Source organism: Rhinoraja longicauda, chromosome 2, assembly GCF_053455715.1.
Source record: "Rhinoraja longicauda isolate Sanriku21f chromosome 2, sRhiLon1.1, whole genome shotgun sequence".
NCBI classification, from domain to species: domain Eukaryota; kingdom Metazoa; phylum Chordata; class Chondrichthyes; order Rajiformes; family Arhynchobatidae; genus Rhinoraja; species Rhinoraja longicauda.
Window position 1 is genome coordinate 40,480,950 of NC_135954.1, and position 275,477 is coordinate 40,756,426.

The 275,477-nt window shown below is 41.7% G+C and overlaps 1 protein-coding gene across 7 annotated transcripts; it reads left to right on the plus strand.

Moving 5' to 3' along the window:
• The first annotated feature begins 96,798 nt into the window (after positions 1-96,798).
• On the plus strand, positions 96,799-242,204 carry LOC144603987 (DNA-binding protein SATB1-like). 7 transcript variants are annotated; one of them, XM_078417956.1, is made up of 11 exons: positions 96,799-97,665; positions 98,539-98,763; positions 100,325-100,501; positions 101,581-101,707; positions 102,082-102,205; positions 130,298-130,409; positions 138,066-138,529; positions 156,455-156,664; positions 158,595-158,750; positions 239,946-240,149; positions 240,473-242,204. In XM_078417956.1, the coding sequence occupies exons 2-11, from the start codon at positions 98,556-98,558 to the stop codon at positions 240,953-240,955; spliced, it is 2,265 nt and encodes a 754-aa protein (XP_078274082.1). In that variant the 5' UTR covers positions 96,799-97,665; positions 98,539-98,555; the 3' UTR covers positions 240,956-242,204. The 7 variants fall into 7 exon arrangements, with proteins under 7 accessions (XP_078274082.1, XP_078274073.1, XP_078274101.1 ...); XM_078417947.1 differs by having other exon boundaries at positions 96,799-97,661; positions 98,539-98,775; XM_078417937.1 differs by having other exon boundaries at positions 96,800-97,665; positions 98,539-98,775.
• The last annotated feature ends 33,273 nt before the right edge of the window (positions 242,205-275,477 follow it).

Genomic DNA, 275,477 nt, shown 5'->3' on the forward strand with positions numbered 1-275,477 from the left:
TAGTTCTACTATTCCTTATGATCTTATACCTGACCAATGTGAACTGAGAATTCTTCTTGGTGGAATGTAACAGGTCATATTTTTATATATTAATCAGAAAGTTGAGACTCGATTGAACAATTGGCAAGCAGAAAATTAGGGTGGCACAGTGGAGGCTGGTAGAGCTGCTGCCTCACAGCGCCAGAGTCCCGGGGTCAGTCCTGACCTCTGGTGATGTTGGTGTGGAATTTGCACATTCTCCCTGTGACTGCATGGATTTCCTCCGGGTGCTCTGGTTTCCTCCCACATCCCAAAGACATGTGGGTTTGTAGTTTAATTGACCGCTGTAAAAATTGTCCCTACTGTGTAGGGAGTGGATGTGAAATTAAGTAACATAGAACTAGTGTATGAGGAGATCAATGGTTAGTGTGAACTTTGTGGGCCAAAGGGCCTGTTTCCATTGTGTTTAACATTGCCTGGTGTTATTTTTAGCTTGTAAAAGATTTTCACATGGTATGGTCGATTTCTTGAATCACAAATCGTTGCCAGGGTGACCAGATAGATACGTTAATGTGATGTGAGATGCAAATTTTCACTTCACCTGCGAACATCGTGCTGGAAGTCAAAGTCCAATACTCAGATCTTTTGCCTTCCAGAGTAGTTTTGAATTGCTGGAACAAAAACACCACTCAGCCACAATGGCCAAACAATCTCCCAGTGGATTATAAAACCATCAACAATTCTATTGTTCTTTTGTATTGTACTTATTCAATCACATGCATTGTTGGATTGCCTTCATCGTGATAGATTTTAGTTGTACTGCATTTAAATAAAGGAGCTGATAATCCTTTAATTGCTGGTTACTAAAAACGTTGACAAAATTAAACCTTAACTGTGCTAACAGGTCATTGGACAACCATTGGACAACAGATTCTAAAGGGAAGCTTAGAAGGGAGAGCGTGGAAAAGCTTGGTAGGTAGGTTGAAGCAGTAAAAGATCCAGGAATTACAGTGATTGCAATACAAAAGCTATGGCTGGGGTCACGGTTGAGAAACAATTAGGTAGCATAGCGAACAATACGCAGGTAATGTATTTTTGTTGGTGTGTGAGTCCATCTGATATAAAACAATTGAAACAATATGCATATATCTAAAAATGTGAAACATTACACGTATATCTAACCAATGTGAACTGAGAATTCTTCTTGGTGGAATGTAACAGGTCATATTTTTATATATTAATCAGAAAGTTAAGACTCGATTGAACAATTGGCAAGCAGAAAATTAGGGTGGCACAGTGGTAGGCTGGTAGAGTTGCTGCCTCACAGCGCCAGAGACCCGGGTTCAGTCCTGACCTCAGGTGATGTTGGTGTGGAATTTGCACATTCTCCCTGTAACTGCATGGATTTCCTTCGGATGCTCTAGTTTCCTCCCATATCCCAAAGATGTGTGGGTTTGTAGGTTAAATGGCCTCAGTAAAAATTGCCCCTACTGTGTAGGGAGTGGATAGGAAATTGAGTAACATAGAACTAGTGTCAGAGGTGATCAATGGTTAGTGTGGACTTTGTGGGCCGAAGGGCCTGTTTCCGTGCTACCACAGGTCGCATCATTGATCGCTGCATTTACTCATCAGCTAAGCACAAATGCAAAAGAGGACAGAAAGAAAATAAATAAATAAATCATTACTGTGATAACTGTATTTGTCCTATATTTCGATCAAAGTGTCTAAATTATAAAATTCTATTCTATTGAATTCAATATCAAATATTTTGCTCTGTTTTTCGTTCTACTGATTTTCTGTCCTTGCATTTACAGTGCTTTTGGAACCATCCTGTAAATGTGTTGTAATCTCTGTAGAACAGGAAGTGAACAACACCAAACCTGTTACAAGCTGTGCGCAGAAAGGCTCAGCTGTCATCAAGGCTGATTAGAAAAGTATCACGTTAATGTGCGACATCGCTAAAGCAGGAAGTGTGGGGTGCTGACCTTAGAGGCGAAGCAAACTTCCCACAGCATGGAAAAAATTTAAAGATAACAAGGTCTAGTGAGACTTTGAGTGGTTAGCTGGAAGAGAAAGCAGGTTGCCTGCCCGTTCGGCCCTTGTGAATTGAAACTAATCTAATCTGTGTTCCTCGGTCAAATGGTCAGGCGTTGAAGAGATATCATGATGCAGCTCACCAGATTTGACAGAGGGAATGAGAAGGAGCTGCCACAAGGCAAGGAGTCAAGGGTAAAGGGACTTAGGGTCCCAGAACAGCAGCCAGTGAAGGGTATTTCTAAGCTCCAGAGATGTTCTTTCTTTTTTTGGACCACAGACTGGCTAAAGTTTACACAACACAGTTTTCGAACAACTTGCAACTCAGATAGCAATCAGGGATATAATTACATAAATGTGCAAAGCTGCCGATTCTACAATCGAGGAGATTTTCTAAATCAAATATGGAAGCATTGATATGCAGGCTATCTTTACATTAGGGTAGGGTTGCGACCCTAGAAAACGTTCCGTACCCCAATCTTTCGTAACGCAAAGCCACGTCCTGTATGCATGTGTCAAAAAATGCAAGTGGGAGAACAATTGTGTTGATTTATTTGCTTTTTTTCACATTAATTTGCATGAGAGCGAATTTTATTTCATATCACAAATTTTGGGGTATTATCTTATGAATTCTATTAGAGAACAATTCCATTACACAAACTGCCATAGTGATCAGGTAGCCTGTAGCCAGAAAATGACAAATCAGGCAGAATGTGAAGGTTTAGATTTAGATTTAGAGATACAGCGCAGAAACAGGCCCTTCGGCTATCCTACACCCACTAGGGATAATTTTTACAGTTGCCCAGCCAATTAACCTACAAACCTGTACGTCTTTGGAGTGTGGGAGAAAACCGAAGATCTAGGAGAAAACCCACGCAGGTCACGGGGAGAACGTACAAACAGATCGGTGCCCGTAGTCAGGATCAAACCTGAGTCTCCGGCGCTGCATTCGCTGTAAGGCAGCAACTCTACCACTGCGCCACCATGCCTTTATAAGATGGCACACAAATGATTTATACACTGAGACATCTAAAACTTGCTGTAAATTGAATTTTCCAAACTTTCTGTGAAACCGTTACATTGTTTCAGAAACAGGTACACCTTGTGACTTGCAATCGAGTAGGATCACAGTATAAACACACATGGATAGGGAAAACAGCATGTTTCATATTTACAGATATTTCACAGCAGTAGCACCTGCAAATCACCATCATTTGTCAACTGCAGATCGCTACTTTAGACTTGGCCATGGGTAATGAGGCAGGATTAATAAAATATGTGATAGATAAATTTTCTCCAGGGAATAATGATCACAATATGGTAAAATTGTGGACACATTTGAAGGCGAACACCTGTGGTCTAGAACCAATGTTATCAATTTAAATAAGGTAATGATAATGGTATAAAGGTGGAGGTGTCTGGAGTGTACTGGGTAAGATATTTAAAAATCTTTTAAAAAAGATTTTTAAAAAGCTAGTTCATTGCACGCTGCAGAAATTGATCCCGATTAGAAAGATGGATCCCAGGAGAAATGAACCATCTGTAGTTAACAAGGGAGGTCAAGGGAAATATTTAATCAAAGACTACAGCATACAAAGTGGCAAGGGCTAGTGGACCAGAGGACTGGGAATTTTACAAGAACGAGCAACAAGAGACCCATACAAGTTAATAAAGAGGAATATATAGATGATGTGGAGAAAGCTGGCAAGTAATATCAAATCAAACAGCAAGGACTTTTTGAGAATCCATAAAAGAGAAAAGGGTACCCAGGTTAAATGTGAAACACCAAGAGAATGCAACTGGGGCATTAAAATAGGAAACAAGGCAATGGCAGATGTTAAACCAATACATTATGTTAGCCTTTATGGTGAAGGGCACTGAAAATATCAAAGATATCTGATGGGATAGTCTTAAATTTTACAGAAGAACTTGTAGCAATCCCAATCTTGAGGGACAAGATGTTTAATAACTAATATGACTAAAGGTAGAAAAGACATCAGGACCGGACTGCACCTATGGTTTTAAAGGAGGTGCTCATTCAGATAGTCGCCAAGTCAACCTGAGTTGAGTTTATTGTCATGTACACATCTGCAGGGAGGTACAGGTACAATGAAAGTCTTGCTTGTAGCAGCATCAGGCATATAGACTCAGACAACCCATAATTATACATAACTTATACACTACAAGATAATGAAAAGAAAAAGAAGAAGGTAGTGCAGGATACACACAATTAGATAAAAAATCATGGCAGTGAAAGAGGCGGTCCTTAGTGTTCTGTTGCTAAAGTAACGAGATAGTGGAGTCAATGGTTGAAGTTTTTCATAATGATTAAATTATGGGTACCAGAGCATTGCAAAACAGAAAGGGGTGACACAGGATGTAACAGTCAATTGAGGGGGACCTGAAGGCACATAAAAGGCTGATTAGGTCACCCCCTCTGTCTCCAGGGCTCCAAAGAAAAAATCCAAGCTTGTTCAACCTCTCTTTATGCCTGAAACACTCCAATTCAGGGAACATCCTGGATCATTGGGGATCTTTTGCCCCTTCTCCAAAAACTCCACATCCTTACTGCCATAGACCAACACACATCCTCCAAATGTGGCTGAACTCAAATTTCACACAGCTGCAACAGTATTTGCCAACTTTTATACTCAACTAGCCGGGTGAGGGCCCGTTGGGTCCAAACCTCTCCTGTGGGCCCGGCAACCCTCCCCCAACTGACGACCCGTGGACCCGTTGCTGGCCGGGGAGTCTCTCCTGGGGCCGTGGGCGGGCGAGGGGGAAGAGGAAAGGGGAGAGGGAGCCACTCACCCGGGCAGCCATCGCAGCATCCAGAGTGACCCGTGGACCCGTTGGGTGCAAACCTCTCCTGCAGCGGCAGCTCGAGGGCGACGACTGTTGGACAACCAGCGCACTTTGAGCACACGCGCAGATCCGGCGGCCATCTTACGTAAGTATTAGATCAACGGGCCCCAACTGCGCAGGCGCGGACCCGTTGTGTTCCCATTGTGACGTTGAACACGGCTGAAGGGCAGGACAAGTGGAAAAGGGATTTATTAAAGTTTAAAAAGTGATTTTTTTAAGTTTAAAAAGTGATTTTTTAAAGTTTAAAAAGTGAATATCTTTTAAAATATTACAACCATTTGAACCGCAGGCCAATGGTGAGTAAGGTGAACCTAAAATTGTTGCGCTATCGTGTACCATTTTGGCTGTATTTCGGGTATAAATATATTTACGAATGAACAAATATACAAACCTACAAGATGAGAGTTTTAGTAATATACTAGACCACGTTGGGCCCATTCCTCGTAGAGGGGGGACAGGGAAGGGGAGAGGGTATGACTGAGGAGCCCTGGACCCAAAGCCTCCCCTATATTGGTGTAGCACCCTCGATCCCTCATTCAATCCCCCTTATCCCCCCTCGTCCCCCCACTGACCCACTCCATCCCCTCATGCATCCCCACTTTCCCCTCCACTGCCCCCACCCCCAATCCCCCCAGCCCTGTCTCCACCCCCATTCCCCCCTCCCCACCCCTATTCCCCCCTCCCCCACTCTTCCTGCCCATACCACATTCTCCTCCCCACCCCAATCTTCCCTCCTCCCCACCCCCACTTTCCCCCACTCTTCCCTTCTCCCCACCCCCACTCTTCCCCCACCCCCCCCTCCCACCGAGCGTGCAGGGAGGAGGAGGGAGCGTCGGATTACTCGAGACGGGCAGCGCGGCGGCGGCTGTGGCCTAACCGAGCTAGGATTACTCGCGGCGGTTGTGGGGGAGAGGGGAGAGAGGAGAAAGGAGAGCAGAGAGGGGAGAGGGGAGAGAGAAGCGAGGGGAGAGAGGAGAGAGTGAGGGGAGAGAGGAGAGGGGAGCCCCTGATCGTGGGTGGGCGGCTCCGCTAATGGCGTCCATCTTGTTTGTGCGAGTGAAGAGAGAGGCCGTGCGTGCCCTATGGTGATGTCATATGCACAGCACTTTGAAAAATGTGTTTAGAAATGAAATGAAACTTTGAAATGTCTCTAACTTAAAAAATATAAGACCAATTTGAATAAAACTTGTTATAAACAGTCGCCAGGAGAGTGGTGATTAAGGTGGCGCAAACATTGTGGTGCTATGGTTTACCGTTTTGGCTGCAGGTTTCAAAATCTGAGTTTTAATAATATATAGATAGATACCCAGACCAATGCAGGCAAAAATGCTATATATGTTCTTTATCACTCTTTTCACTTTGTTGCCACTTTCAGAGAGCTATGGATTTACACCCCCAAGATCTTTCTGACAAAATTGCTCTTAACAGTGTTGGCACTTATTATGTACTTTCCTCTTTTATCTGACCTCCAAAACGCAATAGTTCATAATTCTCCAAATTAAATTTAATCTGCTATTTCTCCACCCAAATTTCCAACTGATCCAGATCCTGTTCTATCATTTGACAACCTTTCTCACTATTCACAGCTCCTCCAATTTTCATATCATTGCAAACGTACTAATCAGGCCACCTTTATTTTCATCCAGATCCAGCACCAATGGAAGACCACTGGTGAGACAAATATCACCAAACCACCACACTCTGTCTTCTATGACCAAAGAAATAATGTATCCAATTTACTAACTCGATGTGGATCCTACCCGACCAGACTACAATGAAGGAACTTGTCAAGTGCATCACTAATATCCCTGTAGATAACATTCACTGCCCTACCCTTATCAATCAAGTTTTGCAGTTGGGACATTATGTTGCAATTGTACAAGTTGTTGGTGAGGCCACACTTGGCATATTGTGTTCAGTTTTGATCACCCTGCTATAGGAAAGATGCCATTAAGTTGGAAAATATGTTGTAATCTCTGTAGAGATTTACGAGGATGTAGCCAATACTTGAGCCACAGAGAGAGGTTGGGCAAAGGTTCTTTAGAGCACAGGGGACTGAGGGGTGATCTTATAGAGGTGTATAAAATCATGAGGTCATTGGTAGGGTGAAAGCAGATAGTCTTTTTTTCCCCACAGTTCTGGAATCAAGAACTAGAAGACATAGGTTTAAGGTGAAAGAGGAAAGTTTTAATAGGAACCTGAGGATCAATATTTTCACACAGGGGTCAGCGTGTAAATGGAACAAGCTGCCAGAGGAGGTAGTTGAGGCAAGTAAAATAACATTTAAAAGACATTTGGACAGGTACATAGACAAGAAATATTTGGAGGAAAATGGACCAAACACAGCCAAGGGGGACAGGCGTAGATGGGACATTTGGCTGCCAGAGAGGAGTTGGATCAAAGAGCCTGTTTCCTAACTGTATGGCTCAATGACTCTATTAGGGACCAGTCATTTGTATCTGACGTGTGTGGGAACTTCTTCTTGCTGATTAAGATGAATCTCTTGAATTCTCAATCCTGTGGAAGTTGGATCATCGGGGATATTTAAATATGAAGAAGATAGATTTTTGAAAGAGCAAGGAAAAGAAGGCGACAAGGAACTAGAAACAAATGCTCAGGTGAGGCCTGGGCAGATAAATCATGACCCTGGAATGTGCTGTGGTTGTGGAGGCAGACACATAGTGGCGTGAACAGGCTTTTGGAAAGGCACATGGATATGTAGGGAATGAAGGAATATGGATTATGTGCAGGCAGATAAGAGTTGGCCATGGCATAATGTTCAGCAAAGACATTGTGAGCCCAAGGGCCTGTTCCTGTGCTGGACTGTTCTTTGTTCTGGATTTTAGACTCTAGTCTCCAGATTTTAAAGACGCAGCGTGGAAACGCATCGGCCCTTCGGCCCACCGAGTCCGCGCTGGCCAACGATCCTACATACTAGCACTATCCTACATACTAGGGACAATTTACAATTTACAGAAGCCAATTAACCAACAAACCTGTACATCCTTGGACTGTGGGAGAAAAATGGAGCACCTGGAGAAAACCTAAGCAGCACAGGTACAAACTCCATACAGCCGGCACCCGTAGTCAGGATCGATGGTGCTATAAGGCAGCAACACTACCACTGTACCACTCTGCCACCCTCTATGCTCTATTTTGAATGCAGGGCAGGCTTGAGGGACTGAGGGCATATTGTTGCTCCTGTTTTCTTATGTACTTATGTCACCAAAAAGGTTTGCAGATAATCTGTTCTCAAGATTCTGTCTATTATGGTCATCAACCAATTAAGCATAAGAATCATATCCATTTAGTCTGACACTGAACTTATATTTTGAGAGAAATTCATTAATTTTGAATTGGGACATGAGACAAGATTATACTCCGGAGGCCAAGAGATAATTCAGGGTAATATTAGTGGTGGACAAGAAAAAGAAAATTTGAGGAAAAAAAAGCCAAACTAGTCCCCTGAGAGAAAGGTTGTTGCCTTGACACCATGTTACTGCACTATTTAATGATGACTCCCGATCCCACCCACAATGACGTTCAAACACCTCACACCTTTGCCAAGTAAAGGTGGGTAAGTAAGGCATTCCACTGTGGAGCAGCAGAGGAAATTCATGCCAATATTCTCACTCCACTTCCCGCTGTCTTATGGCTGATGAACAGCCAATGTTGCAAACTAACTGACGAATACCTACGAATAAAAGAGTGAAAGATTATTCTTGCAAAATAAGCTAACTATTAGGATAGTTTATAAAGTGTAGAAAATTAAGTGCTCAGATGTAGCTATCATTGAAACAGATGGTCAATCAAACCGCACAGATCTCTTTCTTGATAGATGGAATGAATTGCAGTTTATAGAGTCATTGGTAGCATGGAATGTTACAGGGTAAATATGAGAGCTCTTTGGACAGTTATGGCCTTAAGAGTGTTATTATTTCATTCCACATGAAGCATCCTGACCAATCCCATTCTCCTGTTCATACCTAATATCATTTAAAAGTCCTTATCAAATAAGTATCTAATTTCATGTGAAAAGAATTTATGAGCTCAGTTTCAACATCAGTCTGTGGCAGATTCCACATTCTAAATACCCTTGTGTATTGATTTTTTTCTCTAACTTCTCTTTTAATTCCATTTGTATTTCATGCTTCTCCGCATAAAATTAATGATTCGCTTCAGTATTATATTGGCCTTGTCTTTTAACACTGCCACCATTATGGCCCATCTGTTCCTTTATTCAATTTTAAATTCTACTATTGCAGTGTATTTTCTTTTCTTATTCTTTATTTCCTACATATATTATTCTGCGTTTTCTCCCCATCCATCCTGTCCTGCCCATTCAGCTAGGCTCTTATTGTTCTTTTGAGGCCAATCACAATCCTCATCATTATTTGTAATTTCACAGTCATTGAAGGGTTCTGAAATGCTAAAACAGACTCCTTTTTAGAAGACACGGAAGACTTCAGAACAAAACAAATAGAAGCAGGTGAAATGTGTAGGAATGAACTGCGGATGCTGGTTTACACTAAAAATGCTGGAGTAACTCAGCGAGCCAGGCAGCATTCCTGGAGAGGAGGAATGGGTGACGTTGGCTGAATGACTGCCAAAGCATTATCTGCCATTTAAAATTATCTTAACTGATCTAATCTCTATTTTATATTCCCACACCCCTTTTCTTTCTATAATCCACAAAACTATCAAGATGAGCCCATGAAACTATTGTACCATAGCTCTCTGAGGTAAAGAGTTACAGAGATTCTCAGAAAGAAAATTCTCCCCTTCTCAACTGTTATACATCACAATTCTCAGCTAAATTAATTTGCTAGGGATTTTCTCAGAATTATACCATGTACAAATACATATTCTCTAGAAGTAAACAACTATTCTGCACAGAATCATTTTCTCAACTGGAAGCTTTGAAGTCTTTCTCGAAGCCAGCCTGTGAGGGTTATAATTTTGTGTACATTATGACAAAACCTGTTCATCTGTTTACAATGATTCTGCATTTGTTTTTTTTCTTCCATAATGGACAAGTCATAGAGTCATGGAGTTGTACAGCTTAGAAACAGACCCTCCAACCCACTGCGTTCATAGAAGAAAAATAATTGAAATAAACTGACAAATTATTGAATAATGGGCAGAAGTTTTTGGAAAGAAGTTACACAAAGGGCAGGAGTAACTCAGTGGGCCAGCCAGCATCTCTGGAGAACATGAATAGGTGACATTTTGGGTCGGGACCGTCCTTCAGCTTAACAGACAGCACCTGTAGTCAGGAATGAACCCAGGTCTCTGACGCTGTGAGGCAGCAACTACTGCTCCACTCTACTTCCCAGAGAAATTGTGCAAAGAAATTGATAACTAAATGTTTTGGCTGAAACTGAAGGCAGGTCTCATACTTTTCAGAAAATATATCAGTGAAAATTGTTGTAAAGCAAAGAATATAGAACATAGGGCATTATAGCACAGGAACCTTCAGCCCACAATGTCAGTGCCAAGTTAAACAAATTTGCCCTGCCCACTCGTTGGAAAGGAAAGCTCTTCAGCGGGTAGTCCATAGAGCTCAGAGGACCATCGGAACACAGCTACCAGACTTGGAGGGCATCTACAACACACGATGCCTCAGAAAAGTCACAAGCATCCACAAAGACTCTTCACACCCCTGCAACAGTCTGTTCGAACTCCTTCCATCGGGCAGACGATACAAGGCCTTCTACGCCCGCACCTCCAGACTCAGGAACAGCTTCATCCCCAGGGCCATAGCTGCTATGAACCGGTCCTGCTGAGCCGGATGGTCACATCGCACAGTGATCCGGCACAGATCTACTTGCACTTTATTCTGTCTTAAAACTGTTACAATTTGTTTCGTTGGGTTGTTGTTTAATTTAATTCAATTATTGCATCGTATGGGAGGCGCATTCCCAATCTCGTTGTACACCGGTACAATGACAATAAAGATATATTGTATTGTATTGTATTGTATTGGAAATCCCTCCATTCCCTGCATTTTCACAAGCTCATCTAAAAGTCTCTTAAATGCTACTCTTTTATCTGCCTCCACTCCCACTGTTGGCAATGGGTTCCAAACACTCACCACCCACTTTATAAAGAAACTTGCCCCGGACATCTCCTTTCAATTTTGCCCTTCTCAAGAATCTTGCTTTCACTTTTTATTCTCTGTGAAGGATTAGTGATAAAAAATGCAGAAACTAAATCTGGATAAAAGTGTGGTATGTGAGCATTGCACTCACATTAAAGCAAAGGAAGATTCTGCAGGGATATGATCAGACTTAAAACTCCTCCTTTGCATTAATATGAGTACAGTGTCACAGTACAGCACAAGGATGCAGGGACCATGAAAGAGGCAAAGAGAGAAGGAAGGCTTGGAGACAGTAAATTAAAAAAACAACCATTGTATTTGCATCTGCAACACACTGAAAGACTCCAACTATTAGAGAACAAGAGAGCAATCTGCATAAATTTTTAAGGGAGATTTCATAAAGTATTTAAAATTTATTTTGCATAAATCTGACATAATGCTTTGTGCAAATTGTAAAATTCCTTTTTGTTATGCAGTGTGAGTGATTATTCATGAATTAGCACATTGCCCTTCAATGTTTTTGTCTTGAAGATAGTGATTTGGTTTTAGATACAGCTTTACCACAGAAGATTGCGACATTTGATCCATGGGACCATTCTCAATGGAAAGTGGGTGTCTGCTGGCAATTTTATTACCAGATAAGCCCAGTCTTTGCTTTGTACACAGCTTTCAGTGGCGTCATGCACGATCCATGTCTAACTTCCCTTCCCCATAACATACAGTGATGAAGGTAATTACTGAGACCCAGATGACAGGGTCATTGACCTGAAATGTTTTATTTTTCTTTCAGAAGCTGCCTGCTTTGTTGAGTATTTTCAGTATCTTCTCATTTCCAAAAGCTGCTGTATTTTTCTTTTAGCATAACTCCTACTGATTTGGATGAGACCAGGACACGACCCTAGAGTTTAATTGACCTACATGTCATGTCACTGAAATTAGCAATACAAGCATCTTCAACACAGATTTGTTGGGAAAAGATGGCATTGAACAAAGTGGACTGCATTAGTCGTTATAGATAGAGTGTTACCACAAAGTGAGAATAACCAGTAGCAACTATACTAGCGAATCACTTGCCATATTATACTGACATACGATACGATACGATAAAATTTTATTCATCCCCAGAGGGAAATTGGTCTGCCAACAGCCACAACACACAACACACAACACAAAAATGAAAAAAAAAGAAAAAGACAAGTGACTGTTGGCTGGTTGTCATGCGCACAACGCCTTAACTGGAACGAATGAACAAACAAACAAATGAACGAATGGCTTCTCCCCTGAGCCGAGGATTCTTAAACTAAAGTGTCCCCCTCCACCACATCAGGTCCCCCTTTGTTCTCCCACCGTTCCTCACAGTGGTCCTCCCACGCCGGCTCCTCCATTGTTCTTCACAGCGCCCCCCCCCCCCATGTCGAGTCCCCATTGTCTTCCCCTCCCCCCCTCACGCTCATCGACTGCTGTTTGTGGGTTGAGCGCGAGGCCCCGCTACCACCAAGGCCCCCGTTGCCGCCATCGTAGCTGGCGGGAACCTGCCCTTGAAGTGTCATTTTCAGCACTGTATTTTATCGAATCTGAAGATTATTCTCATTTGATGTCTCCTAATTATATAAAAGATGAAGTAATGGATTTTTTAGAACATTAGGCCTACAGTTAATATTCTCATACAAAATGCCTCAAACCCATTAATTCCAGCAGGTAAATAGTATTTCTTTTTTAAAAAAAGTTTGCACAGTTGGAAGCTAAATTATTAGTTCTTTTTATTCAATTTCACATAGACACAGAGTTTAGATCCTGCGGGATAAAACTGTCTTTGGTGTCTTAATGTATCTACAGTGCTGCACTTGATAGCAAATAAATGATCTATTTTATTTAATGCCAGAATTAATTGGAAAACAGATATTAATTTTTAACATTTTCCTGAAGACAAAATACATAAATAAACTTGCATAAAGCCACGTGCAATGACTATACAGTACCATAAAGAGACATATCTATGAATCCATTATGGTAGAACAACTGCAAAAAGGGATTTGAAGTTTCCATCGCACGATGCAGCAAGTGGAACAAGGGTTTTACAGGGAGTAACAAATTAGTAATATTCAGCACATACCTCCACAGATGGTGAGAATATCACAGCAGAATTATCCCATAGGCTTGTGTCTTCTTTTGTAAACAAGTGTCTGCAGTTCATTGTTCTTAAAATATGTCATTTATTTCAATAAGACCTGCAAGGAATGTGAATAATGCACTATCAAAGGTCACTCTTACTTCAAGTCTTTCTTTAGATTTTAGACTTTAGAAATACAGCGCAGAAACAGGCTCTTCAGCCCACCGAGTCTGCGCAGACTAGCGATCACCCCGTACACTAGCACTATCCTACACATGAGGAACAATTTACAATTTTACCAAAGCCAATTATCCTACAAGCCTGTAAATCTTTGGAGTGTGGAATGAAACCAGAGCACCTGGAGAAAACCCACGCAGTCGCTGGGAGAATGTACAAACTCCGTACAGACAGCATCTGCAGTCAGGATCAAACCTGAGTCTCTGGCGCTGTAAGGCAGCAGCACTACCCCTGCACCATTGTGCTTCCCTTTCATTCACAGAGATCTCCCTGATACCAGCAGGACATGTTTTAGGATCAATCTGATTATCTGCCTATCATTTATTTGGGAGATAATAAATAAGAGACTAACTTCAGAACCAAACAAGTCATGATAATTATGTCTAAAACATTGGTTCACCTATGATTAACATTGGTTAACTTAATCAGAATAAAGAAGGATCCTGACACGAGATGTATCAGTCCAAAGATGAGTCTCGGCCTGAAACATCAACAATCCATGTTCTCCAGAGATGCTGCCTAACCTGCTGAGTTACTCCAGCACTTTGCATCTTTTTTATCAACCAGCATCTGCAGTTCCTTGTTTCTACACTAGTTAACGTACAATAGGAGAGCTATTTCTAAGAATAGACAATAGACAATAGACAATAGGTGCAGGAGTAGGCCATTCAGCCCTTTGAGCCAGCACCACCATTCAATGTGATCATGGCTGATCATTCACAATCAGTAACCCGTTCCCGCCTTCTCCCCATACCCCCTCACTCCGCTATCTTTAAGAGCTCTATCTAGCTCTCTCTTGAAAGCATCCAGAGAATTGGCCTCCACTGCCTGCTGAGGCAGAGAATTCCACAGATTTACAACTCTCTGACTGAAAACTTTTTTCCTCATCTCCGTTCTAAATGGCCTACCCCTTATTCTTAAACTGTGGCCCCTGGTTCAGGACTCCCCCAACATTGGGAACATGTTTCCTGCCTCTAACGTGTCCAATCCCTTAATAATCTTATATGTTTCAATAAGATCCCCTCTCATCCTTCTAAGTTCCAGTGTATACAAGACTAGTCGCTCCAGTCTTTCAACATACGACAGTCCCGCCATTCCGGGAATTAACCTAGTGAACCTACACTGCACGCCCTCAATAGCAAGAATATCTTTCCTCAAATTTGGAGACCAAAACTGCACACAGTACTCCAGGTGCGGTCTCGGAGAAGATTCTCCGAGATCTTCGGTTTCCTCCCACACTCCAAAGACGTACAGGTATGTAGGTTAATTAACTGGGTAAATGTAAAAATCGTCCCTAGTGTGTGTAGGATAGTGTTAATGTGCGGGGATCGCTGGGCGGCACGGACTCGGTGGGCCGAAGGGCCTGTTTCCGCGCTGTATCTCTAAATCTAAAAAATCACTAGGGCCCTGTACAACTGCAGAAGGACCTCTTTGATCCTATACTCAACTCCTCTTGTTATGAAGACTGATGCACTCGGACACCCAGTTCTCGTTGTACCACCCCTTTTCCTAACTTGACATAATTCAGATAATAATCTGCCTTCCTATTCTTACCACCAAAGTGGATAACCTCACACTTATCCACATTAAACGGCATCTACCATGCATCCGCCCACTCACACAACCTGTCCAAGTCACCCAGCAACCTTATAGCATCTTCCTCACAGTTCACATTGCCACCCAGCGTGTCATCTGCAAATTTGCTAACGAGCCCCATCATCCTTATGCAATGCCAAACTGATCTTTCTCAATTGAAAGGGGAAAGAAAGGAGGGATTGAATCAAATACAGGTGATAATAAGTGAACACAATGTGCAGCTTGGTGTAAAATAACTAACTCTCTATTGACAGTTTAAGCGAGACGGCAGTAAACCATTGAATGTCTGGAAAGGAACTGCAGATGCTGGTTTATATCAAAGATAGACACAAAGTGCTGGAGTAACTCAGTAGGTCAGACAGCATCTCTGGAGAAAAAGGATGGGTGATGTTTCAGTTCGGGACCCTTCTTCAAACTGGAGATGTCTTCGGACTGGACAGCCCCAGCCCATCTTTTTCTACAGTGATGCTGCCTGACCCACAGAGGGTTCTATTACTCCAGAACTTTGAATGTCTAGTTGAGTAGGTCCATCACCTGCTCCACTCATTACTGTCAATACATCATGAAGATGGACTCAAGAGAATACAGATGTTGCAATCGGGAGCAAAATCTAGACTGCTGGAGTAACATGGGAGTCAAGCAGCATCCGTGATGGCAAAGGGATGACCAATGTTTCATGACTGAGGAGGAGAAGGTGATTTCAGCAGCATGAAGGGGTGAGAGGGAGAGGGGAGGTAGGAGCTGACAGGAAATGGGTGGAAGCAGGTGAAAAGGAGGATGATGGGCAGATGAAGCCAGGAGAAGGGTCTCGACCCGAAACGTCACCCATTCCCTCTCTCCTAGATGCTGCCTGACCTGCTGAGTTATTCCAGCACTTTGTGATACCTTTGGCAGATGAAGCCAGGTGGGGGAAGGGGAGAGGTGGTTGGGTGTCTGGCCGGGTGAGTGGGAGGTAGACAGAGGTAAGGAGAGAAAATAAATTGGCCGGATGGAGCCAGGTGGAGGGAAGAGAGGCTGCAGTTAGAGGTTGAGACTAGAAGATGATAAGTGGGGACATAAAATATTGCATATGCTGGAATTAGATAGGTAAATAAATGGATAAGTGGAACCAGATAAAAAGGGATCTGGATGTATGGAACCTGTAGAGGGAGGGGATAGGAGATCCAGTAGGTTAAATGGTCAGGTGATATCCAGATGGATGCAGGTGGGGAGGGAAATAAATCAGAGAGATGCAGGACCCGGGATGATTGGGGGGGCGGGGGGGGGGGGGGGGTGGGGGTTAAACCTAGATAGATCAGGAAGATAAAGGAACAGAGGGAGTGGCTTTCTTGAAATGGGAAAATTCAATGTACATATGTTTGAATTGTACACCTCCCATCTGGAAAAAAAGCTGCTGTCAGTCAGTTTACAGGTTAATCGAATATCGATCAAAGTGTTGCATCCACAGATAAAATGCAGATTAAGAAAAATGCATGGACTTCAATGAAATATATTGGAGAATTTTGACTACATTCTTAACATATGAGAGACGTGTTCACGAGTCTGATCGTTGCAGGGAAGTTGTCATTGAATCTAGTGTTACATGCTTTCAAGCTTTTATATCTTCTGTCTGAAGGAAAAGGGGAAAAGAGGAAATGGTGTTTGAGTGATTCGATCACTGCAGATAGTATTTGAGGACCCCTACATCTTGGGATTTGGTATTGCCTCAGAAGCTTGCCTCTGCTGAGAATGGACCCTTGACCAGAGGACATAGGCTTAAGGTGAAAGGGAAAAGATTTAATAGGAATCTGAGGGGTATCTTTTTCACACAAAGGGTGGTGGGTGTGTGGAACAAGCTGCCAGAGGAGGTACTTGACGCAGGGACTATCCCAACATTTAAGAAACAGTTAGACAGGCACATAGGTTGGACAAGGTTTGGGGGAATATGGACCAAAAGCGGGCAGGTGGGACTAGCGTGGATCGGACATGTTGGCCAGTGTGGGCAAGTTGGACCGAAGGGCCTGTTTCCACACTGTATCACTCTATGGCTCAATGACTCTATACTGACTTTGAGGGCAGATGAACCACACAGTATTGCAGCATTTTGGGCCATTGGGCTGCAATGTGGAGCTCACTAATTTTTATCTCTGCAGTCTATCAACCGAATGTTATTGAGGAGAGAGAAAGGTCTCGACACGAAACGTTACCCATTCCTTCTCTCCAGAGATGCTGCCTGTTCTGGTGAGTTACTACAGCATTTTGTGTCAACCAGGTAGTAGGTTGATGTAGGTGAGCGGGGTGATTTGATAGTCAGAAAGTTGGACAAAGGCCAGAGATGAAAAGACAGAAAGTTGGAGACAAAAGGATTGAAGAGTTACAAAAATTGTGAAGCTAGAGGAAGGAATTTGATGGAAGGGGAGGGGAAGGGGAGAAATAGATGTGAGTCCAGGTGGGGCACTGGGAAGGGGGGGGGGAGGTTTAGGGAAAAGGAAAGGAAGGGGTTATTGGGGAAGAGAGAGGGGAGGGAGGTTTGGTAGTTACCTTAAGTGCAATATTGCTCTGACAACTACAATTTACTATAGCAAAGGGCGTAATGTTTCCTAGTAAACAACTGCAAATCACTGCTCAATACACCCGCAGTTACTCATGGTTAATTTTCCAATGAACTGTGAATTCATGTGTCAATGACAGAATATGGTTCAAAGGTTTTTTGTGCCTATCTAATGTTACTGAGGTTTGGCTCTTAAAATGGACTATCAACAGCACTATCAGGTGCCCTGTCAATGCCTTTTAATGACCTGCCAATCAAAATACTGCAGATAGCCAAACATGTTCTGCCAGACTGCGTTTTAAATGGGAATCACAGTCTTGGTGGCATCATGAGGCATGATTTAAGTACCAAAGTTAAACTTAAATACCAAATCCCAAGGTGTGTAAGAGTCAAGTGATCTGAACAGCCTACTCTGGACAAGATGGCAATGTAGAAATCCTACAGTGACAATGAAAACAGGGTCCTGTTTCCAGGGCCGTTTTTACAGCATTATGGGCCCCCGGGCAAAGTAGTGTACTGGGGCCCCTACCGTTACTCTCCCCCACCCCCCTTTCCCTACCAGCCCCCCCCTGTCGTGCCGGCGAAAAGCACTTACCGAAAAGCACTTAGCGATGGACTTAGGGTGCTACATTGTTGCGAAAAGCACTTACAGATCGCTGTGAGAAGCACTTAGTGACCGAAAATGTTGTGAAAAAAGCACTTATTGAACCTACATTTTTAAAGTAGTATTTATTTATTGCAAGTCACTTAACATACACAGATCAGCATGGGGCCCCTATGCTCGTGGGCCCCCGGGCAAGTGCCCATCAGGCCCATGCGTTAAGACGGCCCTGCCTGTTTCTCTCTACATCCTGTGAAAATCTCACAAAACAACTGCTTTTAATATCTACCATGTGGTCTTAGCCAGGGTCGGTTGCTGTGTTGGACTGACTCCTCATTGGTGCTGAAAAGCAAAAAAAGAACAATGCAGGCGTTGGAAATCTGAAATTGAAGTAGAAAGTTCCGAAATCGCTCAACAAGTCAAGCAATGATTGTGGAAATCGGAACAGAGTTAATATTTCTAGTTGAAGACTTGCATATCAAAGTTTCCGAACGAGAGTCTTAAACCTAAAATATTATTTTTTGTTTCAATTTCCACAGATGCCAGCTAGCCATCTGAGGGTTAACAGCATTTTGCATCTATTTCCGCTTAGGTGCTTTTGTTTTGACTCAAAAGGCTTTGTGCCCAAGGTTTATGAAAAATCTCAACAGTAAATCACACTGATTCAGACAGTTGATGTCATTCAAGAAATGTTATTTTGTCATGTGATCTATCCTGGAGAAAATATATTAAAATTGGTTCCAATCATTCATGTGATTGACAAATATCCTCTGGCATCATTTAAAGAGCAGCGCATTGTTTACAACCTCCTCAATGGAAACAGGTGACAATTCAACCCATTATTCATAAAGACAGGCAATACTAGAAATATTCAACAGGTCAGGCAACTTCAGTGGAGTTAGAAATAGTGAAAGGCCTATTAATAGAACTAAAAATGAACATGAGAAATGAAACAAATATTAGGTGCATAAAAAATGGTGGAAGGAAGGAAAACTGAAAAAGGAAGATCACAGCAGGGAATTAAATAACAATGTTGATGATAGTGCACAGCAAAAGAACAAATAAAGAAACATCAATGAGCCCAGAGGAAATGAAAACAGGAATAGCAGAATAATCATGTTAAATGCAATGTTAAATCCAAAAAACTAAAAAATGCCCAGTCAAAATTGAGGTGGAGTTTTCTGAGTCTATGTAGAACTTCCCAGTGACCTGGGTTTAATCCTGACCTCCACACAGACAGCACCAGAGATCAGGATCACAATAGCTCAACCAGCTGTGCTACTGTGCCTCATCTGAACTTATTAAAGCAATTTAGAAAGAATACAAAAATCTGGAATAAAACAATCTGGATGCTGATGTAAACCTTTTAAACACAGCATTGAGTTAGGGCGTTTGCTATGTGTCCAATTGGAAGATGAGATGTTGTTTGTGAGTCTCTATGGTAATTATTAGCAACAGTACATGACTGAGATAGAGAAGTCAGAATGAGAGTAACAGAGAAGTAAAATGTCAATTAATTGGAAGTCTTCAGAGTAATTGGAAGTGTTTAGGAAAAGGGGACGTACAACGAGATCTGGGTGTCCTAGTGCATCAGTCACTGAAAGTAAGCATGCAGGTACAGCAGGCAGTGGAGAAAGTAAATGGAATGTTGGCCTTCATAACAAGAGGAGTTGAGTATAGGAGCAAAGAGATCCTTCTGCAGTTGTACAGGCCCCTAGTGAGACCGCACCTGGAGTACTGTGTGCAGTTTTGGTCTCCAAATTTGAGGAAGGATATTCTTGCTATTGAGGGCATGCAGCGTTGGTTTACTAGGTTAATTCCCGGAATGGCGGACTGTCATATGTTGAAAAGACTGGAGCGACTAGGCTTGTGTACACTGGAATTTAGAAGGATGAGAGGGGATCTTATCGAAACGTATAAGATTATTAAGGGGTTGGACACGTTAGAGGCAGGAAACATGTTCCCAATGTTGGGGGAGTCCAGAACCAGGGGCCACAGTTTAAGAATAAGGGGAAGGCCATTTAGAACGGAGATGAGGAAAAACTTTTTCAGTCAGAGAGTTGTGAATCTGTGGAATTCTCTGCCTCAGAAGGCAGTGGAGGCCAATTCTCTGAATGCATTCAAGAGAGAGCTAAATAGAGCTCTTAAGGATAGCGGAGTCAGGGGTTATGGGGAGAAGGCAGGAACGGGGTACTGATTGAGAATGATCAGCCATGATCACATTGAATGGCGGTGCTGGCTCGAAGAGCCGAATGGCCTACTCCTGCACCTATTGTCTATTGTCTATTGTCTATAGTCTAATAATGAAGACCAAAAATAGAGATTATAGGAGTAAGATGGAGCAGGAATGATTGACATATCAGGGTAACACTTGGGAAACAAACATAAGTGTCCTACAAAGCAGTTACCAAGTTGATGTTTGGTCTCTGCAGTACATAGGAGATTAATAACGACATTATATTGATTCGTGTGATAGATTACTGTTTCAGCCAGAAATACCTTCATGACTCTATTACAGTATGACACTTTTATGACTTTTAAAACACTACTATGAAAAAAGAAGTAAAAATCTAATTGCTGCATTTCTTGTGACTGCACATTGGGTGCCATACAGGAAGGAGTAATGTGGGTACTGTGGAGTGAACCACGACATGACAGGGAACCTGAAAGAGAGATAGGAAAGATGTACTAGATGGTAGCATTGTTCTGGAAGTGTTGGAAATGGCTGAGGATGAGCTATTGAATGTAGGCACTGATGGGATGGAAGGAGAAGATGGAGAGAAGGGAGTGGCGTCACTAAATGCAGGCATGGAATGGAATGGTTGAGGGCCGCTTTGACTGTAGTGGGGTGGAATCCTCAGTTGAAGAGGAACATATCATATCATATCATATCATATATCATATATATACAGCCGGAAACAGGCCTTTTCGGCCCTCCAAGTCCGTGCCACCCAGCGATCCCCATACATTAACACTATCCTACACCCACTAGGGACAATTTAAAAAAAAAAACATTTTACCCAGCCAATTAACCTACATACCTGTACGTCTTTGGAGTGTGGGAGGAAACCGAAGATCTCGGAGAAAACCCACGCAGGTCACGGGGAGAACGTACAAACTCCTTATAGTGCAGCACCCGTATCATATCATATCATATCATATATATACAGCCGGAAACAGGCCTTTTCGGCCCACCAAGTCCGTGCCGCCCAGTGATCCCCGTACATTAACACTATCCTACACCCACTAGGGACAATTTTTACATTTACCCAGCCAATTAACCTACATACCTGTACGTCTTTGGAGTGTGGGAGGAAACCGAAGATCTCGGAGAAAACCCACGCAGGTCACGGGGAGAACGTACAAACTCCTTACAGTGCAGCACCCGTAGTCAGGATCGAACCTGAGTCTCCGGCGCTGCATTCGCTGTAAAGCAGCAACTCTACCGCTGCGCTACCGTGCCGCCCTACAGTAACATCTAAATAGGTGCAATGGAGATTGAGAAAGTGGGGGACAGAAAAGGGATAAACTGTAGAATTCAACAATTTATTGAGGATATCCGTCATCAATTTATGAAGAGAGACAAAGTATTTAAGAAAAGCTTAGAGGAGGTAAATATGAGGAATGATTACTAAGTCATGGAAACTTAGAGATGAATGGCATGGGTATAGATTATTTAGCCCAGTCTGCACTGACCATCAATCGCTCATTTACTGCACACTAATCCTACTCTGACCTTTTATTCCCTCCAAATTCCCATCAATTTCTCCCCAGTTTGTTCTACTCACCTACATCCTATTCACAGTCACAACCTATCAAACTGCATGTCTTTGGCTTGTGGGAGGAAACCGGGGCACCCATGGGAAGCCCACTTTCGGAGGCAGAATGTGCAACCTCCACACAGACAACACCAGAGGTCAGGATCGAACCCAGGTCACTGGAGCTGTGAAGCAGTGGCTCCACCAGCTGATCCCAGGGGCCACCTCCAAATTCATTAAAACAAATCAGAAAGAATGCTAGAAATCTGGAATGTTAATTACGTAAAACTGTCGAACACAGCATTGCGACTGGACAGTTGTCATTTTACCTGATTGGGAGGTGAGGTTTTGTTCTTGAATCTCATCATAAATTATTTTGATCGGTGCACAACTGAGATAAAGAGATCAGACTGAGAAAGAAGCAGAGAATTAAGATGACAGGTAAATAAAAGTTTGATTTCCATTTGTCCACTGTATGGACATGTTCCATAAAATACGTAACCAATCTGCTTTTGGTCTCATTGTGCAAGAGAGGATCTTGTCACATTATAAACACCAGCTACTGTGCAAGGAAAAACAATGTTTGCAGGCGCCAGGTAATGGAAAAGAAGAAGGTAAAATACGTTTAGATAGGCACAAAGATAGGCAGGGAAAGGAGGGATGTGGATCATGTGCAGGCAGATGAGATTAGTTTATCTTGGCATTGTGTTTGGCACAGACATTGCGGGCAGAAGGGCCTGTTCCAGTGCTGTACCGTTCTATGGTCTATGGTTTGTAAAAGAGTTAAGGGCCTGTCCCACTTAGGCGATTTTTTAGGCAACTGCCGGTGACTGTCAAAGTCGTAGCAGATCGCTGAAATTTTCTTTTACCCAACGACAATGACCCCGACAATGCTGAGTCAGGTCGAGATTACATCGTCTTGGGAAACATCGCAAAATTCCCACGCTGTCAATGCTTCTCTAGGCATCCTAATTTTCGCTGAAATCACTGACAAGTCGGTAAGTACTTGAGAGTTTTGAACTATAACATCTTGTAAGGGTTACTTAAAAACCAAACTTCACTGTAACAAGGCATAAACTGGATTTACTTCCAGTTTACTAATAGCTGTATTAAAAAAATTTTTTTTTAAAGTAAAGTAGTTAAGTGGATTTTTGTGAAAAATGTGTGGGCATTCTTTGAAAATGTATGGGAGATGCATATCTGGTTTCTGAGTTGCATATCTGGGTTGGGAGCCTACTTTAAATGTAATCGCTGATGGCCATAAACATCGCAAAAATTCCCACACTTACCTGACCGTCAAACTGTCACCTCCAATCTACCACGTCAAATGTCCTGACGGTAAATAAATTGGTTAAACACAAGCGTTTTATGGTATTTTGAAATAACTTTGCTTATTGTAATATTATGTGCTTCTAAATGCATCTAAGAGAATCTAGCAAACCTGGGGACAGCATGCGACAGCGCCCGCAATAAGCAACGATACCTGGCGACAAGCCAGCTGTCGCTGAGAAATTTCACTCCGGATGATTTCTCAGCGATGCACTGAGATCCACTACGATTTTTGGAAGACTCCTCATGATCATGCCCGCGACACCCGGCGAACTGTCGGCGACAGTCCTATCGCCGGCAGTCGCATTAAAATCGCCTAAAGTGGGACAGGCCCTTAAGTGTGCTACCTCTTGTGGAAAGTGCCATGGCAAAAACTCATGGGTATGGATGAATGTTGGCGGCCGGAGTCTCTTGGAGGGTATGGTGCCTGTACATTGATAGGAAAGTGGTATTTGCTTCTGATGGTTAGTTTATTGTCACGTGTAGCGAGGTACAGTGAAAAGCTTTTATTGTGTGCTAACCAGTCAGCAGAAAGACAATACATAATTACAATCGAGCTCTCCACAGTGTACAAATACACGATAAACGGAATATTGTGAATATTCTTGTTTAGTAAGGGTGTCAGGGGTTATGGAGTGAAGGCAGGAGAATGGGGTTGAGAGGGAAAGATAGATCAGCCATGATTGAAAGGCGGAGTAGGCCAGATGGGCTGAATGGCCTAATTCTGCTCCTAGAACTTATGAACATGAATAAGAATCAGTACAAGATAAAGCCAGTAAAGTCCGATCAAAGATCGTCCAAAGGTCTCCGATGAGATTGCACCCGTTGGTGATGAGAGCACTTGTCAATGATAACCTAGCTTGAAGTGGAAAGTGAGAGCTTCTTGGTTCAATGAGTGGGGAGATGGAGTGAGACAATGTGTTGTGTATCACCAACACATACATTATCTATAGCATACATTGTATATAAAAATGATTATGTGATTATTTGTATAACTTATTTATGGATATGCAGTATTTTATCTTGTTTCTGTGCAATGGATAATTTTTTAACATATTTGTTTATGAACACCATTTCCTGTGGTTATCAGCTTTTCAGATTCTAACACGGGTTTATCTAGAATTACGTAGAATCCAAGGTACAGAGTCATTTCTTCCAGTTGATTTATGCCGATATTTACATCACGTGATTTTATTGCCTCTTCTCACCCTGCGCACACTTTGTTCCATTCACTTCTTCCTTACATGCAAGCCATCTCCTGGTAAATCTCATCCTTCATTTTTTATGTACATAAGGTTTAAGTTAGGTTAGATTTATTATTGTCGCTCGTATCAAGGCACAGTGAAAACTTTTGTTTTGCATGCTATCCAATCACATCAGATCATTCTAAACACATATAAAATCAAGCTAAACCCAAGTATAATAGGTGGAGCAAAGAAGAAGATACAGAGTGCACAGAAAAGTCCTCAACAAGAATGTATAACCTAGGTAAGAGAAGAGCCCAGCAGAAACCAAAAGGATAACCCATGTGCAGAGGAGGGTGGGTGGCAAGTATCTTAATAAGAGCAGGAAATGATCCTTGTTGCAGTCAACGATAACAAATCATAAGGTCATAAATAATAGAACCAGAATTAGGCCATTTGGCCCATCAAGTCTGCTCTGCCATTCAATCATGGCTGATCTATCTCTCCCTCCTAACCCCATTCTCCTGCCTTCTCCCCATAACCCCTGACACCTGTACTAATCAAGAATCTATCTTCCTCTGCTTTAAAAATATCAATTGACTTGGCCTCCACAGCCTTCTGTGGCAAAGAATTCCACAGATTCACCAGCCTCTGACTTAAGAAATTCCTTCTCATCTCCTTCCTAAAGGAGCGTCCATTATTTCTGAATCTAGTCCTAAACTCTCCCACTGGTGGAAACATCCTCTCCACATCAACTCTTCCAAGCCTTTCACTATTTGGTACGTTTCCATGATGTCCCCCTCATTCTTCCAAACTATACAAGTGTTGAATATTGAAGGACAAATACAGCAAAAGAAATATTAAGATGCTTAGGATCTTTATAGACAATAGACAATAGACAATAGGTGCAGGAGTAGGCCATTCGGCCCTTCGAGCCATCACCGCCATTCAATGTGATCATGGCTGATCATTCTCAATCAGTACCCCGTTCCTGCCTTCTCCACATACCCCCTGACTCCACTATCCTTAAGAGCTCTATCTAGCTCTCTCTTGAATGCATTCAGAGAATTGGCCTCCACTGCCCTCTGAGGCAGAGAATTCCACAGATTCACAACTCTCTGACTGAAAAAGGTTTTCCTCTTCTCCGTTCTAAATGGCCTACCCCTTATTCTTAAACTGTGGCCCCTGGTTCTGGACTCCCCCAACATTGGGAACATGTTTCCTGCCTCTAACGTGTCCAACCCCTTAATAATCTTATACGTTTCGATAAGATCCCCTCTCATCCTTCTAAATTCCAGTGTATACAAGCCTAGTCGCTCCGGTCTTTCAAGCATCTTTGAAAGTGGTTAAATCACTTGTCCTAGATTAGGTGTATTATATGCAACAATTAAACTACTCGAGGAACTCAACGGGTCAGGCAACATCTATGGAGGGAAATGGACATTCAACATTTCAGGTGAAGGCCCTTTATCTGGATTAAAAGAGTAGAGGGGAAATAGCTAGCATGAAGAGGTTGAAGGGAACCATTTGCTACAAGCCAGCAAGGGACTGGTAGATCAGGAAGGATTGGTTGACAGATGGAGTCAGATGAGGAAGGCAAAGGTGGACTGAGAGACAGAGGATGAGAGGGGATATGAAGACAGCAAAGGGCTGCAGATTATGGAATCTGGTAAGAAAAGAAGTATGGAACCAAATAAGGGGTTGTTGGTGGGCAGATGGGAACAGTGGAGGGAGGGGATTGGACATACAAGGAGAAGTGTATGTGGGAAAGGGAAGTTGGGGTAGGGGCGGAGGAGAGAGGCTTTGTGATGGGGGCTGGGGATAGTTGTAAAGAAAGAATTAGTGTGAGAGGACCTGGGTAGATCGAAAGATGAAAGAAAGGGGCAGAGGGGAAGCAACTTATCTGAAATTGGAAAATTTGTTGTTCAATTGTAGATATACAGACAGAATATGAAATGCTGTTCCTTCCGTTTGCATTTGCCTCACCCTGGCAATGGAGAGGGTTGAGGACCGACTGGTTGGAAATGGGAAGATAAATTATAATGGCTTGCAGGCAGGAGCTTCAGATGGCCATGGCAGGCAGAGTGCAGCTGCTCGGCAGAACAGTCACCTTCGTCTTGCCAAGCTTCCGAATGTAAGCCATTTTAATTCCTCACTCAATCTTTCCCCATCCCCTTCCTATACTGCCTGCCCATCTCCAACACACTCCTCCCCCCTGGTCCTCTAACCCCTTCCCGGACTCTTCCCATCGATGCGTTATCACTCTTTTATTTGATTCAATTCTTCTTTTCTCATCAGATGTCATAATCTAAAACCCTTTGCTGACTTCACAACACCGTCCAGCCATTGTTGTTATCTACAGTACACCTCTGCTTCCCAACCTATCTATCTGCCAATAAACCCCACCTCTCCTATCACTTGTCATCTCTTGCCCCATACCTCCTCATCTCCTCTTTATACTGGCCATCATCCCTCTACTCTTTCGGACCAGATGAAGGATCCCAACCCTTTTCCTCTGTGCATTTTCCTCCCTGAGGCTACCTGGCCTGCTGAGTTTCTGCAAGTTTGTGTTCTCTCTAGATTTCAGCAACTGCGGTCTCTTATGCCTCTTTGGCTTATATCCTAGACTGTTAAAGGGACAAAGGGTGGCATGCTGGCATATCGGTAGAGCTACTGCCTTACAGCGCCAGAGACCATGGGTGCTTGACTGTGCAGAGTTTGCACGTTCTCCCCGTGACCGGCATGGGTTTTCTCCGAGATCTTCCACACTCCAAAGACGTACAGGTTTGTAGGTTAATTGGCTTGGTATAAACGTGAATTGTCCCTAGTGTGTGTCGGGCTGGTGTTGGTGTGCGGCGATCGCTGGTCGGCATGGATTCGGTGGGCTGAACAACCTGTTTCCGCGCTATATCTCTAAACTAAAGGGAGAAAATGTGAAGGCTCTGATTGTTGGTTTTCACTCACCCTTGGCTATGGAAACATACCAGAGGATCACTGCACTGCCAACGCCAACTTGTTGTCCCGTTAGTTTAATTTTGCCGGCAGAAATAATTATTGAAATTTATTCTCAGGGACCTCCATTAAGAAATTACAAATTGATCAGGGACCATCAACATGGGTTTGCTAATTAAAGCCATGTCTGACAAATTCAATCTGATTTTTGAAGCGGTAACAAAGAGGGTCAGTGAGTGCAGTATGTTTGTTGCAGCTTTCACAAGATAGGATTCCATGCTGCAGAAGGTCAAAAATTTTGAGAGGGACGGACAGAGTTGACGTGGGTAGGCTTTTCCCTTTGAGAGTGGGGAAGATTCCAACAAGGGGACATAGCTTCAGAATTGAGGGACAAAGGTTTAGGGGTAACATGAGGGGGAACTTCTTTACTCAGAGGGTTGTGGCTGTATGGAATGGGCTTCCGGTGGAAGTGGTGGAGGCTGGCTCGATTTTATTATTTAAGAGTAAATTGGATAGGTATATGGATAAGAGGGGATTAGAGGGTTATGGTCTGAGTGCAGGTAGATGAGACTAGGTCAGGGAGAATGGTCGGCGTGGACTGGTAGGGCCGGACAGGCCTGTTTCCATGCTGTAGTTGTTATATGTTATATAAAAAAACAATGTTTATGTGACCCAAGGGAAATTGATATTGGTTTAGTGATGGAAAACTAAGGGTAAAAGTTGACCAGTGTTTTTGTGACTAGAAGGCTGTTCCTAGTTAATTCCAGAGGATTCAGCACTCAGTCGCTAGCTTTGTGAAAAATGTTAGTGGTGTGGCGGCTCCCAAGGGTCGGGCCATACCACTACCGACCCCTCGGCACGGGAATGGACCAGTCCAGGGGGGCGGTCCTGTACTAGGTATATAAGGACAAGGTTTTTGGCGAGAAGCCATCCCAGCAGACTTGACCAGTCTGATAACTGTGAAATAAACCGAACGTCCCGAAATACCCGGCTCCTCGCCTTTATTTCGGTCCTCTCTCAACGCGCCACCGTGGAAATATTAATGATAATAAACACTGCAGGTGATTAAAACAAAATGACCATGTGATTGATCGTGAAGAAGAAACCATCAGACGATGCACAAGGTTTGATCATTTGACCACCTCTACTTCCTCAGACGACTAAGAAAATTCAGCATGTCTCCAATGACCCTCAGCAATTTCTACAGATACATTATAAATACATCCCCACTGGATGCATCACTGCTTGATGTTACACCGGCTCTGTACAAAACTACAAGATATCACAGAGATGAGTGAATGCAGCCCAGTCCATCAAGCAAACCAACCTCCCCACCCTCCCGATCAACTCTATCTACACTTCACGTTGCCATTAGGAAAACATCCAACATAACCAAGGACCACTCACATCCCAGTCATTTCCTCTTCTCTCCTATCCCATGGGCAGAAGATATAAATGCTTGAAAGCACACGCCACCAGATTCAACAACAGCTTCTTTCCCACTGTTATTGAACAGACCGCTCTTAAGCCAAGGATGTTTACCGATCTTCCAATGTACCTCGTTGTAGCTATTACACTTTTTAAAATCTGCACTTTCTCTGTAGTTGTCACAATATATTATGCCCTCAGCTTCCTTTCTCTTTTTGCACTACCTCTGGTATTTGCACTACCTCTGGTACTTGCAACTCTGGTATGTTGGTGGCGTGAGCCACAGGGTGTTGCATGTATCTAGTGCCCTGGTATAAATCCAGATGCCGCTGGCTAGCATTTTTGCGATAAAGGGAGCCGAGTGCGTAAACCTCCCCCTGCCAGAACATAACCTCTGCATCATCACGACTCTCGCAGTGCCTCCTCGTGGCAACACATGGTAAATGGGGCCACCTTCAGTCCCAGGCTAAACTGCGCGAGAATCTTGGAGGAACTCTGGCCCCCAGAAAAGCGACGTGCAGGCCCACCGACATGTGGACGCGTCCTGACGTCCATCAACCAGGTCCCAACTATGGGTTAAATAGCACTGCCTTGTGGGTAAGGCTCAGGAGAGCCAAAGGCACTGGAGCTGGAGTCACCTAAAGACGGTCGGCTGATCCCTCATGCGTCCGCCTTCCGGCAACTCTTACAACTGAGTAGACCCCAGACATTGCAGCCACGCTCTTCCTCTGGAATCAGCCTGTCAGGTCGAGAGGGGAATGCAGACGCTGAGCAAGTTTGTATTCCCATTTACCTGCCCAGGCTCAGCGGCCAAATCAAATGGAGAGGACTCTTCATCCTTGCTGGGCACAGTGAGATGAAACCACAGATGAGAAATCCCCCTCTCCAAGCAGGACAACGCCAAACCGCACCATCACCTCTCGCAGATGGACGGACGCCGCTGCACTGGTACTTGCATATGTTTTGATTGCGCTCATACATGGGATGATTTGCCTGGATTGCATTGAAAACAATATATTCCACTGTAATGATCATAAACCAAAACCAATCCACACAATTCAGGTCACCGTGTTACAAGAATGATATGATTGTACTGGAGAGTGGGTGTAACCAATTTGTGTGTTTTTATTAGGACTGGAAAACTGTTGGAAAGATTAGATAAACCAGGATTATTTTCTTTGGAACAGAGAAGGTTGAAGAAGGACTTAATCAGGCGGCATAACGATTTGACTGGCCTAGAATGAGTAACGAAAATAATCCATTCCACCATAGCAAAGGGGTCAAAACCAAGCAGCATAGATTTAAAGTAATTTGTAGAAGGATTAGAGTGAATTGTCCAATCTGAAGGTGGTAGGTCTGGAACTCACACCAATTATTGTTCGGGCGAGGAATTGAAGAGCTATTACTTCCATAGTTGTGGACCTAGTTCTTGAAAGTCAGATTATGTTTTTTTACCTGGCACAGATGGACAAATGAATCCCTTCCATACTGTAAAGTTTCTGATTTCCTCGATGCCTTAGTGCTCATTAAAAAACTTAATTCTAATCCAATAAGATTCAGTTTTCTTTTGAGAACTTTTATTCCATTAATCATTGAATGATGAATACCCATGCAGAAGTTTTCAGTGTTTTCTATTGAACAAGGACAATCTTGTTAAAAATGCTGCCTGTTAATAGTCAGCCCAAAGAAAGGTATCATGTGTTATTATGGATCACACAATACAATGGACTAAAACTGGGAAAGCAAAGAAAATGAAAGTTTTGGGGGATTAATTAAGCATACGTGAAATGTAAATTCTCAGCTGCCTGTTAATGAGGCTCCAATCATTCAATGTACACCTCCCTCTGGAGTGGAGGAGTAAAATACTGCCTATGTTCATTGGTCTTTAGGAAAAATACTCCAGAAAAAACTCTTCATGAACTCTGACTCCCATAACACTATTGGTTTCCAATTATTTCTGATCTAATGAATGGGCTTTAAGTTTAGTTTTTGTTTAGTTTAGAGATACAGCGCAGAAACAGGCCCTTTGGCCCACCGAGTCCGCACCGACCAGCGATCCCCGCACAATAACACTATCCTACACATACTAGGGACAATTTATATTTTATACTGAGCCAATCAACCTACAAGCCTGTATGTCTTTGAAGTGTGGGAGGAAACCGAAGATCTCGGAGAAAACCCACGCAGGTCACGGGGAGAACGTACAAACTCCGTACAGACAATGACCTATATTCAGGATCGAACCCGGGTCTCTGGCGCTGTAAGGCAGCAACTCTACCCATGCGACACCATGCCACCCTTATACTCTTAACATACATAAAACAATACAACACAAGGACACACAATGTCCATGCTGAAAATTATATCAAGTTGAACTAATCTCTGCCTGCACATGATCCATATCCCTCCATTCCCTGCATATTCATGTGCCTATCTAAAATAATCTGAAATGCCACTATCAAATCTGCCCCCATCACTAGCCCTGCTGGTAATGTTTGCGGGCCAACGGGCCCGTCCTTGTGCTGTACCTTTCTGTGGTCTATGTTCTACAAGTACAAGATTACTTAAGGCATTTCCAAGATTTGAGAGAAGACTACATACTGGAGAAGTTTTATTTTCCCGAAGTCATGCTGGAACTAGTAAGGAAACTAAAATTTCTTTCAAAATTGCTGCACATCTACACTTCCACCTGTGATTTGAATGTCAAAAGCATGTTCGCATTTTGGCATTAACATCAACATAAGCTACATTAAAACCCATTATCATAAACTTGACAAGTAGAAAAGTGGGGAGAAATTCACATTTTTGCAAGCTGCCATTTTTTGACAAAGTTTCTTAGCTTCTCTCATATATTACATATATTACATTTCAATATGGCGGCACGGTAGCGCAGCGGTAGAGTTGCTGCTTTACAGCGAATGCAGCGCCGGAGACTCAGGTTCGATCCTGACTACGGGTACTGCACTGTAAGGAGTTTGTACGTTCTCCCCGTGACCTGCGTGGGTTTTCTCCGAGATCTTCGGTTTCCTCCCACACTCCAAAGACGTACAGGTATGTAGGTTAATTGGCTGGGTAAATGTAAAAATTGTCCCTAGTGGGTGTAGGATAGTGTTAATGTACGGGGATCGCTGGGCGGCACGGACTTGGAGGGCCGAAAAGGCCTGTTTCCGGCTGTATATATATGATATGATATGATAATATAGCCAAGAAATTCGATGGATTAAAATCTATTTGCCAATTGTGATAATATTTTATTAATGATTCATTAGTTTTGCATTGTTCAGGCTGCTTTTTAAAATATCTTATTATCTATTTTAATGCCGTGCTTAGTGCAAATATTTTCTGAAGTTATTTTTGGGATTTTAATTTGATGTTCATAGTGTTGATCCCTGAACAGCCATTTCCTCTTCTCTCGCCCAACTTGCCCACACCAGCCAACATGTCCCAGCCACACTAGTCCCACCTGCCTGCGTTTGGTCCATATCCCTCCAAACGTCCTATCCATGTACCTGTCTGTTTCTTAAATATTGGGATAGTCCCAGCCTCAACTACCTCCTCTGGCAGCTTGTTCCATACACCCACCACCTTTTGTGTGAAAAAGTTACCCCTCAGATTCCTATTAAATCTTTTCCCCTTCACCTTGAACCTATGTCCTCTGGTTCTCGATTCCCCTACTCTGGGCAAGAGACTCTGTGCATCTTCGCAATGTATTCCTCTCATCATTGTGTATACCTCTATAATATCACCCCCTCATCCTGCTGCGCTCCAAGGAATAGAGACCCAGCTTAAACCTATCCCTATAGCTCGCACCCTCTAGTCCCGGCAACATCCTCGTAAATCTTCCCTTTCAAGCTTGACAATAGTCTAAATGCGGTCTCACCAACGACTTATACAACTGTAACATGACCTCCCACCCCAGCGATATGAACATTGACTTCTCTAACTTCAGATAGTTCCTCTGTCCCTCTCTTTCCCCTCTCCTTCCTAGTTCTCCCACTGTCTTCCTGTTGCCTACTACATCCTATCTTTGTCTTACCCCCTCCCCTGACATCAGTCTGAAGAAGGGTGTCGACCTGAAACGTCACCCATTCCTTCTCTCCTGAGATGCTGCCTGACCCGCTGAGTTACACCAGCATTTTGTGTTTACCTTCGATTTGAACCAGCATCTGCAGTTAATTTCCTACACTCCTAACATCTATAATCAATACTCTGACTGATAAAGGCCAATGTGCCAAATGCCTTTTTGGCCACCTTATCTAACTGCAACTCGACCCTCAAGGAACCATGCACCTGCACTCCTAAATCCCTCTGCTCTACAACACTAGAGCAGGGGAATTTATTATGAGGAACAAGGAAATGGCAGACGAGTTGAACCAGTACTTTGGATCTGTCTTCACTAAGGAAGATACAAAAAATCTCCCAGATGTTCTAGTAGCCGGAGATCCTAGGGTGATGGAGGAACTGTCCATCATGGAAATGGTGTTGGGTAGACAGATGGGACTGAAGGCTGATTAATCCCCAGGGCCTGATGGTCTGCATCCCAGGGTACTTAAGGAGATGGCTCTAGAAATTGTGGACGCATTGGTGATCATTTTCCAATGTTTATAGATTCAGGATCAGTTTCTGTGGATTGGAGGGTAGCTAATGTTATCCCACTTTTTAAGAAAGGAGGGAGAGAGAAAATGGGAAATTGTAGACCAGTTAGTCTGACATCAGTGGTGGGGAAGATGCTGGAGTCAATTATAAAAGACGAAATTGCGGAACATTTGGATAGCAGTAACAGGATCATTCCGAGTCAGCATGGATTTACGAAGGGGAAATCATGCTTGACTAATCTTCTAGAATTTTTGGAGGATGTAACTAGGAAAATTGACAGGGGAGAGCCGGTGGATGTGGTGTACCTTGACTTTCAGAAAGCCTTCGACAAGGTCCCACATAGGAGATTAGTGGGCAAAATTAGGGCACATGGTATTGGGGGTAGGTTATTGACATAGATAGAAAATTGGTTGGCAGACAGAAAGCAAAGAGTGGGGATAAATGGGTCCCTTTCAGAATGGCAGGCAGTGACTGGTGGGGTACCGCAAGGCTGGGTGCTGGGACCGTAGCTATTTACAATATACATTAATGACTTGGATGAAGGGATTAAAAGTACCATTAGGAAATTTGCAGATGATACAAAGCTGGGTGGCAGTATGAATTGTGAGGAAGATGCTATGAGGTTGCAGGGTGACTTGGACAGGTTGTGTGAGTGGGCGGAAGCATGGCAGATGCAGTTTAATGTGGATAAGTGTGAGGTTATCCACTTTGGTGGTAAGAATAGGAAGGCAGATTATTATCTGAATGGTGTCAAGTTAGGAAAAGGGGACGTACAACGAGATCTGGGTGTCCTAGTGCATCAGTCACTGAAAGGAAGCATGCAGGTACAGCAGGCAGTGAAGAAAGCCAATGGAATGTTGGCCTTCATAACAAGAGGAGTTGAGTATAGGAGCAAAGAGGTCCTTCTGCAATTGTACAGGGCCCTAGTGAGACCATACCTAGAGTACTGTGTGCAGTTTTGGTCTCCAAATTTAAGGAAGGATATTCTTGCTATTGAGGGCGTGCAGCATAGGTTTACTATGTTAATTCCCAGGAATGGCGGGACTGTCATATGTGGAAAGACTGGAGCGGCTAGGCTTGTATACATTGGAATTTAGAAGGATGAGAGGGGATCTTATCGAAACATATAAGATTATTAAGGGGTTGGACACGTTAGAGGCAGGAAACATGTTCCCACTGTTGGGGGAGTCCAGAACCAGGGACCACAGTTTAAGAATAAGGGGTAGGCCATTTAGAACAGAGATGAGGAAAAACTTTTTCAGTCAGAGAGTTGTAAATCTGTGGAATTCTCTGCCTCAGAAGGCACTGGAGGCCAATTCTCTGAATGCATTCAAGAGAGAGCTAGATAGAGCTCTTGAGAATGGCGGAGTCAGGGGGTATGGGTAGATGCAGGAACGGCTATGGGTAGATGCCAATCATACTGATTGAGAATGATCAGCCATGATCACATTGAATGGTGGTGCTGGCTCGAAGTGCCGAATGGTCTACTCCTGCACCTATTGTCTATTGTCTATAGTCTATTAACACTACCCAGAGGCCTCCCATTCACTGTGTAGGTCCCAAAGTGCAACACCTCACATTTCTCTGTATTAAATTCCATCAACCATTCATCGGCCCACCTGGCCAATCGATCAAGATCCTGCTGCTATCTTTCACAACCATCTTCACTATCTGCAAAACCACCACATTTGTATCATCAGCAAACTTGCTAATCTTGCCCTGTTTGTTCTCATCCAAATCATTGATGTAGATGACAAGCAGTAACGGGCCCAGCACCGAACCCTGAGGCACACCACTAGTCACAAGCCTCCAGTCCGAGAACTTCCACCATCATCCTCTGCTTCCTTCCAAGAAGCCAATTTGCTATCCATTCAGCTATCTCTCCTTGGATCCGTTGCGATCTAACCTTTCAGAGCACCCTACCATGCGGAACCTACAAACCCGCACATCTTTGGAATGTGGGAGGGAACCAGAACACCCAGAGGAAACCCACGCGGTCACAGGGAGAATATGCAAACTCCACACAGACAGCATCCAAGGTCAGGATGGAACAAAAGTCTCTGGTGCTGTGAGACAGCATCTCTACCTTTTCGTACATTACAGAATGGTTGCATTTCAAACGTGTTTAATTGTCTTTTCAATGCTTTGGGCATCCTAATATCATGTACTTTTCTTTCTTTGTATCTGTATTTATTGTTCATTCAGAAGTGTTATTGAATAAAAATAAAAACTATATTAAAATAAAGTTTGAGGAGGAAAATTGCAGACAATGAGAAAAGTACTTATTGAAAAGTAAAAATAGTAATAAAGGAAATACATTTTTTAAACTTATATTAGAAAGAACAAAAAGAGGTCTCTAGTGTGAATTGTTTTCCTGTGATTATTTTCCCAGTATTTAGCTAAAACCAATTCCACATCTTGGTCTGTGCTGTAGTGTGTTAGAATCATCTGCTCTTTTCTAGTTTAGTTTTAGTTTAGAGATACAGCACGGAAACCAGCCCTTCAACCCACCGAGTCCGCGCGAACCAGCAACCCCCATACACTGCACTATCCTACACACTGGGGATAATTTACAATTTTTTTTACCAAAGCCAAATTAACCTACAAACCTGTACGTCTTTGGAGTGTGTGAGGAAACTGGAGCACTTGAAGAAAACCCATGCGGCCACAAAGAGAATGCATAAACTCCACACAGATACTTCCTGCAGTCAGGATTGAACCCGGATCTCTGGCGCTGTAAGGCAGCAACTCTTCCACTGTGCCAATGTGCCACCAATAACTTGGACTAATTACTTGAAGAGTCTGTTTCTCTTTCCAAAGATACTGCCCGACCTACTAAATGTTTCCAGCATTTTATTTTGTATTTCAGATCTAAAGTAACTGCAGTTTTTGATTAGAATCAACCCTCAATGATCCTTACAATGCCTCTGGTTGAGTGGATGCAAATATCACCCGGCGCTCATATTCCCGGCAGTTATTCAGTATTGCATGCTGGAAGTCTTGGTGCGGTGTGGATCAGCAGAGCTGTGACGCTCCAACTTTAAAATAGCCACACCCACGTTGAAGCCACATCTTTAAATGTCGACTGTTCAGTTGATGTGTTGATAAGCAACCGCAAAGAAGCATGGTTCCCCTGGAGAGAAAGACAAAAAAGTAGCAGGGAAAATGATTCAAAACCACCTGCAGAAGTGATAAATACAAAAAAGGGGATTCAGTGAATAAAATCATGAGAATTTGGATTCAAGGATCTAACAGCACTAAGTAGGTGCAGTTTTAGTTTCATGATCACTTTGGGGAAGAGTTGCATATGTTTCAAACAGGGGAGAATAATCAGCACCACAGGTTAATGAGCAATGTTCAATTTATTCTATGGTTTCAGATTAACCAATGCGCCTCTATTATAAACCATAAAATAAAACTACTCTCTTCAATTATATTGTTAGACTATCATCAACAGTTGAACACGTCCCTCAAAACTTGCAATGATGCCAATGTATATTCATTATATTGATAATTTATTTAGCTTAGTGGTGAAACAAGACAATAGCTTTGAGGTAGCCTACCTCAAAGGATCAGCAGCTGTTGTTTGTCCAAAGAGATCCGTGTGAAATATAAGAGTGCCATGTCCAGTAAATGGTACACCTTTTGGAATATTTTGAATTGAACAATCAACTGCAAACAAGACAAATCAACCTTTTTTGGCAATTTTCCCAACCCTTCCCCATTGCATTTACCCCACTGGGATATTGTTGTGGTGGTAGAGCACATTTTAATCATAATGATAATTTTTGAGATGTGACTATCAGCATGCTGAGTGGTCACCCATTGCCTATGGGTCAATTTAATGGCAATGTTGGCTGATTCCATCTACTTTAATCTAGGGACATGATAACTAAGCGATGAGCTCCCTTAGCTGTTCTGATGATTAAGCAAGGGAATTAATGCTGTACCTGGTGCAAGGCTGCTGGGGAAACGTTTGGCTTTTCAAAAGAAGCCAGTAAACCGTTAAATATTCCCCACCATTACGGGCTGAGAAATTAAGGATAATCAGCAACTTTGCAAATTCATACTCCAAATAAATCATGAAAATTCTATATTCTTGGAGGGTTTGCTCGTTCTCCCCGTGACAGTGTGGGTGACCTTTGGTTTCCTCCCACATTCCAAAGATGTGTGGGTTTTTCAGTTTAATTGGCCTCTATAAACTTGCTCTCAATGTGTGGGGAGTGGATGAGAAAGTGGGATAGCATAGAACTAGTGTGAACAAGAGATCGACGGCTAGTGTGGACTCGGTGGGCCGAAGTGCCTGTTTCCACACCTATTTCTAAAACTGAAAAATTGAAGAAGTGTTTTGAGTGGGTGACACTCTGCCAAGATCACAAATCTGTAAAAATGAAGATTATAACAAGCAACAATTATCTCTTGTCAAGCTAATAGCCCCTCCTTTTACTCTCAAGCGAAGCTGATAATTTAATAATGGCCTTGGGGCTTTCTGTCTGCTAGACAGGTGCTGAGATAATGTCATTCTCCTAGCAAAAAGAACTTGCAGAGACACGTCAGATGTGATCACTGTCACACCCCTACAGCAATGCAGAACACCCAATAGAACAAGTAGATGTACAGCTGCAGGGCGGTTGACAGAATAGGTAAAAATTTCACCTGAAAATGAAAAATAAAGACCACACCCAATCATTTACAAGAACACTATATGATCAGGTAATAACACGGTTTTTGTTAAGGAGGTGTAAAATGATTTGGTGCAACATAAATAGGCCACAGGCTGCAACTTTCAACAGTAGCGCTAATTTTGTTTCCCTGGTGGGTGGATGGTAATACTTTGCAGTGAATGTTTTATTGTCATTTGTCAAAGGAAACATAGATATTTTTAAATATCCTGTATATCGGCGAGACCAAGTGCAGGCTCGGCGATCGTTTCTCTGAACACCTCCGCTCAGTCCGCGTAAACCTACCTGATCTCCCGGTTGCTCAACACTTTAACTCCCCCTCTCATTCCCACACTGACCTTTCTGTCCTGGGCCTCCTCCATTGTCAAAATGAGGCCCAGCGCAAATTGAAGGAACAGTACCTCATATTTCGCTTGGGTAGCTTACACCCCAGCAGTATGAACATTGACTTCTCTAACTTCAAGTAGCCTTTGCTTTCCCTCTCTCTCTCCATCCCCTCCCCCTTCATAGTTTTCCTACCAGTCTTACTGTCTCCAACTACATTTTATCTCTGTACCACTCACTCCCCTGACATCAGTCTGAAGAAGGGTCTCGACCCAAAATGTCACCCGTTCCTTCTCTCCAGAGATGCTGCCTGTCCTGCTGAGTTACTCCAGCATTTTGTGTTTATCCTAGATATTTTTAAAGTTGGTATCAGTTGCTTAAGAATAATATACTTGCAGTGCATATAATGGTTCTTTCTAATGCTTCATGAAGAGATCACATCATAAAAAATAATGTATTCCGTCGAGAGTTCAGCAACATCATCTCTCACTGTTCCCCCTCTGTGAACTCTCTACATCATTGCCTATATCCCTCGTTTCCCTTATCTCTAACCAGTCTGAAGAAGGGTTTCAACCCGAAACGTCACCCATTCCTTCTCTCCAGCTGATTACTGAAGATCTCAGGAATCAGAGCAGGGCAAGCATCATCAACTCCAATGAAGCCACTGAATTGTGGCGTTTAGCAGCTGTAACGATGGGAGTTAAGATCTGTAGTTGCACAAGGATATTCACATTGGAGCTTCTTGTGAGTTTATGACAGAGACTTGTTTTGGGGTGACACATGTAACAATTATTATTGAGTACCTTGGCTTATTTGAAATAGTTGTGAATAATAACCAGGAAACAGCTCTTTAATGTGTTTGGAATGTGAGACATGAATTAACGCCAAGGAATGGTAAAGTATGATGTGTGGGGTGGGGTAATGGGGTCAGGAGGCATCCATGCCTCTTTTCATGACTGGTATGTACTGGTGAAAAGAGACTGGAGGAAAAGAGGATCTGTAATCCACACATCAGAAGGATAGATTGCTGGAAGTTTGATGTGATGAGGGTAACTTGAATAAAGACTAGGCTTGTATTCACTGGAGTTTAGAAGGATGAGAGGGGATCTAATAGAGACATATAAAATTATAAAAGGACTGGACAAGCTAGATGCAGGAAAAATGTTCCCAATGTTGGGCGAGTCCAGAACCAGGGGCCACAGTCTTAGAATAAAGGGGAGGCCATTTAAAACTGAGGTGAGAAGAAACTTTTACACCCAGAGAGTTGTCAATTTGTGGCATTCTCTGCCACAGAGGGCAGTGGAAACCAAATCACTGGATGGATTTAAGAGAGAGTTAGATAGAGCTCTGGGGGCTAGTGGAATCAAGGGATATGGGGATGAGGCAGGCACGGGTTATTGATTGGGGACGATCAGCCACGATCACAATGAATGGTGGTGCTGGCTCGAAGGGCCGAATGGCCTCCTCCTGCACCTATTTTCTATGTTTCTGTGTATTTATTAATAAGGACAGCTGACCCTCTTTCATTTCCTACTTCTTCTTCCCCCTGCTCCTCTTCATATACTGAGGCTCTATCATCTCTCTGTTGTACTGTCAAGCCTGGTGGTACATTACACTGTTCAAAGCAGACCCCCACCATTCAATGCTTTATCATCACATGTATCGATGCGCAGTGAAATTATTTTTTTGCATCCAGTTCAGTAAATTATTACAATACATAAGGACAATCCCAGATTAAGTACAAAGAGTCTGAAGACGCGTCTCAACCCAAAACGTCATGCATTCCTTCTCTCCAAAGATGCTGCCTGTCCCGCTGAGTTACTCCAGCATTTTATGTCTATCTGAGGGATATAGCTCACTGAGACCATATACAAGAGCCACTAGGTTAAGCTGTAAGTGTGTTCCACCGCTCGGTGCCACTGCAGGCCATGTCCAGTCCGCAGACTTGGTCTCCTGATGCGACCCCCGATCCAGTCACGGCCCAGGCTGCTGCAGGGCCTCCAGCCATTGCCTCGATCCAGATGGCCAGCGAACAGTTGTCCCTCTCCTCGCCCGGCCATTCAGCCTTTGTGCTCCAGGGGCACCTTTACGCAGCCGGTCTTGAAGGTGCAGAAGGTAAGACCTCTTACCGGTTACTACGTCCATCATCACCGACTTCCTCCACCCTCCTCCCCGATTCTCCAGTTCTCGGAGATGAGCAGGGGCTGGGATAGGCGAGTTTCCCACTTTTGTGGCGGGTGAGCCAGACCTGCTGCCGGGGAATAGCCACGACACGTCGGTCTTCTGCCGCACGGCACTAGGGTCTTCTGCGGAAACTGAAGATGGCCTCCAGATCTACCACAAGCATCATTAGCACGCCAGTGACATTCTCAGTGACAGGGTCTTTTTGACAGGTACCTCACCATAGACAGCCCCTGTGCCTCATTATTTGGATTCCTCACGGGTGTTATCAGCCTTCTTTAAATGGGATATTCCTTATTTCTGAGCAGCCAGCTAGTAAATCTGCTTGGAGTGTAAAGAGATCAGGGAGAATGGATTGCTGCAGGGAGAATGGATTGCTTCGTGGCAGCTACCCAAGAATCTTGCACACACCTGCAGGAAGACCTTTATTGTGGTTAAAGACTAGCTGCTCGCCGATAGAAGGGTAGACCATCTGGTGCACGAAGACTGCAGGGCGATTGATGGGGTTTTGGATAGCCACATGCGCCTTGAAGAGTCAGCCAGAGCCACATACACAGGCACCCGTTCATTCTGACCGTCCTCAGCGGTGGCAAAGTTGATGTGATCAGCCATCATAGAAAGCAAAGCACCTGCCTAGTGCATTTGTGTAAGTCTTACTGCAGAACACTACAAGAATCTCAGGTCAATGGGTACAGGGTAGGTCAATAAAACAGCTACAAGTAAAGCAGGACCATCAACTCTGGTGGGCTGAAGGTCTTATTCCAATGTACTGCAAGTAAACATGATCCCCACTTCATGGGGTAACATTCATCTGTAAAGGAGCTCAGCTTCCACCCGCAGCTAATAATTCCTCTTCTGCGCTGCTGCAATGTGTGAGCACTAATCTACAGTGCTCTTCTTGCATTGGTCCACATGCTCCTGATCTTGATCCAAACCACACCCACAGTAATAAGGATGTCAAGAGCTGCAAAGTGCCAAGAGCATAGGTGGCACAGTGGCACAGCTGGTGGAGATGCTGCCTCACAGCCCCAGAGACCCGGGCTCGTTCCTGACCTCAGATGCTGTCTGTGTGAACTTTCCATGTTCTCCCTGTGACCATGTGGATTTCCTCTGGGTGCTCCGGTTTCCTCCCACATTCCAAAGATGTGCGGGTTTGTATTTTAATCGGCCTCTGTAAATTGCCCCCTGTGTGTCGAGAGTTGGTGTGGAATAACATAGAACTAGTGTGAATGGTCGATCGATGGTCTGCATGGACTCAGTGGACCAAAGGACCTGTTTCTATGCTGTATCTCTAAACTAAACTAAACAATTTGGCATCTCTAACCTTTGTTAAAATGGAACATAAAATTCAAAGCCTTAGCTCAGTTATATTGATGTTTTCTAACAAAGTGTTGACTAAAGCCATTCACTGTCACTCAAGGAAGCAGTTATGCGATTCATTTCATCTTTTTGTAAGTTTTCATGTGCCAGTTTTCATTTGAGTGGTCAACAGTGACAGAGACAGAGGTTAAATTCCTGGGTGTTAACACTACAGATGATCTGTCCAGGGCCCAGCATATGAATGTAATCACAAAGAAGGTACATCAGCACCTCTACTCGTGTCGAAGTTTAAAGAGATTCATCGAATCCACTGCCAAATTTCTATAGAAGCAAGAGCCAAGAGTCAAGCGAGTCAAGAGTATTTTATTATGATATGTCCCATATATAATAAACGAGAAAAAAAGTTCAGTGTTTGTGTATTTATATGTATTTATATATATATATATATATATATGCACACCACACACACACCATACACATACACATATGTGTGTGTATATATATATATATATATATACACACACACATACGCACACACATGTGGAGACATGCATTCATATTAAAACAAACAAACAATAATACTGCAAAAGGACAAAACCAATGCTCCCAAGTCACTGTGGAAAGTACAGAATTCAGCCCACCCCATTACGGGCACAGCTCTCCCCACCATCAAAATCGTGGACATGAAGTGCTGCCTCAGGAAGCCGGCACCTATCATCAAGTATCCTCATCATCTAGGCCATGCCCTCTTCCCAAGAGAGTGTTAGATTTATCTCTTAGGGCTAAAGGAATCCAGGGATATGGGGAGAAAGCAGGAACGGGATACTGATTTTAGATGATCAGCCATGATCATATTGTATGGCTCGAAGGGCCGAACGGCCTATTCCTGCACCTATTTTTCTGTTTCTATGTTTCTCGCTGCTACCACTGGGCTGGAAGTACAAAACCCCGAAATCCCACTCCACCAGGTTCAGGAACAGTTACTTTCTCACAACCAGGAGCGTCTTGAATCATGCTGCATGACCTTAACATTATCTCAGCAATGGAACACTACACGCCCCCAGGACTTGTTTTCGTAATTGTTTTTACTCAATATCTTGTCTTTGCGCAGTCTTTTCCTTTTCACAGTCTGATTATTATAAGATAAACTAAAAAGTAGGACCTCAAAGGTAATAATCTCTGGATTACTACCAGTGCCACGTGCTAGTCAGAGTAGGAATAGGAGGATATTTCATATGAATACGTGGCTTGAAAAAAAAAAAAAAAAAAAAAAATGGTGCAAGGGGGAGGGATTCAAATTTTTAGAACATTGGAACCAGTTCTGGGAGAGGTGGGACCAGTACAAACAGGACGGTCTGCACCTGAGCTGGAATGGAACCAATGTCCTAGGGGGAGTGTTTGCTAGTGCTGTCGGGGAGGATTTAAACTAATGTGGCAGGGGGATGGGAGCTGGAGCAGAGAGACAGAGGGGTGTAAAATGAGGGTAGAAGCAACAGGTAGCAAGGTGAAAAGTAAAAGTGGCAGGCAGACAAATCCAGGGCAAAAATCAAAAAGGGCCACTTTTCAACATAATCGTACAAGGGGTAAGAGAGTTGTAAAAACAAGCCTGAAGGCTTTGTGTCTCAATGCAAGGAGTATACGTAATAAGGTGGATGAATTAAATGTGGAGATAGTTATTAATGATTATGATATAGTTGGGATTACGGAGACATGGCTCCAGGGTGACCAAGGCTGGGAGCTCAACATCCAGGGATATTCTATATTCAGGCGGGATAGACAGAAAGGAAAAGGAGGTGGGGTAGCGTTACTGGTTAGAGAGGAGATTAAAGCAGTGGAAAGGAAGGACATTAGCTTGGAGGAAGTGGAATCGATATGGGTAGAGCTACGAAACACTAAGGGGCAGAAGACGCTAGTGGGAGTTGTGTACAGGCCACCTAACAGTAGTAGTGAGGTTGGGGATGGCATCAAGCAGGAAATTAGAAATGCATGCACTAAAGGCGCAGCAGTTATAATGGGTGACTTCAATCTACATATAGATTGGGTGAACCAAACTGGCAGGGGTGCTGAGGAAGACGATTTCTTGGAATGTTTGAGAGATGGTTTTCTAAACCAACATGTCGAGGAACCAACGAGAGAACAGGCCATTCTAGACTGGGTATTGAGTAATGAGGAAGGGTTAGTTAGCAGTCTTGTTGTGTGAGGCCCCTTGGGCAAGAGTGATCATAATATGGTAGAGTTCTTCATTAGGATGGAGAGTGACAAAGTCGATACAGAAACAAGTGTTCTGAACTTAAAGAAAGGTAACTTTGAGGGTATGAGGCGTGAATTGTCCAAGATAGACTGGCGATTGATGCTGAAAGGGTTGACGGTGGACATGCAATGGGAGGCATTTAAAGGTCGCATGGATGAACTGCAACAAGTGTTCATCCCAGTTTGGCAAAAGAACAAACCAGGAAAGGTAGTGCATCCGTGGCTAACAAGGGAAATCAAGGAAAGTATTAAAACAAAAGATGAAGCATACAGATTAGCCAGAAAAAGTAGCATACCAGAGGACTGGGAGAAATTCAGAGTCCAGCAGAGGAGGACAAAGGGCTTAATTAGGAAAGGGAAAATAGATTATGAGGGAAAACTGGCAAGGAACATAAAAACAGACTGCAAAAGCTTTTATAAATATGTCAAGAGAAAAAGATTAGTTAAGGCAAATGTAGGTCCCTTGCAGTCGGAAACAGGTGAATTGATCATAGGGAACAAGGAGATGGCAGACCAATTGAACAAATACTTTGGTTCTGTCTTCACTAAGGAAGACATAAACCGTCTGCCGGAAATAGCGGGGGACCAGGGGTCTAAAGAGATGGAGGAACTGAGGGAAATCCAGGTTAGTCGGGAAGTGGTGTTAGGTAAATTAAATGGATTAAAGGCAGATAAATCCCCAGGGCCAGATAGGCTGCATCCCAGAGTGCTTAAGGAAGTAGCCTCAGAAATAGTGGATGCATTAGTGATAATTTTTGAAAACTCTTTAGATTCTGGAGTAGTTCCTGAGGACTGGAGGGTAGCTAATGTAACCCCACTTTTTAAAAAGGGAGGGAGAGAGAAAACGGGGAATTATAGACCAGTTAGCCTAACATCGGTAGTGGGGAAAATGCTAGAGTCAGTTAATAAAGATGTGATAGCATCACATTTGGAAAGTGGTGAAATCATCGGGCAAAGTCAGCATGGATTTACCAAAGGCAAATCATGTCTGACGAATCTTATAGAATTTTTCGAGGATGTAACTAGTAGAGTGGATAAGGGAGAACCAGTCGATGTGTTATATCTGGACTTTCAGAAGGCCTTCGACAAGGTCCCACATAGGAGATTGGTGTACAAACTTAAAGCACATGGTATTGAGGGTTCAGTGTTGAGGTGGATAGAAAATTGGTTGGCGGACAGGAAGCAAAGAGTAGGAATAAACGGGTCCTTTTCGGAATGGCAGGCAGTGACTAGTGGGGTACCGCAAGGCTCAGTGCTGGGACCCCAGTTATTAACAGGTATATTAATGATTTGGACGAGGGAATTGAATGCAACATCTCTAAGTTTGCGGATGACACGAAGCTGGGTGGCAGTGTTAGCTGCGAGGAGGATGCTAGGAGGCTGCAGAGTGACTTGGATAGATTAGGCGAGTGGGCAAATGCATGGCAGATGCAATATAATGTGGATAAATGTGAGGTTATCCACTTTGGCGGCAAGAACAGGAAAGCAGAGTATTACCTGAATGGTGACCGATTGGGAGAAGGGGAAATGCAACGTGACCTGGGTGTCATGGTGCACCAGTCATTGAAAGCAAGCATGCAGGTGCAGCAGGCAGTGAAGAAAGCGAATGGTATGTTGGCATTCATAGCAAGAGGATTTGAGTTTAGGAGCAGGGAGGTTCTGCTGCAGTTGTATAGGGCCTTGGTGAGACCGCACCTGGAGTATTGTGTGCAGTTTTGGTCTCCTAACCTGAGGAAAGACGTTCTTGCCTTAGAGGGAGTACAGAGAAGGTTCACCAGATTGATCCCTGGGATGGCGGGACTTACATATGAGGAAAGACTAGATAGACTGGGCTTGTACTCGCTGGAATTTAGAAGACTGAGGGGGGATCTTATAGAAACATATAAAATTCTTAAGGGGTTGGAGAGGCTAGATGCGGGAAGATTGTTCCCGATGTTGGGGGAGTCCAGAACCAGGGGTCACAGCTTAAGGATAAGGGGGAAGTCTTTTAGGACCGAGATGAGAAAACATTTCTTCACACAGAGTGGTGAGTCTGTGGAATTCTCTGCCACAGAAGGTAGTTGAGGCCAGTTCATTGGCTATATTTAAGAGGGTGTTAGATGTGGCCCTTTTTGCTAAAGGGATCAGGGGGTATGGAGAGAAGGCAGGTACAGGCTACTGAGCTGGATGATCAGCCATGATCATACTGAATGGCGGTGCAGGCTCGAAGGGCCGAATGGCCTACTCCTGCACCTATTTTCTATGTTTCTATGTATAACTTATGCATAATTTATGTTTTGTGTGTAGTCTGAGAGTATGGGCATATGATTCTGCTGCGGGCAAGTTCTTCATTGTACCTGTACCTCACCGTATCTGTGACAATAAACTGCTGGATCTCATGGTTGCTAATCCATTTTAAATCACCTTTCCATTCCCATACTGACCTTTCTGTTCTTGCCATCCATCATTGCCAGAGTAAGGATAAAGGTAAATTTGGGGAACTGCACCTCATATTCCACTTGGGTAGCTTGTTACCCAACAGCATGAACATTGAATCTCCAATTTCAAGCAATACCCACCTCCTTCCACTCTCTCCCATGCCCCCACATGTGCTCATGTAGACATTTCTCCCACCATCTCCTACATCCCCAGTCACCCTGCTCCTTTCTCCACCTTTTCACACTCATTTCCCAACCCCGAGCCTCCATTTCCCTTTTAACCCCATTTTTCCCCACCCATCTTCCCCTTTCTACTCATATCCCTCCCTCCAGCTTTACATCTCACGCCTCCCCTTCTCTCCTTATCTGACACCTTTTTGTCTCTTTTTTACTTCTGGCCTTTGTCACTTATTCCACTCATCTGCCAACCAAACTCCCCCACCCCTTCCCCCGCCCCACACCTGTATCCTCCTATCACTTCCCAGGCTTTATCCCACCGCCACTGCTCTTTTCCAACTTTCTGCGTCCAACTCAAAACAGTTTGGTGCTGACCTGAAATGTCATCTATCGTTCCCTCCACAGATGCTGCCTGACCTCTACTATTTTGCGTTTTACTTAAGATTCCAGTTTCTGCAGTTTCTTGTTTCTTGGCCTACTCCTGCATTATCACTTACTAACACATTCCAGAACAATATGGAACCAAACACACTCTATGTTATAATCCCAAATTAATATTGTTTTGAGCGAGTAAATAACACATTGCCTTTGTAAACCTGCTTTTCCAAAAAGGTTTTCCATCACACAAACTGTTTTGTTCGAGTATGGTGAATCTCCATTGGTTTCTGATGTGCACTTTTAACTGATTTAATGGAAAAACAAATGCAGACTGCAGATCTTGGAATCTTGAGTTAAAATCAACCAAACTGCTGGAGGAACTCAGCAGGCCAGGCAGCATCTGTGGAGGGGAATTGGCAGACAACGTTTCGGGTTGGGGCCCTTCTTCAGTCTGTCCATTTCTTCTATAGATGCTGCCTGGCCCACTGAGTTCCACCAGGAGTTTGTTTGTTCTCATAACAGATTTCACCGTGTCTACTCCCAACCCCAGAGGAGACATGTCACCCTTAGCCCATCTGTCCAAATAGCTCATAAAAGCAATGATAAAACCTTACTGAGGGCTGTGCTAATATGTCAGCTGGCATTATATAGTCATGGTTCCTGTAGCCACTTCCATCCGAGACACGGTTCATATTGTTACCTCTTAGATAAGTTGATACTTTTGCGTAAATAGTAGATTTCCAGGTAAAAACTGCAGACTGGCATTAACATTTATTTGTGTAGTTTAGATTAGCTGGACAATTTCCGCTTCAGTAGGTTGTTTTAGGTATTGAGATTTTTGAGTCATCACAGTAATCCATGTGTTATAAATGGAAATGTCCTTAAGCAGTGTTACGTAGATATACCCTTGTGATTAGACGGCAGCTTTTAAAATGCAGACATATTTCAAGATGATGGACACCAAAAAATTATTGTAAATTTACCATCTAATTGAAAGGATTGTAAAATGTAAACAATGAGAGTAAACCCCAATTACTTTGTAACTATCACTGAACTGTCCAATCAGATTATTAGTTCAAAAATCACACTGTTGCATATTATGATTTATATTTCACTTTTGTGCAATTTTGTGCAATGAGGAATGTTCTGTGGTGTTTTCCGTAGTCGTAACAACAGTTGCACCATATTCTATGTCCTTGACACATGAATTCACAATTCATAGGAAAATTAACCATCAGTGACTGTGGGTATATTAAGCAATGATTTACAATTGATTACTAGGAAACATTATGCCATTTGCTATAGTAAATAGTAGTGGTCAGAGTAATGTTGCTATTAAGGTAACTACTAAACCTCCCTCCCCTCTCCCTTCCCCAATATGCCCTTCCTTTCCTTTTCCCCAAACCTTCCCTCCCCTGTGTCCCACCTGGACTCACATCCATTTCTCCCCTTCCCCTCTCCTTCCATTTACATTCCTTCCTCTAGCTTCACAATTTTTGCAACTCTTCAATCCTTTTATCTGGAATTTTTTGAGGATGTGACAAGTAAAATGGATGAAGGGGAGCCAGTGGATGTCGTGAATCTAGACTTTCAGAAAGCCTTTGATAAGGTCCCACACGGGAGATTGGTGAGCAAAATTAGAGCACATGGTATTGGGGGTAGGGTGTTGACATGGATAGAGAATTGGTTGGCAGAAGGAAGCAAAGAGTAGGAGTAAACTGGTCCTTTTCAGAATGGCAGGCAGTGGCGAGTGGAGTGCCGCAAGGCTTGGTGTTGGGGCCGCAACTGTTTACCATATATATTAATGATTTGGATGAAGGGATTAGAAGTAACACAAGCAACTTTGCAGATGACACAAAGCTGGGTGGCAGTGTGAATGGCGAAGAGGATGTTAGGAGGTTGCAGGGTGACTTGGACAGGTTGAGTGAGTGGGCAGATGCATGGCAGATGCAGTATAATATAGATAAATGTGAGGTTATCCACTTTGGCGGCAAAAACAAGGAAGCAGATTATTATCTCAATGGTGTCAGGTTAGGCAAGGGGGAAGTGTAGCAAGACCTGGGTGTCCTTGTACACTAGTCACTAAAGGTTGGCGTGCAGGTACAGCAGGCATTAAAGAAATCTAATGGCACGTTGGCCTTCATAACGAGAGGATTTCAGTATAGGAGTAAAGAGGTTCTTCTGCAGTTGTATAGGGCCCTGGTAAGACCACATCTGGAGTATTGTGTACAGTTTTGGTCTCCTAATTTGAGGAAGGACATCCTTGTAATTGAGGCAGTGCAGCGTAGGTTCACGAGATTGATCCCTGGGATGGCGGGACTGTCATATGAGGAAAGATTGAAAAGACTGGGCCTGTATTCACTGGAGCTTAGAAGGATGAGTGGGGATCTTATAGAGACGTATAAAATTATAAAAGGACTGGACAAGCTAGATGCAGGAAAAATGTTCCCAATGTTGGGCGAGTCCAGAACCAGGGGCCACAGACTTAGAATAAAGGGGAGGCCATTTAAAGCTGAGGTGAGAAGGAACCTTTTCACCCAGAGAGTTGTGAATTTGTGGAATTCTCTGCCACAGAGGGCAGTGGAGGCCAAATCACTGGATGAATTTAAGAGAGAGTTAGATAGAGCTCTGGGAGCTAGTGGAATCAAGGGATATGGGGAGAAGTTGGGCACAGGATTACTGATTGTTGATGATCAGCCATGATCACAATGAATGGCGGTGTTGGCTCGAAGGGCTGAATGGCCTCCTCCTGCACCTATTTTTATGTTTCTATGTCTCCAACCATCTGTCTTTTCATCCCTGGCCTTTGCCCAACCATCTGTCTGTCAAATCACCTCACTCACCCCACCCAACCTACTACCTGCCAGGCACTGTGCTGCCCCTCCTCTCCTCTGGCTTTCTTCCAGTCCTCCCCCACAATCAGTCTGAAGAAGGGTCCCGACCCGAAATGTCACCTATCCTTGTTCTCCAGAAATCCTGCCTGACTTGCTGAGCTACTCCAGCATTTTCTGTCTTTTTTTTTGTAAACCAGTATCTGTGATTCCTTGCTTCTACATTTTGCTATTATGCTCCTGTTCAACGATCATTGTATCAGACTGTGACAGAATTTTTCCTTTCATTGATATTCGAATGTGGTGGTATTTTAATAACCACATTGCCTTTCTTGAATATTCACCACATTTCCAGGTTCCTGGTGTGCTGTGAAAGAGTTGAGAAACACTAATATTGCTGGTAAAGGCACTAACATGCTGTGCTTCCGCATCAATCAGTGCTCCATTATGAGGAATATGCAGGTTGCGTTCTGTTTCAGTGAAGCAGTCATTCCAGTCGTTAACAGATGGCTCAATAAACAGACTGAACTGCCGAGGCCAATCTCCTTTACACTCCAAACAATTTCATGGTCATTCGTGGCAGGCCCACCACTATGCCATGAGTGAGCTGTTTGATGCTTTTGATTTGTTCGGTTTCACCCCTTTTCTGATCGGTGGCCAGATCTCATTTTCTCACTGGTTTCATGGCATCAGAACGCGTCTGCTTTGTGACCTTTCAGTTCAACTGTTTCTGGCACTGCTTAAATCTCACTCTTACAAATGAGCTCCATCTCACACATCTTTTCGATTCGAGTTTGTGCTGCTCATCGTTTCTGCCAACAGCCGTACTACATATCACACCACACATCACAAATGCAGTGCTGTGTGTGACACCAGACATAATCAGGACCTGCGCCTCACAGCTCATTCTCCGGGTGAAAAGGATAATCTGGAGTACGACCCCTTTTATTTCTCTTTCGATACTTGTTTCAGAATTATGAGCCGTATTGCCATAAATATAAAGATGTAAAACATAGGTTTCGGAATATCAATCACATGCATATTTCAGCAGCTGAAGGTGACAGATCTGGGAGTTTCAATGAGTCAGCTCATAACTTTAGGCAGAAATTTATTATCAATACTGGTTTTGATTAGAACAAATGCATCTACAGAGGCAGTATTGACAGGTGTTAATACGTGTTAAATATTTATCTAATGGTATTGCCAAAATCTCTGTGCAAAACATTTATTTGATTATTATTATATATTATTATCAGGTTTAAAACATTTCCTTGGTATTTTTTCAAGATGTCATTCTTCACAGGTGAGGCAAGGGGTGGTTTTAAACTCGAGAGGCACCAATATTAATTGATAAATTGCCTCCTCAATTTACTGCAGGATCCTTTTATAACAAACAGGTACTGTCACTGCAGTCTGGTTTTTATTTCACAGACTTATAGAGTCATGTAGTTTGGAAACCGGCCTGTCGACCCAACTTGCCTATTGCGATCAAGATACTCCTTTTACACTAGTCCAACCTGTCTGCATTTGGCACAAATCACTCTAAATCTTTCCTATCCATGTACCTGTCCAAATTTATTTGACATGTTGTTATAGTACCTGCCTCAACGATCTCCTCTAGCAGCTGGAGTCCATATACTCTGAGTTACGAGGTTGCCCCTCAGGTTCCTAAAAAATCTTTCCCCTCTCACCTTAAACGTTGATTCCTGTACTAAGGGTAAAAGACTATGCATTCATCCTATCTATTCCTTTCGTAATCTTATACACCTCTGTATATCACCACTCAGCTTCCAGCACTCCAAGGAACAAAGTTACTGTATAGCCTGCCCAACATATCTATAGCTATAGGATCCTGGCAGCATCCTTGTAAAATTTCTCTGCACTCTTTCTAGCATAACAACATCCTTCCTGTAGCAGGGTACCCAAAAGTGAACACAATACACAATGGAGGCTGCATACTCCAAATGCAGCTTCGTCAACATCTTTAACATAACACCCTATCTTCTATACTCAATACCCTGGCTGATGAAGGCAAGTGCACTGAAAGCCTTCTTGACCACCCTATCTACCTGTGATACTACTTTCAAGGAACTATGTACCTCTACTCCTTGATCCCTCTGCTCTACAACATTCCCCAGGACCCTGCCATTGACTGTGAAGATTCTACCCTGGTTTGACTTCCCAAAATGCAACACCTTATGATTATCTGCACTAAACTTCATTAACCATTCCTCAGCACACTTCCCCAAATGATCAAGATCCTGCTGTCATTTTAGATGACCATCTTTGCTATCTACAATACCACCCAATTTGGTGTCATCTGCAAACTTATTTATCATACCATCTGCATTCTCATCCAAATCATTGAAATAAACCACAAACAGCAATGGGCCCAGCACCATTCCATGTAGCACACCATAGTCACAGACCTCCAGTCCAAAAAACAATCTTCCACCATCATCATCTGCTTCCTTCCATGAAGCCAATTCTTTATCCAGTCGGTGAGCTCTCTCTGGATCCCATGCAATCTAACGTTCCAGAGCAGCCTAAAATGCATAACCTTATCAAATGCCTTTCTAAAATCCATATAGATAACGTCTATAGCTTTGCCCTCATCGGCCTTTTTGATTACCTCTATTACTTTTATTTGCTTCTACTTGCTTCTATTGTTTGTATAATTAAAATGAGATGATTTCATTCACAGGTTGGCCATCTGCATCTTTAGTTTACTTTCCCGATAATGAAGATAAAACTCTATAAAATGAATTGGGATGGCACACTTGTGCAACTGGCAGAGTTACTGCCCCACAGCTCCAAGAACGCTAGTTCAATTCTGACCATGGAAGCCTTATGTGTGGAGTTTTCAATTTCTCTCTGTGACTGTGAGGGTCTTTTCCACATGCTCCGGTTTTCCTCCTACATCCCAAGGATATGCTGAGTTTTTTAGATGAATTGGGCCAATGTAAAACCACCCCCTGGTCTGCAGGGGAGTTATAGAATGTGGGGGGAGTTGATGGAAAAGTGGGGAGAATAAAATAGGAACAATGCCAGATTAGTGTAAAATGAGTGTCAACTCAGTGGACCATAGGGATTGCTTAGAGTCATAGAGTGATACAGTGTGGAAACTGGCACTTCGGCCCAACTTGGCCACACTGGCCAACATGTCCCAGCCACACTAGTCCCACCTGCCTGCGTTTGGTCCATATCCCTCCAAACTTGTCCTATCCATGTACCTGTCTAACTGTTTCTTAAACGGTGGGATAGTCCCAGCCTCAACTACCTCCTCTGGCAGCTCGTTCCACACACCTACCACCCTTTGTGTGAAAAGTGCTTCTGCACTGTACATCACTATGAAATCTCAGCTGCTTTATGAAAGAATAAGATTGTGTATGCACTGTTGCACATTTCTGGAAATATCACAAATAGTGAATAATTTAATCAGCAGCAAACATTAAAATGTTTTACCCTGATTACCTCAAGGCTAGTTTTTCATATTCGCAAGTTGTAAACCATTATTTTAAGATAGAGTATCATTGACAATAAAATAACTGTATTCAGATCATCTAACTTACACGTCCTGGTGTAATCCACAATTATATATCTGTGACTATCATTCTGATGCTTTCACACAAAATCGAATTGAGATGAATGAGAAATCTTATTTAATCTATTCTCACTCAGTCTCTCAGTTTTATCATTACCTTTGTATCCAAAGTGATTTCATTTATCCAGCTCGCTTTATCATATCATATCATATCATATATATACAGCCGGAAACAGGCCTTTTCGGCCCTCCAAGTCCGTGCCGCCCTGCAATCCCCGCACATTAACACTATCCTACACCCACTAGGGACAATTTTTACATTTACCCAGCCAATTAACCTACATACCTGTACATCTTTGGAGTGTGGGAGGAAACCGAAGATCTCGGAGAAAACCCACGCAGGTCATGGGGAGAACGTACAAACTCCTTACAGTGCAGCACCCGTAGTCAGGATCGAACCTGAGTCTCCGGCGCTGCATTCGCTGTAAAGCAGCAACTCTACCGCTGCGCTACCGTGCCGCCGTGAGCACGGTAGCTACTTCAGCAGTGAGTGCATTTCACATTTAGAACTCACTTGATGTGACCTACTGTCATTGAAGTCTGGAAAAATAAAACTGTGTAAGAGAAGGTAGCCAACTATCACTTATGTTACAATATCACAAAAAAAACACGCTTCACCTCATCTAACCACTAAAACTATCCATCCCTGTGCAACACAACCCACAAAGAATAATCACTTGGATTGAATACAATAGGGCACAGTGGCATTGGTGCCGCAGTGGTGTTACTGCCTTACCGTGCCAGTGACCAGGGTTTGATCCTGACTACAGATGCTGTCTGTATGGAGTTTGTACGTTCTCCCTGTGACCGCGTGGGTTTTCTCCAGGTGCTCCGGTTTCATCCCACACTTCAAAGATGTACAGGTTTGCCAACCAAATTGGCTTGGTAAAATTGTAAATTGTCCCTAGTGTGTGTAAGATAGTGTTAGTGTGCGGGGATCGCTGGTTGGCACGTACTCGGTGGGCCGAAGTGCCTGCGTTTGTGCTGTATCTCTAAACTAAACTAAACTAAACTAACAGTTCGAAAGCTGACGACCACATTGACCTAGAAACAGATCAGTTACCTGCTTGATCATCCTTTCATTAATGGAGTTAAACAGGTGGTGAAGAAACCCCTACCATATTCATGGAGGGGGGATAATGAGAGACATTTATAAACAGAAATAAAACACATTTTCTGCCTTATTTAGAAATTAATGCAGCAAAATCATACCAACAACTTAGAATGCCACTGAAACATCTGTTGTCAAGGTTATCCAGAAATACACATTGCGTGCGGATAGTCACAATTTACTCAGAAGGGAGAAAACAAAAAGGTAAAATAAACTGCTAAATAGTGTTTACATCATATTTCATGATAGCAATGTTTTATAAATTCCCTATTTCCCACCCTGCATCATTTCAGTGGCAAGTTGGAAGAATAGACTGTGAAAACTGATGTTCTTGTTATACCATAAATGTGTCATAAAATTTACATAAATATTGACACAAATTGGGCACAATTATCTCTGGTTGCTCTACGCATAAATACACCGTATGGCAAGATACCAAACCAACCAGATCAGGCACTTATTTATCAGTGAATGTTCGAGGAGCTGAAGATATTTTCATCAGAGACTTAAGGACAGGTTTAAAGCTTTTTAAAAATCGTGATCGCAACAATTTGATAGTTAATATCAAAAAGACAAGGCTGTGCCAGCTAGGGTCTTGCATATATAAGCAAAATGTTAAGTTAATAGGTAATTACTTGATACCCATTGCGGCTTGGAATAATACTAGAGTATTAACTCCAGTCTTTGAAAAAGATTGGCTTGTTTTACAAAGGAGGAGGACATTTTCAGTTGTAATGGGCAAATGACCAAGTAGCAAGGAACAGGGATACTGACAGAATTATGGACAAAGCGTGATTCTGTGTGTGTGTGTGTGTGTGTGTGTGTGTGTGTGTGTGTGTGTGTGTGTGTGTGTGTGTGTGTGTGTGTGTGTGTGTGTGTGTGTGTGTGTGTGTGTGTGTGTGTGTGTGTGTGTGTGTGTGTGTACGTGTGTCTATGTGTGTGCGTATGCGTGTTTCTGTGTCAGGGTCCAGAGAATCCCAAGAAATGATGTTAAAATAAATTGGTAACTTATGGTCATGCATATACTTCTTCGTCAGTCCTTTATATTCACTTCAGTTTTGTGGATCCTGTGAAGGCTAATTGCTAATGAGGCCAGTGTGGGAACTGTAGGCTTAGGTTTAGGGTTATTATTGTCACATGTGCCCGGGTGCAGTGAAAAGTTTTGTTTTGCAAACTATTCAAACAGATCAGATATACCTTACATAAATGCAATCTGTTCAAACTCAATTACAATAGATAGAGCAAAGCAGGCAGATATAGGGTGCAGAATATTCCTCTCAGCATTGTAGTCCTCAATGGTATAGTGGTGAATTGAACAGTACTCTACCTTATGGAACGACCATTCAGAAGCCTGATAATAGAAGGCTAGAAGCTGTTCCTGAGTTTGGTAGTGCACGCTTTCAAGCTTCTGTACCTTCTACCAGATGGGACCAGGAAGAAGAAGGAATGACCACGTGGGACAAGTCTCTGATTACGCTGGCTGCTTTTCCAAAGCAGCATGGTATAGATGGAGTGAACGGTGGGAAGTCTTCTCTGTGTGATGGACAGGCTACATCTACAACTCTGCAATTTCTTGTGGTCTTGGGCATAGCTGTTCTCAAACCAGGCTGTGAAGTAATCTAACAGTATGCTTTCACTGGTGCATCTATAGACAATTTTAAGTGTCACTTAAGACATGCCAAATTTCCTCAGTCTCCTCAGGACGTAGAGGTATAGATGTGACTTTCCAGAGCAGATCCTCTCACTTCAGTTTCTGCTTTTAGGCAGAGAGTGGAAGCACAGGCAGGTGATCAGATTTACCAAAGTGCAATCGGGGAATGGCACAGTAATGGTTGTCAAGAGTCCTTGCCCATCCGTAGAAATTGCCGATAGAGTGGTGGGCAGATGGGTTATTTGTGAGATGGTCCACCAGGCTTTCTGTGCACTCCTGATGCACAACCATGAGGTTCTTCAAACCTCATGAATATCCTGGAAGCAGGAGGGTTGGCCAAGGTTCCAGTTCTAGATTTCTATGTGGATCGCCTTATTTGAAAGTAGATGGACATTGATAGTATTGGAACTTTGTGTGATGTTCCACATCTAAAGATTCTGCAATGAGATAGATAACTCCAGGTGTTTGTCTGTGACCTTGAATGATCAGCATTTCACTTCCATTTCAGGATAATATGTCTCCTAGAGCAGTAATAAGTAACACGTTGGAAGTGTAGAAACAAGGAACTGCAGATGCTGGTTTACAGAAAAAGACACAAAATGCTGGAATAACATGGCGGGTCGGATGCTGACTGGCCGACTGAGTTACTCCAACACTTTATGTGAATAAGTTGGAAGTAGTAGTCTAGTGTTTTTCCTTGTTTCTGCTGTAACTCTCCTTTTAGGTACCCAAATTATTAAGAGGTGGCTTCAATAGACAATAGACAATAGACAATAGGTGCAGGAGTAGGCCATTCAGCCCTTCGAGCCAGCACCGCCATTCAATGCGATCATGGCTGATCACTCTCAAGAGCCCTTGCTGAGTTGGTTGGTCCATTTTCTTGACGCTATGCACTGCAGCCATGTCATGATGGTAGTGATGGGAGTGGAGATTTTAGTTGTTGGAAAAGGGATCTGCTTTGTTAAGATCAAGGTCCAGCAGCAACCCAAGTAGCATAAGGGACTAACTGCAGATCATTACATAATGGTAGCCACGATGGTGGAGGTTATGAATGTTTAGAGTGGTGAATGTCATCAAATGGATTGTTCTTCCAGGACATTACTGAGCCCGTGGAGTCTTGTTATGACTTCATTTATCCTGGTCTGTTTTGAAAAGTGATGGTGCCACCACCATGAATATCTGCTCTATTAGATCAACGCGATGGTGATGACAAAATTCACAGGATCTGCGTGTTGCTCTGCATAACTCGATGACTTTATGATTCCCTGATGAACATATTGTTTAGAAAGATCAGTAGACTCAGGTTTCAGTGTGTGCACCTGGGCAAAATGAGTGTACATAGTGTGTCCCTTGAAACTTGCATCTCCGCATTGCATGGTGTACAACTGTAAACCTACAGAGGCTCTCAGGGTTCTAATCAGGTTGTGCTGAAACTACGAGGGGTAATTATAGCTCTACAAACATCATGAGGCAGTATCACTTTCAGGTGCTGCACATGTTCAGGCAGCATGTACCACCTAATTTCACAAAATGTCACAAAGTGAAACATAATTTTATTTATTTTTCATTTTTTCCAAAATATTATTTTATGCAACCAAGATGGCATGATTATACAGTGCATTCAGAAAGTATTCAGACCCCTTCATTCTTTCCACATTTTGCTACATTACAGCCTTATTTTAAAATGGATTAAATTCTCTTTTTTTTTGATCAATCTACACACAATACCCCAAAATAAAAAATAAAAAACAGGTGTTTAGAAATTTTTGCAACATAATTAAAAATAAATAACTGAAATATCACATTTACATAAGTATGCAGAGCCTTTACTCAATACTTTGTTGAGGCACCTTTGGCAGCGATTACAGCCTCAAGTCTTCCTGGGTGTCACGCGACAAGCTTGGCACACCTGTATTTGGGTAATTTCTCCCATTCTTCTCTGCAGATCCTCTCAAGCTCTGTCAGGTTAGATGGGGCGCGTCGATGCACAGCTATTTTCAGGTCCTTCCAGAGATGTTCGATCGGGTTCAAGTCTGGGCTCTGGCTGGGCCACTCAAGGACATTCACAGACTTGTCACGAAGCCACTCCTGCGTTGTCTTGGCTGTATGCTTAGGGTCGTTGTCCTGTTGGAAGATGAACCTCCGCTCCAGTCTGAGGTCCAGAACAGGCTAGAGCATGTTTTCATCAAGAATCTCTCTGTACTTTGCTCCGTTCATCTTTCCCTCGATCCTGACTTGTCTCCCAGTTCCTGCCACTGAAAAACATCCCCACAGCATGATGCTGCCACCACCATGCTTCACCGTAGGTATGGTATTGGCCAGGTGATGAGCGGTGCCACTTGGCATTCAAGATAAAGAGTTCAATCTTGGTTTCATCAGAATCAGACAGTTTCTCATGGTCTGAGAGTCCTTTAGGTGCCTTTTGGCAAACTCCAAGTGGGCTGTCATGTGCCTTTTACTGAGGAGTGTCTTCCGTCTGGCCACTTTACCATAAAGGCCTGATTGGTGGAGTGCTGCAGATATAGTTGTCCTTCTGGAAGGTTCTCCCAGAGGAACTCTGGAGCTCTGTCAGAGTGACCATCATGTTCTTGGTCACCTCCCTGACCAAGGCCCTTCTCCCCCGATTGCTCAGTTTGGCCATGCGGCCTACTCTATGAAGAGTCCTAGTGGTTCCAAAGTTCTTCCATTTAAGAATGACAGAGGCCACTGTGCTCTTTGGGACCTGCAATGCTGCAGAAATGGTTTTATTTGCATTTGAAGGTTGCATTTGAAGGTTGCCAGAGAAACTTTACAATGAATATTTGAGAATATTTCTCTCTAGCAGGATCTTGTGAAGTGCTACAATCATGTAAGAGCACTGAATAGAAAGTGATATCTCATGACACAAAATGAATAACGTATCACTTCTCCATCATCTTGGCATTGGTATTGGTTTATTATTATATGTGAAAAATACATGTAATAATATATGAAAAAAGGTACATATAAATACATATAATAATATATGAAAAAAGGTACAGTGAAAAACTTTTGTTTGCGTGCTATTCAATCAAATCAGATATTACTAAACTTGAATACAGTGCATTCAGAAAGTATTCAGGCCCCTTCACTTTTAGGATGAGTGAATTCCTTGTCAAACTTAATACATTCAGTAATAAAGAGAGGAAAAAAGGAATTGATAGGCAGGGTTTAAAATAAGACATCTCTTATGAGTTACTCCAACATTTTGTGTCTCTCAATGGCAAGTTAAATTGACATGAGTCATTGGAGCAACTTAATGAAACCCACAGCTAGGTAAAGTATGGGATGATGTTTTCTCAAAGCTATTGGCACAGCTCCTGTGTATCATATCATATCATATCATATATATACAGCCGGAAACAGGCCTTTTTCGGCCCTCCAAGTCCGTGCCGCCCAGTGATCCCCGTACATTAACACTATCCTACACCCACTAGGGACAATTTTTACATTTACCCAGCCAATTAACCTACATACCTGTACGTCTTTGGAGTGTGGGAGGAAACCGAAGATCTCGGAGAAAACCCACGCAGGTCACGGGGAGAACGTACAAACTCCTTACAGTGCAGCACCCGTAGTCAGGATCGAACCTGAGTCTCCGGCGCTGCATTCGCTGTAAAGCAGCAACTCTACCGCTGCGCTACCGTGCCGCCCAGGGCGCAGAATAATTTGTGCATTAAATAAAGTGTGTCATTTTTTTCTGCAAATTTCCAGCCAATTGTAAAATTGGAATGGGTAGATTTATCCTTTATAAAGTGTTCTCCATAATAGACATGAAATGGAGAATGGTGATATTATAATTACAATTACCATATTTACTCAGATTAATTAATTGAAAGAAGTCACAGAAGGCAAGCACAAGTTACCAAAATCAGTTGACATCAACCGTAGTTGAGTTTTGTGTTCAAATGAGATGTCTGTGACCACAGCTTTAGCTACTCAGGCCTTCATGTTTGGAGCTCCCTCTCTACATCTCTCCTCTTTTGCCTCTTTTTCTCCCCTTTCAGATGCTCCTTATAATCTACCTCCTTGGTCAAACCTTTGGAAAAACCCTCATTTATAAGCAGCTTATCATCAAAGACCCATAGCACCCTGGCCATTCTCTCATTTCACTCCTACCATTCGGGAAGAAGGTACAGGGGTCTGAAAACCATGACCACCAGATTCCAGAATAGCTTCTTCCCAACAACCATCAGGCTTGTCAACACTATACAATACTAACCTCAACTATAAATTATGGACTATCTTCGGTTGCACTGAGGTCTGTGGGCTTTTTTTGCACTGGTACTGGGGTTGTTAATTTATTGAATTTTTGTTTTGTTTATTATATAATATCTATGTGTATTCGTTTATAGGCAGGTATTGCTGTTGGATGTAAGAATTTCATTGTTTTGTTCATTAGTACATATGATAATTAAACACTCTTGACTTGACTATTTGAGTCTTTTTACAGTAATGTATTGTGAAGCAGTTGGATATATTTTTCCTTTGATATTTAATGAGAACATCAGAAGAAATACAATGACCACATCCAACAGTGTTCATTTAAAACAAGGGCCATTATAATGAAATACTGATCGCAAATTAAGTTTTGTAGAAAAAAATAAAGTAGTTCTGAGTTGATAACATCAGAGAAAAAAGAAAAAGAGATCAGGGGCAAAACCCCAATTAAATGTAAGTTGGTGTTGTAGTTGAACAGCAACATTAGCACAGAGCAGGTTGCAACAAGATAAACAAATAACAGCTAGGAGCTTATATTCAATTCTGTGAGGGTGTTTCAATGCAATCCATAAATCATTACAACTGGGGTGGATATTCATAGAAGTTAAGTGCAAATCTAATTCAAAGCAACACAAGTTGCAATTACTTCTTATGTAGAAAGGAATTGCAGATGCTGGTTTAAAATCGAAGGTAGACACAAAATGCTGGAGTAACTCATCGGGACAGGCAGCATCTCTGGAGAGAAAGTCAAGTCAAGTCAAGTCAATTTTATTTGTATAGCACATTTAAAAACAACCCACGTTGACCAAAGTGCTGTACATCTGATTAGGTACTAAGGAAGAAAAAAAAAGAAACATACAGTAGCACGCAAACAGTTCACAGCGCCTCCTCAATGAGCCTCAAACGCTAGGGAGTAGAAATATGTTTTGAGCCTGGACTTAAAGGAGTCGATGGAGGGGGCAGTTCTGATGGGGAGAGGGATGCTGTTCCACAGTCTAGGAGCTGCAACCGCGAAAGCGCGGTCACCCCTGAGCTTAAGCCTAGACCGCGGGATAGTGAATAGCCCCAAGTCGGCCGACCTGAGGGACCTGGAGTTAGAGAGGTGGGTTAGAAGATTTTTGATGTAGGGTGGGGAATGTCCATTTAGGGCTTTATACGTGAATAGGAGGAGCTTGAAGTTGATTCTGTACCGTACAGGGAGCCAGTGGAGAGAGGTCAGAATCGGGGTGATGTGGTCCCTTTGGAAATGTTTTGAATTTAGATAAAACATGAAGGAAGTTGTTAGTATACACCAGTCTCATTGCTAATAATGCTTGTATATAAAATATATTATTGATCATTTAAATCACATAGCTGTAACATATATTTGTAACAAACCCTGTGTTGATCAAACAATATTATGCCAAGTTACCTCTTTTATATAAAGTAAGGAAAATTTCAAAAGCAAAATTTAGGAATAAAATGTTTAAAAACTCTTGCTAATAGCACTTGTTTGTGGCATATTGTGGCATCAAAGTGTGTTTGAGCAGAACGACAATAATTTCAATATGAGCAGGTTATTTTTACGCCCAACTTAGCATCAACAGTAAACATTGTTAAATGTTTAGCTATGCCTACTGACATACACTGTGATAAAACACAGTAACATACAATTTATTTGCTTTCAAAAGTTTGAGGAAATGAAATGACCATGTATCAGGTGCTTAATTTAAAATGAGGAGTAAATAAAGTAATAGATCCATAGAATCGTACAGCACAGAAACAGGTCCTTTAGCTTTCCACAATCATGCCAACCTTATTCCCATCTACATTAACATATTGGCCATTTGAGTGCCTTTCTGAATGTCTCTTCAACATAGTGATTGCATCTGACTCCACGACCTTCTCAAGCAGCATATTCCAGGTGTCATACAAACTCTTTGAAAAACTTTTCCTCAAATCCCTTTTAAAACTCACTCCTCTCACCTTAAACCTATACCATCTAGGTTTTGATACCCCTACCATAGAAAAAAAGATTCTATCAACTCTACCTTTGCCTCTTATAATTTTATTTACCTCTATCAAGGCGCTCCTCAGCTCCCTTACACACCTGGGAAAATAAGACTAGCCTGCCGAATCTCTCCCCGTAACTAGTTCTCCAATATAGGCAGCATCCTGTAAAATCTCCTCTGCACTTTCTCCAGAGCAACCACATCATTCTGGTAGTGTGGCAACCAGAACTGCACACAATATATCAAGTGCAGTCTGACCCATGCTTTGTAAAGTTGCAAGATGCTGGATAACCTTTCCAGTATTTAATATCAATAATCCAAAAATTACAACTGTAAATGTTGGCAGTTTGAAATAAAATGAGAAAACATTACAAATACTCAACCAGTCAGACAGCATCTTCAGAGAAAGAAAAGGTTGATGTTATATGTTGTTGACTTTTCACAAGAATTGAGGAAACTTTCCCAGTCCTGACGAAATGTCACTGGCTTGAAATATTAACCGAATGAAACCTGCTTTACTACCCTTCTTCAGATATTTAGTGTAAGCTCCGTCCTCAGCACTAATTTAGCCACTGCTTCTGAATGTGTGATGACACAGTCTTGTTTGACTCAGAATTCACTGGGATTAAGTTTGCCTTGGGCTCAGTTGTTAGAATCATTGGATGCTTGTGAAGCAAACATGGAATAGAACATAGACTTTTGAACATAGAACAGTACATCAGGAACAGTCCCTTCGGCCTACAACATTAGTGGGGAATATGATAACAAGATAAACTAATCTCACCTGTCTGAACATAATCCATATCCCTCCATTCTCTGTATATCCAAATGCCTATGTAAAAGCTTCATAAATGCCACTATAATATCTGTCTCCATCATCACCCTAGCCAGCATGATCCAGGCACTCATTATCCTCTGTGTAAAAAACTTGCCCCATGCATTTACTTAAAACTTTCTCCCTCTCACCTTAAATCTATGCACTCTACTCTTTGACATTTCCACACTGCAAAAAAGGTCCTGACTGTCTACTTTATTTACACCTCTCACAATGTTATATACTGTGCTTCTATCAGGTCCTCCCTCAACCTCTGCTGATCCAGAGTAAACAATCTAAGTTTGTCCAACCTCTCCTGAAAACTAATATCACAATCATCACAAATTTCTAAGGACAGACGCTATTGAGAAGGATCCTCCTTAATTTCTGTCCTTTGGTGGTCAAACTTGTGGAAAAGCCAACATGCAATTGATTGATTATAGTTCTCTTAAATTTATTGTGTGGTGAAAATCATATCCATTTTATTTCTAGATGGATAGGATCCATATTACATTTCTGGAAGGAGACAATTGAAGGCTGCAGGGTGACTTGGACAGGTTGTGTGAGTGGGCGGATACATGGCAGATGCGGTTTAATGTAGATAAGTGTGAGGTTATTCACTTTGGAAGTAAGAATAGAAAGGCAGATTATTATCTGAATGGTGTCAAGTTAGGAAGAGGGGATGTTCAACGAGATCTGGGTGTCCTAGTGCATCAGTCACTGAAAGGAAGCATGCAGGTACAGCAGGCAGTGAAGAAAGCCAATGGAATGTTGGCCTTCATAACAAGAGGAGTTGAGTATAGGAGCAAAGAGGTCCTTCTACAGTTGTACCGGGCCCTGGTGAGACCGCACCTGGAGTACTGTGTGCAGTTTTGGTCTCCAAATTTGAGGAAGGATATTCTTGCTATTGAGGGCGTGCAGCGTAGGTTCACTAGGTTAATTCCCGGAATGGCGGGACTGTCGTATGTTGAAAGGCTGGAGCAATTAGGCTTGTATACACTGGAATTTAGAAGGATGAGGGGGGATCTTATTGAAACATATAAGATAATTAGGGGATTGGACACATTAGAGGCAGGAAACATGTTCCCAATGTTGGGGGAGTCCAGAACAAGGGGCCACAGTTTAAGAAGAAGGGGTAGGCCATTTAGAACGGAGATGAGGAAGAACTTTTTCAGTCAGAGAGTGGTGAAGGTGTGGAATTCTCTGCCTCAGAAGGCAGTGGAGGCCAGTTCGTTGGATGCTTTCAAGAGAGAGCTGGATAGAGCCCTTAAGGATAGCGGAGTGAGCGGGTATGAGGAGAAGGCAGGAACGGGGTACTGATTGAGAGTGATCAGCCATGATCGCATTGAATGGCGGTGCTGGCTTGATGGGCTGAATGGCCTACTCCTGCACCTATTGTCTATTGTCTATTGTCTATAAGGCGATCCCTACAGTGATTTCCCTGTGGCAGACAGCAGCAAGACCTCCTTGAAAATAAAACAAACAGATGACTCATTTCTGGAAGATGGTCATAATTATGGCATCTCTGAGATCAATTGGATATACTCTTATTCCCAGATGAAGGAAATTGGGTCATGAATTCATATCAAAGCTACTTTTTCACCATGCTTTAATGCTTCAGCATGATTTGTTTTGCTGCAGAAACCTTATTGTTTATCAGCTGATGTATGACCTTATCAACTTATATTTTAATTATTGAGGGTGTCAAAGCTTATAAGAAGGCAGGAAAATGGGGTTGAGAGGGAAAAAAAGATCAGCCATAATCAAATGACGGAGCAGACTCAATGGGCCGAATGGCCTAATTCAGCTCCTTTGCCATATTGCCTTATGGTGATCTTGGGACTGCACCAAGATTGTCACAATGTCCTGTGGAATGGAGTCAAGGATATTCACGTCAAAGGCATTAATTGAGGAGACCTTTGCAGCTCATCTCCAGCAAGCATTGACTCTCCTCTGTATTTGATGTACTCCATTCTAGGCTCTCAGTGGAGTGGACCCTTGGGTATTTACGCCATTGACATCACTAAACAAGCCATGCATGTTATGGTTATCAGCCAGCTGCTGGATCCCATGTGCTCGTTTCACCCACCATCTGTTCTTCAGGTCATGAGTTACACTAAACTTACAGGCAACTCTAAATAGGTCACTGCCATATGTTAATTAGATAGTCATATAACTGAGAGCTGACTGATCAGTTGAAACTGTTTGAGTCTTAGTAATATATGAAGAGGAGTAAAACAAGAAATAATTGGATTATTTAATGTATTTAATGATCTCAAGACATCCCAAAGCAATTACGCCTAACTTTTGAAGTGAGTGAACTATTGCATGCAAGGGAAAAAAGTCCCAATCTACTGTACAGTCAATTAAGTAGTATTATAAGTATGGTCATTGTAATATGGAAAACACAGCTGCCAGTTTGCATACACTAAGCTCCCACAAATACCAATGTAAAAAATGCCAGATATCAGCATTTTATTGGTGTTGAATTGAGAGTTAAACATTACATCCTTGATAAAACCCCTCTGGTCTTCCTCACAATAGTGCGAAGAATTTTTTATATCCTTGTGAGGGAGCAGATGGACCCTTGCTTTAATATTTCATCTGTAAGATGACACCTCCAACAGTACTATATTGGCACCTCTCTCTTTGTACTAAACAATCTGCCTGGTTCTTCTACACATGTTTTGATGCGCGAATTAAACTCTTGAGTTTATTTCAATCCTGATCGCAGACCCACACTCAGGTTGAACCACTACACATGGATAACAAATCAAGTATCTTTCAAATAAATTCAATAAAAGATGTCTACTACATCTACTGTTCAGATTTGCTTTAAGGAAAGCTCCATCATTCCAGTCCTTAAGAAAATTAATGTGACCCATCTCAATGACAACTGCCCAATGAAGTCTTTTTAAAGAATGGTAATAGCCCATATCTGAACATATCTGATCCGAGTATACTCGGGGGTGGCACTGAATAGGTTAATGACTTAAGTAAGCAAGGAGATGAACACAACCTTGCCGTCAACAACAGAGCTACTGTGGAGATGGTTGATGGCATCAAGTTTCTAGATATCCATATCACCAGCAACCTAACCTGGACCCTTCACTGATCAAGAAAGTGCATTATTGTATTTACTTTCTTAGGATTTGGAGGATATTTGGCATATCTGCAAGGATGCTCTCAAACGTCTACCAATGCTCTATAGAAAGTATTTTGATGAGATGTGTCTCAGCTTGGTATGCCATTGGTCTGCACTTGATCTGCTGAATATGCATAGAGCAGTTAACACAGCCCAGTGAACAATAGACAATAGACAATAGGTGCAGGAGTAGGCCATTCAGCCCTTCGAGCCAGCACCGCCATTCAATGCGATCATGGCTGATCATTCTCAATCAGTACCCCGTTCCTGCCTTCTCCCCATACCCCCTCACTCCGCTATCCTTAAGAGCTCTATCCAGCTCTCTCTTGAAAGCATCCAACGAACTGGCCTCCACTGCCTTCTGACGCAGAGAATTCCACACCTTCACCACTCTCTGACTGAAAAAGTTCTTCCTCATCTCCGTTCTAAATGGAACATAAGCTTGTCATTTCCATCCATTCATAGAAAAACCATAGAAAAACAGAAAAATAGGGCTAAATCTAACTCTCTTGAAAACATCCAGTGAATTGGCCTCCACTACTTTCTGTGGCAGATAATCCACAGATTCACAACTCTCTGGGTGAAAAAGTGTTTCCTCATCTCAGTCCTAAATGGCTTACCCCTTATTCTTAAACTGTGACCCCTGGTTCTGGACTCCCCCAACATCAGGAACATTTTTCCTGCATCTAGCCCGTCCAATCCTTTAAGAATTTTATATGGTCCTATAAGATCCCCTCTCATCCTTCTAAATTCCAGTGAATACAAGCCCAGTCGACCCATTCTTTCATCATATGTCAGTCCCGCCTTCCCAGGAATTAACTTTGTGATCCTACGTAGCACTCCCTCAATAGCAAGAATGTCCTTCCTCAAATTAGGAGACCACAATTACACACAATACTCCAGGTGCGGTCTCACTAGTACAACTGCAGTAGGTCCTCCTTGTTCTTAAACTCAAATCCTCTCGCAACGAAGGCCAACATGCCATTAGTTTTCTTCACTGTCTGCTGTACCTGCATGCTTACTTTCAGTGACTGATGTACAAGGTCTCGTTGCAGCTCCCCTTTTCCTAATCTGACACCATTCAGATAATAATCTGCCTTCCTGTTCCTGCCACCAAAGTGGATAATCTCACATTTATCCACATTATACTGCATCTGCCATGCATCTGCACATTCACCCAACCTATCCAAGTCACTCTGCAGCCTCATAGCATCCTCCTCACAGCTCACACTGCCACCCAGCTTTGTGTCATCCGCAATCAATTCCAGTCAATTTTCATGGTGCGTGCATCAGAATGGCTGGAAATCTAGTCATATTTCCAAAGGATATCTGCTACCTTGGCCTTTGCCTTTTTTCTCTTCCACCTTCTGGGTGAAGATATTTGAAAGTAGAAGGAAGCCTCAAAGAACCTTGGAACACTGACTTCCCCAGGATATCAGATTCCTGAATAAATCACCTCTTTCATTTCCCCTTCCCAGAGATACTATCACCTTATTTGATAGTGATTACCTTATGTCAAATACAATGCACCCTGTTGTATTTGACAGTAAGGTCATCTGAATCTGAATCTTTGGAGAACTTACCAGCAATTAAGAGGGAAAGAAAATTGAATGAAAAGCAGAGCACGCCTAACCATTAAGATCATTTCAACACGGATTTAAATCTGCTGCAAGAAATCCATTCCAGGAAGGTTTTCTGGAATCCATTCTTTGGAAAGAGTACAAAGGAGGTTTTCCAGAATGATGCCTGGATTATAAGGCATTAGCTACAGTCTTGGATTGCTTTCTCTGGAATGTCAGAAGATGTGGGTAGACCTGATAGAAATATATAAAATTATGTGGAATTATAGGTAATAAATTCAAATACCGGAGAACATCGCTTTAAAGTGAGAGTGCAAGGTTTAAAGGAGATGTGCGTGGCAAGTTTTTTTATACTGGGCTGGTAGTGAGTGCCTGGAACGCATTGCCAGGGGTCATGGCTGAAGCAGATATGTTAGTGGCATTTTAAAGAATTTTGGAAAGGCATAGGGTTCTGCAGGGAATGGAGGGTTATGGACTATGTGCAGGTAGATAAGTGATGGTCTTGGCATCATAAAATCATAGCGTCATACAGCATGGAAACAGGTCCTTTACCACAACTTGCCTATGCCAACCAAGATGCCCCGTCTACACTAGTCCTTCCTACCCATATTTTGCCCATCTATATACTAAAACTCTCATTTGTCCGCTTGTTCCTGAACTACAGCCAAAACGGTACATCTTAGGCCCACCTTACTCAACGTCGTCCCGTGGTCCTGTGGAAGAAGTTCCATTGATATCGGTGTTATATTTTTTAAGTTATTCACATTTTAAAGTTTAAAAAAACGCACATGCACAGTTGGGGCTCCGTTGATCTGGTACTTACATAAGATGGCCGCCACATCCGCGCGTGCGCAGAACAAATGCGTCCGCGCCTACGCAGTAGGGGCCTGTTGAGCACGGCTCGGCCACCTGTCTCTTGGGGGTGGGAGAGCCAGGCCTGGTGCCGAGGGAAGCAGCCGGAGCCTGGGCCTGGGCCTGGATGTGACCGGGTAACCGCGAGCCTGAGGTGGGCCAAGTGGAAAGGTGGCAGCAGCGGCGGCGGCGGTAAGGCCAGGCATTGGTGGAGGTGGAGGCCAAGGCCTGGGCCTGGCGCTGGGCTTTCCCTCGGCTCCCCCGTCCCCCCTCCTCTCCCCGGCCGGCTCTGCTCCTTCCCCACGCCGCCCAGTCCAGTGGCTCAGCAACAGTGGGAGAGCCGCCACCGTCTACCACTGAACATCCCCACACTGGGATGAGACAGGACTCTCCCCCACCCCCTCTCCACCAATGGTGGCCGCCCGAGCCGGGAGGCAGGTTGCTATGGCAACAACGGGTTGCTCTCGGGATGGAGGGGAGGGGGAGGGATGAGGGGAGGGAAGGAGAGGTGGAGGGGTGGGCGAGGGAGGGGGTGGAGGAGTGGGGAGGGACGGAGGGAGGGGGAGGGGGAGGGAGGGAGGGGGGCTGGGGAGGGGGGTGGAGGAGGGGAGGGAGGGGATGGGGAAGGCAGGGAGGGGGGAGGAGGGGGTGGAGGGAGTTGGAGGAGAGGGGGGAGAGGGGAGAAGGGTGTGGAGTGGGGGAGGAGAGGATGCTGCACCGATGCAGGAGAGGCAACCCGAGGGAGGAAGGGGGAATGGGGGGGCAAGGGAGGAGGGAGGGAGGGGGGGCGAGGGGAAAGGGAGGGGGAGGGGGGCGAGGGGGGAGGGAGGGGGGAGAGGGGAGGGGGGAGAGGGGAGGGGGGAATGGGGGAGGAGAGGGTGCTGCACCAATGCAGGAGTAGTTTGGGCCCAATCTTTGCAATCCATGTACCTGTCCAAATGTCTTTTAAATGTTATTATAGTACCTGCCTCAACTATCCCCTGTGGCAGCATGTTCCATGTACCCAACAGCCTCTGCGTGAAACAGTTGCCCATCAGGCTCCTATTAAATCTTTCTCCTCTCGCCTTAAACCTATGTCCTCTGGATCTTGATTCCCCTAAGCTGGGTAAAAGACTCTGTATCTACCATATCAATTCCCCTCATGATTTTATGCACCTCTACAAGATCATGCCTCTTTCTCCTCTCAGGAATGCAGTGCAAGCCAGAACGACCTGAGTGCAGGCCCTCTAGTCCCGCAACATCCTCATAATCTTCTCTGAACTCTTTCCAGCTTAACAACATCTTTCCTATGTTTGGAACAGACAATGGGCTGAAGGGCCTGTTCTTATGCTCTACTGTTTTATGTTCTATGATGTACTCTTACTCTTAACTCTACCTCATTTGGTTATTCCATTACTGTACTTTATTTTCTTTTACACTACTTCAGATTGCATTCCATCTTTGCACCATTCTGCTGTTTTGCAGTTGTATTAATTGTTGCATTTATCATTGCTGTATATATATTAACTGTGCACTTCATGTGAACAGGGAATTGCATTGCACTCCGCTGAAAATGACAGTAAGGTTGTCTGAATCTGAATTTTTGGAGAACTTACCTGCAAGTAAGAGAGAAAAAAATGTAATGAAAGACAGAGCATGTTCTACTATAAAGATTATTTCAACATGGATTCTAAGCTACTGTATGAAATCCATGCACAAAGCAATAAATATTTATTTGGTCAATAACTTAATTAAGATAAGCCATATCATCTCTTATTCCATTCCGTCCAGAATCACCTTTCTCATCCCTTCAATATCTTTCCCTCTTAGTCTTTGTTGCTTTCCCTTTTATTTCTCTGCCACGTTCCTCTGTCGATTCCCATACATAGCTCCAGAATTTAAATTTAATACATTTGATTTGTTTACCAATCATCAGTAATGCACCTTTGAATGTGTGTTATCATTGTATTCAGAAATAAGGTAAAAATTATGTAAATTATGCAAATGTGTTAAATATGTAACACATATTTACATCTCAGTGACCATGTACCTTAATTTTTTTCTCAAAAGTAGAACATTTTTGAAGAGCATGTACAGTATTGATTATTGATTACACAGTAAATTTCAAATAATTTATTGTTAACATTCATTTAAACTCGGTTTGTTTGTGTGTATATGTTTATATGTTTATGTGTGTACCATGCTCTCTACACTGACCTTCCTCCCATGGTGCAGCGCGGCGGCGGCAGAGAATCCACAAGATGGCCGTCCCCTCTGCTCTCCGCCGATCGCAGCCGAGTTGCAGGAGAGGCTTCAGCTTCATGCCCGGCCTGCAGGAGAAATGAGGCCAAGGTCAGTGCCTTCTCCCTGTCCACTCTCGCCCACCCACGGCCCCGGGAGACACTTCCCGCCCCGCAACGAGTCCATGCCGTCACCGCCATTCCCCGCCACTCGCCGCAGATCGCAGCCAAGCTGCAGGAGACGCCTCGGCTCCACGCCCGGCCGAGAGAAGAGGCCCTCAGGACAATCGGTGTCGAGGTCAGTGACATTTCCCTGTCCCCCCTTGCCTGCCCACGGCCACTGCCCATCCGGCAACGGGTCCACAGTTGGGCCGAGGGGGGAGGGAGGGGAGGGGTGGAGGTGGAGGAGGGGGGGGACGGGGATAGTGAGAGGGGAAGGGGTGAAGGGGATGGGGGAGGAGGTAAGGGGGGGGGAGGGGGAGAGGGGAGGGTGGGTGCGGGGAGGGGAAGGGAGGGGAGGAAGAAGAGATTTGGACCCAACGGGTCCACTTGGTCTTTAACAATAAATTTCTGCTATTTTATAAAAGGTCCTTATTGGCAAAATAACAATCTTACGTCAAGGAATTAAACAACTCGAGTAGAATATTGAATATTTTGCCACATAAATGAATAAAAATTAGGAACATACCATATATTTAATTTTAATTACATAATTACAAGATATTATAACTTTAATTACATAATATTCTTGTATTTCATATTTCATCTATTAGAGTAAGTATGAGTGGAATTAGCCCACATACTCAGAAAGCAAATGAAATCATAGGAAACATTAACAAAGCTTATTCCGACAATGCTAAAGTAATTCAGGATAAAATTGTAAAGGACTGGTAGTGTGAGATGTGGGAGAACATGGGTGGCCAAAGAGGAAAGTAAATACCTCAGGAAGATAATTAAATCACCTTATGTTCTTATTTATTTGATTTCACTTTTCACTGTACCTGTATTAAGAAATTCAGAATGCTATTCAATTAAAGAAAAGTAGACATCGAAATTAAATTGATCAAGGATTATTTTACAGCTTTCAAAATTTGATTTCCAGGAAATAAAGTAATGAAATGTCAATTGTTTTAGACAATGGCTGTAAAAAATCCAAATTCAGAAATCGACAAAATAAAGGATGGTCATAAACAGTCAGGGACCAAAAGACGTTTGTTGGATTTGAATTTACAGGTAACATTTACTGGAATCAATTTGATTATATTTGATTATATTTCTAATAATACTATTGACAGTAACATTGAAAAAAGACACACAGTAATGAACCCTGATCTGCCAATTACAAGAGTTTAAAACTGACTGCTTCAGTGAGGGCAGTGTCAAAATTGAAACCTGATCTTAAGTATTCAGCTTCTATTATATGGAAGAAAAGCAGAAATTCTGGTCAGCATTTATCCCTCAACCAACACCAAATTTACTTTATTGATGCCAATGGGATATTGAATGCAAATTGGCTATCATATGTTCTTATCTCACAACGAGATCATTAATGCACAGATGAGTCTGAAGAAGGGTCTCGACCCGAAACGTCACCCATTCCTTCTCTCCCGAGATGCTGCCTGACCTGCTGAGTTACTCCAGCATTTTGTGAATAAATTAGTTTGTTTGCTACTGATTTGTTTTAAACAAGTTTAAACAAATATGTAACAAACCACCATATTGTTTCATTTTGAAGCAAAGATGTTAATAATTTTAATAAATTTTCACTTTCAGTAATATTCCATCAAATCTTTGTCATCAAAACAATTATTTGGGATGATATGATTAAGATTAAACTTATATTTCAAAAATGCTCTTCTTTTAATTGATTCCCAGCCTCACTAGTTGTTGAAGACTATTAAGTGAAGCAATTTTGTTTTATTAAAACAAAAATGAAAGCTGCATATATCATGTACACACTCTTAACAACTTCTTGGGTCTCAAGGGAAGTGCCCATGGCATAGGCACGAATCTGGGACACTGAAGCAGTGTAGTCATTTGAACTTCCATCACATTTTGCATTGTTTGATTTCAGGTCTTGACTGAGCAGAAAAGCAGGCGGAAACTGCAGGCCGGTATTGTAGCTTTTGATCTTTACTCGCATAATATTTTACCTTGAACTGGAAATTAAATCCGCAACTGGTTAAGTTTCTCGGTTTAGAGCCTTTTCACGTTGGGATAATAAAATAAATAAAATGCTACTTCTTTCACAAAAAACACCTGCTTTGAAATAACTGCAATCGACTTGCGGGGTTCACTCACCTCCTACATGATTTTGATACAATGTAGTTGGTGTACGTTTTTATTTATTGCAGAACAGATCGACATTAAAATAAGGATGCGACATGAATGCATAATGCGGCCAATAAAACAACTGTTGTAAAATGGGGCAGATCACGAAAAATACAAATTTGTTATTTTTGCACTTGGTGTTTGGGGAATTTATGGCCAGGTAATTCTGCAGTGCGCCACCAAGTGGACATTGTGCGGGGATTAGCCACGATTTATCTGAACAGTAGCACCTGGTCACATTTCCACTCGGGGCACTTTCATCTCTGTTTTAGTAAACACATCTGTAGGAGGTATATGTTACCAGTCTTAAACGCTGAGTGGCTATATAATTGATAACAATATGAGTTTGGGATGAGCAGCAAAATTATAACTCCGGATTTGTGTAATATTGAAATAACCATTCCTTCAAAAGGTAATGGTCATTTTATTACCGGTCGGTTCTTTGAAATTGAAGCATGCACTCAATGCCGTATGAAAAGATTATGATTGCTTCGAATAGGAGCACAAATAGTATAATGTGATTTAAAACTCTAAAATTATATGTAAGCTCCAGCTGTTTGGGATACACCTGGTTATTAATAAAATGTTTGTGGACTGGCGCCTTTCTCAATGTATCACTAATTATTTATTGTGTTAGTCAAATCCAAATGTAGAATGCAACCACGCTCAAGGTAAATTATACCTGAAGGTGCGTATCCACTCCATGCATCCGTGATTGACAGGATTGTAAAACCTCAAGGACTAATATGATAAAAAGACATCTGTCCCCACTTAACATATTTTCAGAAATCTGGAAATCTGGTAAACTATGGAGTGTTTACACATTATAGTTCTAACATGTTCGTGCTTGGATATTACAGGTTGGAGACAGTGTCGGTCCGTTAATGCACAGAATAAAAATTAAAGTTCTGCACAATTATCGTTAAATTGCTACAAATATAATTGAATCAATACGATTAATTTCTGGTTGACAAATTTCTGGTTTTAAACAAAGAAGCTAGGTTCTCAATACAGATTGCACAGGAGTTAAAGTTGTCTGTTTGTGAAACACATTTATCTAAACCACACGGAAATGGACGTCAATCTGATTTTTATGTTTACCATGACACGCTCTAGCTCCCAATCGACACAACATCTATCTCTCTGATGATAAATATGTTACTTTTAACATGCCAGGAACATTCCAGCTATTAGCAGATGACATCAACAATTAGAACAAGAAAGCAAATATAACAAATAAGTTACATCAGTCCATCTTTCGAGCCTAAATATCATATTCTAATCTTGTACATGAGCCTACTTTATTCAATATTTCTATTAAACCGAAGTAAACCAGCTAAAATAAGGAATCTATACTGCTAAATTAGTAAGAAAACAACAGAAAGTAGATTTTATAAGGTATGAGGTGGAAGTTCATGAATTGATAGTGTACTCAAAGGACGGACGGCAGGGGATAAGAAAGACCGGTGCCAATCTGAAATTATTGTGGTGCGTTGAAACAGACAGATACACGCGAATAAAAAAACACCCTCACGAACGTCAACTCAAGAGGAATTCAGCGCCCTAGAAATTGACGGAGACATGACGTTCATGTATCAAACGCGCTGATAAGACAACTTGATCGTATCAGACCAGACCCTCAATGAGGTCAGTGTTCAGAATCAGGATTAGAAAAACTTCAAAGTAGAGTGTACAGTGATTAAACCCGGTCATTAGACTATCTGCATGCATTTGGCCCTCGTTGTTTCTGTTTCCCCCAATGTTATTAATCTCAGGCATTATTGTCATTGGGGCAAACATATTAGCAAAGAGCGGAGGGAATATCGTTGACTGCACAGAGCGGTTTTGTTGCGTGGGGTTCGCTACATCTCACCTCGGGTAGTGCGCTCAGTTTACGCATTCCTTAGCAATTTGAAGTTCGGGTCTTGAACTGATGCTCGTGTTATGAGGTTCCAGGAACCCGGTGACAGCCCAGTTCAGAAACACGCTGGCTTTGCAAAATATCACTTTCACATTAAACCGCGGCGCGAACAGCATGACCTTTTGTTTGTGTGTTTGTTTGATTGCATTCCCAATTGTTCCAATTGCAGGGTGAATTTCCCTTTCGATTGATGCGTTGCTCTCCTGCCCCACCTAAAACATTAGGCAACCTTCGCTAGTTTCAGTTTCTGCTTGGTGCGGATGTGTTGATAAAACTTGAATCGTGTGTGGGATTTAATAGTGCGGGGTTGGACGATGGCGGTAACTGACTGTCCCGGGGGCTGAAGAAGAAAGACAGCCCCATCACACCTCTCTCTCCCCTCACACCCGTCAGAGGTGCCCCTGCCTCCCTCCGGGTTGCTGCACCGAAAGATCGGCAACGTCACCTCTTTTCCTGTTGCGGTTCACCTCCATTCAACAAATAACGACAACTGGAAGTGTTTGCATATTTTGCCAGGCTGATTTCCTGTGAATAAACTGTACCAGACACGTCCCATACTTTACTCTGCACTGATATGATCGTTTTGACTTAATCTCCTGTAAACTCTACCGCACGACACGCTCACTCGGGAGAAGTTTTTCGCTGATCAGTTCTCAAAAGTATCAGGACTTCGGACACCTTTTAATACCGACCGTGCCGAAAGCAGAGCATTGGCTCCGGTTTGTTGCTACACCTTGTTTTTTTTGTTGTTGTTGATGTTGTTGCAGAAGGAGAAAAAGCAGGAACTTTAAATGCGGCGACGATTCTGTCCACCCGGCAGAGGTTGTTACTTTCCTTTGTTGGAGAGCGCCTTGTGATTTGTGGCTGTGTGTTCGTGGAGTTGTGGTGAGGGCGATTTTGTAGCGACAATTAACACTTTAATCCGTGAGAAATCGTTTTCTGTGTAATGGATTGTACAGCCGAACAAAATGTGCGTATGTGTGTGTGTGTGTGTATACGTTTGTGTACCCAACTACTGACGTGTGCTAGAAGCACTTTTACTTTTGAACAGGAAAACCCCAATTGATTCTTTTGTGGACGCAATTGCATACTTTTACACCCCTAATTGGTTTTACCATTGATAGATTTTATATATTGGACATTGAATAGAAGAGAAATCCTAATTCCGCGTCCGGATCCAAACGTGGTTCTCTGTGAAACACCGGCGTAGTCGCTGCGATATCGCGAAGTGTGCGTTGTGTTGTGCAAGATAACCATGTGCAATGCTGCAGCTGTGTAAAACATGAATCACGGCAGAATGAAACCGTGGATAGTCTCGCATGTAACTACCCGGTATCCATTGAGTTCTTAAACTCGGATGTGCCATATTATCAAGTAATACTTAAGGATAGGTGAATGCTATTATAGGTGATCATTGGGTGATTGCTCATTCATGTCGGCACTCTGCAACAGCATGAGCGTCAAGTTATTCTGGCGAAATATTGTGAAATATGTTGTTCGCCTATCGTCATTTTTTATTTGAAAAATTAAGCCTTCAAATATTGACCCAACCTGGCCCATCGAACCAAAACATGCACGCTGCTCAATCCTATCTCATCCCAACAGCATTTGACCTCAAAAGTGAACACGACTCACTGACACTCGTAAAACAGTTGGCATCAAATTCGTGCGAAATGAAATAAAACATGCCTTGCTGATGGACATCATTGGTCTTCCAGCACATACATCGAGCAGCTAACTGTTCTCCCAGATTAACTCTTGCACATTTCCTCTTCTTTCCCAATCAATTTTAGTTCCCAGTTTAGACAGCTGTTGTTCCCATGCAACCGGCACTGGGACGAGCCTGCAAGGTTTGTTGGCTGGCTGTTCCTCTGCTTTGATTTGTTTGATCCTGACCTCAAGTGTCCCTGCCCATAGGTTGCTGCGATCTCTCCCCCGAGGCCCAGCGTACTCTTGCACAGAGCAGCTTGTCACAATCTCTGTTCCCAGACGCGGCAGCTTTCCAAACACCTTGCCTTGCCCCCCCCCCCCCCCTCCCCCCTCAAAAGTAGAACATATTTCTTAGACCAGGCAATTTGAATCTCATTGAAAACGGAAATATTCTTCAGAGGTGCAAAGAAGATTCATTATTGATCCTTTGCTCGTGTGCTCGTGTGCAGTTTTTATAGTGAGAGTTGTAGCTGCCACGGTAAATTTCACGGGGAGACTCGGTCCGTAGTTAAGTAATATCCAGAGTGAGACACTGGAGACGTTGTCCACAGTGAAAATGTATTCATGGTGAAAGTTTGCCATGGTCAAGTCAGTAAGAGATTCTCCATTGCAAACTTTCAAAGTGAGGTTTTGTCAATGAGAGAATGACCAGAATACGGCATTGTCTTTGGTGGGTCACTACCTATGGTAAAACTGTGTGCATGGTGAGGTTTCGTCTAAGGCCGGATATTCTCCATTGAGAGATTAGTGAAACGTTGGCCAAGACAGGAGATGCACTAGGGTGACAAGCTGTCCATGTTGAGAAATTGTCTGTGGTGAGCCATGGTGCATCCCAAAGGATTCTATTTGGTGAGAGATTGCATACAATGACGCAGTGTCCATGACAAGGCACCCTCCATGATAAGGGATTGGCCAGGGTGAAAGATGGTCTACAGTGAACTACCATCCTTGTAAACGTATGGTCCATGACGTGTTTGTCCATGATGAGAAAATGTTCAAGTAATGCACCAATTGCAAGAAATGTCCATGGTTATAAGCATTGTCCATGGTGTGATGCTGTTTATGGGATAAGATGGTTACTGGTGAGCTTGTCCATTGAGTGAGCTTATCAATGGTAAGCATTATCCCTGGTGATGGCTTGTCTATGGTGAGGCATTCTTAATTGTAAAAGATTGTTTCTGGTGAGTAATTGTCCTTGGCAAAACAGTGTCAATGGTGATTGATTGTCCATGTTAAGAGATTGAGCATAAAACATTTTCTATAAATGAAACAGTTACCATGGTAATACAATGCCCATGAGGAGAAATTGACGATGGTGAAGCATTGTCCATGGTTTGACATTACTTGTAGTGAGGTCCAAGGTGCAACATTGTCCGTTCTTAAACATTGTCCATGTTTGGATGCTGCTTATGCTGAGACATTGTGTGCTACTTGATCCTGGTTGGGCAACTGACAGGATTAAGACAGACATTGATTTTACAACCTGCCTAATTTAATTCCATATGTAAATCAGTGAAAATTTATATTTAATAGTGGATGAATCACAGTGGTTCCAAGACCATTGGTTTAGGCGAAAATGACCCACATTCTGACACCCAACATATTTTAATGGCTGTACTTTCGCTTTGTCAAAAGAGCATATGCTTCTACATTATTTTTATTCTTTAGAACACAACCTAACTCAGACATTAACACAACAACAAATTCAATGATACGCACTTTGCATATTGATGTTATTCTGATGATGCAACAAAACTGTATAATTTACTGGAAAGCAAACACAAGAACAAAGAGGTTGGCCTTCAAACCCTTTGAGCCTACTCTGCCATTCATTCAGATCGTGGTTGATCATATGCCTTAGCACCACCTTCCTCCACTATTCTCATATTCTTTAATCCAAAAATCTATCAATCTCTGTTTGAAAAATATATATTGATCGAGCCTCTACCATCTCCAGTGTAGAGAATCACAAATATTCATCACTATCCAAAAGAAGAAAATTCTCATCTTAGTCATAAATAGTCTACCTCTTTTTTGGTGATGCCTGGCTCGAGACCCCTCAGTCTGGGGAATCACCCTCTGTGCATTTGCCTTGTCAAGCCCTGCAAGAATTTTGTAATTGTCTATGCAATCATCTCATTCTTCTAATCTCTAGAGAATACAGACCTAGTTTACTTAATCACTTCTCGTACAGCAACTCTATCCTAGGAATCAATTTGACACTCTTCATTGTACTCTCTCTAGGGCAAGTTTCTTTTTTAGTTAAGTAGATCGTGCACTATTACAACCACACTAAAGCAAGGATAGTTTGTTTAAATGTTGGTAAACATGTTCAAATTTAGGGACAACTTGTAAGGACCTCAACAGGCCCTTGTGGAATATTGGTAATATCATAGATGAACATAAATAGGAATTTAGTGATATTTAGGACTGTTTCAATCTCTCTTTATTAATCTAAAATGTGAGCTAAAGTGGCAGTGCAATAATTTTGCTCTGTGATGTACCTAGGCAGTATCTGGGTGAGATGCTGAGTTGTCCCAAAGCCTTATTTGCATTGAACAAATCACAAGATTTCAAAGGAACGAGAATTCAAAATAAAATGAATACTTAAAATAGACAATGTATTTGAAACACATCCAAGAATAGACAGGATAAAATTCAGTCACAATGCTCAGGTTTTGCAAAGCTATGATAACTTAATTTTAGCTGTGCAAAATCAGAAAAGGATGGAATACTGATCAGGACTTTCAGCCTCTTCAAAACAGAAACAGGCTAACATCGTATTTGTTACTGTTGAACTAAAAACATAAAGTTGTGAAGTCTTAAAATAATAAGTAAAACAAAGAGGGATAGGTTGAAATCTAAGAATCACTAAAACAAATAAAAATGACTAACAGCTATTTAAAATGCTGGAAAGTATGTCAAAAATTATGGATTAAAAACATCAGTGTATCAGTAGTGAAACCATCGCAAAAATCATAAACTTTGTGTAAAATGAATTTTGTGGGAGAAATAGAAAACAAAAAGCCTTAAGCAAAGAGATCAGCAGGAGTTAGGCAAGAGTTGTTTAAATAATAAGCCGTGATAGAAAGGATAGTAAAATACAATTGATTTTAATCTGGACAAGAAGACTGAATTTTGAGCAACACACAATCTCTTGGATAAGGCATTGTGTATATCTTAACAACTCACTGTAAAGTATGAATGGGGTGTCAGATAAGGATTTTTTATGCCTGCCCCGCTGAGTTACTCCAGCACTTTGCGTGTATCTTTGGCAAGACCTAGGACAGGTTGGGTTAACATTTCTAAAATTTTCATAACTCAAGCCATGGAGTTGAAAACCAAGCATCCATCAATGATTTTGTTTCAGTTATTTATCTCTCTATTGGCATAGCCTGGTCTACTAGTGTTGGCTCAAAGGCCTGCAGTTAGGAAAACCTCATGATTGTGGATGATCAGCCATGATCACATTGAATGGTGGTGCTGGCCCGAAGGGCCAAATGGCCTACTCCTGCACTTATTGTCTATGTATCCATGTGTGGAAAACTGAAAAACAAGAGTGGTCATATTTAGAGCTTATGCAAAACTGAAAGGGTATAAGGGGGGCATGACTTCTCTAGGAGTGGCGATGTCACAAACATCTTGCAAAGCAAAAATTAATGCATTTGAGAGATTCAGGTGTCGAACTGCAAGCAAGTTTAAACTCAACTGTACCCCAGGAGACTGACTCTCTCTCTCTCTCTCTCTCTCTCCTCTCCTCTCCTCTTCTCTCTCTCTCTCCTCTCTCTCTCTCTCTCTCTCTCTCTCTCTCTCTCTCTCTCTCTCTCTCTCTCTCTCTCTCTCTCTCTCTCTCTCTCTCTCTCTCTCTCTCTCTCTCTCTCTCTCTCTCTCTCTCTCCCACTCTCCCCCCTCTCCCCCTCTCTCTCCCCCCCTCTCCCCCTCTCTCTCCCCCCCTCTCCCCCCCTCTCCCCCTCTCCCCCTCTCTCCCCCACTCTCCCTCTCTCTCTCTCTCCCCCCCCTTTATTTAGTTACCTGCATCATTTGTACTCTCCATAACAAGGATATAGAGTCGTAGAGAAATACAGCCTAGAAACAGGCCACTTGTCTATGCTGACCAAGATGCTCATCTAAGCTGGTTCCATTTCCCCATATTCGTCCATAACCCACTAAAGCTTTTCTTTCCATGTACCTGTCAAAATGTATTTTATTATACCTACTTCAACCTCTTTCTTTGGCAGCTTCTTCCATATACATATCACCCTCTGTGTGAAAAAGTTGCCCCTCAGGTTGCTTTTAAGTCTTTCGTCTCTTCCCTTAAACTTATAACCTCTAGTTTTTGATTCCCTTTCCCTGTGTACAATCATCTTATCTACATGATTTTAGACACATCTGCAAAATCTCCCCTCTGCCTCCTGTGCTCCGTGAAGTACAATCCTAGCCTGCGTAACCTCTTGTACCATTGCAACATAATGTCCCAGAGCATTGACTCAATGCTCTGACTCATGAAAGCCAGGGTGCCAAACATCTTATAGACAATAGACAATAGACAATAGGTGCAGGAGTAGGCCATTCAGCCCTTCGAGCCAGCACCGCCATTCAATGCGATCATGGCTGATCACTCTCAATCAGTACCCCGTTCCTGCCTTCTCCCCATACCCCCTCACTCCGCTATCCTTAAGAGCTTTATCCAGCTCTCTCTTGAAAGCATCCAACGAACTGGCCTCCACTGCCTTCTGAGGCAGAGAATTCCACATCTTCACCACTCTCTGACTGAAAAAGTTCTTCCTCATCTCCGTTCTAAATGGCCTACCCCTTATTCTTAAACTGTGGCCCCTTGTTCTGGACTCCCCCAACATTGGGAACATGTTTCCTGCCTCTAATGTGTCCAATCCCCTAATTATCTTATATGTTTCAATAAGATCCCCCCTCATCCTTCTAAATTCCAGTGTATACAAGCCCAATCGCTCCAGCCTTTCAACATACGACAGTCCCGCCATTCCGGGAATTAACCTAGTGAACCTATGCTGCACGCCCTCCATAGCAAGAATATCCTTCCTCAAATTTGGAGACCAAAACTGCACACAGTACTCCAGGTGCGGTCTCACCAGGGCCCGGTACAACTGTAGAAGGACCTCTTTGCTCCTATACTCAACTCCTCTTGTTATGAAGGCCAACATTCCATTGGGTTTCTTCACTGCCTGCTGTACCTGCATGCTTCCTTTCATTGACTGATGCACTAGGACACCCAGATCTCGTTGAACTCCCCCTCCTCCTAACTTGACACCATTCAGATAATAATCTGCCTTTCTATTCTTACTTCCAAAGTGAATAACCTCACACTTATCCACATTAAACTGCATCTGCCATGTATCCGCCCACTCACACAACCTGTCCAAGTCACCCTGCAGCCTTATTGCATCTTCCTCACAATTCACACTACCCCCCAGCTTAGTATCATCTGCAAATTTGCTAATGGTACTTTTAATCCCTTCGTCTAAGTCATTAATGTATATCGTAAATAGCTGGGGTCCCAGCACCGAACCTTGCGGTACCCCACTGGTCACTGCCTCCCATTCCGAAAGGGACCCATTTATCCCCACTCTTTGCTTTCTGTCTGTCAACCAATTTTCTATCCATGTCAGTACCCTACCCCCAATACCATGTGCCCTAATTTTGCCCACTAATCTCCTATGTGGGACCTTGTCGAAGGCTTTCTGATATACCTGTGATTTCCAGGAATTAAATTTCTATTTACAAACATTTGACTAAAATTATTTATAATCTTTTACAATGCCTACCATTCTCAGTTCACACCTGTTTGTATAAGTGTCTCTGTTGTGACCAACCGTTATTAGCTGCCTATATTTTTAATATGGCTTTTAACTTAAAATAATCAAGATGGACCAGCTGAAAATGAGCATTTAGGGAAATTGAGGTTTATATTTTGAGGCTTTGAATATTCATTTCAGACTCTTGATTGGACAATTAGGGATTCAAATGCATAAAGTATTAAGACCGAGTGCAGAAAGGATTTTCAAGAATGTTGCCAGGAATTAAGGTCTTAAGTTATAAGGAGAGGTTGGGCAGACTAGGACTTTATTCCCTGGAGTGTAGGAGACTGAGGGATGATCTTATGGAGGTATATCAAATTATGATGGGCACGGATAGGGTGAATGCACATAGTCTTTTCCCCTGGATTGAGGAATCAAAAAACTAGAGGACATAGGTTTATGGTGGGAGGGGGAAGTGTAATAGAATCCTGAGGGGCAACCTTTTCAGACAGAGTGTGGTGCAGATATGGAATGAACTGCCAGGCAGAAAGGTTGAGGCAGGTGCAATAAGAAAATGTAAAAGATATTTTAGACAATAGACAATAGACAATAGGTGCAGGAGTAGGCCATTCAGCCCTTCGAGCCAGCACCACCATTCAATGCGATCATGGCTGATCACTCTCAATCAGTACCCCGTTCCTGCCTTCTCCCCATACCCCCTCACTCCGCTATCCTTAAGAGCTCTATCCAGCTCTCTCTTGAAAGCATCCAACGAACTGGCCTCCACTGCCTTCTGAGGCAGAGAATTCCACACCTTCACCACTCTGACTGAAAAAGTTCTTCCTCATCTCCGTTCTAAATGGCCTACCCCTTATTCTTAAACTGTGGCTCCTTGTTCTGGACTCCCCCAACATTGGGAACATGTTTCCTGCCTCTAATGTGTCCAATCCCCTAATTATCTTATATGTTTCAATAAGGTGGGGCCTCATCCTTCTACTCATTGACAGGAACATGGATAGAAAAGATTCAGAGGGTTAGGGATCAAACATGGGCAAATGGGACAAGCTTAGTTGGACACTTGCTGGATGCACGAGTTAGGATGTAGGACCTGTTTCTGTACTTGTATGAATCTAGGACTGTTGCAAATGTAATTTATATGATTCACACGCAATACTAAATATTTGGATGGAGGTTTGGGATTTCTAACTACTATAGAGTAGAGCAGAGATGCTGTACAGCTAAAATCTACCTGTACACCTATTCAAAATCATCTAGCAACTTATATCATCTTAAGTGTGGATACAAGCCATTGTATTATTATTAAGCAGAAATGAAAAGGTGCAGTAATTCAGTATGCTTTCTGTAATCTTTGCAAATTAAATTTAAAATCGAAATAGCCAAAATCTAAAGAATAGGTTTAAGGCAGATGACATACTAGAGGTGTATAGATTTATGAGTTGAGTAGATAGCGTAATATTACTTTAGGAGACAAAGGTAGAAGAAACAAAGGATTGGAAAATATTTCCGTAGGGTAGCGAAGGACTGTCATAATGTCCATAATGTCCACTATCATGCTTTGGGTCTAATTTAAACTTTACTATGATGAACAACTGATATGCCGTAATCTACAAAGATATGAACTGGGATTTGGAAAATGAATTAGGTCTCATTAGCTCAGATTTTCAACGAGAACGAGAAAGGTGAGCTAAATGGATTTATTTTCTGTTTGATAACCTTTTCGTATTCTGCAATTTAAAGATCAATGTAAATATCTTTGACCAAATCAATTAGGCGTGTCCAACAAGTAACGGCTGAGAGATGGGAAATTGACAGTAAAAATCCAACTGTATTAAGGGTTATAGAGATGGAAAAGTGTTTTTTAAATTATTTTTTCTGATGAGGGTATTGCCCTTGTGAAGATGTGATGAGCTGCCTCGGGAACCAATTTTGTTCCAGAACGTACTCCTGCAGTGCGTTTGGTTATGAGTTCCAGAATTTAGGTATTGCAAAGATAAAGGACCGGCATTATATTTCCAAATCAGGGTGGTGTGTGACTTGAAGGAGACCTGTTCCATCACACTCCTGACTTGTGCCTTGTAGATAATGGGAAGAATTCAGCATGAGATGTGTCACTCACCATTGGTTACTCAAACACTGACTTTTGTGGGCATGATATTGTATGTGGCTGGTTAAGTTGAATTTTTGGTTCCTATTCCATTTTGGACACTATGTCTATGGAACATATGCGCTACAATGCTGAGAACTATATTCTGCACTCTGTATATTCCCCTATCTATGTAGTTGAGTTTGACCTGATTCTATTTATATATGGTATATCTGATCAGTTTGGGCAGCATGTAAAACAAAGCTTTTTACTGTACATCGGATCATGTGATAATAATAAGTCTAAACCTAACAGGCGATAAAAATTCACCATAACCTTTTTCACCACAGATGCTGTCTGACTTTCTGAGTATTTCTCTTTTCTTTTGAATTAGTCCATTCTCTGCTTGAGAATAAAGAATGGATGGTGTGGACTGTATTTAAATTTTGTTCCTAACCATGTAATGCATATCTTGGAGCAATTCATGTTGATACAGTATTGTGTGGGTGTTCTGTTCTCCTGCACACATGTTCCTCACCTAACACCACACCATCCTTCCATCCATCTCTGTGCAAAGCAAAGAATAAATTTGCCTGAACTCCACTGTCATTCACTATTTCTGTGGTTGTTTCATAAATTACCAAACAGGAGGCCATTCAGCTCAATGTGTCCATAATTTTCAAAAAGAGCAAAGCAACCTCATCTCCCCTTAATTGGTACTTGAAGAACCATGCAGATCATGCATCTTCAAGTATACACTAACTACTTTTAAAAATGTAGGAAGGTTTTTGACTGTACCATCTTTTCAAGCTTTTTGTTCCAGATTTCATCTTTGCCTAGTGACAAGAATTTTCACCTGCCCTCTCACCTTCCATCAATTATTTTCAATCTCTGCCTATGATTTTTTAACCTCAGAGCTAAGGAAATAGATCCTACCCATTTAATCTATCTGGAATCTTATTGTTTCATACACCTTAACTAAGTGGCCCTTCAGCCTCCTCTTCCAAAGAAAACATCTCTAGTCCACTAATCTTACTTCATTGCTATTGTTTTGCAATCCTGGCAATGTCCTCATAAACCTTTACTGCACCCTCTCCAGTGTAATCTTATTTTCTCTATGACATTGTGATCAGAACTAAAAAACATTTCTGACTTGTGGTCTTATGTGAAATTCTCACATAATCTGCCTGGTTTTATAATCTTTGCTTTGGTCAATAAGTGAAAGTATCCTTGTGCACAGTATCTATCCACCGACTAAGTTATATAAGAAAATAACTGCAGATGCTGGTACAAATCGAAGGTATTTATTCACAAAATGCTGGAGTAACTCAGCAGGTCAGGCAGCATCTCAGGAGAGAAGGAATGGGTGACGTTTCGGGTCGAGACCAGTCTGAAGAAGGGTCTCGACCCAAAATGTCACCCATTCCTTCTATCCTGAGATGCTGCCTGACCTGCTGAGTTACTCCAGCATTTTGTGAATAAACACCGACTAAGTTAAGTCAGTGTACTCTCCAAGGTTTTTGTTTCTCCACATTTCTCAATTTCCTAACATTTAACATAAATTCCCCATGACAAGTTCCACCTTTCTAAATGCATTAGCTCAGTTTTCCAGATGAAATTTCACTTAGTCATTGTCATAGAGTGATACAGCATAGAAAGAGGCCCTTCGGCCCACCTTGTACGGTACAGAATCAACATCAAGCTCCTCCTATTCACGTATAAAGCCCTAAATGGACATTCCCCCCCCTACATCAAAAATCTTCTAACCCCCCTCTCTAACTCCAGGTCCCTCAGGTCGGCCGACTTGGGGCTACTCACTATCCCGCGGTCTAGGCTTAAGCTCAGGGGTGACCGCGCTTTTGCAGTTGCAGCTCATAGACTGTGGAACAGCATCCCTCTCCCCATCAGAACTGCCCCCTCCATCGACTCCTTTAAGTCCAGGCTCAAAAACTATTTCTACTCCCTAGCGTTTGAGGCTCATTGAGGAGGCGCTGTGAACTGTTTGCGTGCTACTGTATGTTTCTTTTTTTTTCCTTAGTACCTAATCAGATGTACAGCACTTTGGTCAACGTGGGTTGTTTTTAAATGTGCTATACAAATAAAATTGACTTGACTTGACCTTGCCAACATGTCCAAGCTACACTAGTCCCACCTGCCCGCGTTTGGTCCATATCCCTTCAAACCTGTCCTATCCATGTACCTGTCTGTTTCTTAAATGACAGGATAGTCCCAGCCTCAACTACCTCCTTTGGCATTGTTCCATACACCCACCATCTTTTGTGTGAAAAAGTTGCCCTTCAGATTCCTATTAAATCTTTTCCCCTTCACCTAAAACCTATGTCCCCCTGGTCCTCAATTCACCTACACTGGGCAAGAGACTCTGTGCATCTACCTGATCTATTCCTCTCATGATTTTATACACCTCAATAAGATCACCCCCCATTCTCCTGCACTTCCCACTTTTCTGCCTATCTGACCAGATGATGTATATCCTCTTGCAATCTAAAGCTTTCCTCCTCGCTGACAAACAGGCAATATTTCTATTATTGTCAAACTACATTATAATGCCTACTAATTTGCATTTATTAATTCTTAATATGGATATTACTTGGCTAGTCGGATGAAATCCAGATAGAAGACTGCATGAGACAGCAGGATTTTGTAGGAACAAATACAAAAGAATAGTCTTCTCACTAGCTGAATAGACTTCTGAAATGAGCTATTGTAACAAAATATGGAATAATTTATTTGAAAGCTGCAATGTTGGCTGTTTCTGCATACGGAGTTGGGCTGAATGGCCTCGCTTATTCATGAATCTATATTAAGAAGCAGATGATTAACCCTAGGAGCATGAAAGACCTTGTTTGCTGTTTAATCACTACATATCATTTGAGAGAAGTGCAGGAGGAATAGAAATCTTTGCTGAAGCAATCATAAAGGTTTTTTCTCAAAGAAGTGGAACATTTCACCTTGGATTATTGATTTTGTACTGTATAGTTTACACTAAACTGGTTTTGAAATATATATTATCGTTGAGTTTCATGCTAGTTACACATCATATATATGGGAGGTATAAATTTTCCAGTTTATTTGAATAACTAACAAATGAATTGTTGTATCTCCATCACTACAATAACACCTTCAGTTTAATATTGTCTTCAGTGAAATGATAGCAATAAGTTATCGTCTGCAAAATATGTGAAGTATCCTTGGCATAATCTTGTGTGTGCTGATAAAGATTAAGTACGTTACTGAATCTTACCTGACAGGAAAATGAACTACAGATTAGGAAAAAAATGCTTGTTCTCTTAAAATTTCAGGATTTGTTTACAAAGGGAGCTTCTTGTCAAATTAATGTATGTTATATGCTTACATATTTTAGCAGTTTTCCTACTGAGACTACTCGAGGTAGGTGGTTCAGTTGCCCAATGAATAACATTGTCATAAAAAGTGGTAGTCAGGATTTAACCAAATCTCTCGAGTTAAACCATCTCAACACAAATAGTAGGCACACAACTATAATTGACTTTGGCATCTTAGTTTAAGGAGATGAAATTAAGCCCGGGTACATGCTTCTGTCTATTTATTGAGTATTGTAAGAAGTATTTCCATGTGCATGTCTTTTGACGGCAAGAATGAGTGTAGCTGTAATGATGAGATGCCAACAAAGCATTTTTTCCCAGAATATATGGATTAAAGTGACAAAAAAATTAAGAAACAAAAATGAAACTTTTAATTATTCTATTTGGATATTCAAGGTTGACCAGATGGTCTGCCACGCATAAGGAATAAATAAGGGATGTGATGAAGTAGTCTCTATTTGTGAGGCATTTCCAGCAATGATCATCACGGTGCAGGAAAACGAGGCTATGTATGACCTACTGTAAAATGCATTGCAATAGCATGCCAAGTTATCTTCAATAGCATCTTTAAAAAGTCTGACCCAAGGGTAGGAGACACATGACAACACCACCATCTCCAAGTTAATTTCCAAGTCATACATCACGCTCAATAAAACAGAGTTCCGAGAGTGGAAACAGAAAACGATGACATACTCAGCAAGTCAGTCATCATCTGTGCAGAGAGAAACATCGATGAAAAGTAATCAAATTGAAACAATATTTTTTTTCCCCTTAACACTTGTTGCCTAACTTGCTGAACATTTCCAGCATTTAAAAAAAATATTTCAAATTTCCTTCATCTGTATTTTATTTTTGGAGCATTCTGGTGAAATCTTGAATGTATTGAGTGATTGAAGAACTTAGCTCACTATTGTCATCATAATGGTACTGTCATCATAATTAAAGATGGCCCGTAACCTTTGAGCTTGCCTTCGTAAACATGATACCTATATCATCTGATACTTACATCTTGTGTGACTTTCTTGTTTAATAAGCCGCTTTATTCTGAGCTGAGAAAATTGCTTGCCCCTACTTCCAATTAAAATCTCAGTTTATGCTTTCATCATCTCAATACTCAATTTCTTCCTCACTCAGCTGATGGCACTCCCAGCTTCAACTTTCTTGTAATCTCAGCCAATCCAAGATGTAGACACGAGACTGCTAATGCTGGAATCTTGCCCACAATAAAACAAACTGCTGAAGGAACCCCCCTGTTCTCCAACTCCTCCTGATCTATCTTCTCCCCCCCCCCCAACCATCTCCCAGTTCATTCTTCCTCCTCCTTTTACTCATCAATCCCCACCCTCGTCGTTCCCATCTACCCATTATCCTTTCCTCTGGTTCTACATTTCACTCAACCTACCTTTCTTATCATATTCCACCATCTGTAGCACATTACCTTCTCCACTTATCAGTTCTGGCCTCCACCCTTCTCTCCCCCATCTCAATCAAATGCCTATCAACCCCTCCTCACCTGGATCCATCCATCCAAAGACTCCCAAATTAATGGGAAGGAAAGTTCGAGAAGGGATAAGAGAGTAAGGTCAGGGCCAATAGTGTGAGAAGGGAGGTGAATACCTAAATTAAAGTGTTGTATTTGAATGCACAAAGTATAAAAAATAAAGTGGATGAGCTGGAGGCTCAGTTAGATATTGGAAAAATATGATGTTGTGGGAATTACAGAGACATGGCTGCAAGAGGACCAGGGCTGGGAGCTGAATATTCAGGGGTATACGACCTATCGAAAAGACAGACAGGTGGGCAGAGGGGATGGGGCCGCTCTGTTGATAAGGAAAGATATTCAGTTCCTTGCAAGGGGTGACATAGAATCAGGAGATGTAGAATCAGTATGGGCAGAACTGAGGAATAGTAAGGGTAAAAAGACCCTAATGAGAGTTATCTACAGGCCCCCAACCAGTAGCCATTGGGAGGTAGTGATCATAATATGATGTTTTAATCTACAATTTGAGATGGAGAAGGGAAAATCGGAAGTGTCAGTATTGCAGTTGAGCAAGGGGGACTATGGAGGCATGAGGGAGGAGCTGGCCAGAGTTGACTGGAAAGAGACCCTAGCAGGGAAGACAGTGGAAAAACAATGGCAGGTATTTCTGGGAATAATACAGAAGGTGCAGGATCACTTCGTTCCAAGGGGAATAAGAGGCGACCTTGGCTGACAAGGGAAGTCAAGGACAGTATAAAAATAAAAGAGAAGTATAACATAGCAAACATGAGCGGGAAGCCAGAGGATTGGGACTCCTTTAAAGAGCAACAGAAGATAACTAAAAAGGCAATACAGGGAGAAAAAATGAGATACGAAGGTAAGCTAGCCAAGAATATAAAGGAGGATAGTAAAAGCTTCTTTCGGTATGTGAAAAGAACAAAAATAGTTAAGACAAATGTGGGTCCCTTGAAGAAAGAAGCACGTGAATTTATTATGGGGAACACGGAAATGGCAGACAAGTTGAACAGGTACTTTGAATCTGTCTTCACTAAGGAAGACACAAACAATCTCCCAGATGTACTAGTGGACAAAGGTCCTAGGGTGACGGAGGAACTGAAGGAAATTCCCATTAGGCAGGAAATGGTGTTGGGTAGACTGATGGGACTGAAGGCTGATAAATCCCCAGGGCCTGATGGTCTGCATCCCAGGGTACTTAAGGAGGGGCTCTAGAAATCGTGGATGCATTGGTGATCATTTTCCAATGTTCTATAGATTCAGGATCAGTTCCCGCGGATTGGAGGGTAGCTAATGTTAGAAAGGAGGGAGAGAGAAAACGGGCAATTATAGACCAGTTAGCCTGACATCAGTGGTGGGGAAGATGCTGGGGTCAATTATAAAAGAACAAATTGCAGAACATTTGGATGGCAGTAACTGGATCGTTCCGAGTCAGCATGGATTTACGAAGGGGAAATCATGCTTGACTAATCTTCTGGATTTTTTTGAGGATGTAACTAGGAAAATGGACAAGGGAAAGCCAGTGGATGTAGTGTACCTGGACTTTCAGAAACCCTTTGATAAGGTCCCACATAGATTAGTGGGCAAAATTAGAGCACATGGTATTGGGGGTAGGGTACTGGCATGGATAGAACATTGGTTGGCTGACAGGAACCAAAGAGTAGGGATTAATGGGTCCCTTTCAGAGTGGCAGGCAGTGTCTAGTGGGGGTACTGCAAGGCTCGGTGCTGGGACCGCAGCTATTTACAATATACATTAATAACTTAGATGAAGGGATTAAAAGTAACATTAGCAAATTTGCAGACAACACAATGCTGGGTGGCAGTGTGAACTGTGAGGAGGATGCTATGAGGATGCAGGGTTAGACAGGTTGTGTGAGTGGGCAGATGCATGGCAGATGCAGTTTAATGTGGATAAATGTGAGGTTATCCACTTTGGTGGTAAGAACAGGAAGGCAGATTATTATCTGAATGGTGTCAAGTTAGGAAATAGGGAAGTACAAAGAGATCTGGGTGTCCTTGTTCATCAGTCACTTAAAGTAAGCATGCAGGTACAGCAGGCAGTGAAGAAAGCTAATGGCATGTTGTCCTTTATGACAAAAGGAGTTGAGTATAGGAGCAAAGAGGTCCTTCTGCAGTTGTACAAGGCCCTAGTGAAACCACACCTGTAGTACTGTGTGCAGTTTTGGTCTCCAAATTTGAGGAAGGACATTCCTGCTATTGAGGGAGTGCAGGGTAGATTAACTAGGTTAATTCCCGGAATGGCGGGACTGTCATATGTTGAAAGACCGGAGCGACTAGGCTTGTATACACTGGCATTTAGAAGGATGAGGGGATCTTATTGAAACATATAAGATTATTAAGGAATTGGACACACATGAGGCAGGAAACATGTTCCCAATGTTGGGGGAATCCAGAACCAGGGGCCACAGTTTAAGAATAAGGGGTAGGCCATTTAGAACAGAGATGAGGAAAAACTTTTTCACTCAGAGTTGTAAATCTGTGAAATTCACTGCCTCAGAAGGCAGTGTAGACCATTTCTCTGGATGCTTTCAAGAGTTATTTAGAGCTCTTAATGATAGCGGAGTCAGGGGGTATGGGGAGAGGGCAGGAACGGGGTATTGATTGTGAATGATCAGTCATGATCACATTGAATGGCGGTGTTGGCTCGAAGGGCCGAATGACCTACTCCTGCACCTAATGTCTATTGTCGATCACTTGCCCCACCACTTACTCTCACTTCCCACTACCAACATTCTCCCCTCTACTCCATTCTTGAAGAAGGGTTGTGACCATCAAAGCCTTCTAAAAATGTTGCCTGACCCACTGAGTTCCTCCGGCACTTTGCTGTTTTTAATCCAGGAAGATGTTAGCTCTATCTATACTGCCATCAATTTTTACACTATACCTTTCTATCCTCTCCAGGCTCCACTGGTTCCATTGATCCCAAAATGCTGGAGTAACACAGAGGGACAGGCAGCATCTCTGGATAGAAGGAATGGGAGACGTTTCGGGTTGAGGCCCTTTTTCGGATCTCGACCCAAAACAACACCTTTCCTTCTATTCACAAAATGCTGGAGTAACTCAGCAGGTCAGGCAGCATCTCGGGAGAGAAGGAATTGGGCCTTTCCTTCTATCCAGAGATGCTGTCTGTCCCGCTGGTTTACTCCGGCATTTTGTGCCTATCTTCAATGTAAACCAGCATCTGCAGTTCCTTCCTACATATTCCATTTATACCAACCTGGAAGTTTTATTCTTGCTTTCCACTGGTACCTTGGTGTAACATCATACTGACCTTTCCCTGCTTTCGACTTTCTGCTCCTAACTCCAGATTTCTCTCAATACTCCATCAATAGTGACTAATTCAGTCTTTGCCTTGAAAGTGAATATTTACTCCCCGCCCCTCGTCTCAACCCCATTATCATCATTTAGCCTCATCTGAGACAAAGATTAGAACAACTATTTCTTAGTTTTTACATTTACTTAAAATGTCTTCATTATAAAACATTAGGTGACCTTTGAACTAAGTGTTCATTTTAGATCATAAATCCAAGCCTAAACTTTGCCTTTGCTTTACTTTTTAGAACATTGAATAGTACAGCACAGGAACATCCCTTCAGCCCATAATGCCTGTGCCAGCCAAGATGCAAATTAAACAAATAGCATCTGCCTGTCCTTGGTCTATAGACCTCCATTGTCTAAACGCCTTTCAAACCTTGCTATCATATGAGTTTTCATCACTCTCTCTGGCAGTGAGTTGTAGGCTCCTAACACAGTCTGTGTAAAAAACCTTGTGTCAAAAATCTCGAAACTTCCCCCCGATTTTCCACTACCACTATTAATAAAATAGTAAAAAATAGCATCTCTGTGATCTATTAGAATCAATTCAAATAGCAATATCACCAATTAGATTGTCCACAATTAATGCTTTGTCTATTTTATAGATATGCTATTATTTATTTTTCCTTGATTTTAACAAATACATTTTTAATGGAAGATGTGACCTTCCATAGAAAAAAATAATCAAATTCATTTATGTTCCACAGTGAATGGACGAGGGTTATGTGTGATTTTTTGGAATAAAACGCAAAATGTGGGTATATAACCAAAAGTTTCTGGTGGATGTTTTCCGCAATTGAATTGCAGTGAGACTTTCCAGAATGTTAGGGGTTAAGATTTCCATTTGGCTTAAGCCCATTCTGCAAGTTGGATGCTATGTTATATCAGGCCTGAGGCATGTCATGTTTATGTGTAATTATTTCCTGTCTCCACTAAATGGTGTTTGTCTCTTTGTAAATACCTAGTTTTCTGTCTGTCAGGTGTAATGACTCCCACATTTCTCCAATTTCTCCCACATTTAACTTCTGGTTTGTGATTAAACATATACTAATTTATATCCTGCAAGTAGCCCCCAAGGGATTAAAGATAATCAATTAAACTAACACAAGGGTTACTTGCCTCTGATGAAATCCCATGGCTGCAGAGGATATTCTTTTGATATTTTATTTCACTTTTGTTTGAATATCTGGATGTTATAAACCTTATTTTTAAGCTGAAATAAATTACTGCCATTTTCAAGTCAGTAAATAATGCTGATCATTATTTTTAATAAGCTACAAATTGAATGTTGAACTACTGCAACATATTCCTTATTTGGCTGTCACTTAGTTCATTTATTCATGACTTCATTGTTCATGGGTTCTATTTCTTAATAAGTGAGAAGAACAGAAGGAAAGTTGCACTTGACAATCTTTACTCTGCAACTGTTTTTGGAACTGGTATCAACCATCCACATATCATTGTTTCAAATATATAGTAATCAATCTTGTTAAAGATTGAAGTCTATCCTTTTGGGGTAGAATAAGGGGAGAACTGTGGTGAATGATCTTCACCCATAGGTTTTTGAGCAGTTTTTTTTGTCTTATAATGATGCTGCTTCAAGATATAAAGAACAAATCTGTGCTAAATTTCTTTCAAAGCAGTTTATATACATGAATTAAATCAAATTCAAAGGAATTCCAGTTCATTTTGTTATTCATTTAAAACAAAGCAGTAAAGAAAACTCTGTAGCACTGGAAACCTTGAAACAAGTAAAAAAAAAGGTTCAACTGGCCACACCATCTGCTCAGAGAGCGGATACATTGGATGAAGTCTGCATTTAAAATGTTAATCGGTAACTTCTCACCACAGTTGGAGATTGGCCTGATGAATATTTCCAGTATGTCCTAATTTTGGAATGCTTCTACATAGATGCCATCTATTTATTTATTAAATGTGCTCATTTGTACATAGTTTTTCTGAAACTCTCAGGATAACGTGGCTGAAAATGTCAAATACCAGAAATGCTCGGAATCTGAAATAAAACAAAAAATGGTAGAAATATTCAGCAAGTCAGATAGCAGTTGCAGAGAGGGAAAATAATTCACATTTCAGGTTGCTTAATTTTCATCAGAACTGTTATTCATCTTTTAAAGAATAGACAGTATTTATGTAGCTGCATTACAAAATTAGAAAATAAGGAAGTAGTCATCAAGCTAGTCTCCAACTGTGATGAGTCCTGACCACTGAGAACTAGCAGCATTTTCTGTTTTAAAAAGAATTATGGTAATGGAGCATATCAGAGAAGATTCTTGTTTTGCAACACCACTTCCTTCAGTATGACAGAACCACATATGTTATACATAAAACCTGAAGATTCATTCAGGATCGCCCTATACCATATGATCTCTCTCTGTTTTGTTCATCTGTTTACCAGTGTGAGACCAGTAAATTGCAGCCTTGTTGTATATTTGTTGTAGATGATCAAAATAACTTGGAAAACAAATTATGTTCCATAATTCAACATGGACAATTAAAACATTTGACTGATCCTGATGGTGATATATTGGTAGATTCTGGATTGTCATTGAAGTTTTGACTCATATTTGCATTAACTTTAACGTGAATATTTTGGTCAGATTTTCCCATTGGTCCATGCCTCATGCAATAAAAGTTGTTTTCACAAAAATTGGTCCCACCTCCCCATTTATAGGGCTTTCATTTGACATGGGTAAACACATGCAGTACAAAATGAGCTTAAAATGTAATTACAGGGTACCAGTTAAATGGTTGTAAGTTTAAATACCAGCTTCAACTTAAACATGTCTGCCTCGCTGGGGAATGGTGCCATGTATTAATGAATGGTAGCAAAGTATTCCTTCTTAGGATGGGAAAAGGGGGAATGAGCAAGACTGTCACAGAGCAAGCACACATTTGTCAGCCGGTGGAGGGTAACACTCATAGAGAGAAGTCGGCGGTCCAAATCATAACGTCTTGCTCATTTCAAGAAAAAGGCAGAATAACCGGGGACTTGTACCCGAGTGTGCGTAAATAATTAAAGCAGCCCGCAAAAAATATTGCAAACGTGACTTTGAAAAAAAAAAAAAGTACATTTTAATCTCACGCACCTGCACATACACATTTAAAAAAAATAAGTGAACGCAAAGATAAACACGTGTATACCTTTTTATGTATGCGTATCTTGCATCTCCATGCAGATTACCGTTCACTGCGCGTATGTTTAGATCTATGTCCGTGTGCAGGTGCAAGTGTCTGTGTGAGTGAGTGAGAGAGTGAGTGTGTGTGTGTGTTTGTGTTTGTAACCATCCATCTGGCCGCCTCTCGCGGAACAAACCCTATCATGTCTTTGATGCATGAAATAATTCCCAGTCCTCCTTGGCATTTGTCTGTCTGTCTGTCTGTCTGTATGTCTGTATGTTCGGTGTTGTTCCTGCTCTGGTCAAGACCCGTCTCCTGGTTCCCACCAGCTCCACACTTACAGTCACCGACTGTGCCGGTAGCATGTGGTGACGTTAATACAGCTCCTCCCGTTTGTTGTTGACTCGCCTCCCTCCCTCCCTCCCTCCCTCCCTCCCTCCCCTCCTCCTCCTCCTCCTCCTCTTCTTCTTTTGCAGCCCTGAGGCTGAGCCAGTGCTATAATTATTTGATCATGTGGTATTATTATCTGTAATAAATGCAGAGCCGTCTTACAGTAATCAAGCTGATTAAAAATTCTTGCGCGCCTGCCGGAAATTGTCCTCTCTCTCTCTCTCTCTCTCTCTCTCTCTCTCCCTCCCACCCCCTCCCTTGTTTTTATTATTATTATTTTCTTCAACAAATTACTCTTGACAGTTACAAGGAGTGATGCAATCGGAGAGCAGTCCGATGGGCGGCTGGAGTGCCGGCGCCTGAGAGCGGGATGTTTTGGAAGGGTTATTTTCTCACCACTGGAGAGGAGAAAGCGAAAAGGGGGAGAGGAGAGGAGAGGAGAGGAGTGATGAGTCTCAAAGCAACTAATAATTTAATGTGAAGCCGCTTGGCTCCGTCCTGACGGAGGAGGAGAGAGAGAGAGAGAGAGAGAGAGGGAGAGGGAGAGAGAGAGAGAGAGAGAGAGAAGCCCAGGCAGAGACAGCCGCCAGCCACAGCCACAGCCACAGCCACCAAACCCCCCCACAGCCCCAACTGGACTTTTCAACAGCAGCAGCAGCAGCAACAACAAAAAGTCACTGACTTTTTGGGCTGGAAACAACATACATCGTGTCCGCGTCCCAAGTTGCCCTCTTTTAAAAAAAAAAAAAAAAACAAACCTTAATACTTGCTGTCTCCCCCACCCCCTCCCCCCTAGTCAGAACCTTCCCCCCTTCCTTCAATACCCAAAGAGCGAAGAAGATATTTTTAACACAAAAAAAAAATCTCATTCAAAGACAGAGGGAGAAAGAGGAGAGAGAAAAAAATAATAATTTGGGAGCTAAATACTGTCCAGAAACCAACCCGTCCGGCTGTTAGTTTTCATGAAGAGTCCGAAGCGAAGAGTTGCTATTTTTCTTAAGCCTTGGAAGTTTGGCTTTTAGGTCTGCACATAAAAGTGGGTGAGTTGCTTGCGATCGAAATTCTATTTCTTGTAGGGTTTGTTTTTGAGATGCCACCCGATACCGTTCAGCGTTTTTTTTTTGTGTGTGTACCCAGACAGCTTTGGTTAGTTTGTTTCTTTGTCTTTTTTTTCTAAATAAATGTAAACGTGAAATCCTGGAGTGGAATTTGCAAAATACGCGGAATTGGTAGCGCAGAAAAAAAAAGTTGTAAAGTAGGCTGGGGGCGAGACCGTGCTGTGTTTGCCCGGAGTAGCACTGGGCTGCAGGTTAGCAGTAATGTGCTGGGATGAGGATGTCTGCTTCAGCAATGATTCTATGTCACAGTGGGTAATTAAACGTGGAATTTGCTGTAGTTCATAGAAAAATAGAGTAGTAGAAAATCTTGATGTTGTGTTATGTTGCAATAGGTATTTTTATCTTTCAGTTATAATTATAATTGCCCTATACCAAGCCAAAATTGGAACACTTTCAGATGTGACCATTCATTTTGTGATGTACACTGGCCTGAAGTCTGTGCACAGGCACCAACACTTGGGAAGTGAATTCTGGTTTTACAGAATGTTCTGTAATTTGAGGATGCATTTACCTTAAAATTATTAAAAATTCTCACTTTAGCAGCTTCAATACCAGATGATGTAGTCGATCATGCATTTTGACGTCCACGAAGCCGTTCCTGAAGGACTAGCATTTTCTTTTGTCTTTCTGAAAAGCTACATGGAAATTATTGTGCTGTAAAGTTTCAGAGATCGTAATTCTTGAATTCCAAGAGCTGGTGTTAGAAAATCTGGACATTCCACATTAATTCCTCTATATTTGTTGTCGAGTCTGACCTCAGTAATATCTTGAAGTGGTTTTCTTTAAACTTGGTAGGTTATCTCTGAGAGTTGATGGTGAGCATGGAAAACCCCAGTGAAACAGTGCAAGTGATGGAGAATTCAGAAAAAATCAACAATCTCATTGATCCTAAAGGTTCCCCGGCTAAGATCCCCCGCTTGGAGCAGAATGGAAGTCTCTCCACCCGCAGCAGACTGGGTAGCATGGGTGCCAAAGTGACTGGAGGCTCACTCAAACACACGGGGCAGCTGGTGAAAATCGGTAATAAAAAAGGTACCAGTGTGTGCAACCTGCTTTCACTAGTATAGAAGTAAATATAGAAATATAGGTGGTAAAGATTCCCATGATAAAGCAAAGTTGACCGCACAGCAAATTTCCTTTAGAGCGCAGTATAAACGTATGCAGTCCTTTCAGATGCCAAGATATTTTTGAAAATAAAATAGTTTGAAGGCAGGAGAATTTTTTTGTTCAAGTTGCCATAACATTTATAGTACAATCATTTAGTTTTCTTCTATTTGCAGACAACAAGGAATGTATTATTTATGAAATGAATGGACACAGCAGTCTGTATTGTTAGATCTTTATCTATTAGAACTGGAAAAGGGCACTTCAGCAAATTCCTTGGCCTCTGCTTATGATTACCCTATTTATTGATTGTTAGCCAAGTGCATATATGTATAAAGGAAGCTAGGTTAAAAGCACAAAAAATATAATTTATTACAGTTTTCAAACAGAGTGTATTAACATTTGCCATCAAGAACTGGACTAGAATCAAACAGTCTTATGATCCCTGCAAAGTGAAAAGCGCCATAAATTCCTGAATAGAAGATTTCACCTGTCTCTGGGTTTATGTGATATTTGCAAACTGTAAGGCCAGTACAGTTTGGGACAAGGAATCTATGCACTTGATCACTTCTTACAACAGACGTGTTGTTTACATAGACTTATAAAGCTAATGTGAAAGTTTCATGCTGCCTCTCCCATATACATCATTGAGTATTTATAGAACTGATCAGTGACCATCACTTACTGCTTTAATACTAGAAGGTTATGAAGTTGCTGGCCCTGGAAATTCAGCCAAGTGTTAATAATACAGAGCAGCCAGTGAAGTAAAAGATCCTTTTTAAAGTAGGAAGACGATGACAGTTGGAGAAAAATCGTCGTGAATGTCATATATTGTCAATGTCCTAAACAGTTCAAGCAGATTTTAGATTTTCCAGACATTTAACATTCTGAAATATAAAATGGACTAACTTCCATGTCTTTTTCAAATGCAATAATGATTAATAAAATGACATTTTACAGGACATAATTTTATGTAATGCATGATCTGGAACAGATCTAAATTAGTTCCCCGATTTAAAAATAGTAAGTTACCACCTATTCTGCATACTTTGAGGCAACTAAATCTATAAATCAAAAAGACATAAATATTATTTTGAAAAATGCAGCTTTTGTTTACTTGAGCTATGCAGTTTTATCAGATGCATATACGTGTAATTACGTGCATCAAAAAGCAAAGAACTGGTAGAAATGACAAAAATCAGAAAAAAGGATAAATACTCAGTAGGTGAGCCCGCATTTGAGGAAGCTGCCAATACGACTTCTTTTTCCATGGATGCTGTCTAACCTTCAGAGTATTTCCATCAACTTCTGCTTTGATTCCTATACATGTTGAGCTTAATATAATATATTTAAAAGGCAGATTTTTAATAAGTAATGTACAACTAATACTTATAACTAATACTTAATCATGTTTAAATTATAATTGCACCTCCTATGTTATATTAAAATATATAAGCCATGTCTTCATTGTTTGTAGGAAATATGCTCCCTGTTTTCTGTGTGGTGGAACATTTTGAAAGTCCCATTGAGTATGAAAGTAAAGAAGAGCATGCAGAGTTTGTTCTGGTACGGAAGGACATGCTGTTTAACCAACTAGTGGAGATGGCACTGCTTTCCCTTGGATATTCCCATAGTTCCGCAGCGCAGGCAAAAGGTACATAATTTTACAAATACACCCTGATCTAGACTGTTTCATTTTGCAAAATTATATAGATTTTATTTATGAACACATTTCAAAAATAATGTTAAATATTTAAGTAATTTTATTTTCACGTGTAATTATTAAAAAAACGATCACATCCATGTCAAAAGAGAACAGTATATTATTACTAAATACCGTGGCAAAAATTAATAGTCCAATAATAATGGTATTTCATTGCATAAGCATGAAAATAATGAAAACATCCACATTTTACATGTACACTACATATCTTGGAATCATTATTTTCATTCAAATTAAAAGACATTGTTTCTCTAACAATTTGATACTGCAGTAGAAAATGATGGAGTTCTTTACACAAACATCCAGATTGTAATGGAGTTACTCTAGGTAAAGATTAATGCCCTTTTTGATTTGGTCATGAAGAGGAAACATTAAATGTTTATTATGTTTATTTTGTCAAGATTTTTCATTATGCCATGTCATCCAATAATTTTGTCCACACAAAATATTGCTAAAATGCATAAAGATGCAAGATGATGATTTTGAGTTAGGGGCTGTAGTTTTAAGAAGAATGCCTGTCATCTTTTTTTCTGGGGGAAAAATGATTTGGTATTTAGTTGATCATCCAAACAGGAAAAAAAGATAAAGCATTTTGTACAGTTTCTCAATTGTTTGCATTTAATATGAGAGTTTTGATATTAAAATATAAAATACAATATATTTCAATTTATTTTGCTTTCATCCCTTATTTTAATTTAATTTTCCACGGACTCTTATATGTATTTATTTCTAGTACACCAAAAGAGCTTTCATTAATGACAGTTGTTAAGTATATTTGAGCCAGTTAGTGGAAGAGCAGAGTAATAGCTCATTTATATCAATCATTAAGGCAAATTTGAGCTTTTCTGAATTTTTCTGACATGTAAAAATGATGGATGAAATCTCAAATAATGTTAAACCCGATCAAAATAATTTAAGAAATGTAATTTATTGCCTTTTTAAAAGTATTAGCAAATGCAGGGAAATTGATAGTTGAGGTTTCTCACTCTATCTAATGTTGCCTATCACAGGCCTGATCCAGGTTGGGAAATGGAATCCAGTCCCTCTCACATATGTGACTGATGCACCGGATGCCACAGTAGCAGACATGCTGCAGGATGTGTATCATGTGGTCACACTGAAAATTCAGTTGCACAGGTTAGTGACAACATGCAAGTCCCTTGGCCTTGATGATTGCATGGCATCATTATTATTTCATGTCTGCCTTTAACTTCCACATCTCTAAATGCCTGAATTATTTTACCAAACGCATTGGAGCAAGAAGGTAGAAGTAACAAGAAATAATAGTCGCCACATGCAGCTGATGTATAATTCATGCATCAATACAGCAGATGTGTTGTATAAAGTAATTAACTAATCAGAACAATCAGGAGACTGAGAGCAATCTCTAGATGCATCTGCTTGATGTGCCAAATGAAATCTGTCTATCTTGAAGGAATGTTGCACCAGGAACTGGTTCTGAAATGTCCTATTTTTTCCCCCACCTTTATACAATATATTCTATCATGCAGTTGCCCAAAACTGGAAGACTTGCCATCTGAACAATGGGCACACACAACCGTCAGAAATGCTCTGAAGGAACTACTGAAAGAAATGAACCAGAGCACACTGGCAAAAGAATGCCCCCTCTCCCAGGTATTTATGGGGCTTTATTAAAGTAGTTTAGAAAGAGTAATAATTAATAAAATATGAACTGTAAAAATATTATTTAAATCTGTAGGTCTAACTATTTTCACACCAAGATAAAAAATATATGATTATTTTTAATTTCAAACTCGTACAAGTGGTCAAAGGTTTTGCATTTCTCTGATTCTTGTTTATAATAGTCAGCATTGCACGTTTTTAGAAATTTATCTGTAATATTCATAATTGGGAACTTATATTTTTGTACATTGTAAGGAGTTTCCATATCGTTCACTGCTGACTAATTCCTGGTAGCCAATAGTAATTACATCCTAAATTAGAGGAACATATGTTACAAGTTTGGCATTGAATTACGGTGGGAAGTAACTAAAAATCTGGAAATGTTTTATCTTACTTGAAAATTTTTATACAATGTACATTTAAAAAGAATCAAATGGTGAATATTAGAAAGCGATCCGAACACGGTTCAGTAATCTTGGGGCTCGACGAACAATGATCAGGTTGAATTTTTAACTAGAGTCCGATCAAATCTTTAAATTCGATTATTATCATTTAACTAATTTTTAAATAAAATGAAACTATTTTAAAACTGGTTGATGCAGAAGCCTACCATTGTTCAATGAGTTAATGTTAGATACATTGTTTTTCATTGCAATAGAATGACATGTTCTGCAGAATGATATCACTTGATGTTACAGTAGCAACATTCTTGACAGTGGTGTGCTTCTCTTTCTAAGGAGTGACAGATAAAGTCAAGGTTTTTGTGCAGATTAAATGATTTCAAAAGACTTGAATAGTTTTGGATTCACACCCATGCTCATTATATAAAGCTTAGAATCTTTTTCAGACTAGTCATTATGCTAGAGAAACATCTGCCACTGAAAGAAGAGTTTAGCACTTTTGTTTTATAACTTAGCGTTTTAGTTATGTACAAAATGTACTACTACCCGTTCCATAATAGAGAATCTGCAAATCGATCATTAAGACAAAAGATGGAATTTCAATTTTTAAGTAAAATAAACCATGCACAAAAATATCCATAACATAGATGATGTAATATGATACACCTGAAGGAAAAATGCAGGCAAACACAAAATATATCAATTTGATAAAGAAGTAATGTATGTCCAATCCGCAAAATTTCCTCCTCTGAAAACATGGCAATTTTTCGCAATTCAGCTGAGTACGCTGATAAAGCCTATGCCGATGTCCCCCTATCCTCTTGCCTTTAGTTTGGCAATATAGATTTTAAATTGTAATTTAAAATTGCAAATTCTGTAAGGGTATCATATGGACTAGCTATGATTTCAATATAAAAGCGCTTTTTAAAAGTTTCAAGTTTTAAATTGGAATATCTAGCTAATAGTTGTAGCTACAATGCGAACAAAAATGAAGAGAACTTCCCTTTATCATTTTAATTAACAAAACAATTATGCTTCAGCAGCTTTTATCTTTGTAGATGGGAGTGTTTGTAGCACAAGTTCCTGAAGTGCAGATCTCATATTTGCAGTGTCAGGCCTAAAGTATAAGTACCTCAGTAACCAAATCTAGAGTATAAGCACCTCGGTCACTGATTCTTAAGTACAGGTACCTCAGTCACTGAGCCCAATGATTAGGAAACTCAGTCACTAAGCCTAAAATCTAGCAACCTCAGTCACTGAGCCTGAAGTTTAGGAACCTCAGTCACTGAGCTGAGTGCAGGTATTGCCATCAATTCATAGGATTTCTGTTTCAGGAACATCTCAGCAATCGCAATACAAATTAAGATGTAGCTCACTTCTAGATCATAAGTTCTGAATTTGAGCTCTGTGTAAGTCTTGAACATATAAGTGGGCTGACACTCCAGTCTAGTATTGAAGTGCATTATTGTAGCTGTTTTCCTTTAACCTAAAGTTTACATCAAAATTCCATCCACCAGTTTAGGAGAGTGTCCATGATCACGCAGTAAAGCTTAGCATGGCTATATAACCACATAATTACATCACATACACCCAGAAAAATAAATGTGTGAAGCACTTTGACAGTTTTAGTACGTGATAAAACTGTATGTGTATACTTGTTTCTATTTACTCATCTTACTACTGTCTTCTCATCAATTTCTTCTCAAATTCCTTACATCTGGTTGGCCTGTACTGCATTCCTCTTTCTAAATTCTTATATATTTGTGAATATGTAGATTCACGGATATGGTGGTGGTGTAGCAGGTGTGTTATCCGGTAGTGGTCCGGAAACCTGAGTTCAACGTGAATTGGCAGCTTTGGAATTCAACTTCAAATCAATAATCTGGAATAAAAGCAGGACATTAGTCATCGTTGTGCTGACCACAAAACAACTGAATTGCCTTAACCTTTACTCACTTTATTCACTACAATTCTTCAGAAAAGGACATCTGCCCTTTTACCTAGTCTGACATATATGTAGCTCCAGACCCTTTGGTTGTCTCTTAAGTAGCCTAGCAAGCCACTTAATTATAACATAGTCACTCACTGCTTTAAAAATAGAGGAAGAATTAAACTGTACATCAAAATTGGCATCAACACAGGCACCGAATTTGGACATGGCAAAGTCATTCCTAATCTAGTCTTTGCAGATCCTTGCAAAGTCATCTTCACAAACATCTAGAGACTGCTGTCAAAATAGGGAGAACTGTTGCACCAGCTCGTTGGAATAGCCAGATGTATTTGTCTTTGCAGACAATGTGCCTCACTCCTTCATCACAATCCCTGGGCATGTCTTCTTTCATAAGCAGGATGGATCCATCAGAGGTGACCACACAGTTTTATAGAGGCAGGAGGGAAAACTCCCCAGAATCTCCAACATACCACACAAAATCACACTGCATGAGGTCAACCTGAGGGAAAGAAATCTGATACCACTTTGCAACCTTCTCTGAACTGATAAAACTCTGCTCCTCCATGTTGGAAGAAGCACTGAAAGTAGCAAGGGCTCTGATTGGGTGGGGACTTCAATGTTGCTTGGTATTGCCACCACTGGCCATGACAGTTGAATGCTGAAGGACACTGAAGATCTTTGTCTGTAGCAGATAGTGGGTGTTTCATTCCATCCTCCTGAATCATCTGAAGCAGATGCTTCGGTCACTGGCAGCATTTGTAGATAAAACTACCACACAGTCCTTGTGGAGACAAAGCGTGGTCACACTGAGAACAAATTTGATTGTAATGTGTGGTACTTTACACAGTGTTTTTATGACAGATTCATAGCAGAATTGGCAGCTTAACATTGGCTATCCCTGCGGCACAGTGCGGATCATCAGCCGATATTGAAGTGTATACCACAATCCGTAATCTCATGTCCATGTTTATCCAACACTTTTCCATTACAATCAAGCCAAGGGAACAGCCCAGGGGGACAGAAGGGGATGCTGTGAATAGCACCATCCATACTTAGAATTGAGGTGAAGCCGCATAATGGGACCACTTGTGTGCTAAAGAGCAAGCATAGCATGCAATGGACAGAGTGGAAAGATCTTGCAAATGATGAGTCAGATAAGAGCTCTGCAGCCCTGTTACATTTAGTTATGAATGGTGCGAAGCAGTTGAGCAACTAACAAAATAGACTGCAAGAACAATCCATCTTCAATGGTGGTAGGACCCCACACATGAGTGCTGAAAATTCCTACCATCAAACTCATTTTGTATCCAATTTGTAATCTTTTCCTGGATCACATGCAATCTAACCTTCTCAGAGTAGTCTACCATATGGGACCTTGCTACTGGCAACATGGACATCATCCACCAACGTGCCTTCATCAATCCTCTTGGTTGCCTTTTCAAAAACTAGCAGGTTGTGGGATGCTATTTCTCACACACAAAGCCATGCCAATTATCCCTGATCAACTCCAGTTTATCCAAATGCTTGTAGATCCTGTCTTTCAGAATCCCATTGAGTGACTTGCCCACTACCCATGTTGGGCTCACCATCTTGTAGTTCTCTGGCATGTCCTTTCTGCTCTTCTTAAATAGCAGTACAACATTAGACACCCTCCGGTCTTCTGGAACTTCATCTTTGGCTACAGATGATGCAAATATGCAAATCCTCTGCAGTTTCTTTCCTAGCTTTCCCAAGGACAGAGAGAGAAAGAAAATGGACGCAGAGGGCAGAAAGTCAGAGGAGAAAACAGTTTTATCAGCAGTACTTTGGGATAAAAGATCTAAACAACTTAAGATTCTACATTTTTAACATCTTAGGACTTAATCATACAAAATGACCAGGAAACGTGGTGAATCTTGTGTCCTACCTCAGTGTAATCTACCATTCCTACACTCATAGTAAGATTTTACTGAACTCTATGCAAAAAGGGAATTTCACCATACCTAGGTACATGATAATAAAATGCCTTTGAACCATTGAAAAGGTTGAAGTATTCAGAAAACATTCAAGTGGAAGTGCTGAGCACATGATCCATCTTGGCTTCCTTTTGAGATCCTCACTGTGACAAAAACAGACTTCAGCCAATCTTCAGCCAATTGGATTACCTCCATGCGATATCAAGAAAACATCTGTTAGCTTTGAATACAACAAGGTTTAGAAGCCAGACAATGTCTAAGCTGCAGTACTGAATGAGGAAAATTGTCGAGGCATTTACTATTTGCAAAATCAGGACAAATCCAAACCAGCTAATTATTCCCCGGAGAATCTATTCTCAATAATTAGCAAAGTGATAGACAGTGTCATTAACATTGGTACCAAGCACATTTACTCAACAATAATCTACACATTAATACTCTTCAATGCTCTCAGATGTTTCTTGAATTTTCCCAGGATCAATTGGCTCCAGACTTCATCTCAGCCTTTTTCAAACATGCACTGAGCTGTAGAGGTTAGGTGAGTGACTGCTAGTACTTCAGCATCAGGAATACTGGTAAAACTGAAGCTGGGACGACAAGGGGTAAACAGCCAGATCTCCCACAACAGAAGATCATTGTGATTGTTGGTGGTCAATCATCCCAGCCCCCCTCTCTGGGATATCGCTGCAGAAGTTCCTTAAGGAACTTTGGCGGCTGCAACAATCTTTAGTTCCTTCATTCACCAGTCAAAGGTGTACATAGGTACTGATCATTATACTATGTTCATTTCCATCGCTGCTGCTCAGTCAATTATTCGGTCCACAGTCATGCTTGTATACCGTAAGGTCTAGCCAGTGTGTAGGAAGGAATTGCAGATGCTGGTTTAAACCAACAATGGACACAAAATGCTGGAGTAACTCAGCGGGACAAGTAGCATCTCTGGAGAGGGGATGGGGTGACGTTTCGGGTCGAGACCCTTCTTCAGACTGATCAGTCTCGACCCGCAACGTCACCCATTCCTTCTCTCCAGAGATGCTACTGGTCCCGCTAAGGTCTTGCCATTAGTCAGACATTTTCAGATAAATGGCGAGTAATATTCATCAAGAGTCAAGAGTGTATAATTGCCATTTGCACTGGGACCAGAACAATGAAATTCTTACGTGCTGCAACCTTCATCATTGCAACAACATATCAAAAAATGTATTGTATTATTGCTTATTATATATTTATCAGACATACTAAAGAATCAGATTGTAAGAGTGCAAGCTAAGTATGCAGTGCAACCGTATACAAAGTTCATGGTAATTTGGTGCTGTGGTTGGTTAGGACTGTGCAGCATAGTTCAAGAGTCTGATGCTTGATGGGGAGCAACTGGGGGGGGGGGGTGGGAAGTGGGGGGGGGGAGGAGAAGTTGGAGGGATGGGGGGGTGAGGGGAGTGGAGGGTGGGGGGAGGATAGTGGGGGGAGGGTAGTGGGAGGGTAGGGATGGGGAGGGGGGGTGGGGGGGACATGGACTGTTGTGATTTGCTGTTGAAGACCACTGGAGCAAGTATGTCTTCAATGAAATTAGGTATGTGCAGTTTTAAATGAAACTCTCTTCATAACTTAGTCATACATTTTATGACCGTTGTTCTTTTATTCAATACCAAGAGAATTGGGATGTGTAAGGAAAAAGCAAAATAGAAAAAACAAAACAAAACAATTTTTTCTTTGTGTTGTAAAAAGTATTTCTGTTCAATAACCTTTCTATAAATAACAGTATATACTCGTGATAGGCCTGACATCATACATGTAGTCCAAGAACTACAGACTGTTGGAAATAATAGTCGTTTTTCACACATGAATGTAGTGCAACGCGTACGCGCATTTGGCGTGCATCCTTTTTTTGCTGAAAAGTTGCATTACGCGCCATATTATGAATTTTGATGTAAAATTCTGAATTTTGGACCTCAAAATTATGAATTTGTAAAATCAAATGTTGGGAGGTCTAGGCGAGACAATGTCCATCACTTTCTGCACGCCACAAAATTGCAGGCATTGACCATCTCCATCAAGGGAGTCTAATCACTTATCTGTTACATTTTGAAATAAAAGCAGAAAATTCAAGAAATTCTGAGCAAGTCAGGCAGGATTTGTGGAAGAGAATCAGAGGTACCCTTGCAGCCAATAATCTTTCATTAAAACAAGGTAACATTAGAAATCAAAACAAGTTTGATCTGCAGAAGGAGAGGGTGGGGTAAGATGGAGGCTAAGATGCACTGGACAACAGAAGAGGTGATGATGCTATCTAAGAAAGGTTGGTGAATACTTGTTCGTGGCAGTTTGGAAAAGATGTAAGTAGAAGATGAATGAAATCAAACGAGGCAGGGGAAAAATAGTGAGATACAGAACATGCAGTTCCTAGAATACTGAAATTTAAAAAAATATTGGAAATGCTGAGTTAATGTTTCTGGTGGTGGCAATTTTGACACCACATTGTCAAGGCTAGTTAACTGTGTTGTTGAATTCGCTGTTGAGTCCTGAAGGCTGGAATATGTCTGAATGGAAGAAACAATGCTGTTTCTTGGGTTTACATTAGACTTCATTCGAACGTTAAAAGAGGCCAAGAACAGAGGTCGGAGTCTGATAAAGAATTAAGGTGACAGGCAGCTATGTTTGGTTTCTCTAATACAGAGGAGACCGCATTTTTTTATAAGCATTGTCTGTGGTTTAAGTGCTACTAGACCAAGTGGACCCGTTGGGCCCATTCCTCGTAGAGGGTGGACAGGGAAGGGGAGAGGGTGTGATTGAGGGAGCCCTGGACCCAAAGCCTCTCCTGTATTGTTGCACCCTCAACCCCCCCCACTCAATCCCCCTTATCCCCCCCTCCTCCCCCAACTGACCCACTCCATCCCCCCCTACCCACCCCCACTTGCCCCTCCCCAGCCCCACCCCCACTTTCCCCTCCTCTACCCCCATTCCCCCCAGCCCTGCCTCCACCCCCATATCCCCCTCCCCACCCCTATTCCCCCCTCCGCCCCCACTCACCCTCCCCTCCCCTAACCCCATTCTCCCTGCCTGCACCCCACTCTCCCCACACCCCGATCTTCCCTCCTCCACACCCCCACTCTCCCCACCCCCATTCTTCCCTTTTCCCCACCCCCACCCTGCCCTCCTCCCGACCCCCACTCTCTTTGCCTGCACCCCTCTCTCCCCATCACCCCCACTCTTCCTTTTTCCCCGATCCCCACCCTGCCCTCCTCCCCACCCCCACTCTCTTTGCCCGCACCCCTCTCTCCCCATCACCCCCAATCTTCCCTTCTCCCCACCCCCACTCTTCCTTTCTCCCCATCCCCATCCTGCCCTCCTCCCCACCCCCACTCTCCCCCACCCCCACTCTCTCCTCCCCCACCCCCTCCTCCCCCACTCTCTCCTCCCCACCACCTCCTCCCCCACCCCCTCCTCCCCCGCTCTCTCCCCAACCTTCCCCCGCCCCTCACACCCACTGCCCCCTTCCCCACACCTCTCCCCCACTCCCACTCTCCCCAACCCCCTTCCCCCCCACCTTTGCCCAACCCCTCCCCCTCCTCCCCCACTCTTTCCTTCTCCCCAACACCACTCCCCTCCTACCCCACTGTCTCCTTCCCCCCACCCCCACCATACCCTCCACCCACTGGAACCCCCCTCCTGCGGCCCCGGCAACCGCTTAAAGCTCCTCCGTGTGAGGGAGAGGAAAGGGGAGAGTGGGAGTGGGGGGGATCATCAGTTAAAGGTCCGGGGGGGGCATTAGTTAAAGGTCCGGTGGGGGGGGGGGGGGGGGGGGGGGAGCGCATCAGTTAAAGGTCCGGGGGGGAGCTGATCTGTTGAAGACATGTGCATTGCATTGTGGCGTCACACATTGAATACCGGCCGGGGGGTGGCGCGAGCTCATCTCACAGGCGCACGTTGTGATATCACACGCTGAAGAGCTTCAGGAAATGGGTTAGAAAGGATTTTTTTTAACTTTAAAATATCTCTAGCTTTAAAAATATAGCTTCAATTTGAATGAGAGTGGTTTTAATATATGGCCAGGATAATGGTGAGTATGGTGGTGCGGAAATTGTGGCGCTATGGTGTACCGTTTTGGCTTTGCGAACGACAAAAGTTATGCTGCACACATACACACATACACACATGCACACATACACACATACACACATGCACACATACATACACACATACACACGGACACAGAGTTTTAGTAATATATAGATTACATAAAAAGAAAATACTCGCATAGATTACATAAAAAGAAAATACTCAGGCAATATCTGTTGAGAGAAAAACAGAGTTGACAGTTCAAGTCGATGATCAGATCTGAAATGTTAATTCTGTGTTTCTTACTACAGATGCTATTTCCAACATTTTCTGTTTTTTCTGGACTTCCAAGATCTGCAGTTTATTGCCTTTTAACTGTACTGACATTCAGCTGCATTACCATTGCTGAAGAACCAGATTGTAACAGATTAAATGGCTGAAGATTGACTGAAGTCTGTAAGAGAGTTAGATTTAGCTCTTGGGGCTAACGGAATCAAGGGATATAGGGAAAAAGCAGGAACGGGGGTACTAATTTTGGATGATCATCCATGATCATATTGAATGGTGGTGCTGGCTCGAAGGGCCGAAAGGCTTACTCCTGCACCTATTTTTTATGAGTCTCCTATCATCAGCATCCAGGGAGTGAGCATTGATCAGAAATTCTGCTGGAAAACCCACATAAATACTCTAGCTATAAGTGCAGCTCATTGAATGACTTAAGCCCTTTCACCTCAAAACTTCCTAGGATCTACAATGTACAAGTTGGGAGCACCATGGAACACTCTCTGATTGCCTGGATGCTTGCAGCTCCAACTATACTGCAGAATCTCATTAACTGTCTGCTTATCCACTGCAATGCTCTTCACCACCAATGGCTACAGTGTGTACCTTCCACAATACGAGCAGCAATTGTCTGAGCAATTCTGAGATCTCCCAAACTCCCTGCCTCTATTATCAAGATGCACAGGAAAGCCACCAACTGAGGTTCTCTCCAAGTCATTTATCATTCTGATATGGAAGTATATCCCTCGCGCTTAATTGTCATTGTGTCTAAATTGTGGAACTCCCACTAACAGCACGTTTGCCAGAAGGACTGCAAGTCATAAAAGATGGCTCAACATAACCTTCTCAAAGATTGCTATTAATGGGCAGTAAATGTCGGTGTTGCCAACAATCCCCACATATCAAAATTTGGATAACATTGTTTTAAATGGACCAGCAAATAAGGTTTTACATTTTATTTGTATTTTAAAGTAGCCATGTAGTGTTTGGAATACAGTTATGAAGGTTGCTTAACTCTGAAAAGTAACTTAAAAAAAATATCTGCAATTCCCCTCTGCAACCTTTTTTCCTGAAGTCAGAGAAGACAGAGTCGATTAAAACTGATCTGTACCATGGATAGTTGCTTGTTTAGTTAATTGGAGTCAGCAGTAGCAACAGCCAAAGCATTATTTGTGGTGGTCAGTTGTAGATCCTTGGGAATTGTTGGCCTTTTTAATCTATTTGTAATAGCAAGTCTTCAGATTTTTCCACTGCATGTTTATTGTCAATGTAATAGAAATTCACAATTGCATTGACATTGATTAGGCAATTCACCCTAAGTTAAGAGGCCAAACTAATTGAGGAGGATGTAACATCAGAGCTATTGCAGGTAAATGGGATACGATGGGATAAGATATGTACAATGGGAGGCATGAACATGGCGGGCTAAGGATCTGTTTGGTTTTTGGAAAACTCTCTGATTATGTGAATGCGAAAAGCTGTAAATTGGGAATCGGAAAGGAGAGAGGAACTTAGGACAATTACAAACTGGAAATTGTACCTGGCAAATAGTTGGTGCTGCACATTGACTCACAATGGCAGCTAATTCGATGCTGACCTCCGGTAATGTTTTGCATGTTTTCCAATGGGTGCATGGGTTTCCCCCGAGTGCATCAATTTCCTCTCACATCCCAAAGACATTCAGTGTGATAGATTAATTGGTTGCTGTAAATTGCCTCTGATGTAGGACAGTGGTAGTAGTATTTGGATGAATTAATTGGTATGTGGAGGAGAACATGCTACTGAGGAAATGAGTGAAGGAATGGAAGTTCATTCACAAAATGCTGGAGTAACTCAGCAGGTCAGGCAGCATCTCGGGAGAGAAGGAATGGGTGACGTTTCGGGTCGAGACCCTTCTTAAGTTCAATTGACGCCTTCTTTGTTATCGGGGTAGAAAACAAACTGACCAACTGTGCTGGTTTTATATTTCCAAAGATTGTATTTAATTGGAAAATAGTGAATGTGCTTCCTTTATTTAAAAAAAAAAGATGGGGGGCAGAAAACAAAAAAATTGGCAGATTACCATCTGTCATGGAAAAATGTTAGACGCCGTTATTAAAGATGTTAAAATAGTGCATATTGAAAAATTCAAGATAATCAGTCAAGTCGATGTGAGCCTGTGAAAGGGGAAATACGTTTGCCCGATTTATTAGACTTTTCTGAAGAAGCGACATATGCTATGGATAAAGGGGAACTGATGGATGTACTGTACATACATTTCCAGATGGCTTATGATAAGTTGCCACACCGAAGTTTATTATGGAAAATAAGAGTTCATGGCTAACGTCCTGGTGTGGATGAACAATTAGGTGGCAAACGCGGAACAGAGTAAGTCTAAATTAATGGTTGTTGTGTTGGCAAGATGTAACAAGTGAAGTGTCGTAGAGTTCATTGCTGGAGCCTCACCTTATTTCAATTTATATATATAACTTGGATGAGACGCCAAAGATATATTTGCTGAGTTTACTGACATATAGGAAACTAATTTGTGAAGAGGCTGCAAAAGGATACAAATTGATTGAGAAGCAGCAAATGGAGTGTAATACAAAAAAATGTCCAATTGTCCATTTTTCCGGGGGGGGGGGGGGGGGGGGGGGGGGAGGGGAAGAGCTTATTATCTAAATGGTGAAAGATTGTGGAGATCTGAGATCAGTGATCAGGAATCCCAGTGCATGATTCACAAAATAACACAATGGAGGTATGTATGTGTAGAACATTATTGTTTATTTGCAAGGCAAATTTAAATACAAAACTAGAAAGGTTTTGCTTATACAAGGCATTGATGAGCCCACATCAGGAATATTGTGCAGTGTTTTGGGCTCCTTGCTTAAGGAAGGACGTTAATGTAATGGAAGCAATTCAGAGAAGGTTTACTAATACCCGGAATAACTAAATTGTCTTCTGAGGAAAGATTGGGCAGTCTCAACTTGTATCCACTAGAGTTTAGGAGAATGAAATAAATACTTTATTTAAATGTATAAAATCTTAAAGGGTCTTGTCAAGGGTAGATGTGAAGACGGTATTCTCTCTTGTGGAAGAAGCTCGAACTAGTGTTACCGTTGAAGAATAAGCTGTTGTGGGTTTAGCTGAGAGATGATGTGAAATGTTTTAATCTCACATGTCTTTGGAACTCTCATCCCAAGCAGAGTCAGAACTCTCAGAAGCAGAGTCACTGAATATTTTTATGATGGGTGCTTGATAAGCAAGGAGGTAAAATGGGGACATTACTGGGGACAGGCAGGTTTGCAGAGATGATGTTTGAATCAACATCACCATGATCATAATACTTGCAGAGCAGGATTGATGGACAGAGTGGTCTGCCCCTATTCATTTATATTCATAAGCTGATCACATGCTATTAGTAGTCCAGTTTAGGCTCAAATCTGGAGTGTAATTGCTCAGGAGATCAGTTGAGCAATTAGTTAATCTATCTGACCTTCGTTTAAATGTTTAGGAAGCATAAATCCTCTTTTCCTGCTCTCCGACAATTTAATTTTGTAATTTTTGGAAATTGCCTTCACTAACAAGTATCCAGGCACATTTAGAGCTCTGTCTTTAACAGGACAGTTAAAGTCCTAGCCAGGCAGGAGCCGCACAACATAAACATGGTTCTGCCTAGTTAGAACCTGTTCTGAGATTGGGAGCTGTTGTGTAAATTCTTATGTAAAGTCATGTTTTTGAACATCCTCTTATCTGGAGGATTGCGTGGCAGCAGTTTTACACCAAACAGAACAAGTCATAATTTGTTCATTACAAGGCCATCTAATATTTGTTTTTCATTTCTTGCCTTCATGTACCTGGTACCTTATACCCCAGCAGTTTGGCAATTTTTTTTTTATATTTGTGAAACAAATTCTTCAGGATTTGAATAAAAATCATGCAAAAATGTAACAGTCAAACCAAAGTTAACACTCTCAGAACAAGCTTTTCTTGTGTAAAAGGAGATATCCATTTGAATTAAAAAATTACTAGTTGTATTTCTTTTGTATTTGAGCCTATTTATTTTGTCTACAAAGTGGAATATTTGGTAACAATGAAGCTGAACATAAACATTACTTTGATTTTATTCAAATAAATTTAGAAAAAGCATGCAGATTTAAAAAAAATGTTCATGGTATTCTTACCAACATTCTCAATTTTGTGCCTTTATTTAAAAATAAACTTCCTGGGTTCTAATAACATAAGTAAATGTGCATCAATCTCGCATAAATACCACTATACTCTTTTCCTTTTACCTCTTGCTCTGTGGAAATCTTGGAATGTACACTGGGATATTGGTAGTTTTATTTTTCTCCAAAAAAGTTAAATTTTAAAAAGTTTACTTTGTAATACCCAAGAGCTTAGTAAAAATTATTTCTGATCTTATGATCCTAAAGCCTTCCATAGCTCTCTCGGCTTGCATAGGTCCATGACATGCCTGTCTTTCTTTCAATCCTCCTGACTCTCTGCCCCTCAGTTCCTTTTTTAAATTAATACATCAGTAATTGTATGGATGGCTAAAGCTTCTAGCCTACAAAATTTAGAAAAATGTAATTACTTTTGCTGCTAACTTCCAACCTGCTCTCACCTTCACATCGGGCGATCTCTGACTTTTCCCTTTCAGAATCTCTGCCTCCCATGCTAGGGTACAGACTAGCGACGGACATTTATCACAAACCTACGGACTCCTACATCTTTCTCAATGATCTATGGCTTCCCCATCCTGTCTGCAACTTAAACCCAATTTGTTTTCTATTTTTCCCAGATCTAAGGAAGTATCCACCGATATTCTCCGAACTGCTGAGAGCTTGTAGGTTTTCTTGTTTTTATTTCTGTTGCAAATGCTGAGTTAGTAACGTTTTCTTCAGCAAAATCCTTGTGCGTGACTAAGCTCGTTTCTTGGCTTCAGAATGCAGAGAAAATGATTATGGGGTCACTACATGTATGTAGAAGTAGCATTGTGGTGCAGCATTTAGTGCCACTTCTTCCCAGTTCTATCTCAGATCGATCATGACCATGGGCGCTACCCGTAGAAACCAGAAACTGCAGCTGCTGCTTTACATAAAAGGACACAAGGTGCTGGAGTTGCTAGTTGCTCAGCGGGTCGGCAGCATCTCTGGAGTACATGGATGGGTGACAGACTGATTCCTAGTGCTAACTATCAGGAGTTGCATGTTCTCTGGTTGCTCCAGTATCCTCCCACATTCCAAAAACATGCTGGTGGGTTAATTGGCTACTGTAGATTATTCCTTAATATAGGAAAGTGACAAAATAATTAAGAGGGTTGGTTGTGTTTGAGAGAGTAAAATTTGCAGGGTTACAAGGAAATATGGATGTGGAAATGGGACTGATGGATTCCTCTGTTGGGAACAGGCATGAACGCAAATAGCCTCCTTTAGAATTGGAATAAGTAAGTTTAAATATGTTAAAGAAATACACAAGAATCTAACTCACTGTTTTCCATTAATATTTCACATTCAATAGAACATTATTATCTATTTTTTAATATCCACTATTTCAGAAGGGTGATGGTGAAAGAATCTTCATTAAAAATATTCTGAATCATTCAATTACTGAACATCAATAATTAACCTCTTCACACAGATTTTTGAACCCAAAGAAACTGTGAAATAATCATTGTATCAATGATTTCCTTGTAATGATTCACTGAAGCAACATATAATAAAATCTAGTTCACTGATAGTTAATTAATCTCCAATGGGAAATGTTGCAACATACTGTTATTAGGACAGTACCCTCTTGTTGATGCTGCCTTGGATTTTAATAAATTTGGCCCTTGATATTGTTTAGTCTAGTAGAATCGGGACAGAATGTGCCAAACCAGTGTTATTAGAGCACAGAACAAAACACACAGAATTAAGCAATAATGTTCAGTTAAGTTTTGACTTGATTTTACATGAAAGAAAGTTCATTGCAGATTATCACATTTTAAATATAATAGAATAGACATTTTAATGCAAGTTTAAGTTTAATTTTTGAAAATGATTAAGAAATATAGAAACATAGACATAGAAAATAGGTGCAGGAGTAGGCCATTCGGCCCTTCGAGCCTGCACCGCCATTCAATATGATCATGGCTGATCATTCAGCTCAGTAGCCTGTACCTGCCTTCTCTCCATACCCCCTGATCCCTTTAGCAAAAAGGGCCACATCTAACTCCCTCTTAAATATAGCCAATGAACTGGCCTCAACTACCTTCTGTGGCAGAGAATTCCACAGACTCACCACTCTCTGTGTGAAGAAATGTTTTCTCATCTCGGTCCTAAAAGACTTCCCCCTTATCCTTAAGCTGTGACCCCTGGTTCTGGACTCCCCCAACACCGGGAACAATCTTCTCGCATCTAGCCTCTCCAACCCCTTAAGAATTTTATATGTTTCTATAAGATCCCCCCTCAGTCTTCTAAATTCCAGCGAGTACAAGCCCAGTCTATCTAGTCTTTCCTCATATGTAAGTCCCGCCATCCCAGGGATCAATCTGGTGAACCTTCTCTGTACTCCCTCTAAGGCAAGAACATCTTTCCTCAGGTTAGGAGACCAAAACTGCACACAGTACTCCAGGTGCGGTCTCACCAAGGCCCTGTACAACTGCAGCAGAACCTCCCTGCTCCTTAACTCAAATCCTCTTGCTATGAATGCCAACATACCATTCGCTTTCTTCACTGCCTGCTGCACCTGCATGCTTGCTTTCAATGACTGGTGCACCATGACACCCAGGTCACGTTGCATCTCCCCTTCTCCCAATCGGTCACCATTCAGGTAATACTCTGCTTTCCTGTTCTTGCCGCCAAAGTGGATAACCTCACATTTATCCACATTATATTGCATCTGCCATGCATTTGCCCACTCGCCTAATCTATCCAAGTCACTCTGAAGCCTCCTAGCATCCTCCTCGCAGCTAACACTGCCACCCAGCTTCGTGTCATCCACAAACTTAGAGATGTTGCATTCAATTCCCTCGTCCAAATCATTAATATACACTGTAAATAACTGGGGTCCCAGCACTGAGCCTTGCGGTACCCCACTAGTCACTGCCTGCCATTCCGAAAAGGACCCGTTTATTCCTACTCTTTGCTTCCTGTCCGCCAACCAATTTTCTATCCACCTCAACACTGAACCCTCAATACCGTGTGCTTTAAGTTTGTACACCAATCTCCTATGTGGGACCTTGTCGAAGGCCTTCTGAAAGTCCAGATATAACACATCGACTGGTCTCCCTTATCCACTCTACTAGTTACATCCTCGAAAAATTCTATAAGATTCGTCAGACATGATTTGCCTTTGGTAAATCCATGCTGACTTTGCCCGATGATTTCACCACTTTCCAAATGTGATGCTATCACATCTTTAATAACTGACTCTAGCATTTTCCCCACTACCGATGTTAGGCTAACTGGTCTATAATTCCCCGTTTTCTCTCTCCCTCCCTTTTTAAAAAGTGGGGTTACATTAGCTACCCTCCAGTCCTCAGGAACTACTCCAGAATCTAAAGAGTTTTGAAAAATTATCACTAATGCATCCACTATTTCTGAGGCTACTTCCTTAAGCACTCTGGGATGCAGCCTATCTGGTCCTGGGGCTTTATCTGCCTTTAATCCATTTAATTTACCTAACACCACTTCCCGACTAACCTGGATTTCCCTCAGTTCCTCCATCTCTTTAGACCCCCGGTCCCCCGCTATTTCCGGCAGACGGTTTATGTCTTCCTTAGTGAAGACAGAACCAAAGTATTTGTTCAATTGGTCTGCCATCTCCTTGTTCCCTATGATCAATTCACCTGTTTCCGACTGCAAGGGACCTACATTTGCCTTAACTAATCTTTTTCTCTTGACATATCTATAAAAGCTTTTGCAGTCTGTTTTTATGTTCCTTGCCAGTTTTCCCTCATAATCTATTTTCCCTTTCCTAATTAAGCCCTTTGTCCTCCTCTGCTGGACTCTGAATTTCTCCCAGTCCTCTGGTATGCTACTTTTTCTGGCTAATCTGTATGCTTCATCTTTTGTTTTAATACTATCCTTGATTTCCCTTGTTAGCCACGGATGCACTACCTTTCCTGGTTTGTTCTTTTGCCAAACTGGGATGAACACTTGTTGTAGTTCATCCATGCGACCTTTAAATGCCTTCCATTGCATGTCCACCGTCAACCTTTTCAGCATCAATCGCCAGTCTATCTTGGACAATTCACGCCTCATACCCTCAAAGTTACCTTTCTTTAAGTTCAGAACACTTGTTTCTGTATCGACTTTGTCACTCTCCATCCTAATGAAGAACTCTACCATATTATGATCACTCTTGCCCAAGGGGCCTCGCACAACACTTGTGCTTTGCAAATTGTGTGCAGTAAGTTTAGAGAGCAAACCTTGAGCAATGGTGTAATCTCGTGTGCAGTGCAAAGATGGATAACTATTGTAACTGTGGTGTTCAAATAGATATAAAGGTAGCATTCTATTCAGTTTTAAGCACGTGGTCTCATAACTGAAATTTATCTTGATCTCATTTGTTAAAATTAATGTGATTACATAATGTAGAAATATGCCGAATCTATTGCCATCTATCATGAATTAGATATTTTCCCCAAAAAATTCACAATTACTTCCAACAGATTCAGATTTTTTTTTGGTTTAATTCTACATATTACTGGCAAGACCATTCCTAAAGAGGAAATAGGGAGCCATCTTCCTGAATCATTATAGACCTTGTGGTGACCCACAGTGTTGTTTGTATGATGTTCCTAGTTATTGAGCCAAAAATTATGAGATAATGATAATTTCCAAGGCAGATTGTTGTGTAACTTGTAAGGAAACTTAGAGATTGCAGTGCTCACGTAAACCAGCTGCCTTTGTCCTAATTTGTAAGGATGGGAATTTGCAAGCTGCTGCAGGAGAAGCCTTAGTTGAGTAGGTACAGTGAATCATGTAAATGACATTCAAGGATTGAACATTTTGGACAACAGGTATATGAAGAAAACCTTTTCTACTCGGAGAGTAGTTGGGATCTGGAATTCTCTACCTGCAAAGGTGGTAGTGAAAGAACCAGTCAGTACTTTTGAGTAGGAAAAGGATAGACATTTGGGAAAAAAGTAAGTTTTAGGGCTGTGAGAAAAGAGCAGGGAAGTGGGACTGATGGGATTGCTTTGCTGAGAACTAGCTTGAGCTCCTTCTGCTATCCTGCAGACGTAACTTGCTGCAAAATATCAGTTTGGAGCAGCTGCTGGAGCCACATAAAATATGTGACTAGTCCATTCTGGTCCATGTTGGTTCACAGAAAGTTGGTGGGTGTTCAGTGATGGCAATGCCATTGACTGCCACAGGTTGGTAGTGGGAATCTCTCTTGATGGAGATGGTTACCTCCTAACAGTGGAGTGGCATGAATGTTGCTTGTCACTTAGCAATCATGCCTGCATGTAGTTTAGGCTTCTTGAATTGAGTCTTGGATTTCCTCATCCTTTGAGGCATTGCAAATGGAATAATCATCAACAAACACTCCATTTATGACTTTCTAAAATAGGGATTGTTCACGATAGCCAGTTGGTGAAGTTGGGCTTAAGACATATTGAGAGCCAGAAAACAGTCCCAACTCTCCCTTATTGACCCAGATGCCTCAACAAAGGTACTCACACTTGCCTACGCCTGGCCCACATCCCTATAAACCTTTCTTCTCCATACACCTGTCCAAATGTATTTTAAATATTGATATTGTAACTGCTTCAACCACTTCACCTGGGGTCAGTTAATAGCACTTTGATCAGTGAAATCACCTGAAAACAAGCACAGGCAATGCAGGGGACATGAGAAGAAGACTGGGATGGACCATCCACTTGGGATTTTTGTTTCAAGATGATTGCTATGTGGTTTGCATTTATACCTGCTACGTGGTTTGCATTTATAGTCTAAAGAAGGGTCTCGACCCGAAACGTCACCCATTCCTTCTCTCCAGAGATGCTGCCTGTCCCGCTGAGTTACTCCAGCATTTTGGGTCTATCTTCAATATAAACCAGCACCTGCTGTTCTTTCCTACATATTTATCCTGCTCCACTGCAAAATCTCCTCAAGGTATGTCTACTTTGAAGAAGTTCTCCTCCTCTCTCCAACGAGAGTTCAGCAAGAGTTTGAAGAAGGGTCTCGACCCGAAACGTCACCCATTCCTTCTCTCCAGAGATGCTGCCTGTCCCGCTGAGTTACACCAGCATTTTGTGTCTATCTTTGATTTAAACCCGCATCTGCAGTTCCTTCTACACATTGTTTGCATTCATGTTCTCTGGACTCGACCATTAAATATTGTGATACTTTAAGTCTCCATAAGCTGTTTAGTTGTCCACTGCCGTTCACAATGGATTTGACAACTACAGAGATTTAATCAAGTCATAGAGTCATAGAGTCATAGAGTCCTACAGCACAGAAAGAGGCCCTTTGGCCCATCGTGTCCGCGCCGCCCGTTACCAACACAGTCTAATTTTAATCCCATATTCCCGCATTTGGACCGTAGCCCTGAATGTTGTAGCATTTCAAGTGCCCATCCAAATGCCTCTTAAACGTTGTGAGTGTTCCCGCCTCCACCACCACCCCAGGCAGTGAGTTCCAGACTCCAACCACCCTCTGGGTGAAAAAGTTCTTTCTCACATCCCCCCGAAACCTCCCTCCCCTTACCCTGTATCTATGTCCCCTCGTTGTTGAACCTTCCACCAGTGGAAGAAGTTCCCCGCCATCTACCTTATCTATGCCCCTCATGATCTTGTACACCTCGATCATGTCCCCTCTCAGCCTTCTCTGCTCCAGGGAAAACAACCCCAGTCTGCTCAGTCTCTCCTCATAGCCGAGGCCCTTCATCCCTGGCAGCATCCTGGTGAATCTCCTCTGCACCCTCTCCAAAGCTATCACATCCTTTCTATAATGTGGTGACCAGAACTGTACACAATACTCCAGCTGTGGCCTCACCAGTGTTCTGTACAATTCCATCATTACCCCCCTACTTTTATATTCGATGCCCCGGCTAATGAAGGCCAGTAACCCATATGCCTTTTTGACCACCCTGTCCACCTGTCCTGCTGCCTTCAAGGACTTGTGTACCTGTACTCCAAGGTCCCTCTGTACCCCTGTCTTCCCTAGGGTCCTTCCATTCATGGTGTACTCCCTCTCCAAGTTATGTCATGGGATGATTTGGTTTATGTCCATAGCATGCTACTTTGCTTGATGGAATTCGTGTAGCCTTTTTTCTTTAGCTTGAAGAAATGTTCACGATGTCTGAATTGCTCCACTATAACCCTGATTGAACTGGATTTGTTTATCTGGCTTAAAGGGAATGGTGGCCTGACGAAAAGCAGACCATGGGATTGTGCTAGAATATAGTTCTGGCTTACAATGTCTCAGAGAAAAAGTTTCGGCACCAGGCTGTACTCTGAATATATTCTTTTCAGTCTTGTGATAATCCAACACTTCTTGATGGAGGGTGAGCTCAGTGTGAAAATAGACCTTTGTTTCCTCAAAATCTGTAGAGGTCATTACTGCCAAAACTGTCTCAGGTAAATTGAATCACAACAGCCACGTTAGACAATATATGGTCTGGTGTGTTGTTCGTGCTGGTTATCGCCGTGTCTGTTGCAAGCCTGATCTTATGGCCGTATCCTTCAGGACTCGGCCAACTGCTTAAGGACTGGTACTATCACATTACTCTTGGTGATTGATATCGAACTCCCCCACTCACAGTACACTCTGTGCCCTTGCTTCTTTCAAGTGATGTGAAACATGGATGAGTACTGATTCATCAGTTAAACAAAAGTGATATATGCCAAGCAGCAAGTGATTATGTAACATCCTTCAGACTTTCTTTTTCACGGTGAGCTTGTGTGATGGTATGCAATACCTCTGAAATTCATGTGCATAAAAAGACATATCTAAGCTCACTGTCAAGTGAACAGAAGTTTTTTTTTAAGGAATATTAAAAGGAACAGTAGGTATTTGTTCATTGATGAGAAGCTCCTGGAACCCTTAAGACATAAAATCATCAAGGCACACGTTGAAGGATTGATCATTTATGAAAAAACATCACTTTTGATGAGATTTTAAGGATTCAATAGCTTTAAACTAAGCAGTCCTTTTAAGGTTGCATAATGCTGACATTTTGTGAATTCTAACACACTTCCCAATTTAATCTTCTCTAAGTCTGGCTCCAGTTCCTTTTTAGTTCCCAATGTCCAGTTTGTTGCTTTTTCCTTCAGAGCAATGAGCCAGTTATGTGGGCGTGACAAAGATCACAGGCACCACTCTTCCAGAAACTTGTGGTTCCGGTCTTGCCCACATTTCTGACTGACTGGCCACTTCAATAATAAACAAATACTACAAATTTCACTGTAATCTTCCTCAATAATTGAAAGGGCTAGGTGTATTTTTTACCCAGCATTAAGGCTATTTTGGGATAGATTTCTAGATTAAAGCTATCTCTAGGCATTTATGGGTTTGAAGTGAGTCTAAACAAATTGTGGAACACTTTGCATAGCACCTGACCCATATGTTGAAGGTTATAATACTTCAGAAATTGATATTGTGGTCTTTGAAATCACTAATGAAACCTATAGAATGATTGAATAATATTTACTTCACCAACTTTGAAATAAAGTTATTTATGTTTGTTTATTTATGTATGTTTATTATGTATAAAGTTATTTATGTATGTTTCCACAATCAGTTGACCTCCCTTCAAAGTTCTTTTTTTCTTTCCTTTTAGAATACTTGAATGGCAAGCTGCCTGGTTATGCCAGGTCAGGTGCATTGACAAGGATAGTGGTGAACCTCTCATATATGACCCAATGTAGGATCCTGTTATTGAAATGGATAAAGCCTATTCATATCTCGATGATTAGAACCACAAGTGTTAGAAATACAATAAAATTGTCAAGTGAAGCAGTCATCTTACTCCTCTGTCCCCAACGTACAAAATGTTAAGAACATTTTTTTAAAAAGATCTTTTATTTTACTCTTTAAATTAGAATTGTACCTAATTTTTGGCAACATTTTTCACTACCTTTACAAAGATTCACCGCACTGAATGAAAAAATCTCTCCTTATTTCATTTTCCTAAATGGCCAGTCCTTTAATTTGAGGCTGTTGCACATAGTTCTCGAACCCTTAGGAAGGAAAAACTTACTCCTGTATGTACCCTGTTGGACCCTTGAAGATTTTTTTATAGATCCCCTATTGTTCTCATAAACAGCAGATAATGGAAGCGGAGTAAGCTCCTCGTAAGACAGACTCGTCACCCTAGGAATCAGCAAGATTAATATATGCTGCACCACATGCATATGTATCCCTCTACAGCAAAAGTATCCTTATTTAGGTAAGCACACCAAAATGATACACAACAATCCAGGTATGGTCTCACCAAGCAAGGCCCGATATAATTACAATAAGACATCTTTACTTCTACTTAAATCCTCTTGCAGGGAAGGCAAACGTAACATTTCCTAATTGCCTGCTGCATCTGCATGCATGTTATCTTTCAGTAACTTCCGTACAATGATTCCTTGGTCCCTTTGAACATGGCATTTAAAAACATGCTTTTTGATTTATTTTCTACCGTAGTGTATAATTACATATTCTTTTTCATTTTACACTCCATCACAATACGATAATGATATGATAAAACTTTATTCATCCCCGGTGGGATTGGTCTGCCAACTGTCACAACAGCTAAGGTACACAAAAACTTGAAATTAAAAGTGAAAACAAAATGAAAAAGACAAGCGACTATTGGCTGGCTGCTGTGTGCACAGTGCCTTCACCAGAACGAATGAACAAACAAAGAAACAAACACAGACTTATCCCCTGGGCAGAATGCTGGAGTAACTCAGCAGGTCAGGCAGCATCCAGAGCATCTCTCCAGAGATGCTGCCTGACCTGCTGAGTTACTCCAGCATTTTGTGAATAAATACCTTCGATTTGTACCAACATCTGCAGTTATTTTCTTATATCCCCTGGGCAGAGGATTCTAAACTAGAGTACCCCCCCCCCCCCCTTTTCCCACCGTCCCTCACGGCAGGTCCCCATTGTCTTCCCCTCCCCCTCACGCTCATTGACCGCGTGGCCCCACCGCCACCGAGGCTCCCGTTGCCGCCGAGGCCCAGGTTGCCGCCGAGGCCCCACTGCCGTCGAGGCAGCCGCTGCCACCGCCGAGTCTGCCGCTGCCGAGGCTCCCATCGCCGCCACCGCTGAGGCTCGTTCGGCTCAGACAGGCCTCACCGCCCAGCTTCACTGCAGTCCCCTGTGAGGCCTGTGGGGCGAGTTGGGCCTACTGGGGCCCGTTCCGGTCTTCAGTCGCGTTCTGGTTGTCGGCAGCGCAGTTGTTTGGCCGGTGGATCGGGCCCGCATGGCTCCTCGGGACACTCCCGCCGGACCCTGTTAGTGCGCACTCACTTAGTCTTTCAGTAAGTTCTTGACATCATTTTGCATCCTTGTCATTACTCACATTCATACAATTTTATGTCATCAACAAACTTAGAAATATTACATTTTATCCCCTCAACCAAAGCATTAATAGTGATTATAAACGGTTAGTGCTCCACTAGTCACAGGTGGTCACCCTGAGAAGGAAGACCATTTATTCCAAGTCTTTATTATTGTCTGTAACCAATTCTCTTATCACACATGTGTATATCCCCAATTTCATGTGTTCCTTTGTAGGACCTTATTGAAACACTAACCACATTACATTCACTTATTCCCTTACATCTATTGGATTTCAATATAAAGTGGACAGCAAGTTTACTCATAATTTAAAAAGCTTATGGTGCTCCTGGTCCGTTTAAATAACCATTCCATGTCATGTGTAATAGGTTCTGTTGTGATATTTGTCTTGTAAAGTCAACCATTGACTATTGATGTTAAAAAAAATCAGTTATAGGTAAGGAATTCTCAGACTGGAGACCACAAGGGCATGAAACACCTCTTGTCAGTAGATTTAGCAAAGTACTGCGTATAAAATAAAAACTTCTTCATCCCCATTCCAACTCACATTATCAACATGAAGAATGAAACACGTTTTCCACTTCCCTGAGACCTATCATGACTGCAGTGCTGAATTTGGATCACCTGTTCCGGGGAATAGATCAAGCTGCTAACTTCATTCAGTTGTGACGGTGAACAGCTGGCAGCAGGGAAATGACAATTGTTTTCCTTGGGACTGATATGGACAGGAATGCAGTGCCTGATAACCCATTGTGCCATGGGTGTCTGTTTTGTTATATTTCATTTCAAATATTAAACAATAAATTTTGTCCTCAACATCCTATTTCTGGTAATGTAATAAAATCTGTCGCAAATTACTGAGGTTAAGTAATCACTGTGGACATTTGCTCTTTAACATTGTTTTCATTAATAATATTTATTGGCTTGTTTTTGGAGTCATCCAGTATACTCGTTAGTGCACCTTGAAAGGCTAAGCTCTGTATGTTAACATAATACAATGCAGTTAATAATTTGATGATAGAAATATATTGTAGATAAAATATTGGTATAATGTTAACTAAGATTTCAGTTTAAAATGTTCTGCAAATCTGCAATTTAAATAGCTGCTGACTACTGTAACAAGATTCCCACCATAAAATCCTTTCATCATTTTCACTTGCTTGTAAACTTAGTTAGGAAATTAATATGCTTAGGGTTAACCATTTCTAGAAGAGAGAGACTTTTAATTCATTAATTGAATTTTATTTTTCCTAAAGTAGTTTTCCATTCAATAAGTTAGGTTTCTATTGCAAACGGTAGATTTTTCATTTTATTTAAATTATTTTAAAAAATTATTTATTTCTGCTTGTTTTTCCTTGTTGTGAAGTCATGTTTTAAATAATGCCTGCCTTCTAACAATGTGATTACAGTAAAGAAAGCTGTGTTATGAAAATGCAAACTTCCCCGGGGACATGACTAATAACTGAGAGCTTACAGTATTGGATTATATTTATCTGACCTCTCTTAATTATATTTTTATTCACTTCTTCATACCATATTAAAACATACAAACTTCCAGATTGCATTCATGCTCGTGAGGCAGATTGGGAATTGGACAAAAAAAATAAAAGCTTATTTTGAAACTAAAAAAAAACAAAACTTTAATCTCGTCCTCTAATTCATTTCAAAAGAATACAAGAGCTTTCTTGCTAAGTTCATCTAATCTAATAAGGAATACGTGTACACATTTGCATTAATTTTCTGAAAACTATTGAAAAACAGCAATTCAAAATTCTTGGCTCAGATATGCAGTCACATAAAATGGTATTAAATAAATCATGAACTTATCAAACGGATCATCAAGTCCATGATTTTCTTTGCTTGTTCTCTGTGGCAGATGACCCTCCTCCATTCACGCCACAAAACTATCTCACTGTCCTTGACCTCCCTTGTCTACCGTGTCCCTTTCCCTGCATTCTGAATACTGACCTACTTGTTTTCTCTCGTGAACTCTGTAATGAAGGAAAAGCTTTCAGTACATCCATGTGCACAGTGTGGTTGCGGCTCATGTAGAATTTTGCAGCCACAGATCCCTGAAAAATTTCCCTGAAAATTTTAAATGCCTTTCTGATGGCAAATAACTTTTAGGCCATTAGGTTTTAACTATAGCTTGAAAAAAATGCCATTGTGCAAATATATAATCAGGAAATATATTTGTTTTTTTCAAGTTATGAGAAAAAATCAAATGTAAACAACCTGGAATTTGTTTAAAATTCTCAGCAAACTGTTCTGATAATGCATTAAACCCCAAATTTAACAAGAGTTCCTTTGTGAGGAAAGTTAATTCTGAATTATATTTGTATTTGCAGTGATAAGTATGAGTGTACATTATTATTATTATTATTTAATTTTATTTGTCATATGTACGTTGGCACAGGGTCAACGGTACAATGAAATGTATTTGACAAGACAACGGGTTACCTCAGCAGTAATATGCCAAGGATGAATAAGATAAAAATGATATTAGTAAGATAAAAAGACAATATTAAAATAATCAACATATATGATGTGAAATGTGTCTATGAGTTCAGAAGCCTGATGGCCTGACGGTAGAAACTGTTCTTGTCTGGTGGTACGCGCAGCCATACTCCTGTATCGTCTGCCTGACGGTAACAAGGAGAACAGCCTGCGTGCTGGGTGGCTGTGGTCCTTGATGATGCTGCGTGCCTTCCGCAGGCACCGCCGGTAGAAAATGTCCTGAATGGCCGAGAGACAGTTGCCAGTGATGTGCTGTGCCTTCTTCACCACTCTCTGTAGTGATTTGTGGCTGTGGGCAGAACAGTTCCCGTACCAGACTGTAATACAGCCCGTCAGCAGGCTCTCGATGGTGCATCTGTAGACGTTTGTGAGTATGCTGGCGTTCATGCCAAACTTCCTCAGTCTTCTCAGGAAAAAGAGCCGCTGGCGGGCCTTCTTTGTTATTGTGTCCGTGTGCAGTGTCCAGGAAAGGTCCTCAGTGATGTGCACACCGAGGAACTTAAAGCTGCTGACCCTTTCAACCTCAGCATCACCGATGTGGATGGGGAGGTGTCCACTCCTGTAATCTACTCCTGTAGTCCTGTAGTCCTGTCTCCTGTAGTCCACAATCATCTCTTTAGTTTTGCTGACATTGAGAGAGGTTATTTTCCTGACACCAGCTGTTTAGTGCCTTTACCTCCTCCACCTGGGGCCTGCCCGTCAGGAAATCGAATATCCATCCGCAGATGGAGGTCTCCAGTCCAAGTACAAGGACTTGGGGACGAGTTTTGAGGGAATAATAGTGTTGAATGCCGAGCTGTAGTCAATAAAGAGCATTCTCACATATGTATTTCCTTTGTCCAGGTGGGTGAGCGCAGTATGTATTGCCATGGCGATGGCATCGTCCGTGGCCCTGTTTGGTCTATATGCAAACTGAAGAGGGTCCAAGGTGTCAGGGAGAGAGGAGCAGATGTGAGTTTTGACTAGTCGCTCGAAGCACTTCATGATGACTGATGTCAGTGCGACAGGACGGTAGTCATTTAAACAGGAGGTTACTGGTTTCTTAGGAACAGGAACAATGATGGATGCTTTGAAGGAGGTGGGAACCACAGACTGACTCAGAGAGAGGTTGAAGATGTTGGTGAACACCTCTGCCAGTTGATCAGCTTTGAGGGCCCGTCCTGGAATACCATCCAGCCCTGGAGCTTTGCGGTCATTGACCTTTTTGAAGGACCGTCTCACGCCTGCCGTTTGTAAGGACAGTGTGGTTGTCCCCCTGCACACCTGTGGACTCATGGTGGACGCTGTGTTGTCTGCATCGAACCGGGCGTAAAAGGTGTTAAGCTCGTCCGAGAGCGATGCGGTAGGCTAGACCGTGCTCCTGTTTTTCCCTTTGTAGTCTGTGACGCAGCGTAATCCACTCCACATGCGTCTGGAGTCCGAGCTGTAGTAGTTAGATTCCACTTTGTTTCTGTAGTCTCTCTTGGCTTTCCTGATGGACTTCCGGAGGTCATATCTGGTTACCTTGTAGGCGTTGAGGTCGCCTGAGTTGAAGGCAGTAGTCCGTGCTTTAAGTTTAGCACGGATTTCCCATCCGACCCAGGGTTTCTGATTTGGATAAGTGCAGATGGTGGCTTTTGGAACCACATCATCGATGCACTTACTTATGTAGCCTAAGACAGAGTCTGTGTATTGGTTGATATTGCCTTCTGCTGCGTCTTCAAACATCTGCCAGTCAGTTGTGTCAAAGCAGTCCTGTAAGGCCTCATCAACCTCATTGTTCCATTAGAACAACCATTACAGCCATAGTTTTGTGTCTTATCAATTCTGTTTGTCTTTTGTAAGCTATTTTAGAGTATTGACTTTAAGCAAATTACATGTAAAAATTGAAAAGAAATGTGTAAAATTAAAAAGGGCATGTTAATTCATACAATAGTTACAATTAAAGTTTAGTTAAAAGGAGATTTGGATTTAAATAGCAACTTTTTTGACCTCAGGATGTCCCAAAGTCTCCTACAAGTTTAAAATAGCTACAATTAAAGTGGAGCATTTCTCATTGACTGAGAAATGAATATTGGCCAGTACAGCAAGAATAATTCCTCTGGTCTTCAGTGTATTGGGATTTTTCGTTCATCTGAGGAAAGAGATTGAGCCTCATTTTAACATCTTAACCAAAAGTCAGAGCACCTGACTGTCCTGCACTGGTGTGCACTGGTGTGTCAGCCTGGATTTTTATGTTCAAATCTTTAGAGCAGAGTTTGAACAATCTTCCGACTGAGCCAACAGTACTCCCAACTGAGTCACAGCTGAGGTTTGTAACGTATCTGCTCTAAATGTTTACATTAATCATTTTCACTGCTTTGGGCATTTGAGGTAGTATGTATACCTGTGGCTGAAACCAGTTTTAAGTTCATTTGTTACTGACTGAAGGTTTTATTTTTTAAATGCAGAGTATGATTTCCTCCATTGTAAACAGCACTTACTATGCAAATGTATCAGCAGCAAAATGTCAAGAATTTGGAAGATGGTATAAACATTTTAAGAAGACAAAAGGCATGTTTGGTAAGCAAGGAAAATAACTTTGATTCATTATGATGGTAATGGTGGGCATGTCTTTTTCCAGTTTATATCTAATATTGTGTTTTATTCGTTTATAAATGAAATTTTAACCACTCGGCAATTACTTTGAAGCATTCTTAGCTAAATATGAAAAGACAAAAAGTTTCAGTTATTAAAAAAAGCAATTAGATCTTAATTGAGAAATATCTGCTGTGCATATGTAGACATATACATGACTGTTAACTACTAACCTATTTATTTATTTTAGTTGAAAGCTATAGGATGCTTAAAACTTTAATGTTTTAACTTTTAGGAAATGATCCATGTTTATTTCTCAATAATTGTTCATTGAGATGAAGTAACAAATATTCTTAACTAATCACAACAAGTTGGTGAATGAGTGTTTTAATTGTCTGACGTGTACACTTCAGCATTAAAAAAATCGCAGTACCATTTCGATTTGAGAGAGATGATATTTGGACAATGGAGATCACATGCACTGAACATGAAAGCACTTGTCTGAGGTTGCGTTACAGTACCACTGTCATGACTGGATCAATGTCTGCCTTTGATGGTGGTAGCACTGTACTTGACCTTTCTAGTGATAGCTATATTCAGCACCTGCATAAAAGTGAATGTACAAATTCTGTTATCCACTATTGTCAATGCTGCACCCTTGAAACCAAAAGAGTGGAATAACAGAATGTTGAATTGTAAGGGGCATGAGTTCAAGTGCATCATGGTCTGGAATAACACTGGTTTAGACACTATAGTGAGATAATGAAAAACCCTCTGGAAATTATGACATTTTCTCTACAGTAAATTTTGTCCTTTTTGTTTTGTTCTGAGCATCTCAAATCTGAAATATTTTTATAGTAATTATTTTTCATAGCCTCAATATTATTTATCCGAGTACTGAAATACAAGAGGAAAATTACCGTTTTAGGACCAAGAGGTGAAGCAACACTTTTCAGAATAATTCACAGCCAAAATGATCATTGTTAACGACTGGAATCAGCAATTATGATGAAAAAATGATTGCAGATGCGTTTTCAGATTCGAACCCCAGGGGTATTGCATAACATACAATAAATAAATTACACGGCCATTTTCAATGTGAAGTGAAGCATTAACAAATGTTACTACAGCCTGTGAACTAGCACTGTTTTAATTTTAGAATAGATTTTATTTATCAGGAAAACTGAGAAAATATTCTGACAGTCTAAACTCCTTTAAGGGACATTGGAAACCCAAACAATGCTCGTCACTAATTCACAGATGTTCATGGGAAGACCTCTGGAAAAAATTGTAATATTGCAAAATGTAAAGGCTATATTTTTTTATCAGTCCAGTGTTGTGTTTGGAGTTTTAGATTGGGCTACATTGGAGTTTTAGATTGGGCTACATGGTGAATACGTAAAGATGACATAAAAACTGTGAATCTCTTTGGTGCATCAAGAATAATAAGACTTTTTTTTTACCCCAATGCTGTAATTTACAGCATTCATTTCCCAGAGAAAAATATTATTTCAAAATATTTTGTTTTGGAAGCCATTGTTTGAAAACAATATTTGTAGCTGCTAATTGTTTTATGTTGATGAAGAAGTAAATTAAACAATTCTAGATAACACTGTCCAAAGAAGGTATATAGTCTTTAATTGGCTATATGTATTTTATCTATTGAAATTATTCTTATTTCTCATGAAAATGATTACTTTAGACAATAATAGACAATAGGTGCAGGAGTAGGCCATTCAGCCCTTCGAGCCAGCACCGCCATTCAATGCGATCATGGCTGATCACTCTCAATCAGTACCCCGTTCCTGCCTTCTCCCCATACCCCCTCACTCCGCTATCCTTAAGAGCTCTATCCAGCTCTCTCTTGAAAGCATCCAACTTTCTGGCTCAACGTCCTTTTTGTGTTGTATGATATTTAAGTATTAATGGACTGCTGTCTGCAGTGCACCCAAGAATTGATGGCAGCTTAGTTGGCTGAAATTAAGCAGTCAAAGGCATAGGGCAAGTGGAATAGCAGTTGGTTTGATTTGTTTTCAGGCTCACACTGATTTTCTGATTTTTCGGTAAATTTTAAATATTGTTGCCTTTGTGAGAACTGTGATTAGGAAATGGCTTAGGTGATGCTCACAAACCTCAGAGCTATTTTGGACTGTCGCATCTTAAAGTGTTAAGTGGGGGAGTCTTCAGTCAAGCTGGCCTTCTCTCAGTTAGAATTTAAATCTGCCATACTGCGTTAAGTCAGAAAGAACACAGGAATTTTGATGATTTGCTAGCTTGCTTGGCTTATGAGTATTAAATCCGGGCTTTGTTCAGAATTTGTTGAATTCACAACCCCAAACCTGACATTATAGTGAAGATATTGGTACAGTTAGTTCTATTGGAAAACTTGGATGACATCTTTATTTTAATGGCTATACCAGTGAATTGGCCTCCACTGCTTTCTGTGGCAGAGAATTCCACAGATTCGCAACTCTCTGGGTGAAGAAGCTTTTCCTCTTCTCAGTCCTAAATGGCCTACCCTTTATTACATAGAAACATAGAAAATAGGTGCAGGAGGAGGCCATTTGGTCCTTCGAGCCAGCACCGCCATTCATTGTGATCATGGCTGATCATCTACAATCAGTCACCTGAGCCTGCCTTCTCCCCATATCCCTTGATTTCACTACTCCCTAGCGCTCTATCTAACTCTCTTTTAAATTCATCCAGTGAATTGGCCTCAACTACCTTCTGTGGCAGAGAATTCCACAGATCCACAACACTCTGGGTGAAAAGTTTACTCTTAAACTGTGACCCCTGGTTCTAGACTCCCCTAACATCGGGAACATTTTTCCTGCATCTAGCCTGTCCAATCCTTTAAGAATTTTATATGTTTCCATAAGATCCCCTCTCATCCTTCTAAATTCCAGTGAATACAAGCCCAGTCGACCCATTCTTTCATCATATGTCAGTCCCGCCATCCTGGGAATGAACCTGGTGATCCTACGCTGCACTCCCTCAATAGCAAGAATGTCCTTCCTCAAATTAGGAGACCAAAATTGCACACAATACTCCAGGTGCGTTCTCACCAGGGCCCTGTACAACTGCAGTAGGACCTCCTTGCTCCTAAACTCAAATCCTCTTGCAATGAAGGCCAACATGCCATTAGCTTTCTTCACTGCCTGCTGTACTTGCATGCTTACTTTCAGTGACTGATGTACAAGCACACCCAGGTCTCGTTGCACCTCCCCTTTTCCTAATCTGACACCATTTGGATAATAATCCGCCTTCCTGTTCTTGCCACCAAAGAGGGTAACCTCACATTTATCCACATTATACTGCATCTTCCCACTCACCCAAGTCACCCTGCAGCCTCGTAGCATCCTCCTCGCAGCTTACTCTGCCACCCAGCTTTGTGTCATCTGCAAACTTGGAGATGTCACATTTAATTCCCTCGTCTAAATCACTAATATATATTGTAAATAACTGGGGTCTCAGCACTGAGCCTTGCGGCATCCCACTAGTCGCTGTCCCCATCCTGAAAAGGATCCGTTAATTCCTACTCTTTGCTTCCTGTCTGCCAACCATTTCTCTATCAATACCCACAATACAGTGAGAGAGAAAACGGGGAATTACAGATCTCAATGGTGGGAAGATGCTGGAATCAATTTTTAAAGAGGTAATAACGGTGCATTTGGATAGCAACAAAAGGATAAGTCCAAGTCAGCATGGATTTATGAAGGGGAAATCATGCTTGACTAATCTTCTGGAATTTTTTGAGGATGTGACAAGTAAAATGGATGAAGGGGAGCCAGTGGATGTAGTGTATCTAGACTTTCAGAAAGCATTTGATAAGGTCCCACACGGGAGATTGGTGGGCAAAATTAGAGCACAGGGTATTGGGGGTAGAGTGTTGACATGGACAGAGAATTAGTTGGCATACAGGAAGCACAGAGTAGGAGTAAACGGGTCCTTTTCAGAATGGAAAGCAGTGGCGAGTGGAGTGCCGCAAGGCTCGGTGTTGGGGACGCAACTATTTACCTTATATATTAATGATTTGGATGAAGGAATTAGAAGTAACACCAGCAAGTTTGCAGATGACACAAAACTGGGTGGCAGTGTGAACTGCAAAGAGGATGTTCGGAGGTTGTAGGGTGACCTGGACAGGTTGAGTGAGTGGGCAGATGCATGGCAGATGCAGTATAATGTAGATAAATGTGAGGTTATCCACTTTGGCGGCAAAAACAAGGAGGCAGATTACTATCTCAATGGTGTCAGGTTAGGTAAGGGGGAATTGCATCGAGACCTGGGTGTCCTTGTACCCCAGTCACTGAAGAAAGCTAACGGCATGTTGGCCTTCATAACGAGAGGATTTCAGTATAGGTGTAAAGAGGTTCTTCTGCAGTTGTATAGGGCCCTGGTAAGACCACATCTGGAGTATTGTGTACAGTTTTGGTCTCCTAATTTGAGGAAAGACATCCTTGTAATTGAGGCAGTGCAAAGTAGGTTCACGAGATTGATCCCTGAAAAAACTAAGCTTATATTCACTGGAGTTTAGAAGGATGAGAGGGGATCTTATAGAGACATATACAATTATAAAAGGACTGGACAAGCTAGATGCAGGAAAAATGTTCCCAATGTCGGGGGAGTCCAGAACCAGGGGCCACAGTCTTAGAATAAAGGGGAGGCCATTTAAAACTGAAGTGAGAAGGAATTTTTTCACCCAGAGAGTTGTGAATTTGTGGAATTCTTTGCCACAGAGGGCAATGGAGGCCAAATCACTGGATGAATTTAAGAGGGAGTTAGATAGAGCTCTGGGGGGTAGTGGAATCAAGGGATATGGGGAGAAGGCAGGCACGGGTTACTGATTGTGGATGATCAAAGGGCCGAATGGCCTCCTCCTGTACCTATTTTCTATGTTTCTATGTTGCAATGTGCTCTAATTTTGCATACTAATGCCTAGTGTGGGACGTTGTCAAAGGCTTTTTGAAAGTCCAGATACACCACATCCACTGGCTCTCCTTTATCCATTCTACTTGTTACATCCTCAAAAAATTCCAGAAGATTTGTGAAGCATGATTTCCCCTTCATAAATCCATGCAGACTTTGAACGATCCTGTCACTGCTTTCCAAATGCGCTGCTATAACATCTTTAACATTCGACACAAGCATCTTCCCCACTACCAATGTACGGACGGCTAACTGGTCTATAATTCCCTGTTTTCTCTCTCCCTCCTTTCTTAAAAAGTGGGGTTACATTGGCTACCCTCCAGTTCACAGAACTGATCCAGAGTCGAGAGAACATTGGAAAATAATCACCAATACATCCATGATTTCTAGGGCCACCTATATAATATATTCAGTTATTTACATTAAAAAAGTACGACCACGTTTACAATGTAAACTTTCTGTGTTATTCTAATTTAATGACACTATACAGCCAATGACAATGAGAACATAGTATGTTGTGGGGGTGTGGATGTGGTGGGAAGTAGGACAGGTATAATTATTATTATGCTTTTATCTATTAGTACAATCACAGGAATTTATAATAGCAGAAAATGCACATAGGCTTCATTCCCTGTCAAATGGGGAATTAAAACCAATATAGACTTGCAATCTACCATTGTTATCTCTTTTTCAAAAGAAAACAAGCCTCGAACCCACCATCTGTTTTAAAGAATTATCCATCGCCAACCTTCTACTCCTCTTCAAATTCTTGAATGTGTTGTTATGATGCTGAACTCCTTGCTTGAACCTCCTCAAGCATATATCATCTCTGTACTAAAAGTCACTAATAACACTCATTGTGAACCTTTTGCATCATTTTCAGTCTGACTCCAGCCTCTCGTATGTTTGACCACATTATCCTCCTCCAATGTGTCATCATGATCATCCTGCTGACAGGGACTGCACTTGCTCAGGGTTTCATTCTTTCCAATACATTCATAGCCAGAGTATCATCAGTAAAGGTTTCTCTTCCTGTGCCCTTTGGTGTCTCTCTGGGTGTTCTCCTGGGCCTCCTCCCAATTCTCATGTGGTGTTTTCATCTGAGAACATGACATCTGATTGCAGTGTACAAGGGCAATACCCAGCTGCATCTCATCATCACTTCATCCATCCACTAATTGTCAAACTACTTAACCACATCTAGTACCGGATGAACAGAATTTACCACCAACTAAATTTTGGGAACTAAAGACGTCATTTTGATCCTCAGCACAAACTAGGCTCTCTAATCCCTCACCCTGACAGTTGTCTAATACTGAACCAAATCCCTTGCAATCTCGGTATCTTAAATCAAAATAGAACACGCTGGAAATGCTCAGCAGGTTAGACCATACTCCTTAAGTATTTCATTCTGAAATAGGTTTTGAAACAATTATGGCATCCTGTTTCCACCTCCATGATCCACATTTATTTTTAATTTAGTTTAGAGATACAGCGTGGAAAAAGGCCCTTCGGCCCACTGAGTCCGCGCCGACCAGCGATCCCTGTACACTAACGCTATCCTACACACATTAGGTCCAATTTACAATTATCCCAAGCCAATGAACCTATAAACCTGTACGTCTTTAGAGTGTAGGGGTAAACTGGAGATCCTGGAGAAAACCCACGCTGGTCAAGGGGAGAACGTACAAACTCCATACAGACAAGCACCCATGATCAGGATTGAACCCGGCTGTCTGGCGCTGTAAGGCAGCAACTCTACCACTGCCCTGCTGTGCCACCCACTGTTGCTCCTTACCATATCTGCAGTTGCAAATTATTTGTGCCTTTGTTACCTCCAGGTCTAATTATTCCCACACACTTCTGGTCACCCTCATTCATTCTGCTCTCCATAAACTTGAGGTTGTCTAAGAGTCTATGGAAAGGTGGGGGAGGGAGCAAGAAAATGCAAGTGTAGTTAATGAAGCAGTTTGTGCCGAAATCATTGATTATTCCTAAAGCAGTAATAATCTTGATAGCATGAAGTCAAGTTTGATTGTCACGATTACAAACACACAGGTTTTTTGATGGATTGATGGGTTTGGAATGACTCGACTTTTCCAGTCTCTGAACTGTATATCCCCAGTTTGTTTCTTGTGTGAGCTTAGAAGTGCCCCGATGAAAGCAGGTTTACCCTTATTCCTCTTGATGCATACAATACCTGTTTGCTTAAAAATATTTTGCTATTATTGTCTGAATATGAATTATGAATCAATCAATTCCAATGTTTTTTAATATTAATGCGAATATGGCATTGAAGTGCGACCCAGATTATGGGTTGTGATGGGCAGAATGCATGTCAGGCACTTTCTGTTTGATGATAACCATGATAAATGGTATGCATCTCACTTTTGAAAGGTGCTCTATATGATTATAGGACAGAAGCATAATGCACTATATATGGGTATACTATATTTTCAAAAGCTTTTTGCTCTATTTCATTATTACTGACAGCCTCAAAAACTGTGCCACAATTTGATAAATTTCTGCAATCTATGACAAACTTTTTTTGTGTTTTTCCAACCTATTATTAACAGTAAAACATATATTTAAAATGTAATATACATTTAAAATGTAACACATAAACTAGCAAAAATGCATTTTTGTCAAGGATTGATTCATGTCACTGGGTGTATTTTCAATTGATTTCTTACTTTTTGTTTCTCATTGCTCTAGCTGAAATGGAGACCATGTCTGAATTATCTATTTCACAGCCAGGAACAAACCATGTAAACTTTGGAACACATACACTTCCTGGGAATGGTGCAGATCTGCCCCAGCCACTGTCACCTGCTCAACTTCCACACGGTGGCCAGCCAACTACCAGGCCCCAACTTTCTAATTTGCATCCTGGACTTGCCTCTGCACCTCTTAGTCCACAGCTGGTGAACCAGCAGCTGGTTATGGCCCAGATATTAAACCAACAATTTGCTGTCAATAGACTTCTGGCACAGCAGTCCCTAAATCAGCAATACCTAAATCACCCTCCGGTCAACCGATCAATGACTAAACCATTAGAACAACAGACTTCATCAAATGCTGAAGTGTCTTCCGATATCTACCAGTGGGTTCGCGATGAGTTGAAGCGAGCTGGCATCTCCCAAGCAGTGTTTGCTCGTGTGGCTTTCAACCGAACTCAGGTAAAACAAAATATCTCTTCCTTTTGTGCACTGGGCAAAACTCCAAAATAGTGGGTGGGACCATGTCATGAGTCTGCATCATTAGAGCATTTAATTTTGTTGTGTTGTGAGGTGAGATGATGCAGAGAAGCTGTTTGTTTTACTTATGGTTTGGTGTACCACAGACCTTAGCAAGGCTATAGATATTGTACTCAACAAAATATTTGAATCAATACATTTGTTTTTAAACTTGTGTACTGATTCAGATTTTTTGTACTGAATCGGTATATAAATTTCAAATGAATAAATGCTCTTCTGAACATTGACAGAAATCATTGATATATTGCCTGTAAGAATTTTCCTATTTAAAGAAGTGAACGTTTATTTCACAGATTTTGCTATTTAATATAACCCATCCGTAACCACTTGTGTAATAAACAAAAGGATTTATGAATCTTTTTTGGCTATTCTATTGATGCTGCACATAATTCACAAACTCTGTTTATACGATACTACCTCAAGATTGGCTATAAATGTGTAATATATTTCTCTTTTACGGATAACATGAAATTTATCCTGTAATCTAGTTGGCATATTTCAAATGGGGTGAATGTGTCTTAAATAGAAATATTTATTGTTTTATTTGGTTTTCAACTTGCCAGGAAAACATTTTGGTGAAAAACTGTTCTCGTAAATTAGTGTGGGTTTCTATGGATGCTTGGGTTTTCTCCCAAATCCCAAGAATGTGAGGTCTGGTGCGTTTTTGGCCACTGAAATTGCTACTAATGTGAAAGTGAATGGAAGAATCATAGGATGAACCAAGTGGATGGGTTTGTGGGGAGAATAAAATGGGTTAGGATAAGATTAATGTAAAATGAGTGCCAGATGGTCATTGCAAGCATGTTGGGCCAAATGGTCTACTGTCTATTTAAGACTCACTTGACTTGATATACTTACTGTCTATGCCGTAAATTTGAGAAACTTTAAAAAAAATAAAGCAGCCATATATGTTTATTCTTTTTGTGGAGTAAAATGTTTTAGATCCTAAGATCATAAGTGATAGGGGTGTAATAGGCGGCACGGTGGCGCAACGGTAGAGTTGCTGCCTTACAGCGAATGCAGCGCCGGAGACTCAGGTTCGATCCTGACTACGGGCGCCGTCTGTACGGAGTTTGTACGTACTCCCCGTGACCTGCGTGGGTTTTCACCGAGATCTTCGGTTTCCTCCCACACTCCAAAGATGTACAGGTATGTAGGTTAATTGGCTGGGCAAATGTAAAAATTGTCCCTAGGGTGTAGGATAGTGTTAATATGCGGGGATCGCTGGGCGACGCGGACCCGGTGGGCCGAAGGGCCTGTTTCCACGCTGTATCTCTAAATCTAAAATCTAAAAATTAGGCCATTCGGTCCATCAAGTCTACTCGGCTATTCCATCGTGGCTGATCTATCTCTCCCACCTAACCCCATTCTCCTGCCTTCTCCCCATAACCTCTGACACTATACTAATCAAGAATCTATCTATCTCTGCCTTAAATATATCCACTGACGTTGCCTCCAGAGCCTTCTGTGGCAAATTCTGCAGCTTCACCACCCTCTGACTAAAGAAATACCTCCTCATTTCCTTCCATAAAGAGCGTCCTTTAATTCTGAGGCTATGACCTCTAGTCCTAGACTCTCCCACTAGTGGAAATATCCTCTCCTCATCCACTCTATCCAAGCCTTTCATTATTCTGTACGTTTCAATAAAGTCCCCCTTCATTCTTCTAAACTCCAGGGAGTATAGGTCCAGTGCCATCAAATGCTCTGATTTAAAGTTTGATTGAACATTTTCTTAGTCTTGCCTACAATTCATTTATTTTTTAAAAAGGATGTTACCTTAATATCCAGAGAATTGCCAAAGGACAACATTAAATTATGTCTTCAAAAATGACAGGCTGCAATATAGATGTTGATTTAAAACATTTGAACATATGGCCCTGAAATTTCACATGTGTTTTCCTCCCCTCAGTTCCTCACAGCTTCCACCTCCTCCCCACAAGGAGGTTGCTGGGATTTTGTGCAAATAACTTTGCGAGCTCTGTAGTTTCCTCATTAGAGTTGAAACCCCATGCTCCCTGTAATAAATATGTAGGGAAGTCTCAAGAGGCAGTTTCACCTAAGGTATATCTTAACTGGGATTGTTGTCCATTAGACGTATTGAGGTGAGGTTTAGAAAAATAAAAACATAGAAAAAAGGTGCAGGAGGAGGCCATTTGGCCGTTCGAGCCAGCACTGCCATTCATTGCGATCATGGCTGATCATCTACAACCAGTAACCTGTGCCTGCCTTCTCCCCATATCACTTGATTCCACTAGCCCCTAGAGCTCTATCTAACTCTCTTTTAAATTCATCCAGTGAATTGGCCTCCACAGCCTTCTGTTGCAGAGAATTCCACAAATACACAGCTCTCTGGGTGAAAAAGTTTCTTCTCATCTCAGTTTTAAATGGCATCCCCTTTATTATTTGATTGTGTACCCTGGTTCTTGACTCCCCCAACATTGGGAACATTTTTCCTGCATCTAGCTTGTCCAGTCCTTTTATAATTTTATACATCTCTTTAAGATCCCCACTCATCCTTCTAAACTCCAGTGAATACAAGCCTAGTCTTTCCAATCTTTCCTCATCTGACAGTCCCTCCATCCCAGGGATTAACCTCGTGAACCTATGCTGCACTGCCTCAATAGCAAGGACGACCTTCCTCAAATTAGGAGACCAAAACTGCACACAATACTCCAGATGTGGTCTCACCAGGCCCCTATACAACTGCAGAAGGACTTCTTTTCTCCGGTACTCAAATCCTCTCATTATGAAGGCCAACATGCCATTAGCTTTGTTCACTGCCTGCTGTACCTGCACGCTTACTTTCAGTGACTGGTGTACAAGGATACCAAAGTCTCGTTGCACTTCCCCTTTCCCCAATCTGACACTATTGAGATAATAATCTGCCTCCTTATTTTTGCCGCCAAAGTGGATAACCTCACATTTATCTACATTATACTGCCTCTGCCATGCATCTGCCCACTCACTCAACCCATCCAAGTCATCCTGCAGCCTCCTAACATCCTCGGCAGTTCACACTGCCACCCAGCTTTGTGTCATCTGCAAACTTGCTCGTGTTACTTCTAATTCCATCATCCAAATCATTAATATATATTGTAAATAATTGCGGCCCCAGCACCGAGCCTTGCGACACTCCACTTGCCTCTGCCTGCCATTCTAAAAAGGACCAGTTCATTCCTACTCTTTGCTTCCTGTCTGCCAACCAATTCTCTATCCATGTCAATACCATACCCCCAATACCATGTGCTCTAATTTTGCTCACCAACCTCCCGTGTGGTACCTTAACCAAGGCTTTATGAAAGTCTAGATACACTACATCCACTGGCTCTCATTTCATCCATTTTACTTGTCACATCCTCAAAACATTCCAGAAGATCAGTCGAGCAGGATTTCCCCTTCATAAATCCATGCTGACTTGGACCAATCCTTTTACCGCTATCCAAATGCGCCGTTATTACCTCTTTAATAATTGACTTCCCCACCACCAATGTCAGACTAACTGGTCTATAATTCCCTGTTTTCTCTCTCCCTCCTTTCTTGAAAAGTGGGATAACATTAGCTACCCTCCAATCCACAGGAACTGATCCTGAATCTGTTGAACATTGGAAAATGATCAATGCGTCCACGATTTCTTGAGCCACCTCCTTGAGTACCCTAGGATGCAGACCATCAGACCCTGGGGATATATCAGCCTTCAGTCCCATCAGTCTACCCAATATTATTTCTCGCCTAATGCAAATTTCTTTCAGTTCCTCTGTCTTCCTTGATCCTCTGTCCGCTAGTACATCTGGGAGATGATGTCTTCCTTAGTGAAGACAGATCCAAAGTACCTGTTTCAACTTTTCCGCCATTTCCTTGTTACCCATAACAATTTCACCCGTTTCTGCCTTCAAGGGACCCACATTTGTCTTTACTAATCTTTTTCTCTTAACATACCTAAAGAAGCTTTTACTGTCCTTTATATTCTTGGCCAGCTTTGCTTTGTACCTCATCTTTTCAGCCCGTATTGCCCATTTTGCTATCTTCTGTTGTTCTTTGAAAGTTGCCCACTCCTCTGGCTTCCTGCTATTCTTTGCTATCTTATACATCTTTTCTTTCAGTTTTATTCCATCTCTAACTTCCCTTGTCAGACACAGTTGCCTCTTACTCCCCTTAGAATCTTTCTTCCCTCTTAAATTGCAGATTAAAACTAATCATATTATGATCACTACCACCAAGCGGTTCCTTTACCTTGAGTTCCCTTATTAAATCTGGTTCATTGGACAACACTAAATCTAGAATTGCCTTCTCTCTAGTAGGCTCCAGTACAAGCTGCTCCTAGAATCCATCTCGGAGGCACTCTATAAACTCCCTTTCTTGGGGTCCAGAACCAACCTGATTTTCCCAGTCTACCTGCATATTGAAATCCCCCATAACCTTTGTTACATGCCAATTTTAACTCCTGCTGCAACTTACAACCTATATCCAGGCTACTGTTTGGGGGTCTGTAGATAACTCCCATTAGTGTCTCCTTACCTTTACAATTCTTCAACTCTATTCACAGTGACTCTACATCGACAGTCCCAATGTCACCCCTCGCAAGGGACTGAATTTCATCCCTCACCAACAGAACTACCCCACCTCCTCTGCCCACCTGCCTGTCCTTTCTATAGGACGTATAACCCTGAATATTCAGTTCCAAGTCCTGATCCTTCTGCAGCCACGTCTCTGTAATCCCCACAATGTCGTACCTACCAATCTCTAACTGAGCCTCAAGCTCACCACTTTACTTTTTATACTTCGTGCATTCATATATATTACTTTGAATCCTTTGCTCATCTCAGCTTCCACTTCGATTCCTATTACACTTGGCCATTCTCTCCTATCGCTTCGTGAGCTTTCTGTCCCGTTAATTGTTAGATTAGATTTGTCAGATTTGTTAGATTCCACTACTGGTTTCTAAGATGCTTTATACCCTTTATACCCTTTATACCCCACAAGGAGTGCAAATCAAAGAATAATCACTTTTATCAAACAGAATTTGGTTCCAACTGTCCTGAGCTATTCCGCACAATTTGGAGTCAATAGGCAACCTGATGCTTTAACCTACATTAACCTACCTGCCACTTAATAAATGTGTATCCTCCCATTCATTCCAAAAGTCTCAATGACGCAGTAAATAGAAGGCTAAATTCTAACCATCATGTCATAATTATGCTGAGAAGCCATGGTTCAAAATATTTGCTAAATGCACTAAATTCACTGAAGCTGTATCAATTTGAAGTGACTTTAGACAGTAAATGTGTCCCTTGTTATATATTGAAAGGACAGTATAGATCTGTCACTTTCAAAAGTACTTTCCAAATATTTTACACTAGCTAGGCAGTTCTGTATGTAAACTAATATAAGAAAATAACTGCGGATGCTGGTACAAATCGATTTATTCACAAAATGCTGGAGTAACTCAGCAGGTCAGGCAGCATCTCGGGAGGGAAGGAAAGGGTGACGTTTCGGGTCGAGTCCCTTCTTCAGACCTTCTGAAGAAGGGTCTCGACCCGAAACATCACCCATTCCTTCTCTCCCGAGTTGCTGCCTGACCTGTATGTAAACTATATGGATGAAGAATGTTGTATTGTTTTGGTTGATTATTGTTGCGTTTCTAAAAGTGATCATGGATATCCACATTTATCTGCATTTAAAATTATGTATATACTGAATATTTGGATGTAGTTGTTAGAAAATAATCTCATCGATGTTAATGACAAAGTTATAATATTGGCCATTTCCGCAAAACTGGTTTGTATCAGTCATCTGTGTTAATGACTTGATTTTCTTTAAAATGATTTTCATGTATCCGTTGTTTTAAATGATACTTGCTGTATTGTTTGTGGGAAAGGGTTTTTGCATTGTTTTTTGTTGAATGGCTGGTGATGTAGTCAACAAAGGCAAAAATATCCTGTTAATGAGTTAGTGGATCTGTTGAGTATTTGAAAAATAGCAGTGTATATCTTCAAATTGTTAACAGCATTCTGACAAATTTGGCAATGACAAAGATAGAAGGGAAACTTTAATTCACTTAAATAAGTGGATTAGAGAGGGTTGACGTTAAATCCACCAAAAGTGAAAATTCATCCAGTTCAGTTCAGTTTAGTTTAGTTTATTGTCACGTGTACCGAGGTACACATCCAGATCAGTTTCCACATGGGAAATCTGCATAGGAAAGGCAGGTTAGTACATTCAATATCATTCCCACTTATTCAGAGCAATGTATATAGGAAGTAGGATCTTAACAATGCTCATGTGTTGCCTTACAGTGCCAGTGACCCTGGTTCAATCCTGTCTGCTGGTGCTGTCTCTGCAGAGATTGTACTTTCTCCCCATGGTCACATGGGTTTCTCCTCGTTGCTCCGGTTTCCTCCCCCACTCCAAAGATGTACAGGTTTGTAGATTAATTGGCTTCAGTAAAAAAAATGTAAATTGGCTCTAGCGTTTAGGATAGTGCTTAGTGTTCCCCGAAGGGCGTGTTTCCATTCTGTATCTCAAAAAACTAAATGTAAAGTAAGCCATTTCCAGCACACACGGCACCCTGACAACAGAAAAGTTTATTTGTCATGAGTGGAGCATATATCAGGTGATTGGAGATACATGTAGCATCCTGGCATAAGATTAGTTCTCTGCTGGATCTAATAGACATACATCACTATAGCCCATCAAAGCACCCACTACCCTTGGGTTTCTTTTTATCTGAGATCCTTCCTGAGCATTATTGGAGATTTATGAAGGATGATTAATCATCTGCAGATGGATAAAGCTGGCAACCTTGTTGACAAGGTGTGCTATTATATCAGCTTTCCATGGGATGAGGGAAGTCATGATGAGCTTATGGGGAGAAGACAGGAGAATGGGGTTAAGAGGGAGAGATAGATCAGCCATGATTGAATAGCGGAGTACATGTGATGGGCCGAATGGCCTAATTCTGCTCCATATGTGTCTCTGCTTACGAATATATGTCCCTCCTTGACATTCTTCCAGTGTTTGGAATCATTTATGGCATTGAAGGCACTCCAGAATCATAAGGAATGTTTTTCAACCAGAACAGCGTAGAGTTGGAGCAGATGTTAAAATGCCTTTTCTCCAGTGTTGGTCAACTGCCCTGATCTCCAAGTGTGTAAACAGATTTATGGGATGGGTGCTCTATGTAAAGGGATAGGCATTTAAAACATAGCTAATTACATTTGTAAGGCATCAGAGTAATTAATCTCAAGTGCTATATTAATGAATCCAAGAGTCAAGGAAAAAATCTTCTTATGGTTACATGGCACAAACTGCTTCTGGTGGTTTGTATTCTTCCCTTCAAGGAGAGAGAGAGAAGAGGCCAATGCATTGAACTAATGTGATGCGTTCATCAGATGAACAGGGAACCGTGAGAGCAGGGCATGATATTGTATATAGATGAGACTGAATACTGGATGGGGGGGAGAGATTTACAATAATAATGGTTGCAACAATGTTCCCAGAAAACATAAGAGAGCAGATTGAGGGACTATATAAGGAAGTTACAGAGTGTGTTACTGTGCTCACTTTTTTCAGTTTGACGTGCTCATTGATCTACTTGCAGTACTGAATCCTGAACCGTGACCACATTCTTGCTTGTTGTGTATCAGCCTCCAGCCGTATTTTCTCGTTGCCACGGATCGGATTCTTCCTCAGAGTAGCAGAAGATAGTCTTTTCCATCCCTATCATGGCATCCAATAAAGGATTGTTGAATTTTGGGGCGCCCATTGCATATCTGTAACTATTTTTTGGAGTAGTTAATGCTGTATTTCCCACCCCAGACACGTATCAGATGTCAAGTCTGCAATGTGCTATAGAATAGTAGAGATAAAATCAGATTCTGTGTGTTGCCATCATATTCATTTGGCCTGATTTGGTCGGGAGCCCTGAAATAATATGCTAATATTAAGGCTGGGTCAAAGCAACTCTGGAAAACATTTTTGAAAACACAGTGTTTTGTGCCCCACCCCTTACACCTGCCCCGTCCCCCAGCTCCCAGCACAATGCAAATTAACATTCAGCTCGTAATTTTTGTTTCAACGTGTATGCTTAATTCAGCCCCGTGATACAGAGGTGGATTTATTTTTAAATTACGGCTTTTACAGGACATGAAGGCAGGTATTACATTTATATTTTGTCAACATCTTACAAGTAATCACAGGGTGCTGAGTTAAACAATTATTCAGACTATTTTCTATTTGTCAAATCCAAATTTTGTAAGTTGTGGCGGTCCACACAATTATTTTACGTTGTGCAAGTTAATTGCCTAGTGACAAACATTTAAAGAACTTCACAGATTTTGGAATGCAACCAAGGTCACAGAAAATAAATGTAGAAAACCATGTGATAAAACATGTGAACTAGTCAGCACGCTCAGATTTTGAAAGTTGTATTATATAGTGCCTTTCATACCTCAGGATATCATTAAATTACTGTCACAAACAGTTCAAATCTTTGACATATAATCACTGTTGATCTGTAAGGAGTCACTTCAGACAATTTGAAAACTTTGCCCAGTGGCAAGGAACATTGTAAATTGAATCTAGTCCAAAATTTGAAGTAAAACTTTGTGGTGTTCATATCAGTGTATGTGGTTACCTAAGTCCATCCACCTTGATCTGCAATGAACCCTCAATGAGTTCCGAAAGAAAATATACCTTTAGTGTAAAACATGGATATGTTCACCAGAATCTCTTTCCACTGGGTAAAAGATTGAGTCTTTTACCCGGCTAAGACAGTACTTTGCCATCGAAGGTCTGAGTGGACTACAAACTGGTGCAGTTACAATTTGTCAAGTATACTTGTTTGGGATGTCCAGATAAAGTGCTGAATTTGTGTAAACATACATCAGTATTTTCAGGCTTTTGAGTGATTGATCTAATTGCCATGCTGCCTTCTGCTAGCAAGGTTGAAGCGCTCGTTTCAATTTCTCCTAATCAAGTTTCAAGTGGTGTGACTTCTTACTGGATTCAGCATGTTCCATTGGCTTTTTTTCAGAATAGGTTGTTTCAGTGTAAGTGATTGATATTTCTCTCACCCACATAGACACAATGGCAGATTACTTTATTGCTTACATTTTTAAAAATATTGCAAATATCTGAAAGGCAGGAAGTGCTAGAAACATACAGCATTTGTGAAAGGAGGAACACGGCTAATTCTTCAGTTTGAAGCCCCTCATCAGAACTATGGAGTTGAGAAAGCAAGTTGTTTTGAGCTGTACAGAAGATGGGAAATTGGATGGATAGCATTGAGAAAATATTTCTGACAGTGCGAGACCATGGTTGGCGAGATGCTTTATCGAGCTGCCTGGATGATAGGTTAACAAGGAGAGTTAGAGAGAAAACAAAAGAACATATTAAACTTGTAAAATGCAGGTCAGAGCTGAAATCTATATTGTAGATAAGATAACTCTTATCATTGATTAAAGTTACAATGAGGTGGTCGTGCCTAAGGTACAGGCTGGAAGTAAATAGGTGACCGCTCAGAAACGATGTAGGCAGAAAGTGCAGGAATCCCCAGGGGTCAACAATTATGCTCCTTTTGGATACTGTTGTGGTGAAGGACCGTTCAGGGAGAGCAGCCGCGGTAGTTTGACCTGCGGTGTCGGCCCTGGCTCTGAGGCACAGCGGAGAAGGGAAAAGTCAGACAGGGCCACAGTGATAGGAGACTCATTAGTTAGAGGCACAGACAGGAGATTTTGTGGCATCGACCGAGACTCCAAGATGGTGTGTTGTCTCCATTGCGCCAGGTCCAGCATGTCTCAGAACAGTTGCAGAACATTCTCGTGGGGAGGGCGAGCAGCCGATCACATTGTGCACATTGGCACTGATGATATAGGTAGGAAAAAGGATGAGGTCCTGTGAAGTGAATATATGGAGTTAGACAGAAGATTAAAAAGCAGGACCCCAAGGGTACTAATTTCTGGATCGCTTCCGGCTCCAGGTGCTAGTGAGGGTAGAAATAGAAAGAACGGACGGATGAATGTGTGGCTCAGGAGTTGAGGCAGGGGGCAGGGTTTCAGATTTTTAGATCAATAATTTCTCTCCTGGGACAGGTGACCTGTACAAGAGGGACGGGTTGCATCTGCACTGGAAGGGGACTAGTATCCTTGCAGGATAGTTTGCTTGTGCTACTCAGGAGGGTTTAAACCAGAGAGGCAGGGGGGTAGGAACCAGAGTAATAGGTCAGAAATTAGAAGGAGTGATGGGAAGGTAGAAATTCAAAACAGTAAGTCTCAAAGGAAGGACAGGCAAGGGAGATGAAGGGATATGGTGACGTTGATGGGCTGTACATTTTTATTTCAATGCAAGGAGTATTGTGGAGAAATTAGATGAACATAGAGCATAGAACATAGATTGATGCTTTGGACTATGATGTTGTGGCCATTCTGTAAATGTGGGGGGGGGGGGGACACGATTGTCAGCTCAATGTCCCAGCGTTTTGATGTTTCAGACGTGATCGAGGGGGAGGAAAAAGAGATGGAGGAGTTGCGCTAATAATCAGGGAGACTGTCACGGTGGTGCTTAGAGAGAACATACTGGATGGTTCCTTTGTTGAGGTGGTAAGGGTGGATCTTAGAAATAAAAAAACTCTAATGGGATTGTACGACAGATCCCGTAATAGCAAGAAGTATGGAGGAACAGAGAAGTAGACAGATTACCAATAGCTGCCAATGCAACAGGGTTGTCTTAGGGGGTGATTTTAACTTTCCCGATATTGACTGGGACATGGCCAGTGTTAAAGGCTTATTCGGGACAGAATTTATGAAGTGTATCCAGAGGGTTTCTTGAAATAGTATATAGATAGTCCAACCCGAGAAGGGAACATACTGGGCCATGTGTTGTGAAATGGGCCTGGCCAGGTGGCCGGTGTTCAAGTGGAAGAGTATTTTGAGGATTGTAATCACAATTCCATAAGTTTTAAGATAGTTTTGAAAAGGGAAGTAATTGAGGCAGGTACAATAACAATATTTAATAAACATTTAGATAGCCACATGGGTTAGGGGAGATTTAAAGGGACGTTGGCTAAACAAAAGCAAATGGGACTAGTTTAGGTGGGACGGGTTGGCCTTAGGGTGTGTTTCCATGCAATATGCCATTTGATTAGTAAGGGTGTCATGGGTTATGGGGAGAAGGCAAGAGAATGGGGTTGAGGGAAATATAGATCAGCCATGATTGAATGGCGGAGTAAACTCGATAGGCCGAATGGCCTACTTCTGCTCCTATGACTTGTGAACATGACTCTCTGAATACCTAAAGAAGCTTTTACTATCCTCCTTTATATTCTTGGCTAGCTTACCTTCGTACCTCATCTTTTCTCCCCGTATTGCTTTTTTAGTTATCTAAAGTGCCTGTTTGGAAGATGGAATATGTTCCTCAAGATTATGTAGGACTTTATTGGAATAGTGTGAGAGACAATGGACAGGGGGGGGGGGGTCATAATGAGTGTGTTGTGGAGAATTAAACTGACAGGGAACTGACTCATTCTGCTGCAGTTATTCATCTGCAATATTAACTCTTAGCTCTGCTCTCTCTCTGCATACTCTATCTGGCCTGCTGAGCATTTCCAGCATTCTCAATTATCCGAGGACACTGTGGGAAACTAGAGAGGAAATTGTGGGATCCCTGGTTAAAATTTACGAGTCATCCGTAAATGCAGGAGTGGTGCCGGAAGACTGGAGGGTGGCAAATGTTGTACCTCTTTTCAAAAACGGGCTGCAGGGAAAATGCTGGAAACTATAGGCCGGTGAGCTTAACATCTGTAGTTGGTAAGTTACTGGAGAGTATTCTGAGGGAAAGGATATACAGGGATTTGGATGGGGGAGGGCTGATTTGGGATAGTCAGCATGGTTTTGTACGTGGGAGGTCGTGTCTCACAAATCTGATTGATTATTTTGAAGACGTGACCAAAAAGGTTGATGAGGGCAGAGCTGTAGATGTTGTGTAAGGCGTTCGACAAGGTTCCACATGTTAGGCTGCTCTGGAATGTTAGATCGCATGAGATCCAAGGAGAAATAGCTGAATGGATAGCAAATTGGCTCCATGGAAGGAAGGGTGATGGTGGAAGGTTGCTTCTCAGACTGGATGCCTGTGACTCGTGGTGTGCGTCAGGGTTCGGTGCTGGGCCCATTATTGTTTGTCATCAACATCAATGATTTGGATGAGAACTCACAGGGCAAGATTAGCAAGTTTGCTGATGATACAAAAGTTAGTGGTTTTGCAGATAGTAAAGATGGTTGTGAACGATTGCAGCAGGATCTGGATCGATTGGCCAGATGGGCGGACGAATGGTTGATGGAATTTAATACAGAGAAGTGTGAGGTGTTGCATTTTGGAATGTCGAACAAGGGCAGGACCTACACAGTAAATGGTAGGCCTCTGGGTAGTGTTGTAGAGCAGAGGGATCCTGGAGTACAGGTGCATGGTTCCATGAAGGTCGAATCGTAGGTAGATAAGGTGGTCAAAAAGGCATTTGACATTTTGGCCTTCATCAGTCAGAGTATTGAGTATAGAAGTTGGGATAAGACGCTGGTGAGACCGCATTTAGGATATTGTATTCAGTTCTGGGCACCATGTTATAGGAAAGATATTGTCAATCTTGAAAGGGTTCAGAAAAGGTTTATGAGGATGTTGCCAGGACTAGAGGGTGTGAGCTATAGGGAGAGGTTGAGTAGGCTGGATCTCTATTCCATGGAGCGCAGGAGGATGAGGGGAGGTTTTATAGAGGTATACAAAATCATGAGAGGAATAGATCGGGTAGATGTACAGAGTATGGGAATCGAGGACCAGAGGACATAGGTTGAAGGTGAAGGGGAAAAGTTTTAATAGGAATCCGAGAGGTAACTTTTTCACACAAAGGGTGGCGGGTGTATGGAACAAGCTGCCAGAGGAGGTAGTTGAGGCTGGGACCAACCCATCATTTAAGAAACAGTTAAACAGGTACATGGATAGGACAGGTTTGGAGGGATATGGACCAAGCGCAGGCAAGTGGGACGAGTGTAGCTGGGACATTGTTGGCCGGTGTGGGCGAGTTGGGCCGAAGGGCCTGTTTCCGCACTGTATCACTCTATGACTCTTGATAACTCTGAGTTAGCAAAAGCTCTGACCTGCATTTCACATCGTTTAAATACCCCATGACTTTCTTTCTCTTCAACCACCACATGAATCTATCAACGAGACATCCCCTTAAACAACGTATAACATACCAACCCTGCGCCACCTTATTATTCTCTTTGCCCAGTTCATTCCTCAACCATCCATTCTGCAAGGTAAAAATAGTTTTCTCAATTTTCCAATTCTAACAAAGGACCTTCGAACAGAAACATTAACACTCCCTTTTTTCAGAGAGGCTGCCTGATTTGCTGGGTGTTTCCAGTTCCTTTTGTTTTTGTATTATGTTGTTTACTTTGCAGTAACAAAAAGAGAAGTTTTCTGTTTTCGCAGTTTTTAAGAGGATAGCTGTAACTTTTCGAGAAGCATTTTGCAAAAATAGTGCATTACAGCTACTATTTATAGCGTTGATTTATCAAGACCAAAAGTCTTCCAAAAACACCTAATACAAGTAACAAATGCTGCTGGGCAATTGATACGAAGCTTGAACAGAAAAGCATTTAATTTTTTTTTAAAGACCAATGATAAAAGACATCCCTGTCCAATTGTGCTCTACTGCTTCTTGTTAGAACAAGCACCTTACCATGACACACCGTTTGGATCACTTCCAGGATGTGTATTTTAGAAAGGGCACCCTGTACATGCCTTGTAAATTTAGGCTTCAAACAATTAACATTTTTCATGCTATTGATTTTTACATATTTTAAAGTAAGTCTGTTCATCAAGCATCAAAAGTTAGTCAATATAAACCTACTGCCAGTCATATGACACCTGGTGAAAGTACCTCTACTGGTTGTTTGATTCATTAAATTATTTAACTTCCCATGGCACAGATCTTAACATAAGTTGATATTTTATTAATAAAAGTCTTATTTTAATTCATTTTTATGTACTTCAGAATCGAAAATAAAATTGAATACAATAGACAATAGACAATAGGTGCAGGAGGAGGCCATTCGGCCCTTCGAGCCAGCACCGCCATTCAATCAGTACCCCGTTCCTGCCTTCTCCCCATACCCCCTGACTCCGCTATCCTTAAGAGCTCTATCCAGCTCTCTCTTGAATGCATTCAGAGATTGGTTTATCATGGCTTGCGTATGTGTCAGAGTTGGTATGAAGCAAAAAGGTATTTAGATTGAGTCCAAAGCTCAGGCAAGCAGAGCTGATTGAGAAGGCATGGACCCATTTCTCCCTTGGGTGCAATGCACATAACTTTTAGTATTTCTTGAATTTCCACAAAATACTAAAAGCTCAGAGAATGTCTCGCTCATTGTGTTTATCCTTCAACACATGAACATTTCTCAATTGATTAGTCCATGTATAAATTTGGCATTTGGGGCATCTGTGTGTTTCCCATAATTGGCATGTATAATCTAATCACAAATAAATAACCCTATGTTTAATGGTTGGAAAACAAACATAAACCTTCTTCCAAATGTGTGCTATAGCTTGGATGTGTAGACAACTAGATCCCATTTCCTCTTTGCTCTACTTCATCTAGAGGTTGTCGGTGTGCAAGACTATTAATATCCCTTTTCATTGTAAGACACAAAGGTGCCATTTTGGGTCAGGACCCTTCTTTAGATTGATCGTAGTGGTTGGTGGGGGGTGGGGGGGGGGGGGGGGGGGGAGGGGGAAGCTGAAATAGAGGAAAGCCCTGAAAGTGATAGGTATATACAGGTGAGGTGGGGTTTTGATAGGCAGATGTTTGGACAAAGGCCAGAGATGAAAAGGCAAAAGGTGTTGAGATAAAGATTGAAGTGTTGCGAATTGTGAAGCTGGAGGAATAAATGAATGGTGGTGAAAGGAGAGGGGGAGGGGTGAAATAGGTTCAAGTCCAGGTGGGTCACAGGTGCACCAATACACCATCTGTTCATTTCCCACCAAGGATGATGCCTTCCCAACTGAGTTCCTCCAGCAGTTATTTTTTTTGCTAGTATTGGTATGTTCACGTAACCTACCTTACTACATACCATTATAACAATGTAATATCATATTGCTAGTAGTTAACTAGGAAGATATTAATCATTTAAAGATAGACACTGTTTTAATTTAAGATTTCCAGCATATGCAGTTTTTAGATTTTCATTTATCAATAACTTATATAATAAAATCAATGTGGAAAATCGCTGAATATAAATACATTGGCATTATGAACTGCATTCTTAATGAAATATGTACAAATCAAGCAATGTACTTAAACTTGTGAAAATTGGTATTTACAACATGACCACTGCGATTTTATTAGTGAATTTGGGAGGAAGAACTTTTTATAAAGCATATAAGGTCATAGGGTAAGTGATAGGAGCAGAATTAGGCTATTCGGCCTATCATGTCTACTCCGCCATTCAATCATGGCTGATCTATCTCTCCTAACCCCATTCTCCTGCCTTTTCCCCATCACTCTTGACACCCGTATCACAGTGCGATCTGAATAAACTGGTCTTCTACCATTCTACTGTCATTCCCGAAGCCGGCGTGCTGATTTTAGTGTTGCAGTACATTTTCAAACCTTTTTTTACAGGACAGTACAACAATTCCCCTAAATGTATACTCTTCAGCATTACATCTATATAATAAATCAAAAGCATTCTGGTAACTCAAAAGCAAAATGGCAGAAAATCAGTACAAAATGTTTCAATTAGGTATTTTACAAATATTCACTGTTAATATAAAGAGCTTTCTCAATTTATACATCAAAATATTATAGGTCAGGATTTAAAGGATATGGTTGGCCTATATGAAAATGAAGGGTATTCAAATGGATAATTTTGCTAATTAGGTCCAGTAGCAGATTATTTAAATAATAAATGTAATTATATATGTGATTCATATTTTGCACAACAATTTATTGACATTTAGTGTTGGATTTCATGAGACTGCCAAATTATTTCATTTTTAGTTTTGAAACAAATAATCCAAAAATGATTTTTCATTTTTGGATTATTTTTTTCAAAACTAAAAATGAAATAATTTGAGCAAATGAGCAAAACACAAAAGGCTGGAGGAACTCAGCGGGCCAGGCAGCATCTGTTTGTGCTGAGTTCCTCCAGTACTTTGTGTGTTGCTCAATAATCTAGCATTCGTAGTTTCTTATGACTACATTTTTGAGAATGATTTGGAGTGTGTGTGAACAGTATTATAAGAGACCTGTAGAAATGGGTTTGACCAACCTAATGGGAGATTTGCAGTACCACATTAATGTCATGCTCAGAAGTATTGGCTTGATGACAAGTAGATTAATTGATTACAATTTGTTAAAAAATCGATTGGCACAACTCTGTATGAAAGATTATTAAGCATGGGTGAAGTGTGAGGATTTCTTTGCCTGGGCAGCTGTTTTATAAATCCACAGAGGAATAAAACTATTATCCAGTGTTTGAATTTGCGTAGTTAGTTTCATCATGGTAATTTTTCTTTCATTTAAATTTGATTGCAACAGTCTCTATACTGGGAGTCTGATTTGTAAATCAGTTTGAGTACACAAAGAAATCACTGCTGGTTATTTTCAATTTTGTGAAATTGATAAGGGAACAAATGGGGATGAATTGTACTTTTAATAACTTGGACGTATTACTCAAATTCTGTGTTTCACGGTTCTTCTCTTGTTATTGTAAATCTGATAATAGTTATACATACAGCTGCAACCATCCATAAAGTGGTTGAAAGCACGGTGACTGTTCCAAAATGAACATTAAAGGTAGTCAGCCATTTTATGCACAGTCAGGCCTATAGGGAACAAATCTTTTTTTTGTTGCAGATTCAGTACTCTAAGGTTTATTTGGCATCTGTTTAGGAATTACTGAAGTGTATTTTAACAGTAAACTGGTGTCACATTTGCAGCAATGTGGTACCTGTGTTATATGAAAAGTTGATAAGTTTATAGAATTATAAGTAATGCAAGCAGCGCCATTATGAGAAATCTTTTAAAATTTTCTCTTGCCAATAATATCCACCTGAAAAACAAAGTTGTGCAGCATCAGAAGCTGGTGTATACAAATATTTGCATCTATTAACCCAATAGAAGTTATTTCTTCCTTCGTGTGTGGATATTCTTGCAGCTAACACAGCATCTGTTAACAGATGGCAATGAAATGCGCATTAACATTTACATCTGAGTGCTCCATACTCATCAGGTCTGTGAAGCTTTGTCTTATACAGATAGTTCTGAAATATTGGTAAACAGTTATTTTAACTTATGTCAAATATTTTTATATTGATAGAGGTTACGTATGGAGAATACATTTTTACTGTTTGAAAATGGAAACGACAGTGTTAATTAAAAATGTATTAAAAGTTCTGCTTGAATAAAGAAATATATTTGTATTTATAAAACTCCCGGTAACAAGTTGACTGCAAAATTAGTCATGCACTATTGCTGCAATATCCTTCAGATTTAACTTGCCACAATTGTTCAATTGTAGATTTACCACAGCATGCTTTGTTTAAGTTTTGTGTAGTGATCTCCTTTGCTCTGGTTTGTGTCATGAATAGGAATGTACTGCTAGAGAAGACAGTTATAAAATTAGAATTACAATTGAGTCTTTCTTCTAAAACATCTAATTGAGCATTAATGTATTCTCACTATTATTGATGGTTGACTCTGAAACTCCAGCAAAGCAGTGAGTGAATATTTAGCGGTCTTTGGTCAAGTTCAATTCACAAAAATATCTGAATGATGTTTCTGCTTTTTCCTTTCTGCAGGGTCTACTATCTGAAATACTCAGAAAGGAAGAGGACCCCAAGATTGCCTCACAGTCTTTGTTGGTCAATTTGAGAGCAATGCAGAATTTTCTAATCCTGCCTGAAGCAGAAAGGGACCGTATTTACCAGGATGAAAGGGAGAGAAGCCTCAATGCAGCCTCAGGGATTGGAACTGCACCTTTGATAAGTTCTCCTAGCCGTACCCAACAGGTAACCACTAAATAACAACTCCCAATTATATGTATTTTCTGAAGCTGCTTGTGTGATTTCAATGAATGTAATTTCTTTCAAAAAAACTTATTTTTGAGTTGTTGTGAATTTATTTTTTGATTTGGCATTTGGTTCAGACTATCCAATTTCAAATAATATAATTTTTTAGCCAGATTATTTACACATATGTCATATTTTTGCACAATTTAAAAAATATTAAAAGGAACGCCTTGATAAATGTAACTGTTTTTGGTTATCCGTGGTGTGGAATTTTCTGATTCTCTGCTCCAAAGGTTGAATCTTAGTCAATCAGAGAAAGGATTTGTAAATCAGGCATGGAATTCAAGGTTTAGATTTATTATTGTCACGTGTACCGTGACGCAGTGAAAAGCTTTGTTTTGCATGCTGTCCAAACAGATCATATAATACTGCACATCAACACAATCAAGTCAAACTTGAGTGCAATAGGTAGAGCAAAAGGGAAAGGTATAGAGTGCAGAATATAGTTCGCAGCATTGTAGCACTTCAGCTTCGTAGCTTAAGTCCAATGCCCACAATAAGGTAGAGGTGAATCGAACAGTACCTTATTTGCAACATTTTATATTTTTTAATGATTATTTTAACAGCCATATAACAAGGAATGCACAAACTTGATCTGTTAATCTCCGTGTGCTGATCTCTCTGATCCATGCTCTCACTGCACAAATCTCTGCTTTGTAGGCAGACTGGTGACACATTTGCTCCTATTTCTGCATTAGGGGGGGAAAAAAATTAGAAATTGATCATTTAGGAATAGAAATATGTTCACAGTTAATGCACTAATAATTTAAGTCAATGCAAACTAAACAGTTTGGAACAGTGCAAATATAATCATTAGTAAATATGATTACGAACATTTTAAATGCGATTTTTACCCCATAGTTTTCAACCTCTGAACCAAACACCTATAAAACAAATGGCTTCCTACTCTGCTCTCAGTGAGTACACAAAGCAAATTTTGCAAATGCTCAGCCCATTTATTGTTGACCCATTGCACCAAGCCACCCACACCTTGATCCGGACACACCAACAGTCAAAATCCAGGGAGGGCGCTGGCTAACAATACAGAATCGGTTTCACAGTAGAAAACAGAGGATGGTGGTGGAAGGTTATTTTTCGGACTGGGGCCCTGCCGCGAGTGGTGTGCCTCAGTGATTGGTGCTGGGCCCATTGCGGTTTGTCATCTATATAAATGATTTGGATGAGAATGTGCAAAAATTTAGTTCCTTTTGGGCAATTGGAGATTAGATGAGGATCCACTCATACTCTTTGTCAGGATTTCATGAATGTACAGTCAAATAAATTTGAAATCAATGCATACACTCATGAAGTTCATCATCTTGAGAAGAAGAGCAAGAGGAGTAGAAAACTAATACAAAACATATAATTAGTTATCTTGGTGTATGAGCTTGCTCTACTCAATGTCATAAAGAGCAGACTTTCAGCCATTTTTATTTAACATCGTATAATTATTCGTTGGAAGAAATCCACTGTCCTAGAGCCATCATATAATGTATTATTTTATGACTTTGTTAATAATGATGCCAATGTTTATGCTACAAAAATGTTTGAGATGTCTTGGGTGAATAGCAGTCTCAATGCCCAACCCACAAGTAGTTCACTTGCGTGTCATCCAGAAAGCATAATCAATGCACATGGAGTTTTATGTTTGCGATTGATGTTCTGAATTTTTTTTAAAGATTCAGAAAGAATCCTGAAATTAAAGTTTATTAGGTTGAATAAAGTTGAATTAATATTGAGTTGTAACGTTATCCGTGATGTACCTCAGTGAAATAATTCCAGTACCATGGGGATATATCTGTCCTTCTGTCTTTATATTTCAACTTCTTTGCCATTGTACATTATTAACTCAGATTAAAACTTTATCTAGGTCAAAACATTGCCCATTACAACTGAGTGGAATGGTAAATTGGAAGGCTGTGCACTTAATATTAATGCTTCCATTTACGATGAGATTCAGCAGGAAATGAAGAGGGCCAAAGTGTCCCAAGCACTATTTGCTAAGGTTGCAGCAATAAAGAGCCAGGTAAGGAGTGCTTGCATTGCACAGGAATTTTTGACACATACAGACTAATTGACCAAGATATGCATCCTGTAACATACAGTTGTTTAATTTGCAATAATTTTTCAGCAGGAATGGCTTAGTGTAAAGGATATGGAAATTAGTTATACCAAGTAGTTCTGCCTCTTTTATAGATCACAGTAGTATATCAAATTGGTTTAATTTCATTATTATACTTTTATACTATTACCAGTAAATTTTCTTATAACTTTGAACATAGATATAATAGTTGATGATGTACAGATTTTACACCATTTTGCATGATGTTTTCCTGATTCCTATTGTGTCAGAAGTAAACTTGCTTCTGAGAAGAATGAATGTTTTTATTACATGGTTTTGTTAAGCGCCTTTCTGATTCATTGACATCAATAAGCTGAGTTGAATTTTGTTTTTCTATATTGTTAGACTACTTCCATCAGCCCATTTATTTAGGTTGGCATGAGGAATTTACTGAGGATCTCAGTTTCTTTGAGTGGTCTCATCCATAGCTTCAGAGTTGTGAGATTTTGGTAGATGTTTAAATGTTCAAGAATAACTGATGCAACTCTTGTTTTTTCCCCTTTATATTTTCCCGCTTACATGTAGGTATTCAGTGTACATGAGTGTCTTGTCTGCGAGGCTCAATTGGTGGTATTCTCCACTTTCATTTAGGGCTTGGGCTTGCAATTAATGTGACACAAGTACAATTTTGCAGCAGTGCTGCCTCCTGTCTTTGGGAATATTTCTATTCCCAGAACTTCTTGCTTATTCAATTGGATGTAAAAGTTTGTGTTTAGTTTATTGTCAAGTGTACCGAGATACAGTGAAAAGCTTTTGTTGCGTACTAACCAGTCAGCAGAAAGATAATACATGATTACAATCGAGCCATCCACAGTGTACAGATGTGCAGATGTACAGTGTACATGACAAAGGAAATAACGTGAATAACGTTTAGTGTAAGGAAAAAGCCAGTAAAGTCTGATCAAAGATAGTCCGAGGGTCTCCAAGTAGGTAGATAGTAGTTCAGGACTGCACTCTAGTTGTTGGTAGGATGATTCAGTTGCCTGATAACAGCTGGGAAGAAACCGTCACTAAATCTGGAGGTGTGTGTTTTCACACTGGAAATTGGAAGTTGCCCTGAACCTATGAGCCAGGTATGGCCATTCAGACCCTCACACTTGCTCTGTTATTCATTGAGATTGTGGCTGACTCGAGTGTCTCTTCACTATACCAATCCCATATCCTTCGATATTGGGTTAACATGATGAGCATTTGACGGCTCTGGAACTGCACTCACTGGAGTTTAGAAGGATGAGGGGTGACTTGATTAAAACTTAACGAATAGTGAAAGGCTTGGATAGAGTTGATGTGGGGAGAATTTTTCCAGTTGTGGGAGAGTCTAGGACCAAAGGGCACAGCTTCAGAATAAAAGGACGTAACTTTAGTCAGACGGTGGCGAATCTGTGGAATTTATTGCCACAAGCAGCTGTGGAGGCCAAGTCATCATCATAATCACACTTTATTAGCCAAGTATGTTTTGCAACAGACAAGGAATTTGAGTTTGGCATACAGTCATACCAATAAAAAGCAACAAAACACACAAAATACATTTTAACATAAACATCCACCACAGCGATTCCACATTCCTCACTGTGATGGAAGGCAAAAAAAAGTTCAATCTTATTCCCTTCTTTGTTCTCCCATGGTCGGGTGCCTCGAGCCTTCCGTTGACAGGAGGATCTTGGCTCCCATAGCTGGCGGTTGGGCCCTCCGCGTCGGGGCGATCAAGCTCCCGCATCGGGGGAATCACAGCTCCCCTGCCCCGGGCGATCAGACCCCCGGTTGGCGCTAGTCGAACCTCCTGCGACTTTGGAGCTTCCCGCCATCAGTCTCTACCTGAAACTGCGGGTTCCTCGATGTTGAAATCCGCAGGCCGTGGTGGGAGCGTCGATCCCAGGCAAGGGATCACAGGCTCCGATGGTAGGTCCACGGCCCCGCAGTGGGGCTCAAAGTCAGTCTCAAGCAAGGCCGCCAGCTCCATGATGTTAGGCCGCAGAGCGGCCGGAGATACGATCCGGAAAGCAATTGCATCTCCGGCAAGGTAAGAGATTGAAAAAAAGTTTCCCCCGACCCCCTCCCCCACCTCCCACATAAAACAAACCAGAGAACATTAATACAAACATTTTTAAAAACACTAAAAATAGCAAAAAAGCCAAAAAGACAGACGCCATTGGCGATGCTGCCATCGCTGATGGCACCACCCAGTGAGATTGACAGGTTCGTGATTAGTAAGTGTGTTAAAGGTTATGGGGAGAAGTCAGGAGAATGGGTTTGAGAGGGAAAGATAGATCAGCCATGATTGAATGGTGGAGTAGACTCAATGGAATGGCTTAATTGTGCTCCTCTGACTGATGAATTTATGAACTTATTCCCATTTCAGGAACTGGATTAATATTGGTTGCACCCCCCTTGACATACTTGTCCTTTCTTACTTATGGAAAGCAGACCAATGCAGAATGTTTCTCATGCAATCACACCAGGTACCTGCATAATTTCAGTCAAACCTATTGTTCTTAAATTCCTACATCTTAAGTTTCAGTGATTCTCGCTCAAGAAAAGCCAGATCCCACTAAACACCAACACCTTTTCAATCTCACCATTTGAAGACCATTTAAAATATATATTTTTGCCAATGTGAATGATTTCCTGTTTTTTCTGCATTATATGCAGCATGCAATATCCTTCGTCATTCACATAACTTGCCTGTATTCCCCTGAAGCCTCTCTCCAACCTCCTCACAACTCACATTGCTGCTCAGCTTTCTATCATCAACAAACTTGGATATAATACAGTTGGCCCTTTCATCCAGATCATTGATATAGATTACGAACAGCTGGGTCCCCACCATTGATCCCCTTGGCATCTTGCCATGCATAGCTCCTGACCCAAAGACAAAATCTTCATTCCCACTCTCTGTTTTCTGTATGCAACAGCTTCTGTTTACACCAGAAGTTAACCCCAGTCCAATATGTTTTAATTTTATTTAATAACCTCTTTCATTTACTTATTAAATATCTTCTGAAAGTTCAAACGATGCTCCAAAAGAAGACTGTCTATTCTGCCGGTTACAAATGGAAAAATCTCCAACAGGTTTATCAGCCATTACTTCCCTTTTATAACTCCATGTTAACTCTGCACAGTCCTATTATTATTATTTCTGTGCTGCCTTTAACCATATAAGCATAGAAATATAGGAAATAGAAACAGGAAAAGGCCAATTAGACCTTTTAAGCGTATTCTACCATTCAGTGCAATATGGCTGATCCTCTCTTAGACTCTTTGATATTTTTTTGTGGCTTTATATTTGTTTATCTCCTCATATATGTACAGCTGCTTTCTCCAATAGAAAATTCCAAGTGAAAAAGTATCTCCTCATTTAATTCTTAAATATATTACACCACATCCTGAGATTGTGCCCCCTTGTTTAGTTTAGTTTAGAGATATAGCATGGGAACAGGCCCTTCGGCCCACTGTCTGTGCCAACCAGCGATCCCCGCACACTAATACTATCCTACACACACTAGTTCAGGCAGAACCTCCTTCCTGACTCCACTCTGCTTCATCATGTCAGAATTTTCAATGAAATCCACTTATACGTTCATTAACAGATTGCAGCATTCTCCCAGTACCAGTGTCAACCTAAATAGCCTTTTGTTCTCTCGTATAGTTATACAACATGGAAACTGATCCTTTGGCCCAACGTGTCCGTACCGACCAGTGTATCCGTACTGTGTAGGAAAGAACTGCAGATGCTGGTTTAAAACGAAGGTTGTCACAAAATGCTGGAGTAACTCAGCGGGATTGGCAGCATCTCTGTAGAGAAGGAATGGGCCTGACACGTCACCCATTCCTTTTCTCCAGAGATGCTGCCTATCCTGCTGAGTTACTCCAGCATTTTGAGGTTACCTTTCTGTACTCATCCTATTTGCCCACATTTTACCCATATCCCTCTATAAATTTATCAATTAACCTGTTTATAAATGTTTTAACCATTGCAATTATACCTACCTCTACCTCTGACAGCTCGTTTCAAGAACCCACCTTCCACTGTTTGGAAAACTTGCTCCTCAATTACCTTTTAAATCTTTCCCCACATCTTAAACTTATATCCTGTAATTTCATTCTCCCCAACCCTGACATTTCACCTTTTCTCTCATGATTTTCTAACCTTCAAGGTCACTCCTCAGCCTCCTTTGCTGCAGGGGAAATAGTCCCAACCTATCCAGTCCCCTTTGATAACTCAAGTCCCCCAGTTCCAATAAAATCTTTATGAATCTTTTCTGTACCCCCTCTACTTATTCGCATCCTCTTCATATTTTGGTGATCAGAACTCCACATGATATTCCAGGTCATCATATCATATCATCATATCATATATATACAGCGCGGAAACAGGCCTTTTTGGCCCACCAAGTCCGCGCCGCCCAGCGATCACCGCACATTAACACTATCCTACACCCACTAGGGACAATTTTTTACATTTTACCCAGTCAATTAACCTACATACCTGTACGTCTTTGGAGTGTGGGAGGAAACCGAAGATCTCGGAGAAAACCCACGCAGGTCTGGTCTACCAATGTCTTGTACAGCTATAATTTTGAAAGATGATGCATCCTGTGTATCCAAAACTTCTAAATGCAGATTTTCAGGTACTGAAGATCTATCTGCTTCCTGTCCCATAATATTTATTTTTAAACTGAATCTAGTTCCGTTTAGTTCCTCATTCACTATGGACCTAGTGCTCTCCAGTATTTCCTGCAGCTTCGTGTGGCTTCTTCTAAGAAGACAGACACAAAATTGTTGAATGATTTCTCTGCCATTTCCTTATTCTCCAATATAATTTATCCTGTCTCGGACTGTAAGGGGCTCACATTAACTTTTCCTAATCCTTTCCTTTTCACATATCCGAAGAGGTTTTTACTGTCTGGTTTCATATTTCTCACTAGATTAATCTCGTATTCCACTTTCCCTTTATCGTATAAAAATGTTGGTGGTCATTTTACTAAATTCTGAAGTGTTGTGAACAATATGCCTCCTTCACCCAAGGACACCAAAAATAGTTTAGCTGGTGTGATGCTTCTTTGGATCTTTCTAATTGGCAGCTAATTTTTCCTGCATTACTTCTGTGATGGTAGCTGATTGGGTTGTAAAGTGCTTTGGAATATCCCAAGGACGTGGTAAAGTGCTATTTGAATGCATTTTTTTTTTCCACTGAAGTTTTTTCTCATCATAAATAAGAAATATGATAATAATTTGACCCAGATATGCTCCAGAAATTATTGCATTTGAGATCCACTCCAGAAATAACTGGTTTTCACTGCATGATTATGCCGCCGTGCTTCAGAAAAATTAAGGTTGTGTTTTGCTTTGAGAAGGCTGTTGAACAGATTGCTCCTGTGTTCTTTCACCAATCACTCTGCTTCTGCATTTACAATGCCTTGTTCAGGTAAAAAAAAGTGCTTTGTGCAATGTTTATAAGTGATTGGCATTTATAAAGTGATATCTCCACACGGTGTGAGAGTTATGATGTTATTTTTTGCATGGTACCATGAGGTGAAAGTACATTGTGCAATTTTCAGATTGTTTTATTAGTTACTGGCTTATTGTAGAAGTGAGTTTAGCTGTTAACATGGGTCTCAGCAGTGATTTAAGGATATGTTTCAAGACAGGGTAATTTTATAAAACATGGACTTTTTTTTCCAGGTAGTGCGCTAAGAAATTCGTGTATAAATTGAAAATCATTCAATTTATACATGACAATTCAACCATGAAATATTCTTAGATCAGGATGTACCGAAGGAATTTTCAGTGGACTATATCTTCATCTGAATGTTGTACATTTTTATCTTCGTCCTCAACCTTGTCTTCTTGCCACAGGGTGGTGCAGTAAATGAAGTTTACCTTGGTAAATTGCTGCATGAACCAGATCTTGACAATTCTTCAATGTGTCTCACAGCATCCTGTAATATACACTCCTTCTCTCCAATACAGACCTGTCGAAGCACACAATGGAAGACAAATTGCTATTCATAAAGGGGGCTTACTGTTCTTTAGCCATCATACAATAAGTCTCTAGTGCAATATTCAGCTCCCTTATCAAGCACATAAACTATATTTGCAGAATACATCTTATTGTCGGGAAACCATTCTTCTTCATGGAAAAAATTGGCGAAGGTAATTTTCTCAAACTAGAAGTATTGCAGGTACCATAATGGACATTTGCAGGTGTTTCCTAATCCTAGCAGTGTCAAGTAACATTGATGTTACATTCTTTTTTATTTATATTAACCAGCAGAATATGAATAGAGTTCAAATGGACATGTGAATGCAGGTAATCACTTCCTGTGTCCTGGGAAATGCACAGGTCATTGATCATTTGCAAAGGTAATTTAGATGCCATTCCCAAATAAAAGACCCTAATGGGAGTCATCTGCAGGCCCCCAAACAGTAGCCTCGACATAGGGTGCAAGTTGAATCAGGAGCTAAAATTGGCATGTCGCAAATGTAATGGTACGGTGGTTATGGGAGATTTCAACATGCAGGTAGACTGGGAAAATCAGGTTGGTAATGGACCCCAGGAAAGAGAGTTTGTGGAGTGTCTCCGAGATGGATTCTTAGAACAGCTTGTACTGGAGACTACCAGGAAGAAGGCAATTCTGGATTTAGTGTTGTGTAATGAACCTGATCTGAAAAGGGGACTCAAGGTAAAAGAGCCATTAGGAGGCAGTGACCACAATATGATGTTTTACTCTACAAATTGTGAGGGAGAAGGGAAAATCGGAAGTGTCAGTATTACAGTATAGCAAAGGGGGGTCTCGACCCGAAACGTCACCCATTCCTTCTCTCCCGAGATGCTGCCTGACCTGCTGAGTTACTCCAGCATTTTGTGAATAAATCGATTTGTACCAGCATCTGCAGTTATTTTCTTATACTACAGAAGCATGAGGCAGGAGCTGGCCAAAATTGACTGGAAGGAGGCCCTAGCAGGGAAGACGGTGGAACAGCAATGGCAGGTATTCCTGGGAATACTGCAGAAGTTGCAGGATCAATTTATCCCAAAGAGGAGGAAAGATTCTAAGGGGAGTAAGAGGCACCCGTGGCTGACAAAGGAAGTCAAGGACAGCATAAAAATAAAAGAGAAGAAGTATAACATAGCAAAGAAGAGTGGGAAGCCAGAGGATTGGGACTCTTTTAAAGAGCAACAGAAAATAACTAAAAAGGCAATACAGGGAGAAAAGATGAGGTACAAGGGTAAACTAGCCAATAATATAAAGGAGGATAGTAAAAGCTTTTTTAGGTATGTGAAGAGGAAAAAAATAGTCACGGCAAATGTGGGTCCCTTGAAGACAGAAGTAGGGGAATTTATTATGGGGAACAAGGAAATGGCAGACGAGTTGAACCAGTACTTTGGATCTGCCTTCACTAAGGAGGATACAAACAATCTCCCAGATGTTCTAGTGGCCAGAGATCCTAGGGTGACGGAGGAACTGGAGGAAATCCACATTAGGCAGGAAAAAGTTTTGGGTAGACTGATGGGACTGAAGGCTGATAAATCCCCAGGGCCTGATGGTCTGCATCCCAGGGTACTTAAGGAGGTGGCTCTAGAAATTGTGGACGCATTGGTGATAATTTTCCAATGTTCTATAGATTCAGGGTCAGTTCCTGTGGATTGGAGGGTAGCTAATGTTATCCCACTTTTTAAGAAAGGAGGGAGAGAGAAAACGGGAAATTATAGACCAGTTAGTCTGACATCAGTGGTGGGGAAGATGCTGGAGTCAATTATAAAAGACGAAATTGCGGAGCATTTGGATAGCAGTAACAGGATCGTTCCGAGTCAGCATGGATTTACGAAGGGGAAATCATGCTTGACTAATCTACTGGAATGTTTTGAGGATGTAACTAGGACATTTTTTGAGGATGTAACCAGGTTGTGTGAGTGGGCGGATTCATGGCAGATGCAGTTTAATGTGGATAAGTGTGAGGTTATCCACTTTGGCGGTAAGAATAGGAAGGCAGATTATTATCTGAATGGTGTCAAGTTAGGAAAAGGGGACGTATAACGAGATCTGGGTGTCCTAGTGCATCAGTCACTGAAAGGAAGCATGCAGGTACAGCAGGCAGTGAAGAAAGCCAATGGAATGTTGGCCTTCATAACAAGAGGAGTTGAGTATAGGAGCAAAGAGGTCCTTCTGCAGTTGTACAGGGCCCTAGTGAGACCTCACCTGGAGTACTGTGTGCAGTTTTGGTCTCAAAATTTGAGGAAGGATATTCTTGCTATTGAGGGCATGCAGCGTAGGTTTACTAGGTTAATTCCCGGAATGGCGGGACTGTCATATGTTGAAAGACTGGAGCGACTAGGCTTGTATACACTGGAATTTAGAATGATTAGAGGGGATCTTATCGAAACGTACAAGATTATTAAGGGGTTGGACACGTTAGAGGCAGGAAACATGTTCCCAATGTTGGGGGAGTCCAGAACCAGGGGCCACAGTTTAAGAATAAGGGGTAGGCCATTTAGAATGGAGATGAGGAAAAACCTTTTCAATCAGAGAGTTGTGAATCTGTGGAATTCTCTGCCTCAGAAGGCAGTGGAGGCCAATTCTCTGAATGCATTCGAGAGAGATAGATAGAGCTCTTAAGGATAGCGGAGTCAGGGGGTATGGGGAGAAGGGCGGCGCGGACCCGGTGGGCCGAAGGGCCTGTTTCCGCGCTGTATCTCTAAACCGAAACTCAATTAAACTATTCCCAACCTCAGGAATTTATTTGAGCTAATCTGAACCGTAGTAACATTTTCTGGGGCCGATCCAAAATTTGGGAATATTTTGCAGCCAATCCGAACCTGAGGTATTTCTTTGAGCCAATCCCGACCTTGGTCATTTTCTGGTTGATCCCACACTTGGGAATTTCTCTGGAGTTGATCACAACCTCAGGAATAATGTGGAGCCAATCCCAACCACAGGAACGTCTGTGGCACTGCTGCACGGCATCATTCCGGAGAGTTTTCCCCGCGTGTTCCCGTAATCCCCCCCAAGGGATGACGTGCCTTCACCAAGGGAGGGAGGCCAGAACCAGGGGCCACAGTTTAAGAATAAGGGGTAGGCCATTTAGAACTGAGATGAGGAAAAATGTTTTCAGTCAAAGAGTTGTGAATCTGTGGAATTCTCTGCCTCAGAGGGCAGTGGAGGCCAATTCTCTGAATACATTCAAGAGAGAGCTAGATAGAGCTCTTAAGGATAGCAGAGTCAGGGGGTATGGGGAGAAGGCAGGAACGGGGTACTGATTGAGAATGATCAGCCATGATCACATTGAATGGCGGTGCTGGCTCGAAGGGCCGAATGGCCTACTCATGCACCTATTGTCTATTGTCTATTGTCTAAGGCATGAACAGGGTACTGATTGAGAATGATCAGCCATGATCACATTGAATGGCGGTGCTGGCTCGAAGGGCCGAATGGCCTACTCCTGCACCTATTGTCTATTGTCTATAAAAATTCCTTTTCACTTTCTTACATAGCAGGTACCTAATCCACTGTGGACAAATTAATGATTACAGTTGCTTTCACTGTTTTTGTTAGTGCCTTGATTTGGTGGAATAATGGTGGATCAAAGCTGTAGACTGTCTTGTAACCAATGACTGTAAATTTTGGGAAGTCAAACAGGGTGGAACTATCAGATTTGTTTTATGGCCTAGATTCAAATTTAGCTTATCACCAAATACAACAAAGTGTAATGAAATCCCTCATTCAAATGAAGCACATAGAATTAACAATAAATGCAAACAGTACACAATAAGTACATCACTGAATGCAAGAACATCTGAATGGTGCAAAGATGGGACTACAAACTGAAGTAGTACAAAAACCCCCAGTAAAGTGCAATAATGGAATAATCAAATGAGGCAAGAGTAAGAGTATGTACCAGCACCATTAGGAACAGGGGACGTACAAAGAGATCTGGGTGTCCTAGTGCATCAGTCACTGAAAGGAAGCATGCAGGTACAGCAGGCAGTGAAGAAAGCCAATGGAATGTTGGCCTTCATAACAAGAGGAGTTGAGTATAGGAGCAAAGAGGTCCTTCTGCAGTTGTACAGGGCCCTAGTGAGACCACACCTGGAATACTGTGTGCAGTTTCGGTCTCCAAATTTGAGGAAGGATATTCTTGCTATTGAGGGCATGCAGCGTAGGTTTACTAGGTTAATTCCCGGAATGGCGAGACTTTCATATGTTGAAAGACTGGAGTGACTAGGCTTGTATACACTGGAATTTAGAAGGATGAGAGGAGATCTTATCGAAACGTATAAGATTATTAAGGGGTTGGACACGTTAGAGGCAGGAAACATGTTCCCAATGTTGGGGGAGTCCAGAACAAGGGGCCACAATTTTAAGAATAAGGGGTAGGCCATTTAGAACTGAGATGAGGAAAAACATTTTCAGTCAGAGAGTTGTGAATCTGTGGAATTTTCTGCCTCAGAAGGCAGTGGAGGCCAATTCTCTGAATGCATTCAAGAGAGAGCTGGATAGAGCTCTTAAGGATAGCGGAGTCAGGGGGTATGGGGAGAAGGCAGGAATGGGGTACTGATTGAGAATGATCAGCCATGATCACATTGAATGGCGGTGCTGGCTCGAAGGGCCGAATGGCCTCCTCCTGCACCTATTGTCTATTGTCTATTGTCTAATGGAGTGTGAAAGGTGAGTTTGGTTCATGTGTCAGATGGCAAATGGGGAATATGCAGTTCTTAAGTCGAGACAATTAGGCTGTCAAGGTCCTATATCTTCTCCCAAAAGTTAGAAGGGAGAATTGGGAATGGCCGGAGTGACTGACATTCCCTTGATGATACTTCAAGCCTTCCCTGCGCACCCTGATGATGGACTGGATGGAAGGAAGTAATAAACCTGTGATGGACTCGTCTGTATATACTTGCGTGTAGGTTCAGGCAGTTAAGAGTTGCCATAAGCAGCTGAGATGCATTCTATCAAAATATTGTATAGCGCATCTTTAGAGATGTAGGAGATCTTCTTGGACATGCTGAATCTTTTCAGATGCCTAAATACACTGTTACACTTTTTAAAATCACCACGTCAGTACGATGGGACCAGGTTAGATTGCTGGTGATATGGATGCCAAGAAACCTGAAGCAATTGATGATCTCTCTAGCAGCACCGTTGATGTGGATGGGGGATATGTCCCCCCCTCCCCCCCCCCCCCCCCCCCCCGACCACTATCCTTCCCTCTGCTTATTTAGGTTGACAAACAACTGTTTTATCTTGCTGATGTACTGTCGCACTAATGCCACCACACAAGTTTTTCGATCTGTTTCCTGTACTCCATTTCATTCTTGTTGTGATTCTGCCCAACAACAGTGGTATCACGAGCAAACTTAAAGGTCGTGGTGGCACTGTATTTGGCCACTCCGTCAGTGGTGTGCAAGGAGTAGATCGGAGAATTGAGCACGCAGCCCTGAGGTGCACCAGTGTAAAGGGTCAGGGTGGAAGAAATGTTATGACCGAGTTAAATTGACAGATGTCTGTCGGTCAGGAAGTCCAGGAGTCAGTTGCATATGGAGGCCCCAAGAACAAAGTCCAGATGTTTAGAGATGAGTTTATTCGACATTATGGTGTTCACAGATGACCTCCTGGCAATGAACAGCATTCTGATACTGGTGTTCTTATTGTCAAGGTGATTCAGAGCTGCTTGTAGTGCAGGGTAGAAGGCATCCTCCATGGAACTATTCTTCATGTATGTAAATTGCAAGGGGTCTAGATTGTCCCGAAGAATGATGTAGACATGGGCAATAACCAATCAATTCAAAGCTCTCTGTTTTAGTCGATGATAGTGTTATTGGGCAATAGTCAGTGAGAGAGGTCACTTTACTTTTCTTGGGCACTGGAATATTAGAGGTTTCCTTGAAGCAGATGGGGAAAGGAGACAGTTGAAGAGAGGGGGTGAAGATGACGACAATTCCCACGGCATCCACTATTGAGCCACTAGCATGTTTTGGAATTCTCTCTTGGCATAAATAATTAAAATACTTCCATCTACACATCAAAGTAAAATATCCAAGGGAAATGTTTGCAAAGTAGCATTAACCTGATTATTATGATACATTTTGCTTCAATCTATTGCTAATTTTGAGCACCATTTCAACATCAATCTTTGGTGGAGAAGTTCTGCTGCTAGTTATGTGGAATGGTTAGCCATCTACTGTGGGCAAAGAGGATTATTCTTTAAATTAATAATGCTGACCAGTTTAAATGTTCTTATCCTCATAATGCCCTGGAAATTCAAACGCGTGGCATTGTACTGTTTTGGATGAGAATCAGTGTTCGATTATGAAGCTTCATGGTCATTTTTTTTTTTAAAAACCCAACCTGATTCTTCCTACGAGGAAATATTCTTGCCTGGATGTTGAGTTTTGGTGTCAAGCAATTGTTCGACATGCGAAGCTTCCACATTTAATCTTTGTCATACCTCAATAGTGTGTTATTCACCACAGCTTTAGAGAAGTCACTTTTGGTGTGCACTCAAGCAAATGTCCTTTACTTTCCTTCACGTGAGGCTGTGTGGGTGTGCGGATTTGCCAGCATTGCAATGTATTCCGCTAACAATGTATTCCATTCATATGACTCTCCAGCATTCTTTTAGAATTCTAAACTCTTCCTGAATCATAAGACCTTTCACAAGTACTGGTGACCATGAGTGGAGGTTCCTCATAGCCAGTATAGGTGCTCAATATTGCCAGTCCATCTTGCCCACTGCATTTCATGGGTATCATTACCCTGTTGAAAAGGGTCATCTCTTTCTTCCTTGGTTTCTGCCTTCTGTCACTTTGACTGAACGCTGTTAGAATGAATATGGTTGGCCCATTAATTAGGAAATAGTCTCTATTCCAGTTTTATACATCTTTATTGTCTACGATAAATGGGGAATACACAATTAAAATTCAATATTCATTTATACTATGCAGTTCTTTTGAAGATCATTAGGTGATAATTTACTAAAGATATGGCGGATGAGGCAAAGTGTCACGGGCTATGGGGAAAAGGCAGAAGAATGGGGTTGAGAGGGAAAGATAGATCAGCCATGATTGAATGGCCGAGCAGACTTGATGGGCCGAATGGCCTAATTCTGCTCCTGTAACTTATGAAATTATGAAAGATAGAGATTCTCCCTATCAATAAGCAATTTAGCAATATCTGTAGATTATTAGGTGGCTTCCACCGGCAATCTTTGTACATGGTTCACATCCTTCAAAGGTGGAAATGTACTTCTTATTGATAATGAGGGAGTGCTTTAAAACTTGCACCTAAATGATTTCTCTTCATCCTCCCTGATATTAGGACTAATTGAATAGTTAAGGTTGCAATAAGGGACAGCATTTCAATGCTTTTAAAATGTATTCGGCTGTCTCGCACAAGTCTGCGTACTCATTACACTGGGAACCAACATCAGAATCATCACAATTTAATGTGTAGATAATGACACGTTTATGAAATATTTGTTCTAACTGAAGCATAAAACATTAAGTCCTCTTCTGTCTTCCTCTACCTATTTTTCCTCCTCTTGAATTTGTATGTTGGCATTGGGGTGGTGGGTGTTTCTTTCTAGAGTGTGTACAATAATAAATACAAATGTATAGAATAGCAATGCTGATTTAACACTAGCAGTGGCAAATTTCATCATCGATTGCCCACAGACGAGGCTCCTGAGATTTGGGAAATGGTCCAGGTGTTTCAGGAGTGTCACCACAAACCTTAATGAACGGTGGTTGGTGAGGCACACTTGTCTTGCATATATTGAAGGTTAAGGCCAATTGCAGGCATCAGTGTATGTGACGGAGCTCGTTTGCTGAACGTGGGCAAACATAGGCATCATCTGCACAACTACTGAGTTAGGGGTAAGCTTGTTTTCTGCTATCACCTGCTGCTGTATGAGTTGTAGCCCTGCTGTTACCTGAGCAGTCAAGTGGCAGCAACTGAATGAAAGTGAGTTGATAACAATGATCATGAACGCTGCTTCCTTCATGATGGATGGATGCTTTGTGAATGCATGTTTGTGCTGTTGCACTGGAATCATATTTGAAAACCACAGCCCTATTGCAACAGCATGAACCATGCAATGAAATGTTAACCTTCCTATTAAAGACCTAATGAATTTCTAGGCCAATGTGTTACTATGTGGTCTGACATTTAACTTACAGGAACATTTCATGATGGCTTCACAAATGTGATGTAATAACAATAACACAAATTACTCAGCCAAAATTTACAGTGGATCCAGAGAAACCTATATTTTCTTTTTCTTCTATTTGCAAGCTTCCAGTTTTTCATAACTTAAATTTCTGATGATGTGGGTGAGACAGTTTTGCTTGCACCCACGGCCTTTATTCCAGGACGAAGAAAATGTATTGCTCTTTTTGGATATGAGAAACAGACGTGTTCACGTATGAGAATCACCCACTGTCCCCCACTGGTCTAAACCGATGTGTTTCTTTTTGCATAAATATTCTTCATTTGTTAGGTGTCCTGGTAACTTATGGTGCAGGTCTGTGTTCTCCAGCATGAATTCTGATCTCAGGAGGGCTTTTCTCTCAAAATCAACTGGCGTAGTTTAGAAAAATGTAGTCAATTCTCTGCAGTCACCAGTGATGGGATTCAGATTAGCATTACGCTACATCAAGTAGAGATTTAAAAAAATAACTTGGCTTGGCAGTTTTTCATGATGTAAGTGCATCTTCCTGTTTCAGTGGCAAAGAAATCTTTCATTATACTCATGGGAAAATGTACAGATTGAACTAAACCATATTGAACTCTTTCATGCATAGAGACGTGTAAAAGTTGTGAGCAGCCCGAACAGTTAGTAAAACTGACAATATTGGCTGAAAGCAGTTTCATACCTAAGCTTTTATTTTCAAAATATGTATAGCATTGAATATTATCTAATGTAACAACTATGCTTCTGACAAAATAAATTAGTTTTTTAGGCAGCGTGTTGCTGTATAATCCTTATTATCGGTTTGTTGATGCAAAAACTCCCTTAAATTGACCATTTCAACACATGGTTTCCCCTGAAACTAGCTGTGATAATTAGCATGGGTCTAATGAGACAGAATATCACTGATCCTGTGCTGAACTGTTGTGTATCAGCGCCACAGACAGGAACTGTCAAACCTGCCATCTGTGACAAGTCCTGTGCAGGCCTGGCATGTTAAAATTACAGGCTTGAGCATGCTCACTAGAGTGTGATGAACCAGTAGCTTATCTTCATCTCTGCAAAAGCTGTGTTGCATATTTTTTTCCTCCAGCAGACCACACAGGGGCTTGTTCTGAAGAACATTTTCACTAATCTGATCAGTCAGCCAAATACTTCGGGAAAACTGCTTTAATGATCCACTAATTACCACAAGTCAATATGAACTATATTATTAGTCTGAGGGAAAATATTCCATTAGGTTTCCCTCTTGGGAGTTCCTCTGCTTTGTGATGTCACAGAGTCATTGCCCCTTCTTGTAATTAATTTTATTTAAACACACAGACTCAGAAGGTCACACCTGCACAACCCAAGTCAACCAGGGAGCTGGTGGCACTCGGGTTTAATCAGATCTGTCATTATTACCATTATGCATGTTTCTGACACATGCTGTGAAATATTTCAATTTAACTGCCGCTAACAGAAGAACCAGATGTACTATGAGTACAGCAGCACTGGAAATATTATTCCTAAAGATAAGCTTTCCCTTTCCTCTGTAGTTAATGTGCCACAGTAGCTAAAATATCCAGTAAATTATGATCTAGAAAGCAAAGTAAGGTTGATAACAGCCGATTGACAGTTTAACCACAAACAGCTTGCACATTTTTCAGAAATGCAAACCACATGTTCCAAATAATTATGTGTTTCCTGAGTTTTTATAAGTTTTATTATTTTTGCTTTGTATGCTACCGTTTCCTATACCCGTGTGTTTTTTTTGGTAAATTAATCTTGCTAAATTCTTGGATAGTGAGAACAAAAGCTCAATTTAATTTAACCCTTTGAATACTTGAAGTCTATATTTCCTTTAGACTGTGAAAATATCTCTAGTGAAGAGTTGCTTTTGTGGTTTAACCTACTGATTTTCGATGTGATAAATCGCACTAGAAATGTGCAATTTTGTGTACATTTACACATAATACTTCCATCTTTTGATTCTATAAATAATTGCGACTGTAAAATCAAACTAAATTTGGCGTCAATATTTAGTTTTCTAGACTCTCGGTATAACAGTGGCAGACAATTGGAAGAAACCTCAGGAAACATCTACATTTGGATGACCAAAGGCTTTCCTGCATGAAGTCCTGCTTATTTCTCACCTCACTCCTTTGGAACTTGCCACAGAATGCTTTTGTCCAGATCTTTGTACCCTTTCAAAGAGGATGAAATTTGTAGCCCTACTTTTATCACCTCCCGCATTATATACTATGCCGCAGATTTAGTATTCTGATTTCGAATTGTCCTACATTTCAGCACTATCCCACTGCATCATAATTGGCAACACAATTGTCAGACACCTCAGTTATATTTTGTGGGCCTTACCATATCTCATTGTTTATATTAAACTTTTATCACCTTTCCATCATGTACAGCTCTAACACAATATTCTGCACTATTGATTTTCCCTTTACACTACCCTTAATTCTTATACATGGTTTGATTGCACTCATGTATGGTATTTGACTGGATAGTATGCAAATAAAGCATTTCACTGCATTATCACACGTGATAATGATAAAACCAGGTCCCACTACAGTCCACCATTTGCTCTTTTGTTCCTTCCTTTGTCTTGTTCTGAAAAGTACCCTGGAGCATTTTCTACCTTAAAGGCACTTCATAACTGCAAAGTATTGTTCACAGTGGGTCAGACCCAGATATCTTTTGGAAATGTATCTGAGCAGTGAACTCCCTTGTAATTATGTACATTGTCAGTGACATAGGGATAAAGAAGTACCCTAAGAATTACAAATCATAGCACTAACTAATCAACTTTTTATTCTGTGCTGTTCACTTCCTGGGAAGACTATTTCATACACCCTAATTCATTGTGATGTTTCATTAATTTACAGAGTTGCATATTAATTGGGTGCCACAGTACTGCACCTGGTAGAGCTGCTGTCTCATGCGCCAGAGACCTGGGTTCGATCGTGACTTTGGACACTGTCTGTGTGGAGTTTGCTCGTTCTCCCTCTGACCACTTAGGCTTCCTCTGTATGTCCAGTTTTGTCACACATTCCAAAGATGTGCGTGTTTCTAGGCTAATTGGCCTCTGTAAATTGTTCCCAATGTGTGGATGCGAAAGTGATATAGCTTAGAACTAATGTGAAAGGGTGATTGATGATCGGCATGGATTCGGTGGGCCAAAGGACCTGTTTCCATGTTGTATCAATCAATTCAATCAATTGCCTATGAGATTACTGTGGAAGAATTCTCTTTTAACAGCACAATGGCTAGAAGTTCTTACATTCTTAAATCCACATGAGAGCTTTATCCCTGTGATAACAAAGGGCATCATACACTTAAATATTGTGACATGCCAACTTGAAACATGATATTCTGTCAAGGCCAGATCTCTTAAAGAAATGATTCTCAATGGGATCGATCCCTGGAAATAATAGAGGTGATTGAAGGCAGCCTTATCTGTGAGAGGAATATCAGTGAATGGAAGGTACACTGCTCATTTTCAACAGATGATGGCACATTGTGCTGTCGGAGTTAGGTACCAGGGGTAGAGTGGGTAGGTCCTGCACCATTCTCCCCAAAGAAATAAAGCAGTCATACCAGAAACAATGAAGAAATTGGACCAATCAAGGAAAATTCAGTGTTCAATCTCTATGACAAACTCCTGACTGTGGCTCAGGCAAATATGGATCCTTTCCTTACACTCAAGTAGGCTGCCTTTATTTCATTATGATAGACACAAAATGTTGGAGTAACTCAGCGGGTCTGGCAGCATCTCTGCAGAAAAGGAATAGGTGACGTTTCATATTGAGACCCTTCGTCAGACTGATCAGAGTCTGATGAAGAGTCTCAACCCGATACATCACCTAGTCCTTTCTCTACAGATGCTGCCTGACCAGCTAAGTTACTCAAGCATTTAATGCCTATCATCGGTGCAAACCAGCACCTGTAGTTCCTTCTTACGCATTTTGCCTTTATTTCAATGTTTTGCTTCAATGTTTTTGGACATTAAGGGACGTGCATAGTTGATCATTGTAGCAGCAATGCAAAAATATATTTTGTGTCTTGATTGATTTTACTCGCTTCAAGCATAAATACATCCGTGGCATTGAAAAACAGAGAAGAATTTCCCACCACAGAAGTGACTTTCACCTTGAACAGTCAATTTTACATTTCAGTCATATTAAATAATGCAGGATAGGCCATACACTGTGCATTACCATTTCCAGCAATAAATATAAAAAATTGGAATAGTTTCTATAAATGAGTGAAAAGGAAAGTACCAGAAAGGACACGCCATCCCATCACACCCAGAAATAGAGAACTTTAATGGGGAAATAATAAAATAGCTGAAGTATTTTGTGTCTGTTGTCATGGAAAAAGGCACAAAACACTTCCCAGTGACACTGGGTGAACTAAGGCCTAGTGCAAATAGTCAAATTAATGGGAAAACAGTTCTAGAGAAATTAATGGCCCTATGGACTGATAATCTCTATTTCTTAGAGCTTGAGACAATATGTCAATGTAAAACAGTTCTTAAAAGGTTCAAGGGAATAGATAAAAATAAATTGTTGCCCCTAATTAAGGAACCTGGAACTGGGAGTTAGATTCTCAAAATCAAGGTTAGGACTTTACTTAGAAATAAAATAAGGAGATGATTTTTTTCAGCTAGAGGTGGATAATCTTTGTAATTTTCTAGCACAGAGGAAGGCACCTCGGTCAATGATTGGATTTAAAACCGAGACCCATAGATTTGTGAATAACAAAGAAATTAAGGGATATAGACACAGGGCTGGAAAACTGATGTTTGAGGAATAAGATCACCATGATTTTTTTTGTTTGAATGGCTAGCCTGGGAGCCAACTCAAATGGCCAACTTGAGTTCCTATTTATGACCAATAATCTTACTCAGAGTGAAAAGTGGACTCACATTCTATTATGTGGTGAATTAATTAAAACATTTTCAAAAATAGCTTTTATGTCTTTAATATTCGTTTTTTAAGCATTAACGCCATGGCATTTCCAATGCTTATTTAAATATTTTTGAAATGTCGTGAGAGTACATGCCTCCACCCTCCCCTCTTCTCTCTGTTTATGTCTCAATCCTACAATCTGTTTGACAAAGAAAAACCATTGTCCTATTGTTCACTAAATGTTCAGCTCCATGTTGCAATTAGATACCTACTAATGCACTTCTGAATACAAGAAACTCTCCAAGGACTTAACCTAGATACTGGACTCATCCCTTGCCTGTTATGAAATGTTGTGGGACCTTTTTTAAATTTAAATGTGCACTAACTAGTCCTATCAATGTGATGCATGCCAGGATGCACAGCTCCAGCACAGGTTAACCAAGTGCATTTGCAGCACTAGATTAGTGTTGAACTGAAGAAGTTTCTGTTCTACAGCAAAGGCTGACATTTTTTAATTGTGCAGTCCCAGGTAGGGGTAAACAAGCCAACTTCCCATTAGTATAATCTTGAATAAACTGAAAGCAATACCGAGGCAGCTGAAAAATAATTTGAAATCAAATTTGATGCACAATTTCAAAGTAAACATATTTAGAGGTAATCAGTAAATATAAAAGGAATCTTAATAATTCTGAGTTGGGAAGCCAAATATAACTGACAATTTACAATATTTCCCAGTATTTTTGAATTTTACCAATGATCTCTGATAATAAAAAAAAATCTCCAAAGCAATCAGTACAGATCAGCATTATGGATCTTGTTTGGATGCATCTGAGTAGGAACTTTCTTTTCTGTATCGTACAAAAAAGACACATTAAAGTCAGGTAAAAGTACTAAAGTTCAAACTGCATAAATTAATAATTTCCTTCAGGATAGAATTAAACTTGACATATAATAAAGTAAAATCTTAAGCATTTTAAATAAAGTCAAGCTTGTACAATTGCTGTTTTCACTTGGCTCAAATGTTTGGAAATTTTGCAGTTATTCACAAATATTTGAAAGTCTTTTTCAGTATCTTTGTATGTAAAGTTGCCTACAGAATTTTTTCTTGAACTTTCATGAGATTTATGCATTTCGGACAAAATCCCCATCAGTTGTGGCTGTTTTTTAGTTTAATTGAGATACAGTGCAGAAACAGGCCCTCTGGCCCACTTGGTCCGCGCCACCCCAGCGATCTCCCCACATTAACACCATCCTCCACACACAAGGGATAATTTACACTTTAAATAAGCCAATTAACCTACAAACCTGTACGTCTTTGGAGCTTGGAAGGAAACCGAAGATCTCAGAGAAAACCCACGGGGAGAACATACAAACTCCGTACAGACAGCACCTGTAGTCGGGATCGAACCCAGGTCTCCGGCACTACAAGGGCTTTAAGGCAGCAGCTCTACTGCTGCGCCACCGTTTGTATTCTGTATCATGATGAACATTGTCCTTCCATTCTAAATCAACCTAACAAAATTGATAAACCATTCATGGTAACATAAATACGAAGGTTGTGGAAGAAATTGTGGTGTGTAGAATGGCGGCACGGTGGTGCAGTGGTAGAGCTGCTGCCTTACAGCGAATGCAACGCCGGTGATTCAGGTTCGATCCTCACTACGGGCGCCGTCTGTACGGAGTTTGTACGTTCTCCCCGTGACCTGCGTGGGTTTTCTCCGAGATCTTCGGTTTCCTCCCGCACTCCAAAGATGTACAGGTATGTAGGTTAATTGGCTGGGCAAATGTAAAACTTGTCCCTAGTGGGTGTAGGATAATGTTAGTGTGCGGGGATCGCTTATAAGGATCTATTTGATTGTGAGTTTGAAATATTTGCAAATAAATGGAAATTACTCAATGTCGCACAATATTAAGTTAATGTAAATTGATTGGATCAGTGTAGTAGACCTAGCATTGTGAACACTGGATTAAAATAGTTTTTCAAAATGCACCTTTAAGTCTAGTTATCATCGATGAAGGGATTGTTGAAGGAAAATGTAAAGCATATAAAAATACTAAAGTACCTTTGAATGAAGAATATCCTTACATTTCATTTTTTTGGTTGCAGTGATAAATATAACTGGTTACCTCAATGGTAGGTTAATCCAGAAGATCACAATGTACGTGATTAACAGTGACTTGGTCGTATGGATTCAAAACTGATGGAAGACAGAGGGTTGTGGTGGAAGGACAATATTCAGGCTGAAGGTCTGTGACCCGTGTTGTTCCATGGGGATCTGTGTTGGACAGATGTAAACATAGATGGGTTTGTTAGTAAGTTTGCAGATGACACCAAGCTTATTGGGGTCACAGACTGTGAGGAAGACTCTCAAATGATATTGTAGGATATAAATCAGCTACAGGATTGGGCTGAGAAATAGCAGATGGAGTTTAATCTGATCAAGTGTGAGGTGCTGCACTTTGAGAGGTCAAATGTAAGAGGAAAATATAAAATTAATGGCCTGACTAACAGCATTGATGTACATGGGGATCTTGGGGTCAAAGACCATACGTTCCTGAGAGTGGCAACACAAGTAGATAGAGTCGTAAAGAAGGCATATAGTATGCTTGCTTTCATAGGTAGGAGCATTGAATATAAGAGTCAGGAACTCAGCATCTATATAGGACTTTGGTTAGGCAGCAATTGGAATATTCTGTGCACTCTGGTAATCCCATTACAGGAAGGATGTGAAGGCTATGGAGAGGATGCAGAGGTGGTTTACCAGAATGATGCCTGGATTACGGGTGTATTAGCTACAGGGAGAGGTTGGTCAGACTTGAATTGTTTTCTCGGGAATACCAGAGGTTGCAGGGAGATCTGATAGAAGTATCAGAAGGATCTTATCGAAACATATAAGATTATTAAGGGGTTGGACACGTTAGAGGCAGGAAACATATTCCCAATGTTGGGGGAGTCCAGAACCAGGGGCCACAGTTTAAGAATAAGGGGTAGGCCATTTAGAACGGAGATGAGGAAAAACTTTTTCAGTCAGAGAGTTGTAAATCTGTGGAATTCACTGCCTCAGAAGGCGGTGGAGGCCAATTCTCTGAATGCATTCAAGAGAGAGCAAGATAGAGCTCTTAAGGATAGTGGAGTCAGGGGGTACGGGGAGAAGGCAGGAACGGGGTACTGATTGAGAATAATCAGCCATGATTACATTGAATGGTGGTGCTGGCTCGAAGGGCCGAATGGCCTACTCCTGCACCTATTGTCTATTATATAAAATTATGAGTAGCATAGATAGAGCTGACAGTCAGATCCCTTTTCCCAGGATGGAAAGATCAAATATGTGAGGACATTGCTTTCAGGTGAGAGGGGCAAAGTGTAAGGGAGATGTGCAGAGCACAGTGGGTAATGGGTGCCTGGAGCTCACTGCCAGGGGTGGTGCTTGAGGCACATACGACTGTGGCATTTAAGTGACCTTTGGAGAGACATATAGGAATGCAGGGATATATCGATGATGTGCAGTTAGATAAATGGTCTTGACATTATGTTCAGCAAAGACATATGGGCCAAAGTGCATGTTCTTGTGCTGTACAGTTCTATGTTCAATGAATAGTATGCCTGTATTTAACGCAATAATTATACCTGTATGAAGAAGTGAAATATTCAATCTTTTTGCCCACAATCAACATCAACCACAAAGGCCCAGCTCAACTGCAAACAGTGGGGATTTTTCAGTGTTTAGTATAGACATATGCATATGTTAATATGTAAGTCCCAAACTTGTTGGCAGATATCTGTTTTCGTTGATGGAGTGCAAACTTGCTGGACAGGAAATCTGCTCACTGATCATGAACCCAGTTAGAATAACGGCAAGAAAAAAAATAGTGAAAACTCTTGGTGAGCTCTGTGTGTTTCAATTATCAATCAAAAGCAAACTAATATGGATTAATATAAAATACTGAGGTGAATAACATGAGGTGAATAATACCAGTTATCTGTTTGCAGAGTTGTTTTATACAGTACATGGCCAAGGGCTGGTTTTAAAAGAGGCAGACATGAGCTGCGTGATGCTGAGTGATACAGGAAACCCTGCCCTCCCTGCTGTGCTGAGAACCTACAGCAAGACCCTGCCTTCCGCAGACACAATCACAGCAATCAATCACCCCATGGCTTGACGTGGAGCAGCCACCAGTGAGGTCTGATGTTTAGCAGGCAAGGGAGTGCTTAGTGTTGAGCTGTGGCCACACTAGCGGCCACACTCTGGCCAGCGTAGTGAGTGTGGGCAATTGCTGGGGCTGACAGCACCTCCTCTGCATGTTGACAGACAGCCCGGATCCTGCAATCTCTCTCAGCACTTCCTGTTGAATGCATAGGATTTTGCTTCGTACCCAGAGATTTCTCAATGGTAACAAGCTAGATGGTGGTTGCTGACTATTCAGCTTGTTACCCTAGATAAATCTCTGGGCTGGAGGAAGCTGGGCCTGCTGACCATCAGCGTGCTACCCCGAGACCACATCTCGGTACCATGCGGCAGCACAGCACACTGCCCCTTCACCTCATCCCGCCCAAACCCCCTACCCACACCCCATCCCACCCAACACAATCTCACACAGCTCACCTCTCCATCTGGAGCAACGGGCAATTCATTGCTGGATGCACGTCAAGTTCCTGGCATCAAGCTGCAAGTATCAGACTTTAAATGCAAAAATTGTAAGGATTTTGCCACTAGTACACAGCAACAGGAGAGCAGGGGTTCTTGCCAGACTCCCAGCACAGTACTGCTGTCAGTAATGTGCCTCTACATGCATAATGTATAATGACCTGTTTTCATACTGATTCCATTCTGTTCCTGGAGATCATCGTGTTCCTCTAGCTCCTGGTGATCACTGTGTGTGCTGAGTGCACTAATAGCATAAAAATCGACTACTTCTCCAAAAAACATTTGACCATTGAATTTGGGTTCTTCAAATTCAGTTGGCGTCACCCTTGAAATGGTCTAGATAAGGACACGATCATTCATCACTTTCACAGAGAATTCGGAGATATTTTTGCAGGTTGATAAAGATTAAATAATTTGAGCACACTGCCTCATTAGTTGATCAGTCTACCTCACCTTCACTATATTCAATAGTCTTGCAGTAAATTGCATATTGTGAACAAAATTTGTTAAATCGAATAAAGATCTTTTTGGAAAGGTGGAAGATGTATCCAAGTGGCAACTCAGTTTCAGATTTCTACAATTTTCTTGGTAGTGGCACAGCTCCAGACCTTATCCATTGCAGCACATGAATGTAAAGGTCCAAGCTGATTCATTAGTTAAATTTGATCTAAGCACTTACTGATCACGGGGAATGGATCAGAATGAAATAAATTCAAAGTATGTTGGAAATTGCTTTCGAGATATTTTGTGAATATTTGGTGGCAAAATTCTTAAAATGTTTGCATTTCAAATCTATTGTCATAGATTGTTTTTTTTTTTCCTTTTAAAAATATATGTTAAAATGCATGAAGTTCCGAGTCATGCCAGCACATCTGAAGTAAATTCAGCCATCTGCCCCTCAGTAAATCCCAGATTTACATAACAAAGGTATTTATTCACAAAATGCTGGAGTAACTCAGCAGGTCAGGCAGTACCTCAGGAGAGAAGGAATGGGTGATGTTTCGGGTCGAGACCCTTCTTCAGACTGATGTCAGGGGGGCGGGACAAAGGAAGGATATAGGTGGAGACAGGAATATAGAGGGAGATCTGGGAAGGGGGAGGGGAAGAGAGGGACAGAGGAACTATCTAAAGTTGGAGAAGTCAATGTTCATACCACTGGGCTGCATTTACATAATGTCATGGAGTTACACAGCACAGAAACAGAACTTTCGGCCCACCATGGCCTCACTGCTCAGGTTGCTTACCTGAGCTCATCTCATTTGCCCGTGTTTGGTCCATATCCCTAAAACCATTCCTATCCATGTACCTGAACAAATTTATTTTGAGTGTTGTAAGTGTAACTGCCTCTGGCAGCTTGCCGGCATACCCATCACCTTTTATGTGAAAGGTTGCCCCTCTGATCATCTAAGTCTTTCCCCTATCACCTTAAATGTATGCCCTCTAGTTTTGGACCCCCCCCCCACCCTTGAAAAAACTGTGACGATTCACCTTATCTATGCCCTTCCTGATGATACACACCTCTATAAGGTCACGTCTCTGTCTCCTACCCTCCAGGGGGAAAAAAGCCACAGCCTATCCAGTCCCCCCTATAACAAGCCATCCAGTCCAGTCTATTCGAGTCATAGAGTCATAGAGTGATACAGTTTGGAAACAGGCCCTTTGGCGCAACTCGCCCACACCGGCTAACAATGTCCCAGGTACCTTAGTCCCACTTGCCTGCACTTGGTCCATATCCCTCCAAACCTGTCTTGTCCATGTATCCATAGTCCAGCCTCAACTACCTCCTCTGGCAGCTTGTTCCATACACCCACCACCCTTTGTGTGAAAAAGTTACCCCTCGGATTCCGATTAAATCTTTTCCCCTTCACCTTGAACCAATGTCCTCTGGGCCTCAATTCCCCTACTCTGGGTAAAAGACTTTGTGCATCTACCCAATCTATTCCTCTCATGATTTTGTATACCGCTATAAGATCTCCCCTCATCCTCCTGCGCTTCAAGGAATAGAGACCCAGCCTACATAACCTCTCCCTGTAGCTCACACCCTCTAGTCCTGGCAACATCCTCGTAAATCTTTTCTGAACCCTTTCAAGCTTGACAATATCTTTCCTATAATGTGGTGCCCAGAACTGAACACAATATTCTAAATGCGGTTTCACCAACGTCTTATACGACTGCAATATGACCTCCCGACGTCTATACTCAGTACTCTGGCTGATGAAGGCCAAAATGCCAAAAACCTTTGACCACTTTATCTATCTCCGACCCGACCTTCAAGGAACCATGCACCTGTATCTATTCTGCATCCTTTCCAGCTTAGTGACCTCCTTCTTATAATATGGCAACCAGAACTGTACACAATACTTGGGTGTAGTTTCACCAACGTCCAGTACAGTTATAACATGATGCCCCAACACTTGTACTCATTGTCCCGACTGATGAAGGCCTGGCCAAATACTGCCTTCACCAACCCATCTACCTGTATCACCACTTTCAAAGAACTAAGTACTGTGTCTTAGGTCTCCCTGTTAAACAAGACTCTCCATGGTCCAACCATTTATTGTGGAAGACCTGCTCTGATTTAACTTCCTGAAATGCAACACTTTCCAGGTGGCCGAATTAAATTCCATCTGTGAATCTGTGGACCACTTTTTCAGTTTATATAGATCATAGAAACATAGAAAATAGGTGCAAGAGGAGGTCATTTGGCCCTTCGAGCCCGCTCCGCCATTCATTGTGATCATGGCTGATCATCCCCAATCAATAACCCGTGCCTGCCTTCTCCCCATATCCCTCGATTCCACTAGCCCCTAGAGCTCTATCTAACACTCTTAAATCCATCCAGAGATTTGGCTTCCACTGCCCTCTGTGGCAGAGAATTCCACAAATTCACAACTCTCTGGGTGAAAAATGTTTTTTCTCACCTCAGTTTTAAATGGCCTCCCCTTTATTCTAAGACTGTGTCCCCTGGTTCTGGACTCGCCCAACATTGGGAACATTTTTCCTACATCTAGCTTGTCCAGTCCTTTTATAATTGTATATGTTTCTATAAGATCCCCTCTCATCCTTCTAAACTCCAGTGAATACAAGCCTAGTCTTTTCAATCTTTCCTCATATGACAGTCCCGCCATCCCAGGGATCAATCTCGTGAACCTACCCTGCACTGCCTCAATTACAAGGATGTCCTTCCTCAAATTAGGAGACCAAAACTGTACACAATACTTCAGATGTGGTTTTACCAGGGCCCTATACAACTGCAGAAGAACCTCTTTACTCCTATACTGAAATCCTCTTGTTATGAAGGCCAACATTCCATTAGCTTTCTTCACTGCCTGCTGTACCTGCACGTCAACTTTCAGTGACTGGTGTACAAGGACACCCATGTCTCACTGCACCTCCCCCTTACCTAACCTAACTCCATTGAGAAAATAATCTGCCTCCTTGTTTTTGCCGCCAAAGTGGATAACCTCACATTTATCTATATTATACTGCATCTGCCACGCATCTGCCCACTCACTCAACCTGTCCAGGTCACCCTGCAACCTCCTAACATCTTCTTCACAGTTTACACTGCCACCCAGCTTTGTGTCATCCACAAACTTGCTAGTGTTGCTTCTAATTCCCTCTTCCAAATCATTAATATATATGGTAAACAGTTGCGGCCCCAACACCGAGCCTTGCGGCACTCCACTCGCCACTGCCTGCCATTCTGAAAAGGACCCGTTTACTCCTACTCTTTGCTTCCTGTCTGCCAACCAATTTTCTATCCATGTCAACACCCTACCCCCAATACCATGTGCTCTAATTTTAGTCACCAATCTCCCGTGCGGGACCTTATCAAAGGCTTTCTGAAAGTCTAGATACACTACATCCACTGGCTCCCTTTCATCCATTTTACTTGTCACATCCTCAAAAAATTCCAGAAGATTAGTCAAACATGATTTCCCTTTCATAAATCCATGATGACTTGGACTTATCCTTTTACTGCTATCCAAATGCAACGTTATTACCTCTTTAATAATTGACTCCAACATCTTTCCCACCACCGAAGTCAGGCTAACTGATCTGTAATTCCCCGTTTTCTCTCTTGCTCCTTTCTTGAAAAGTGGGATAACATTAGCTATCCTCCAATCCGCAAGCTGATCCTGAATCTATTGAACATTGGAAAATGATCACCAATGCGTCCACTATTTCTAGAGCCACCTCCCTGAGGACCCTGGGATGCAAACCATCAGGCCCAGGGGATTTATCTTCCTTTAGTCCCATTAGTCTACCCAATACTATTTCTCACCTAATGAAAATTTCTTTCAGTTCCTCTATCCCCCTAGATCCTCTGTCCTCCAGTACATCTGGGAGATTGTTTGTGTCTTCCTGAGTGAAGACAGATCCGAAGTACCTGTTCAACTCTTCTGCCATTTCCTTGTTACCCGTAATAATTTCACCCGTGTCTGCCTTCAAGGGACCCACATTTGAGTTTGTTACTCTTTTTCTCTTAACATATCTAAAGAAGCTTTTACTGTCCTTTATATTCTTGGCCAGCTTCCCCTCGTACTTCATCTTTTCAGCCCGAATTGCCCGTTTTGTTACCTTCTGTTGTCCTTTGAAAGTTTCCCAATCCTCTGGCTTCCGGCTACTCTTTGCTGTGTTATACCTCTTTTCTTTTAGTTTTATTCCATCCCTAACTTGCCTTGTCAGCCACGGTTGCCTCCTACTTCCCTTAGAATCTTTCTTCCTTTTTGGAATTAAATAATCCTGCATCTTCCGGATTATGCCCAGAAATTCCTGCCATTGCTGTTCCACCGTCATTTCTGCTAGGATCCCTTTCCAGTCTACCTTGGCCAGCTCCTCTCTCATGCCTTCATAGTCCCCTTTGTTCAACTGCAACACTGACACTTCCGATTTAACCTTCTCCTTCTCAAATTGCTGTAACCTTGGACAACTATCGCCACTGTCCATGATACCACCAATTTTATTGTTATTCACAATATGCCAACCACCTTCTCAACCAAATCGTTAATTTGGATGGCAAACAACAGTGGATGCAGCATTAATCCCTACAGTACACTGTTGGCCACAGGCCTCCAATCTGAAAAATAACCCTCCAATACCACCTTCTAATTTCTATCACCAAGCCAATTTTGCATACAAATAGCTAACTCACCCTAGAAACCATGTGATCTCACCTTATGGGCCAGTCCACCACGTGGAACCTTGAAAAAGACCGTGCCAAAATATAACCTTCACTGTCCTACCCTCACCAATCTTCTCGATAACCTCGTTAAAAAAGATTCAATCAAGTTCACAAAGCATGATTTCCCACAGACAAAACCATGGTGACTGTCTCTAATCAGCCCTTACCTTTGCTTGTTTTTGTATAAGATCTTAAATTATTTTAATCTATGTGAATAGTTTTTAAGAGTTTTTTAAAATCTCTTTTATTAAAAATATCTTTCTCAGCTGACAAACTGCCAAAGGTTGTCGGGAAAATATAGGGGCTGGACCTCACTTGAAGGCAGCTCACAATGTTGTCTGCTCTGCATTACTGGAGGTCTTTATGTTAATGCAGGAAAAATGGTCCCAATGTTGGGGGAGTCCAGAACCAGGGGCCACAGTCTAAGAATAAAGGGGAGGCCATTTAAAACTGAGGTGAGAAGAAACATTTTCACCCAGAGAGTTGTGAATTTGTGGAATTCTCTGCCACAGAAGTTAGTGGAGGCCAATTCACTGGAAGAATGAAAGAGAGAGTTAGATAGAGCTCTAGAGGCTAGTGGAATCAATGGATATGGGGAGAAGGCAGGCACAGGTTACTGATAGCAGATGATCAGCCATGATCACAATGAATGGCGGTGCTTACTCGAAGGGCCAAATGACCTCCTCCTATTTCAGTGAGGAGCATCGGCTCAATTTGACTGGCCAAAATGAGGCAGTCCATTGTTTCGCAATCAAAGTCCCAAATGACTTGTGTGCAGATAAGAATAAGTAGAGGCACTGAAACCTTCCTTTAATGATCATTGAAAATGTCATGAGGAATATGATTTCTTTGTGATGTAATATTAAGGATGCAGGTATGTGCCCCACCAAATCCTAGAACATTTATATTCCCGTATACACCCCTAAGTACAAAGCAAAAGAACCACATATTCAGTGGCAGGAGTGGTCTTATTTGAAGAAGGGTCTCGACCCGAAATGTTCCTTTTCTCCAGAGATGCTGCCTGACATGCTAAGTTACTCCAGCTTTTTGTGTTTATTTGTGGTCTTATCTTTTCAGGTTTGGTTGCATCCCTTGGTGCATGTCATAATTATACTGGAGAAATACAGTTCTCAATAAATATTATTTCACCAAAGTGCTAGCTTTAAGAATATCAGAAATAACTGAGACTCAATGGTGATTATAAATCAACTCTTAGTCAAATATTTATAGGTGGTTCATATGGTTTTGCAATTAATTCTGACTATTTTAGAATTGCTGTCAGAACCAGTAATAGAAAATTATTGCTCAGTATTAAAAGGCATGTGAATTCTGGATTTGATGCTCTGATAAAATTTTGAAGCTGAAAAGGGTCTTAAAAACTTAAAGTAATTGTATGTAAAGGATACCATTGGGGGCATGTTAACTTTGCCTATATAGCTCCATTGTAATAAATCTTCTCATTCTAAAGGCATCATGTTAATTTAAGCAGGTGGATAATTATTACAGAAATTCATAAGCAGTGAGCTTAGAAAATTCTAACTGCGATCATCCGGAATATTGTTTTTTTCACTTTTTTTTTTTTTCAGGGTCACAGTTTTATTTAAAAATGCAGCTGTTTGAGTTATTATTTTTGAACATTTCACACCTGCCTCCCCAACAAAAAAGTAAACTATTATTTTTTACCTTGGATGCGTAATTTTGAATCTACTGCTCCATTACCCTGATAATATTGGTTTAAAATGATAGAATCTTTGTTAGCTAATTAACGTGCTCTCTGCAGGTGCATTCATTTTCCATTGCAATTAAAGATCTTTCTTAATAAAAAAACGACCCATGCACAGGCTGAGACAGTTTTATAATGGGCTGGATGCACCGTATCTGGCCCATAAGCTCTGTCTGGGGTTAATGGAATCATTAACTTGCATGAAACTGGTAGATATAGTTTTTATTCATTACTCTAACTGTTTTTATTCAGATGTTATGTTGTTTTGGCTTGATTTATTGTTTAATTTTTTTATTAAATCAATTTTTTAAAGTTTTACATTTTTTTAGTCTGCAGAAGGGTCTCAACCCGAAACATCACCTATTCATTTTCTCCAGAGATGCTGACTGACCCGCATGTTACTCCAGGGTTTTGTGTCTATCTCTGAGAATATGTGGATTTCAAAATGTTTAAATGTTCTTGTGTGGATACTTGAACATGGTACATGCCTTATTGCCTTACCGATTTTTGGGGGTGCATAAGCCAGGTTGTAAGCACTGCAAGATGTTAATTGATAATGGCAGATAAATAACCTGTTTGCTTATAAATCTCTTCTATATTTGTGGAGTATTGATTGACTAATCATTGATTTTTTTGCTGACTGAATTTTCAAATCTCCCAAATATTACAATGCCAATCTACCAAAATACCTGCATACCCAAATTGTCCTTTGCCTTTGAAAGTCCAATTCATTAACATACTATCGCTACCATTCATGATAAAACCAAGCAGACCATTTCAGCCCACTGTGCCTATTCCGGCCATAGTCCCTGTAGTTTCTATGCACAGTGTTTCAAGCATTCATATAAACATTTATTAAAAGCTGTGAGAATACTTGTCTCCACCACCACCTCTTCCAGATTTTAACCTCCCTCTGGGTGAAAAATTCCCTTTAAATCTCCTACCCCATACATTACACCTGTGCTCTCTTCTTATAGATGACTCTGCTAAGGGGAAAGGTTTCTCACACCTGTCCTGGGCAACATCATGGAGAATCACCACTGCATCTTCATCACTGAAATCACATCATCCTTTAGTGTAGTGGCCAGATCTGAAAAAAGTACTCCAACTATGACCTAACTAATATTTTAAAGAGTTACATAGAAACTTAGAAAATAGGTGCAGGAGGAGGCCATTCGACCCTTCGAGCCAGCACCGCCATTCATTGTGATCATGGCTGATCATCCACAGTCAGTAATCTGTGCCAAACTCCTCCCCATATCCCTTGATTCCACTAGCCCCCAGAGCTCTATCTAACTCTCTCTTAAATTCATCCAGTGATTTGGCCTCCACTGCCCTCTGTGGCAGAGAATTCCACAAATTCACAACTCTCTGGGTGAAAAAGTTCCTTCTCACCTCAGTTTTAAATGGCCTCAACTTTATTCTGACTGTAGCCCTTGGTTCTGGACTCCCCCAACATTGGGAACATTTTTCCTGCATCTAGCTTGTCCAGTCCTTTTATAACTTTATGTCTCTATAAGATCCCCTCTCATCCTCCTAAACTCCAGTGAATACAAGCCCAGTCTTTTCAATCTTTCCTCATATGACAGTCCCACCATCCCAGGGATCAATCTTGTGAACTGCACTGCCTCAATTACAAGGATGTCCTTCCTCAAATTAGGAGACCAAAACTGTACACAATACTCCAGATGTGGTCTTACCAGGGCCCTATACAACTGCAGAAGAACCTCTTTACTCCTATATTGAAATCCTCTTGTTATGAAGCCCAACATGCCATTAGCTTTCTTCACTGCCTGCTGTACCTGCACGCCAACTTTCAGTGACTGGTGTACAAGGACACCCAGGACACGCTGCACTTCCCCCTTAACTAACCTGACACCATTGAGATAATCTGCCTCCTTGTTTTTGCCGCCAAAGTGGATAACCTCACATTTATCTATATTATACTGCATCTGCCTGTAATCTGTCCACTCGCTCAACCTGTCCAGGTCACCCTGCAACCTCCTAATGTCTTCTTCACAGTTCACACTGCCACCCAGCTTTGTGTCATCTGCAAATGTGCTAGTGTTACTTGTAATTCCTTCATCCAAATCATTAATATATATGGTAAATAATTGCAGCACCAACACCAAGCCTTGCGGCACTCCACTCGCCACTGCCTGCCATTCTGAAAAGGACCCATTTACTCCTACTCTTTGCTTCCTGTCTGCCAACCAATTCTCTATCCATGTCAACATACCCCCAATAGCACGTGCTCCAATTTTGCTCACCAATCTCCCGCGTGGGACCTAATCGAAGGTTTTCTGAAAGTCTAGATACACTACATCCACTGGCTCCCATTCATCCATTTTACTTGTCACATCCTCAAAAAATTCCAGAAGATTAGTCAAGCAGGATTTCCCTTTCATAAATCCATGCTGACTTGGGCATATCCTTTTATTGTTATCCAAATGCACCGTTATTACCTCTTTAATAATTGACTCCAGCATCTTCCCCACCACCGATGTCAGGCTACCTGGTCTGTAATTCCCCGTTTTCTCTCTCGCTCCTTTCTTGAAAAGTGGGATAACATTAGCTATCCTCCAATCTACAGGAACTGATCCTGAATCTATTGAACATTGGAAAATGATCACCAAGGCCTCCACTATTTCTAGAGCCACCTCCCTGAGTACCCTGGGATGCAGACCATCAGGCCCTGGGGATTTATCAACCTTCAATCCCATCAGTCTACCCAATACTATTTCTCGCCTCATGCAAATTTCTTTCAGTTCCTCTATCCCTCTAGATCCTCTGTCCTCTAGTACATTTGGGAGATTGTTTGTGTCTTCCTTAGTGAAGACAGATCCGAAGTACCTGTTCAACTCTTCTGCCATTTCCTTGTTACCCATAATAATTTCACCCATTTCTGCCTTCAAGGGACCCACATTTGTCTTTGCTAATCTTTTTCTCTTAACATATCGAAATAAGCTTTTACTGTCCTTCTTTATATTCTTGGCCAGCTTCCCCTGATGCTTCATCTTTTCAGCCCGTATTGCCTATTTTGTTAGCTTCTGTTGTCCTTTGAAAGTTTCCCAATCCTCCGGCTTCCGGCTACTATTTGCTGTGTTATACATCTTTTCTTTTAGTTTTATTCCATCCTGTCAGCCACGGTTGCCTCCTACTTCCCTTAGAATTTTTTTTCCTTCTTGGAATGAAATGATCCTGCATCTTCTGGATTATGTCCAGAAATTCCTGCCATTGTTGTTGCACCGCCATTCCTGCTAGGATCCCTTTCCAGTCTACCTTGGCCAGCTCCTCTCTCATGCCTTCATAGTCCCCTTTGTTCAACTGCAACACTGACTCTTCCGATTTAACCATCTCCCTCTCAAATTGCAGATTAAAACTAATCATATTATGATCACTACCTCCAAGCGGTTCCTTTACCTCGAGTTCTCTTATCAAATCTGGTTCATTGGAACAACACTAAATCCAGAATTGCCTTTTCTCTGGTAGGCTCCAGTACAAGCTGCTCTAAGAATCCATCTCGGAGGCACTCTACAAACTCTCTTTCTTGGGGTCCAGAACCAACATGATTTTCCCAGTCTACCTGCATATTGAAATCCCCCATCACCACAGTGGCATTAACTTTGTTACATGCCAGTTTTAACTCCTGCTGCAACTTACACCCTACATCCGGGCTACCATTTGAGGGTCTGTAGATAACTCCAATTAGTGTCTTCTTACCGTTACAATTCCTCAACTCTATCCACAGTGACTCTACCTCATCAGTCCCTATGTCACCCCTTGCAAGGGACTGAATTCCATCCCTCACCAACAGTGCTACCTCACCTCCTCTGCCACCTACCTGTCCTTTCTATGAGATGTATAACCCTAAATATTAAGTATTGTAAGGGAGTAACCTCCCTGCTCTCATATTTTATGCCCATGCTAATGAGGGGAAATATGCATGTCCACTTAACCACCTTTGTCTCCTTATGCTGCTTCCTCTGGTGATTCTTGGATGCATACACTGAGATCCCTCTCTTCCGCAATATTCATAGAGTCCTTCCATCCACCTCACTTTTAATCTGGTTTAAATTCCATCTACGATTTCCCTGCTCATCTTACCAACTAACCAATATTGTTCTATAGCCAAAAACTAACTATTAAAACCATCAAACTTCGTGCCATCTGCAAACTGTTAACAACAATCCTAAATCATCAGAAAATGGATTAATTGCCATTGAACATAAACTTTAGAGCATTATATTACAATGAAGCTGAAGTGAGAGATATTAGATAATTACTCATCTAAGTTATTAAGTTGCTTTGTGTCTTGTGACTGAGTTCTTTTTGAAATGTGCACACCAGCAAGTGTGTGTCATTTTGTACATTCATAAATATTAACGTATGAATGTACAAATATTCATTCAATAATTGTTAAATATTTTGGCAGATTGTCACGAGGCTTGAGTTCTCAAATAAGTTGCTTTAATTATGGGCATCTGAGGATTTTTCATGGATGTCAGATGATTCATGCCATGTGTAAAATCCACTAAAATAGGGCAAACAACCAACCCCCAATTACGGGTTCATCAGTTGATATTTGGGATCATCACCTTTCCTTTGATCAAATTCCAGTGATCCCAGATAATTCGTTGCATCTTTCGGTTATAACCAAAATCAACTGACTGTAATTCCAAAGTTCTCTGCAAGAATCATGACAGAAACAGTTTTTCATTTTGGTGTTGCGAAGAAGCTTGGATTTAGTTATGCATTCTTGAATTTTCAATTTGCTGCGCTATTTTCCATCTTGCACGGTGCACCTTTTAGTGTCTCCTCTAAAGAGACCTATTTATAAGCCTTCTTTGTGCATGAGAGAATGTCTGAACATAATATCAGTTGTCACAATGCCATTTGAGTTTTATTTCAGTGTATAAAATTTAAATTCATCCATTAAGGCGGCCATGTCTTTACAGCTATCCCACTCTGCATATATCACAGGAAGGTCTAGCTAATAATTTCTAGGTCATGGCTAAAGGTTATTAGCTCAATCTATCTGTGATATATGTGGAAGAATGTTTAGTCTGGTCACAGGGTTCCAAGCTGAAATCTGGAATCATGTACAAATATGCAAATCAAGAATATCCATACCTTGAAATAAATGGATTCCATAAAAAGATTTGAGTTAAAATATTAATATTAGGTAAAAGTAGGCCTTTGAAAATCTTTGTAAAATTAATATTTGAACACAACAAATTAACATTGTACAATCTTCAAAAAAAATCTAAAAATCAACAGACGGAAATTTTATTCTTTGATTCATTCTTGCAATAAGGAGCTACAGAAATATTCCCAAAGTATTCTACGATGACCTATGCTGCCATCTCTTGAGAGTTATTTAATATTGGGTCCAATAATTAGTCTGCGTGGCTCTTCAGTATTGTAGCAGGACCATGTTTTCATTCATATTCTAACGTGTCCAACCCCTTAATAATCTTATATGTTTCGATAAGATCCCCTCTCATCCTAAATTCCAGTGTATACAAGCCTAGCCACTCCAGTCTTTCAACATATGACAGTCCCATCATTCCGGGAATTAACCTAATAAACCTATGCTGCACGCCCTCAATAGCACGAATATTCTTCCTCAAATTTGGAGACCAAAACTGTACACAGTACTCCAGGTGCAGAAGGACCTATACTCAACTCCTCTTGTTATGAAGGCCAACATTCCATTGGCTTTCTTCACTGCCTGCTGTACCTGCATGCTTTCTTTCAGTGACTGATGCACTAGGACACCCAGATCTCGTTGTATGTCCCCTTTTCCTAACTTGACACCATTCAGATAATAATCGGCCTTCCTATTCTTACCATCAAAGTGGATAACCTCACACTTATCTACATTAAACTGCATCTGCCATGCATCCGCCCACTCACACAGCCTGTCCATGTCACCCTGCAACCTCATAGCATCTTCCTCACAGTTCACACTGCCACCCAGCTTTGTATCATCTGCAAATTTACTAATGGTACTTTTAATCCCTTCATCCAAGTCATTAATGTATATTGTAAATAGCTGCGATCCCAGCACCGAGCCTTGCAGTACCCCACTAGTCACTGCCTGCCATTCTGAAAGGGACCCATTTATCCCCAGGTTTGCTTTCTGTCTGCCAACCAATTTTCTATCCATGTCAGTACCCTACCCCCCAATACCATGTGCTCTAATTTTGCCTATTAATCTCGTATGTGGGACCTTGTCGAAGGCTTTCTGAAAGTCGAGGTACACCACATCTACCGGCTCTCCCCTGTCAATTTTCCTAGTTACATCCACAAAAAATTCCAGAACATTAGTCAAGCATGATTTCCCCATCGTAAATCCATGCTGACTCGGAACGATCCTGTTACTGCTATCCAAATGCCCCGCAATTTCGTCTATTATAATTGACTCCAGCAGCTTCCCCACCACTGATGTCAGACTAACTGGTCTATAATTTCCCATTTTCTCTCTCCCTCCTTTCTTTCGTGAAAACCACCCATTTTGTAAGAGCAGGACAACTTCCAGAAAAGCCATTTGCAAGAAAGGAACCGACCCTCCTGGACACTGCCCGGGACTGGAAAATGCAGGCTGATCTAGATCAGAAGCTCATATTTCCACCAGAGATCATCACATCTAATCTCAGGCCAGACCTGATCTTGTGGTCAACCTCACAGAAGTCCCTGTACATCGTGGAGTTCACTGTGCCTTGGGAGGCTGCAGTTGGTGAAGCGCATGAACGAAAATGCCTGAAATATTCAGACTTAGCAGCCGAGGCAAAACAACGTGGCTGGCGTGCCCAGGTGCTCCCTGTAGAGGTTGGTTGTAGAGGGTTTGTAGCCATGTCAACAACCAGACTCCTGAAGGGGATGGGAGTCCAAGGACAGGCCTTCCGGCAAGCTGTCAGATCCCTGTCAGAGGCTGCCGAGCGAAGCAGCAACTGGCTGTGGCTAAAGAGGAAAGACTCCATCTGGGCTGCAAAATTACCAGCAACAGGGGTAAAAACGGAGGGGAGCGCACCTGGGACGCCCTCTGGAGGTGTCGTGGGCCTATCAACGAAACACCAAGGAAGGAGGGTGCCCACCTGATGACCCCAATGAAGTCTTTACCCCTACCCCCACTCAAGAGATTAAGAAGGTGCCGATTACAGTAGGGATTGTAATACCAAGTCCTATAAGCTCGACTGATAAGCTGGAGAAATCCAATGACTGCTGTGAAAGTGCAGCTGACAACTAGGGAAATACCATGTGACGGCGTGGAAAGACAGCTGACAGGAGGGAAAGACCCCCAACGGGGCTGTCATGGACTAGCTATCCATGACGGCAGGCTCCGTCACTGATTTGTGAATAGGAGTCACCCCTCATGGCTACGAAAAATGCAAAGAGAAAAATACCCCCCGAGTCTGCGAGAGCGGGGGCGTAAGATGAATCATCGGATGATAACACGGTAACCGACCCTGGCATGAACACGACGACGAATAAGATAATCGGCACGGCACTTATAACATCAGCTGCAGAACAAAAACTCCAAGTGTGTAGCAGCGGCTGGTCCAAGGTGACATCCATAAGAGGACTGCAAATACATCAAGGGCGGATGAAGTGCTTGAAGAAGGTGAGGCCGGGACCTCGCATGGATCAGTATCTCCTGAGGAATAGATCAAATCAGTCGAGTGAAGCTCAGCAGCAGGATACAACCCACAGTCCAACGAGCATCAATACCCCAGTGGCCAAGGAGAGTAATTCAAGCACAACATCTGAGAACCCAGAACCCAGGCAGACGCAGCCTGTCTTGGAGAAGAACATGCAAGGCCACAGACATCATGTGAAGTGGCCAAAGTCCAGCAGCAAGAAAGAGTGGGCAACAATCGACGCAGACCTGAGTATGATCCTAGACGGACTTAAAGGAACAGTGGAGAAGAAATTGGAGAAAATGAGTGATCTAATCTACTTCTACGGGGCAGAAAAGTTCGGAACCAAAAAGAAGGAAACAACAACCAAGAAGGAAACAACAACCCATCCCAAGCTCAGAAGGCAGCGAGAAATCGAGCGCCTAATCAAAGAGAGAAGGGACCTGAGGAAACGGTGGAGGAAATCCTCAGTGGAGGAAAGAGTGGGCATCAACCTCCTGCAAGCAGATCTAAAGGGACGCCTGGGAAGACTTCGGAGAGCAGAAAACCTCAGAACTCAACGGAAAAAGAAGGAGAGGGCAAGAACATCGTTCTACAAGGATCCCTTCAGATTTGTGAAAGGACTCTTCACAAAGGAAAAGAGCGGGACACTTAAGGTGTCAAAGAGGGAGTTGGAGGACCACCTGAAATCAACGCACAGAGACATTCAAAGATTTGAGCAGAGGGGAATACCTCCAGACATGACACCCATTGCTTGACCAGAACACCAGTTGGACGACAGTTACCCAAAGTGGAACGAAGTCGAGAAAACCGTAAGGAAGGCAAGGGCAGCTTCAGCTCCAGGACCAGACGGAGTGCCATACCGGCTGTACAAAAATGCTCCAAATGTCCTACGATTCTTATGGAGGCAAATGAAGGTTGCATGGAAAACACAAGCCATCCCAAAAGCATGGCGAAGAGTAGGGGGAGTGGTAATCCCCAAGGAAAAGGATGCCTCAAACATCCACCAATTCCAGCAAATCTATCCCTTGAATATTGAAGGGAAGATGTTCTTTAGCATTGTAGCTAAAAAGGATGATAACCTACCTGAAACAGAACAACTTGATTGACACGTCGGTACAGAAAGCTGGTATACCAGGCTTCTCTGGATGCTGAGAACACACAAGTATGATATGCCATCAAATCCAGTCTGCAAGAAGGGAAGGAAGAGATCTGCAATTCTATATTACAACAACAGAATACACAACATCATGGAAATCACTGGAAGTGGGAACAATGGCAGGTTGCACCATCTCCCCGCTAACCTTCACCATGGCGATGGAAGTGATCCTCCGAGCTTCCAAGTGGGTCGTAGGAGGAGAGCGGCTGCAGTCTGGGCAGCGGCTACCTCCTATTCGCGCATACATTGATGACATGACCACCCTGACTTCAACCATTGCATGTACCAAGTGCCCGCTGGAAAAGCTTCATGCAAACATAACATGGGCCCGGATGAAGTTGAGACCCAGCAAATCCCGGAGCATATCCATCATTAGAGGAAAAATCGTAGACCACTGATTCCTCATTGATGAAACACACATTCCGATGGTGTCAAAGCTGCCAGTCAAGAGTTTAGGGCGATGGTAAAATGCAAGCTTCAAAGACTCACACCAGTGTGACCAACTGAGGGAAGAAACCATCAAAGGCCTTGCCAGCATAGACAAGACCTTGCTTCCTGGCAAGCTGAAACTGTGGTGCCTGCAGTTTGGATTGCTCCCCCGTCTGATGTGGCCCCTGACGGTTTACGAGGTCCCCATCACCAAAGTCGAGAAGCTGGAGAGAACTGTCAGTTCATACATCAAGAAGTGGCTTGGACTCCCGCGTTGCCTCAGCAATATCGGCTTGTATGGACACAGCACTCTGGAATTGCCTGTCTCTAGCCTCACAGAAGAATACAAATGCACCAAAGTGAGGCTGGACATGACCCTAACCGAGTCTCAAGATGATGCGGTACGAGCGGCTGCTCCCAGACTGGCAACTGGGAGGAAGTGGACCCCATCGGAGGCTGTACAGCAAGCAAAATCTGCTCTCAGGCACAGAGACATTGTAGGACAGGTGCAGCAGGGAAGAGGTGGGATTGGACTCGGGACAAGTCGACCCGCATGGCACAAGGCAACATCCATCCAGAGAAGAAAGCTGGTAGTTGCTGAGATCCGTCAGCAAGAGGAGGCAGAGAGATGCACAAAGGCAGTCTCACAGTCCAAACAGGGCCAGTGGACTACCTGGGAAACCCTGGAGCATCATAGGCTTAACTGGAAGGAGCTGTGGGAGATGGAAGGAAGCCATCTTAGCTTCATGATCAGAGCCACCTACGATGTTCTTCCCACACCCAAGAACCTGAACCAGTGGTTTGGAGAAGTTCCATCATGTTCTCTCTGCCAAACCCCAGCAACATTAAGGCACATCCTCACTGGTTGCAAAACCAGTCTTTCACAAGGCTGCTACACATGGAGGCACAATCAGGTCCTGCGATTACCTTGGAAGGAAGAAGAACTACCACCAATGCCCTCCCTCCCCCAATGCCTGGTTTCATGAAAACCACCCATTTTGTAAGAGCAGGACAACTTCCAGAGAAGCCATTTGCAAGAAAGGAACCGACCCTCCTGGACACTGCCCAAGACTGGAAAATGCAGGCTGATCTAGATCAGAAGCTGATATTTCCACCAGAGATCATCACATCTAATCTCAGGCCGGACCTGATCTTGTGGTCAACCTCACAGAAGTCCCTGTACATCGTGGAGTTCACTGTGCCTTGGGAGGCTGCAGTTGGTGAAGCGCATGAATGAAAATGCCTGAAGTATTCAGACTTAGCAGCAGAGGCAAAACAACGCGGCTGGCATGCCCAGGTGCTCTCTGTAGAGGTTGGTTGTAGAGGGTTTGTAGCCATGTCAACAACCAGACTCCTGAAGGGAATGGGAGTCCGAGGACAGGCCTTCCGGCAAGCCGTCAGGTCACTGTCAGAGGCTTCCGAGCGAAGCTGCAACTGGCTGTGGCTGAAGAGGAAAGACTGCAACTGGGCTGCAAAATGACCAGCAACAGGGGTAAAAACGGTGGGGAGCGCACCTGGGACGCCAGGTATCGCTGTTGAGCCCTCTGGAGGTGTCGTGGGCCTATCAACGAAACACCAAGGAAGGAGGGTGCCCACCTGATGACCCCAATGAAGTCTTTACCCCTACCCCCACTCAAGAGATTAAGGTGCCGATTACAGTAGGGATTGTAATACCAAGTCCTATAAGCTCAACTTAAAAGGTGGGATAACATTAGCTACCCTCCAATCCACAGGAACTGATCCTGAATCTATAGAACATTGGAAAATTATCACCAATGCGTCCACAATTTCTAGAGCCACCTCCTTAAGTACCCTGGGATGCAGACCATCAGGCCCTGGGGATTTATCAGCCTTCAGTCCCATCAGTCTACCCAACACCATTTCCTGCCTAATGTGAACCTCCTTCAGTTCCTCCGTCACCCTATGATCTCTTGCCACTAGAACATCTGGGAGATTGTTTGTATCTTTTTTAGTGAAGACAGATCCAAAGTACCGGTTCAACTTGTCTGCCATTTCCTTGTTCCCCATAATAAATTCCCCTGCTTCTGTCTTCAAGGGACCCACATTTGCCTTGACTATTTTTTTCCTCTTCACATACCTAAAAAAGCCTTTACTATCCTCCTTTATATTATTGGCTAGCTTACCCTGTACCTCTTCTTTTCTCCCCGTATTGCCTTTTTAGTTATCTTCTGTTGCTCTTTAAAAGAGTCCCAATCCTCTGGCTTCCCACTCTTCTTTGCTATGTTATACTTCTTCTCTTTTATTTTTATGCTGTCCTTGACTTCCCTTGTCAGCCACGGGTGCCTCTTACTCCCCTTAGAATCTTTCCTCCTCTTTGGGATAAATTAATCCTGCAACTTCTGCATTGTTCCCAGGAATACCTGCCATTGCTGTTCCACCATCTTCCCTGCTAGGGCCTCCTTCCAGTCAAATCTGGCCAAGCTCCTGCCTCATGCCTCTGTAATCCCCTTTGTATACTGTAATACTGACACTTCCGATTTTTCCCTTCTCCCTCTCAATTTGTAGAGTAAGACATCATATTATGATCACTACCTCCTAATGGCTCTTTTACCTTGAGTCCCCTTATCAGATCAGGTTCATTACATAACACTAAATCCAGAATTGCCTTCTCCCTGGTAGGCTCCAGTACAAGCTGTTCTAAGAATCCATCTCGGAGGCACTCCACAAACTCTCTTTCTTGGGGTCCATTACCAACAAAATGGTACTCTGCTTCCAGTTTAAAGAGGAGGAATGGCACAGGAGGAGGAATGGTTTGGGCTGTGATGTAAAATGGGGAGACATAGTCTAAAAATAGGCAGTGTTATTAAAATATTTATGGGCTGCAAGTTACTAAATTGAAATTTAACTTATTCAGGCAGTGAAATACATTTAAGTTAGTTTTGACTTAAAAGGAAAATTGGATGTGTAATGGCACCCAGAACTTGTCCTAATTTTGGTATGTTACCAATGAAATTCCACAGATATTACAGCAGAACTGTACCTAAAAGACTGTAGATTTTCACCCTCATAAAGTTATTACAACAATGAACCATAAATGGTTACAACACAGGAAATCATTCAATCAGAACTACTCTCCAGTTCTATATTTCTCCGTGGCCTGACAAAAGTCTCTCCACCAAATGTTCATGTGTTTCTTTAATGTCACAATATACCCGGCCTTCATCACATCTGCAGATGGCGTATTCAATATTCTAACTATGTTGCGTAAAAATATTTTTCTCTTCTTCCCCCCTCAGTTCTCTTTGCTCTACCTTGTATACCTTGTGAACTCATGCCCTTTATCCATTCAGCAACAGGACAACTATCTACTTCTTACTTTATCAAATATCCACTCAGCTTTCTTTTCGTCAAAGTCATACAGCATGGAAACGAGCTCTTTGGCCCACATTGACCATCAGTACTCCTTTATACTAATCATACTTTAATTCTATTTTGTAATATCTCCACATGACCTTTAATATTCCCTTATTCTACCACTCACCTACACACTAGAGTCAATGTATATTGGCCAGGAACCATCCAAGCCACAAGTCTTTTGGAATGTGGGGGAAAACTGAATCAAACCCACTTGGTCACAGGGAGAAGAAGCACTGGAGGTCACGATTGAACCCGTGAGGCAGCAGCTTTACTAACTATACCATTGTATTAGCCAAAGGAAACAATGTTTCTCAAGAGAGTGCTGGATAGAGCTCTTAAGGATAGCGGAGTCAGGGGGTATGGGGAGAAGGCAGGAACGGGGTACTGATTGAGAATGATCAGCCATGATCACATTGAATGGCGGTGCTGGCTCGAAGGGCCGAATGGCCTCCTCCTGCACCTATTGTCTATTGTCTATTTTATAATTGTTTCCCTCTTCTAAGAACCATCTTCTTAAATCTATTCTGAATCCTCTCAAATGCCAACACATTCTTCTAATAATGTAATGATCAAATTTTAACATAATATCACATTTAAGGCTGAACCAGTGTATTATAAAGATTCAGCATGACTTCCCTGCTTTTACACACTGCTTTTATTGATAAAGCCCAGAATTATTCAAGAGAGAGCTAGATAGAGCTCTTAAGGATAGCGGAGTCAGGGGGTATGGGGAGAAAGCAGGAACGGGGTACTGATTGAGAATGATCAGCCATGATCACATTGAATGGCGGTGCTGGCTCGAAGGGCCGAATGGCCTCCTCCTGCACCTATTGTCTATTGTGCATATCTTATTTGTCCTTTCAATTTGCTCTGTCACATTGAATGATTTGTGAACACATATCTCTAGGTCCCAAAGCTTCATCTTCCCCTTTAGAACAGTGCTTCTCATTGTAAATCACCTTTTTTCATTCTCCCTATCAAATTGCATGCCCCACAATTGTCTGCATTAAACCACATTTGCCATTCCTCGGTATACACCGATCAGCCAAAACATTATGACCTGATGAGCCAAAACATTATGACCACCTGCCTAATATGCTGTTGGTCCTCCGTGTGCAGCCCCATACGCAAGAGGGTTCGATGCACTGTGTATTGTGACACATTCCTCCTGTGACCACCGTTAAAATTTTCTATGACTTGTGCCACAGTAGACCATTTGTCAGGTCGGACCAGACGGGATAGCCTTCGTTGCCCTCGCACATCAATGAGCCTTGGGCTCCCAACACCCTGTCGCCGGTTTGTGGTTTGTCTCTCCTCGGACCACTGTCGGTAGATATTCACACTGCTGACCGGGAGCACCCCACAAGCCTTGCCATTTCAGAGATGCTCTGACCCAGTCCACTGGCCATAACAATTTGGCCATAACAATTTGGCCCTTGTCAAAGTCGCTCAGGTCTTTACTCCTGCCCATTTCTCCTGCATCCAACACATCAACTTCAAAAACTGACTATTCACTTGCTGTCTAATATATCCCACCCCTTGACAGGTGTCATTGTAACAAGATAATCAATGTTATTCACTTCGCATGTTCGTGGTCATAATATTTTGGCTGATTGGTGTATATCTGCTGTAATCCAGCACTGTCCTTGTTACAGTTTTCAATGCTGTAAACTTTTACGTCATCCATAAATTTTGGGGTACCACAGTGGCAGCGATAGATTTGCCTCCTTCCAGTGTCAGAGACTCAGGTTTGATCCTGACTACGGGTGTTGTCTCTGTCAAGTTTGTATGGTAGCGCAGCGGTAGAGTTGCTGCTTTACAGCGAATGCAGCGCCGGAGACTCAGGTTCAATCCTGACTACGGGTGCTGTACTGTAAGGAGTTTGTACGTTCTCCCCGTGACCTGCGTGGGTTTTCTCCGAGATCTTCGGTTTCCTCCCACACTCCAAAGACGTACAGGTATGTAGGTTAATTGGCTGGGTAAATGTAAAAATTGTCCCTAGTGGGTGTAGGATAATGTTAATGTGCGGGGATCACTGGGCGGCACGGACTTGGAGGGCCGAAAAGGCCTGTTTCCGGCTGTATATATATATGATATGTTCTCTCTGTGACTATGTGGGGTTTTTTCTGGTTTCCTCCCACATTCCAAAGATGTGCAGGTTTGTAGGTTAATTAGATTCTGTAAATTGTCCCTAGTGTGTAGGATAGAACTAGTGTACTGGTCGCCTGGTCGGCACCGACTCAGTGGGACAAAGGGCCACACTGTATCTCTAAACTAAAACTGATTTAAAATTTGTGACTTGCATTCCAAGTCTTAGTCGTTAATATAGATTTAACAAAAAAGGCCCTAACAACAATCTTCAGAGAATATCATTATGCATCTTCCTCCAGTCTGAAAACCTTTTTGTTCACCAGATTTGTCAGTTAACTGGCCATATCTATATTTAACTACTTACATACCACAAACAGTTAAAGATCTATAATTGCCAACAGTTTCTGGTATTTAAGCTGATTCTAATTTTCTAGAAGCAAATGGTGTGATGCTAGTCTTATCAAGCATAAAAGTTGCATGATCATTAGACTAATTAGCAGCACCTGGAAGAGCTCTGTCAATCGTGCTGCTGTGTTACCAAAGATAAAATATTATCTCCATGTCCTGTATGTGTAAGGAGGAAGGCAATTTCAAAAACATATATTACATGATATCTTGAGAGTTTAAAATCCTAGTATTTCAATCATTGACAGCTAGGTGTCAGAACAACTGGGTTATCCACCCAGTCTTTCCAATAATAAACCTAATCTATGTTGAAAGGAGCACAACATCTGCATCCATCCAACTGGATACCACAAATAAATGCTCCACTGGTAGTTTACCAACCCCAAGCCCATTCACTTTTCAATAGTGAATGAGCTTGGAAACCAAGCCAGCCAACAAGCTGGACAAATGCTGACCTTGTCAGTGACATCCTATCACATCCTATCAACAAAGGAATTTAGAAAATATGTTCTCAGGATTTTCCTGAGCATCTTACAATGCTGATGCACATTTTCAGAGGTCTCTGGCCCAGATTTTGCTGGGTTTTGCAACAGCTGCCTAGTCACCCATGCAATAACCTGCAAGTTTCAGGATTCCTGGGCAATAAAGATAATACTAAACCATATAAATTATTGGTTAGGCTGCAGTAAGAGTATTGCGTCCAGTTTTAAATGGTTTACTTAACAAGGGTGTCAAGGGGTAACAAAGTAGATTGAAAACAGAGTTGTGAAGTTATGGTTCTGAGAACAGATAAAATACACAAGATGTAAAGGAACAACAGATGCTGGTTTACACAGAAGATAGACCCAAAATGTTGGAGTAACTCAGCGGGTCAGGCAGCACCTCTGGAATAAAGAAATAGGTGAAGTTCCCGGTCGAGACCCTTCATCAGACTCATCTCACAGTCTGAAGAAGGGCCTCGACCCGAAACGTCACCCATTTCTTCTCTCCAGAGATGCTGCCTGTCCCGCTGAGTTACTCCAGCTTTTTGTGTCTATCTTCGGTTTAAACCAGCATCTGCAGTTCCTTCTTACACATCAGACATCTATTCCTTTTCTCCAGAGATGCTGCCTGACCCACCCGCTGAGTTACTCCAGCATTTTGAGTCTAAATACACAGGAGTTTTCTTTGTTAGAATGGGGAAAATGCTGATCTGAGAAGGTTATTTAAAATTATGGAGAATTTTTAATGAACTCCTTCCACTCATCCTTATGTACGTAACTCGAGGGCATAAATTATCATGAAAAGAACAAAGGAAAAATCTTATTTTTACATCCCAAGTTGTTAAGGCATGTAATGTCCTGCCAAAAATAGTGATGGTAGCAGTACTCGTAATAGTTTTTAAAAGGGAAGTGAATAAATATTTTAAAAGGAAAAATGTGAAAAGATGTGGGTAAAAGACTGAAGGAATGTTATTAATCAGAGTGGTTTTTCAAAGAGATGGCACAGGCATGATTGCGCTTAATTTTTTTGCTTTTAAAAAGTTTTAAATATTCTTATGAAAGAGCGTTTTGCAAATTGGGTTTTTATATTGATAACAAAATTTATTGTGAATTTTACTTCCCTTTTTCCTTTGTTTGACTATTTTATGCCTGCAGAAATTGTAAAATGATCCAATAACCTGTTAGGTGCTCAATACTGTGCAGAACTCTGCTAATGTAACTGGAGGTGGACAGGGAGCAGCACTCGAAGCCTCTCTGAAATGATCAAGCTGCTGCTGGGATAGGTAATGATTGAGTGAGCCATTGGGCCAGGAGGACTATTCAGGAACTGAAGTGGCATCAATAACTTATGTTTATTGCAAGGGTCTGCAATTGCACAAAAATGATTTTCTCTTGCTTAACAACATTACCAACTATACTGCAGTGTAGCACAATGGTAGAGTTGCAGTCTTACAATGCCAGAGCCCCAGGTTCGATCCTGGCTTCGGGTGCTGTCTGAACAGAGTTTGTACATACTCCCAGTGCCGCGTGGGTTTTCTCCGGATACAACAGTTTCCTCCCACATTCCAAAGATGTGCAGGTTTGTAGGTTAATTGGCTTCTATAAATTGTACCTCGTGTGTGGGATAGAACTAGTCTTTGGGGGCGTGGATGTGATTTGCTGAATGGCCTTTTTCAATGCTGTATCTCTAAACTAAACTAAAACTAAAAAATGTAATTTCTTATCAATAATACCACTAACTGTGTGTCCAATGCTTCTTAAACAACCTATCAGGACATCTCAGAGGTTGCAAAGAGGAGAGGGAGAAAATGTAGAATTTGGGCTGGAGCAGGAACTTAAAAATTGAAGTATAACTTATGCGGGCGGCATGGTCGCGCTGTGGTATAGTTGCTGCCTTACTGCGACCGGGTTTGATCCTGACTACGGGTGCTTGTCTCTATGTATGTTCTCCTTGTGACCTGCGTGGGTTTTCTCCGGGATCTCCGGCTTCCTCCCACACTCCAAAGACGTACAGGTTTATAGGTTCTTTGGCTTGGAATAATTGTAAATTGTCCCTAGTATGCGTAGGATAGTGTTAGGATGCGGGGATCACTAGGCCGAAAGGCCTGTTTTTGCACTGTATCTCTAAACTAAACTAAACTTTGTAGCCCGCTACAAATTCTCCATGGGCAGAGTGGACTCTATATTAACTTGCAAGGATAATGATGGAATATCTGATGTAAATGTTTTGCTAAATTCCATAATTTCCAACATTGTGGGACTCATTCTTACCTTTTATCTGGAAATCAGCTTTTTTGTCCATATTTGGATGAAGTTCAGATAATACTCTCCAGATAAGTAGTTCTGGCATACCCAACCAAACATGAGTGAGCAGTTTATTTGTCTACAATTGCTCTTTTTTATTCCACCTTCCTTCACTTTGATTGCATGTAGATTAATCAAACTGTAATGACCAGACTCGATGTGCTCATCTTTTTATGGGCAAGACATTCCTGTGCAATTTTCCACATTGCCGAACTGATGCCTGTTTCAATGGTGTACAGGAATAGCTTGACTGGAAGCACAAATCTTTCTTGACCAATTATACTTAGTACTGCAGGTGAGATAATGATCTTATTCTTTGCTGTGTCCAGTCTACTCAACCATTTATTGATGGAATAGACCAAACAATTATACTCCATATATTTTAATCCCTGTCCTGTCAGTGAGAAATAATTTAATGGGAGATTGATGTGATGGCAGTTTGTGGCACTTTAGTTCCCCTCGATAGGTTACTGTGGCTAGAAATATAGAGCTGATAATTTGCAGCATAACCTCAGGGGAATTGAAATAGTAGGTCTTTGCCTTGGCCATAGAGCATTTCACCTTTCATAATAATGTAGTATTTGAAACTACTCGTGCTTATAATCGTATGGAATGCATGCCAAGTATAGGGAGACAGTCCTTAAATGTGATACAATAGCAATTACTGCAGGGCCAGCCTGCTCCATACACATGTCCTCACTTAAAATCTGAGCCAATCATTGCATGTATTCGCATTAGAGATTGGTGCAGCCATTCCAAACCCAATCTAAGCCTGAAGTCTCACTGATTTTGCTTTCCATTCCTGAACTGAACCAGAGAAAAGCAAAATTGCTGTTCTGCATTAAAACGAGGACATGCATAATAATACTAAGCAAAATTCTAATACTAATAATAAAAATAATTCCAAGCAAAAACCTCCACTTGCACCTGGACCTCGACTGTTTTATCAGAATATGCATTTAATCTTAGAAGCAGGATGTACTAGACTGGAGCCCTGCCAGTCTCAGATCAAGTGGCCTAGCTACAAAACATTCAATTGAAGCTTTAAAACTGAAACTCGGAGACTTTAAAATCTTTTAAAATTGATGCAAATAATTAAAACAAAAATTGGTAAATTTGAAAAATAGTAAAGTTAATTAAATACAACAAGCCTTTGAAAGGTCAAAGTCCAAAAACCCCAAAACTTAAAGAGCTTGGAAGTTCCAGCGAGACATGCATTGGTTCCGCAGCACGGAATTGTTGATGATATTTACATCTAGGAACATGAAGCTCTCATATGTGATCGGACCAGAATTAGGCCATTCGGCCCATCAAGTCTTCTCCGCCATTCAATCATGGTGACGCCGCTACTGAGGGAAGGAACAAAGGAGGACCCAGCATAGGGGGACCGCCGTGAGGGAGGGGGAGGGGGGACGAACAAAGGTAGAACTGGCGCGGGATACTTTGTAACTTTGTAAGCGCTTTTTATGTAGCAACTATTGCGTACCTTGGGTATGCAAGCAAAGAATTTCACTGGTTTGTCACGTGACAAGAAAGTATTCATTCATTCATTCATTCATTCATTCATTCAATGAACAGAAGTCTGATATATGTGTTCCTGTTATCCAGATGTTCCAGGGGATGAGTGCAGGGCCAAGGAGATGGTGTCTGCTGTGGAGCTGTTGCATGGACATGAGGCAAATTGCAGTTGGTCTAATTTGTCTGGGAGGCTGGAGTCAATATGTGCGATGAGCAGTCCCTCAAAGTCCATCATGATGGTGAATGTTAGAGCTACCGAAAGGTAGTCATTAAGGCACGCGACCTTGCATTTCTTTAGCACAGGGTGATTGCGGTCTATTTAAATCTCTTCTGATGTGTGAAGACAGAAATTATTGTTCGTAACAAATGCTTGTTAGTAAAGTAGTTCTACCCCGGATAAAAAATATTACAATAGGAAACAAATAGAAACAGAAGCTAAAGTGTATGGTTGGAGAAGGGCTTCTTTCCAGCATTGTGTAAAATATCAAAACTCCTCCTTCCCAGAAATTTAATACTTCATCTAAATGATTGTATGTATCATTGTAGCAGAAACTATAGAAAATGTTTGGAGCCATTAAGACATCTTAACATGGATTATATAAAGCACTGATTGAAAGTAAGTAGTTAATTATTGATATATCATATCATATCATATATATACAGCCGGAAACAGGCCTTTTCGGCCCACCAAGTCCGCGCCGCCCAGCGATCCCCGTACATTAACGCTATCCTACACCCACTAGGGACAATTTTTACATATACCCAGCCAATTAACCTACATACATAGATTTGGTCATTCCATAAAATATAGATATAGATTTGGTCATTCCATAAAATACGACAAATATCTCCTTTCTGTCAACGGCAAACGACAGAGCAATGCCATTCTGCCAGCACCCACACTGTTGCCATGCAATGTGAATCGTTGTGTGTGCATGCCTGCACAAATCATTCATAGTGGCATGCAGATACATGTTGATGATCCAAAAAGCTGATAATTAAAGTTAACTTTTTGCTTCCGTTAAAACGTTCAAATATTTTGTTTGATGTTCTCAGTCAGGGAATTCATTAAGAAGCTACACTGAATTGCAAAGGCAGCCTTTACTACGAAATAGTTCTGTATTGGTGTCTAATATGTTTTTTAAAAAACTACAGTTTAGCGCTTTAACTATCAGTTTAAGCTAGATGGTATGAGCTGCTGAACAGCTGGAATCTAGAGACTGATGCAAACTACATGATAGTGGAGTATTATGAGAGTAAAATCAGCATGTTAATTTAATATTATTAAACGTCGGTGTTCAGAGAGACCTGAGTGTCAAATACAGCAAACAAAATTACCATACAGGAACATCAAGTAATTGAGAGGGCAAATGGAATATTGACCTTTATTACAAAAGGATGGAGCAAGAATCAATTTGTATCATTTATTGAATTAAAGTGATTGTAGATAGTAAATAATTTACACACGGTTTGCAATATAAATGCCAATTTCAATGAGATCTAATTTGGCTTGTAAAACTGAGATACTACTCAAATTCATTGATTAGGAAGGCAAAGGCAAGTTACAGGGCTTTGTAAGACAACGCATGGTGTATGGCATTTGATTCTGGTCTCTCGTAGTCAAAGAAGGCTTTGCTTTGATTCACTAGATGCTGCAATTGCTGGAATCTAGAGCATAACAAAACAAAGTGCTGGAGGAACTCAGCAGGCCAGACATCATCTTCAGAGGGAAATGGACAGACGACATTTTGAATCGGAACCTTTCTTCAGACTCTGACGTGGGTGGGGGAGGGTGGGGGGAGAAAGCTGGTATATACGCACTTTGATAGACCTATCTTAGAGGCCAAGCATCAAAGGTTCACAGTTGATTCTGAGAATGTGGGAGATTTGTCTTCATGAGGAAACATTGAAGAGAAGAGATCTGACATATTGGAGCTCTGAAATTAAGAAGTGATCTAATTGAATTATCACCCCAATAAGGGTGTCTAGAAAAATAGTATCACAATAAGGATAAGTGATCAAGCACCTAAAACTAAGATGAGACTGAATTTCTCTTTCAAAGTATTGCAAACCTTTGAGCTAAAGATGCTGACTCGTTAAATATATTTGAGATTGATTTGGACTACATGGAAATCAGAAATTTGAAGGCAATGAACAGATCAGCCATGATCTTAACCAAAGTAGATATGGCTCACGGGCAAACAAAAAAGTGCCGGAGGAAGTGCTGGAGGAAGAAGATCCTTCTTCTTTGGGACTCTTTTTCAGTCCAAAACGTCCTCTGTCCATTTGTTCCACGGATGCTGCCTGACCCACTGAGTTCCTCCAGCAGTTCATTTTTTGCTCAGGATTCCAGCATCTGTAGTCTCTTGGGTCTCAATGCTTGGTGTTAGGGCATAGGGCTTCATCCTGTTCCCATTTATTGTATTCTAATAGGAGACATGCTAAAAAAAGGTGCAACCCACAAAAACATACTGTGTGATGTAAATATATGACTTTAATTCTTTGAAAGCTCATCATATATATCTGGACAAAATCAACACATTTTTTTTCTTTTTTATAATATTTATGTAAGAAAGAAACAAAATAATTTGCATTTGAGTAGCACTTTTCTAATCTTCATGAATTCCAAAATCATTTCTGAACAGCTTTCAAAACATAGTCATTAATCTAATTTATGAAACACAATAGTTATTTCCTCCACAACAAAAGCCCACAAACATATTAGTAACTGACATAATCTTGGTATTAGTTGAAGGATAAATTTTGGCTTTGGTACCAAGAAAAATACATTTGTACTTCTCTAAGTACCAGTTTAAAACCTTCATAACAGGATCTGTATGACGAGGAAGAGCATGTTTTTTTCAATTACAGCATATATCCTGATGAGCCAGAGTATAAGCAGAACACAAAAGATTACATACACCATATCGGACTATATTTATGGAGTATTTTTGAGTAAATGTTGACGTTAAAATTGTGCTGTTATGTATTTCAAGGGTGGGAACCATTGATTTATATTACCTATCAGATTGAAATAATCATAGGCTACATGATTTACTTAGGGTTTGTTATAATAATACCGACTTCAATGGGTTTTGATTTGATGAATAAAATGGAATTATCACTGAAATTCATTGAATCCTCAGGCAAATTTGGTAAAATAAGCTGTGATAAAAATGGCAAGATAGCTAAAGTTTAACATCATGTAACCTGGTAAGTGGTTTACACTTAAATTCATAACATTTGTGTCTGTTCCGTCTTTGGTCCTGTAATGCATTGTGCTGAACAAATGTTTTGCACAATAACATTTAACAAGGAGCTAGAGCACCGTGACCCCAGAAAAAAGGATTTTGATAAATGTTGGTCGAGGGCAAGGTTGGGGCAACTCAGGCATTACTTTTATTGAGGCATGGGATATGTGGGAACTATTTTCAGGGTTGGGATGTTAAGAAAGCTGTTCCCCATACAACAGAGAACTTTTATTAACCAAAGTTATAGAATTTTCATATCAGTCTATTAATTATTAGTCAAATATTTACTTATTACATTTATCTGATCATTTTACATATATTGCAAGCAAAGTAGGAAGTTGTCTAATCAGCCCATCAACTTGCTCCAACATTTCAGTTATTCTTGCATATCTAGACCCATAAACCTATGTACTGCCAGTTCCATTACATGTATTTGAATCCCCTGCAGGGATGGGGATCACCTTTAGAAATATCCTGAACAACTGTATCTGTTTCTAATGAGACATGTAAGGTGCTCGCCTATTTCAGGGGCAAGAAATCCAATCATTCTCCATTGTGAGAGCACTGAAAATATGATGAAATGCAAAAGATTTTCAGGCATCCAGGCCTTATTTTAACGCAGGGTACATATCCTATCTAGCAAGATGATTTCCTGCTTTCAATCAGCCATTATGTTCATCGATTGAATAGCAAAATGTAACATTTTTGTGCATCGTGCAATGTATTTTAGATGAAAGATTAATATCAATTGAACATCAAGGCCTACATGCACATTGAACAAAGTCTGTGATTTTATTTCTGTCCTGGGTCCTCTATTCATCTCACACATCATTGCTTTGAGGACTCGCCCACTTCCGAAATCCATTCTCAGTCAATAGAACAAGTGCTGTATAACAGTGGCAGCTAGTTTGACTCTCCGTTGGAAATGTAGTTCCTTTGGCTCTAATGACTCTAATGAACTGAATTTTAGAAATGTGGTGCAGAGTACTGATAACGCAATATGATGTGTTTAATGCTAATGACTAGTCGAAGCTCCAGATGTTGCTTTCCCATCTGCTGCTTTCATGAACATTTCCGAAACAATGACAAGCAGAAACTAAAACAAATACTGCTTCTAGAATTGCTTTGTTGGCTGAATTTGAGATTTTGGAAGACCCTTCTCCCAAATGCACTCTCACAACAGGAATAGGCCTCTCGGGCAAGCTCCACCATTTAATAAGATCATGGCCAATCAGATTCTAACATCATACGATATTTCCATCTACCCATGATACCTTTCAACCTTTCCTTGTCAAGCACACATCCATGTCTGCCTCAAAAATATTCAGAGATGCGGGTTCCTCTTCCCTTCTGAAACTTCTTGAGCTTAAGAGAAAAAAAATCACTTTGTCTTCATCTCCACCAGTGACTGCTTATTTTCAAACACCCAACAAGAGGAAATATCCTCTCCGCATCCATCCTAAGGGTTTCATTGAAGTCCCATCTCCCTCTTCTACATTCCAACCTTTCTTCATAAGACAACCTGCCCATTGCAGGTATTAGGCTAAACTGTTTCAAAAGCAATTAGCATTCTTAAATAAATAAATCTGCCACAGTGGGCAAAGTCATACTTTCCCACATTATGCTCCATTTGCCAGATGTTTGTAACCCATCTTTATTCCTTTGTAGCTTCCCTGTATCCACCCTGCAAAATTACTTTCCTGTCTCTATTTGTTTCATCAATAAATTCAGCAGGCATTCACTGGCTGCCTCCATCCAAGCCATTTATATAAAGTGGATGTTATACAGATATAAAGTGATAATATGGCAGATGACTAAAAGCAGGCTCAATGAATTAGGATTTAAGGGGATAGTTTTATTGGAGAGAAGAGAAAGAGTCAAGGGTAAAAATGAGAATTCCAAATGTAGCACCTTGGTTATTTGAAGGTAGAATGTCAGTAATGGAGCACGTATAATCAGATAACCAAGTGGGCATAAGTGGAGGAAGCTGTTTGCTCAGAGGGTCATAGGGCTAGAAGAGATTATAGAGATGGGGATGGGTGAAATCATGGAGGGATTTGAAAATGATAGGAAACTAAAAATGGAGTCATTGCCTAATCAGTAGCCAATGAAGAATATCAAACATTGGGTCGATAGATTAACAGGTCTTTAACTGAGTTAGGACCAAGGCAGCAGAAATTTGGATTGCCTCATGTTTACAAAAGAAATAGAAAATAGACTAGCCAGGAGGTCATTTGAATAGTAAACACAGGCAAGGGTGAGCATTTCAAATCGCCTAGGAAGGGGCAATGTCTGATAATGATATGGGATTGAAAATAGGCAATCTTAATGCAATTAATATAGCTATAACTCAGCTCAGGATCAAATATAAAAGATCAATGTCAGGTGATTGCCACTGATAAAGGTGGAGTCAGTGGTCAGGGAATGGAATTACTAGTGTGCAGTGAAGACAATTCTTCCCTGTATTTGATTTGGGGAGAATTCTGCTCAGTCACAACTGGATGTTGGATAGACAATGTGATAACAGAAACAGTGAAGAAATTGAAAAGGATGTAGCAAGAATGGTTTGTCATCATGTGGAATTAGAAAGAGTTTTCAGAGAGTACAGAAAAGCCACAGGTGGTTAATGGGATGATTTTACTCTTAGTGATTGATCATACTTATTGTTGATGGAGACAATAAAAAGTTTGCAGATTCTGGAATATGGTAAAACTAAAAGGAAAGTGAAGAGTGGAACTAAATAAGGGAGGGATGCTGGCAAATGGGATCAGCAGAGGAAGGAGTGTGGGGTGAGGTGAAGTTGAGGACTGTCTGGAATGGTTGATAAGCTCGTTGGGGGAGGGGAACAGGGCAGATTTGGCAATCTCAGAATTTGGGTTGAAATGAACAAAGACACAATAACAGGATGGTGCAGCGGTAGAGTTGCTGCCTTACAGTGCCAGAGACCCGGATTCAGTTCTGACTACAGGTGTTATCTGTACGGAGTTGGTACGTTTTCCCTTTGACTGCGTAGGTTTTCTCCATGTGCTCCAGCTTCCTTCCACATTCTGAAGATGTACAGGTTTGTGGGTTAATTAGCTTCTGTAAATTATCCCCGGTGTGTAAGGTAGAACTAGTGTACAGGTGATCGCTGGTTGCTGTGGACTCAGTGGGCTGAAGGGCCTGTTTCCACGCTGCATCTCTAAACTAAACTAAACAGGAAGGAGCGGTCTAGAAATGTCCAAGTGAACGACCAACGTTGTGGTAGATAGAATTCAAGGACAAAAGCGAGGTCATCCACTTAGAATCTGTAGAAGAAAATTAAAGTCTCCAGATACTTAATTATGGTTAAGAATTAAATAAGGTGTCAACGTGGTGTGCGGATGTGGCAATTAGCATCTTTTGTTGACCAGTTGCAGAGAAGATCATGAGAACCTTGCAAAACAAGATTTCTCGTCGGTCAAAGTCTTCTTTGAGATAGATAATACTCTTGGAAGATGAAATAGTACAATATAAAGATGTCCTAGTATCAACTTGTATTAACCATTCATTGTTGAATAAGATTAACATAAACAAAAAATATATTATGACAAATAGAATAATTAATGACCATGTAGTAGATAATAACAGAAAAACATAGTCAAGGAAGAAGTATATTTTCAGTCAAGGATAAAGTATATTTTCGTATAATTATATATAATCAAAAAAAGTTGTTTACTTGCACTGTATAAATATCGGCTAATTCTGATGCAAAGACAGAGTACTGGTGAGCAGTTGGACAGCCGTAGTCTCTCCATGATATCATGCAATGAAGCCTCTTGAAGCGAAGTTCGAAGTCTCCATTTTTCCTTTAAGTCAATTTCCTTGACAGAATCCTTGAAGGACTCTTTTTGGCTTACCGTCGAGAGATTTGGCATTCTTGAGGAATTCAGACATTTTGGACTCCACGACTCACACTGGTAAAAACTAGTGCACAGATGCTAAAAGTAATCAAGAAATTTTATGGAACGTGAGCACCCACCACAAGGGAGTCAGAACTCAAAAGTGAAGAAATTATGCTTCAGTTACACAAAACGTGGGTCAGGCCCCATCTGAGGCATCATATTCAGCTTTCGTCACAGTTGTCTAATCAGCCCATCAACTAGCTCCAACCTTTCAGTTATTCTTGCAAATGTAGACCCACAACTATGCACTGCCAGTTCCATTACATATATTTGAATCCCCTGCAGGGATGGGGATCACCTTTAGAAATATCCTGAACAACTGTATCTGTTTCTAATGAGACATGTAGGGTGCTCACCTATTTCAGGGACAAGAAATCCAATCATTCTCCATTGTAAGAGCACTGAAAAATATGATGAAATGTTAAAGATTTTCTGGCATCCAGGCCTTATTTTAACCCAGGGTACATATCCTATCCAGCAAGGTGATTTCCTGCTTTCAATCAGCCATTATGTTCATCAATTGAATCGCAAAATGTAACATTTTTGTGCATCGTGCAATGTATTTTAGATGAAAGATTAATATCAATTGAACATCAAGGCGTACATGCATGCACATTGAACAAAGTCTATGATTTTATTTTTGTCCTGGGTCCTCACACATCATTGCTTTGAGGGCTCGCCCACTTCCGAAATACATTCTTAGTCAATAGAACAAGTGCTGTATAACACTGGCAGCTAGTTTGACTCTCCGTTGGAAATGTAGTTCCTTTGGTTCTAATGACTCTAATGAACTGAATTTTAGAAATGTGGTGCAGTGTATTGATAACCTCAAAACTTAGGTCAGGCCCCATCTGAGGCATCATATTCACCTTTTGTTACAGCAACAGTAAGAACTGAGGCAGAAAAGTGTAAATTCTCCAGATTTATAGCAGAACGTACAAGTTGCAGGGTAAGACACAAAGTGCTGGAGTTGCTCAGTGGGTCAGGCAGCATCCCAAGAGACCATGGATAGGGAACATTTCAAGTCAGGACCATTCGGGTGTAAATAAAGCTGGAAGAAAATAGGTGTAGGACACATCTTAGCAGGAAATAGGCCAACAGAGGCGAGGAGGGTTATTTGATAGACAGATGCTTGGACAAAAGACGGTATGAAAACACAGAAGGTGTATTACCAAAGTATTGGAGTTGTGAATATGAGGCTAGAGGAACGAATGTAGGTGTAAGGGGAGGAAGAAGGAAGTAATATGGGCGAGTCCAGGCCCACAGGGGAGGGGATGGGGCAAAAGATGGAGGGGGTGTGTTATTTAGGGGAAAGAGGGAAGAGAGGGGTTGGGTTGTGAGGTTCCATAAACTTCATTCATATTCCCTTAACTTTCGATAAGCAGTGTTTTAACAAGATCTTGGACAAGTCCTTTACAATCAGAGACAGGTGAATTTATAATGGGAAACAAAGAAATGACAGAATGGTTAAATGAGTACTTTGGTTCTGTCTTCACTAAGGAAGACACAAATAATCTCCCAGAAATACTAGGGGGCCGAGGGTCTAGTGGGAGGGAGGAACTGAAGGGAATCCACATTAGTCAGGAAATGGTGTTTGGTAAACTGTTGGGACTGAAGGCAGATAAATCCCCAGGGCCTGATGGTCTGCATCCCTGAGTACTCAAGGAGGTGGCCCTAGAAATCGTGGATGCAATGGTGATCATTTTCCAATGTTCTCTCGACCCTGGCTAACCTCCAGTCCACAGGAACTGATCCAATGTAACCCAATTTTTAAGAAAGGAGGGAGAGAGAAAACAGGGATTTATAGACCAGTTAGCCTTACATCGGTAGTGAGAAATATGCTTGGATCGATTGTTAATGATGTTATAGTAGCGCATTTGGAAAACAGTGACAGGATCGGTCAAAGTCAGCATGGATTTATAATAATAATAATAATAATATATTTATTTTATATAGCGCCTTAACACATGCACAAAGCGCTTTACAAATACAATTAACATAGAAACAAACAGACAAACAGACAAACTATCCTGACGGAAAAGCGGCGAATAATCAACGCCAGCGTTGAAGGGGAAATCATGCTTGACGAATCTTCTGGAATTTTTTGAGGATGTAATAAGTAGAATGGGTAAGGGAGAGCCAGTGGATGTGGTATATCTGGACTTTCAAAAAACCTTTGACAAGGTCCCACACAAGGAATTAGTGTGCAAAATTAGAGCACATGATATTGGGGATAGGGTATTAACATGGATAGAGAACTGGTTGGCAGACAGGAAGCAAAGGGTAGGAATTAACGGGTTATTTTCAGGCAGTGACCAGTGGGGTGCCACAAGGCTCGGTGCTGGGACCTTAGTTATTTACAATATATATTAATGATTTAGACGAGGGAATTAAATGTGACTTTAAACTCCAAGTGTAATGGCAACTTCAATCTTTTCCAATAAAGTTCTTTTCGCTTGCCATTACTTCACAGGGAGAGGGAGTGAACTTGACGCAAAAACCAACAGAGATTTTCCAAATGTATTTTCAGTTTAATTAGTCATTTATTGAAGTAATAGTACAAAGAGGTCTGTTGCAGATCTGTATCGCCCCAAGCTTTCAGCTCTCGTCGCAGGTCTGGTAAGAAATGTATCTCACCATACTCCCTGTGTCTGACCCCCCCCCCCGGTCTCTGCATCTCCAGATGTAGCACCTAGTTCTGGCTCCTCCCAGTACGCTATGCCCATATATGTATTCATCTCACGACAGCCCCCAAGTGTCCACAATAATACAGCAAGATATCTAGATGAAATAATATAATATGCTAAAACAACCAGCGCAAACACAAATGGCTCCTACACACCGGACCCTAGTTGTTCTATGTATATAATGAAACAATTACCAATAAACATTAAAAGGAGCTATAAACTTTACACATAATCAAAATAAACAGGTATGCACTATATGTTGGCATCTATCTACTTTAGTGATTCTTCAATCGGGGCGGCACGGTGGCGCAGCGGTAGAGTTGCTGCCTTTAGCGAATGCAGCGCCGGAGACTCAGGTTCGATCCTGACTACGGGAGCCGTCTGTACGGAGTTTGTACGTTCTGCCTGTGACCTGCGTGGGTTTTCTCCGAGATCTTCAGTTTCCTCCCACACTCCAAAGACGTGGGATGTAGGTTCATTGACTGGGTAAATGTAAAAATTGTCCCTATTGTGTGTAGGATAGTGTTAATGTGCGGGGATCGCTGGGCGGCGCGGACTCGGTGGGCCGAAGGGCCTGTTTCTGCGCTGAATCTCTAAATCTAAATCTAAATCATTAAGGCCACCAGTCTTTGCTGTACTCAGGTAGCAGCTTCTAGGAGCAGACATATTTTCATAATCCGTCTTTCCAAGATGTTGCTCTTAGTTTGCAGTCGATCTGTGCGCACAAGACCTTGTGCATCTGGTTTGGTCTCCAATATTCTGCCCATTAACCAGGAGCCTCGTGGTGCAGTGGAATCAGCCACCACAACAATATCACCTGTAGCAAAGCTTCTTTTCACCTTTGACCACCGTTGTCGTTCTTGGATCAGAGGCAAGTATTCTCATATCCACTGTTTCCAAAAGAGATCTGCCATATATTGTACCTGTCTCCATCTGCGTTTAATGTAGTAGTCTTCCTTTACAAAGATTCCAGGTGGTAGTATTGGCTTGGCTTTTAACATTAAAAGATGGTTTGGTATGAGTGCTTCCAGGTCCATTGGATCATCAGAACTCTTAGTAATGGCTCGATCATTTAATATTACTTCAACTTCACATCTTAAAGTTTGCAACCCTTCATCGTCCAGAACTTGTTGGCTAAGAACAGAGCGCAGCACATTTCGAATCATGCGGATCAATCGTTCCCAAACACCGCTGTGATGGGATCCTGCTGGAAGGTTATAGTACCACCTTATCCCTTGCTGAAGCAGAGCATCCTGGATCTTGTCCTGATTCAAGCCATTGAATGCTTCTCTCAATTCTCTTTACGCTGCGATAAAATTTGTGCCATTGTCTGATCTTAAAGATGAAACTTAACCTTGTCAACAAATGAATCTTCGTAATGCATTGATGCAGGAGTCTGTGTCAAGTGTATATGGAACTTCAAGATGTACTGCCCTGCTCGCCATGCAAGTGAAGATTACACCATACCTTTTAATAAAACCGTCCTCTTTTGATCTCTATAGGACCGAAGTAGTCTACTCCTACATCTGTAAATGGAGGCTTGCCTGGTAGAATTATCACCAGGGGCAAATCTGCCATCTTCTGTTCCCAGGTTCTTCCCCGCTGTCCTTTACACATAACGCAGTCTGTTATGATTTTTCTTGCAGCGAAGTTAGCTTTGATAATCCAGTATCTTTTACCGAGACGAGACAGCATATGATTTCTTCCTCCATGGATATGGAGCTGTTCATGGATATGTCGTAACAGTAGTGTTGATATGTGAGGTTCCTTGGAGAGAATAATAGGATGTTTCACAAAAAGCTGGAGTAACTCAGCGAGTCAGGCAGCCTCTCAGGAGAGAAGGAATGGGTAGGATGTTTAGCCTCTTCAGGCATCGCTAGTCTATTCAGATGACCATCTACTCTCAGAAGTCCATCATTCAGTTTGTACAAATGACTGCTACTTTTGACACCATTACTACCAACATAGTGCTGATAGTTTTTTTAATCTTTGTCCTTGACTGAAAGAGGTGATTGCTCTTTCTGCTTGGGAAAGATCTTCTGGACATAAACATTGTCCACGAAGTGTTGCTTTAAAGACTTGCATCTCCTTTTCAACCTTTTCTTTCAGTTTGCCAGGATCTTTTTCTACTACTCACAGCAGTTTGGATTTCCTTTCTCTTTTGAATCAGCTGCAAGAGTGTTCTTTACTTTAAGAAGCCAAGATACGGCAGTCTTCAGATTCCTCCATGATGAGAAATAGGTGTTGAAGAAAACAGAAAGATAAAATACTCCTTAACCTGCTCAGTTTAGATCTGAGCAAACGATTAGAAAACTTAGTAGCACCTCGGTGATTTATTACCATGAGGATAATTAATTTGACATTGAAAACTAGTTACAAGAAATGCAACCTTACTTTTAGGGATGCGTTGAATGCCAGCCAAAAATGCAGCTGAAAGATGAGATCCTTTTGAATACCTGGCCAGCCCAGCAATCATGCTATAATGAAGACGAAGAGTTAACTTTTCTGGGACTCAAGCTAGCAAAATTGTGGCAGCCTCATATTTGTACTGCCACCCCTTCAATTCCCATCATAAAAGTTATGAGACTTAATATTTATATATTTAGCATATTTCAAATGCCATAATGTGAAAGGCTCCACTGTATACAACAACAAAAGAAGCAAATGAATTGTAAACCATTAAATCTGCCAATTTGACGTTGATTACTCTATTCCACTAATCACTGTTGAGGGCTAACTGTACATTGTGCTCTCTGTAAGATATTTTACAGGGAGGAGGATAATTCTTCTTTGAGGAGATGTATTAATTATCCCATGCGTTGAACTGGGTGCTCTTCTGTTGTCAGGCTTCCTGAAAGGAATTATTGAACCTGGATTTACTGTACACCATGATTATTATTGGCCTCACAATTGTCCTGTGAACTCCTTTTATTAAGAGTTATAAGCTTTGTGTGCTGTTTTCATTTGTAGCTTTGTACGTCTGTCAAATGTATCATGCAGTGAACAAGCATTTGAAATTAAATGGATAAATGGCTGCAGTATTAAATAATATGATATAGTTTATTTTGAAAATTTGCTAGATGTCAGATTTAAAGACTTTTCTATTAAATGTGAATAATATAATAGGAAAAAAACATTTCATATCTTATAGAATCAAATGTATTTCTCTACAAATTATATAATTTTGTTATTGCAGTCCTATCAACTGTAATCGGTTGTTTTTTGTCTTTTGAAAATTTCTACTTTGGAGCTTCATCTAATTCCTCTTAAATGTGATTGCTTGAATTTCACCTGATTAACTCTTTATATAAAATTACAAGCTCCTCATCTGTGGTGCTCGCACAGACCTCCCAAGCCTTCCGATTTGGCGAAAAGTTTCCGCTTTCTTATTACATTTACGCCATTCTGATCTCGCCTCACATTTTTCCGCAAAACACATGCTTCGCCGCTTGCCCCGCCCCGCTGCTCGCCTCGCCTCACCGCTGGCACGGCCTCGCCGCTGTACTCGCCTCGCTGCTAGCCTGGCCTGGCCTCGCTGCTGGTCTCGCCTCGCGGCTAGCCTTGCCTCACCTCGCCGCTAGCCTTGCCTCACCTCGCCGCTCGCCCGGCCTCGCCTTGTCGCTGGCCCGGCCTTGCCTGGCCGCTGGCCCGGCCTCACCACGCCTCTCGCTGCTGGCCTCGTCTCGCCGCTGGCCTGGTCTCGCCTCGCTTCTCGCCGCTCTCCCGGCCTCGACACTGGCCTAGCCTCGCTGCGGAGCGTGAGGCCCGTTGATGTTGAGAGGGGATGGGGGGGGTTGGGGGAGGGGGGCAGTGGAGTGGGGGTCGGGGGTGGAGGAAGGGAGGGGGAGAGTGGGGGTGGGCGAATAGGGGGAGGGGTGGGGGGGAGTAGGAGGGGTGGGGGGGAGTAGGAGGGGTGGGGAGGGGGGGATGGGGAGAGGGGGGGTGGGGGGGAGTAGGGTTAAGGGGGGCATGGACCATTGTGATTTGCTGTTGAAGACCACTGGAGCAAGTATGTCTTCAATTAAATTGAAGGCTCCTGAATGGACGTGTGGCAGAGTTGGAAAGGCAGCTGGAAGACCTCAGGGCCATCCGGGAATGCGAGAGTTTCCTGGACAGGACCTACTGCGATGCTGTCACACCAAGGCTCCAGGTCATGCGAAGGTGGGAGACCGTTTCAGGGGGGAACAAACGTGGACTACAGGAGACCCCGGTGGCTGTGCCTATTGCAAACAGGTACATCCTCTTGGGAACTGTAGGGGCAGAAGACGCTTCCAGTCCGAACGGCGGACGTGTTGGCAGATCTAACCCAGGCAAGGAAACTCGACCGGGGAGACCGAACTCAGGAAGAGCCATAGTAGTGGGTGACTCCATTGTCCAAGGTACGGACAGTAGATTCTGTGGCGGCAGGCCGGACTCGAGGATGTTCTGTTGCCTCCCTGGTGCCAGGGTTCAAGTCGTCACGGGGCGGCTTCAGAACATCCTAGCGAGGGAAGGCGATCAACATGAAGTAGTTGTGCACGTGGGCACGAACGACGTCGGGAGGAAGAGGAAGGAGATACTGCGACGTGAGTTTAGAGAATTAGGAAGAAGACTGAGAAGTAGGACGACGAAGGTGGTTGTCTCTGGACTGCTACCTGTACCTCGTGCTAGTGAGGGCAGGAATAGAGAGATCGGGGATATGAATGTATGGCTGAGGGGTTGGTGCAGGGAGCAGGGATTTAGATTTCTAGACCACTGGGATCTCTTCTGGGGCAGGGGTGACCTGTACAAAAAGGACGGGTTACACCTTAACAGCAGGGGGACCAACATTCTGGCAAGTAGGTTTGCTAGTGCTACAAGTGTGGCTTTAAACTAAGTAGTGGGGGGGAGGGGTTGACAAACTGGGAATATGGAGATGGAGTTAAAGGGGAAGCAAATACAGGAGAAATTGCAAAGGACTCTCCAATGAATGGGGAGGGAAGTTCTAGAAGGGATAAGAGAGTAAGGTCAGGGCCAATGGTGACCGGCGTGAGAGGGGAGGTGAATACCGAAATTAAAGTATTGTATTTAAATGCGCGAAGTATAAGAAATAAAGTGGATGAGCTTGAGGCTCAGTTAGACACTGGCAAGTATAATGTTGTGGGAATCACTGAGACATGGCTACAAGAGGACCAGGGCTGGGAACTGAATATTCAGGGATATACAACATATAGAAAAGACAGACAGGTGGGGAGAGGGGGTGGGGTCGCTCTGTTGGTGAGGAATGATATTCACTCCCTTGCAAGGGGTGATGTAGAATCAGTATGGATAGAAATGAGGAATTGTAAGGGTAAAAAGACCCTAATGGGAGTTATCTACAGGCCCCCAAAGAGCAGCCTCGACATAGGGTGCAAGTTGAATGAGGAGCTAAAATTGGCATGTCGCAAATGTAATGCTACAGTGGTTATGGGAGATTTCAACATGCTGGTAGACTGGGAAAATCAGGTTGGTAATGGACCCCAGGAAAGAGAGTTTGTGGAGTGTCTCTGAGATGGATTCTTAGAACAGCTTGTACTGGAGCCTACTAGGGAGAAGGCAATTCTGGATTTAGTGTTGTGTAATGAACCTGATCTGATAAGGGGACTCGAGGTAAAAGAGCCATTAGGATGCAGTGATCACAATATGATAAGTTTTACTCTACAAATGGAGAGGGAGAAGGGAAAATCGGAAGTGTCAGTATTACAGTATAGCAAAGGGGATTACAGAGGCAAGAGGCAGGAGCTGGCCAGAATTGACTGGAAGGAGGCCCTCGCAGGGAAGACGGTGGAACAGCAATGGCAGGTATTCCTGGGAATAATGCAGAAGTTGCAGGATCAATTTATCCCAAAGAGGAGGAAAGATTCCAAGGGGAGTAAGAGGCACCCGTGGCTGACAAGGGAAGTCAAGGACAGCATAAAAATAAAAGAGAAGTATAACATAGCAAAGAAGAGTGGGAAGCCAGAGGATTGGGACTCTTTTAAAGAGCAACAGAAGATAACTAAAAAGGCAATACGGGGAGAAAAGAAGAGGTACAGGGTAAGCTAGCCAATAATATAAAGGAGGATAGTAAAAGCTTTTTTAGGTATGTAAAGAGGAAAAAAATAGTCAAGGCAAATGTGGGTCCCTTGAAGACAGAAGTAGGGGAATTTATTATGGGGAACAAGGAAATGGCAGACGAGTTGAACCGGTACTTTGGATCTGTCTTCACTAAGGAAGATACAAGCAATCTCCCAGATGTTCTAGTGGCCAGAGATCCTAGGGTGACGGAGGAACTGAAGGAAATCCACATTAGGCCGGAAATGGTGTTGTGTGGACTGATGGGACTGAAGGCTGATAAATCCCCAGGGCCTGATGGTCTGCATCCCAGGGTACTTAAGGAGGTAGCGCTAGAAATTGTGGACGCATTGGTGATCATTTTCCAATGTTCTATAGATTCAGGATCAGTTCCTGTGGATTGGAGGGTAGCTAATGTTGTCCCACTTTTTAAGAAAGGAGGGAGAGAGAAAACAGGAAATTATAGACCGGTTAGTCTGACATCAGTGGTGGGGAAGATGCTGGAGTCATTTATAAAAGACGAAATTGCGGAGCATTTGAATAGTAGTAACAGGATTGTTCCGAGTCAGCATGGATTTACGAAGGGGAAATCATGCTTGACTAATCTTCTGAAATTCTTTGAGGATGTAACTAGGAAAATTGACAGGGGAAAGCCGGTGGATGTGGTGTACCTTGACTTTCAGAAAGCCTTTGACAAGGTTCCACATAGGAGATTAGTGGGCAAAATTAGAGCACATGGTATTGGAGCTGGGTACTGACATGGATAGAAAATTGGTTGACAGACAGAAAGCAAAGAGTGGGGATAAATGGGTCCCTTTCAGAATGGCAGGCAGTAACTAGTGGGGTACCGCAAGGCTCGGTGCTGGGACCGCAACTATTTACAATATACATTAATGACTTGGATGAAAGGATCAAAAGTACCATTAGCAAATTTGCAGATGATACAAAGCTGGGTGGTAGTGTGAACTGTGAGGGAGATGCTATGAGGTTGCAGGGTGACTTGGACAGATTGTGTGAATGGGCGGATGCATGGCGGATGCAGTTTAATGTGGCTAAGTGTGAGGTTATCCACTTTGGTGGTAAGAATAGGAAGGCAGGGTATTATCTGAATGGTATCAAGTTAGGAACAGGGGAACAATGAGATCTGGGTGTCCTAGTGCATCAGTCACTGAAAGGAAGCATACAGGTACAGCAGGCAGTGAAGAAAGCCAATGGAATGTTGGCCTTCATAACAAGAGGAGTTGAGTATAGGAGCAAAGAGGTCCTTCTGCAGTTGCACAGGGCCCTAGTGAGACCGCACCTGGAGTACTGTGTGCAGTTTTGGTCTCCAAATTTGAGGAAGGATATTCTTGCTATTGAGGGCGTACAGCGTAGGTTTACTAGGTTAATTCCCGGAATGGCGGGACTATCATATGTTTAAAGACTGGAGCGACTAGGCTTGTATACACTGGAATTTAGTAGGATGAGAGGAGATCTTATCGAAACGTATAAGATTATTAAGGTGTTGGACACGTTAGAGGCAGGAAACATGTTCCCAATGTTGGGGGAGTCCAGAACAAGGGGCCACAATTTAAGAATAAGGGGTAGGCTATTTAGAACTGAGATGAGGAAAAACTTTTTTCAGTCAGACAGTTGTGAATCTGTGGATTTCTCTGCCTCAGAAGGCAGTGGAGGCCAATTCTCTGAATGCATTCAAGAGAGAGCTAGATACAGCTCTTAAGGATAGCGGAGTCAGGGGGTATGGGGAGAAGGCAGGAACGGGGTACTGATTGAGAATGATCAGCCATGATCACATTGAATGGCGGTGCTGGCTCAAAGGGTCGAATGGCCTACTCCTGCACCTATTGTCTATTGTCTATCACAATGAACGTTATTGTCAAAACTTCATTGAATCCCACAAACTCTTTGATCACCTATTTCTCATCATGGAGGAATCTGAAGACTGCCGTATCTTGGCTTCTTAAAGTAAAGAACACTCTTGCAGCTGATTCAAAAGAGAAAGGAAATTCAAACTGTTGTGAGTAGTAGAAAAAGATCCTGACAAACTGAAAGAAAAGGTTGAAAAGGAGATGCAAGTCTTTAAAGCAACACTTCGCGGACAATGTTTATGTCCAGAAGATCTTTCCCAAGCAGAAAGAGCTATCACCTCTTTCAGTCAAGGACAAAGATTTAAAAAAACTATCAGCACTATAAGTTGGTAGTAATGGTGTCAAAAGAAGCAGTCATTTGTACAAACTGAATGATGGACTTCTGAGAGTAGACGGTTGTCTGAATAGATGCCTGAATGGCCTCCTCCTGCACCTATTGTCTATTGTCTAAATTAGGTATGTGCAGTTTTTAAAATGAAACTCTTTCGTCATACATTTTATGACCATTGTTCTTTTATTCAATACCAAGAGAATTGGGATGTGTAAGGAAAAAGCAAAATTGAAAAAACAAAACAAAACAATTTTTTCTTTGTTGTAAAAAGTATTTCTGTTCAATAACCTTTCTATAATAGTAGAATATACTCATGTTAGGCGTGACATTGTACATGTAGTCCAAGAACTACAGACTGTTGGAAATAATAGTCGTTTTTCACACGTGAATGTAGCGCAACGCGTACGCGCATTTGGCGTGCATACACTTTTTTGCTGAAAAGTTGCATTACACGCTACATTATGAATTTTTATGTAAAATTCTGAATTTTGGGCATCAAAATTCTGAATTTGTAAAATCAAATGTTGGAAGGTCTGCTCGCAATACCAGACCTGTCGCAGGAGGGAACTGCAGATGCTGGTTTACACCAAAGATAGACACAAAAAGCTGGGTGTCCATCTTCAGCGGGTCAGGCAGCATCTAGAAAAAAGAAATACTTGATGTTTTAGGTCACGACCCTTCTTCAGACTGAGAGTCAATGGAAAGGGAAATGAGTGATATAGAAGGTACATAGAACAAATTAAAAAGGTATATGCAAAAAGCAATGATGATCAAGGAAAGGTGGAGCCCACAATGGTCCATTGTTGGTTGTGGGGTAGATAATAATGAGTTATACAGACAGTGAAACTCAACAGGTCGACAGTGCAACTAAAATGAAGACTATGGTGGGGGAGGGACAGAGAAAGAGGGTATGTAAGGGTTACTTGCAGTTAGAGAAATCAATATTCATACCACTGGGTTATAAGTTGTTCCTCCAGAGATTCCTTTTCTCCAGAGATGCTGCCTGAACTGCTGAGTTACTCCAGCATTTTGTGTCGACCTTCAGTCATAACCCTTTGTTCGTTGTTAATTCACTGACAATCACTGTTTACCCACTCAATCGCTTTCAATACTTTAGATCTTTCTCTTAAAACTTTTCTTGTGTCACCCTGACAAACATATATTAGCATTTCAGGAGGCACAATTGACTGCAGATGCTGGAGGAACTCAGTTTGTCAGGTATCATCTCTGGTGGGAAAAAGACATTGATGTTTCAGGTCGAGACCCTGCATCTAGACCTGTAATCATCAGTATAGATGAAGGGCCTCAATCCAAAATGTTGGCCATGCATTTCCCTCCACAGATGCTGGCTGGTGGCTGAATTCTTCCAATAGTCCCCCTATGTTTTTGGTATTTCAGAAATATTATAAAAATCACATCAGCTTTTTCCACACAATGCTTGAAATGTTTTACTGCAGGAGTGCCCAGAACACTGATCATAAACATCCCTGATCAGTTTTTTGAACCTAAGATCTAAGGGTACCAATCATTTACATCCTCAATTCGTCAAAGTCTCCTAATTCATATCCTCTTTAATGAACAATGTTCCCAAAAGGAACAGTGTCAAGTAAATAGAACAGAGGTACAGAATAGTCTTGATTTATTAACATGGCTGAAAGGGCTGAATGGCATATTTCTCTGTTACTATCTACATTGTCAATGTTTGGCTACAATATCTCACACTAGCACTTACAACTTACACATGGACCCATTCTAATGACATCTGCAAATTTTAATACTCTTACCTCTGTGCCTTTTCCAGATGTTTTATCTATATAAAGAAAAACGTCAACTGGTTTCTTGAGACATACTCCTGACAACACTTTTTCAGTAATGAAACATATAGTTTAATTGAACACTCTACTTGAGAAGGTGTTGGAAGCAGATATCTCACAACTATTAAAAGGCACATACTTCACAACAGTTAAAAAGCATTTGGATGTGCTTAAATTCCCAAGGCATGATTAGGCTGTACACCAAGTGCTGGTAAAGAGGGATTAGGTTAAATATGTGCTTTAAAGTATGATTATGATTAAAGTATGATTATGATGGTTAGCATAGATATGGTGCATAGAAACATAGAACATAGAAACATAGAAAATAGATGCAGGAGTAGACCATTCAGCCCTTTGAGCCAGCACTGCCATTCAATATGATCATGGCTGATCATCCAGAATCAATACCCTGTTCCTGCTTTCTTTCCATATCCCTTGATTCTGTTAGCCCTAAAAGCTATATCTAACTCTCTCTTAAATATATCCAGTGAATTGGCCTCCATTGCCTTCTGTGGCAGAGAATTCCACAGATTCACAACTCTCTGGCTGAAAAGGGTTTTCCTCATCTCAGTCCTATTTGGCCTACCCTTATTTTTAAACTGTGACCCCTGGTTCTGGACCCCAACATCGGGAACATTTTCCCTGCAACTAGCCTGTCCAATCCTTTAAGAATTTTATATGTTTCTATAAGATCCTCTCTCATCCTTCTAAATTCCAGTGAAGATAAGCCCAGTTGATCCATTCTTTCATCATATGTCAGTCCCATCATCCCGGGAATTAACCTGGTGAACCTACGCTGCACTCCCTCAATAGCAAGAATGTCCTTCCTCAAATTAGGAGACCAAAACCGCACACAATACTCCAGGTGCGGTCTCACCAGGTCCATGTACTCCTTGCTCCTAAACTTAAATCCTCTTGCTATGAAGGCCAACATGCCATTAGCTTTCTTCACAACCTACTGTACCTGCATGCTTACTTTCAGTGACTGATGAACAAGGACAACCAGGTCTTGTTGCACCTCGCCTTTTCCGAATCTGACACCATTCAGATAATAATCTCCTTTATGGTTTTTGCCACCAAAGTGGAAAACCTTACATTTATCCAGATTATACTGCATCTGCCATGCATCTGCACATTCACCCAACCTATCCAAGTCATCCTGCAGCCTCATAGCATCCTCCTCGCAGCTCACACTGCCACCCTGCTTTGTGTCATCTGCCAACTTGGAGATGTTACATTTAATTTCTTTGTCGAAATCGTAAATAACTGGGGCCCTAGTACTGAGCCTCTGCCGAGTCACTGCCTGCCATTTTAAAAAGGACCCATTAATTCCTACTCTTTGCTTCCTGTCTGTCAACCAGTTCTCTATCCATGTTAATACCCTACCCCCAATATCACCTGCTCTAATTTTCCACACTAATCTCTTGTGTGGGACCATGTCAAAGGCTTTTTGAAAGTCCAGATACACCACATCCACTGGCTCTCCCTTATCCATTCTACTTGTTACATCCTCAAAAAATTCCAAAAGATTAGTCATGCATGATTTCCCCTTCATAAAACCATGCTGACTTTGACCGATCCTGTCAATGCTTTTCAAATGCGCTGCTATTACATATTTAATAATCGACTCAAGCAACTTCCCCGTTACTGATGTCAGGCTAACTGGTCTATAATTCCCTGTTTTCTCTCCCCTTCCTTTCTTACAAAGTGGGGTTACATTAGCTACCCTTCAGTCCACAGGAACTGATCCAGAGTCTTTAGAACATTGGAAAATGATCACCAATGCACCACGATTTCTAGGGCCGCCTCCTTGAGTACTCTGGGATACAGACCATCAGGCCCTGGGGATTCATCTGCCTTCAGTCCCAACAGTTTACCCAACACCATTTCATGACAAATGTGAATTTCCTTCAGTTACTCCATCATGCTAGATCCTTGGTTCCCTAGTATTTCTGGGAGATTGTTTCTGTCATCCTTAGTGAAGACAGAACCAAAGTACTTATTTAACTGGTCTGCCATTTCCTTGTTTCCCATTATAAATTCACCTGTTTCTGACTGTAAGGGACCTACATTTGGCTTCACTAATCTTTTCCTCTTCACATGTCTAAATAAGCTTTTACAGTCAGTTTTTTAAATATTCCCCGCAAGCTTTCTTTCATGCTCTATTTCCCCCCCTCTTAAATAACCCCTTTGTCCTCCTCTATTGAACTTGCAGTCCTCCGATTTGCTGCTTCCTCTGGCCAATTTATTCTTCTTTCTTGGATTTAACACTATCCCTATTTTCCCTCATTAGCCACGGTTGAGCCGCCTTCCCTGTTTTATTTTTACACCGGACAGGGATGAACAATTGTTTTAATTCATCCATGCGATCTTTAAATCTTTGCCATTGCATATCCACCATCAACGCTTTAAATATAATTTGCCAGTCTATTCTAGCCGATTCCCATCTAATATATCAAAGTTACCTTTCTTTAAGTTCAGGACCCTTGACTCTGAATTAACTGTGTCACTCTCCATCTTAATGCAGAATTCTACCATATTATGGTCACTTGCCCAAGGAGCTTTGCACCACAAGATTGTTAACTAATCCTTCCTCATTACATAATACCCAAACTAAGATGGCCTGCCTTCTAGTTGATTCCTCTACATATTGGCTTAAAAAACCATCTTGTATACACTCAAGGAAATCCTCCTCCTCAGCGTTGTTACCAATTTGGTTAGCCCAATCTGTTCCTGTGCTGTGTGGCCCTGTTATTATACAACATTATTAGCAGACATATAAACACTCCATAAGGTTGCTGAAATTCTAAAGCTCCATCTCCTCAGTGCCTGCATCCACTGCTCTCTGCTGTCAGACTGCAAGGCCGACATCCAGAATGTCTTGGTTTAACTGCAGTATTATGCTAAACATTGGAAAGACTGGAAGTATTACCTTCAAACCTCACTAACCCATCAATCTTTACATCTGTTTTTGTTCCTTCCCCAAACCCTGTTCCAACTGGAAGAGACTCCTTGAAAATGTAAATTTATCTTCAAAACTAAGCTTATTGTCTCCTTAACCTCCCCTTTCTGAAAGCTTTCTACTTTCATCTCTAACATCTCCCATCTGAGCCAGTGTCTTAGGTGTTCTGCAAACTCCTCTGATATCTGTATTTTAGCATCCCTTTTGGTGGATGTAGATCTTGACCCATCAGTAACCCCGTCCCAAACATTTGACTTCACCCTCCTGCCTGCAGATCTCTTTAACCCACTATCACCCCATCTGCACTACAGCTTCTTAAGTTCAACCCTCTGAAATTCCTTTCATAAACATCGGTCTCTTTTTTTCCAGTGTTAGCATCCTTCTTGAAACAGTCCTCTGAAGCTGTATCTTTGGGTTAGTGTAGATTTTTTTCTCATGCGTCAGTGAAACACTGGGTTGTTCTGCCACATTAAAGTTTATTTTACATATAATGTGCTCTTTGTTGTTCGCTTTGTAATCTTGAAAATGAGTTAACTAGAACTATATTATGGAACTTGATCAAATATTGGAAGACAGAAAAAACTCAGTTGGACATCATAAGATCATAAATGATAGGAGCAGAATTAGGCCATTCAGCCCATCAAGTCTACTCTGCATTCAATCATGGCTGATCCATCTCTCCCTCCCAACCTCATTTTCCTGCCTTCCCCCCAAAACCTCTGACATTATGTAACCGAGAGAGTAATTCAGTTTGGAGTCATTGATCTCTGCTCAATTATTCACAGAATGTAGTGAACTTTATAAACATTTGAAATAGGAATGTTAAATTCAGAACATCTTCTATTTGACCTCAAATATTATGCTTTGTCTTTTATTCTTTTTTTAGTTTGTAAAGATATTTAGCATGCACAATTTGTAAGTGTTTTTCTGATGGTGGAATAGTATAGAGGTTGAATTAATTTGAAACAAAACCAGGCAATCGGAGGAATCAACTGATGAAATTATATTGTGCTGCGTTTCGGGTCAAGACCCTTCTTCAGACTGGTTAGGGATAAGAGAAACGAGAGAAATAGATGATGATGTGAAAAAATAAAGAACAATGAATGAAAGATATGCAAAAAAGTAACAATGATAAAGGAAACAGGCCATTGTTAGCTGTTTGTAGGGTGAAAATTAGAATCTAGTGCGACGTGGGTGGGGATAGAGAGAGGGGGAATGCCAGGGCTACCTGGAGTGAGAGAAATCAATAGTCATACCACTGTACTGTAAGCTGGTCAAGCGAAATATGAGGTGCTGTTCCTCCAATTTGCAATTAGCCTCACTCTGATAATGGAGGAGACCGAGGACAGAAAGGTCTGTGTAGGAATGGGAAGGAGAATTTAAGTGTTCAGCAACCGGGAGATCAGGTTGGTTCACGCGGGCTGAGCGAAGGTGTTCCTTGAAACAATCGCCCAGTCTGCATTTGGTCTCGTCGATGTATGAGTCTGCATCTTGAACAGCGGTTAAAGTAGATTAGGTTGAAGGAGTGAACCTCTGCCAAACCTGAAAGGTCTGTTGGGGTCCATGGACAGAGTCGAGGGAGGAGGTATAGTGACAGGTGTTGCATCTTCTACGTATGCAGGGGAAGGTACCTGGGGAGGGGGTGGTTTGGGTGGAAAAGGTCATCCCTCGACTCAGTCCAGGGACCCCGACAGTCCTTTCAGGTTAGGCAGAGGTTCATAGATACATAGAAAATACGTGCAGGAGTAGGCCATTCGGCCCTTCGAGCCAGCACCGCCATTCAATGAGATCATGGCTGATCATCCACAATCAGTATCCCGTCCCTGCCTTCTCTCCATATCCCTTGATTCTGCTAGTCCTAAGAGCTCCATCTAACTCTCTTTTGAATGCATCCAGTGAGTCAGCCTCTACTGCCTTCTGAGGCAGAAAAATCCACAAATTCACAACTCTCTGGGTGAAAAGGTTTTTCTTCATCTCAGTTCTAAATGGCCTACCCCTGTGGCCCCTGGTTCTGGACTCCCCCAACATCGGGGACATGTTTCCTGCATCTAGCGGGTCCAATCCCTTAAAAAAAATATATGTTTCAATAAGATCTCCTCTCATTCTTCTAAAGTCCAGTGCATACAAGCCCAGTCGTTCCATTCTTTCATCATATGACAGTCACGCCATCCCGGGAATTAACCTTGTGAACCTACACTGCACTCCCTCAATAGCAAGAATGTCCTTCCTCAAATTAGGAGACCAAAACTGCACACAATACTCCAGGTGTGGTCTCACTAGGGCCCTGTACAACTTCAGAAGAACCTCGTTGCTCCTATACTGAAATCCTCTTGTTATGAAATTAGCTTTCTTCACTGCCTGCTGTGCCTGCATGCTTACTGTCAGTGACTGATGTACAAGGACACCCAGGTCTCGTTGCACTTCCTCTTTTCCGAATTTGACTCCATTCAGATAATAATCTGCCTTCTTGGTCTTGCCACCAAAGTGGATAACCTCACATTTATCCACATTATACTGCATCTGCCATGCATCTGCCCACTCATCCAACCTATCCAAGTCACTCTACATCCTCTTAGCATCCTCTTCACAGTTCACTCAGCCACCCAGCTTTGTGTCATCTGCAAATTTGCTAATGTTACTTTTAATTCCTTCATTTAAATCATTAATATTTTTGTGAATAGCTGCGGTCCCAGCACCGAGCCTTGCGGCACCCCACCAGTTAATACCTTCCATTCTGAAAGGGAACCGTTAATTCCTACTCTTTGTTTCCTATCTGCCATCCAATTTTCCATCCATGTCAATACCCTACCCCCAATATCATGTGCTCTAATTTTGCCCCAAAATCTCCTATTTGGGACCTTATCAAAGGCTTTCTGAAAGTCCAGATACACTACATCCACTGGCTCACCCTTATCCATTTTACTTGTTATATCCTCAAAAGATTCCAGAAGATTAGTCCCCTTCGTAAATCCATGCTGGTTTGGTCCGATCCTGTCACTGCTATCCAAATGCGCCACTATTACATCTTTAATAGTTGACTCCCGCATCTTCCCCGCTACCGATCGATGTCAGGCTAACTGGTCTATAATTCCCTGCCTTCTCTCTCCTTTCTTAAAAAGTGGAATAACATTAGCTACCCTCCAATCCACAGGAACCGTTCCAGCATCTATAGAACATTGGAAAATGATCAAAAATGCGTCCATGATTTCTAGAGCCACCTCCTTGAGTACCCTGGGATGCAGACCATCAGGCCCTGGGGATTTATCAGCCATCAGTCGACCCAACACCATTTCCTGACTAACGTGAATTTCCTTCAGTTCCTCCGTCACCCTAAATCCTCTATCCCCTGGTACATCTGGGAGATTGTTTGTGACTTCCTTGGTGAAGACAGAACCAAAGTACCTGTTCAACTCGTCTGCCATTTCCTTGTTCCCCATAATAAATTCACCTGTTTCTGTCTTCAAGGGACCCAAGGGATAATGCGCCCTGCCACACTGCACATAGTGTTCGGGAATGGTTTGAGGAACATGATGAAGTGTTCACGGTGTTGCCCATGGCCTCCAAATTCTCCAGATCTCAATCCGATTGAGCATCTGTGGGATGTGCTGGATCGACAAGTACGATCCACGGCGGCTCCAACTCGCAACTTACAGGACTTGAAGGATCTGCTGCTAATGTTTTGGTGCCAGGTACCACAGGACACCTTCAGGGGTCTTGTAGAGTCCATGCCTCGGCGAGTCGGCACTGTTTTGGCGACACACGGAGGACCAACAGCATATTCGGCAGGTGGTCATAATGTTTTGGCTGATCGGTGTACATCCAGGCTACTGTTTGGGAGCCTGTAGATAACTCCCATTAGGGTCTATTTGCCCTTACAATTTCTCAGTTCTATCCACAATGGCTCTATATCTTCTGATTCTACGTCACCCCTCACAAAGGACTGAATTTCATTCCTTATCAACAAAGCTACTCTGCCCACCTGTCTGTCTTTTTGTTAGGAAGTATAACCCTGAATATTCAGTTCCCAGCTCCAATCCTCTTGCAGCCATGTCTCTATAATTCCCACAACATCATACCTACCAATCTCTAACAGAGCTCCAAGCTCATCCACTTTATTTCTTATACTTGCACATTCTCTAACCTCATCTACTGTATCCGTTGTTCAAGATGTGGACTCTTATACATCGGCGAGACCAAACGCAGACTGGGCGATCGTTTCGCGGAGCGCCTTAGCTCAGCCTGCGTGAACCAATCTGATCTCCCGGTTGCTGGACACTTCAATTCTCCTTCCCATTCCTACACAGACCTTTCTGTTCTTGGTCTTCTCCATTGTCCGAGTGAGGCTAAACACAAATTGGAGGAACAGCATCTCTTATTTCGTTTGGGCAGGTTACAGCCCAGTGGTATGAGTTTTGATTTCTCTCACTTCAGGTAGCCCCGGCATTCCCTCTCTCTCTATCCCTCCCCCATCCAAGTCGCACTAGATTCTCATTTTCACCCTACAAACAGCTTACAATGACCTGTTTCCTTTATCATCGTTATTGTTTTTCATATTTTTCATTCATTGTTCTTTATCTCTCTACATCATCGTCTATATCTCTCGCTTCCCTTTTCCCTGACTAGCCTGAAGAAGGGTCTCGACCCAAAACATCACCCATTCCTTCTCTCTATTCCTTCTCTCCTTCCTGTCCCGCTGAGTTACTTCAGCTTTTTGTGTCTATCTTCGGTTTAAACCAGCATCTGCAGTTCCTTCTTACAAATTATATTGTGCAACTGGCTTCATCTGGGAGACTGCACCCAGTTTTGGGCACAACACTTTAGGAAGGTTGTCAAGGACTAACAGTGGACCCCATTCTAATAAATCTTTTCCACACTCTTTTCATTACCTTGGCATTCTTCCTCAGTCTGGTGCCCTGAATCAAGCATGCTTTTCCATCCGTGTTAGTGGTCTCCAAATGCCAGATCTGCAAAAGTCAAGCTCAGAAGTTGAGAATATAAAAACAGTCACATTATACAAGCATGCATGTAAAAAGAATGCAATGGTGTGGCAACATTCACCTTTTAAACAGTGTTTGAGAATGTGTCACCCCTCCATTTGCCTTCATATTTGTAGTTTCTCCTTATCTGTGCTTGACTTTAGTACAACTGATATTTGGAGATCCGCTGCAGTTTCTTTACTGCTTTGCCTGGGGTTAATATGTGAAGTTGAGGAAAGATTGCTGCAAAGATTTGCTGGAATGCGTCCCTAAGATCTTAATAACCATTCTACATTGTGACCAGAACAGCTGTAACCGTCAGCACGATGAAATTTTAACCCAGATATTCCAAACAGATCGCTCTGGTTTAACTTTAAATGAATTCAACCACACACTCCACCTTCAGCAAAGCACACATAACAGACTTTGGGGGTAATGTTGCATGGAGGGGAAGATAATCTTGTTAGTAAACATCATGTATAATGCAGAATTGGTTGGTTCCTCAAGTGTTTTCATTAGGGAAGCAGAATGCAACTGGCTTAAGAATCTATATTCTGATGTTTCTCAGAGAAAATCTCATATTTTCATAAGGAGATCTAGATGGATCCCAAAATTAACTATTGTTTCAAACAAGGTTTACTGGGCCAAAATATTTCTTGCTCTATTTTTTGTTAGGATTACACCTTGGAATTAAATATTACATGAAAAATATTTACCTTTTATTAGGAACTTTAAAAATTCTTATCATAATAAACTTGATTGTGTATTGGTGCATTATTGTCACGTTTACCAAGATACAATGAAAACATTCCCCATGCTAGCTAGTCAACCTTCCATACGTGTACAAATACAACAGATAGCACAAAGAAAAAAGAGTAAAGAATGTAGCTTTGTAGCCTTACAGTGTTATAGGCACCGAGAAAATGCAGATAATGTGTTGATGACTGAAACATTGTTTGGAATATTTCATTTGACTGCAGCAGTCACCAATAATTTTATTATGCATGAAAGGAAGTGACATGAGAGAATTTGCAGGTTTAAATTTGACCTTTGAGATTTGAGCACAAAATCGGGACTGATCATACCAAAGGACTTTTTTTAAACCAAATGACGAATATCAGAGAAAAGTTCAAATATCTTCACTTCAAACTGAGCACATAACAACCTTATCAATGCAACACTTCAATAATTTCAGATAATCCACAATTTTAGGATTTGCATTTTTGTATTTTATCATTCTGATGATGATTTCAGATAATTACTTCCTCTTTCTGAACTACCTTTTCATATTCTCTAATCCTTACTCTCTCTTTCCATGTACACAATCACTCCTTTTGCCATTTAAATGACAAATATCAGAGAAAAGTTCAAATATCTCCACTTCAAACTGAGCACATGTCAGCCTTATCAATGCAACACTTGAGTTCAATAATTCCAGATTATCCACAATTTTAGGATTTGCATTTTATATTTTCAGCATTTTGATGATGATTTCAGATAATTACTTCCTCTTTCTGAACTACCTTTTCATATTCTCTAATCCTTACCTCCCTCTTTCCATGTACACAATCACTCCTTTTGCCATTTAATCTTTCCTGCCTCCCCCCCTGTCAGAGACCTTCCTGAATGTTATCCCTTCTAATTCTTTGGAATTAGAACACATTAGATCTCATTCTTTGGAATTGAACACATAATAACATAGATACATAGACAATAGGTGCAGGAGTAGGCCACTCGGCCCTTCGAGCCAGCACCGCCATTCAATGTGATCATGGCTGATCATTCACAATCAGTACCTCGTTCCTGCCTTCTCCCCATACTCCTTGCTCCCGCTAATCCTAAGAGCTCTATCTAACTCTCTTTTGAATGCATTCAGTGAATCGGCCTCCACTGCCTTCTGAGGCAGAGAATTCCACTAATTCACAACTCTCTGTGTGAAAAAGTTTTTCCTCATCTCAGTTCTAAATGGCCTACTCCTTCTTAAATTGTGGTCCCTGGTTCTAGATTCCCCTAACATCGGAAACATGTTTCCTGCATCTAGCGTGTCCAATCCCTTAATATTTTTAAATGTTTCTATAAGATCCCCTCTCATCCTTCTAAATTCCAGTGAATACAAGCCCAGTCGCTCCATTCTTTCATCATATGACAGTCCCGCCATCCCGGGAATTAACCTCGTGAACCTACGCTGCATTCCCTCAATAGCACCGGGGCCCTGTACAACTGCAGAAGGACCTCTTTGCTCCTATACTCAAATGCTCTCATTATGAAGGCCAACATACCATTAGCTTTCTTCACTGCCTGTTGTACCTGCATACTTACTTTCTGTGACTGATATACAAGGACACCCAGGTCTCGTTGTATTTCCCCTTTTCCTAACCTGACACCATTCAGATAATAATCTACCTTCCCGTTCTTGCCACCAAAGTGGATAACCTCACATTAATCCACACTATACTGCATCTGCCATGCATCTGCCCACTCACCCAACCTGTCCAAGTCACCCTGCATCCTCATAGCATCCTCGTCACAGTTCACACTGCCATTCAGCTTTGCGTCATCTGCAAATTTGCGATTGTTACTTTTAATTCCTTCACCTAAATCATTAATGTATATTGTAAATAGCTATTTCACTTTAAACTTTTACCAGTGTAGATAAGATGTCTTTTACCTGAAACATTAATCTTATTTTTCCACAGATGCAACCAGAATGAATTGAGTAATTCCAGTACTTGCTGATTTACATCAAATTTCCAGCATCTGCTAGGTTTTGTTTTTGGATCTGAAAAATAATTTTGCTTCAAAATTTAGTCAGAAATTCTTGTAACCAATTCTCTTAAATTTGGAGTCATTCCTCCGTATCCCCCCCCCCAGTGAAAATATGTGATTGCACTGGAGCGGGCGCAGATCAGATGTACGAGGATATTATCAAGACTGAAAAATTGTGTTAATGAGGAAAGATTGGTTAAAATGGGTAATCTTCCTTGAAATAAAGGAAGCTGAGGGAGATTTCATTGAGGTATATAAATTATAGATAAGGTCTAACTAAAGTAAATAGAAAAGACATATTTTCTTTTCTAGATTCATAATCGAGACTACGTACTCTTTGGTACATTTTTTAAAGATATGTTTCGGAATAAAGTTGGAAATTAATCTATTTTCACTTCATTCACAAGGGATGGCTGTGTGAACTTTTACGTTGGAAAGAGGATCCTTCACCAGACAATCGGACACTTTGGGAAAACCTATCAATGATCAGGAGGTTCTTGAGTCTTCCTCAGACTGAGAGAGATACCATTTATGAGCAAGAAAGCATCATGATCCATCATTATGGAGACCGACCTTCTCACGTCATGCATGTTTCTGCAGACCCAATTCAGGTTGGTATACCTTGTCCAACTGCAGCATCTTGTCACATAAGCTAAGAGGGAAGAGGGCCATCTTATAAGAGGAGTTTTCTTTTTGATGAAGATCACGTTATTCTTATGACGATCTTCTATTCAGGTAGATATCTTTGTGTACTAATTGCTGGTAATATGCCAAATTGCAATTTAGCTTACAAATCTTTTTTTAAATTGCCATTGTAATAGATGTGAGTATTCATTTTATCTGAACCAAACTTGTTTCGCTATTTTGTAAAATTATGTACAATGCACTTCCATGCCGTGAAGAGTTGGATAATTTTGCTATTTTGTGCTTACAGTCACAACCAGCAACACCCCGACTTGTACCGCAACAGCCAACATCAACACCAACAGAAGCAGAAGATGAGAGCCGTCACAAGCCCAGATCGCGCACTAAGATTTCTGTCGAAGCCCTGGGCATATTGCAGAGCTTTATACAGGATGTCGGTTTGTACCCAGATGAAGAAGCAATTCAGACACTGTCAGCTCAACTTGACCTGCCCAAGTACACAATTATAAAGTTCTTTCAAAACCAACGTTACCATCTCAAGCATCATGGCAAGCTGAAAGACCATGCAGGTTTGGAGGTAGACGTGGAAGAGTATGGAAAAGAAGATTTGCTGGAGGACTTTGAGGACTCAGAAGAAAGTGATGGAGGTAGAAGTTCCACCAAAATATATTCAGTTAAAGTAGAAGAGACCTTACCGGGAGAAGGGACTACAAATAACTTAGATTCCAATCAGGAACCAACTGACCCTGATATAACAATAACGTCTTTTTGAAACTGTGCCACTTATGTATAATTATTTGAGAAAAAAAGCATCTTGTTTCCTGCATTATTCATCAGAAAGACCAACAGGCTTTACAAACTTGCACAAAAAAACTGATAAAGAATCCCAGTAAAAGACTGAACAATTCTCCTGTGGATAATGCAGACTGCACTAGAAGTATCTTTTTGTTCAAGCAAACTAGCAGCTACACATGAAGCATTTGGAATTGCCTTGAACATTTTTGTAACTGCTGTTTACTGATTAATGGCAGGTTCTGTACAAAGTACCAACAAGGGAAATTGGTACTGTCTCACGTTTGTCTGTAACTGTATTGGCTGTCAGACATAAATTGCAGATTCAGGAGTTTTCCACATATAATCACAGATTACCCAGTTCTAAATGGATAAAAATACTCCAGTTTTAGTTCTCCATTAAAAAACAATCTGTGTTTTGCAACTTACAAGAACAATTTGGCCTTTTGAAAATAACAAATTTGTTAATGAGGATACTTTGAGCTTAGCTATATATTATAAAAGTTGCAACAAAAAAAAAGGAAGAAACTGCTCACTGCGAAATGCAGTGGTAATGGAAAATATGCCAACAATTGCCTTGTGTAATATGGCACTGCCATCATTCAATTATTCTGCAAGAGAGCAATCACTGTAACTTTGAGTCTTGTCATTACCTGATTTTAAAATGTGAAACACAACTTTTTTTTAAAAATTGTGTAATTTTGGCTATTTTTAGAAAACTTAGCCTCATGATGTAATTAATTTTTTGAAGTTTCTGTTACATGTAACATTGTGCTTTTTCATACTGACTTTTTCTATTTATAAATGTATTTTGATGGGCAGTGATACAAAGTGTCTTAAAAGTTTCAATTGAAAAATTGGGCTTAAAAATTTGCCTAAAACTGCTGTATGTTATCAAAGCAATTCATACCATGGGCTTCAATCTTTATGGTGTATGCAATTTTCTATATTAATGTTAAACCATCATGCAAATGAACATAGGTCAATAAAAAATAAATACATTAGATAGCTTATAAAATTAACACAAAAATAGATGTTTTGCAATGTGTCTTCCTTCAGTTTACAATAGATTGAAGCTTTTCAGTGAATTTCTGTAAGAAGATTATGTGTATCTGTTTCTCTGAGTTATCTTGCTACGTGGAACTATGAGATCACAAATTATTTTGTTAAACCTGACCATGTTTTTTTTAAAGCATATTACGGTTTTTCTTTATGCAAAAATGTTCAGATGGGGATGGTATTAATTGTTAATCGCACAATTAAACTATCTTTGTATAATAACAAAACATATTTGTTGTTTCTTTCTTCATTATTATTGACTATATTTTAAGAATAATTGTTTGTTTGCACATGTCTTCCTATTCTGCTGGCAATCTTTATGTGCAATGTTTTTATCTTCCAACATACCTAAATGAAAGAAGATTTTCATGTTAAAATAAGGTTGCATAGCAGTTATGTATTTCCAATGATAATCATAAATAAGGTGTATCTGAATAAGAACATAGGATCAGTCCAGTTAAGGGAAATGTAGACTGTGGGCTCATGAGGTACTTCTTAAGAATGACCAATTTTACTTTGAATGTAAGGATTATTGTCTGCAAATAAACGTGGGATGTGTCTTTGGCGTACACACCCACTCCTAATGAAGTTTAAACTTTGGTGCTCATTGCCTATGATGAAAATTTCACATTAATCTTGTAAAATAGATCACAAACCCCAAAGGTCCCAGCACTAAAACACTGCTAGTCACAGATTTTCAATCAAAACTTCCACCATTATCCTCTGCCTCCTATCATAAAGCCAATTTTGGATCCAATCAACTGACCTACCTTGGATCCTTTGCAGCTTGACCTTGTAGGCTAGCATACCAGGAAAGACCATGGCAAATGCCGTTTTAAAGTCCGTGAGGACAACATCAACCTCCCTACCTTCATGAATCTATTTTGTAATCACTTCAAACAACTCAAATTAGTGAGGTAGAATTTCCTCCACACAAAGACATGCAGACAGTCACCCAGTGATGACCCCTTCTCCTGTCTCCAGCGGAACCCCTCCTCTTGCACTCCCCTGGCTGGCCATCTACATTCACTAGACTTTTTCATTTCCAAATGCTGGCGTGACATCAACCGACTCAAACTTTCCACTCCCCTGACTCACTCTAACCTCTCCCCTCCTGAACCTACAGCCCTCCACTCACTCTGCAACAACCCCGACTTAGTTATCAAACCCGCTGACAAGGGAGGTGCCGTGGTAGTCTCGCGCGCTGACCTCTACTGGACGGAGGCCAGACGACAACTCTCAGACACCTCCTCCTACTCATCTTTGGACCATGACTCCACTGACAAGCACCAGACCTTAATCACTAACACCATCACTGATCACACCAATTCCGGCGCTCTGCCCTCTAATGCCTCCAACCTTATCGTTCCCCAGCCACGCACGGCCCGATTTTACCTTCTCCCTAAAATCCACAAACAGAACTGTCCTAGCAGAACCATTGTTTCTGCCTGTTCATGTTCCACCAAATGAATTTCCATCTATCTCGACTCCATCTTATCCCCCCTGGTCCAATCCCTCCCCACCTATGTCCAAGACACCTCACATGCTCTCCGTCTCCTCAATAACTTCCGGTTTCCAGGCCCCCACTCACTCATCTTTGCCATGGATGTCCAGTCACTCTACACCTCCATCCCACACAAGGATGGTCTTGAAGCCCTCCGTTTCTTCCTCGACCGCAGAACCAGCCAATCTCCATCTACTAATACTCTCTTCCGCCTAGCAGAACTGGTTCTTACCCTCAACAACTTCTCCATTGACTCCTCCCACTTCCTCCAAATCTGAGGCATAGCTATGGGCACTCGCATGGGCCCCAGCTATGCCTGCCTCTTTGTAGGGTACGTCGAACAATCCCTGTTCCAGGCGTACACTGGCCCCATCCCCGAACTCTACCTCCGCTACACTAACGACTGCATTGGTGCTACCTCTTATACCCATACAGAACCCACTGACATCATAAATTTCACCAATCATTTGCATCCTGCTCTTAAATATACTTGGATCATCTCCGACACGTCCCCACCATTTCTGGATCTCACCATCTCCATCACAGGAGACAGACAAGTGACTGACATCTACTACAAACCTACTGACTCCCATAGCTATCTTGACCTCACTTCTTCACACCCTGTTTCCTGTAAAAATTCTATCCCCTACTCCAAATTCCTCCGTCTACGCCACGTCTGCGCCCAGGATGAGATGTTTCATACGAGGGCATCAGAGATGTCCTTATTCTTTAGGAAACGGGGGTTCCCCTCTTCCATTGTAGATGAGGCTCTCACTAGGGTCTCTTCTATATCCCACAGCTCCGCTCTTGCTTCCCCCTCTCCCCATTCGTAACAAGGATAGAGTCCCCCTTGTCCTCACCTTCCACTCCATCAGCCGTCGTACACAACAAATTATCCTCCAACATTTCCGTCACCTCCAACGGGATCCCACTACTGGCCACATCTTCCCATCTCCACCCATTTCTGAATTCCACAGAGACCGTTCCCTTCGTAACTCCCTGGTCCACTCGTCCCTTCCCACCCAAACCACCCCCTCCCCAGGTACTTTCCCCTGCAACCGCAGGAGATGCAACACCTGTCCCTTTACCTCCCCCCTTGACTTCATCCAAGGATCCAAACAGTCTTTCCAGGTGAGGCAGAGGTTCACCTGCACCTCTTCCAACCTCAGTCAGAGTTGTAAATCTGTGGAATTCTCTGCCTCAGAAGGCAGTGGAGGCCAATTCTCTGAATGCATTCAAGAGAGAGCTAGATAGAGCTCTTAAGGATAGCGGAGTCAGGGGGTATGTGGAGAAGGCGGGAACGGGGTATTGATTGAGAATGATCAGCCATAATCACATTGAATGGTGGTGCTGGCTCGAAGGGCCGAATGGCCTACTCCTGCACCTATTGTCTATTGTCAGCACACCAGGACCATGCTGACCTTCTTGCCCATCTGCACTGGCTATTTGTCTGCATTAGGACCATGCCTTTCTATGAATTTCCTATGTAAGTGTCTGTCCAAATGCCTCTTAAACATTATGATTGTATTTGATTACACCAAAAACACCAAAACGTCTTGAAAGCAGGTCAAATCAAATTCAAGAAAAACTTCTTCCCCACTGTTATTAGACTCTTGAACGGACCTCTCATATGCTTTGAAGATTTGAGGATCTTCAAATCTTCCTCATTGCAGCACCTGCACGTTTTTATTTTTTGTAGCTGTAACGTTATATTCTGCACTTTATTTATAATTTCTTTTGCACCACCAGTTATAACTCATGTATAGTAATGATCTGCCTGGATAGCACACAAAATAAAGATTGTCACTGTTTCTCAGTGCACATGATAATAATAAACCAATACTATCACCAACCTCCTCAGCCAGCACGTTCCACATATCAACCATTCTCTGTTAGAAAAAAAATCCCAGATCCACTTTAAAACACCTTTCTCTGCTTAAACCTATGTCCTCTTGTTCTTGATTTCCCTACCATGGAAAAGGATTTTAGCTATCTAATCTATTTATGCATCTTATCAAGTCATATACCTCTATCAGGCCACCACACATTCTCCATAGCCCCAGAGAGAACAAACCCAATCTATCCAATCTTTCCTCATAAGTAAACTTCTCCAATCTAGGCAACATTCTGGGGAAATCACCTCTGCACTCTCTTCAATGCAACCACATCCTTCCTATATTCTTGCACACAATATTTAATTTATTTTGCAATTCTTTAGTCCATGTCTGCTGCAGTTCAAAAACCTGATTATCACCTTCACAACATACATAAATCCTGTCCTTATCAGGGTCAGGCAATAAGCACTGGCCCAACCAGCAATATCTGTTGTTTATTTGGAAAAGATAGTTCTCTACATCTTAACTGATATTAACTATATTGCTTAGTCCACATTCTATTCCTGTTGATCTCAGTAACGCTGTATTGTTGAATGGCTTAAATATTGACAGGATAATGGATGAGTCTGCCTGATAAAAGTGTTTCAAAATTACCACCCACACACAAACTAATTCATTAGTTCCAGTGTGGATAAATGAAATAATTACAGACATGATTGACAGAATTGTTCATCCAAGTGTGTTTTCTTTGATTCAGTGTTGTATTTAACAGATACTAAAGTAAGTTTTCATTTCGTTTTTAAAAGAAGGCCTGCCATTGTTCAAAACACAAAGTGATGGAGGAACTCAACGGGATTCATTTGGGGAGAAGAAAATCTTCTTACTCTTGGCAAAATACTCAAGGGTCAGTTTTGCTCATCACGTTAACAAAAGCTGAGCAACACAGCCAATGAAAAATGGTTGGTGTGTGCAGTTATTTGATGGCAATGTTATTTTTGGAATACCTCAATGCAAGGATTAATTTCGAAAGCATTTTAATTAAAAATAATTAAAAATAAATATATGAATCAGGAGGTAGAAGCCAACAACGAAATCCGGCCAATTACATATTTAATGTTTATTTTTAATGGTTGCATTCAGCAAGTAAATGTAGCCCTGGCAACAATGAAGATAGAAGAATGTTCAAGGATTGAGTTACATGGAGTAAAAAAATAATTATTGGGGGAACGGGTTTGGCAGCATCTGTGATGGGAAATGGACAGACAACATATTGCGTCGGTACCCATCTTTAGACTGATGTGCAGAGGCAACATTCCAAGCTGAAAGAAGAGAGGGGGAGGACGGGCCAAGTGAAAGATGGAACCAGGTACAGAGGGATTGATTGGAAGATGAAGAATAATAAAAACTGACATAATAATACAAATAGAAATCCCTACCATCAGTCACGTTCTATCCAATTCGCACCATGAAAACGCACGAATGCACAAATACCTGTATTCCATCAAAAAAAGACACAAATGGCTGGAGTAACTCAATAGGTCAGGTAGCATATCTGGAGGACAGGGATAGGTAACGTTTTGGGTTGAGACCCTTCTTCCAATTGATTGCAGTAGGGGGGGAGAATTCTAGGAGGGGCAGGTTAAAGCATGGTGAGTGATAGGTGGATAAAGGTGAGGGGGAGTTTAGATAGGCAGATGCCAGTTGGGCAAAGACCAGTTATAAAAAGACAAAAGATGTGAGTTAAGGATTGAAGAGGTGTGAATTGTGAAGCCAGAGGAGAGAATATATGTGGAAGGAGAGAGGAAGGGGAGAAATAGATGTGCGCCTATGTAGGGCATAGGGAGGGGGGGGGGGAGGGGGAGGGGGTAGGAAGGGAAAAATAAGAAAAAAGAAAAAGGCATGGTTGTTTGTAGGTTAGTATCCAAAATAGGAAAATTCACTGTTCATACCGTTATGTTTATATAAGTTTATGCCACGTGTACCTAAGCACGGTGAAAAGCTTCTGCTTGCGTGCTATTCAGTCAGCGGAAAGGCCCTACATGATTACAATTGAGCCATCCACAGTGTGGAGATACACGATAAAGGGAATCACGTGTAGTGCAAGATAAAATCCCATAAAGTCAGATTAAAGATAGTCCAAGAGTCTCCAATGAGGTAGATGGTAGCTCAGGACCACTCTCTAGTTGGTGATAGGATGGTTCAGTTGCCTGATAACAGCTGGGAAGAAACTGTCCTTGAATCTGGGACATGTCCTTGATTATACTGGTGGCCTTGTCGAGGTAGCGTGAAGTGTAGATGGATTCAATAGAAGAGAGGTCGGTTTGTGTGATGGTTTGGGCTGCATTGGAATCAAACTTGATGTTGATCCTTTACATCGGCAAGACACGTTTAGACTGGACAACCGTTTCGCCAAACACTAGCACTCTGTCCACCATGGCCTGCTGGAGCTCTCAACGTCTAACCATTTTAACCCCCTTTCTCATTTCCATATCGACACTTCTGTCCTTGGCCTTCTCCATTATTGCCAGAGGGAGGCCACACAAAAAATGGAAGAACAGCACCTCATATTCCGAATGGGTAGCTTACAACCCAACGGCATGAACATATCAGTCTGAAGAAGGGTCTCGACCCGAAACGTCACCCATTCCTTCTCTCCAGAGATGCTGAGTTACTCCAGCATTTTGTGTCTACCTTCAATTTAAACCAGCATCTGCAGTTCTATCCCACACAAGCATGAACATTTAATTCTACAATTTCGAGTTATACATCCCAATCTTCCTTCTCTCGGCCGCTTTTCCAGCATTACCCAGGTGGTTTTAGAAAGGGACTAGGCGCTCTCCAAGGGTGCCCTGGGGGAGTTCCAGGACCGATGGGCACCGCGGGGGGTGGAATTTGTCCTCAATAAGGATGGGGAAATGGTATTTAAGAATATTTGTTTATTTTGTATTATGGTGGTGGGTTTATTTGTATTTTTGGATTTTTGTGTGTATTTTTGTAAATAATTGATTTAAATTATTTTTGGTTAAAAAAAACCCTTCTCTTTCACTGCACCGACCCCCACCCCACCATCTTCCACAACCACAGTCACCCTGCTCCTTTCCCTTTCTTCATACACTTCCCACCCCCTAGTCCTATATTTCCCTTTTATTCCCCTTCCTTCACCATCCCCTGTCCCCTTCCACCCATATCCATTGCGTCACTTTTCGCACACTTCTCTTTCCTGATAATGACACCCACTTGTGTCACTTTCACCTCGCACCATTGTCACTTACTCCACCCATCGGCCCACCACACCTACTCTTCCCCTGCCCCCCCTTGCCTGCACCTGTATTCATCTATCACTTACCAGGCTCAACTCCACCCCGATCTCTCTTTTCCAGGTTTCTCCTGCCCCAACCTACTCCATTATTCTAAAGAACCCGAAACATTGTCGATCCATTCCCTTCCTACATGTGGCCTGACCTGTTGAGTTGTTCCAACATTTTGTTTTTTATTGTACGTAATGTACTAGATTAGGTATAAAATCAAAATGGAATCCAGTTCCAAGGAAAATAAAAAGAGCAATGTTTACATTGTTTTGTAATCATACTTAGTGAAATTGGGGTGGTGTTCCTCTACCAGAGATAAAATTTCATTCCAGATTTACTGATATTTTTTACATTTTTAAATGGTAAACAACATATTGAAGAATGAATCATTCCAGCCAAATACACAAGAAAGTCTAGCTGGCAGTCGTAACAGCTTAGCTCTGATGGAACAATTAAATTATCAGTATTCATTCACTCGGGAATTTCTAGAAAACCCACAAGATTTTTGTCTCTTAATTACAAATGAAGGCATATTTAAATTACAGTGTTAGAGGATTCTTTTCTCTAGTGGTATCTTTTGATTGTAAGTAGCTGTCACAAGCTGAACTGGATAACAGGAAAGGTATTTCAGATTTTATCATATTATTTATCTCTTAATATTACCAACTAAGCATACCGGCGAACTAGAATAGATTGAGCAAACACAAAGAAGCCAAAAAAATCAGCATGCAAAAAGTACAACATTGTAAAGCCTGTTGAAAAATTATCATTGTGTAACTCATGGATAAAAGCAAGGTACTAGATGCTGTGCCTGATTTTACAACGCATATGTCAATTGTACAAGGTGCATTATTATGTTTTACAAAAGAACATTCATTTCAATTATAGAATTCATCATTGTGAGAAACTATTGCAGCAACTACGTGAAGAAAAAAAGAGCAGAAAGCGAACTAAAATGTCACAGGGGGAGGGATAGTATTATAGGTACTGGAAACGCTGAGACACAAGGAACTGCAGATACTGGAATTTTGAGTAAAACACAGAAGCCTGGAATAAATTAGCAGATGTAAGTGCTGGTATAGGCAAGGTTCCTCCCCCCTCTCCAACCCCTCACCATCCACCATAATCAGTCTGAAGAAAGGTCGCAACCCGAAAAGTTGCCTATCCATTCCCTCCACATTCCTAACCTGCCAGACCTGCTGAGTTACTTCACCACTTTGTGTTTTACAGGAAAAGAGGAATTGTTTATTATCGCCAACCAATCTAATGAATGAGCACCTAGAGGCCTGCACTGAGGGGAATGTTGCTTCTTCACAACTTCCCTCTTAATGTTAGTGGTCAGCTCCCTGTGTACACATTGGCCGGGGTGAGGAGGGTGATGCACAATAATGGAGAAGGTGTGATGGTTTGCACTGTCATAGCTGCGGTAAATGTAAACGGAAGCAGCCACTTGTAGGTCAGTGATGCACAGTGAAGGCCAAAGAAATTTCATGCGGTCATGAGAAATACTTTTTTAAAATGACTATCAAACAACACAAACAAAGATTTAGAGAACTAAGCCAATGTAGGAGTTTTTTTTATTAAACTTCTCTTGAATTCCCATGAAACTAATAAATAAATGATGAATTTTAACATTTATTGCAGGCATGTGTATATCCAAATATTTTTGTGTTTAATATAGATTATTTGGATTTAGGTTGAACATTATGCATTGCAGTGAATTGTAGGACTGAAGGTAGGTGGCAGAAGGCTGGGCCACCATTTAGCATTCTACCCCTGATACACTTTGGACTTGAATCTGCCCCAAATATACAGCAAACTCAGAAGGGTTGAAAACCCCTTTCCCCACTGCTCTTATACCCCCTCCACTCGATCACTCACTGCCATCGTACCACCTCCCCATTCTCTCCATCCTGATGCCATCACCACACAGGCATTTACCTGCCCTGCATTTTTCCTTTATTGTTTAATAATTTTAGTTAACAAAAATCTTAACACTGTTAGAATGAAGTGTAACAATTGACCTTGCGTTAATCGCTACTTGCAGAAAAGAATCACTGCTACCTTCCAGGTGTTGAATTTCAACTTTCACTCCAGATGGAAACCAGGTATTCAATTTCAGAGTTTTTAGAGTTCAGAAAGATGCTGCTATTCAAGTTAAAATCTGTGGAATTTATGGGCAAATGCAAACTCAGAATAAAACTTCACACACTCATCTAGCCAATGGACAACTAATAGCTTTTCTTTTCCTGAATATTTAAATCAACATTGCCACTACCAACTATTGTTGAACAATTGTTAATTCTGTCCGTTTTACAAAATTCTACAAAAGTTGCTGCAAAGTTGCTGAGAAGTAGTCATGTGGATCAATGGGACATAACTTTTTACAGCAGACTGCCCCATCTGTCCATCCTAACCAGATTTGTGCCATGTAGGTTATTTTTGCTTTCATCCCTCAGTTCATAGTGTTGTGGGCTATGATTTTTCAATGATTATCCAAAATTCAGATTAAATCGATGAGCGTATCCACTTCCACTATTCTTTCAGCCACTAAATGCCAGAGACCCATTATAATTTGGTTGAAATTTTTTGTCAACTCCCTTCCTGTCTTTAATTAACTTAAATCTAATTCCGTTATTTATAAAATCTTTTGCCAAGGTAAATAAATCCTTCCTTTTTGCCCCTCTCTTGGCCCCTCATTATCTTCTACACCTCCAAAAATGTAATTTCATTCTATTTAGTTACAAAGAAGTAAATTCCAGTCCATGTGTTTCGTCCTTGTAATTATAACTCTCCAGCTTCGACAACACACAAGTAAAGTTAAATGTTGCTCAACTCTGTGACATTTTGCTTTATTTGCACCAGATTGCAGCATCAGCAGTCTTTTGTGACTCCAATCTTACAAATTTTATTTTCCTGTATTTGAGTATTATCACATATTTTCTGTAATGGGATTAACTGAATTATGCATAATATTTTAGGCCGGGCCTAACTAGAGTTCGATACAGTGCAATAATATTCCCTTTACTCTCATATTCTGCAGAATTCAGAATTCAGAATTACCTTTATTTGTCATCCAAAAAAACAAGTCTTTTGGACGAGATTTCGTCACCCACAGTCCAACAATAAGAGCAATAAAATACGCAATTACACAACCAACACAAAAAAAAAAAAAAGAAACATCCATCACAGTGAGTCTCCTCCAGTCACCTCCTCACTGTGATGGAAGCTGATAAAGCTTAGATTCCTTCTTAACCACCTGATCTACTTGTCCTGCTACCTTTAGGGATCAGTGGGGGTGCATTCCTAGATACCTCTGTTCTTTAACATTTTACTATTGACCATGCTTGCTTTCATCAGTTGGACATTGAGTATCAGAGTCAGGAAGTCATGCTTGCAGTTTTATCGGACTTTGGTTAAACCGCATTTGGAGTATTTTTCAGTTCTGGTTTCCCTACTACGGGAAGGATGTGGAGGCTTTGGCAATGGTGCAGAAGAGGTTTACCAAATGCTGATCTCACATTTTTTATCCTTTCACCTCTGACTTTTGTCCAACTATCTGCCATTCATAAAGCCCCCTCACCCATGTCTGCTTATCACAGGCCAGGCTTTGCCCCACCCCCATCTCTCTTCCAGCATTGTCCCCCCACTACAATCAGTGTGAAGAAGGGTCATGACTGGAAATGTTGCCTATCCATGTTCTCCAGAAATATTGCCTGACCCACTGATTTACTGCAAGACGTTGTGTCTTTTTTGGTAAACCAGCATCTGCAGATTCTTGAGTTTACATTTTACCAGGATACTGCTTGGATGAGTGGATGTTTAACTATAAGCAGAGGTAGGACAAACTTCTATGTATTCCTTTGGCTTATTTGCCCTCCCCACAAACCTCATCTTATAATTCCCTCAGGTTGCATCCCACTTGTCATTTTTGTGTTCATCTAACCAGTACATTGAAATCTTCCTCTACAACAAAAGAAACCATCTCAACTATCTACAACAAAATATCCATATCTCTAATTAACTATATCAGCTAATAGCATAGATTCTCACCTCTACCTTTCCTCCTTACCATCAACCACGTTGCCAACGTTGGTGTCATCGTCAAACTCCTTAATTACAATTCCGAAGTTTAAGTTTTTAATATCTATCACAAAAAAACAAATACTGAATAGGACACTGGTCAGAATGCATATGGACTATGGTATTGTGAGCAGTTTTGAGCCCCATATCTGAGGAGAGATGTACTGACATTGGGGAGGGTCCATCAGAGATTGATGAGAATGATCCTGGGGATAATTGGATTAATACATGATGAGCATTTGATGGCAGTGGGCCTGTACTCGCTGGAGTTTGGAAGGATAAGGGGGGGATTTCATTGAAACCTACCGAATAATCAAAGGCCTTGATAGAATGGAGATGGAGAAGATGTTTCCAGTAATGGGAGAGTTTAATACTCATAGGGCACAGCCTCAGAATAAAAGGACGAACCTTTAGAATGGAGATGAAGTGGAATTTATTAGCCATAGGGTGGGGAATCTGTGGAATTCATTGCCACAAACGGCTGTGGAGACCGTCATTGGGAATTTTTATAGCCGAGATTGATAGAATCATAAAGATTATCGGGAGAAGGCAGCAGAATGAGGTTGAGAGGGAAAGATTGACAGGAAAGAGCAATGATTGAAAGGTGGAGCAGACTCGATGGGTTGAATGGCCTAATGCTGCTCCTAAACTAAATTAATCCAAAGTGTTCTTTGATGTTAAGCATTTGTTATCAGCCCGAATCTCTCCTTTTTTGCCTTATTCCACTCTTTATGTTCCTGTGACATAGGAAAAATTACCATAATGCTCTGCAATTCAACCCATGAAATAATAAGGTATAATTCCAGGTCTAACATTTTCTGTAACAAATTATAATTCTACTTCCATATCAGGTCCAGTATTGAAATTATGCTACTTAACACAAGGAGCAGGGTAAAAATCAGCAATTATGCTTTTCTACACCTCCTTCTCGATTATAGATTAGTACTGAATCACTTTTATACAACAAATGCAGGCCATTTGTCCCAACTGGTCTGTTCAGGTGTTGATACTCTGAACAAGCCTTCTTACTGCTCTACCTCATCCACACCTATCCATTCCCCGACTCATGTTTATATCGAAAAGTATTCAAAGCCTGGGCGGCACAGTGGCGCAGCGGTAGAGTCGCTGCCTTACAGCGCCAGAGACCCGGGTTTGATCCTGACTACGGGTGCTGTCTGTACTATGGTGGGTGGGTTTTCTCCGGGTGCTCCGGTTTCCTCCCACATTCCACAAACTGAATTTGATCTCAGCTTCACCACATCAGTAAACATGCATCCATCCTCTCAAAACTTAACGGCCACCCCTCAGCTATTTCTTTCTCTGAGTTCTTACTTCTATCTTAACATTGTAAATCTTAATTCCACTTTCATCACTGCATTTATATTTGCTTTTTCTAACTTGACGATCAGAACTGTGGTGCTCTGCTATATGTGGGTGAGGCAAAAGCAAAAGAGATTAAGATTGATCTATCAAATAACAAGTTTATTATAATGATTCTTAATTTAATTTGACTATTAAGGGATCTCATTTCACTCATAAGACTTCTATTTATTCTGAGTGTTAAAGCTATTGCACACACTAATTGTGTGTTAAGGTGTAGTAATTTTGTTAGTATTAATCGAGTGGGCACTAACCTTTGCCCACACTTCCAAAAGTGCTCCTGAGAGTAATCATACGTTATCACACTGATCTGATGCTAATATTTTTTTAGCTTGTTAAGCAGCAATTAAAAGAGTTTACATGATTCATTTTGGGTTCATACAATGGATGGCAGGGTAAACATATTCCAGGCCACAGACAGAATCAAGGAGTGTGTAAGGGTAGAAGCCTTGTGGGACATACACTTTTTAGTAGGTTTTTTGGCAATGTTTTCTTTTTGACATTTTTTTCCAATTTAGAATTTTACAAGATGTGATCATTAAAGTTCAGAATTGTTGCCCTCCATAAATACTTACACCACCTTCCCCGTCACATTCTGCCGCACACACTGACTGAACATGACAGGCCAGAAAGCTGAAGGGCGTAGGGTAGGAAAAGTGATACTGATGATTAAACTGTATTCCTTGGAGCACAGGAGGCTGAGGGGTGATCGTTTAGAAGTGTACAAATGCATGCGGGGAATAGATTGGGTGAATGAGCAACTTCTTCAAACACAGGGGAGTGGGTATATGGAATGACCTGCCTGCAAGTCGTTGGGGCAGGTACAATAACAACATTTAAAAGACATTTGGACAAGTACAAATGGATAAGAAGGGTTTGAGAGATATGGGCTAAGCGCGGGGAATGGGGCATCTTGGTCGGTTGGAATGGTTGGACCAAAGTGTCTGTTTCTGTGCTGTATAACTCTGTTTCTAAATTCGGCATGTCTCCTGCGACTCTTACCAACTTCCTCAGATGCACCGTAAGAAGCAACCATTTGGGATAATGGGAAGATGTGACTGGTGGTGGCATTACATTGGAGGTGACGGACATGTCAGAGAGTGATGTTAGATACAAAATGCTAGAGTAACTCAGCGGGACAGACAGCATCTCTGGAGAGAAGGAATGAGCGACATTTTGGGTCGAGACCCTTCTTCAGAGAGTGACGTGTTGGATGTGGAGGCGCATTGGCGACACCAAGCGTAGACTCGGCGACTGCTACATCCATCTTGCAACCATTTTGAGCACACCAGAAATACTCAGCAGGTTGGTTAGCACGTGCAGTGAGAGGAACAGAGTTAACATTTTAGGTTGATGACATTCTCAACATTATCTGTTTCGTTTCTTGATTTCCAGCACCTGCTGTATTCTTTTTTGAATTTCTAGGCCTTATGTTTTTCTTGCTCCTCTACCATATTCTACTGGGTTAATTGAACATTGAAAATCACGGGGCAGGAAGAGATCCTTTGGCCCACAATGAGTTGTCAAAGAATAGGATGGCAGAGTGGCACGACAATTAACCTACAAACCCGCACATCTTTGGAATGTGGGAGAAAACCGGAACAGCTGGTGGAAAACCAAATGGTCACAGGGGGAACATGAAAATTCCACACACACAGACAACACCCAAGGTCAGGATTGAACCCGGGTTCTGGCACAGTGAGACAGCAGTTCTACCACTGCGCCACTGTGCCGCCATTTTTTAAACATTTATATCATGAAATTTAGACTATGGTGGTCCATACACTGATGGTAAGAGTTATTATTCTCCCTTTGACCGTGTAAGTTTCCTCCAGGTGCTCTGGTTTCTCTCCACAGCCCAAAGACGTGCGGGTTTGTTGGTTGATTGGCCTCTGTAAATTGCCTCTAGTGTGTAGGGAATGGAACCAAAAGTGGGATAACATAGAACTAGTGTGAACGGGTGATCAATGGTTGGCATGGACTCAGTGGCCGAAGGGCTTGTTTCCATGCTGTATCTCTAAATTAAACTAAAACAAAAACTAGTTGATTTCTGTGGAGTCATAGTCCAAATAGAGTTTGTTGCTTCAAATCCTCTGCATAATGTGTTAGATTTGCAGGATTTAGTGTGCCACATGTTTAAGGGATTTGATTTGAGTTTAGGTTTAGGGTTATTCACATGTAGGGTGGTATGGTGAAAAGCTTTGTTTTAAATACCATCCAAACAGATCAGATATGTACCATACATTAATACAATTAAGTCAAACTCGGGTAGAATAGATAGAGCAAAGGGGAAGTTACAGAATGCATAATATAGTTCTCGCCATTTTAGTGCACTGTAGCACATCAGTGCATCACTTCCATATAATTTGTGAGACTTCTTAATTGTTCCCAGCACAGGTAGTGGGCATTACTCTCAGAGCACAGTATGACAAGGAGAATGACCACAAGAATGAGCACAAATGGCCAGTTCATCTTCTGGAAGCGAGAGGAAGGTGATGGAGGAAGGACCCACAGCAGGTATCCATGTCCATCAAAGATGTTCTGTTTTGGGGGTTTCAATCATGACCTCAGATGCTGTTTCTGTGGAGTTTGCACATACTCGTTGTGACTGAGCGGGTTTGCTCTGGATGCTCCGGTTTCCTTCCACAACCCTAAGATGTATAGGTTTTGCAGTTAATTGGCAACTGTAAATTGCCCAAGTACGTAGGAAGTGGATGAGAAAGCGGGGTAACATAAAATTTGTGTGAATGGGCGATGGATGGTCGGTGTGGACTCAGTGGACCGAAGAGCCTGTTTACATGCTGTATCTCTAAACTAAACTAAATCTGCGATATGGGAGTCAACTTTGGTATTCTATGGCAGTCCCTGAGATCTGCAGAAAGCAATAAACAGTGAGGAAGATAGTAGTCGACTTCAAGGGGACACTAACAGGCTGGAGGAATGGGCAGTCACGTGGCAGATGAAATTTAATTCAAAGAAATGTGAAGTTACATATCTTATTAGGAAGTAGGAGGAATAACAATTTAAAGTAAATAGTACAATTTTAAAGTGGGTGCAGAAATATTCAGGGCTTGGAGGTGTATGTGCACCAATCATTGCATACCAATCATGGACAAGTTGAGAAGGCTGTTAAAAAAGCATATGGGTTCTGTGTTTTTATTACCAGAGATATAGAGTACAAAGCAGATAAGTTGTGCTAATAAAACCCCTGTTGAGAGAGTTGTAATGATCTGGAATATACTGCCTGAAGAGGTGATAGAAGCAGATTCAACGGTAATGTTCTAAAGAGAATTAAATGGAAGAAAATTACACAGTCTAGTGGAAAGAGCAGAGAAATGGGACAAATTGGATAGCTCTATCAGGAGCTGGCACAGGCACCATGAGCCAAATGGTGTCCTTGTGTATTATGATGATGTTAATGACGTCCTGCCATTTAGATCAGTCGGACCTCTGCATCCCCAGCCTTGCCAGATTCTTCAGCCATTTTAAGCTTTACCCATTGCTTCCCAGGCTCGCCTGCAATTGTCTTCTGCATTCCTCCAAATTCAGCCGTAAATCCAGCATTTTGGAACGCAGCAATTGCCCGTGAATCTTTTCATCTCACTGACCATGCATGTCACCAAGGTGTAGTGTGGACTTATGAGCTTTCTAACACTTATGGCTGTTCAGAGATTCACAAATAGCTGCTAACATGTTAAACTATCATCAGAGCAGGTTTCTTCAAATTAACCATCTGCATCCAATATTTTGTAAGATGGTTTGGTAAATGATATATATTTTTAAAAAGGTCACTTGTTCTGTTTTCAAACACGGGGATATAATATTCCCTCTCTTCTCTCGTGTGTTATGTCTTCTGGCAGGTGGTCACTGTTTCAGCTAGAGAAAGCCATTAATTTACATGAGGAGGAATATCATCTGCAACATGGCTTTTTAGCTCCAATCACATTTTTTAAATTTGAAAAAAAAAGACTTTTTCATTTGTTTGTTTCTTTCCATTTGCCGCATATTGGATGCATCATCCCTATTACCCTGAGGGTATAGTCTGTTAAATGTAAATGCTTTTTCAGAATCCTGCATGTTGATTTTAAAACCAATTTAGTCAAATTTATTCCAGATATGCCTTTAATGGATATGAAACTTAGACCTCTTATTTCTTTCTGACCTCCATATACAGTATGCATTCACCACTTAGCTGGTTAGCATTGTGATAGCAAACATATTGAAAGTGGTAAAATAACTCAGTGTAAGACTCTCTGGGGATTTGCAATTGAATGAATCTCTCCAGGGTATGGCCTGTTGGATTGGCAGGACCTGTTATCTGCTGAAAAAAAGGTTTCCAATCCATGTAATTCAATATTTATGCGATCATTACAATGCAGTAATTCCCTGTGATGCTAAACCAAACTGTATGCATGTGGATTATGAGGTCTGCCAATCTGAATTCATGATTGTGTTCTCTATCACTTCCGTGCAGTGTTCAAACATTCTCCCATTTGCTGGAGTAGATCCAATTTCCTTCTTGACCTATAGACCAAACACTCCAACTAAATATTATCAAAATGGCACTGTGCCATTGTGTTTTGTGGGGGAGGCATTCCATTTTCATAGTAAGATGAGTGGCATCAGTGCCACAAGGAGCATCATTTGTCTCATGGTACCAGAAACGACAAGGTCTGTCATTCATTCTGAAAGGCAAATGTCAGTGCTGGGCATTATGAAAATATTGGTCACTTCAATCAGAGATTGTAAAACTTCTCTCCAGAGTGAGATGATTCTGTCTGCTGCCAATAAATGTGTTAATGTCCCTCCTCCCCCTTCACATCTCCCACAATTATCATTTGGAAAGTGTCCCATTTTGAACAGCCTGCATAGAGTTAAGTAGGTTCTGTGCAGATTTTTTTAGTTGAATGTCTTAATAGCGCAAAAAAATTATCACAAATGCATTCAGCTGCAAAATATTCAAAGTGAAGAAGGTGGGTTGAACATCCATAATAAAGGGATGAGCAGGAAAATAAAATATGATCATTGCAATAATTTTAAATGGGGTCTGTGTTGACATTTTAATGGAAAGCTTCAAATGTTCTCTAATCCTATTCCAGAAAATACGTGTGAACTGGATATTGCTTTTCTGAAAAGAAATATGTGCAGAGATTCATGGTACTTCTACTGTTGAACCCAGTAGGTCACACCTATCACACTACATGAGCAATACTTCCTATATCAGCCTTTCTAAAAACTCACAGACAAAGCTTTCCAGAATGGACATCAATATGATGGACTCCAATCAAAATGACTTTAGTAATAGAGTCATAGAGTAATACAGGCCCAACTTGGTTATGCCAACCAAGATGCCCCATCTACACAAGTCCCCACCTGCCCATGTTTGCCCTTTCCTGTCCGTGTACCTGTCCAAATGTCTTTAAAGGTCAGTGTGAAGGGACCAGGTTAGGTTGCTGGTGATCCTAGGGTGTTGAAGTAGTTGACATCTCTGCAGCAGCTCTGTTGAGAGGAACAGGGTCGGTGTTCACCCTCTCACTTCCTTAGGTCAACAACCAACTCTTTCAACTTGCTGACGTTATGGATTAGGTTAATGTCCTGACAGAATTACACAAGGTCCTCAGTCTCTTTTGTCATTGTTGTTGATCTAGTCGACAACAGTGGTATTCCCGGCGAACTGAAAGATTCAGTTGACGTTATACCTAGCCACAAAGTCATGGGTGTACAGGGAGTAGAGCAGGGAACTGAGCACACAACCCTGAGGGGCATCAATGCTGATCAAGTTGCCTATCTGAGCTAGTCCCACTCATGGTGCCTGCATGTGTAAATATGCAAAGAGAATTTCATTGTGCCGTTGCATATGTGACAAATAAAGTACCATTGAACCGTTAAAACATTGCCTGTACCTGGCCCATATCCCTCCAAATCCTTACTCTTCATGTATCTGGCCAAGCATCATTTAAATGTAATTATTCTATCTGCCTCTACCACTACCATAGTTAGCAGCTCCACCATATACCCACCACCCTCTGTGGAAAAGGCTCAGGCTCCTTTTAAATCTTTCTCCTCTCAACAAACTCCTTCCCCTTGGGGAAAGGACAGTGGCCATTCACTTTCTCTCTGCCCACATATACTCACACTGCTCATTCTTCAAACCACAACACCCAACCACTGAACCAGGCACCACCCCTCCCTCCCGGTCCTGCCCAACCTCTCCTGATAGCTCAGACCACCGAGTCATGACAATATCATCGTATCTTTCTGCACTTTTCCCAGCTTAATGGCATCTTTCCTCTCGCAGTGTGACCAAAACTGAACACATTACTCCAAGTGCAGCCTCTCCATTTTCTTGAACAACTGTAGCACAATATCCTGAGTTCTATGCTCAATTCACCAACTGATGAAGGCCAGTGTGTCAAAAGCCTTCATCACTCCCCGGTCCACCTGTTGAGCACTTTTAAGCAACTATGTACCTTTTCTCCTCAATCCCTCTGTGCTACAACATTGTGTAGGTCCTGCCCTGGTTGGCTTCCCAAAATGCAACATCTTACACCTCTGCATAAAACTCCATTATCCATTTCTCAGCGTCTTGTTCAGCTGACAATATGCTGCTGTAATTCTTGATAACCATCTTCATTGTCTGCGATACCGCCTACTTTAGTGTCATCTGCAAACTTACTAATCTTGTCCTGTACATTCTAATATATAGTATGATTTGACTGGATAGCATGCACAGCAAGCTTTTCACTGTTTCTTGGTACATGTGCCAATAATACAGCGCCAGAGACCCGGGTTCAATCCTGACTATGGGTGCTTGTCTACACAGAGTTTGCATGTTCTCCCCATGACATGTGTGGGTTTTCTCCGAGATCATCGTTTTCCTCCCACACTCCAAAGACATACAGGTTTGTAGGTTAATTGGCATGTTTAAAAATGTAACACTGTCCCCAGTATGACGAAGATAGACACGAAAAGCTAGAGTAACTCAGCGGGTCAGACAGCAGCTCTGGAGAAAAGGAATAGGTGACGTTTCGAGTCGAGACCGCTCTTCAGACTCTGTTCCGAGTCTGTGTAGGGTAGTGTTAATGTGCGGGGATCGCTGGTCGGTGCTGACTCAGTTGGCTGCAGGGCCTGTTTGTGCGCTATCTCTCTAAACTAAAACTAAACTAAAAATTAAACTAAACTAAACATTGCAAGGTGTAAAATATTGTCAAAATCCTTTTTCACAAATGCTCCTCTGAAGTACGTAGTGACATTTTCTTATAGACAATAGACAATAGGTGCAGGAGTAGGTCATTCAGCCCTTCGAACCAGCACCGCCATTCAATGCGATCATGGGTGATCACTCTCAATCAGTACCCCGTTCCTGTCTTCTCCCCATACCCCCTCACTCCGCTATCCTTAAGAGCTCTATCCAGCTCTCTCTTGAAAGCATCCAACGAACTGGCCTCCACTGCCTTCTGAGGCAGAGAATTCCACACCTTCACCACTCTCTGACTGAAAAAGTTCTTCCTCATCTCCGTTCTAAATGGCCTACCCCTTATTCTTAAACTGTGGCCCCTTGTTCTGGACTCCCCCAACATTGGGAACATGTTTCCTGCCTCTAATGTGTCTAATCCCCTAATTATCTTATATGTTTCAATAAGATCCCCCCTCATCCTTCTAAATTCCAATGTATACAAGCCTGTTAAAGCATTAGTTTTGAAAAGATTCGCGGTAAACAGATTTGTTAGTATTAATGAAAGTTAGTTGAGCAATCGGAATATACCTGTAGAAATACTGTTGGTTTAAACTGGACGTATTTTAATGCAAGGGGCTTGACGGGTAAAGGCAGGTGAGCTTAGGGCATGGATAGGACGAGCAACTGGGATGGTGTGGCCATTACTGAAACCTGGTTAAGGGAGGGGCAGGACTGGCAGCTCAATGTTCCAGGGTACAGGAGTTTCAGGAGAGACACGGTGAGGAAAAAAGAGGTGGGGGGGTTGTATTGTTGGTTAAGGAGGATGTCAAGGCTGTGTTCAGAGGTGACATTACAGATGGTTCGTCCAGTGAGGCTTTATGGGTGGAGCTGAGGAACAAGAAAGGGATGCTCACCTTGTTGGGGGTGTACTACAGACCCCCGAATAGTCAATGGGAATTAGAAGAACAAATGTGCTGGGAGATTGCAGACAGCTGCTGGTCAAATAAGGTTGTTGTAGTAGGGGATTTTAACTTTCCCAATATAAACTGGGAAAATCATAGCTTGAAGGGTTTAGATGGGGTGCAATTCCTCAAAAGTGTTCAGGAGTGTTTTCTTTAGCAGTATGTGGAGGCCCCCACACATGAGAGGGCATCACTGGATCTAGTATTGGGGAAATTGGGAAGGGCAAGTTAATGAAGTGTGTGTGGAGGAGCCTTTTGGGACCAGTGACCACAGTTTGATTAGGTTTAAGATAGTTATGGATAGGGACAGAGAGGGTCCACATGTTAAAATGCTCAACTGGGATAAGGCCAACTTTGAGGGTATGAGAGAAGGTCTCGCTCAAGTTGACTGGAGCAGGGTATTTGAGGGGAAAAGGACATCGGCCAAGTGGGATGTTTTTAAAAGTGTACTGAAGAAAGCTCAGGATGTGTACGTCCCTGTTAGAGTGAAGGGCAAAGCAGGCAAACGTAAGGAAGCTTGGCTGATGAGGGAAATTGAGAAGTTAGTCAAAAACAAGAAGAATGCATGGGACAGGTATAGGCAGCTGGGATCAAGCGCATGCATGGAGGAGTTTCAGGAACTAAGGAGTAAACTAAAAAAGGAAATCAGTAGGGCAAAAAGGGGCCAGGAGATAGCTCTGGCGGGGAGCATTAAGGACAATCCCAAAAGATTTTATAAATACATAAGGGGCAAAAGGGTAACTAGAGAGACTGTGGAACCTCTCAGGAATCAAAGGGGTCACCTCTGTGTGGAGCCACAGGAGATGGGCAAGGTCCTAAATGAGTATTTCTCCTCTGTATTTACCGAGGAGAAAGACAGTAGGGCGGAGGAACTTGGGGCAGTCACTGGAAGTGTCTTGAGAGCAGTCAGGGTTACTGTCGAAGAAGTACTGAAGGTACTGTCGTGTTTGAAGGTAGACAAATCTCCAGGGCCTGATCAGATACTTCCGAGGACATTGTGGGAAACTAGAGAGGAAATTGCGGGAGCCCTGGTTGAAATTCACAAGTCGTCCTTAAATACAGGAGAGGTGCCGGAAGACTGGAGGGTGGCAAATGTTGTACCTCTTTTCAAGAAGGGCTGCAGGGAAAAAGCTAGGAACTATAGGCCGGTGAGCTTAACATCTGTAGTTGGTAAGTTACTGGAGAGTATTCTGAGGGATAGGATATACAGGCATTTGGATGGGCAAGGGCTGATTAGGGACAGTCAGCATGGTTTTGTATGTGGGAGGCCGTGTCTCACAAATCTGATTGATTTTTTTGAAGACGTGACCAATAGGGTTGATGAGAGCAGAGCTGTAGATGTTGTGTAGATGGACTTCAGTAAGGCATTCGACAAGGTTCCGCATGGTAGGCTGCTCTGGAAGGTTAGATTGCATGGGTTCCAAGGAGAGATAGCCGAATGGATAGCAAATTGGCTCCATGGAAGGTAGCTGAGGGTGATGGTAGAAGGTTGCTTCTCAGATTGGAGACCTGTGACTTGTGGTGTGCCTCAGGGTTCGGTGCTGGGCTACATTCCTGTTTTGTCATTTATATGAATTACATCCAAAATGATTTGGATGAGAACTTACAGGGCAAGATTAGCAAGTTTGCTGATGTTACAAAAGTTAGTGGTTTTGCAGATATGAAGATGTTTGTGAACGATTGCAACAGGATCTGGATCGATTGGTCAGGTGGGCGGAGGAATGGTTGATGGAATTTAATACAGAGAAGTATGAGGTGTTGCACTTTGGGACGTCAAACAAGGGCAGGACCTACACAGTAAATGGTAGGCCTCTAGGTAGTGTTGTAGAGCAGAGGGATCTAGGAGTACAGGTGCATGGTTCCTTGAAGGTCGAATCGTAGGTGGTCAAAAAGGCTTTTGACATTTTGGCCTTCATCAGTCAGATTATTAAATACAAAAGTTGTATAAGGCATTGGTGAGAATGCAGTTAGAATATTGTGTTGAGTTCTGGGCACCATGTTATAGGAAAGATATTGTCAAGCTTGAAAGGGTTCAGAAAAGATTTACGAGGCTGTTGCCAGGACTAGAGTGTGTGAGCTATAGGGAGAGGTTGAGTAGGCTGGGCATCTATTCCATGGTCCGCAGGAGGATGAGGGGAGATCTTATAGAGGTGTACAAAATCATTAGAGGAATAGATCAGGTAGCTGCACAGAGTCTTTTGCCCAGAGTAGGGGAATCGAGGACCAGAAGATATAGGTTCAAGGTGAAGGCGAAATGATTTATTAGGAATCCGAGAGGTAACCTTTTCACACAAAGGGTGGTGTGTGTATGCTACAAGCTGCCAGAGGAGGTAGTTGAGGCTGGGACTATCCCATCATTTAAGAAACAGTTAGACAGGTACTTAGATAAGACAGGTTTGGAGGGATATGGACCAAGCGCAGGCAAGTGGGACTAGGGTAGCTGGGACATTGTTGGCCGGTATGGGCGAGTTGGGCCGAAGGGCCTGTTTCCACTCTGTATCACTCCTTGACTCTCTATTACTCTATTTCATAGCACATATAATATTATTCTGCAGATGTTATGATTTTAAAGTGGAATAGTGGGACATGTCTAAACACATCACCAAATCGCATTCTCTTGTCTCTATCCAGAGTTTATTCAGTGAGTTTAGTACGGCTGCTAGAATTTAGTTTAAATTAATTTCTTCTGGATTCCTGTGAAAATATTGTTTGTATTCCAAAAGTATAGATGCAGCAAAGAACATCACTGGCAGACTAAACACCGATGATAATTTTCTAATGAAGGCTTATAATAACCTTCCATTTTGGAGAGAACATTGGGTGTACGTGTCCCCAGTCTCTTGTGAGTGGTAATTTGCTGAAAAATAAACAGTCCTATAAAGTCAAAGTAACATTATGCCACTACTGTGTGGTAAGCAATCCCAGAGAGATGTTCTGAGTGCACAGTGAAATTAAAGCACAGCCACTAGTCATGGTAATTAGATTAAAGTTGGAAAACATTTCTGTTTCAGTTCTTTGGTGTGGTACTGAAAAACAAAAACTCCTTTCTGCAGACTGTATCATACGTACAGAAGCAGTAAAATCTGTGTTAAGTATGTAAGCTCATTATATAAATTCTCAAAATCTCAAGTTAAGAGCCTGTTGCTTCCAACCTTGGCATTTATCTGCTCTGTTCTGCTTCTTATTTCCCCATCCACTCTTCCAACATGGATATTATTGTTTGAATATTTCTCCTTTATGCGGTCAGAAGAGCATGTTGTCTGTCTCGACAGCTGTTCCTGTTACTTGTACAGAAGATCAAGTGTGGCATTTGGCTTGTCTCATGAGGACCAACAGTAAGGGCTAAATATTGTTTGAAATTTTGTATTGCTACTTCATTTAATTGGTTTTAGTAATATGATGCTATAGATATTTTCTCATGTTTACCCACAGTGGGGTGTATTATATATAAAACCTCTCTGCAGCTCACAGTGGTAATCAAGAGCAAGGGACAAGGGCAGCAAAAACATGGAACACCATCACATGAAAGTTGCCGTTCAAACCACACACCATCCTGACTTAGAAATGGATTGTCATACCTTCACCGTTGCTGGGTAAAAATCCTGGAACTCTCTTCATAACAGCATTGTGGGTACAGACATACATCAGGGACTACAGCGGTTCAAGTGGCAGCTCACCGCCACCTTCTCGAGGGCAATTAGGAATGGTCAACTAAACATTGGCTCAGCCTGTGAAGCCCACATTCCTTGAATTATTATTTTTTATAAAGATGATTTCATAATGAGAATTACAATCAAAATAAGAGATGTTTCTGATATGCAGAGGATGTGTGAACAATGATAAAATAGCAGAGAAGGAGAGAAGCTTAAAAACTCTGGCAAAGGAGAGATGGTCCCCATGACCTTGGGGTGCGGTGAAACCAAGAATTGGGAGATTTGAGGAATGTAGACAAGGCCACTGAATAGGCACCAGTCGAGAATTCCATCATAAACCGCATACAACTTTCTCCACCTTCAGAAGCATTGGATTACTTATCTGCACCTCAACCATTCCTAGTCCACAGGATCCACACAGACTTCTTTTGTTGTATGCATTTTCTAGGTTTCTTTCGCCAAATTGCAGCTCCCAATGCAGCATGGAGCAAAATGCCCAGAACAAAGTGTTGGAGCCAGACTCCAACTAGCTATTCAGCTTCTAAATTGATCGGGGAGGCAATGCCTGATTCCAACACTGCTACTTATACATCTAATTTATTCCTGCCCAGCATTTCAATTGGCACTCTTCCGGTCTGCCATTTTGATGCTTTTGATGGTTGCAGAGTACATAGAGATTAGAAGAGTGCAGCACAAGACCAGGTCCTTCAGCCTACAATACCTATGCCGACATGATGCCAAGACCATGGTGGTGCAGCGGTAGAGTTGCTGCCTTGCAGTGCCAGAGACCTGGATTCGATCCTGACCATGGGTGCTGTCTGTACGGAGTTTGCACGTTCTCTCCGTGACCTGCGTGGGCTTTCTCCGGGAGCTCTGGTTTCCTCCAACACTCCAAAGACGTGTAGATTTGTAAGCTAATTGGCTTGGTAAAATTGTCCCTAGTGTGTGTAGGATAGTGTTAGTGCATGGGGGATCGCTGGTCGGTGCTGACTCTGCGTGTCGAAGGGCCTGTTTCTATTCTGTATCTGTAAACTAAACTAACGCGGTAGAGTTGCTGCTTTACAGCGAATGCAGCGCCGGAGACTCAGGTTCGATCCTGACTACGGGTACTGCACTGTAAGGAGTTTGTACGTTCTCCCCGTGACCTGCGTGGGTTTTCTCCGAGATCTTCGGTTTCCTCCCACACTCCAAAGACGTACAGGTATGTAGGTTAATTGGCTCGGTAAATGTAAAAATTGTCCCTAGTGGGTGTAGGATAGTGTTAATGTACGGGGATCACTGGGCGGCACGGACTTGGTGGGCCGAAAAGGCCTGTTTCCGGCTGTATATATATGATATGATATGATAAACTATCACTTATCTAACTTCACATAATCAATATTCCTCCATTCCCTGCATATCCATGTGCCTGTCCAAAAATATTTTAAATGCCACTAACGTATCTGGTTCAACCACCAATCCAGGCAGCGCATTCCCTCCACAAATGCTGCCTGGCCCGCTGAGTTCCTCCAGCACTTTGCTTTTTCCTCAAATGCTAATTTAAGGTAATTAAGAAAAGAAGCAGAGTTGACATAAGAAACACAATTATCCAGTGAAATGATTTGCACTGTCTTTAAAATCACTGATAGCTTAAAAAGAGGAATCGGGAATAGAGTCATAGACATAGACATAGACATAGAATAGAAAATAGGTGCAGGAGTAGGCCATTCGGCCCTTCGAGCCTGCACCGCCATTCAATATGATCATGGCTGATCATCCAGCTCAGTAGCCTGTACCTGCCTTCTCTCCATACCCCCTGATCCCTTTAGCAAAAAGGGCCACATCTAACTCCCTCTTAAATATAGCCAATGAACTGGCCTCAACTACCTTCTGTGGCAGAGAATTCCACAGACTCACCACTCTCTGTGTGAAGAAATGTTTTCTCATCTCGGTCCTAAAAGACTTCCCCCTTATCCTTAAGCTGTGACCCCTGGTTCTGGACTCCCCCAACATCGGGAACAATCTTCCCGCATCTAGCCTCTCCAACCCCTTAAGAATTTTATATGTTTCTATAAGATCCCCCCTCAGTCTTCTAAATTCCAGCGAGTACAAGCCTAGTCTATCCAGTCTTTCCTCATATGCAAGTCCCGCCATCCCGTCATAGAGTCATAGAGTCAGAGAGAGTGATACAGGGTGGAAACAGGCCCTTCAGCCCAACTTGGCCACATCAGCTAATATGTCCCAGCTACACTTGTCCCACCTACCCGCAGTTGGTCCATATCCCTCCAAACCTGTCCTATCCACGTACCTGTCTAACTGTTTCTTAAATGTTGGGATAGTTCCAGCCTCATGTACCTCCTCTGGTAGCCTGTTCCATACATCCACCACCCTTTGTGTGAAAAGGTTACCCCTCAGATTCCTATTAAATTGTTTTCCTTTCACCTTAAACCTATGGTCCTCAATTCACCTACTCTGGGCAAGAGACTCTGTGCATCTACCTGATCTATTCCTCTCATGATCTTATACACATCTATAAGATCACCCCTCACCCTCCTGCATTCCTTGGAATAGAGTCCCAGCCTACTCAACCTTTCCCAAGAGCTCACATCCTCGAGTCCTAGCAATATTATCGTAAATCTTCTCTGCACTCTTTCCAGCTTGACAACATCTTTCCTATAACATGATGCCCAGAACTGAACACAATACTCTAAATGCGGCCTCACCAACGTCTTATACAACTGCATTTCAGGCACTTACTACCCTCCGTCTAAAAAAACTTGCCACGCACATCTTCTTTAAACTTTGCCCCTCTCACCTTAAAACTATGCCCTCTAGTATTTGAATTTTTTCAATCCTCGAAAAAAGGTTCTGACTGCTTACCTTATCTATGCTTCTCATAAATTCTGGGAAATTACCAATAGTTGTGTCCATTTTTAGGCATGAAGATGGTTTCTTAAATTTGGATAATTGGTTAATATTACATATTCATAGCTCAATTACTTTGAGCTCGAGATTATAGTACTCTTTGTCCATTATGCTGCGGTTAAACCAATGGTGCATATGCATTGAATAGTGAATTCCTAGATGCACTGAAAGTGCTCTGCATACCCTCAAAGTTGAGGGAGAACATGGATAGGAGTATCCAGACTGTACTTTAGGTTCTCTTGGCTTCTTGTACTTCAAGGAGAAGCAACCTACAATGTGGATACATTGCAACACGTTTGACAATGATTTCAGACCACTGATATTAGACAATAGACAATAGACAATAGGTGCAGGAGTAGGCCATTCGGGCCTTTGAGCCAGCACCATCATTCAATGTGATCATAGCTGATCATTCTCAATCAGTACCCCCTTCCTGCCTTCTCCCCATACCCCCTGACTCCGCTATCCTTAAGAGCTATCTAGCTCTCTCTTGAATGTATTCAGAGAATTGGCCTCCACTGCCTTCTGAGGCAGAGAATTCCATAGATTTACAACTCTCTGACTGAAAAAGTTATTCCTCATCTCCGTTCTAAATGGCCTACCCCTTATTCTTAAACTTGGATCAAGACTGTTAAAAATATTTCAATCACAATGAGCAGCGAACAGAGGCTAGGCACAAGGAACTGCAGATGCTGGTTTACAAAGCAGATACAAAGTGCTGGAGTAATGCAGCAGGTGAGGTAGCATCTCTGGAGAATATAGTAAGGCAATGCTTCAGGTCGGGACCTGGTTTCAGACTAGTTGTGGCTGGGAGGTGGGGGGAGCTGGAAGAGAGGTGGGAGCAGGACAAAACTAGGCAAGTGATTGTTGGATACAGGTGAGATAATTAGTCAGCAACCAATGTTACCTGAGCAGTCACCCGGATAAAGCTGATGGCCTTGTGGATTAACAGGCCTGTTCATTAACAGTATGTGGATACGGGTCAGTGAGTGATGACCACGCACGCATACTTGCACCATGAACTAGAACTAGAACGTCACGTGTGGCGGCGCCTAACGGCTGCGGCTCGCTGGCAGTCTGTTCGTCTTTTTTCCTTTTTTTTTGTTGTGTGTCGGTGTTGGGATGTTTTTTTGGGGTTTTTTTTGGCTGTGTATGTGTGGGGGGTGTGGGGGGGGGTGGGGTGAGGTGGGGGTGGTGGGGGGTGGTGGGGTGGGGTGGGGGAAACCTTTCTTTTTTAGGTCTCTTCCTCACGGCGCGGGGTGCGGCTCGGCCGCGGGGCCTTCCATCGCCCGTGGGGCCTTCCATCGCCGCTGGACTTAACAGTGCCTGGTGCAGCTCGGCCGCGGGGCCTTCCATCGCCCGGCGCAGCTCGGCCGCGGGACTTTACATCGCTGGTACGGCTCGGCCGCAGGACCTAACATCGCCCGGCGCGGCTCGGCCGCGGGACCTAACATCGCCCGGCGCGGCTCGGCCGCGGGACATAGCAGCGCACGGTACGACCGCGGGGCCTTCCATCGCCCGGCTCGGCCACGGGACGTTTCAGCACCCGGTGCGGCTCGGCCGCGGGGCCTTCAATCGCCCGGCTCGGCCGCGGGACGTTTCTGCGCCCAGTGCGGCTCGGCCGCTGGGACTCCCATCCCCTTGCGGGGACTGTGCGGGTCGGTCGGGGACGAGCTGTCTGTCCGTGGGCGTGGGGAAGAGAGTGGAAGTTTTGTTGCCTCCATCACAGTGAAGGGGTGTTTGGAGTCACTGTGATGGACGTTTGTGTTGGGGTCATGTGTCTTGTGTTCTTTTTTTTTGTGTGACTGCTATGTAATTTCGTTCGGTACCTTGGTACCGAATGACAAATAAAGCTCTGTAAAGCTCTGTATTCTCTGTTGAAAAGCCGAGGTCTAATGAATCTTAGGAGGAAATTCGTTCAATGGACAATAGGCAACAGGTGCAGGAGGAGGCCATTCGGCCCTTCGAGCCAGCACCGCCATTCAATGTGATCATGGCTGATCATTCTCAATCAGTACCCCGTTCCTGCCTTCTCCCCATACCCCCTGACTCCGCTATCCTTAAGAGCTCTATCCAGCTCTCTTGAATGCATTCAGAGAATTGGCCTCCACTGCCTTCTGAGGCAGAGAATTCCACAGATTCACAACTCTCTGACTGAAAAAGTTTTTCCTCATCTCAGTTCTAAATGGCCTACCCCTTATTCTTAAACTGTGGCCCCTGGTTCTGGACTCCCCCAACATTGGGAACATGTTTCCTGCCTCTAACGTGTCCAACCCCTTAATAATCTTATACGTTTCGATAAGATCCCCTCTCATCTTTCTAAATTCCAGTGTATACAAGCCTAGTCGCTCCAGTCTTTCAACATATGACAGTCCCGCCATTCCGGGAATTAACCTAGTAAACCTACGTTGCACGCCCTCAATAGCACGCCCTCAATGAGCAGAGAACAGATGCTAGTGCTTCCAAAGGAGTTCAATTGCACTGAAGGCTGTGCCAAATTCCACAAATACAAGGTTTATAGGCTGGTGTAGAGTTTACCAACAGGTTTCTTCCTCAAATGCTTGGAACAGTTCCTTAGCTTCTGGGATCCTTTGGTATATATATGGCTGTGTGGGACTTTAGTATAATGCCCTCAGTGGAGAAAACCTTCGCCCCAGACCCAAAGTGCTGCTACAATTAGTTTAATTAAGAAATACAGGGTGGGAACAGGCCCTTCAGCCCACTGAATCCATGCCAACCAACGATCAGCCATTATCCTAGTTTCACATTCTACACACTTCTTACAGAAGAAAATTAACCTACAAACCTGCACGTCTTTGGAAACTGGAGCACCCAGTGGAAACCCATGAAGTTACAGAGAGAACATGCGAACAGAAAGCAACAAAGGTCAACAAAGATTGAATCGGTTTAGTTTAGTTTAATTTATTATTGTCACGTGTCCCGAGATGCAGTGAAAAGCTTTTATTTGCATGCTATCCAGTCAAAAAAAGACTGAATACATTCAAGCCATTCAAACAGTCCAAAGATAAAGGTAAAGATAAAGGATCACTGGGTCAGATCTGGGTCTCTGGTGTTTGGGTCAGTGGGCCTATCAGCTCTGCTGCTCTGCTCTCTTCTGTGAGAGAGATCTGCCAGCTTTGCCATCTGACTTATAAGTGACTCCAGACCCACTAATGTGTTTGCATCTTAACCGCTTCTTTAGTTCAGGAATAATTATGAATGGAAGACAAATAAATAAGGGTACTTAATGAAAAGGGTGGAAATAGTGACCTATTGTCCTGTAATTTCTTTTGTCCACCTTCAATTATTACAGATAGAGCAGGTTTGATATCAGGCCTCCCTGATTCAGTTGAGGGTAGCATTGGGCAAGCGACTGGCAATGTTCTACCTTTTTTTGGATTTCCTCATCTAACTGATGACAAGCTGTAGAGTTCCTTCAGTGAGTGGAAACATTGGTGTGGTCTTCCTCTTAAAGCCATGCTTAAAATGCAATGCTGTATCCTAAGCTGATTTGTATAAATCCAAGCACACTCCCTCTTGTAAAATACCCTTTAACTTGAGGTATTTGTCTCACTGGCCATAACATCAGCTTAACATTGGAAGCGGCACAGTGTTACTTGGTGAGCAGCTCGCTTGTTTTAAATTGCCTATCTATTACGTTCCTTTAGGCAGGTTAAATTGACCTTGATATTTTCTGTATGTGTGGTCTATCTCAGTCTAAAAAAAGCATTTTGTGTTTGTGGACAATCTTTCTAAATCTGTTATTTAACAATTTCATCAAAATACAAAATGCTGGAGGGCTAGGCAGCATCAGGACAAGCAATGTTTTGAAAATGGATATGTAAACTAACCATAATTAGTTATAGTTACCTGCATCCATTGTTACCTGCATCCATTGTTACCTGATCAAAGCTGGTGGCCTTGCGGATAACAATTCATGAACAGTATGTGGATAGGGGTCGGTGAGTGATGATAACCCAAGACCCTTCTTCAGTCCATGCCCTCCCCAGATGCCTCCTGACCTGCTGAGGTCCTCCAGCATTTTTTTGTTTTGTTCAGCATTCCAGCATCTCCAGTCTCTTATATCTTCACTTAACAATTTCAAGTCATTCTCAGTGAGATAACAACCTCGGGATGGACGCATCGGACTTAATTTAGATGCCAAAAAAACAGGTGTCACTGTTAAAGTATGAAGTTCAGAAGAAAAATAAGCTGTGTGAGGAAAAGATAAATTTAAGAAATGTTAAAATATATCTTGTACAATTTAGTAGAATTGTAAAACATTGTAATGTAAATTGCATGTATTTTAATTTGTACACTGATAATTAACATTAATTTACAAAGGCTGGTAATGCCACCAGTATAGTCAGACTCATCCATATAAAACCTCCATGGCATGATAGCACAGCTACACATTCCCCAATAATAAGCATTATCAGAATTCCTGACATGACTACAGAATACAAGACCATGAATGCTGAAGTATATAATGCAAAACTACATCTGTTGTGAAGCAAGTACTGACAAACTATGTCACCCACGTTGACAAGTCCTGGAAATCAGTCAGTTATTTAGGCCGTCAATCATCGTTGGAAAACTATATATACAGTGCAACAATTTACCGGATTTCACAACCTTGTTTACAGTGATAACAGGCTGAAGTGCAATGTAAAATATCTCATGTAAATTTCACAAATTTCTTGTGGTTGTTAAACTCCATACTTGTTACTTTGTTTGAGTTTGTTGGTTTTAACTGGGGAGATTTTTATACAATCACAATCTCTTTTTGAAATATGCCAACAATTTTGCCTGATTTACGTGTGGTTGAATTCTTATCTGCATTCAGGTCAGTCTGATATCAGGTCAGGAAACTCAGCTGCTCCAAAACCAAATCCATTGTACACAGATTTCCATGATGTTTATAAAATAGTGCAATGAAGTGTTTGCTCATTTGGTGCCCAGCAAAATAAACTATTTCTTCAGCAGAAACAGTTCTTTAGTTCTTGAGCATTCTAATGCTTAGCAGTTGTTACTTTTGATGTCATTTCTAATGAGAAAAGTCATCCAAGCCTAAAACATATTTTAGATAAAATGTCTTGTGCCTGAAGTTTAGGATTTCCTTGTGCTAAAACATTAAATTACCTAAATGTCTGTATTAATTAATATAAATAAAAAACAAAGTGAGAATTTACTGCTACATCATTCAATTCATCAGTTAATCCAAATTAGGTTGACTTTGAATTAAGAAGGAGTAAATTATACAAGTGCTACAGACAATTTAAACAATATTTGCTGCATGAAGAAAGCTAATTATAATTCTACAACTTGATAAACTAGTTCAACCTAAAACTATTTGAATATATTTGGCAAGTGCAACAGAAACACATTTTCTCTCTTAACTGGAATTTAATGTCAAAATATATGCCACAAAACACCCCATTTGTATCTTTGAAACTGATCTGGAATTGTTCAGCAGCAGGTTTAGAAGCAACATGATTGCTAAACTCCGCAAAGATGCTGCACGTATGAGTTCTGTGGGAAATCCCAGATATATAAAGGTTAGGGGGAAAAAACACAAATGCTGCAGAAGCTCAGCGGGTTAACCAGCATTTGTGGGTGCCTAGGAATGGTCAAAGTTTTGGGTGCAAAGGATGTAACGGTCAGTCCATTAAATATTTTAAAAATTGGAAATACTCTGCAAGTTAGGCTGCATCTATGGACAGAAATACAGAGCTAATATTTCAGAGAAATAACCTTCTTCAGACTGTTTCTAGCAGCTGCAGTTCATTGTGGCTGTGACTTGTGACATTTTTCTCACCGCAGGTGCTGCCTGGCCTGCTGGGTGTTTCCAGCATTTCCTATTTTTTATTTCAGTATCTGCAGCCTTTTTTCTATTTGTTTTTGAGTAGATTTTAACCTGTTTGAAGGAATCTAGCAGATCGCCAGTTGAAAATAAGCTTGATCCTATCCCAAAGATAGACACACAATGCTGGGGTAACTCAGAGGGACAGGCAGCATCTCTTGAGAGAAGGAATGGGTGATGTTTCGGGTCAAGACCCTTCTTCAGTGTCAACCAAAAACGTCACCCATTCCTTATCTCCAGAGATGCTGCCTGTCTCGCTGAGTTACTCCAGCATTTTGTGTCTATCTTTGATTTAAACCAGCATCTGCAGTTCCTTCACACACAAGACCCTATCCCCTTGAGCTGCTGGAGACCCTCTTATGTCTCCATAAGAACGGAGATGAGGAAAAACATTTTCAGTCAGAGTTGTAAATCTGTGGAATTCTCTGCCTCAGAAGGCAGTGGAGGCCAATTCTCTGGATGCTTTGAAGAGAGAGCTAGATAGAGCTCTTAAAGATAGCGGAGTCAGGGGGTTTGGGGAGAAGGCAGGAACGGGGTACTGATTGTGAATGATCAGCCATGATCACGTTGAATGGTGGTGCTGGCTCGAAGGGCCGAATGGCCTACTCCTGCACCTATTGTCTATTGTCTATTGTGTATTGTCTGATGACCAGTTGCATACTTTCTTCAGTAGGTGAAGTCATTGTGGTCGTCTTGCCTTTCACAATTGATTTAAAATACAGAGTCAAAGGGGAGCGGACCGGGTTAGGATAAATCCAAGCACACATCCAAACC

Coding starts and splice junctions, on each gene's coding strand:
- LOC144603987 (XM_078417947.1), top strand. CDS start 98,556: ATGGTGAGCATGGAAAACCCCAGTGAAACAGTGCAAGTGATGGAGAAT. Junction 100,502..101,580: donor TTCCGCAGCGCAGGCAAAAG/GTACATAATTTT, acceptor TGCCTATCACAG/GCCTGATCCAGGTTGGGAAA. Junction 138,530..156,454: donor TGGCTTTCAACCGAACTCAG/GTAAAACAAAAT, acceptor TCCTTTCTGCAG/GGTCTACTATCTGAAATACT.